This window comes from Pelmatolapia mariae, linkage group LG17 (assembly GCF_036321145.2).
Source record: "Pelmatolapia mariae isolate MD_Pm_ZW linkage group LG17, Pm_UMD_F_2, whole genome shotgun sequence".
In the NCBI taxonomy this organism is placed as follows: Eukaryota; Metazoa; Chordata; class Actinopteri; order Cichliformes; family Cichlidae; genus Pelmatolapia; species Pelmatolapia mariae.
The window spans coordinates 11,501,031-11,789,388 of record NC_086242.1 but is presented as its reverse complement, the minus strand read 5'-3'; the positions used below and the strand labels follow the sequence as shown (position 1 = coordinate 11,789,388).

The window sequence follows — 288,358 nt, the reverse complement described above, 5'->3', positions numbered from 1 at the left end:
AAGACCAAGGGAGTAGCTTCTGCTTAGTTGAATACCCTTGTCCTCTCCGTGCTCTCTTTTCTTTCATTGAGAAGTGTAAATGTTTTTTTGCCCTCTGTCTTGTGCAGTCAAACTCTGTATGCTAATAGTAATGTCACTCAGGTTGATATTAACTTGATTCCCCGCTCTCACTTTGCAATATGTAACATCCATTGCCCCCCAAAAAAGACTCAATTTGCATTCATAGAGCTTTTCTATTAGATTTTTTTGCAATTGCATTGTTTTCCCGGAAATGGGGAAAAGTGAGTTTTGTGTCTCTCGCTCACTCTCGTGGGTATTAATATTAGATCTAAAAGTCAGATGCAGGCAGATTTTTAAGCTATATGTCATGTAAATTGCCGAATGTTTTATTCATCGCACAAACATGGATGCGTACGTGTGTTTAAGTCGAGGCTACATGTAGCCTCGTCAAGATTCAGCGAGGGTGTGTTCACATTGCGAATGCTGTTATGATCTTGTAAATTGTTTGGAAGCGAACACGATATGGTAATCCGCTTGTGTTTATCACCTTGCAGCAATCACAGCGCACTCCTGTTCGTCTTTGCTTATCGGGCTAAGACTTACTTTTAAAGTCATTAGGTGCAAAAGAAACAGTTCTGTGATAAGGCTTTAAAGGAAATAATATGCAGAATTACACAGCCGACAAAATCGAGGGGAGGGAGGAACGAAGTGGGATTGATATGAGCTGATGCAGCTTCATGATTAGGATGTTTACACAGCTTTATCAGAACCGAGCAGGAAGCTCTTCTACAAACAAATGTCAAAGGACATGACTTTGACCTCTGGAGGTCACAAGATCCAAGCCCTCTAACAGACGTCTCTCATCCTCTTGCCCTCTCTCCGTCAAAGACACTCGATAGCATAGCTCAGACGGTTTTCACATGACAAAATCCCTCTCCCCTTCCTCGTCCTTTCCCTTCAGATCCGAAATTCCACCTTAAACTGCAGCGCCACGGGTGTAGATAGTGATGTAGCAGATGCCATCTTAGCAAGGATAAAAACAAAATCTGTCAAATCTTAGTTTTTGCAATATTGACCCCTCGTCTGGAGCCAGCCGAGACAGAGGCATTGTCAGCTGCCCAGCCTTTGTCACTGATAATTAGCGTTCTTATCGCCACAGTCAGTGATAACATTTAGACCCACTTTCGTTGTCTTTTGTGCCCTCTGCGCCCCGCCACCATCTCTCCTCCACTTCCTCCATCCACTATCCCTTCATCCCTAGTCACATTTCTAATGCATTCAGCACTTAACAGGTCTGATAGCAACCAGTGAGAAAGAGGCAGTCGAAGGACAGATAAAGTCTCCTTCCTTCTCCCTCTCTCTATGAACAGGAGTTTATCATCGAGTCCAATCTCTCCATCCGCTGCCTTCCTTCTCATTCCATATTCTCGCTGCATGACTGCCTTTTGCTCCCTATCTTTTCGTTCTGCACTTCATTTTTTAGACTGACCCTTCCATCTCCTTTTTGCTCTCAATGGGTAAGCTCAGCTGCTGTTTGTGGTTTCCAACTGTGCTGTGTTTTCTTATCCTTATATTAAAGGGAATGAAATGAAAAGTGGCTTCCTTATTATACAAAACATTTCAGTCAAATGCTCTTAAGTACTCTTATAATTTAATTTGTCAACACTTTGCTGTTACCTCTTGACATAGCACATGTTTTTGCTCTTAATTTAAAAGATTCTTAAGAATAAAGGCTAATGCCTGCCCCGCTGTCTCATTGTTTGTAATTCCAGTGCTAAAATGTAGTGGACGAGCAGGGATCTGTGGCAGAATTCACGTTTTGACCACTCTCACATGCACACTTTAATTTCACCATATACCTCAAATGTGTGCAGAAAGCATGCATCAATTTATATGTGATGAAAGGGAAAGGGATCTCCACCTACACTTTAGAGTCCAAACAGCCTGCCGTGTCTAAGCGTGACCGTCAGGTTGTGACCAACATTCACAGCGTTGTGTTGAATTTGAATTCATCCCCCAGGGTGAGACTATCAACACTGAGTTTTACTGTAACACTCTGGGGCATCTGAGGGAGAACATTTGGTGCAAATAACTGAACTGTGACCATGTCATTATGCGCTGAAAATGCAGGAGCTTTTTGGCAACACCAACACAGTCATCACACCCTATTCGCCAAACTTGCCAGATTTGGCTCCTGCGAGCTTGTCCCTCTTTCCCAAAATCAAGCTGAAGTGTCTTCCAGTGGATGAGGGCCAGCAAGCATAACAAATGTGCATGTGCAGCTCATCAGAATCGGACTTCCTAAAGAGCGATCTAAAAATAAGAGCGGCGTAGAGTTGCAAAAGGATGACGTTGATGGGGCTGGCGACAGATTTAAATCAGATGATTGGGATTTCTGTGACTGTTAACACAGCAGGAAGCACTTGTTGTGAGTCAATGAATGTAACTGAGGCTGAATAAATAGTACAGAATAAATAGCACGGAATGTATCTGATTTTAATTTATGTAGATCTATCCTTTCATGGTTGATAAATAATCGATTGAAAGCTACACTGTATAGTGTTCCTGTATAAAAGTATCCTTTTCACTCTCTGTTTAAACATCACTTTGTATTTAATCTTTAGTCACACCTAGAAACAAAGTAATGTACGGCGTTACTGTACTAAATGTATTAATTACATCTCTCTTCCCTTATCCCAAAACGTTAATGGCAGATAGCTTCCTCCCTGAGTCTGGTTCTGCCAGAGGTTTTTTTCCTGTTAAAAGGGAGTTTTTCCTTTCCACTGTCCCCAGGTACTTGCTCATAGGGGGGTCGTCTGATTGTTTGGGTCTTGTCTTTATTATTGTAGGGTCTTTACCTTACAATATAAAGCACCTTGAGGTGACTGTTGTTGTGATTTTGTGCTATATTTATAGAACAGAATTGACTTGAAAGTGACTTGAAAAGTACTGGGTGCCTACATCTCACACTACAGGAGCTGCTCAGCCATGGAAACCAATGGCCTGAAGCTCCCAGCACACAGTTTTCGTGCTGATGGTCTGATTGTGGCTCTAAACACATCCACTTTTCACTTACAGTTGACCATGAAATATCTAGAAGGGGAAGAAGTTTCACGTACTTGTTGCAACAGTGGCAAACTTATTATTAGAATAATAGACTTCAGTGAGCTCTTTAGAACGTCCTCTTTTTTTTTCTTTTTCTTTTTTACAAATGCTTGCAGAGGCAGACTGCAGAGCTAGGTGCTTGATTTTACACATCTGTGACAATGACACTGCAAAGATTAAGGCCATGTCCACACTAATACGTTTTCGTTTGAAAACGCATCTTTTTCTCTCCGTTTTGGCCTTAGTCATGTGATGCAGTGATGTGACCAATTGAACTAAGATAGTGGAGGGCATTACACAGCAGTTGTAAATAATATGAGGCTGATCCTGCCACAGTTTGTTCCCCCTGTCCAAAGACTTATTGCTCCTGAAATTTTAGGGGTTTTAGCTCAGTACACTTCTGTACAGTTACAGAAGGATACAAATAATGATCAGTCAAAATGTCATTGGTTTATTTAAATAATCCCGTCCAATGTTGTGCCAAGGTCCCGACCCAGGGGAAACAAATTCTGTCGCGGATACATAATTTGGCACGACACCGGAAAGCAAATAAAGGGCAGACAGAAATGAGACAGGCCAAATCGTCTGCGTTTCACGCATGCGCAGTACTGGAATGTAAGCGTTTATGGCCATTTCAATGTGGATAAACAACTCTGAAAACGAATGAAAACGGTGTGGACGCGGAACGTTTTCTGACGTGTATGCCGTTTTCAAATTTATCCGGGCTACTGTAGAAGTAGCCTAAGAGGTGTAGCCCAATATTTTTGTCCATATAAGCTGCCTCTGTGGTAGTAGCGTTATGATAAAAAAACGTGGTGTGGGTGCTTTTGTTTAGGAGTGGGATTTTGAGTGATGTGAAAGGATTTCTGCAGATAGTTTTAGACCAATTAATTGATAGGCCAAAAAGCACAGCAATGCCAGCACTGAAGAAAGGAGTGCATTTTTACCCTATTTGAATTAATTCTAGTTACGCATTTGCTTTGTTTCAGAACATAAGTCGTAATAAACTGGAACCATCGTGTAGTTGTTTTCTGCTTTTTGTCTTAACATGGATGATGCAGCCAAGTAGGCATGCTAGAAGCAGCTTCTTTTATCGGTAATCATTTTATGGTTAGATCGATAGTGTGGAAAATAAACTGGGATTCTTTTGGGACACACAACCATGGATCCACAACAGTTATTAAGTTAGTCAGTGAGGAAGAAAATATATTTTCTTTGTTTTGTTCTGTCTACTTGATTCCCCTCTTAAGTCCCTTGTTTCTTCTTCTTCCCCCCTCCTTACTCGTCTTCTCTTGGGCAGATTTCATCCAGTGGCATCTGCAGCAATAGGCCGGTTCAAATGGTTATTGACAGGGAGTACTGGGGATTTGTGGTTGCACTTATCACTAACATGGAATCCAGTGCCCTTGGGTCCTTTCTCTGCTTCTCAACCTCACTTCATCCTCTTGTCCTTTATTGTACTCTCAGGCCCTCCTCCCGTTGTCTCATCTCTCGTGTGTGAAATAATATTTTCTTCTGTTGTTTTTTTTTCTCTTTTTGATACTTTTGTTTGACTTTTCCATCTCTCTAATGCTTTTTTCTTTTCTGTTTTCATCTCCAGAACAAGTTGAAGACTGGGGGATAAAGAAGAGAGGGCGAGCGAGAAGGAGCAATGAAGAGTTTATTGTGGGGGATTTCTGATTATTGAGCGACTGACAGACTAAACCAGAGTGGAGGAAGAGGGGGATGAGTCAGCACCGAGAAACACACCCTCAAAAACCCAGTGGAGAACCAACCCAGAACAGAACCAGATTAGAGGCACCGAGCACAGCACCTTCAGAGAAAAACACCTTTTCCCTTCAATACTTACCTCTTCAGCACCTCTTTTACCCTGTGTCTTTCTCTCCTGTGAGTGTGTAACAGAGGAGCAGTGACACTGTCCTACATTTTGGAGAAACATCAGGTACCAGCAGGGATCAGACGGCCTGAGCTTGGCCCTCTAAAAAGGGATAATGATTAACCAGCACTGCCTCAAGAAACCAGTCACCTCTGTCCCTTGGACCCTTCTCCACACTCTCCCACTTGGAAAAATAGAAGTCTATTTTATTGATAAGTCAAATCTATTTTGTCCATAATTCGTTGTTTTCTTGCTCCTAATGCATCGTTGTGTACACAAATGCATGTCTGTTTGCATCCGTTTACTTTGTGTGATTATTAATAATAAAACCATCTGTGTGTTGAGTTTTCATCTAGACCAGCACTTGTGACAATGTCTGAGCAGGAAATAAAAAGACAAAATAAAGCAGAAGCTGTTGCTGAACTTTTCTTGGTAAATATTCAGTTTCCACCATCTCTCTTGTGTGTGTGTGTGTGTGTGTGTGTGTTTTATGATAATTACTGTAAGCATTACCCATCTTTGATGGATCCGTGGCCCTTGTGTTGCCACAGCATTTTTGCCAAATGGAGTGAATGAGCCCAGGAGAGACAGACTGAAGCACAGGGGAAGTATTTGTCCCAGATGTTGTGCTTCATCATCTATCTTTCTCTTTTTTCTTCTTTTTCTGTCTGTTTTTTTTTTTTAAAATATAGCTCATTGTGTGAATCCTCTGTGCTCTAGCTATTTGGGAAAAAAACAAACAAAAAAGGGCATTCTTTCTTGTCTGCTCATTGTCACTCTTTTATTAATCTGCTTCTGTCTTTCTTTCTTTCTGGAGTGTCTCTTCTCCGCTCAGTCTCCCAGGTTACTGCTGCCTTGAAGGAGACTTCTCGTCCACGCTGTCTGCACCCTGCCAGACTCTGAGTTAGATTTACCTGCAGACAGACACCTTATGTATATGTATGAGTACGGATGGGGCTGTACATCTTTTTATTGGCCCGTTTATTGCTGCGGTAACATTATTTTAGTGTGTGGATGTCAAAGGGACATTTTCTGGACTTGATGTGGACGCAGGGGATCGCAGAAGAGACATTATCTTAATTCTCCATCAGAAGAAGGAACTGTGTGTCAGGCAGGGTGAGACAGGCGTGGTGGGTTTGTGTGTGTGGTGTGTATGTGTGTCCGTGCAAGCATGTGATTCGTTGTGACTAATCCCCCTCTGTCAGTCAGCTGTCCTTTTGCTTTTTGACTTTTGGAGTCTCAAAGGGGTTAGGGGTTGACTTCTATTATACAGCGGCTATGTGTGTTAGAGGGGTTTTCTAAAGGTTGGGGATAATGGGTATTGGAGTTCGTGGCAGATGTTCCTTCACAGAAACAGACTAAGCCCATTCCCCCACCCTCCATCACCCCCAACCCACTTGTTTTTCACTTTGACACAAGCTGCATGACTCCCTGTTGGACCAAGTACCTTAGAGCCAAGGGTAAGTGATTTAAGAGTGAATTCCATCTGTAATAAGATTATACCCACTCTACGATAATTAGAAGATGATTAGAATCATTAGGGCTAAACACCGGGGTTTTCTTTTTCTATTTCAACAACCTGTTTAAGGTGTGAAGTGACTAAAATTGCCCCGTATAGTTTGTTGCTGTTCTTTATAGTACCAAATGGTGTATATTAAGAACATTTTCTTAATATTTAACATTTTCTTCTTTAGTGTGATGCATTAGAACCGCAAGCCATTCAAAATGAATGTACTGATATATTTGATGGGATTTATATACATCCCTTCTGATTATCTATTACCAAAGGAACGCTTAGATGTTAACAAGTATTTTCAAAGGTTAAATATAGAAATGAATAATAGGGGAGTGAGCTGAAAAGGTTTTACTGCAATTTCAACAAGTGTGACTGAGATGTCCTTGAGAACCAAGCTGCTCTTTAATAGTGAAGGGAGGCTGTGTGGTGGCAGGAGACAGTGTTGAATCTGGGGTCAAAGTGCATGTTGAGTGCTGGAGGTAGCGACAAAGGCATTATAGCCAAAGGTACATTTAAACTGCCAATCATTCTGTTCTCTTTTTGCACAAAAAAACATCATGTTACAAAATAAACCGACACACAGCACACGTCTCTTTTCAGGAGGTCTGTTAAATTTGTGGCGCCGGAGCTGTCACGTTGATGTTTTCATTTGATCTGCTCTTGGTTGATTTTGGCAGCGGGGGATTGATTCTTTAAGACAAATTTCTCTCTGATCAAAATGAAAAACAAGTTACATTTACAAAAAAAGGAAGCCTGCTACTGGTTTGGTAGTTTGCCACAAACAATTTATAGCTGAATCGTGGATCATTAAACAAATCGAAATTATTTCCAAACTTGATTCCAAAACTTGCAGTTTCATATCACTCGTTAAAGAAACCGAATTGAATCCATTTCCATTTTAGACATGTTATATCTCTTTGATGTCAACAGTACTTCGGTGGGGGGGGGCAACCCAGCTGCCATATGGCAACAGGCAGGGTGCACTCTGGACAGGTCGCCAGTTTGGCATTGATTCATAATTAAGTCCTCTGCCAGCCTCTGATAACATCATCAGTGTTTACAGATGAGTGTTTTTTCTATTGTTTTAATTTTGTAGATAAAACATTTGTTGGGAGACCTCTTGAGGGTCACCATGCATGCTGCCACACACACACACACACACACACACATGTCTGGTTTGCTATCCTTGTGGGGACATCCCATTGACATAATGCTTTCCCTAGCCCCTTACCCTAACCCTAACCATTAAAAATGAATGCCTAACCCTGACCCTTACCCTAAACCTAACCATAACCTAATTGTAACCCTGACAGTAAAACCGCATTTTGAGTGTGAAAATTGCTTTCAACCCCGAGGGGACCTGGATTTTGGTCCCCACGGTGCAGAAAGTCCCCACCAGGATAGTAAAAGTCAGATTTTGGTCCCCACCAGGATAGTACGAACCCGTACACACACACACACACACACACACACACACACACACACACACACACACACACACACACACACACACACACACACACACACACACACACACAGGGCTTGTCTGTTTTGTTATTAGCCGCTGATTTGACACAAATGGAAGATGGTAGGAGAGTGTCCTTTGCTCGTAAGTGCTGTAATGGTTCTCAAGCTGAGACTGAGCCTGCATACAAACATCCAAAGGCATGTTTTAGCCATCCTGTGTAACATAGCATTCGAAAAAGGAGTGAACTGCCATTTTTAACTAATGATCCACCCATGTCAGGTCACTTTTATAGGTAGCACATCAAAGTTTATCTTTGCCGTGAAATTATTATTATTATCAGCAGCTAAAATAACAAGTATGGGTACCTGGGGATAACTCACAGGCACAGGAACAACAGAAAGACCCCAGCCAGCTGGTGGATTCAAACCCAGGACAGTGCTAGCAATGGTACCACTGTGGCGCCCATTAGGAAAGCATCCCCCCCCCTACTACCACCACCACCAATTTCAAGAGAAAATCCATTTGTGATGAAGCAATTTTTGCTTGACAGAAGGTGGTACATAGTTTAAAATCCAGCCATTTATTCTCAATCTTAGGGTGGGACCAGTGTCAGTCACCGGCTACCAAGAACTCAAAAAAGTTGGCCTTACCTTTAATAACCGTGAACTGTATGACTGTAGCCATCATAATGGAAGCTATGACTGAAAGAAATGGATTCATACTTATAAAAATGCCACATACCAATACTAATATACAAAAAATGAATGTTTTCATGATGTGAAACATAGAAAAAATACAGCTTTTTCAGCCAAATATGAGCTTCAGACTAGTAGGTCCATTTAGAGATCTTCACTGTTTGTTTGGATACTTTTGATTTTTTTTCTTTATCACCAAGATATCTAAACTACATCAAAAATGCTACGATATTTTGGGCATAGTTTGTCATCGGTCTGGTTTCCTCTACATGACTCTCCATTCCATATTCCTAAGAGATTTAGCCCAAGTGTACAACCAGGTCCTTCACTTCTTGTTCCTCTGGATAACAGAGTTTGGTGATGTCGCGGCCTCCAGTGCTGACAGTTTCTGTGTAGTTTTCCAGCACTTCTGTCACAATTTTGTGCAGGAAGACATTGAAAAGTGTCAGTGATAGAAGGCAACCCTGATGCACTCCAAATGAGGTCCAGAATCATTATGCGGAGGAGATGTTGACAAGTACTACCCTATTAGTGTTGTTGTTCTGCTGCTTGATGTTTCAAAAGCTTTTTGACTCTTGTTATACTTCTGCGTGGTGGACCAAAGAGCTACACAACACACCCTGTCAAATGCCTTAAAAAAACTACACAGAAAAACATGATCAAGGTGTTCTTCATGTTCCCGCTACTTTTTCTTCTCTCAGGCCCACTTATTCTTCAGTAAAGCCAAAGAAGTGACACATCCTTTTCTTCTTCTTCTTTCAGACGCTTCCTTTAGGGGTGTCCACAGTGTATCAAATGCCGCCATCTCACCCTATCCTTTAGATCCTCTTCTGTAACACCATCATTATCACTCACTAATGATCCTATTTTTTAATAAAGTCTCTTAAAATGTATTACAGATATTTCACTCTTTACATGCTGTTTTTACTATACCAGCTGCTATCAGTATAGCTTTTAGCGTATCTTTAGTGGAATCCATCTCGGTTTGAACACAGAATGTTTGTCACTGCCACCAGCACCACTTCCTGCATTGGTTGGCATGAAGTGATTAGGATAAAGCTAAAATTGAATTTCAGTGCTTTTATGATATTTCAGTCCTAGATTGCCACTGCTCTCTAAAGAAACAGTCTTGGGGGGAAAAAAGCACCAGAAAGCATTCAGCTCTGCAATACAAAAACATCCTCTACCATGTTGACTAATCGCATTTGATTTAATGACCTTCACTGAAGAAAAATAGCATCTCACTTTAAAGTTTCCCCCACACTTGCTCTCCACACTAGCTCTTATCCTCTTGTGCGTCTGTGCGCTGTGCAGCAACTCCCCCATCCCAGTGTTTGTATTCACTCCACTTTTTTTTGTTCTTTTCCTCGTCTCACCCTGCTCTTTTCCTTACTTTTCTCTCCCTCGCTTCTTTCTTTCTCTCTCTTCTAACTCATCAAGGATATTGAAGAATAGGCTGGCAGCCTGAGGGGCGGATCTGTTGGCGGTGATTGGCTCTCCTCGCTTGCCAATGAGGTGTGAAGCGTCTGCCATACTGCTGTAACTCTTCTCTGAGGGCCGCCCTCGCCTTCTTTTGCGTTCCACACACACAGTTGAACACAATATGCTTTAAATAGATACAAGCGCTTGACAAATTCATTCATCCAGACAAATTAAAAACCCAACAGAAGACACCGCGGAAATGTGTTTATGGTTACATCTAGACGGGGTACCTCATTCTGTTTGGACTTCAGGAAAAGTAAAGACACACATACACACACAAACAAAGAAATGTTCTTGGTTGCCAGCGATGCCAGTGGGGCCTGCAGATGAGAGCAGACCATCATATACTCCATTCTAGTAATGGGCAGGCAGATGGCAGGCTGCTCTGTAGCCTCTGCTTAGGCTGATGGCTCTATTCATCAGGCAGCTACGCCCTCCCTGCAGCCCTGCGCTGGGCTACAATTTATGGAGCATTCTCTCCCTCAAACTCCTCTCTGCTATTCTCTCTTGCTCTTATTTATTTGTTCTTTTTTGTTTTAGTCCGTACCTCTGCTGTTTCCCACAAGTCTGTGCTGTCTGTCTGCTTGGCGCCATAAAAGACTTTTTCATTCCAGCTAGAACTTCTACTGCTTGGGGAATGAGTTATTGGCTCATTGTTGGAAAATGATGCTACCTTCTTGTCTTTTTTTTTTTTTTTTTTTGTCAGTCTAAAGTTTTGGTCATGCAAACACTTTTTGGAGACAGAGCTGCTTGATGGCAGATAGTCTCTTTGGAGTTAGTCAAACTTTTTGAGCCAAAGCCTGTTTACTGCAGGGCAAATAATCCAACTTGGGGGGGAAAAACAGGAAATCCCAAAGCAGTGCACTTGCATTTTAGCTAACTTACTGAAACTTGAATTCATACCACTATCTGCAGCTCTGGACATTAAAGATTGAGCTGCCAACACCTCTAAAGCTATATGAATTTTAAGATTATCAGCAGAAAAATGTAAATCTCTTTTAATGTGATCAACATGTATCAAGAGACGCTCCTCTTGTCTTGCCAGAGGTCAGTTTGGCTCTGCTTATTTTCTAAATTGGTAACCGTTTTGTTACAAGGCCAACAAGTGCATAATGTTAGTTAAAGTAACTTTAATTATGTATAAATCTCAGGCTTGTTGTTCTGGTGTGGAGATAAAGAATTATCTGTTGAATAAGCGATGGTGATGGTGCGATGGATAGCTGTGAATGTATGAAGGGTAGACTAAGTGAGAGCTTAGCTTTGACTCTCAGTCCCCTGCACAAGAGACAAAGAAAGTGCTAATGAGACACTGAGCTGCTGTGCTAAAGAAACCACCTAGGGATGAGGATGACCTTAAAGGCACACACTGGAATGTACACTGTAACGAATAATAAATCAATCAAACTACTTGAAAATATATAAATTGGCATTGGAAATGGAATTCTTTCCTACATGCATATTGTGCAGCTCTGTGTCACTCTCTCTCTCTTTATGAGAGGCTATGAATCAGGTTTTATTTTTGAAACTTTCTGTAGCAGAAGTGTGAAATATTATACTTATGCTACGCAAAAGTCTTGAACCACCCTTCATTTCTTTGTATTTGGCTTTGAAAAGGGAAATAGATGCAGCGATCTATTGAAACCTGTGCAAACATGAATAGAAATGTATATATTTAAGGCAAAAACAGTTTGTACAATTCCTCAAAATTTTTAAGGATACACTGCACAGAATGGCGAGATATGCCAAGTTTTTTGCTAATAGCTCTTTGGGAATCACCTTGTTGGTTCAAAAATACTATTTGTCAAACTGTAAACTTTGACTTTTTGGTTTTTTGTTTTTCTAGATTGAGCTAAAGAACACAGTATAATAATCCAATTTGAAATTGGTAGTGTCAGGCGCCACAGCGCGCGTGCACAAAAAGGATCCAGGCGCAGACCCAGCGGTAACAGAAAAGACACTTTATTATACTAACGAAAGGCGACCCGGGGGAAACTTAGAGAGCAAAACGAGGAACTAATAACCCGGGGAAACAATGACACAAGGAAGCCGGAATCGGGACCGCGGGAGGGATAGAGCGAGACCGTGGGAGCTCGGAAGGGAGGTGCGGCAGCCCGTGAGCAGGGAGTCCGTGGAGATGGTGAAAGGGCCAGATGATGCACTGGGTGAGCCAGTTGAGCAGGAGGACAGGCAGGTGGCAGACGCCGAACGCCGGATTGAAACCACTGTGAGGTGATTACGGACTGGCGTGGAGCATCCGTCAGCGCCAGGTAAAGAAGCTCTGCAGGTAATCACCGCGATGGAGAGCAGGTGTGTCGGTGATGGCCCAGTCCGGGGGTGTGGCTACCCAAGCAGCACGCATTCCACAGACCCAGGACCACGGACTATGACAGCACCCCCCCCTCAAGGGTCACCTCCTGGTGACCGATCGGACTGCGGCCTGCGGAGAGAAGCGTGGAAGTCAGCAACGAGGGACGGATCCAGAATGAAGGACCGAGGAACCCAGAGGCGGTCCTCAGGACCGCACCCCTCCCAGTCCACCAGGTACTGCCACCCCCGCCCACGCCGGCGCCCATCCACGATCCGCCGGACCGCATAGGCCGGGTGACCGTCGATAAGCTGGGCGGGAGGAGGAGGCTCAGGCGGAGGGCACAACGGGCTGCGGCGGACAGGTTTGACCTGGGAAACGTGGAACGTGGGATGGACGCGCCAGGAAGCAGGGAGCTTGAGCCGAACCGCCGCTGGGTTAACAACAGCTTCAACTTCATACGGGCCGATGAAGCGGGGAGCCAGTTTCCGGGAAGACACACGCAGCGGAACATTCTTGGCAGCCAGCCAGACCATCTGCCCCGGCTGATATGTGGGGGCGGAGGTACGGCGGCGGTTGGCATGGCGGGTGTACTGGTCCTTAGTCCGCAGGAGAGCTTGGCGGACCCTGAGCCAGACCCGCCGGCAGCGCCGGAGATGATGCTGTGCGGAGGGGACTGCGAGATCGAGTTCATTTTCAGGGAAAAGTGGAGGCTGATAACCAAGGGAAGCTTCGAACGGGGACAAACCAGTGGCAGATGAGGTGAGTGAGTTATGTGCGTATTCCACCCAGGGTAAGTAAGTGGCCCAGGAGGTGGGGTTGTGGGATGCTACGCATCGTAGTGCAGCCTCAAGCTCCTGGTTAAGCCGCTCAGTCTGGCCGTTGGACTGCGGATGGAAACCCGAGCTTAGACTAACTTTCGCGCCCAGAATGGAACAAAAGGTTCTCCACACTTGTGATGTAAACTGTGGACCTCTGTCTGAGACTATGTCAAGGGGAATGCCATGGAGCCGGAAGACGTTCTCAATCAGGGCTTGGGCTGTGTCAGAAGCGGAAGGCAGTTTTGCTAGCGGAACGAAGTGAGCGGCCTTAGAGAATCGGTCTATGATGGTGAGGATGACGCTCTTTCCCGAGGAACGAGGAAGACCAGTAACGAAGTCTAAGGAAATATGAGACCAAGGCCGGTGAGGTGTGCTGAGCGGGTGGAGCAGGCCTGCTGGGTGTTTAGTGGATAATTTATTGCGGGCGCAAACGGGGCAGGCAGACACGTACTCCCTCACGTCTTTTCGTAAAGTTTTCCACCAGAAATTCTGTCTGAGAAGATCGATGGTTCTACTCACGCCAGGGTGACATGAAAAGCGTGCGGTGTGGATCCAATGAATTACCGCTCCACGGGCGGCAGCGGGGATGAAACGCCGTCCGGGCGGTCCGGTACCTGGGTCAGGGTCTCCCGGGAGGGCCTGGCGGATAACCTCCTCAACATCCCAGGCGAGAGCGCCCACCACACAGGTGGGGGGGAGAATGGTGGTAGGTGACGATGTTTCCGTGTCTGGGGAGTACTGACGGGAGAGCGCATCTGGCTTGATATTCCGTGAACCTGGGCGATACGAGAGAGTGAAGTTAAAGCGGGTAAAAAACAGAGACCAGCGAGCTTGTCGGGAGTTTAATCTTTTAGCAGTCTTGAGATAAATCAGATTTTTGTGGTCCGTCCATATGAGAAAAGGTTGCTCGGCTCCCTCCAGCCAGTGGCGCCACTCCTCCAAAGCCAGTTTTATGGCCAAGAGCTCCCTATCGCCTACGTCATAATTTCTTTCAGTAGGAGTGAGCCGGCGAGAGAAGTAGGCGCACGGCTGGAGCTTACCTTGAGGCCCAGACCGCTGAGAGAGAACAGCTCCGACGCCAGTGTCGGACGCGTCCACCTCAACGATGAACTGTTTGGTGGTGTCGGGGTGGAGCAGAATGGGTGCCGTAGTAAACAGTTCTTTTAACTTAGTGAACGCTGTGTGGGCCTCCGGAGGCCAGGTGAAGGGTAACTTAGAAGAAGTGAGGCGAGTGAGAGGCGCGGCGACTTGACTATAGTTTCGGATAAAACGTCGGTAGAAGTTTGCGAACCCAAGAAAGCGTTGAAGCTCCTTCCGCGAATCCGGGGCTGGCCACTCCAGAACTGCTGTAATCTTGGCTGGGTCCGTCTTCACCTGTCCCCCTGCTAAGATATAGCCCAGAAAGGAAACCGATGAGGCATGGAACTCGCATTTCTCAGCTTTGACAAATAGTCTGTTCTCTAGTAACCGTTGCAGGACGCTCCGGACATGAACGCGATGCTCCTCCATGGTCCTGGAAAAAATGAGGATGTCATCCAAGTATATAAAAACAAACACGTTCAGGAAGTCTCGAAGCACATCGTTCACCAGAGTTTGAAAAACCGCAGGGGCATTCGTTAAGCCGAATGGCATAACTAAATACTCAAAGTGGCCCAGTGGTGTGTTAAAAGCGGTCTTCCACTCGTCCCCCTCCCTTATCCGGACCAGATGGTATGCGTTACGTAGATCTAGTTTTGTGAAAACGGTGGCTTCCTGGAGAGATACAAAAACAGAGTTAATCAGCGGAAGAGGGTATTTGTTCTTTACCGTGATGTCATTTAAACCCCGGTAATCTATGCATGGCCGCAACGAACCGTCCTTTTTCCCCACAAAGAAGAAGCCTGCAGCTACTGGGGAAGAAGAGGGTCGAATAATACCGGCCGCGAGTGACTTTTGGATATAGTCCTCCATAGACTCCCTCTCGGGGCGAGACAGGTTGTATAACCTGCTGGAGGGGAGCGGGGCTCCAGGTAACAGGTCAATGGCGCAGTCATAGGGGCGGTGAGGGGGCAGAGAGCAAGCCTTGTCTTTGTTAAACACTTCCTGTAGGTCATGGTACTCGGGTGGGATAGAAGAAAGGTCAGGTGCTTGTGAAACAGGTGGGGTCAGGTTAGCAGGTGGAGCGGGAACCGCTGATCCCAGGCAATTAGCTAGGCAGAACAAACTCCAACTGGCGATCTTGCTCCCTGCCCAATCAATGTGGGGATTATGTCTCTGCAGCCACGGGAAACCTAACACGAGTGGGGTGTCGGGAGACGGGAAGGTAAGGAATGACAGCGACTCGTTATGATTCCCGGAAGTGACTAATTTCACAGGTGCAGTCTGATGGGTGATATAAGCAAACACTTGTTTATTCAGAGCTGTCGCAGGAAGGGGAGGTTCCAACTGAGTGAGTGGTAATTCCAGCTCCTTAGCCAGCTTCTCATCAATAAGATTCTGCTCCGCCCCAGAATCCACTAATGCGCTGCATGTAACAGTCCTTTTGGTGGTTACTATGGAAACGGACAAAACCAATCGGGGTCTAATGGCATTTAATGTGCTGCCCACCCGTATCCCCGAACCTACCGGTGGGCTGGTCCGTTTGGGCGGACCGGGCAGCTGGCGATGCGGTGTCCCGGCTTCCCACAGTATAAGCAGTCCCCGGCCCGAAAACGGCGTTCCCTCTCCTCTGGCGAGAGCCGAGAGCGCCCGATCTGCATCGGCTCCGGCGGAGGAGGTGACGGTGAGCGAGCGCACGCGGCTGGGGAACGAAATGGGGACAGGGGTTGTGACACACGAAGCTCAGGGTGCAACACGGGTCTCGGTGGCTTGGGCCGCCGTTCGGCCTCTCTCTCCCGCAGACGCTTATCTATTCTACGGGCGAGCGACACCAGATCCTCGAATGATTCAGCTGCCTCGTGAAACGCGAGCTGATCTTTCATCTGATCGTTCAGGGAACGTAGAAAGATTCCCCTTAGGGCCGAATCGGGCCAGCCGACAGCGGCTGCCACGGTGCGAAATTCCACTAAATACTCCGCGACACTACGCCGGCCCTGGCGGAGCGCCAGTAGCTTCTGGGCGGCATCATCCTCGGAAACCGGCGGAGAAAAAGTTGCTTTAAATTCTCCGAGGAAGTCATCGAAGTCGCAACTCTGTAACGGGTTGGTAGATAAATAGGCTTCAGCCCACGCCAACGCTCTTCCCCTCAGCAGTCCCACAAAGTGGGAAATCTTGGCCGCGTCTGTGGGGAAGGAGAGTGGCGAGCGGCTGAAGAAAAGGGTGCACTGAAAAAGGAACCCCCCACACAGGTCCAATTCGCCGTGGAAGGGTTCCGGTGGCGGAGACGTAACACAACGGTATGCCGGGTCGGGTTGTTTAGCGCGCAGCTCTCCCTGTGTCGCGTTAAGCTCTTCATATTGATCCCGAAGCGACTGGAGTAACTGATCGTGTCGGCCGAGCATGGCACCCTGCTTATTAATAGCCGAACGTATTGGGTCCGCTGGATCCATTCTGGCCAGTCCGTACTGTCAGGCGCCACAGCGCGCGTGCACAAAAAGGATCCAGGCGCAGACCCAGCGGTAACAGAAAAGACACTTTATTATACTAACGAAAGGCGACCCGGGGGAAACTTAGAGAGCAAAACGAGGAACTAATAACCCGGGGAAACAATGACACAAGGAAGCCGGAATCGGGACCGCGGGAGGGATAGAGCGAGACCGTGGGAGCTCGGAAGGGAGGTGCGGCAGCCCGTGAGCAGGGAGTCCGTGGAGATGGTGAAAGGGCCAGATGATGCACTGGGTGAGCCAGTTGAGCAGGAGGACAGGCAGGTGGCAGACGCCGAACGCCGGATTGAAACCACTGTGAGGTGATTACGGACTGGCGTGGAGCATCCGTCAGCGCCAGGTAAAGAAGCTCTGCAGGTAATCACCGCGATGGAGAGCAGGTGTGTCGGTGATGGCCCAGTCCGGGGGTGTGGCTACCCAAGCAGCACGCATTCCACAGACCCAGGACCACGGACTATGACAGGTAGAACAACACTTGAGTTAAGTGCCTTTTTATGCTTAAACGATTCACAGGGCAAACAACAAACAAACAAAATATGAAAATTATCAGGTACAAGGACTGGACTGAAAATGAATCCAAAAATGGCCAATGACCAAAGCAGAACTTATGCCTTTGATAGAACTTTGATAGACTATTGCTTGACCACTTTGGTCGAAGTCTGGCTCATTCTAAACAAATATAAAGAAATTAGAAGTGATTTCAACAACCTGTTATTTCGTCTTGATGCATTCTCAATCATCCAGGTAAATAAAGCTCCAAAAGTTGATTCTGTTCATCTGGACTGAAAACGCTACGTCCAGATGAACAGAATCTACTTTTGGAGTTTGACAAGTATTATTTAATGACTGTTCATCCTAGTATAACTGCATATAATTGTTGTATTACATTCAAAAAGTCATCAAACTTTATGGAGACGCTGTTTCGGTGACTGAAATTGGCTAACAGTGATCAATTACACCTGACTTTGTTGGCCCACCCGGTCCGTCATTTTAAGCCTTAGCCTTAAAGCCTCAAGTAGCCATTTGAGGAACTGCAGGAACTGAAGCGCAGGAAGTTGGTCACTTTTGTTTGGCAGCATTACAATAGCAGGTCCTACACAGTTATTTGCAGCACTGCTGATGGTAAAGCTTCTACACCTGGGAAGATTAAAAGACTATAGCTGAAAAAAATTAAGACCTTAGCAAAAAAAAAAAAAAAAAAAATTAGCTGACTTGCTGAAATCTATTGCTACATTGTGTGCATTATGATAATATACCACAACATCATATGTTAATGACCAAATTGTAATGCCATAAAAACTGCCTAAGTATATAAGAGCTGTAGGATAAGTAATTGCCATGAATTCATTAATTAATACAAACTGAACAGAGAAAAGGCCTAAAAAACATTTCCAGAAGCAATAAGTTAGTCTCATGTGAATGGTAGAGAGTCACTACATGTTAGAGAATGCCATAAGCCAGTGGCCACTAAACCTGTTACATGGCCCCGCATAAGCCTATCCATCCGTGACCTGCAAGAAGCCAGTTTAGACTAATCCCCACAACTGTAAAAAATGTTTTCTCACCCTTCAGAAGAGGATTTAAATTACTTTACACTTACAACTTGTGCTGCGCCTTGGCTGCAATGTGGTGTGCAGCTGGTGCCTGGAGCGTTAATTTTATCCTCAGGCCCAAGTCACTGGGGTTACTGGGGCCCGTTTATATACAGTATGCCCACATTGTCCCTCCTGATGAGAACTACACATGCACAGACGGAAATGTACTCTGCAGTTGTCCTCCTTTTGCCACGTGAGGTGCTTCAACACATGAACGCATGCAGTTAAGGTTAAACACACACACGCACACTTGTTCACACAAATACAAGCGCGCACACACAAACACGCCGAGCACACAGACACACGCAGTCATTTATTATTGACAATGACCATAGCTCTTGCACATGCACACTCTCATATTGTGAGCAGAGGGCTGGAGGGCAAACAGAGATATTGCACATTTATACACATTCATACACTCAGATACACTAAAGCATGCTTTGTGTTTTATACCTCATTGTCCCAGCTGTGGAAAGTGCCTCGAGGCATTCACAACACAGACGCACACTCTGACATGATTATCTCCTTTTAATGTTGGTGATTGGGTCATACTGGGATTGGTGGCACTGTGGAGTCATTATCACAAACACACACAAACATGTGTACAATCCAGAGGACACTATTGCATAATCAGCACTATGCATGAATCCATCTGGGTGTAGTTGCAGTTTGCCACTAAAACGAGATGCTGTATTGGCTGATGTGTGCTGATATATATACATGCATGTCTGTCGATAAGTACTGATGGCATACAACTTCTTACCAGACAATTTACTCAGCAAATTGAACATGTTTAAGGCAAAGTAAATGCACATTCATGCTCACATTTTGAAATATAAATTTAAAATGTTTTATTTCTAAAGTTATTAGAAAATTTAGCATTACCGGACAAGTAGTGGAAGAAATGTTATATTCCTTTAGTAAAGTAGCAAAGCAACAGAACAACATCATGTAAATACTTAACTACACATAACATTGAATTATTGGCAAACTGAACATAAGGTAATCAAAAGCAAAAGCATTTATTCTGCAGAAAAATGTTCCCTACCTGTGCTGTATGGATCAATATCACTGCTGTGTTAGCAACACAGCTGGTTAAATTTCATTCAACAAAGTGATTTCTCAGAGATGCTAATCTGCAAGTGCTGGTACGGTTTGCACCTGTTCAACTTTACTGTTTTGTTAAAGTGAACATGACAGGAGTAATCTCCTCTCCATTATCAAGGTTTTCACTGCTAACATGCTAAACACATCTCCACACTGCACTATAACTTCACATATGTTGGACACATATGGTGCTTACTAAGAGAAAATGCATTGGTTACAGAGAGAATACACAGTGTGCTTTTTTTAAATTGCTAATACCTATTCTGTACTCACAATGCACAGATATTACCTGATCTCAGAGCAGTCAAAGCAGAGCCCATGGCAGAATGTTAATCTCTCATCAATCTCCCGTTAAAGACAAGAGGTTCATCCACAATGTGCATGTGCAAACAACCACAACAATCTGCTTGCCTCTCAGCCAACTCAAGCTATTATTAAAGGGGTACAACCACACCCATCAAAACTTTGCTCCCCATGGATTCCAGTGGAAATTAACTCAAGCAGAGTCAAACCTGTTTCCACAGACAATTTCAGAATCCATCCACAAGATAGACAAATGTTAAAAAGCATTTGGCTCCTTCCTGATTTCTTATAAAAAGTTATCCAAACCTACTTAGCCCTATTTATCTGGTGGTGGTGTGATGTCTGGGGCTGCTCTGCTGCTTCAGGATCTGAATGATTTTCTGTGTTTGGTGGAAACATAAATTCTGCTCTCTAACCGAAAACCCTAAAAGAAAATACCTAGCCATTAGTCCATGCTCTGAACCTCAAGTACACTTGGGTTATGCAGCAGGACAATCATCCGAATCAAGCCCACCTCTGATTGACTATAAAAAAAGAAGGAGAAGGAGAAGAAAAAGAAGGTTTTATAGAGGGCTAGTCAATCTGAATCTGATTAAGGTGCTTTGGAATTACCTTAAACAGGCAATTGATCCTCAAAAACCCTCCAATATGGCTGAATTAAGACAATTTTGCAAAGAAAAGTGGGCCAAAATTATTTTACAGCAATGTGAAAGTCAGCTCATTGCTCATTGTCAGGTTTTGGAAACGCTTGACAGCAGTTCTTACTGTTAAGTGTGGCACAACAAGCTATTAGGTCTAGTAGGCAATTATTTTTTCATATAGAGCCACGTAGATCTGATAGCTTTTTCCCCCTTAATAAATGAAATAATTCAATTAAAAACTGCATTTTGTAATTAATCACAATATTTTTTATGTGCAAATACTTTGTATGGGTGCAAACAGGCAAAAATCTTTATGCCAGAAGGGTGTTTGAAATAAAAGGAGAGAAATCAATTTCAATTTGGTATGTTTTAGTTAAGATCTATTTTTAGATTTCAGTGGGCAATCACTGTTTGCCTTGCTTGCCCTGAGAAAGTTGTCAAATCTGTTGTTTAATTTTTTTAGTACTCATGCTGGTCTGCAACCTCCTGTGCATTTACATAATTAAACATTAGATTACCACTTTTGGGGTAAATTCCTATTTTTTGGTCATGTTTAGGGAAATGGAAAGCAATTCCATAATATTGGTTTAATTTATAATCTACATTTTGGTTGAAAGTCTTTACAACAAATAAAAGGACAAAAATGCCCCACAGTCACGCCCTTTTCTCAGCAGCTCCCGCATCACACCTTGAAGAGTCAATGGAGTGAGGCGTCCTGTTTGTCGACTAATCAAAGGCCCTTTCATGGCAAAGACTGATGGCTTAATTAGGTCTGCTAATGTTAATCACACTTAAATATTTATAAGGAGGAATTCTTTTGTTAAGCCTTGACCTTTCTGTGGAGTTCATTGACATGGTTATTACTGCTGGTGGTGCTACCATGTTTCTCTTAAATATAACCATAGCACTTGCCCTTGGGCCATTATTGATTTTGATGGAGCAGACATGGTGCTGTGTTAACGCTTTGTCTGAATGACTTTGGTTTATCAAGCTGAGTTTTACCCTGGAGGTGTGTGTGTTTGTATGTGTATGTGTGTTTGTGTGAGTGTGTGTGCATGTGTGCATGTGTGTTGGAGCAGCCCAAGGGGGCCATGGACAATATCTTATCAACGAAGGGTGCTCATTGTGTTTAAGTGGAAGTGAAGATAACAGAAATGGGTTCATAAACACTAAAGGATGTTTCTCAGCTTGCATTAGCTCAGCACTTTGACTGAACATAACGATTAAAACTAAACTATTATTTGTAACACAGTCACACAAAGCGCTGACCATCATTTTATGACCTCAGGGATGAATTTATTCAGATTAGTTTGAGGCCACCACAACTGCGGAGAAAAGGCTGATGGAAATTGAAAATTCTGTGGGTCATCTATTAACAATGAGTAAAATTTATAAACACAGAGATACCGTTTGCATTTCGTGCTATGTCTGTTTGGTGTGTGTCTGTGTGTTGGTGTGCAATGATGTAAAGCCTTGTGACACTTATATGAAAGTAAGAACTTAATTAAAGGCCTACTTGACTCCTTGAAGAGAACCAGAGGCCAAAAAAATGAAGGGTGACAGGTTAGCCTTGATTTCCTCCAGCAAATTAAGAATAGTGTACCTTGGCAATCGAAATGTTCTGCTAAAGCCTTTCCTTGGCATTCTTAACACACATAAAAAAGATCTCCTTTGTACTACACCCTCTCTCTGTTCTTAGAAGCACGTCTGTCTTGCAGAACTTCCTGCAGCTATTAGTTAAGAAACACTTTTTTATGTTAAATAACAGTGCAATTAACAGTAAAGCAAAGCTTATAAAATCACATTTTATGATTCAATGAAATATTCTTGCCCAATTTTGTGGTTCTGAAAGTAAATGCTAGCCAAAAACATTTCTATACCTAACGATTGTTAATTACGACATGACAACAGTCAGGTGTCAAAAGAGGGTTTGTGCTGGTCTTAAATATGTCCCCAAACTTTTTTTCCCCATCATTTGCAAATAGCCAGAGGCATAAGGTTCCATTAACTCTGAATAAGCCCAACACAGATGATAACAGCCTTCTTTCCTGAGGCACACCTAAACTATCTGTAGCATCACTTGCAATACAGATGCATCTCTTTATTATTTGTATTCTGCATCACCCAGTTAATTTGGTTCTTCAAGATACCCACTATTAGATGTATACTAATAATATGGGGTTATAAACATCTTCAGCTCCAAGGGAATTTATTGTGGTTTGGAATATTTAATGAAAACCATTAATCATTCATTGTTATTTTCTCAATTGAATATGTTCACAGAGTGAGTGCCTGCATGAACTTTTTGTATTCTGCTTAAGTACCTCTTAGCCTCCTCGAGTTCAATTTTTTACCAGCGTTGGTACACTGCCCAAGGTGCTCAGCTCATTTCATCAGGTCTATTGTTTTGTTTGTGGATAAAACAGCCTGTTCTGCACCATAGATATGGATGAAGTCTAAAATATTGTGTTTGTAATAACCTGCTGAAAAATACAGCAAGATTTTTTTTTGCCTGATGACAAAAATTTGAATGCTTGGAGTATATTATAAGTTCCATGTTATCCATACACCTTTCCTCAGTGTTCTTGAAATAACACACATATCAAAGTTGTGTTATTTACAAAAAGGAATGGCCTTGGACAGCAAGACTGGCTTAGTAATGACTTAAAACTTAGATTTCATCATAAACCTGTTATTATTCATCATTTTCTTCAGACTGGGCAACTCCATCTGTTTCTTTTTTTGTATCATTTAAATTCACTGACATTTAGATAAGCTATCTGTCATATCTATCTTCCCCTGAATTTAAATATGGCATGCAAATAAGGTTTTGACTTTTTCTAGATTACCTTACATGAAAACATTAGTAACTTCAGCTTAAATTTTGTTTGCATTTGAAATATCTGAAGACTGGTGACCTAGACTTAATAAGATGTTGTGACCTTCTCTGTATTCTGTTATTCTGCTCTTATGGCTCTAGGAAAAGGCTCCCTAGTACTGTGTTTTGTCTTTGTATAATCCTCCATTTTAAGGTATACTTGTGTGTATAAGTTATCCTTTGGGTGGAACGTTCTGTTGTCTACTATTACTACAGTAAGTAGATAACTTTTTCCTATAAATGATTCTATAGTTGCTGTTATTCCTTATCAAATGCCATGCAGGCTGCTGCTGTGGTCTTATTTGTGTAAACTGATTTATTTCGGATTTCCCTAACTTTGTCTACAAACTACTTTCTGCCAAATCAGCTCCAGTCCTCCTCAGCATTGATTCAACAAGTTGAACTCTACTGGAGGGATAAACACCCATTCTGGTGATGGTGATGGAAAGCTGTCTAACTCTTGCGGCCCTAAAGGCCATAGCACATGACTGGCATCATGTTCATACTTAAACGCTTGGAAGAGACTACCATCAGGGATAGAAATAATGAACCAAAACAATTTAGTATCAATTAGCAGTGACCTTCCCTTTTAAGGTAGTAATTATCAAACTTTTTTCAGGCCTTCCACATCAGAGGGCAAAAAAAATATGGCATACATTTTCATGTGCGTTTGATTTTTTTCATTCTATCAATCATTAACATGTCTGTGAAGGTTCTCAGTCATCCAGGTCATCACATTCTAAGGAGCTTGGAAAGAAAAGCGTCTGGACTTCATTAAGTTGCCTGAAGACGTTTCATCTCATATCTAAGAAGCTTCTTCAGTTCTAAAGTCAAATGGTGGAGAGTCCCAGATTTAAGCCCTATGGGACTGTCCCCCCAAGAGGGACATGGACCCCCCCCAATGATCCTTTACCTAATCACATGAGCCAATGTGTGAAAACGGGTGTAGGTCGCAATCAGCCAAGGTTTCGGGTGAGCTCATTGTAAAACCTTGCCCCACCCCATCATGTGATTTCCTGAGGCCAAAAGGCCCAGGATGTGAGTGGGAGTTAAGGCATCTGGGAAGGGATCTCAAAACTCGTATATATGGCAGACAGTTGGAGTCGTAAGCAACCGCCGCTGTTCAAAGATAGTTGTTCACAGTGGACATAGATGACTTCTCTGTCCAAAATGTGAACATTGGTGTCCTTTAGATGCAGATGGACAGCCTAGTCTTGTCCCATCGAGGTGGCTCTTCTATGTTGTGCCATGCATTTATGAAGTGGCTGTTTGGTCTCCGTCTTGAGAGGACACTCCCATAGGGCTTAAATCTGGGACTCTCCACCATTTGACCTTAGAACTAATGAAGCTTCTCGGATGAGAGGTGAAACATCTTCAAGCAACTTAAAGAAGTTCAGATGCTTTTCTTTCCAAGCTCCTTAGATCAGTCATTAACATTAACAGTTTTATCTGATCAACCAATTAAATGGCAGCAACTTGGTGCATTTGGATGTGTAGACATGGTCAAGATAACTTGCTAAATTTCAGACTGAGCATGAAAATAGAGAGGAAAGATGGTAAACCTTGCAACTGTAAACCAAAATTGGACAACAGAATATTGATAAGTGTCATGAGTATCGAATTCTGCTGCAACATTTAGGTGGTCAGAATCTGATGTAAACGAGAAAGCGTGGATCTACACTGCCCAGAATTAATGGGCTGCTGCTGGTGGTGGTATAATGGTGTGGTGGAGATTTTCTTGACACACTTTGGGCCCCTTATTACCAACTGAGCATTATTTAAATGCCCTGGCTAACCTGAATATTTTTTTGTTCACCATATCCATCCCTTTACGACCACAGTGTACCCATCTTCTGATTGCTGCTTCCAGTAGGCTAAAATGCCATGTCATAAAACTCAAATGATCTCAATCTGGTTTCCTGAACATGATAATGAGTTCACTTTACTCAAATGGCCTACACAGTCGCGAGATCTCAATCCAACAGAGCACCTTTGGGATGTGGTGGAACGGGAGATTCACGGATCATGGATGTGCAGCCAACAAATTTGCACCAACTGTGTGTGTGGCTATTATCTTGATGTAATCCAAGTAACCAGAGAGTGTCGTCCCCCCGCACACACACACACACACACACACCTATGTCTGGTTTGCTATCCTCGTGGGGACATCCCATTGACATAATGCTTTCCCTAGCCCCTTACCCTAACCCTAACCATTAAAAATGAATGCCTAACCCTAACCCTTACCCTAAACCTAACCATAACCTAATTGTAACCCTGACAGTAAAACCGCATTTTGAGTGTGAAAATTGCTTTCAACCCCGAGGGGACCTGGATTTTGGTCCCCACGGTGCAGAAAGTCCCCACCAGGATAGTAAAAGTCAGATTTTGGTCCCCACCAGGATAGTACGAACCCGTACACACATACACACACACACACACACACACACACACACACCATAGCAACAAAATGTCATAATAGTCTGTGGATCTCCACTATTAGGTGGTTAAGGTTACATTTCCTGGTTAGGAGAATGCATTAGCAGCATTTTAAGTATGTGTGCATTTTAGAATTAGGATGATGAGGTCTGTTGAGTTATGAGAATTAATTTGCTGGCAATTAGTATATCCTTGAGGTGCACCTTCTTTTTGCCTGCATGTGAGAGTTTGTGATAAGAAAATGAAAATTAGAAAGTCTGAATTAACCTTGACTGTATTTTCATGCATGCATGTGTTAAAAACACACACAGAGACATTATTGTGCATTACTGTGCTCATGAAGGTCAAAATTGTTCCATATACTGTACACGCTACTCGCTCCGTGTCAGTCAATGAGAACGGATGAAATGAAAAATAAGAGTTAGAATTATTGAATAACCATGCAGGCAGATTGAAAGCAGCCATTCTGCCTGGCACGTCTGTAATCATTAAATGCTGTTTGGGAAGTGACCGTAAGCACTTCAAACCACCTACGTGTTTCACAATCAGAATAAAAATGAATAAAAGATTAGAATTTTAAGTGCCTAGATTTGGAATTTAAAATAAGTTGGGCTGTAGAACAAAGCCCAAAAAAGGGACCAAATAGAGTTTGTGGTGACTCCTGCTGCCCCTCCTCATACTTCAGGCCACTTGTGGAGGTGGAATTGAAAATCTGCTGTCAGTTTGCTCAGTGTGTCTGTCTTTAAGAGTGAGACAGAGGAGCAGGTGCAAACATATTTTCAATCTCAAGTTGTCTCTTTAATATTTTAGTCATTGTTTCAGATGTATGTGAGGGACTGATTTTTTTTCCACACTCCCGCAACCACCCACTTCTGCATGATTTCTATCCATTACGGCCTGATCCCGCAGAGACTCTGATCACAACAGGCCACAACACTGTTTTGTGTTTCACACTAAGCAAAACACACAAGCAGTTCTTTTATAATCAAAAGCTATCCAAATATAGTTCGTCAGCTGTTTATTGCAGCATGATATGAAGATGTGAGTATGTGATATATAACACTTAAAAAGCAATCTAAAATAAAATACATTAAAAATAGATATATAACATAATTTAAAAAGACAATCAGTATCAGCTTGAGGCAGTGAAAGTTAAAAGCAGATAAAAATATTATAGATCTTGGTCTGTTTCTTCTGATATACATAGTTACCATGTTCCATAGCAGCAGTTATAAAAACCAGATGCAGTTTATGTTGGCCACAGCCATCTTTCATCTCGCTGACAATTGAATAACACTAGAACAAAGCATCCTTGTGTTGCAACTTGCTTCCTTGACTTTGTCCTGACCCCTGAAGCATTTGCTATGCACTACTTTTACTCTCAGCCCTACTTTGACCCTCCCCAACTACGTGCTCACCTTAAAGCAGCGGTCCCCAACCTTTTTTTTTGCGCCACGGACCGGTTTATGTCCGGTACCAAAAAAAGAAAAAGATTTATTCATAACACACGGGAAAAGACCCAGGGAAACTGAGCTAACGATAAAATAGATTAAAAAAATAACAATAAAAACCCTGAAAACCATAAATTTTACACCTGAGCCTCAACTCTCGCGGCCCGGTACCAAATGACTCACGGACCGGTACGGAGGCACGGAGGTTGGGGACCGCTACCTTAAAGGACACCAGAAAATCCCCTTTCAGTGACCACCCTGGTGAGATGATGCTTCCAAGATCCAAGCCTTCATTTGAATAATTTTTGCAAAAAACATTTTTTGCATTTGTTGTCTCATTTATTTATTTCTTAATGTATTTTTTTCATATTGCTCTTTTTGCTTTTACTTTTCACTTGTTTATTAATATGCTGACATTTTTCAATATTGCATTCTTTTATCCTGTTGTTTTAACCCTATCTCTACTTTGAATTCATTTTGTCTTTTTTTGTTTGGCTTCAATATTTTGTGCTGTAATTTACAATGTGAGCGTTCTCCTTTTACTTTCCACTCAAAACACTTTGTAGACTGCTTTTAAAGGTTCTATCTAAATCAAAGTATTTTTTGTTTATTGTAATTATTATTGTTTAGCAATTTGTTTGCTGCTCTGCAAAACTTGTCAGTATTGCTGAGAGTTTCTCATAAAATGAGACCTTGGTGTAGAAAAAGTGTCTCTGAATGGCTTGAGCTGGATTCTGCAGTCACAGCAGGCACTGAAGGATTTAAAATCATCATGAACTTTGGAAGTCTCCCAAGGAAACATGACAGCGCTGCAGGAAATGCAGACTAAATCCATCTTGGGAATATGAAATTGGGCTGCATTTGTGATTTCATGTGGAGCTGTCCAGGCTTTTCTCAGATTTCTGCCTTTCTCTCCTACCTGATCTTTCCCACTGTTTATTTGACCTTTACATTCATTTAAAAATGTTTTTGGTGGGTTTTAGAGTTTATGCTTTTAAATTTGTTTTTCCCAACTATGGAAAAAACAAAAGCAGTATACTGGAAAGGTTTGCAGAACAAATGGAATTAAAAAAAAATGTTAAAAGAATTTTTTATCTGGTCAATGAGTGTATTTCATGAGAGACACATGGAGAGTTTGTATAAAGGACAAACAGCAGGTTTCCCAGACATGGATTAAGTTGAGTCCCACACCAAAAAAAGTATTGAATAAAGTTTATGTCTGGTACTGGGCTTAATCCATGTCTGGGAACCTGAGTAGTCTGGTTTAAAAAAAATAAATGGCTGTAAATTTGTCACAGACAGCAAGTAGACAGGTGTTAAGTGGGACAACTCTTTATACCATATAACCTCAGCAGGGGATACACACATATACATATGCACGCACGCATACTCTCATGACAGAGTAGCAGAAAGCTTTCCCTAATTCAGTGTTCAGTGTCAACATAGTAATCCAGCTGGTTTCATTTCTTCATGTCTGTATTTTTCTTCTCTCTTAGAACTGTAGCTTTTTTTTAATCCTTTGATTCTGAGGAAAAAAAATCTACAAATGATGCATGGGAGAGTAAGGTAGCAGGTATAGAAGAGATCTTATGTTTAATTGCAGGCCAGCAGGTGTCCTTATGCTTGCAAAAGCATATGGACTAATTGCTGTTCAGTATCTGGCAACCTGAGTCCTTCTTCTCTCGTCTCTCATTTTGTTCTGCCTTTCCCCCATTTTTCTTAAACTGTTAATCTCTCACATTTTTCCTCTTTTATCGTGTCCATATGGGCAGGATTAACATTTCCTAAAGCAATAGGCACCTGTGAAGGTAGATGAAGGTAAAGGAGAAGTAGATTTATTGCGGACCTTGAAGAATCTTACATAGGCTGTGTCTATAAGGAGATACACTCAAAATACGATTTCAGAATAAAATGTTTGTAGCAAAACTACAGCTATACACACACACACACACACACACACACACACGCATGGAAACATAGGCATATGTCTCTGCGTGTGACTGTTATTATATTGTATTTCTGGCTCACAATGAAAATAAAGTATATTTCCTTCAAGAATAAACATCAAGAGACACCAAATTCTGTAACTCTGTACTAGCAACTGTTTGATTAACTTTGAATTATTTATTGTGACAGTGTTGGTGATCATGAGACTTTTTCTGTATGGTCATGTCAACTTGACATGACGATTGGGTACACAAATATCTAATGAGCCAATCACATGGCAGAAACCCAGTGCATTTAGGCTTGTAGAAATGATGAAGATGACCTGTGGAAGTCCAAACTGAGCACGGTCGCTGCGGTCAAATGGGCTAGTTTGTATATTTCAGAAACTGCTGGCCTACTGGGATATTCTGTAGTAATTCAAACAACTACTCATTGGAAACAAGGTATGCAGAAGAGCCTCTTGAAAGGCACATCGCATTAGGCTTGAAGCAGAAGGGCTACAGCAGCAGAAGACCACAACAGATACCACTCCTGTCAGTTAAGAAAAGGAAACTGAGGCTACTAATTCACACAGACTGACCAAAATTGGACAAGGAAGACTGGAAAGACATTGCTACTGATGAGTCTTAACTTCTGCTGTGACAGTTGTGACTCTTTTTGACTTCAGTGTAGTCATCAGAGGATAACTTGCGGGTTTCTTGAATATGACAGTAAGTTCACTGTATTCAAATGGTCTCCTGTGACATAAAAAAATGAAGGCACATCTGAAGCCAAAAGAGGATCCAACTGGAAACTAATGACGTTTAACTAATGAAATGGTCAAAAGGCAAAGGTAGCATGAGGTTTTTATGGAGATATGTGCAGGAGACTGTAATGATGGAAGATATTATCACCCTAATGTAACAAAAACACTCCAGGAAGATACTGTGACCAATCAAGTTGTTGTTTTTGCAGTTTTTGTGCTTCATATGATGTAAACCAATAAGATGATTCTTTAAGATAAACTCTCATTTATTGCTGGTAGTATGTACAACACCATTTTCCAAAGAAAGGGTGTGCAGTATGCAGCCATGACTGAAGAAATATCAAATTGTGACTGGACAGACAGACTAGGTAGAGGTCACTCGAAAGTGAGCTCAGGCTCTGAGGAGGTAGCTTTTTTTTTTTTGGTCTTGTGGGCTTTTTTTCCTCGACATGATCAACTTTTATGTGTGGTTGCCGGTTTTTACAGAGTGTCCTGACTTTTTTGGAAATGGGGTTTTATGTAAATGGAAAAAGTTTTTATAGAAATCCTGACCCCATTGTGTCACCATCACTTTTGAAACTGAACCTACACTTTTGTGCGCGTACATGAGAAAGAATTCTGTATGGCATTCATGGGTACAATTCAGCCTTGTGTGTAGTGCTGGGCGATATGACGATATATATCGTGTGGACGATAGAAAAGTGTCTATCGTGCCATTTGTCTTCTATCGTTTATATCGTACTAACCCAAATTTTATAAATTATTACATAAAATATATAATTAACCCTTTACAACCGGTCGGAGCAGGCACACTCCGTTTTACCTAACTATTTTTAAATCCCTGTAGAACTGGAACCACGTAAGGTAGCGCAATATTTTTTTTTGCATGTGAAACCGGAAGAGTTGTACTTACATCTTATGCCATTAGCTTGTCCAAGGTCATGGTTCCCTTCCACATATAGCTTTGCAAAAATTGCATAAGAAGCACTTGCAGCAACAAACAGATAATATTCCAGAAACACGCTTTGCCGACGTTCATAAGACTTCCTACCTTGGCATATACGTCAGCGCGAACTATCGCATGTCCGCCATTACCTGCCCGAAACCGGAAGTGACGTCATTTTCGCGAAAGGGCCTTATAAGCCTATGTTGGTGTTTTTAAAAGACATGTTTGACTTTATGCTTTTCTGTATCGTTTCTGGGATGCTTAGAACTCAAATTACACTGTTGGAAATAGTTTATTTTGATGCATTATAATATTTATTTTCATTTTTCCTGTAGTATATAAAAATTAGTGTATCTCAAAAATAAAACTATGAAGACACTCAAAATAAATTTCTCGTGGTTGGAAACTTTTGTATTTACAGTTTTGAGGGATACACCCCTTAAATTTTTTTAACTAGAAATATATGTAAAAAACAAAACAAAAACGATTTTCAATTTTTTTTGTAGTTTATTGCACTACAAGTTTTTGCAATTTATGTAGTTACTATGGACTTAATGCATACATATTATTAAAATTTGGGCTATAACGGTTGTATTGATATATGGAAACTTGAAATACTCCCGCAAGTGGCACTACAGCATGTAAAAACATAAAGATAAGCTCTGGCGGACTTGGTTCTATGGTAGGTCTTAAAGGGTTAAATAGCCTGTGGCAAATATATTAGTGGTCTTCTCACTATACATGCTCTTAACATTATGCAAGAAAAAATAAAGTATAAAAAAAATGATATTTTTCGCAAAGAAACTCCGTCTCGTGGTTTGCGAGCTGGTGCTGCTGTACGTGCACCCGGATTTGCGACATACTTTACGGTAACTCAAAACAAAGACTGCACCCTCGGCACTCGCTGTTTACAGACTGCGTACTTTCTAGATGACCACAGGTCAGGTCGTATATCGTGATATATATCGTTATCGTGATATAAAATAATTCATATCGTGATAAATATTTTTTCCATATCGCCCAGCACTACTTGTGTGCATGATTTAAAAATACATTTTTCGATTTGGAGCACTTTATTGCATAGCTTAAATAACTACCATTATTTTTACTTGTGTGTGTGGCTAAAAGTGCATTTCATCTGGCTCTGCTCGGTCCTGTTCTTGCCCTTGGTTCAATATCTTAACTGGTGACATGGAAGGGCTTGAAAGGAAAGGGACAACAGTGCAAAGGAGTGAGAGAGAGTAGGAAGGTGAAAGAGATGAGAAAGATTAGTGATTGATTATCGATCGCTGTGTAGTTGGGAAAGATAGAGGAACATAGCCTATTTTGATTTTGTTAACGTTTTCTTTTTTTTTTTTTCCGAGTGTCGTTCATCGACTTCGAGGGAGATTGGTGGAGAAGAAGAGCTGCACAAAAGAGTCATGCATTCATGTCCAAACAAAACAGCAGAGGGTTGGATGAAAGAACAAAAAGAACGAATGAAGAGTGGATGGAGGAAAGGAAACGTGCACATAGATGCGAACCTACGTGGTATTTATTGTTAAACAGAACAAATCAGCATGAAGAAATGACCTTGTAGTTTTCTATTCCCAAATCAAACAAGCACTCATTAAAACCTCACCATCCCCCAGTCGTATCTCAAATCAGTTCCACAATTTCATTTCATGGAAACACACATTTCACCCCAAGACAGTAACCAAACATAATACTAAGGTTCATTTCCATTCAAATAACACAAATCTTATCAGTGATCACAGCAAATGTAGTTCACAGATTTCTCTGTCTATCAGCATTTGTCAGTTTAAGTGTGTGTGTGTGTGTTTAACATGCATGCATGTCAATAGAAGTCCAGACTCAATTATTCCATTAAGGAGGCAGTGCAGAGTAGCATGCAGTGACTAAAACAACAGCCTCTCTCTCAAGCACAGGTCTGCTTTAAACACAGTGCAGTCAATAATCCATTTCCTGTTAATAGCCAGAGTGTGTTCTCGTCAGTATGTGCGTGCAGTTGTGTGTGTGTATGTGTGTGTATTTGTATCTCTCTGAACAATGGGGTGTTCCTATTCTTTGGCTGAATTTGTGCCTTTTCCCAAGACTAGTCTTCTTGAGCTGTGGGGAATATAAATCCTTATCAGCCTTTGTAAGTTTTATGTGTGCTTGTGTAATGGTCAGTGTGACTGTGTGATTCTGTAGTTTTGGACAGAGAAAATGTGAGCGAGAGGGTGGAAAGAGCTGTCCTTTTGTAACTCTGACTTGGACACGTACGCCTCTTCTACACTCACATACACATATACACGTATGATTGGACGCATATGCATATGTTTCTTTGTGTGACTGGCATGCTGAGTGCAGACTGTAGCAGAATGTTTTATTCTTTTGTGGGAGGATTTCACTGTAAATGAGTTGTCTTGGGACTTGAGACTGCTTAACACACACAGGAAAATGTACATTCACATCCACTTTTGTACCCTGTATCTTGTCAGGCCTATAAGTGGCATAATACATTCTTTAGCCTATCTTGGACAGTTCTTTTTACCCTCTTACACTCTCCTCCTATTGTAAACCAGACATTAGCGACTAACAGCAGCTAACAGAGGCTAACAGCAGCTAACAGAGGCAAAAACAGGAGCACTAACAGAAAAGTTCATGATATTCTCAAGAACTCATGTCAATATCGCTGTCAGTAGTCAGCTTCACTGATTAATCAATTTGTATTGGACTTTACAGCCTTCTCTGGAGTAAATAGACATGGATGCTTCTAACCCAGCGTATAGACAGCTGAGGTAAACAACCTATCCTGATACCCTGTGAAAGACTCCAAGTAGATCCGGATGTGGAACAGAGCTTTCATGTTATTCATGTCACTTTCTTTTACTTGAAATGAACATTTAAAATGGTGTGATGTGTCTTGAGAAGGAGGATATCAATATCAATATCTCCCTTGAAGAGAAACGAAATGATTCACATTAACTTAACCTGGATTTGTCTGTTTTAAAACCTAACAGCTCTCAGTAGATGCACTCTTTTCACACAAAGCTGAAAATTCTTGAGTTTGAATAAATGTTACATCGCAAAGAATTCTGGATAAATCTATATGCACAAAAGCACATATTCTGATAAATAGCTTTTGGAAATCTGGGCGACGTTACCAGAAGCAGGTGATGAACAGCAGTGAAATCAGCCATATTCCCAGTGTGTGAAACTGTCCCCTAAATGTCACCTTGTGGTAATGTTGCCCAGAAGCTGAGTGATAAAACATTGCTTTATGTAAACACACTTATGCACATACACACTAAGTTTAACATTATATATTATAAAGAGTACACTGAAGCATGGGAGAGCACAAAGAAACAGCTGCTCCCAACACACTGGTTTATATTTTTGTCTTTTTCTCGTATTCTGTGTTTTGTCTTCTAGCACAAAACACAGGTACGCAAATGTTAAATCACTCTTCTGCCTGTAAAGCACATACCTTCAGGATTTCATGCAATATGAACACAGCTATTCTTTACTTTTTTTAAGTAAGAAAAAAATATATACAGTCACCATAAACATGATTTTTTTTTAAATCAAATACAACCTCCCAAAATCTTTCATGTTTTAAATACAGTTTCTACACAAAATAATTGTTACTTCTGTGATAGTGACTTAATACAGACTCACTAACCGCAGTATTAACTACAACAGTTCAGCTGCTTGTTAATGCAAATATCTAATCAGCCAATCACATTGCAGTAACTCCCTTGCATTTAGGCAAGTAGACATAATCAAGGTGACCTGCTGAAGTTCAAAGCGAACATCAGGCTGGGGAGGAAAAGTGATTAAAGTGACTTTGCATGTGGCATGGTTGTTTGTGCCAGATGGATTGGGTTGTGTATTTCAGAAACTGCTGATCTATTGGGATTTTCCCACACAAGCATTCTAGGATTTACAGAGAATGGTCCAAAAATATCCAGTCAGTGGTGTTTTCAGAGTTAAAATGTGATGCTGATGCCAGAGGTGAGAGGAGAATAGCAAGACTGCTCAGAGCTGATAGGAAGGCAACAGTGGCTTAAGTAACCGCTCATCACAACCAAGGTATGTAGAAGCACCTTGAAGCACATGGGCTACATGGGCTGCATCAGCAGAACACCAAATCAAGTACTATTACTATTACCTAAGAACAGGAAACTGAGGCTACAATTAGCACAGGCTCAGAAAAATTGAACAACAGATGCTGGTCAAATGAGTCCCGATTTTTTTCTGCTACATTAACATGATAGTGTCAGGATAATGACCTCAGTGCCTTCTAATGAATATTAGCCATAATAGAAGCCATGCCCCAAAGCTGAACTACTTTTAAACTTGAACATAAAAATGAGCTTACTCCACACAGTTAACAGCTCTTAACCCAACAGAGCACTTTTGCAATGCATTGAAACAGGAGTTTCAATTCAAGTAAATTCAGCTTTATTTATACAGTGCCAAATCACAACAGTCACTTCAACGCACTTCATATTGTAATGTAACGATGCTACAATAATAGAGAGGAAATCACAATGTGGAGGAGAGCCAGAGATGAATAATATCTAATGAATAAATGCAGAATGGTGCATAAACATGTAAATGTCCAGCTGACAAATCTAGAGAAACTATATGATGCTATCATGTCAATGTAGATTAGAACCTCAAAGCAATGTTTCCAGCACAATCTTGAATCTACACCAAGAGTTTAGTTAGCTCTGAAGTCAAAATAGGCTCCAACCCGCTACCAGGAAGTTGTAGCTAATGAAGTGGCCGGTGAGTGTATATCTCGGCAGAGAAGGATCATGAATTATTTGGCAGTATTCAGGGTGCTCTACGCCTTTTCAAATTATTATTTTACTATTCATACAACTCAAGTGACTGCCAATAAAACACAAGCACCATGTACACGGGAATGTGTAGATCCCAGCTTTAGCATTATATGTAAAATATATGTGAGGTACAGGGTGAGGATTAAAATGGGAGAGATCGCTCACACCATTCCTCCTCTTTCAATCAATAACCTAGTGATTCTAATAGACATTGATTGCATCTGAATCCCAGATCCCAAGTCGCAAATGTGATTATAAAATGGCCAGTCCTGACACTTTATTGAAAACAATGAGGCTGGAAGGAGAAACAGGAGGAGGGAGGGAATAGGAGTGACTGGCTGGGAAGGATGGATTAATCTTCTGCCTGTCAGCTTGCTAAAGCATTCCTCTTCATCTACTTCTTTTTTTGTGTGTTTGTGTGCACGTACATGTATATGTACAAGACATATGAATATTCTTGGCGAGAATGTGTGCACAGTGGAGTGCTGAACTGTTAAAAAAGCACTGGTGTTGAATATACCACAGTAGCATAGCTGTACTGTAAACCTTATCCCATCTCATCGCAAAGTTGTAATGGACCAGTCAGTCTCTCTGACTCTAATCTCTAAAAACAGATATCTGCATAGGAATATAATTTTGCTTTTTTTTAAAAAAAAATTTGGGATTGCTCTGGTTTACATTTGTATTACAAACAGTACTGATGGCATTCACGTACTAAGTCCATGCAAGAGCAAAATGGGGAGAGCCACTTTGACGTTACCCGTTGTTCTGCTGAGTACTGTGTTTACTGATGAGTTTAAAATCAGTAAATCAGAAATAGTTCTTATGTACTATCAGTTCCCAAATTAAAATATCTGTCAGTCATTTTGAAAGAGATCGTTTTTTCTATGTAATCAGATCCATTTTAATTTCACAGTAGGGTAAGTGGGAGGCGGATTGACAGTTCCTCTGTGTTGAAAACGTACAGAGGAGAACAAAATGCTGCAATCTGCAAAATAAATCAAAGCTATCCCCTTTGAGCACCGTGACAGATGTTTAGTCTTCATATATACTCAGAATTTGAGATATGGCTAAACACTATGTATATCTCTTCTTCAGAACTTCCTCCCCCTTTACTTGTAACTGCTGTCCATTGTGAGTTGATGTTTTGTTCCATTGGATACCAAGGACTTCTACATGTGCTTGTCTCCTGTCTGTGTAGGTGTATTAAATATGTGCCTGCGTTTTTTTTTTTGCGTTGCCAGTAGATGCCGGTGGATGAAATGCTGCGTGGTTTTCGTGTTTTTCATGGTTTTGTGGCTTTCTTTTTTGGTCTATTATTTACATAATTCCATTTGCAATGAAAATTAATGAAGCTGTTTTCTAACCCCTTATTTGTGACACAGCGTGAAACCGAAATATCAGTGAAATATTTGTTCTACCTTTTACAGATGCACCTCTTCTCCACCTGCAATTAAACCTGCAGATGGAGATGCATCTCTTCTCGACCTCCGAGTATAATTGCTTAAAATTCAAGTTATTACTTCTTTTGAACTGTTGGATTTCAAAGGAATGGTTTGGTAGGGAAGACTCAGCTTTTATGTCCTAGCATACTCATTTACTTTAACACTATTCACCAAAGGCTTACACACTGTTTGAGTTTGTTCGTATTGAAATCTCATTGTGGAATGATCAGAGCGGATTTTACCCTTTGACCTTAATATAGACACAGAGGCTTGCACATATATAATATACTGTTTGTGTACCTGGTACTTTTCCTTGCAGTTATTTATTTATTTGATCCCAGAAACATCACAGCAACGCTGAGTGGGATTATAAAGTAATACTACAACTACGGTACCAAAGATTCCATGAAGGATTATCAGAAGCAGGATAGATCCATCGTGAATGCATTAAAGAGGATTTCTTCAGTGACTGTAACTGCATGTTCAAACAACAAACGCTGCATCTTAAGTATTAATTGAAAGTTTTTAATAAAGATGATCTCATTTTTATTGTTTGACACACAAGTCTGGGCGTGTTTTGTTTTACTATGCCTTATCTTTCAGGTTTTGTATATCAAAGAAGCTGTTTTTGTTCTTATTTTCTTAATAAATGCTTTTTTTGGTCTAATTTGAAGTTCCTTGAATGGCCACTTGAGGCTAGCTCCAAAAACAATCCAGTCCTTGTCTCCCATTTGTTAAGAGCGTGGCCCCTTTGACTAGATGCCGACACCAGTGGCTGTAGCCGGTACTTCACTGGGACTTCAGCTTACTTTGATTCACATTACTGAACTGGACCTCTCATTCAATTTTATGGTGCTTGGGGGATCCTTGGGGCATTTTTCATGGAGCTATGTTGCAAATAAACTAGCCTCTTCCAAGGTGTAGCCCACAGAAGTAGCCAGTGGATCAGTTTTTATCTAAGAAATTCTAGTAGGCTATACTATGTGACACTAATTAGCAATTATTAATGTGTGTGCAATGCAGCCATAAAGTTTTTGGATCATGCAGCTTGCTATCCAAGGTTGCTAATATTAGCTGATATTAGCACAATGACTTTTGTTCAGCATTAAAGCTTTAATGCAGGAGTTAAAAACCAATGAATGCCCTCATGGTGACCATGTCCAATTTCATATTCAGTCAGTGGTTTTATCTGCGATGCATTTTTGTGTTCTTGTTATACAGTGGCAACAAAATATGCTTTTTTTAACTTCATATACCTGTAGCTTTGTTTCAAAATACATCGAATCCAGTGACAGTTCTCAGTTATAGTTTATCTCGCTTTTAAAACTTCCAGTGGAGAATGAATTAGATATGGTCTGTCACTCAGTGCTTATATACAGCACTTTCCAGCAGACTGAAATTACACTGCGTGTTTATAGCATGAATTCACGCATGTATAATCGTGCCATTAACAGCTCTCCCTCTCTGACAATGATCAATTCAAAATGTAAATCCGCTCCCTCGGTGTCTAATCAATTAACAGTAAAAATAACGTTTGTGGGTAATTTAATGTTTTCCCGTCCTATTCCTCCCTCCTCATCTCATTACTGGTGCTCATCATGTATCATCATCTAAGGACTGAATACAGATTAAATTCTAAAGACATATGGTAATATAATAAAATGCATTAAACTGGATTTAGAGCAGGTATGCTTAAAACACAGGACACTGCTGATTTCTGGATGTATAGATTTCAAAATATCACATGTTGAGGAACAGGGAGTCCTACAGGAGATGACTTTCACAGAGATCTGATTGCAACATCATCAAGTCAATCTGGGATTACATCAAGAGACACAGGCATTTGAGACAGAAGAAGTTCAGCACTCAAAGACACTGCACAACGAGTATGCAAGTGCGCCTAGCAGAATTGGTGCTGTTTAAACGGTAAATTGTGTTCACACCAAACATGTATTTTATAAAAGAATCTTCGACCCACTTTTAGTGGCATCTTTAGGCACACAAGGATCCGTGAAAAACGTTTACTGGAGGCCTCATGATGGAGGACTTGTAGGAAAGGTTGGTGACTCGTTCGATTTCTCCACCCATGTGTTTAAAGAAGCAAAGCTGTGTGCGTCCTCTGTGATGTGTTTATGCTGTCATTTCCTTATGAAACATTCTCGTCTTTGAATATTTAACATGATGTACCCAGACACATGTCAGAATGATTTTAAGTGACGCGTTTCTGTGCGGAGACTGTAGTTGGCACATAAGGCCATGTCTGCTTTTTAAGGTGGTTTTGCTGCAGGTTATAAGACCCCAAATAAATTCATTTCAAGCATGAAAACATCCTTAGAAATTCAAACATCTCAAGAAAAGAGTATGTGGAGATGTGGGCCTAGAAAAATAAAAGTGAGTGCATTTAAAAGAGAAACTGGAAGGAGTAATAGTAATGGTGTGCAATGTGGAATGGTGCCAGCTGATACTGCACTGAAAGCTTCTGGTCAAGCTGGTGAAAGGCACTGCCGATAGATTATAGCCACAGACCACAGCAATGGATTCCCAGAACTGCTGCTGTGTTTGTGCGAGTTTGTGCGCAACAAAAACCAGAGGAAAGATCCTTTAAAAACAAGTTCTCACTCAAACTGAGTAGACTCTGGGTTCTTTTTTAGCTTCACTTTCCTCATGAAAAAGACAGAAACACTGTTATCATTTTGTTGGCTGAAAAAGGACTTAAGGGCATGACACATCAAACCAATAGCAGCCTGTTTGGCACCAATGGGGGGGGGGGGAGTCTTTTTGCCCTTGTGGCTGACCATTGCCTGTAGTTTTAGTGGTGTGTCCAGCACTGATACATTTAGTTGGGCATCATCAGGAGTTGTTTGGCTGTTTGAACATATTGAATCTGCAGGAGAGACAGTTTCTGAAGGGGATGGAAGAGATGCAAAACGCCCCTTGTTGACAATAAAATGTTAAATTTGTCTCCAAAACACCACACAAAGAGGTACATAGACAGGTGGACTTTGCATTTTGGCCAAATGGGAATGAAAATGGAAACAGTAATGGATTTACATTTCTATAGTGCTTTTCTTGTCTTACTGACCACTCAAAGCACATTAGAGTAAAAGCCACATTTAGCCATACATTCATATAGCACTTAATTCTATATACTTTAAGCACTTTATCTGCCTGACATCCATTTACCCTAATATGCATATCTTCAGCTGAACTAGAGCAGCTGTTTAAATAAATTGTACAAAAGTTTTAGCTAGCTGCTCTATCCACTTAGCTAAAACTGTTTATAGCTCATTCTGTTCCATGGTTCTTGTAAAACTTGTATACAGTAGTTTTGCTGGTGGCTTTCTGTGTTTTGCAAGCTGTTTGTAACTTGTAAGGTTTTTGAATCGTAAATCTCAGACATCTGCATATGAATATGCAGAATCTTCGGGGAAGCAAAAAAAATATTTGAACTGAAAACTTTATATTATCTGTTTGCATTCTGTTTTGTAGACTGTGCAGTATTGACCGATAGAGAACAAATGTAGCCATATAACAATCTCTAACTATTTTAATACATTTTTTTGTTGTTCAACCAAATAATTTAAATGCCCATCCAAAAATGACCACACAGGAACTTCCTGTGTGGTCATTTTTGTGCTCTTAAGTATATATTTTGAGCAATAAAAAAATAAGACTGCTTAAATTTACAGTAATTGTACTTGGACTACAAACTTGGATTTAAAGATTAGTCACTTCCTCTCACAGCTGCAGAACATACATTCATGAAAAAATGGATAATTGATTTTCCACCAATGACAATTTGAGTAACATTATTCAAACAGGTTTTCAATTAACCTCCTTTTGTGTGCATTTTTTGTAAGTTAGGTATGTTGCAGAAAGAAAGAAATTGAGATGATACAAAAAAGGAAGGAAAAAAGATGTTAGATCTTACGAGCAATGCAATAATCAAACAATCATGTCTGTAATGGACAAATCAGCAAAATCTCAGATCATGTTCTATTAATTTTTTATGTCAAAGGTCTCAGTTTTATACTCTTTGTAATACTTGTACAAGTTACAATTAGGTATAGTTGCAGTCGTAAAACTAGTATGGATATAAAGGCATACTAAAGAGTGATGTTAACAGAAAAACCGCGAGGTCCCCATGAGCCACACTTTATTTTATCACTGTTTTTTGTTCCTGTGGCACTTTGCATGCATATAATGTGTCCCTGGTTTCCATCCGCCTGACCATCTGCAGTGCACATCCCAGCGGAAGAGTTTAATTCTGGGGGGACAAAAAGAAGCACGGTCAGGGTGGCTTTGTCTGGATCTCCATGGACATGAGCTTGACTCTCTGGAGAAATCGCTGGCATAACATTGATTCACCTGGCCCTGGAGTGTGCACAGACTCACACACACACACACACACACATATGCACACAGTTATATGGACAGACAGACAGGCAGCTGCTAGCTTAATGGGGAGGCTGAAGGTACATGGATGAATAAACACACACATACACACACAAACGACATGATGGAATAAAAACTGAAACAAACTAGCGCACACATTTACACCAAAAGCAGAAAGTCATCAATATGCAAACTAACTAATTATATGACTGAGTGACATATTCAACACACGCGTCCATCCACACCCACGCACTGGCTCACGCACATGCACTCACACACACAGAAATGTCAGCTTCAATATAATTTACTATCCAGTAACTCTTGATACAGACAGAAAATTGAAAACCTATTTACAATCCAAATCAGCGGGGTATCAGTGTCATTCATTGCGTCCATAAGACACATAAAACTTCATTAGGTCAGAGACGCACTAATAGATTTCCTACAAAATTGAGATATCATGGATGAGGCTGACACATCCACTGTTTCAGTGTGATTTAAACCAGGACAAAAAAAAAGGGGCTTTGAGAAAGTGAAGGGAATGGGCAGACACTTTTATGAAGACGGACACAGTAAATCTGGCAATGCCACAGGCAGCTCATAAATAACATCATCTCTGGAATAGAAATGACTTGTAAATTGACCATAAAGCACATATATACACACTTTAGAATATGTGTGATTTAGCAGGCTGAAGTATTCAGGGATATGCTGTAGCAGAAGAGTGATGAATGTCTATTCTGTTGGTGATACAGTTCATATGGATGTGTGCGGATGTGTATGGTATTTTTAAAGGGGAAAGGGGGAAGACCCCTGGGAACAGTATACCACTAAGGGGTGATCCCTGTATCCCCACAGGCTTAAGATAAACCTAGTACAGCTGTGTTTAAAGGGGTTCACTGAGTTAATTCAAGGGACACTGGGACGCATTACTGGCCTATGCTTAGACACACACATACACACACACAAACATCGTTTTCAGCAAGATGAGGAGAGCTGCTGAAATAACGCTGTGCCAGCTGGCAATGGGATCCACACAGACACGCACACACGCGTGCACGCACCTCCCTCCAACCCACTTGACTGCATTAAAAAGAAGGCTTCATCAAAGCCATTCATGTTGCCTCCATAAGTCATCATCTCATTTGCAAGACAAATGGGGAATTCAGACTGGTCAGTGCATTTTAATAAAGAGCCAAATACAGAGATAGGATCTTCTCTTTCTCCTTTGCCCTCATGGATAAAGGCTTTTAAACTGCAGTAACACATTTCATAAACTTTTGATATACCAATATTCAAATCCATGGTTTAATACTACCAAGCACTAACCTTTCCCATATAGCCATATATTCTAATTCAGTTTTTCCCATCGTTATGGGATCAAAATCAAAATGGTTTAGAAGATACCAGGATCTTAGATTTATCTTATACATTGATTAAACACTGCATCTAGGTTTACTGCACTGTTAGAACTAGAACCTGGTATACATTTAGTTGAAAAATATCAGAAGAAACTACACTCATTGGCCTCATTGTTAAGTACACCTGTTCCAGTGCACATTAACACAAATTCTGAGTGTTTCAGAAACTGCTGACCTGCTGGGGTTTTCTCACACAACCATATTTAGAGTTTGCAGAAAATAGTCTGAAAATACCCGGTGAGCAGCAGTTCTCTGACTGCAACGATCTTGTTGATGCCAAAGGTAAGGTCAGAGAAGAATGGCTGGACTGCTTTGAGCTGATAGGAAGGCAACAGTAACAAACTTGTTACAGCTAAGTTTTGCAGAAGAGCATCTATGAATGTACACAATTTCAAAACTTGAAGCAGTTTCGCTACATCAGCAGAAGACCACACCGAGTAGTACTCCTGTCGACTAGGAACAGGAAACTAATACTACAGCAAAAAAAAAAAAAAAAATGGAAAGATGTTGCCTGTTCTGATGAGTCTTGGTTTCTACTGTAGCAATCAGATGGTAGAGTCAGTCTTCTTTTAAATCAGCTGTTCAGGTTGCTGCTGGTGTAATAGTCTGTGGGATATTTTCTTGGCACACTTAGTGCACCTTGGACCCACCACAATCTACATGAATATTATACACCCCTTTATGTGACATCTTCTCATGAGTGTTTCCAGCAGGATAAGACACCATGTCACAAAGCTCAAACTTGTTTCTTGAACATGACATGACCTTCCTGTATGCAAATGCCCTCCACAGTCACCAGATCTCAGTCCAATAGAGCACCTTTGGGAAGTGGTGGAACAGGGGACTCACATCTTGGATGTGCAGCTGACAAATCTGCAGCAACTGTGTCATGCGATTATGCCAAAATGGACCAAAATCTCAGAGGAATGTTTCCAGCACCTTGTTGAATTTATGCCATGAAGAGTTAAGGCAGTTCTGGATCCAACCCAGTACTACAAAGGTGTAACTAATGAAGTGGCTTGTGAGTGTATATGAACCAGTGTTTAATCTCATTTTTTTAAGTTGAAAAGCAAATATACTGTTTGGATTTAATAAAAACTTAGGAAATGGTTAACTTAAATTGCTGGGAAAGACCGTTAATTATCTTTCATAGCTCCAAAGCAACTACTCACGGTCTTTGAAGTTGTTGCCCTTTTATCAGCAACTACTGTACTAAGCTTGCTTATACAACCTTGAATTTCTAACTGGCTTTAAATGAAGAGCAAAAACGATAAAGCAACATTGCTCAAAGCAAACAAATATTGTTTGGACAATAATCTCAAGGCAACTAATAAATGTAAACTTATTTTGTTATTTAGCTCTAAGCTAGCTAAAGTCTCATAAACAGATGCACAAGAATCACCAGCACCAGTTTGCTTTCAGGGAAAACTGTAGATATTAAAATATTTTACTTTACGCATGTCTGTCATTTATGTAAAAACACCCTGTATATTTAAGCTGTCAAGACAAATATGTCCTTGTGTTTAATCAATATGTATATGGACATGCAGAACACAGAAATGATTGCACTCCTATGATAAAAAAATAATAATTACAACCCTATTATCATTTGATCCCAGCATGTTTGATCTGCACACAGACCATTGCCCTTTACATTAATTTCAGAAGGTCACACGATCCTGACCCTTTCACAGAATGACTATTGTCACTGTAGATTGCAGCACTATTGATTTGCTGTGCTTTGAAAGTTATCTGATTATTGAGCTCCACAGACTGTTGATTTAGCTCTGCTGGCACTGAATAATTAAATGTGGCCAATAGGTATGTCAGTATCTATGCTTTTCATCCTCTAAATGACCTCAAAATCTGACATGAAGACCGGAGTATTACAAATGAACACATTTTCAAATCCGCTGCTTTTCAAAGAGATTTTTTGTAAACCATCACCACCCAGCAAAACAAAGACATGGTTGGTTTTATTGCTTAAAATGATTTACAAGGGGTAACTTTTCCTCTGAGGTATCACTGAATTCTTCTAAATAAACCATTTTTCCCCCTTTTTGTATTGATTTTTAACTTTTCAAGAAATTTTAACCTGTTAAATAGCAAATTTAGGACGTACAAAGCACAAAACTATGGTGCATCTGGCCACAGATTCTGATAAGTGTATTCAAACTCTTGGAAAAAGTCAAAAAGACTTTGAAACGAATGGATGTCAGGGTTAATTGCATTGAATGTGTTAAACCTTGTATTCCCATCTGGTGCAGTACTGAGGTCTTTAATTTTCTACCTGTTATTCGGTTAGCCGTTAGCTGTTATTGCTCCATACAAGATTGCATACAATTTTCTACTCATCCACTTACCTGCACCACCGCATTTACCGACTACACCTGTCATTGGCAGTTTAAAACTATTAATTGGCTCAGCTGTGTGTGTCTACCTTGTATGCCATAAAGGTTGGGGCAGTGTTTCTGTCAATACACAAATCCAACTGATTACTGTGAGAGCATTTAAAATCAGATAAACCGGTTTTAACTTTCAAAGCTTTACTCTGGCATTATGCTTTCAGTTTCCTCGTGAAGGATGTGGCTCTAGTCGAAAATCACCAGTGAATACGGGCTGTCTGTTAATGGGGAAGATGGCTCCACCAACATAAGCTCCAGGAGGGGTGGCATACCGGGCCCAGGTGTTGCCAGTATTGCTGATTGCCATCAGTCACCCCTCCCCCACCAGCGGCACCAGCAGGAGAAGCAGCTACACACAGAGTAAAGAATGTCCCAATATGCACATTTTTCTTTTCCCCGCAGTAAGGCAGAAGTTTGGGTGAGAGTCAAGACCAAGACTATATGAAGCAGTTATTACTAATCCTGCACGACTGTTTAAATTGCTCTATCTGCTCAGACTAACATGTTTAGTGTTGTAATACTGCCACTGTAATGCTGTAATTCTGTGTTGACTCTCTACAGTAGATGTGCCGTGTTTCTGTTTCCGCTCGCTTAATTTACAGGCAGGAATAAATGACGTTCTTAGGTAGCAGATCATTATAATGTAGTTTTCTGGGTTGTTTGTGTTACATTCGTGCCACGTTAATGTTCTGGTACAACTTTTTTTTTTTTAAGATTAAAAACGCTGCCGCAAACAACAGTCACAAATGGCCACAGACCGTTGCAGAGTCGCTGAAGCACTTACAGCCTTCATTTGTGTTTGTCACCGTCAGTGGCTGTAAAGTTTCTTTGGCCTGTAGGTGGGGCTCTGATGCAGTGTTTCAAAGCGAGGGACCTCTCTTGGAAGCGAGAGCACGGAGGCAGGGAGGGAGATGAGGAAAAGAGGGAGAGGATGCTGCAGCAAGCGCCAAACCGCTCTATACGACCCCTAAACGCACACCACAGGGTTAGACATTAAACAAGGATGCATGCCATAGAAACGAATTTTTACTCCCCACAAGTTCTTTGAATAGCTAGCGCTCGTCTTCATTATGATTTTCGCCAGATCAAATCAAATTCTAATATTTAAGACCACCGGGGAACATTTTAAAAGTTATCTTTGAACTGGAAATATTAATCGAAAGAAGCCTGGGCAGGTTCCTAGTGTGCAAAATTCAGTCGATGACGATGATGGATTTCTTGTGAATTGTCTCTATATGAACATAAGGCAGCTATTTTATGGAAAAATGCATTATTCCAGCACCCACGCTGCTTATTTCTTTAAAGACCTGATTACATAATTAGGCTTTTCGAATATTAATGGCTTAAAACGTATGGGAGGGGGGGCTCCTGAGGCACGTTTAAAGAGCATCAATGAACAAAAAAATGCAGGTTCTAATCCCCCACATCTATGCAGGATTCGTAATTATGTTGCTGTGTTGCTCAATCTTTATCTTTAAATGATCCTGCGATTAGGTATTCAAATCCGATGATCTGATCATTTCACCCCGGTATTGTAGCGTATTTGTGTTAAATTCCCCTTTGGCATTGCCAAATCCCATTCTCAACGGGATGAATGCATTACATAAACCGTCTGCTGGCTGCGGGACCCATACCTAACTGTATAAACCTCTATTTTAACAAGGCACGGGCTCCATTTAATCCCACATCCTACCACATTTATTTTATTTTCTTAGGTGGAAAATATACCTTTCGAATCGCTTATCTCTTAAGCTAGGAAATGTACTTTTTTCTTCTTGTTTAGAGATGCTGACGCCTACAAAGCAACTACACAGGACCCCATATGGGGAGTTGTCACACTTCCTATAGTCTCATATTGATAATCGTGATGATGTGTGCTTTTATTTGTAGGCTTTACGCACTCGGTGTTATTATTATAGACCTAGTTGCCAAGGTCTTAAAATGTAAAGAAAACACTCCCCACTTCGCCTCCAATCTAAGAGGTTACTGCAGGCAAGTCATGAACCTTGGTGAAAACAGTCGTCTTTTACAGCGGGCGAAGCTCCGTGCACTAAGTCCCTCCCGGCTTGGAGATTCACTGTGAAGCTGCAAACTCCGAGGCAGCAGCCTACTTCTCTCTCTCTCTCCTTCTTTCTCTCTCTCCCTCCCGCTCTCTCTCTCTCTCGCACTCCGCTGCAGCACCCTTAGCACCTCAGTTGAGCAGGAGCACCGCACTGAGTCACATCTATACACACACGTTCTCTGCACGCACATACACGCACACATACGCGCACACAAGCACAGCCTCCTGCGGTATCCCATACGGCGCAGCGGCTTTTCCAACGGCATACCAAGTGCGTCCTCGCCGGGAGATGGGAGGTGCGGCTCCCGGGTCTCAGAACACTCTGAGAGGCTTAGTAGAGTCCTGCTGATCGGGGATGCTGCTGGAAGTCCGCTGCTGTTTCTTTCTCCCGTGCAGGAATCGCTTCTAACTACACCTTTACCGGGGATTTAAAGTGGACAAGCCGTCTGATCAGGATATAACATTACTCTAAGCATTTCATTTTTTTGTGAGGGGAAGGGGGGAAGAGTAGAAGGAGTTGGGATTGCTCTGGACGTGCCTCTTATCCGCAGTGTCGATGCGGCTGCGGCTGTGAATGATATCTGCATAGATTACAGGTAAGGAACGAGGCTTGTCACTGCGTTAGTTCCCACAGCTGGGACTTATATTTGCAGGCTGCGGTGGGCATCATAGCCGGGTTTGGGGTTTGAGGTTCCCCACTGCACCAGCCAGGTGACAAGAGGCGTGTTGCACCTGTTCTAGCTGCGCCATGCCCGCTCTGCGCGCTCCGATAATCGGTCGGATTTTGTTTTTAAAATCCATTTGGATCGTCTCATTATATCCCCGAGGAAGAATTGTAGGATTAAAAACCCCCAACAAATTCTGCAATTTGTTTTAACTTGGGACCTCAAGTTGACCGAGTTTCCTCCGTTTTCATTGGCTATTCGTACCCTTCATCCCATGTGAGCCACGGAGAGGTGCGTGCCCAAATTGTGCTCGTTGCTCTTGTATCGGTAGCTATGACGGTTCAAAACTATATTATTTGTCGGGGATTCCGCGTCGGTTTTACGCAGTGCCTTCGGAGGATGAAGCAATGCGTAGGACTGGTATGTAGTGGCGCTCAGACTCCTGGACCAAAATTAAGATATTGGAGGTGGCTGAGCTTTACGAAATGCAAAGGTGGAAATGGAAAACTACCCGATGTTTTACTACATATGGTATTTATTCATTTATGTGGCCTTAACAAAAAGTTAACATCTTTCTCAAAAATTTTAGTCATAGTTCTTTCAAAAAGTATTTTATACCGTTCAGCATTGGAATATTTCCTATTATTTTAGGTTTCCACGCAGGGCTGAGTGTATGCAGCCTGACACTGTTCCAAGCACGCTGCTAAAGAACTTTTCTAAACAGTTTCACTGTGGCACAATACAGCATGTGCATATCACAATGTTTAGTTATTTTGTTCGTTTAATTGCGCTTTGCTGACGTTTTTTTTTTCTTATCTACGGTTTGTCAGTTATCTCAGCCTGCAGGAAAGCCCACGTTAATGTGCCTCAAACTGAACACTGGGACATTTCTCCCCGTGCGGATCCACGGTAGTAGGGTCCGTCATGGAAGCCTGAAGGCTTTTGAACTTGACCGATGTGGATAGAGCACTGCAGGATGTACTTCACGTTAGGTTGAGACGAAAAACCTGACTATATGGCATTTGGTCTCTCTGGTAGCAGGCTACTCAGTTTAATGTAACTTTATCTTAAGGCTTGGATTTTATGTTAGCACTTTCATTTTCATGTCGGAACACACTACGGGTATGATTTAGGGCTAAACTTAAAAAAGGATTAAGGGATCATTTCAATTGCTTTGATGTCGTAACAAAAGAAGACAGGAAAGGCGCATTTATGACATTGTTGTCTTTGCCACAGGCACTTTTATTCGCTTAAATGATATTCAAGCCTTTTTATGTTGAGTAGCTTATAAACCCAGCTGTGGCTGTCTGGAGTGCTGATTGACCTGCCGAGAGAAGATTCAAACAATAATCCACAAGGATATATTTTTCTCATGCTTCCACTTTTCGTAGGTTACATGCAACTAAGTCAATGATAGAGTGATGAGCAATTTTTCTCTCATCACTTAAAGATATTCAGCGTCTTGAAATAATGCATGTAGTTCTGATAACAGCAGCTTGTGGCACTTTGCTGTCAGCACATTGGACTTAGTTTAGATTTTGGTTGTACACAAGGTAAATCATCCCCTTTGGCTCAGCCTTGTTGTGGGTCACTTGAAGCGATTTCTAGAGATTTAAGAATACTGTGCAAACTCTGCCCCGTGGTATGATGCAGCTCTTCAGTCTCCTCCATCCATCTCCTTCTCCACTGCTTTCTCCTTCCTCCCTTTTCTTCCTCCCACCCTCAATTGCACCTCATGCATGGAAAGCAGCTTCTGCAGTCAACCAGAAATGCAGATTCGTAGTACAGCATCCACAGTGAGCACTCTGAGCTCCTCTACTGGTTTTCCCCTCCCTCTATCCACCTGCTCTCCACACTCAGTGCATCAATTCAATGTTGCCCTTCAAGTCCCTACTTGATATTACCCTAATGTAAAGGAGTGCACCAGCATTTTTACACAAATACTTCTAGTTGTGTTTTTGATGAGCTCACCAAAAGTCTCATGCTTGTTCAGTGCAAGAGCATGGCTGAAGGGACGAGGCTATGTGCTTTACAGTCCATGAGGGGCAGTGTGGCTCATAGGATTAAGTGGATTGATTGAGCCCATGTACATGGCTGACGCTGGCATTAATTTTGATTTTGTCTCAGTTCCTACAGTAAATTATGTGTTATTGCAAGTTGAATAAGTGACTGTGAAATAGTGAAATAGTTGTTATACACAGTGTTTCATGACATTTGCTTAGATGTGCTGTGGGTTTGGAAGGTAGTGAAGTGACTGAATTTCATACATTTTGCAAAGAGGGCAACATTGGCATCAGAGTTCACCCGGTTCTTTAACTACTAATTAAAGCAAATGAATACAAATACAATATGTCTCTTTACTGATTAGTCGTCCACTAACTGGTGTTTTAACTATCTGTGGTGGTGAGGCAGTGAACAGCAACATGCATACAAGAAAAATGCATTCAGCTTATTCTTCTGCGCTTTGTGATTTAGACTGGCAGACAGCCTTCTGTGTTTTGTTTCCCCAAAACATGCATTCAGAATATGCACATCTATCTTGTTTCTGAATGTTCCCATTTTTTACTCAAATTGTCTGTGCGCTCAGCTGCTGTCAAGGTCTTAAGGCAAAAAAATATTTGATCCCAGAGCAATTTGCGAGTCATCTGTGTTCAGCCTCCTTGCCCTTCAGCCAAATTCCAGCTCAGTCCTAAATTCCTAGCTCTCAGAGCACTTGGCAGTACTCATTCTCATTCCTTCCCTTCCCGTCTGTTTCCCTCTCTCTCGACGTGTTGTCCATCAAGGCCTGCCTATAGGAATTGAAGCAGCATCCTTTATCTGCCTGTAAGCACCTCATATTGACATACAACCCCCTGTCTGTCGGCCAGTGTTACGGCTAGAGGGCCGGGGTTTGGACCTGGAGAGCACAGCCTTGTCAATATTATGGCTTGCTAATGGATAAACTCTCACTCCAACCTTGGCAGTAAAAGACGCTCATTGCATTTTGGTAGCGGTCCGCTTGCAAGAATAGGCTCCATAGAAAATCTTTGCAATGTGTTCGAATCAAGGGGGGGAAATTGTGAATGAATATGAGTGGGAACTCTTAGTAAGATTTGCTGTAGCGATATAAATGCCTGGTAGCAGTGTAGGCAAGACCCAGCGGAAGTGTGCTTGTGTGTCTCTGTGTGGGTGTGAATGATGCATCTGTGACTGGCTGGCGAGGTCCTATATGAATACACGGGTCACAGAGACGTATCGTCATGTCAGACTGAATGATGTGTCTGTGGATTGGACCTGAATGGAGCTCTCTGTTTGTTCTTGTTCTTTTTCTGTTGCTCTCTTTCTCACTCCATGTCTCTCTCTCTCTTTCCGTCGCACTCACTCACTCATACACACTTACAACCCTGTGGGCTGCGACAGGACTACCAGACACAGGCTTGTGTCCAATTAGACTCCCTCCTCTCTCATGCCACCAAACACCACCGAGGAGATTGCAAATTGTATTTCCGTGTCACCAACTGTTCTCCCCACTATAATCTGTCTCCCATATTTTAGGACAGTCGGAGACATGTTTCTTTAACAAGAGCGGCAGGGATAGTATAAAATTGGAAGAAATATTTTTCGGTGTCTGTTAATCCCTTCTTACTTGATCAAAGTTAGATTCTCTTGGCTTATTGGAGCGTGATAACCTTTTTCTTTGTTCAGGATGAGCGCAATACATGGTGTTACACTTTGAATTATCATTCCATTGATGCATAAAACCCATCTTTGTTATCTTGTCTGTATGGACATGACCTTGGAGTAAGCTTAAAATCTGGTATGCAATGTGTGATTGGGTTTTAGTTGACACTTAAAAAGATGCCATCTCTGACTGACGGCCTGATGGCTTTAATCTAAATTCCAATTTAGAGGGGGTGGGTAGATTCTATGCTACATTAAGGGAATAATTGCTTACAAGTATGTAATTAACCCCTTTTTTTAATGCACCAAAGAGGTGCATATTGATGTTTGCACAGCAATGACAGCAGAGATATCAAGCGAGAATCTCCAAACAATAGGCGTTGTGAATTCTGTGGGGAGAAATCAATACATGTCACCGCGTCCAGTTTAATGAGAACCTTTGTTCTCCTCTGAATAGTTTAGCCGTTATATGCGGAAGAAGAGCATATGAGTGCATGTGTGTATGTAGACACATACTGTAGTCAGCATCTTGGCCACAGAGTCCTATTAAGCCGCTGCATGCCTTTATAATGGACCCCAATCCATGTACACGCTACTGTATCACAGTCGCACCACTTTTTATTTTCTCCTTCCAGGCTTCTATCATGCTTTCTTTCATCTTATTACTCAATTCTTCTCTCTCTCCTATGGTTTCTGCCTCTAGCACTCTCCTCCCATATCTTTCTGCCACACTCTAAGCTGCCAAGCACATAACTTTATCTTTGTGTATTTGTGTGTGGGGATGGGCAGAAAAAAAATCCAGACTGTTGTGTCATTGGAATGACCTATGAAGAAGGATATAAACCGAGAAGGAGACATGGGATGTTGTTTTAGATGAGAATCGGGGAGATGTGGAAAGTCACCGACATATCAGTGGGTTTGCAGACTGCTCCTTTTGATAAGACCATATTAAGCGTTTCTCCCAGGTCTCTATGATTCATATGGAGCCGTGAGTCTGATGTATAAACAGCTCTCTTTGATGCAGCAGCAGATGACACGCTGTGGCATATTGGCTCTTATGCCTGTGTGTGCCAAGCCGAGCATGACAAGCAGTAAATTAGTTTTGTTTCAGATGCATGAAATGATGAGAAAATTGCAGACGGTCTTAGGGCATTTTTTTTTTCTTAGCTATCTCTCATTTACTCCTTCACCGAGGCCTCAAGTCCACGCAAGGATTAGGCGCCTAATGGTGTTTTAATCATGCCTGTTGGAAGAATGGGCGTGCAAGCATGTACGCATGTTCTATTAATCCATTTTTGACAAAATCTTCACGATATTTTTCATGCAATCAGTCAACATATGAAAATTTGTCTCATTATTCAGTTCTTCGAATAACAAGTTTTGTTTTAAGTGAGCATGCAAGAAGAAACTATACTTTTATAGTATGTTTTTTATAAGCCATATTTCAAGTATATTGTTTGTGAGTCCATGGATCATCCTCTCGAGCAACTGCAGGGCTGTCAGTTTGTTGTAGCAAAGGTTATTGGTAGCATGTTTGTGCTTGACACTCTCGTCCCTACTCCGCTTTGACTTTATTGCTATCATAGCTCTGGATTGACCTCAATAAGTGCTGTTCTTTAGAAAAGTTAACATTTCAGCTTGAAAAGAGAATCCCTGCTTGCAGCGCTAGGTACTAAAAGAGGTCAGCGGTTTCTTTTGGGATGTGAGCAGTTAAAGTGTTAGCTTATTTTTAGTAAGTAATGAGAAGTAGACAAATATTTCTTCCAGCTTTTTGGTAAATGCATGTTTGGTAAATCTTGGAGTACATAACTTATGTAACAGAATTATGTAAATAAACTAGACAAAACATGCAATTGTAATCAGTTACATTTCTTAGAATGGAATTTTATAAAAAGGGTAGTGATTAGAAATTCACTTCTGAATATGCTCTTTTCCACAAAGGCGTATCTTTTGACTAAATAGTCGCTCTGGTACTTTTTTGCAGTAATGCCTTCCTTTGGAATATTTCTGGACAACATGGGTCAACAAAGCTTTTGAGGAAAATTTAAGTGCAACACAATCCAGGGTACAATTTCATAAAGGCAAATCCACATCTAGACAGGCAGCACTCATTTGCCAGTATGCGATCAAATTTTGAGCATTGTCCTTGATTGGTTCTCTTGTCTGAATTTGCACCGCCTCTTGTGTGCCTGTCAAATCAGTCTGTATTGCTCTAAGCTACTTGAGTCTGCCAAGCCTGCGAGCAGCCTACTGCGCCAAGGCGAGTGGCAATGTCTTTGGACCAGAATGCCTTTCAGTGCTGGAAATTCAGCAATATTTTTCTTTCTGGAATCCAAAAAAGACTCTGCGGCAATGAAGTGCTGCAGTAAAGTACACAGAAAGCAGTATTACTATACATTTGTTGAGATGACCGGTGTATTTAAAGTTAATATGTCTCGCCATTCTTGTCACCCCCACACACTGTCTGTTCTGCTCTTTCTTGTACCCTCTCTCTCTCACTTCCTGTCTGCTGTGAGTGTTGGCGGTGTCAGGGGGCATCAGTATTCAGCGTCACCACAGTAATTGTGAAACAGCGGGTTCAGAAAGGACCCCTGGTGTTCTATAGCCAGAAGGCTGAAGGGAGGATCTACTTTACTGTAATACCCTCCCCTACATCACCCACCTTATTCTGTCTCCCCCTCCCCCCCAGGATATATCATAGTCTAGCAGCATAATGTTGGGGATATTAAGGAGAGACTTAACAAGGCTTACACTGGGTTTTGTGTTATTCTTCTCTCTGTGTGCTACTCCCTTTTGAGTTTGGGATTTTGCCTTCCTTGAGTATATTTTATTTTCTTCTGCTGATGGGATTTGGAATGGCTCGTGTCTGTGCAAATGCAGTGATTGACTCTTAGCCAAGGCCCAACTCTCGCCAACCGCTGTGGTGAACAATTTGTTGCTCTCCTGGAATAAAACCCTTTTCCTTTGTTATTCTTTTAAGTCTCTGACTTTCGGCGCGATCGTATTGATCGCTTTGATTAAACTTTTCCGAAAAGCGATGATTGCATCAGAATGTGAAACTTAGGACATAAACCTAACCTCAGCTATTTATCTGATAATTGTCTGTTTAGTTTACTTTCCTCGTTGTCACGCTTTCCCTGTGATATTGGTGGGACTGATGATCATTAACTGATTTAATGAAATCTTTCTGCGTGCTGGAGCTCAGTGAAAGGAGGTCCTGTTAAATCTTTCCCCTATAGTCTCTCACACCATCCTTACCTGCTACCCACACAACTGTTCCCATGGCAACATGATTTGTCAACTGAGAACCCCTTCACAGCAATTGTAATTACTCATGTGCTTACCTTGAAAAATAGTAAGCGGCATTAAAGAGACACGGATTGTTGATTCTCTGGGCTTCTTACCTTTCATATGACACCAAAAGGAGATGGAACATCATCTCTTAATATATTAATCGGAAGTGGAGGGAAGATCATTGATGCTTGTTGATATTCTAACCAGTGATGACTGTGTCACTGTAGATATTGATTGGATTGGCTGAGTCTTGTTAGTGGCTGCTGGAGTGTTTGTAGTCTGGCACTTGTCATACCCTTAGGTATGGTTTTTCCATCCTTCCATCTTGAGCAGAATAGACCAAAGGGCCGCAGTTATCTTTTATTGATTAGTTAGAAAAATGATTGACACACTGGAAAGAACTTTTGGTAAGCTTCAAGGTAGATCTAAGAGAGTAGGGAAAATAGGGCTCAGCTGGAAAAAAAACCTGCTGACTGAGATGGTGGATATTGCCGGGTATACCTTTGTCATCAGGGAATACCTTTAACAAAAAGCAATGTACATGGTGTGCAACAATGTTTAGGTCAGTGGTACATGTCAAACTCCACATGATGGTCAAGGCCTAAGGTTTCTCAGCTAAACCTTGCCCAGGGCATGATACGATCTCTGCTGGCTTTCCTTTCTTTTCATATTGCATCCTGCTGCTATTTTTTTTCCAAGGAAAAGATACACCCACCTGTGGCTTTCCACATGACATAAAAAATGTGTTTTGATCCATGGTTCAGTTCTTCTGCTGACATGGCCATTGTAGAATTTGCAGGCGGTGAACAGGAGTCACCATGTGCATGATGACGAGGACAAGCCTCCTATATCCATACATGCGTAAATGAGCTATATTTAAATTTTAACCAGTTGTTTTTGGTTCAGCTATTTTTGCTAGGTACTGCAGAAACAAAACCTGCTGTTTTAGAGATGCTGTGACTGAGGCAGCAAATCATCACACTTTGCCCCTCAGAGTTGCTCAGATCCTCATACTTACCCATTTTCCTCCTTCTGACACATTGACTTAAAGAGTTGACTATTCACTTGCTGCTTAATATATCCCACAGTCCGGTAGGTGCCACTGTAACAAGATAATCAATGTTCTTCACTTCACCTGTCTGGTTTTAATTCTGTGGCTGATTTGGAGCATATAGAGCCTTTCAGTACTGAGCACACATCTCCTTTTTGCCACCTCCCACACAGAGCACTGGGAGTTCCTGTAGACATAATGCTCCAAATCCCCAGTTGACAGACTAGCAGAGGAAAGGTTAGCCACTTTGTTGTATTGCATCAAGCTATTCTCCCTCTCACTTTTTCCCTCTGTTGGCTCAAAAAAAGGCTGTCCTCTCTCTCTGCGAGTCTACAAACGTAACTGTGGAGAAAGCACAAGGTTTTCATCTCTCCCTCCCCCTTCTTTTTTTGTCCATCCGTTATGCATTGTCATGGCAGTCCTTCCAGCTGAGCTTTGATTGGGTTGTTCTGGGCCCACCGGCAAATTTGGCAACCAGATAGTTATGTGGTGTGTCTCTGTCCATGTGTAAGTCGGCGTGTGTAAGAGGGTTTTCTTCATGTCTCTGGGAAAAAGCAATGAGATGAGGTAAAGCTTTCAGAAAATCAAAGTATAAAAATGGCCATGACAAGCAGGGGAAAGACGAAAGCAAGGGAGGATGAGAGGGAGGAAGAGAGAGGGGTAACACGCTGGATAATAATTTGCATCCTCTCACTTGCCACTGTGAACGATGGCTGCCTAGAAAGCTTGTCTGATGTGTTTATGCCGTAGGCTTTGAAAGATGGAGTTAAAGGGAGAAGGAAAGTTTAAGGGGAACCATGCAGTGGGAAGGGAGTGGTTGTGGAAAGGCATGTAATGAAGTGTAAACCTGCCTAAACTCAGTTTACCCACATCTTAGTTGTTGTGATGGCGCTCACACATATCTCAGCTGAAGAATTTTTTTAAAATGTAAATTCATAGCAATGTACACACCACCCGGCTGAACACCACCGTCTGTCAGTTCTGATGCACACTTCGCACTCTTGTGCCAAGAGTAGTTAACCACTGAGCTGGAGCAGCTCTACTGGGCAAACTGTGGCTGCTTTTTCTGCATTTTATCTGTAAAAAGTTTTCATATCACCGAATATTGGACAACATATATGCTGATACTGAAATCAGCAGACGAATAAGTTATACTAGGGACCAGCAGTTCTGTGCAGACATATTCTAATTTATGTCAGCTGGTGGATTTGTAAATAGTCCTGCATCTGTAGGGTAGCTCTGCCTCTGTGCTTAAGAGCTGTGCCTCCTTTAGTGTCTATCTTGGCAGCCAATGAGCCCGGTCCTGGAAAGTGAGTATTCCTGCTTTGTGAAACCTGATCCCAGTGGATGGTTAAAAGTTGACAACACAAGTCCTGTGTAACAAGACTATTGGTGTGGGGCCACCTTTTTAAAACTTCTTGGCAGCAATGATTCTCTTTGTGTGTGGAGTCCTGGGTCACTACACAATCTAATCCAACAAATAATGACACAAGACGTAGAAGAAAGCTGTTATCTTTCTACGTTTTGACCATTTTTCGCTAAACAAGTTTTAAGACATGTTAAGTCATGTTACTGTAGTGGGAAGATGATACTGCAAAATGCCCTAGGGATCCTGCAGCAGGAGGGATTTTGTGTATGTTGCACATTCTTCATATTCACACACACCTTTGCACGTTTAACTGTTTATATGCCTCAGTCATGTTGAAACATTAGATTTTGGTTGACATTCTATTTTGTAATGGTGCAAAAACAAATTCGAAATCACCCATAGTTATGTCTATTTTGCATACTCTTTGAAATACTTTGGAATATTACTTTAAAACGTCCAAATTAACCCTTTTAATGAGCATCTTGTTTTCAGATCATTCTTAGTGTCTAGGGTATTAGCTCCACCATCCTTCTAGTTTACACTCTTTGAATTATCCTTATTTGAGCTCTCATAGTTCAACGAGCTACAGCATAGCAGGAGAAATTTATTAGCTAGGTGCTCATATAAGCTGTGTGTTAGTGTTTGCATTACCCTCAACAACAACCGCTTATCTGCACAGGGTGCATAAACTCTTTTGCATGAATGACTCCCATGATGCATCATTGGACTCATTAATTAGATATTAACATTGTCAACATGTTAATAACAAGCCCAAAGGAGACCCTGCACTGTCATTATTGACAATTACTTGCAATTACTGACAATTACTGACAATTACTACCAATTAAACCGTGCCATTCTCAGTCTTAGTAGTGTAAAAACTGCATGCTTTCTTCATAAAACAGTCAAAGAATGACATAAAATCACAGATGTGCACGTGTGATGCATGTGCCCACAGTAGTTACATGTTTTGAAATAATCTGAATTAAGAGTGAACATGTTTAGTTTGCAGAGCGGCTAAAATATCACGTTATTTAATCACCACAATTCCTTATCATAATGATTTTCTCATTTTCTCTTTGACATTTTAGGGAAGTGACACATCCACTTCTATACTTCTGCTCATTTATCAACCGTTTCTTCTTCTACCTCTCGGTCTGTGGTAGTACTAGTTGTACAGCACCATTGGCTGAATGTGTTTAAAAATGAGAATATCTCAGCAGCTAGAAGGGCACTTCTGACACATGCTGTCAAACTGCTAATATTTCAGTTTTCCCAGACCATTATGGTTGGGCCGCAAGTCTCTGCAGATGTAGACATTCTGTCTTCACTAGCTCGCCCAATATTCTCCATCCATTCCACAAGGTCTATACTTAGGTAATTTACAGTGGATAGACATGTGAACAGGCTGACAAAGCATGACGTGTGCTGTTTCTAGAAGAAGAGTGGGGACAGGGCTATATTATTCTTTCTAACTGAAGCAGCCGTGAAGTCAAGAGTGAGACAGAATCAGAGGTATGTGACAGATGACAAATTCCTTTGTATGACAGTACATCAGGGTCTCTATCAGGATTTAGAGCTGTTAATAGATACATCTATTTGCTGTGATTCACAAAAAAAAACATTAAAATGGAATGTAGTATTTAGTTTTCCACTGAGGCAGTGAAAGTGTCTTCCCGACATGCACCGTTTTCCACTAATCTGATGGGATCTAAATCAAGTCGCAGCAGCAGTCTTAGTAGGATATGCAAGCACAGGATTAAAGTCCTCCTGAAGAAGCCCAGGCATCAGCAGACATTCAAGGACCAACACAGGCTTTTGGCTGGCATGGGGAGAGACTTTGATGAAAGTGAGGCTGTCCTCGTCCAGCAGCAGAGGGAATACGAGGACAGGGTTCACAGAGAGGAAAGGGAGCTTGTGAGGCAGAAAAGGTGACGCCGACTCAGATGCAGGAGACTCAACAAGACAATCTCTTCACAGACGTTTTGACCCAAATGTCTTTGTTTGTTTACCGCAGCAATTCCACACACTGATTTGAGTCACCTTGACTCTTCTCTAACATAAAAGTGACCGTATTCTGAATAACAGACTGTTGCCACGTTAGCTGAAGCTAGCAATATTGCATAGCTTGTGATTCTAGGGCTTTAATACGCTGATTCAACTCGGTAATCATTTGTAAGGTGGTAGCTTGTGCCACTCTCATATTGTGGGTGTTCTAATTATTTATTAAAGACCACCAAGTATAAATTAAAAATAATGTTTATTGGTTAACTTGAGCATGATTTCAGAATGATACTTTATGTAATCGTTTAATCATAATAACGCTGATTTTTCTCTTGGCTTAGTAGATCAGCAGGGGCTGGATACATTTTTTGGGAGATAAATCGAGAGAAACAAAGAGAATAACAAGTTCAATATAGGCCAGTCAGCTGACCTTGTTCCAGCTGTGCGTAGTAAACCAGAAGCTGAGATCTTTAAGACTTTTCTTCCATGGATTATGAGGGAGAGCCGTAATCCATGAGCTTTAAGCAAACCAAATCATCCACGGAAGTGATGAGGCTCACAGATGTGCATGGTGCTACAGCGATGTGTATATGTGTGTGAGGCAGAGAGATAGCGAGATAGAGTGGGTTACAATAGGTTGGATTAATAATTTTGTTTTGTCCAATAGTTCATTCCTTGTCCTTTATACCAAGCTTAACAGAGCACACATGCACCTTATATGCATGCACACCTGAAAGACCAGTTTTTGAAGAAATAGTGCAGAAACAGATGGAGAGATCAGAGAAGAAAAAGAAATCTGCATTTTCTTTTTCCCATTTTAGTGTAATCACCACAAAGCCTTCTAAATTATCAAGCTTTAATGTCTAAGAAGTTAATCTCAGAGGTCAAGTCTGTTTTAGCTCCGGAACAGAGAGACAGGAAGAAAAGGAAAGAAGAGGCTACATGCGGGTCACACAGGATTTAGACGGAGAACGAGACAGAGGTATGAATGTAAAGAATGAAAGAAACTGTCATGAGTAAACATCTGAACTGGGCCAGGTCTGATCCTGTACAGAGACTCAGCTAGGAAACCCGATTTAGTCAACAGGCGACTTAAGTAGTTATGTTGTCAGGAGTTATAGTCTCTTCATTTTTTTTCTTCTCTGGTGCCACAAGAGCTGTAAGCACCTGAAAATAAACACCGTCCTGATGGATGCCAGCAGTGTCTCGGTGTCTGAGTGCATGATAAAGCATATGGGATGTCAGTGATAGCGGCCCCTATTTGATGTGAATTATAGAACTTGACTTACATATGAGCAGATACTTTCATTTTAAGTCTGACTGACTCTACTGTCCTTAAAGTACTATAGGGTAGTATCTGGTGTGTAGCTGTGTGCACTGGTGCTGTTGTGACTATTTGACACTTCTGTGGTTTGCTTCGTTCTACCAGAAGTGTTAGATTTCTGTCCTTGTTAATGTATTTAAATATTATAGTGAAAATTTATGTGTTTTCCCCTCAAGGCATCAGTAGTCTCTCTATAGATCAGTCTCTTCTTAAAGTCTGATCTATTGTGAGTGAGTACTCAAAGTGTGCCTGCATGTTGGATGATCAGGCTTTTTCACAGCAAGCATTTTGGCATGTAATAACAGGAAAGTAAAGGTATAATTAATTATTTAATTGGCGTGTCCTATTTTCATGACCCTGGTACTGTTCAGGCTCTTGTGGTCTTTGTTACTGGAACATCTTGCCAGAAAGAAACAGTGTTTGAAACCAGACTGAAGCTGTGCTGCTTTCATATGCATTTGACTACTACCAAAGTGTCAGATTGATGTGCTTGGCTTACTACATGTAACATGCATGTTTTGTGTATATGCATTCTGTAAATGAACATTTTTTCTTTCTTTCTTTCTTTCTTTCTTTCTTTCTTTTTTTTTTTTTTTTACATAAACCTCATAAATTCCTGTAAACATTATCGTCTGTAGCTAGAGTATACTGTTTATAATGACTGGAGGTCTATAGTCTGCCATCTGCAAAATGAAGTGTTATAATTCCTGATTTATTACCTGCTTAAGTGGCACTGGCACGCTCGGATATTGCTCAGTGACAGAGGTGGGATAAAGAGAAGGGGTGCTAATGTGAAAGACCTTTAAGGATGCCACCCCTGTTGGAAGTGAAGTCTTATCACAACTCAGTGAGACTTGATTAGCGATTATTAAAACCTCAGAGGTGCCTGTGTTCGTGTAGCTGTTAATGCCGTGCCGACAACTTCATTAATATTTTGCAACAAACATCTTAAAATTACATCGGCTGACATTATTACATAAGATAAACAGTTATAATAACTTGCCCCCGCTTTCTATTTGATTGAACTAAGTAACAAACTGTTTCTTAATCACATCAAGCATCTCTGACATTTCTAAAATGCAATTATTTCTCCTCGGCAATCAATATTCATTATGTGTTATCTATGAAAAGCTAAGGTTGGACGGTAATTTTGGTCATGCTGGTGTGACGGTGAGGAGCTTCAATTGAGAGAGCGTGAGATAGAGCACTTGCAAAATTACTGATGAGCAGCAGCACAGCACAGATCCTGGCTTAAAGGTAGCAGCAAACCCATTTCACTCGCTTTAACCAAAACACACAGAGCACACTACATTGAAGTGTCTTGTTTCAGTGTTTCTCATACCGCAGCAAAAATATCCACAGTCATTTCAGCTTCGAGCAAACTACGACTCATAATTAATTACTGTGTTGAGAGGAGAAAGGGATACTGGAAACCAGGGATGAGCTGGAGAGAGAGGGTGAGGGAGGCAAAAGACAGATAAAGAGAGCAGGAGGGGGGAGAAATTTGGCTCATGAAATAACCGAAGAGCTGAGGGAGGAGCTGGGAGGAGAAAGAGGTACAGGTAAGGAAAAACGGATGGATGGAGAAAGAGGAGGACGACGTGCTGGGACTTAAGGTGGTGCCATTCGGCAGCCGATGGAAGTGAGAGCTGATTTGTCTACACGGCCCTGCATTCCTGTCTGCTCGTTAGAGTAGGGAATAAGGGAATTGGGGGGAAAGAGAGAGAAATGGTGAAAAAAAAAAGGCTAGAGCCTTTGAATTTATTCTATGAAAGCGGTTGTCACACGCAGCCTAGCAACACCCTTTAAGAAGGAGGATTCCTGGCTGCATTTATTGTAATTACAGCAAAATATCTCCTTTTGATTCCGAGTAAGTTGATATGTCACAACATGCCTATATCTTAATGCAAAATCATCAACTCCTGCATGCGTGCTTCCTTTTAAATATAGATTAAAGGGAAACATTAAAGCCCTGTTTTACTCTTTGCATAATCATACTTGAATTGTTACCCCTTTGAAAATTTGCCACAGTCATCTTCAACTCAACCTTTATTTATCATTTAAATCTATTTCAACTACTGTTTTGTTATTCTGTGTTTTGCAGTTAATTAACAAATAGCGATGACGCTCTTTCATCATGGGTTTCTTAACAGGGATCGTCTGATTACAATCCTTAATGGGTTCTTAATCATTGTGGGGACTATAATTGATTAGAGATTCATTAAGTTCACCCTTTTGTGGTCGCTGCTCTATGTGAAACCCAGAAGCCCCTCCTATTCAGGAAGTCATACACAGTCTAACGAGCAATGTGCTGACGACAAGCCAGTGGGCTCTTCAACAGTCCTAATGACATTAGAGCCTCTTGATCTGGACCGATAACACACTCTCCCAATCACAGCATGCATCAGCACCCACTGCACAATGGCCCAGCCCGAGCCAAGAATGTGTGTGAGTGCAGAGTTTATCAGTGTGTATGTGCGTATGTTTTCCGAGTGACCTTATTTTGGATCCAAGGACTGTTTTGAGTGTTATACTAATGCCATGAATGATATTGTAACTGAACACACAATGCACAGATTATTTTCTGCACAGAAAACATTCTTGAGGGGCCGACTCAGAGCGTGTGTTTAGAAAAATGAGCACGATTGAACGGCATCCCACTAAGGAGGATTTGTAAGTCTCAGATGTGAAAGAGGAAAAGAGAACGAGTGGCAAAAAATGAAAGAGATTGAGCAAGGAGTGGGGATGGGCAGATGTCAGCTATTTCTCTAAAATCCAGAGGGGTTCTTCAGTTGGATCTTTGCCTAGACCCCTTCTTTGAAATGCTCTTACTCACTCTAGGAGCATGAAAAGAAAGTAGAGACACCCAGTCTGAGAAAGCAGAAAGTTTGTGACACAACTTGAGTACCTCACACTTAAAGTGGATCAGTATAGCAAAACACATACATGTTACTTCAGTGGGGGAGGCTGGGACAGTTGTAATGGGGCAACTGTAGCGCAGCAGAAACGACCTACAATAAAAATGCTTACCCTGCACATGCTCATTAGGATTCTCTCTCTAGATTTTAACGTCAAATATTTGAGCTACGATACCCGACAGCTAAATGAGAGAATACAGCCTAAACATTTTTAAGTTACATTATTAGATACTTCTACAGTAATGTGATTACTTTGCAGTTTTTTTTGTTTGAGATGTAAAGGATTAATAAGATGTATTTATTCAGTGTTATAATTGCCCTTATTTACTTTACTTACTTCTATTTGTACTATTCGCACATAAATATGTTCCTTTCATCAAAAGATGACTAGTGTATTTCAAGTACTCTGAGTTATAAAGGAAAAATGTTACAGTTACCCCCAGTCTTCCCTATTAATAATATATAATCTGTCTGCTTCACTTTAAGGAGGAGGTTTCTTTATATGACCATATGAAGAGCTGTGCTCACATTATGGTACCCCTATCCTATTTAATAGTGAAGTAAAAGTAAGTTGGTTGTGTTCTATAGAAGAATTTAAAAGACATCCCCCCACCACCACCAATACCACCTTTTTTTTTTTCCTTTGGTAAAAGCCAAAAGCCTAAACATTTCTTTATTCATGCAAACTCACTGAGGACTCTTTAGCTAACATAGCCCATTGTAAAGCTAGATTCAGTGCAAGGCTAATGGCAAAAGACAAGTGTGTTCCATTCATGACGGCAGTGTTTAAGAATGAGAACCGGAAGCTACTGGGTAACATTATGTCACAGAAATGTTTGCCATGTATTGATAACTGGACCAAATGGCTTCTGACTGCAGTTTCAGTGAAGCGAGTGGGCATATTTACAGTGTTGCTAAGCTCTTGAAGGCTGTTTTTAGAGGTGTTAAAATAGTTTGAAATGTATTATGCTAGCAGAATTACTTGCCAAGTTTTCTGTGCTGGTATTTCCAGGTAACACAAGTTCCTCTACATTTGATATTTTAGTGCATTTCTCACATGTATACCTGTTAACAAGGACATGCAGTATATAAAGAGTGTTTTATGTGGTGTGTGAGTGAAAGTTTTTAACTGTGGGTATGCATCAAGGCAATAAGAAGTCTCTGAATCACTCAGTCCAAGAATTAAAACATGGAGCTGAAAATGAGAATAATAAATCTACTTTAAACAAACTGAGTAGTGGAATCATTTCCACCAAAATCTGCAGTTTTAAAAAGTCAGTTATTGCTTTTAATAATTAAACATAATGCATTGTTTACAGCGCCTTGATGCTTGTAAACACTGCTGATTGCTACATCTGTAGTTATAAAGTCTGAATCTCTGTCAGTTATCTTCCATTCGTGTGATATGTACCCAGTTGACAGTACAATCCCAAGGCTTTCTTTGTAATATCAACAGCTCTGTGGTGGATTAGACCTCCTAACCCTGATCTTGACAGGGTATCTGGTGACAGTAATCCATGCTGCTAATCCATGTCTTGATGTAAACACCAAGGACACCCTGCTTTCTCTTTCTTTCCTCTGTGTCCTCCTTGTTTTCCCCTTTCCACTGCTACTTTGAGAGAAATGGGTATTCCATCTGGTTTTTTTTTTTTTTTTTTGGTGTTTTTGTATCAGCAGGGGTTAGCTTAGCTTGATAGAAATCTTGGACTTGATCACTCTTTAATCTTTGCTTACATTTTTGTCTGTTCTTTTGTGTGTGTGTGTGTGTGTGTGTGTGTGTGTGCGCGCGCGTGCGTGCGTGCGTGTGGGTGTGTAAGTGAGAAAGCTACATAATTGTTGCACTTCTTAATTTTCTCTTGCTGTGCTTAATAACAATAATAATGAAATTTAGCAACACTGATTTGTTCATGGCTCTGAACAGGTTTGTAACTGCCTCCCAAAGTAATAGTTTTTAATTACTGTTTTTGAATTGGAACAATTGTTAGCTTGTGTTTCTTTTACAAGCAACATGTTATTATATGTTAAAGTGCAGAAGTGCTGCAGCAGGTTTGCCTCCTGGATCTAAAACAAGTAATTGTAGCTGGGGAACTAAAGTCCATTGCAGACACGGCCATACATACGGGTCTGTCCGTGTTCTGTACACATTAGTGTTCATGTACACATCAGTGCAAACATCTTGAACCTTTCCATTTTGCTAAGAAATAGGCGTAGGGATTTATTAAAACGTGCCAACAAATGTCATATCATGATATCAATGATATAGAGATGCCATGTCTTTATGTTTCCTAGCAAACACAGCAACGATAAGATAAGCCCAGGCATATCTGACAGCAACAGTAGCACATCAGCCTCCGATGAAAAAAGGGAGTTACTTCAATAACATCCAAAGTTTTGCTAACCTTAGCAGCACTAGCCTTGTTTTCTCCCTTGCTAGCATTCACATTCCTCTGTAGAACATGGTTACGTGTTGTCTTGTTTGCTTCGTTATAATGCAGTGCAATTTATTCTGACAAAATTTACATGCAGCCGTCATTTAAATTTTTTTTTTTTTTTACATGAAATTACTGCAGAAGAGCGTTGGTTAGCATGACTGCTATCTGTTTACTTTCCCCTCTCCTCATTTACAACCTTCATTCACTGAGAGAGCAAGAGGTGGCATCGTAACATTGTTAAACTGGTAGTTGTCGATGTACATTAATAAAATAGGAATAACACCTTTAACGGACTACTATTTCTGGCACCTTCTAGCAGGGGCAGCATTTTTAAAATGTCTACTCAACTAGTTACACACATTGCTAAGTTGTACCTTTAATTTCCATTGAAAACACTACCTAGGCTGCCTTTGTGCTTTCATTTATGTTATAATGTGTTACTGTATATACTGCTGTGTCACTACAACTGCACTATAATGCTGCTGCTCCTCCTGGCACCTTGTGGCAATAGATTCACACCTTATTTGCGCTAATAAAGGCTGCTGCCTGCGAGCTGCAATCACTGATGAAAGTATTTTTTTATTTTTTTTTTATCAGTGATTGCAGTGAATGAGAAATATCATTATCAAAAATCCCCTTGAAATATTTTGATGCAATTTTGAGGCTATATTGCTGGAGAACTATTGCTCAAGACCACCTTAAAAATAACAGGAAAATCTGGCTCCTTTTAGGCAAAATATAAATAAATGAGCTGTGGCTCACTTGATATTTTAGGTTTAAGATGGAGACAATGGAGACTTTATGTGGTCATATGTGTATACAATTCTTCAAAAAATGAAAATCTCCAAAGAAAATGAAGTTATAACAGTTTCAAAACACAAATTCAGACTGTCATACCTTAAACTCTTTAATCAAATTGAGGAATTGTCAGAACTGGCAATGAAGAGTAAGGGTTATTAACTGTGTGATAAGATGGTCAAGCTGTAAGCTCATTTTCTTAATACTATTTCTAACATCGTAGAGATGAAAATGTGAAGTGCAAAAGCATGCATATACATCAACATATCAACAGACCTTGCACACAGTTGTTTTTCAGTTTGAACGTGTGTAGCTGGGTATTTGCCAGCATTTCTACTCTCCGTTTGCAGTGTTGGTATGATTTTTTTTATGCAGAAGTGTAAAGTCAGAGCATATGTCATGCTGTGTTGTGGTCCGGAGGTTTGTGTGTGTTGATTGGAGTGGGGGTGTGCGCGAGTGTGTGTTTGTGCGTTTGTGGGTTCTGCTGGGTGAGTGCATCAACACTATGTTTTCTTCCAGTCCCAGTGTGTGGCTGCAATGCAGAGTGACGCTCATTCCTCTGATCAGTACAAGGGCTCAGCATGGGAGAGGGGTGGGTTGAGTTTTCGGGGGGGGGGGGGGGGGGGGGGGGCAATGTTTAATATGGGGAGAGTTCCACTCCAGTCAGTACATCCACTGATCTGGGACACACATCTCTGTCTGCTAGTTTTCTTTCTTCATCTGCCTCTGTGTCACTGTCTCTTTCTGTTCTTCCTGTCTTTCTCATCTGTGCGCTCTCAGAGTTCCAGTCCCACACTGGTTCTCATACATACACAAATGCATACACTTTGCTATTAACAATGCGACAAGCGCAGCTATGCGCAACCACTACTTCTGCTAGTGCCCTTTTTCACTCCGCTACTACAGTACAGTACATCACATCTCACACCCAATCCAAACCTTCTTGACCATTAGCACTAACAGCCTCCCATATATCTGTGCAGTCAGATTGAGTGGACAGGCAAGAGTGGATGTATAGCCTGATGCTGTGCTTATAGGGGCCTTAGTCTGTAACACCATCCTTGCTGTACCCAGCCTTGCCAGCTGATATAAATCAGAACAATATACACCAATATTACATGAAAAAAGGGGACACAAGTGGACTGAGCAATGGCTAACACCGCTACCACTTAAGCCAAAGCCACAAAAGGATGATGATTATTTCCATTTTTAGCAATAGTGACTTAAAATCATCTGTCCATTCTGAAATCATCCCATCATCTCTACATTTTAGGCAAGTGAACAAACTACTTTCTTGTCTTTAATCATTGTTATCACTGCCCGTTCCTTTGATAAATGTATGTATTGTCATTCATCCATCCCCCTCCCCCCTTGGTCCTGTGAAAAATTACCCGAACAATCTGCAAACATCGTTTTCTCTAGAATATAATGAATTATCTATAATTACTCCCCATGTTACTCACTCATAATCTCATAATCCCATTTGATTTAGTGTTTTTCTGTCAGTTATTTTTTTGAGCATTTTTACTCTTTGAGAAGTTAAGCTGTTTACCAAAGGCTTTGACAGTTTCTTCATTTCCAAGTCATTTCTTCAACATAAATGCCCCCTGTCATGCTATAAATAGTAGAAGATTATTCTGTTGAGGCTTGCTTTTTGTTGTCTCCTTAAATTGTCATCTCTAGCCAGGCATCTCCGTTACACAGTCGTCGGCAAAGCAAAGTGGCTCCTGTCATATCCGTGATGGTTTCGCTTAACATTGTTGTCCCTGAAATTTGCTTTACATCATCAAATGATAAGATGTATTTTTGTTACTTTTATTTTGTTTTGGGTTTTTTTGTTATCTATTTCATGAGTAAAAATGACATTTTTACTTATATGTTAACTAATTGGGCAGCACGATGGTGTAGTGGTCACTGTTTCCTCACAGCAGAAAGGTCCAGGTTTCTGATCCAAGCTGGGGCCTTTCTGCATGGAGCTTGCCTCCCCGCTCTTGCATAGGTTCTCTCTCAGTGCTCCAGCTTCCTCCTTTAGTCCAAAAGTATGTCGAGAGGTAGCTGGTGGTTCTAAACTAGTTATAGGTGTCAAAGTTGGCCTGAAGGGCATAAGTGGAAAAAAGGTGGGTAGATTTTGTTTTACGTCAACTTGCAAAACCCAGATGTTCAAAGATAGTATGTTAAGTTATCATACTACTTCTTACTTATCATACTATCTTGGAACATTTGGGTTTTGCAAGTTGACGCGAAACAAAATTTCATACCAGCAGGGCAGATGTGTAGGGCAGATGCTGATGCTTGGTCGAAACATTGGTGCGTTGCTACTTCCTGTCTGTGGGTTGTTTGAGGTTTGAGAAAAATTTCAGACTGCCAGACTGTGTGCTTGAAAGGCAGGTAAAACTCTTCTCAACCAAATGAGTTTTTTCTTTTTTGTTTGCCTGCATATTTGTGATGTGTAGCCATGACAAGGATGCACACATATCTCCTCACTGCTTCTCTGATTTCTCAATCCTCTTTCATCTCTTCTTCTCATTCAACAGTTTCCCTGAAAACAAGATACCACAATTAGGTTGTGAAGATGCATGAATGTAATGTAAATGACAGTTTCAGTATGTCTTCCCTTTACGTTGTTGTTTTACAGTAATCATGTGATTTCTTCTCTGGCTGGCTCCTGACAGCTTTTAAAGGCAAAGCAAAGTGAGACAATGGAAACATACCAATTATTTTTTCTAAATGCTGAGCTCAAACTCTGTTTTTGAGTTACAGAGATGGAGATAATGCACACAAACACAGGCGCACACATGCAGTGTTGTTTTTTGCCCACAGCTTCAGCGATACTGGAAGTGTGTTCTGGAGAAAGAGTGTTGATCATGAATTCTTTAACAGGTTTTGATGTCTACGGAGCTGCGAACACATGATTGTGTGCAACAGTGTGTGTGCTATTTTACTTATATTTGTAGTGTAATTCTACATGGCAGATAGCCTAGAGCAGTAAGACACACAATTAGGTCACATAACTTCAAGTCTCCTTTACCTTTTCTCATCCTATCTGCTTTATTTGCTTGCTTATCTGTAGATGTAATACATTTGAATTAGGAATGCAACCATAACAGTTGAGAAGAAGTTATTGGTGAGTAAATTTGGACTTGTTCTAAAGCATAATTACTTCTCATTCTTTTAACCACCTGTTGTACCTAGGTTTAAAATGAGCATGCATACAGAGGCAGTAAGGGAAAAGTCGGACAATAATGGCACATAACTAGAGCAAGATAAACTATGGTGTGTGTGAGTGCGCACACTCAGAACTAAAGCAGGCTTTAATTAATGGAGCTTGATCAACAGCAGGCATTCACAAACGGCATCTAAACAAGGTTGCCCCACCTGTCAGTGAGTATAATTGCATTTCAGCAATAGATTTGTGAGGTATACACTGTTATCTCGGGGTACCGCTGATGAAGATTTTTTTTTTTTCTTCCCCAAATTTTTTGTTTGTTATTTGTAAAGCTCTCACTTTATTTCTAAATGGAACTTGCCACCTTCGATTCTGTCTATTTGTATATAACATATAACTATAGATTATAGATTATAAAGACCTGGAAATGTCAGAAGAACTTTTTAGTGGAAACCTTTTAGCACAGTTGTCTTGCAGAAAAATATAAATGAATAAAGAAATTCTCCAATTATTTTTTATTTTGTTCAAACTGCCATATGTGTGTGGTTTTTTTTAAATTTAATTTTTACATATCACATTGTTTATAGTGTTTTGTTTTGTGCAGTGTTGGTCACTCTACATCTTTTATGTTTGTCCCTGAATTTGATTCTGCTGCATGCTTTTTATCCATGTTCCTGTCTTGGCCGCTTATTTCTCTGTCCCGTCTTATGTCTTTGTCATACCTATGGTAATGATTGCTCTTTGCACACACATCTGAAGCCATGCCACCTCTCTATATCAGTTTTTATCATTTTCATCACCCTCTCTGGTCCTCTTATCATGAGCTGAGAGGTTCTGCTCTTCTCCCTCTGCCTGCCAGGAGATAGAGGGGAGATTGGTGAGATTGCAGTGAGGTTGCATTTTACACCGCCGTGACTTATGATTGCTCGAGTATGGACGTAAAATAAGATCCATGGCAAGATAATGTTGGGTAACACTATCGTTTATGCATTCAAGTGTCCATAATGATCTTGAAGGAAAAGGCCTCCAAAAAAATTCAGATTTTTAAAGTCTGCAAATTTATAATAGCAATGTGGAAAACGTGCTGTTAGTAGATGATATTGAAACTTTTATCTTTATTTTAAAAACTTTGCAATGAGCAGAACTGTGCTGTTGTTCTGCAAACCTGCCTTTCTTCCGGCAAAAGATGTGCATGAAGTGTGACAGACAAGCCCTCGCATTTTACTTCAACTTCACTATGAGTGACACGTCAAGAGTTTTTCGTGTCTTCACACGACACGCTCACACAGCAGCGCACAGATTGCTATAAATTGAATATGATAAGAGAAGATGACGTTTCTTGTGCTGCTTTTTTAGGTGTTGCTTTATCATACTCATCTCTTTAGTGCTCTTGGTAAAAAACTGGTATATGCTAGAAAAATACAACCCTATATTTTTAAACAATCCCGGCAGATTGGATTCAATAACGTGGAGTTTAGTGAAGCTACTTTTGGCTGTCCCCTTATTCACAGGGGGTTGCCTCAGCAGGTAGCTCAGCATGTTTTATTTAGCAGATTTTGACACTGAATGTCTTTACTGACACAACCCCAGAGGGATTTGTGTCTCCTCCTGGGATCAAACCACTATGCTATGAAGCCAATATTGTGGAGTTTAATACGTGGTAATTTTAGCTACATGACGTTGTTATTGTATTTATCACTAGTCATAATACCCAGCTTACCACTGGCATTGGGTGTAGAGAACATACATAGGGGACCCCCATGTTTCCAGGAAGTGCTGTATTTTCTTTTTGATAATCTGTGCAGGTGTGTGTCTTAATGTGTGCTGAGTGCTTTGACACTAAAGCTATAAAAGCTCTACCTACTTCATCGTGCGTCCGTTTCATTGTCGTTTGATTTCATGTAGTGTGTGTGTGTTTGTTATGGCTGCATGTGCAATGCTGAGTGTGCAAATGACCTGAGGACCACAGGGAAGCTTATTTCTGCAACCGCTTGCATTTTTTCCCTAATTGTACCTTTTTCGGCCTTTTGTGTGTGAAAACACGTGTGTGTATGTAGGCGCTTTAAAGAGGGAGAGATGGTCCTTTACTCTCTGCTAGCAGTGTCAGCAGGTGAGCTGCCCTATTGGGAGAAAAGAGAGAAATCGCCAAAGCATGCAAATTGCTACTCCAAGGGGAGAATCAATTAGGTGCATGGCGAGTGGAGCAGAAAAGCAAGGAGGGGTGGAAAGGGGCAGGGTTGCATGCAGAGAGATGGTGCAGAGCCATCGTGATCACCTCCTCTGAGACGATGCTTTACTTCTCTTCTCTGCACCCCCCCCCCCCCCCCCCCCCCCCAAAATGATCCTATTCGCTCGAGCGGTGTCTACATGCCAGCTTTTTAGAATGGTGCAGTACCTCAGCCTCATTTCTTTTTTTTCTGTTTAGCCCATTTCTTATAAATTGCTCTGGAGTCTCAGATGTATGGCCTCTTCACCTGTTTTACTCATTAAGATGTTCTGGCCTATCTGTGCCAGATAAAATTAGAACATAATAACTATCAACACAATGTGACAGTTGCCTTGAATACAGCCTCTTCCATGTTCATGTTGCCGTGTTTCATTAGGTTTTTGTCTCTTTTCTCTTTAGGTACAAGATGTCTCCCATCTGAAGAGAGGCTTCATCCTGATAGGCCAACAGTACTGGATTGTGCCTCTGTCCCTCACCTCACCAGTCCCACCCTCAGTGCAGCCATGACGTCCTTCAGTAGGATACGGACCTATTTCTTACTATGCTGCTTCCTATCTAGTCTGGTGCTTCCTGTGACATCACAAACAGTGGTGCAAGCTCCACAGACTCATACTGCTGGCTCCCAAGTGATCACAGCATTACTTCAGGAGGAGGAGTATGCATCATTTCATGCAGAGAATCCTGAGTGGACATTTAATCACCTGGCTGTGGACTATCGTAATGGCAATGTTTATTTGGGAGCCGTCAATCGCATATACAAACTGTCCCCAAACTTAGAGGTCCAAAAATCCCATGAGACTGGCCCAGATGAAGACAATCGCAAGTGCTATCCACCACGAATTGTCCAACCCTGCAGTGAGCCACTGACACTCACTAACAATGTCAACAAGATGCTTTTGATGGACTATCGGGAGAACCGGCTGCTGGCTTGTGGCAGTCTCTACCAGGGCATTTGTAAAATCCTTCGTCTGGATGACCTATTTAAACTAGGAGAGCCCTTCCACAAGAAGGAACACTACCTCTCTGGTGTTAATGAGAGTGGTTCTGTGTTTGGTGTCATTGTTTCTTATGGCAACGCCTCTCCAGACATGCTGTTTGTAGCCACAGCAGTGGATGGCAAGCCAGAATACTTCCCTACCATCTCTAGCCGTAAGTTGGCCAGAAACTCAGAGGAGGACGGCATGTTTGCATATGTCTTCCACGATGAGTTTGTGGCCTCTATGATTAAAATCCCTTCAGATACCTTCACTGTCATTCCAGACTTTGACATATACTATATTTATGGCTTTGCCAGTGGGAACTTTGTTTACTTTCTGACACTGCAGCCTGAAATGGGAGGTGGGCCGACCACTGGATCGTCCTCTGCTGGCCGAGAACAGGTCTACACTTCTAAGATAGTCCGCCTCTGCAAGGCAGACACTGCATTCAACTCCTATGTGGAGGTGCCTATTGGATGCATTAGCGACAACGTGGAGTACCGATTACTTGAGGCAGCCTACCTGTCAAAAGCTGGTGCTATCCTGGCACGCTCGCTAGATGTGGCACCAGATGACGATGTCTTGTTCGCCATATTCTCAAAGGGTCAGAAGAGACGTCCACGCCAGGCCTCCCAGGATTCTGCATTATGTGTTTTCTCTCTGCGCAAGATCAATGAGAAAATCAAGGAAAGGCTACAGTCCTGCTACAAGGGAGAGGGCACCCTGGACCTGGCTTGGCTGAAAGTCAAAGATATTCCCTGCAGCAGTGCGGTAGGCATCACTTTAGCACACACTGACTTTTGTCGGTGCACCAATTTAATGACAGTACAAGGGCAGTGAGATGCTGATAGAGAAAACAAGGCTGTAACAGTAGATTCTAATTATTCCACACATACTGTACCCACACAAGTACAAACTACTTTATATGCTGCATTTTGTTCTATGGCATCCGGTGCTATAACCCAGTCCAGGACATTAGCTTTCACACATTTCAGTCTTAGTAAAAGGACATAAAAGTGTTTGAAGTAAAGCAAACCACTGATCATTTCTCGTTTTCATTACTTTCCTGTTGAAGAGCCTTACAGGTGACTACCTTTAAGGAAAGTGAATTTTGAAGGTTTTATCATGTGTTAGTATAATGAGATTGGGTGCACTGTGGGAGGGCTTCACAAAAACTGTGTTCTTGGGTGGGTTCACGCTCCATCCCATTACGATGAGATGTTAACCATCCACTGCCTCTTTTAATCCGCTCGCCCTTTAAACAATGCAGCTGAATGCTCAGCCAAATTACCATAATTCCATTCTCCATAACAGCATTACAAATTCAGTGATTCAGTTCATTTGATTTCTCACTTTGTGCACATAAAAAACAAGGTTAAATTGGCTGTTACATGTTTAGACCACCTTCACAAGCAGCCAACGCTGTTTCATGTGTTTTTCTTGATCTCATATTGCTCTGTTAATAACAGCTGCGAACCTGAAGAAACAGAAAATTACCTTCACAAGAGTGATTCTGTAATCTTTTGCTACATGGCAAGCATTGCTAAATAAAACATGTGCTCACTTGCCAAATTTTCTTTTTAACAGGTCATAAACAATGGGTGAAGACAAAACCAAACTAAAGATTTCTCTTTTTTAGTGTCTAAATCAAAGGTTTATTGTTGATGGTTGCACCAAAGAAGCATGTACTATAAATGTGTATTAAGAGTACTGACGAAAACTCAAAATATAGGTAATATTTTACCAAAAATGAAATTAATAATAAAAGTAATAATGTTTTATGTTTTTTACATAACTATTTCTTAACAAATTCAACTCGATTTCATCTAAGGAACATAAACTTCCTCTTGCTGTCCACAACATATAGTTCTGACCTCAGTTGGGCACTGCATCGAGACATTATGAAGTTGACCCTCTCTTGTGTTTGGCTCTGGAATCACAGTGTTTATCTATTAATCCCTCTGTGGCACAGCACACGTGCCAGGGCACCTTTGTCTGCTGCTTGAGGGCCTGATAAATCATGCCTAGGGTGGAGCTGTCAGCAGGGAAAGGAAGTGTGAGGGAGCACACAGGGGTTAGCGCTGAGAAATGATGCCATTTCAGCATGCGCCACCGCCAGCGCATAAATTAGACCCTGCTGAACAAGTGACGGTGGACTCTGCAGGAGATAGATGAGCTGTGACACACACACACATACACACACATGTGCAGCCACACTTGTGAGTACGGCTACTGGAGAGATGGAAATGGAGGCTTTTAACGGCAGAAAGATTTTCTAATAAAGTAATGGCAATGCTTACATTCTTATGTGATATGCTTGCTGATAGATTTAGAAAAATCTAAATGAGCTGGACTAGAGCTGAAGCGAAAGACTTAAATAATCCTACTAAAATGTGTATACACACAATATGCAAATGAGTCACAGACTTATAAAGATTATGTGTTAAAATCTAAAACTAAAGACTTGTAAACAAACTTGACTTTCACCTGTGCCTGTGATTGATGATATTCTTTGTAATATCCTGGGGCTCATTTTCATGAATTTTTGCTTATTAATTCCAGATTAGGTCCTTTCTGTGTTAAATGATGCATGACAGCGAGGGAAATCGGATATCTTCAGATACATAGTTGAAATTTTTTGTTCATATCTATTGGTGCAGTCCTTGGGTGTACAATAGTGACTCAGGCTCATAGTATACTGCACACACAAATATTTATGTAATCTTTTTGGTTTACTTGGCTTGGATAATTTCACACTTTTTCTTTTTTTTTCTCCTGGATAAAATTTTATTGATCTAATAGATAAATTACTAATCATTTTTGGACCAACTATAGAATTCAGATTGTGACCATCCACTTTAAGTACACCCAGTCAACTGACTGTGAATACAAATATCTTATGAGCCAATCACATGGCAGCATCTCATCACATGTAGGCATGGTCGGGATGGCTTATAGAAGTTCAAATTGAGCTTCAGAACGGGGAAGAAAAATGATTTGCTTGACTTTTACTGTGGAAAAGGGAAAATATCCAGTGAGTGACACTTCTCTGTGTTTAAAAAAATATGCCTTGTTGATGTCAGAGGTCAGATGAGAATGGCTGACTGTTTTGAGCCCTCAGGAAAGCAACAGTAACTGAAATACAACCACGGTATGCAGAAGAACATCTCTGATTGCACAACGTGTTAACTGTTGCAGCATATCAGATAAGTTCTGTCAGCTGGAAACCATTGCCTGGTCTTATGAGTCTTGAGTTCTGCTACAACATTTGAATAGCAGGGCCAAAATTTGCCATGATAAACATGAAAGAATAGGTTTGGTTCAATTTGTGGAAAACATTTTTCGTGCTGACCTTTACGACTCTAGTGTAGCCATCTTCTGCTTCCATCAGGATAACATGCCACATCACAACACCACATCAAATCATCTCAAACTGGTTTGGTTATTTTACTGTACTCAAATTGCCTTCACAATCACCAGATCTCAATCAAGTAGACCACCTCTGAGCTGTTGCAGAATAAGAGATTCGGATTAGAGATTAGAGACGTGCACCTGACAAATGGGGAACAACTGCGCGATGTTTACATGTGATGACCAAAATCCCCAAGGAAGGTTTCCAGCATCTTGTTGAATCTATTTCATAAAGAATTAAGGCAGTTCTGAAGGCCATCTGGTACTTGCAAGGTGTAACTAATGAAATAATTGGCGAGTTTTACGTGGACGGTTGTCCAGGTGTCTTTGTAGATACTGCTCATTCATAAAACCCTTTTAAAGGGTTCTATGAATGATTTTTTAAAACATTCAGGGGTCACATCATGTAAAAGTGTCTTTGCATCTTGGAGTGTTCATTGACCCACAGGAAGTCATTTCCACTATTTCGTTGTTAGAAATATTTTCCGAGCTTTTGGCTTTTTACATGGGGATATTGTTTAGTATAATTTGCCCTGATCAGTGTCCTCTTGCAACAGAAAAAAGCAGCAGCTTTTGAGGGGGAGAAACCCCCCCCCAGAATAATTCTGGTCCTTTAAAACAGCAGATCATTTCAATCAAGCCAATGGGAGCAAAAATTTCACTTCTTCCTTCAATTCTAGTCATTTTTTTTCCCTGTGGTGGCCTGCATGTCACAATGTTGGTCATTACTGTTAGAGGGAACTTAGATGACAAGGAGCCTTGTGGATACCCCTTTATCTTGCCCTCTTCATCATTCACTATTTTCCTCTTTCTCACACATTATGTTCCCTGCTTCTTGCTTTTTCGTATACTTTTTTCCCTTTCAAACGCTGTCGTATTTCCAACATGATATGTTTTTCCTCCAATTAGGGAGAGGATGAGCAGCCCCAAGGCTCATTAGAGTAGTCTGGCTGTATGGACCAATGTGAACACATTGGCGCGCACGCACACACACTTTTGATATGGATGAAACGCGCTCTCAGCCAATGTGGATAAACCTAACCACTCTCTATGCCAGAAAAGATGCATCACAGGCATAGCCACAATGCCCACTCGATACTAGTGGCACTAATCATATAGTAGCATCACATTGTAATCACAAATGTTAAATAAGTTTCGATTACGTACATTTTCCTTTTAAGCATAGTCATTTGGAATCTATAAAAACAATAGAAATTTGATCAACCACTTTGATGTTACTTAAAGATATTTTACTTAAGTTTTGCTATTAAATTAATAGCAAAACTTATTTTTCCTATTATGGATGTTGCAGTTTTTAGTTTACATTTTATTCAGCAATGCAGAAATGAGATTTCTATATTTTCTTCATTGTTTTGTAGCAACATATTAAGTGTGAATAATGTGCAAAGGCACATTAACAGGATGCAGGGTGAGGCTAGGGCTATATAAAATGCTTACTCCTTCCTCAGATCTTTGATTCCCTATGCCATTTTTAAGAGGCTTTATGTTGTAATGAGAAAGATGCAAAGAGGGAGAAAAGGAGGAGAAGAAAGGAATCTACAGAGAGGGTGAGAGAGCTTTAGAAACTGTGTGTGTGGCTGGGGTGGGGGGTGATTCCTCTCTACCCCAAATGGCCATGCTTGGCTGAGCCACATAATGCATGCTCAACAGTATAAGTCTGCAAAGGGTCTGCATCCATAGATCATAGTGAAATGGCATGTGACCTATTAAAAAAAAGAAAAAAGCTTCCTGTTCCCATCACTGTGTCAGCAGAAAAAACAGAACAACAAAACAGCGGGATTGCAATAAATTCACTCTCTGCTCTGTTCTCACTCATCCTTGACTTATTGCTCGCTTCACATGCCACTCTCCTTTTGCCTGTCCCCCAATAGAAATACTTACCATCCTTGTTTTGTCTCAGTGTCTTGGAGTTTCTACCCCTATCTCCTTTATTTCCCCTTACAGTGCTTTCCACAAGCGCAGAGAGGAATACCATCCAAACACGGATGAAAAAAGCGCAAGGTCGTCTCTAACTTGCTGGCAGGCCACGGTCGTCCCCTTATCCCTTTTGCTAATGATCATTAATTACATGTCATTAACTAACATGCCACGGGCTATTCTTTCACATTTGTCATGTGCTATCGACTTCACATTCTGAATTCACTCCAATTAATTAGATTATTCTACTCGGCCGCCGCTGTTTCCTTTAGTCTTTTTCTTGATCTCCCTCACAGTCCCCCATCACGTGTGCTCATCGCTCCACTGTTTCATCCTTCACTTGAAAGGAACTCTTGCAATATTGCAGTCTCCATCTTCCCCCCATGCTCACTTTTCAGGTTATCGACTTTTCTCGCTTCGGTTTTATTCTGTGTTTGACCAACCTCTGAATGATGTTGTCTCCCGTGCTGGTCATCTTCATCCCTCCTCTGTCTGATTGCGGAGCTTAATCAGTTATTGGCTGCTGCTGCTGCTGCTGCTGCTGATGAGTCAGTCTAGGCCACATCCTCAGGAAGGGAAGGGCTAGTGGATTCATTAAGGACCTCCAGACTGCTCCCCCTCCTCCTTCCCCACTCCCCACTTCACCCCACTCCATCCACATATCCGCTATCCTGCTTGCTGGTTGTCTCGCTAATTAAATCTCCATACATGATACGACTTGCTAAAGGTCAGAATCCATCACAATATCATTATTCTGTGATTAAACAAGTGTCTCTTGCTTCTTTCACCATACACCATGCTGGATGGCCTCGGACTGAAAATGCTGACTGAATCGGGACCTTTCATTTCTTATACCTGATGTTTTCATTGGCTAGTGTTTTAAAACTATTCTCTATGCTCCTTTTCCTCCCAATATTTTTACTTATATTCCCAAATATCAGCACTCAGCACTAATATTTGCTAAGATAAAATATGAGACTAGATCCATAAAAAATATGTATCAATGATGGAAATGCTTATCCTTCAATAGACAGCTTTCTTTATAAGCAGCCTGCTCTGCTGTCAAGATAAAGGAGCTTTAGATATTAACTCTATTAAACTCCCAAACTAAACAACATAGCTATGCTATAATTCAGGCCACCACAGTGGAAACAGAAGGTCATGTCATGTTGGTCATGTGACACTTTCAGAGCTCCACTAAATAGTGAGACTTTGTCAAATAGAGGGACCGACTTTGATTAAAACCCTCACCAGGGCAGCAATCAATGGGAGAGGGAACCCAGCACTCTCTTGCTCTCTTTCATACAATTGTCTCTAACATAACTGTCTAATGCCTTTTATTGGGAGTGTTCAGCACAAGTTTAACATATCCACAAGTGAAATCAGCAAATGTAGCTGCTGCACTGATTTGCAGCAGCTGTGGCTAGTGGCTGTAGCTCATACCTCATGAGCTGTCTGCTGCTGGTAATACATGCAGCTTTTTTTCAAAATCAGTTTTGAGTGAAAATAATCTCCCCATTAATCATTCCAGAAAGAAAATGATTTTCCGCCAGTGCATAGTGAAAAGGAAAACACGGATTAGGGAGTTATCTGAAGCACCTATCTTATGATATTCAGTGATTTTTTTTCTCCCCCCCACTTCTGCACCTTATTTCAGCTCCAATATTCTCCCACCTTTTCTCACTTCTGGCTCTGCTTTAGCGATGTCTCGGTTTCATTCCAAAAATTGTCACGCTGTTTCGTTAGCTTCTCATTTGATTGTTTTCCCTAACCAATATTTATTATCTGTTGTAACTGCTCAGCTAACAGTTGGCAGGTGCAAGCATCCACAAACATGAATTTACAAAATATCACCGGTTTATCAAAGCCTGCCTCCTCCTATTGAAACCTGCCAGCAGAACACACAAATAAATCAACTTTGTTTCAGGCACACCCCAGCAAGCATGTGTTCCGCGTAATGTACGCATTTGCAACAGCGTATGTTTTAATATTAATGTATACTTACTCTCTCCCATCATTTTGCATTTCAGATTCTGTAACTGCAAGGATCTGTAAAGATTGATGTCATGTCAGTATAAACAACAAACACGAGTAAAACCCTATCCATTACATTTAAGTGGCAAAATTTTAAAGTTGGAAAGTAGAGCATTTCCTAAGCAATAAAAAAAAATGCCTAAGAAAGATTTGGATTTAAAAAACCAACCTCTCTTTGTGCAGTAAAAATAAATACCCCTGTTTTTCTTGATCACTTAAAAAGTAAGCTGTCCACTTTGGTATGGATGAATAAAGAGAAGTTTGCTCAGATTTGCTTTACTAGTAGTTTAATGTTTATGATCAGATCTGTTATGTCAAGGCAAGCATGTGTGTTGCAGGTCTATTGAGATACACAGCTTCTATGGTAAAAGAGTAGTCAGGCTAACTTCACATGTGTTAAAATTAACCCTAGCAAAAATACACCCATAGGAAAGGAGGCAGGAGGTAAATTCTTAAAACCTGCATTCCCCTTTATGGCATAGATGGACTTACTTCTCATAAATATTGACACTAAAACAACTTATTTATGGAAAACTGTCATCTGTAGACATTACAATCACCAGATTCTGTCTATCGAATTACATCATGATTCCACATGAAAAACAAATGCAAAAATCTCACGATGATGTTGATTTTGATGGAAAGGATAGGATAGTGAGATTAGTGATTAACTCAAAATCAGTGGAGATGTCTGTAATCAGGAGGTATAGATTACAGCTGTAGTACCTGTAATCAGAGCTGCTCTGTGCAATACCTGCACAGTCTCTCAAAAACTGATGGTCAAGTACTTCACACCTAGCACGGGAGGTATCAGTTGAAATTGGATTCCCTTCAACAGCTCATGCAGTCTGAAGAACATTACCTAATGTCAGCTTCTATGTGAAAGTAAAACTTTTTCTCCAGACACAAAACTGCGAGATTAAAGTTTGCTTTAGAATATGAAAGAAAGCCAGAAGACTACAGGACCCATTGTTTGATCATATAAGACCTAGATAGCTTTGTTTGACCCACATTTTGGGCCTGAATCTGCCCCTGGGCTAACCGGCAGGGGAGCACTGTGTGATGACATAGTGATACGTGAGCTTTAAGGTGCTGATGACACCATGCCCATGGATGAACACTGGCTGACAAGATGACACTGCTGCTCTAGAAGCTTTGCAGAAAAGAAATATTGCAGCATAATAATGATCTAAAGCCCACTGCCAAAATCACATGAGATTCTAAAGGAGACCAAAGGAAAATATGGCTTGTCCAAGTGCTCTGTGCTGCATGACCTGAATTAAATAGAACAATTTTGGGGTATTTTGAAGGGAACGGTAGAGCAAACCAACCCAAAGAAAAAAAAAAATCTAAAGAATGGAGGAATATATTTTAATATATTTTAATTGGTTCCTACTGTTCATTCTCTAACATCAAATGCAATCACTGTAAGGCAATACAATTTGGAATCATTTGACATATAAGTGATATTAGACAGGGGTGTATTCACTCATGCACTGTACATATTTATTCATCTTCAGTCCTAATCATTGTTACTGGTTGTCAAGAAAGTCCCCAGGGTCCTATGCAAAGAGGAAGATGACCCTACTTGTGACAGCTCTTGTAGTCCATGTCGACACCTGTACATTCAGACTGAATTTTGAACATGATTCAGTCAGAGAACTGAAAAAAGTAGTCTCCTTTGGAATGCCCTGTGGATGCCTTAACAAAGCAGCAAAAAAACAATGAACCTCAGCCATCAGATTCACTCCGACTACACTGCACATTTATTTTCATTCAGTTTTTGAGTTTATATTCCTGCTTCACTTTGAATTGTTCTATGCATATATTTTCCTGTCTCTGCTAATGCATATTATTACGTTTCCGGGTCACTACTTTTTACTTCCACATGTTGAACTTCTTGTTTGCTGTGCAATTCTCAATTCTCCCCTTTGGCTCTGAGTTCCTGTTTCACTTATTATGCCTGAAACAAATATCAGAAAGCAAAAAAGCTCGCATAAGGTTGGACAGTTTCCAAAATTGACAGATATGAGGAGAGGGAAATAGAAAAATCATCTGTGGAAAGAAATGCAACATTTGGACCAAAGAACGAACACGGAACCCTTAGGAGGGTACACAATGTTGGGGATATATATATATATATATATATATATATATATATATATATAGAGAGAGAGAGAGAGAGAGAGAGAGAGAGAGAGAGAGAGAGAGAGAGAGAGAGAGAGAGAGAGAGAGAGAGAGAGAGAGAGAGAGATGGATATGCAAAGTTTCAGATTGAGTTATGCAGTTAGTACATGCACCTTTACTTTGTAGTGGTGGTGGTGCGTGTATGTGGTGGTCACAAGTGCAATGGAGGCCAACACGGGTCAGTAACTGGATAGACTGTGTCTCAGCACAGTGTGAAACACACTCACTCTTAGTCACACAAACAGTGTAGGCTCATCTGAGCTAACAGACTTGATTTCTGTGTATATAAATATACTTTACCTGGTGGTTTTGGACGTTAGCTTGCCCCTTGCCAATGCCTCTCCCTTTTTGATCTGGACTTAGAAATGGCCGTAGTGCACATTTGGCTACTCTAGTCATAAAGATGTTTTTCTTTAACAGGATGAGAGTAATATTGAATGATGGCTATTTTGCCCAAGATACAAGTACCATCATCTTCCAGAACTACAGTGAGTTACAGTTAATGCTCCTACTGCAAACCATAAACAGAGATCTGAACAAGTCTGTTTTTAAATGAGATAAGTGGTTACTAATGACTCAGTCATACAAAAAAATCCTTAAAAACTTAAAACTAAATTTTAGATTGTTTCCAATTGCTGAACTGCATTTACAAGTTTTCATAATGAACTGAAGTGTAAGCTGTGAGCGCTGTATGTTTTACTCTAAAACTCCTCTTGCTGCAAGAGTTATACAGGAAAAAATGTTTTATTATAGAAAAATCAAATGTTGACATTTTATCTTGCAAAAGAACAAAACAAAAACCAAAACACTGCAAACCCACTTAGTCATGACATAATTCCCTAATGCCACCAATCATCCTGGCAGGTTAGTCATTTAGCACAGTAGGGCAAGAGGAAAATACCAGATAACCAAGTGGCTAATTATGCAAAGAGCAACTCCTATGATACTTTATTTTCATTGGCTGCAGTCTTTCTTTGTGAGAGAATGGTCCCCATGCTATAATCAGGAAGTTTACAGTAAAACAAGCTAATCATAGTCAACAAATGTTCAGGGATAAAAATAGATTGATGGGTGAAGTAATTGAAAGTGCCAGAAACAGGATAATAATCGCAATGAAAAAGAAAAGCTAAATTTGCAAGAAATTGTTTTTTTTGGAGCCTTTAGTGGTTGAGTAGTGACAAGTGACATGAAGTAAACATCTCTGTGGTTTAACGTGTGCCATTAACTTTGTGAACTTGCAGCCGATGGAATGGGCCCTCACAACAGCGCAAGCCCAGATTAGGCCATACATCAGAGAGCGTTGGAGAGCGGATCTCTTTCAGTCCCCCACTAATCGCATTGAGCAACTCTCTCGCTTTCGCGTGCGCTCACTGCCCCCTCTCTCTTTCTCCACTCTGTATCTACTGATCCCTCTGCACAATCCAGAAGAGAGCTCTCTTTGTACTGGTGCTGGCAGGCGGACAGAAGCAGAGAGATGGATATGGCTGAGAGTGACCTGATTCTGCCTTAGTGCCTGGCCTCTGTCCAAATACAGAGACTCTGCTCTGTTGTCCCTCTGTCTTTAGGGAGGAACCCTCTTTCTCTTTCTCCTCTGTTGCTACGCTGTGGGATGCTGGCTGACTTACCTGCCAGCCTTGAGCAAGAAATTAGTTTGTGTTTACTTTGAGGCTTTTGAGTAGCTACAGTAGCCTGCTATTATTTAAACAGGTACCACATTTTCAGACACATTCAACTATATTTACCTGTGTATCTATTTGATTTAAATCCTATACCTCCTATTCCTATGGATTGAGATGTTTGGATGGACTGAAACGTCTTCAATGTTTTGCTCACTGGGTGACTCATTTGTTAACAGAAAAGAAGAGATATTGGGATCAAGAGTGAGCTCATACTGAATGAACCGAATGTGATTGCTTGTCTTTGATGAAACACATTGTAAAAGAAGGTCCATTGAGAATTAATAAATATGTGAGGGGGAAAAAGACATTAATGAGGTGTGCTGAGAAAAAGAGGAGGAATAAAACATGTTAGAAGCAGTGACGGCACCGGCAGACAGTCTCATGAGCTATATATTGTTATTTATTTGCCAGTAAGAAATGCCATTTTTGGTGGTTGTGTAATAAAAATGCATCTTCTTCCTGAAAGCACTGACAGACAAAATGTATTTCATTAGATTGCAAAGTGGAGGATGGAGATAGTGATGATTGGCAACCAGGAAAAATAAGTCACCGTGCGTTAGAGGGAAGAAATGATAAAACAGATGCTCATTTTTTACACGTAAACACATCCTCTTCCACATGCATCACCCACAGATGCACAGATGTGAATGATGTTTTCGCACTGATGAAACATGATTAATCTTTGCAGGACTGGCTGCACTTCAGTCATTGTCCAAGGAAGTTTCCAATCACTGAAGCCTGAAATTCTACAAAGCACAGTCCATATTGCTTCTAATAGGCTCTGTTAACCTTTGAACCCAAGCATGATGCAGCATTTAGAGGGTGTTTTCTTCCTGTCACATAGATGAGGAGTAATAGTAGTACAAATTGATGCAAGGAAGCTGCATTACACATTACTGAAGAAAAATAGGAGGGGTTTGAAGGGTGGCAGTTGACCCTTTAAGGAGTGACCCTGGTTTTCATTGGAGCACCATTAGTCTAGCATAGAGCTACCACATGACTTAGAGGACAGGGAGTGCATTCTTGGCAGCCTCTCATTCTGAAAAGGTCATGTCAGGAAAGGCAAGAAAAGAGGAAAAAAATGGAGAAAAAGTCTTCTACTTGTATGTTTTCACTGTGCTCCGATATTCGTCTTTGTTTAGATTCTTTGGCATTTCTGTCTTTTTGGTATCTATCATTTATCCCCTTTTCTTCCTGTCACTGTTCCTGTCCCTTTTTATCCTTATCTCAACCCTTTAACCATATGGCATGATCTTGACCTAAATTCAGGTCATCTCTAACGATCGTTCCTACCGCTCTATACAATCCCACTTTATAGCCCGAGGCTTGTGGCCTAGAGCAACCATGTTCCATTTGTCTAATGAAAGCAGATCCCACACTTCCACTCTGGCTTGGTGTGAGGCTTCTGATGATGGCCTTTAGTGACAGCTTGTTTGGAGACACCCAGTAGTTGCAGGATTTCTCGAAAGCCCACAGGGTGCACTTCTAGTAAGAAAAATGGAAAAATGGGGCAAAGGATGACTCTGCCCATCAAAGGGACCTTCACCTGACAGTTCACACTTCTAGATTTGTAGATTCAGTTGGATTTTCGTTGTATGCCAGGATAATCCTTTTGCTATTTTACTATGAAAACTTTTTGATTTTAAATGAATAATTTCAGGTAACGTTTGTTTTCTTGTTATTTTATGCCATCAACCTCATTTTGCCAATTATTAATACTGGTCTTATAGTGTACATTTATATTGCATTTAACAAGCTTCATTTTGACATTCAAAGTACATAAAAACACATTTTTATAAAATTAGGGATCTTTAAGAACCGTCCAGCAAAATGCAGCTGAATCTGGTGCTTCACCTTTGGATTTATTACCAAATAACTTTTCCAGCTGTACAATTACCAGTGCACAGCTAGTGTGGATTGACTATAAGGCATTGCTCTACTTTTTTGTCAACTCTGGTGAGGACACTGGAGTCAAAGAAGTGAATCCATTTGCACAATTAATGGCTGACCTTTCAGGATACAGTCAATACAGTAAAGTGTGGATATCATGAACAATGAAATTTACTGATGGTTTTGATAATTTCTTTTCTTTTTAAGGAAAGCGGTATCACGTGCATTTGCATTTCACCCTGCAGCAAACCACGACATTACGAAGCGATTAATCAAGCAGCAGCTGCTTCAGTCCTAAACTGGGGAAAAAAAGTGTTTCAACCCATGCGCTCCGAATAATGACCAATCCACCACGCCATTGTTCTCTTATCAAAACCTATAAGTCATTCTGCCCACTGTGACTGCAGAAAATATACCAGCTGACAGGATTAAACACATGCACGCAAACATAAAGTGTAGAGAGGCATAGGACATGAAGCACACCTATCTACGTGTAATTACAAAATCACAGCGGCATGTCTACACTGAAAGCGTAACAGATGAACCTCGTCTAGAGTTGTAGTTCTCCCTGCTCTAAATCAGTTTCTCTATATATTTAAATGCATTGCAGTGTTTTGCCTCACAGCCCTGTGATAATGCAGCACTGCTTTTCCTTTTTTCTTTTTTTTTAAACTCAGTTCACGTTGAATCACTTCACATTGGATATCTTGCTGCACAGGCATTTCTACAGTTGCTGTTGCATTGGGTGGACGGTAGGGAATTGTGCCTGACAGAGCAGCCTCTGGCATTATTACAGAACTTGAGGCTGACTGCAGTCTTCTCCCATCCTCGTCTCTTCTTTTTTTTTTTTCCCCCCACATTTGCTGTATCTTGTGGCATGTGGGCCAGCCGATGGTCAGAGATTATCTTTCACATCCAAAATGTTTCTCCACCCTGTTCATCTTCCCTTATAGAAATACCCATTTACAGTCAGATTTTTGTTCTCACGAGAAATTAAGATATGAATTCATAGGAGTTTGCCAAATGAGCACCTCATGCAGCACCATTTTAGTTTGTATGGGTTAAAAATAATCTGATTGTGCTAATTGTTGTTTTCTTTGCAGCTCTTGACCATTGACGACGACTTTTGTGGCCTGGACATGAATGCTCCATTGGGCGTCTCTGAGATGGTGAGAGGCAAGCCTCTCTTTTCTGACGCCGTTGACAAAATGTCCTCAGTCATTGCCTACGTCTACAAGAACCACTCACTGGTCTTCGTGGGAACAAAAAGCGGTCAAGTCAAGAAGGTAAGGGAGACAAATATAGGTTGAAAGATAGCACAGATGGTTGAATTGATAGAGGGAGAGATTTGTTTTCTCTCAGTTAGAATGTGGAGTAAGGGCTGGGAATTGGGGACTACTGGATTGGAGGAAGGATAGTAGTAAGAAGGCAGATTGACTTTCAGGCAAATCAGCTGACTCGGCTGTATTCGCAGTAGAAGAGATGTGTGTGTTTGTGTGTAGGTGTGTACATAAAACAGTGGGAGAGCGGATGGAGGAAGTGTGTGTACTTCACGGTAGAGAGAAAGCGAGTGTGGTGTGTGCGTGCGTGTGTGTGTGTGTGTTTTGAGGAAAGGGGATCAGGCGTGCCCCTTTGGGGGTTTATTCCTACAGTAAAGCCTATCTGGTATCTCTCAACATCCTCCTCATCCACTGCACCATATATCACACATACACTCGTATTCGCCTGTATCAGTGGTATCCGCTGTACTTTTCCCTCACTTTGGACTTGTATAAAATCCAGAGCCCTGGGGGCCGATTGTAGCACACATCAGCATGTTGCAGAAGTTGCTAGACAGCCCAGATCAGCATGTTGCAGAATTGATTGGATGAAGTTTCTTAGCTCTTCCTCGAGGCAAATTAAGTCATCAGAATAAAATTAAATACATCATTTATTAAGAAATTTAGGCAAATTCATAACCTGTTGATGAAAGGAACTATGAGTCACTCCCGTCCTTTATAATTTAGGGTTTCTCACATCTGTGTGTGTAGTAACTGAATGTTGTAGTAATCATCTTAGGATATAAAAATATTCTCTAAAAATTTCTAGAATTCTTTTAACTAGGGCATTTGTGAGTGTCTTTGTGACCATAACTGTTTGTCTTAGAAGAACATGTCACACTCTGTGTGACAGAAGAGCCTCTAACTCAACAAGATTTGTCTCCTCAGAGTTAAACAGCACTGGATAAGCTGGGCTTTGGAGTGTTGTGGTTACCACCTTAGACTCCCTTCATGCCCCTGTGCCCTCCTGCGTGTGGTAGCCCTTTTCAGAGTTAATGGGATGATGCACTGCTGCTAGGTGTGATAGAACTTGGTAGAAACCTGTACTTCCCCACACATTCACACACACATATACACACGCACATATGTATTATAAGGCCATGACTGAGACTAATTCTAGAGGGCGGTTAGGCCAGTGAGTCTTAAAGGCCTGGGGAAGGAGAGGAGCACAGGAGAGATGAGTGAGGGAAGTGAGGTAGGGTTGAGCAGCAGGGGCTGAACAGAGATGAGCTATATTCCAGAAATAAAAGTCATAAAAGGAGGAAGAGAGTTTGTGTGATGACAGTAGAAGGATGAAAAACAGAGGAAACAAAGAGACTACTGAGATCAGAACGTGGACCCAGTGCTGAAAGGTCTTCTGCTTATACACACAGGCAAATTGAATGCTATTTCTTCTATAATGTTTATATTATATTGCTTCCACTAAATTCCTGTATGAATCCAGTCTGCAGGGTTTTTGCATTGTTTTCTTTCAAACTCATATTGTTCAGATTCATTATATTCAGGCAAAAAGAAAAAAACCCTCCAAAACCTAACACACAAAGGTGATCAATACTCTGTGTCAACACAGTTGTACACACATTGGGCTATTACAGCCACATCCTCCCCTCCCATGTATATACTTCCCCTCCCATGTCATTAACTGTATACCATTAGATGACATCACAGGCAATAAAAGACAACAACAAGACAATAAAAAGTCTGAACTTCAGTCCACCTCCTTCATCAGTGACTTTATAACCCCTCGGCTAATGGATGTTGATTTATATACACTCCCCCACCTCACTTGTTCCACCCCTCAGCCCCCTCCTCCTTCTTCTGGGATTCACTCACAGACTGTCTTTCAGTCTCAGTTTTTTTTCCACTGTTATTTATGATCTTGTGACTAACACATCACCCAGAGTAAATATAAGCATTTACGGTAAAAGAGAGTGGATCGGGTTTAATGGAGTGGCGTTTCGGTGAGCTAAATGTTAGTGTTTACAGGCTCACGTTTATGACATCATGAAGTTGAGCTGGGCAGGGCGCTGAGTGAATTAAATTCAATTTGCTTGTGAAATACTTTAATGTAATAGAGGTTAGAATAAAATTTTGCTAGCATAATGTGAGGCTTGCGGATCAGAGTACAGACGTAGATATGCCATGGCTGTGCTGATTAGATTTTCATTAGCATAATTTATCATCAAGCCCTTAAACTCATCCTGAACAATGCATAACTAACCAAACTTTACCTTAACTTCAAACTAAAATGGAGATCAGTTGCAGGTGACCAGAGTCTGGAGAGTAAGGTTTGCCAGTATTCAGTTTTACTCTTTTTCTTCTCTGTGGCAGTTCTTTTAAGATGTAAGGGCGAGCTTGAATTTCTCACTTCACACTCATATTCCTTCCATATACAGGTTCTATGCTTGTAAAGGGCACACACATTAAAGCACATTCACACAAATCAGCACTTGCCTTAGATGCCCATTAATGCTAAGTGGCTGTATCGCCTAAAGTCTGTTTTGACAGAGTCTAGAGTGAGTGGACTTTGATAACACCATCATGTTATCATATAGAAAGCAGTACTATTAAACAGTGGGGTTTTGTATACGCCCACAACTACAGCCATGCTTGGCTTTTACTGTCTCAAACAAAACGTAAAACTTGGAACCCTTTTCCATGTTTTTTTTTTTTTTATTATTATAGAGCTGCATTTCCTCTGCACTCTTCAGCACACTTGCAACTGCTTTCTCCTCGTTTCTTTGCTTTCACTCCCTATTGCCACCTCTGTTTGCCCTTCTCTTAATAAGTTCCCTCTTCCTTTTCCCTTCATCTCTCTCACTCCCTCTGTATGTTCTGAATTGAATTGCTGTGAAAGCTCTTTGATGGCTACCTCCTGCTAGTGGAAGTGAATGGACCATATGGCTTCCTTCAGCCAGTCTGTCGGTCAGTTTGTGTGCTCATTGGCCTGTGGCTTGAGGAGGAGATGGGGATATGATGGAGATAAAAGGCTGTGGTTGGGGTAAGGTTTAAACCCATTTACTGCAGGCCAGTAGACACCAGCAGGTCAAGGGGAAAACCTTAACCCCCTGCAGGCTTTGGTTTAGTTCATGGTCATCTGGTCGTACTACACATAAGAGGTTCACATCGGTGATACTCACACGTTGCACATTATTGTTTGAATTGGGATAAGCATGCACACATGCATCAGTGAACACTTGCACCCACACCTAGCAGTCCATCTACACACCTACTGGACAAAGGCTGGCTAGGTATCCCCATGGGGCCATGGTTCGAGAGGTGGACTAGGGGACAAGAAGAACGTGTGGAGGGAAAAGAGAGTCGAGAGATGAGATTGAAGGCCACCTGCCGAGGTGCTAATGCATCTCCCCTCTGTCCGTCCCAATGGGGGAGCATTGGCACTCAATACAATGAGCAGCTAACCTTGAACTTGACATGGAAAGTAACAGAAAAATGAGTGAGGCAGTACATGCGAAGGTTGTAAAAGCTCACCATAAATGGTTTTCTGCGTCCTAGATACTGGATGCAAGCATGGTTCAATCAAAGCCTTTCACAGTATTTGGAAAAAGGCAGCTAGCACTCTTTTCCTGCCTCTACATTTCAATCTGTCCCAGTCAGATGGAGAAAATGGAAGAAAAGAGGAGGTGGGAAGACGCAGAGAAAACAAAGAAGAAGATCCAAGAAGAATTTTGTTGATGAGGGAACAAGGAAATGAAAAGAGAGGGTTACGAGATGGAGAGTAAATGATAGTTTACAAAGCTATAGCTTCTTGAAGGAGAGGAGTTGCATAGAGACGGGGAGATCTGTCATTTAAAGTTGTCAGGGGAGATGGCATGAGCAAAAAACAGGTCAATTTCAACACCGAATGGTTAATGTTTGTTGCTGGAAAGGTCAAACTCTCACTTTTGACTCAACCCCTGTCAATTTCTGTTCAAGCGCAATACAGCCTACTGTGCCTTGACTGTCTCATTACCCATCTCTCCAGCAATGGGATTTATTTTTCCTTTGCTATCTGTCTACGGTATCCCCCGTCTAATAAATGAACATTTATTTTTCTAGCTGGCTTTTCTGTCAGCACAATAGATTGTGTGTAGATAGATGTGTGCAGGTGTGAGAGCGTTTTCTTGAGATATTTATTGTGCTGGACCAGTCCCATATGTTTTACGGGTTGATTGTGTCATTGTTTTGCAAGTGTGTATGCGTTTGTCTGTGCGTGTGTGTGTATGATAGGTTGGTTAGCCCCAGATGCAGATTATTGAAATGGGCTGAGCTGAGCCGTGGTCAGTGGAGCAGAGGATTAACTGCTTAAAGTTAATGATGAAATATGCTTTAGGACCGGGTAGGCATCGCGTGCATGTGTGTAGACAGTGGCTTATCATTTCTGCCTGCTCCTTGTTATGCTATAAACACAAAACTCTTGAACACAGGCGCAAACACTCGCACACAGACACAGCTATTATCACCTTGGCCAGTAGCCATTACAAACCCCACCCAGTCGCCCATTCATTCCTGGGCAGTGGTCTAAACCGCTGCAGTGCTCAGCAAGTATTCCCAGAATGTCAATGCTCTCCTACTTTTAAGTATTCCACAGCAGTCTTGCTAGTTGCCTGGGTTTTGTGTGTGTGTGTGTTGCTGCTCCCACACTAGCTTGCAAAAGCCCAGACGTGAGTTGCCATGGTAGCACTGGCTGCTCCAAACGCGCAGAATTAAATGTATAGAGTGGAGGCAAAACACACATGCACGTATCCGAGTGTGTTGTGATCCATTCAGTGTTTAATTCCCAGGGAAGCTGACGGTATAGCACACACAGTGTAAATATTATGCTGATACAATAAACGGAGTGAACGATAGGATAACCTGATCTGATGACAGCAGGCTGGTATTTGATGACACTGCTGTCCACCTCATGGCTATGAGGCTGATTTAACACACATTATAAGAGAGCTAGTGTCTTTGTCTCGCTGTATTAGCGCCTGCTGTTACTCTGCTAAAGGAAAGTCTAAGGGAACGTCCTCCAACATCTTGCACCCTCTTTCACCTTATGCTTCATTTCTTGACTCTTTTAGTGCACTATTGTTCCCAGCCAGTTGTTTTTCTATAGATCGTCTTCTGCTAAGTGCTTGGTGGACAAGGTTTACTTAGGCCTCTACCCCAATTCCCGTTCCTTCTCTACAGTTACGGGGTTGGTTAATAGCCTGTGTGTGCATTTCATATTTGTATATGAGTCTCTCTCTATATATTGGTCAATTGTGTGCAGAAAATCATGGGAGCTAATGAGAAGTAAAGTCCATTAGTGGCCTGGGAAGAGGATCAGAAGGCAGTGATTGCCTCGTGTGCCACGACAAAAACCCTCATTCAGTAGCCAGGCCGTCTGAATGGGCAGAAGGCAGAATCCGTGTTGTATTCACTAAGGAAGCCTTAGCTTTAGCTTGGGGATGATATGAGGTTGTGTTGAACAGAGGAGGGGAAAATGGGGGTAGGAAAAGTAGAATAGCAGGGAAATTAAGTATGGTTTAAGGCAGTGGTTATGTGAGATAAACCAGAGAGAGAAATGTTGAGTAAATATAAAGTTGCATGAATATGATTTATTCTGTTTTATTTCAGATTTTGTAGACTCCTTGGACACACTAAAGTTCTCCACCATTGGATGGTGGGTAGAATGAAACATGGAATTATGCTAAGTTAAATGAAACCATAATGGTGAAAGAGAAGAGACGCATAAAGAGCTCCGGACAGAGATATACTGTGTGAGTGAGAGAGTAGAAAAGGGCTGGATGCAGAGCAAAACAGAGTGAAAAATAATCCAGCACAGAATGGCAAAGCTCGAACTTATCCAGCAATAAAATTTCTGAATCAGTCAGATCAGACACTAACTGTAGCTTGGCCTGCCAGCTTGTACAATACCTGTGTTGTAATGTCTGACTGAGCCAGTGTATGAATAGTGCAGGTAGTTGTCTGAAGAATTCACAGTGAGGGAGTTGGGGTTTTATCTACCTGCCTCCTTATACTGAGCTGTCACCTCTAGCCTTACCAATAATATGAGTACATCTGACGCAGAGCTTCTCCTGTTATGTGCTTCGTGTGAGAAAGTGCAACTTCAGACAATGCTTGGACCCGATTCTCCCCACATCATCCAGAGCTGATGTGTGGAAATGGGTTAGGCGTTTAGTTAGGAAAGCAATTTCTCCTTTGATTTAGACACAGTATCTCATGGTGCTCGGGTAAGCAGAGTCAGCAGTGGCCTGACTCAACAGATACACAAAGTGCCCCGCTTTAGTGGATGACATTGCTTGTGCATTCAGTGTACTTGGCTGCTAGCCTTTGTGTGTGGGTGTGTGTGATCGTATGTAAAAATAGCTGTTCACGTTACTTGTGTCATTCAGGGGGTGTATTTATAGATGCCATTGCTGTAGCATGGCCTTATCCCTTCTTTCCAAGGTTTCTTTATAATTGATGAGCTGTCAGGAGCCGAGCCGGGCTGAGCACACATGCATGTACACGCACAAAACCAAACCTTGGTAACCAGCTGCTTCACTGCAGGTTGACACCACCATGTTTGCACACACACACATACACACACACTCGGTGGTTTTAAGCTCCAGCTGGAGGTATCACAAAGGTGAGCCCCCAGCTATGAATGGCCCATGTGGTGTTGCAGACTGTTGTTTATATTGCACTAACTCAATGATTTGCTATAACAACTCTTAGTCATTTAAGTATCTCAGTGTATAGTTCGATGTTATATTATAGGTATACTTAATGCTTTCCAACCTTCAGCTGGAATTGAATTAATATGCAGATACAAGGCTTGCTCAGATGTTTTTTTTTATTATTTACACAGATCTTCACTGAAACGAGAAGGAGGAAGAGTGGGTGAACAGCAGCAGAAAGCAGAGCTCTGCACTAAGAGACTGAAAGAGTGTAGAGGGCAAAATTGGCAGGCAAGAATAAAAGATGAAAGCTACAGAGATGGAGAGAATATTGAGAAAGGGTAAAGTGAGAGGGTGAGAGTGGTGAAATGGAGTTTGATGTTCATTTCACTCTTGTGAGTATGTGGCAGCATATTGAGCTATGAGTGATTTGAGTGGCTATTCTCCACAGTGTGTATGTGCATTTGAATGGCTTGAGCCAGCAGAGAAGTTAGAGAGTGGCGAACTTCAGTCTGATCTCTGTGTTTCCTGACAGTTTGAACTTTATCTGACCCTGACATGTTGTTGGCTCAGGGTTAAGATGAGGTTACCTATTTAGAAGGACAAGTAAGGGTCTGGGGACATAAACAAATCAAAGGGCTGCCAAGGAATCTGGAGTCTATGCTTTGATCCCATGTATAATTCATGCCTGATGTTTATTAATTTCCTTACAGGGCTGTTAATCTAGTACTAAAATGTCAGAATTTTTAGACCTTGGGAAAGACCTTTTATTTTGTCAGTTTAAATTATTTTCTTGTCTTATTTTGTGTGCGTTTGAATACATTTCCCCTGGCGTGGAGTAAAACGCTGCAACAGTATTTCTCTTTTGACTGTTAAATTTATGATGTGTGGACATGACATGAATTTTGGCTAGCACTGCATCTAATGCAAGCAAATACCTTCTGAACATTACAGCTATCAGTGAGCTACTTGAAAAGTGGGAGTTCACTTTGTGAATGTGGTGGATGCCTAATTTGGATGCCTTTTTAGTAAATATACAAGGAGCTTGTTCATTAGTATCTGAGATAGTGGGAAATGCCATTTCAGCTGTGTTAAGATGGCTTTAAGGAACTTCAAACAGAAGGAAGATGGCAGGTGAATCACAACAGACAAAAACACCTGCAGAAAATAGTTTTTTTCCTTTCATTCTTCTCCCCCTTCCTGTGCTTTTATATGTCTGTCATTCTGTGCTTCCTTCCTCTCCCTTTTCCTCCACCCTCTATTCTAATTAACATGTTGTGTGACTGTCCAGTGAGAAAAGCTGGCAGCTTGTGTGTGTTTACAAGCTGCTCACTCGGATAGCTTTGCCAGGCAGTCATGGGGCTTCTATTATGAAGCATTCTAAACTTAGTCAAACCTTTTTTCTTTTTCTTTTATTCAGTTAAGCGCCGTCACTAACACTGACGTTTGGTTAATCCTGTAGTAACCAGTTTACTTACAAATGAAATAAGCCGTGTTATCATTTTTGACATCAACAGATCAAGACAAAAACCGTAAACAATATACAATGAGTTATGTTTAGCATTTGACGCATCCAGAGTTATCTTTAAAAAAGCCTCCATTTCTAGTAACTTTAAAATTTTAACTGCGCTTAATGTTGTCACTTAATACAAATACATGCAACTGTTCTTTGTGCATGACAGCTATAAAATAAAGTGAAATCAAAAAGCTATGAGACATATAATACTCATACAAATTGAAAAGAGTACCAGATTTAAATCTTGCCAATTTTCCCTTTAAGGCCATTTCAGCTGTTTTTTTTTTTTTTCCCTTTTTGTTTTTGGATTGCTTTAAAACATCCGCAATTCCAACATGATCTCAAACCTGAAAAGATCAACTTTGAGAGTCTGACCTGAGGTTCATGCCAAAAATCATGGTGATGATGAGAACTGAGCAGTTTAAAAAAAAAAAAAAAACAGTTTAAACTGGAAGTTTGAACAGTGTTTAAGCCCAAAAGTGGTGTATCAGGTCAGCTGCACTACCAGGGTTATACTTAACATATGGGTATCCACCAAGGACAGACCATCAACATGAAGTTCTACTGTAACCTCCTGAGATACCCGAGGGAGAACATTCAGCAGAAACATCCTGACTGTGGTACCAGCATGCTAGTGCATTATTATTTTGGCCACACAAACTCCAAACCCTTCATTTCATACACCACAGACCCTACCTGGTTCTTCGTCCTCACCCCTGAAATAAAATTCAAGTTCAAGGGGTGATTTGTGACATACTGAAGGAAATCCAAGGGAACCAAGGGACATTTTTTGCTTGTTTTTGCTGTTGAATCCAAAAACAAACATAAAGTTGTAAGAAAGCAAAAAAGCAACTCAAATATTATGGAAAAACATCTGGATTCTAATATACAAACATCCTAAGCATAATTAAAATAATTTAATTGTATTCATTTTATTCACAGACATCCAGATGGTAGAAGATAAGCATTTCGATCGACCTCTCTCTGAGAGCCTATATGTGCTCAGGTAGTTAATTAGCATCTCTGTTAACATTCTTCGGCCATATAACAAAGCCTGTGTCAAGCTACCACAGGGGTATATAATTATGTCCAAGCTCTTTCTCTCTGCACCTCTCTCTTCCACTGATTGATCATTAAGTAGGTAACCACAGAGAAACACTCCAAGCGTAGCTGCCTCTAATACACATACAAACACACCTACGCAGGCACAAACTTCTGCTCATGTCAGCAGTGGGTGAAAAGATAAGGAATCACCAGCTATAGCACAGGAAAAGAAAGTTTACAGTTGCTCCACTCATCTAAAATTTAAGCGTATAATTTCTCATTCAGGTTTTGCTTTATGCATAAGTATTAACCTGCGTGTCAAATCATTGAATGGCCGTAGTTAATTTGTGCTCCAGAAGTAGAAAATCAATACAATGTCTAGCAACTAATCACACAGTGTGCTCCTGTACATTTCAGTAGATAGATAGCTAGCAGTAATCCTGGCAGGGCCAGAGTGTAATTTCCCATCAGCACCTCCCATACTGCAAATTTATGTTCTTGTACCCAAGAATAGCATTTAAACCATCCAAAGAATAGAGGCAGGAAAAAAACTGCCCACATTTAATATTTAGTTTTTCTGTCAAAACCAGTTGTAACTGAAGTTCCTGATGAATGAGGATTAGTTCATTTCATTAAAATCCAATCAAACGTTCCTCATGTTGAGTATGTCTTTTTAATTTCACTTTACACAGACTTGCATCATTTTGCATGTAATTAATTTATCTTGAAATTATTAGTAGATGATCTGTCTTTCCCCATCTTTTTTTATATTAGTGGTAGTTTGTGACATGTAGCATCCTTATATCTTCAGTTACGCATATCCTTTGGATACTTGGAAGCTAAATAACCCCGCTTCTAATCCTCTATTCTTTTTCACCAATATTGCTTTCTCTTCAAATTTCTGTGATGTATGGCTCAGGTTTGTGTAGCTATAGAGGACACATCACTGCAGGTGAGCCCACTGTCTCTCCTCCTTCTCTCACTGCTTCCTTCCTCGCACGCCTGTAGCCAATCATTTCTCACCGTAGGTCTTTTGGGGTAGTCAGCACCCCTGCGCACCTTTTCCTTTCCTCTACCTCTTCTTTCTTTCCCTCTCTCTCTCTCTGTCTCTCTCTCTCTCTTTCTCTGCAGAGAATAGTTTGCCTCACAACTGGGTCATTCTCTCCCCTCCCTGCAGTAAATGCTAGCAGGCAGTCAGGCAGGAAGGGCTAGGCTAGGCTGCATCTCATAGCTTTAGCTGAAGTGCAAGGGGACTCCTGAGACTGCAGATGCAATAGTGTACTGTTGAGTGGGCTGTTTGTTTGCATGTATGTGGGTGTATTCAAACCCGATGAGATTACAGGTAAACTGAGGTGGAAAAATGCACGTGAATGAGAGACATACATCAGTGAGACATTGTCTTACCGCGTGCCTGCCGGTATATTGTGTTTATGTGTTTAGAAGCTTCCGTTAGCCACCACACGTCTCTTGCAAACATCACCTTCCTTGAGCAGCACCTGTTTGTTTTGGTTTATTTGCACATTCTTATATTGCTTAGCTTCTCCTCCTACTCATCTCACAGACACACAAAGACACACATACACCCTCTAATGTAGGCGCGGTGGTGTATGCGAGTTGCGATTTAGATTATACTGACTTGCCCATTAGATAGATGCAAGTGTAAACATCTTTAAAAGGGTCCCTGGGTCTGTTTGTCGGTCTGAAATCAAGACATCGAAGTGCATCTCAGGTAGGGAAACTACTTTATACACACAATGCCAGGAGAAATGGAAAGTAAGATTGAGAGAGTAAATAAATAAATGAGATGGAGAAAGGGTGTGAGACTGAGAGGAATGCTGGGAGAAAGATGAAAAAGATGGAAGCAGCACGTAAAGAGAGACAACATCTTGCCCACCTATCCCCAGTCTTTTCCTTTTGTCTCACCTACTCTCCACACCCTTTCTTTTCCCATCCCCAACACAGAGCTTAATAAGTGGATTTTTATCTCAGTTACACCAGCCTTCCCAAAAGCTTGTGGGCGCTTTTCCCCCCAGCTGCACACATAGAATTTTAATTGCCTCTATGCAGTTAGAGACACTCCTAGTTTTTAAGGAATGAGGCAGAATTTGTTGAAAATGAAGGTTTTTAAGTATCGCTTGTGTCTGGATGCATGCAATATGTTCCATATTCTGATGCCTTCACATTTTTGTGCAATTTTGTTGTGGAGTTAAATTCAAGTTCATAAATTTGCCATTTTGCCAATGAGTCTGCATTTCAAGACTTAATAAAAACAAATCTTTGTACATTAAAAAGGACCAAACTGAAGTTTCATTAAGTAAGTATTCAGACCACCTTGCAGAAGACAGATTTCATAGTAAATGAAGATTAAAGTATTCTTGGGGAAATGTCTGCAGCACAGACTTTACACAGGTGGATTTGGGCAGGTTATCCCATTCACTTTAGCAGATCATTCACACTGGATGGAAAGTGCACTGTAATCTTCAGCTTTACTCCACAGATGTTAGTGATTATGAGGTTTAGGTCTGGTCTCGGGCTGGGCTATTCAAGGACAATGAGAGAGTTGCCTTAAGGTACTCCAGCTCCATTGTAGCTGGATTTATTGTTCTCTCAGCTCAGAGAAGGACCCCTGTAGCATGATGCTAAAATAACTAATGCTTCACTAAAGAGATCTTATTAACTAGGTCAATGTCACAGATAAAGTTTCTTGGTGTCTTCAAGTCATATGCCTTTTGCATACGAGTGGCAATTGTCCATGTACTCTAGCATAAAGGCCTAATTGATGAAGTGCTGCTGAGATGGTTGTCCTTCTGGCAGTTTATCTCATCTCTGCAGAGGACTCTGTTAGCATGAGTGTTGAATTCTCAGTGACCTCCTTCACCTTACACACTCACCCTTGCTGGGTTTAGAAAAAAAGCAATTCTACAAAGAGTCTTGGTGGTTTGGTGGGGTTCCTCTAACTTCATGACTTGTTTTTGCCCAGATATCCAGTGTGACTTGCGGGAGCTGTGTGCCTTTTAAGAAAATGCGCTCAGTGAATATATTTTGTCACAGAAATCAGGTTCTAGATACATTTTAAGTACAATTAAAACAAAAAGGGTTGATAATTTGGAGTACCAAAGCAAAGGGTCAGAAACATGAGGCATTAGTTGGTTTTATTTTTGATTGATGGAAAAAAATTGTAACCATTTAAAATACAACTTCACAGCAAGAAAAAAAGCACGCACAAAGTGATAACACTCTGAATGCACACCTCTAATATTTCATTTGTTTTTGCTGCCTAGCCCCATAATAAATGGCATTCTTTCTTCTCTCTCGTTTCCTCTAAATTTTGCCCAGCTTTCAAACACTCATGAGCAGCTTTAACAATCCATACTTTACGCACATGCACAGAAAAAAAGAAACCTTTCCATTTCCATTTTAGTACATACAACTGAAAGAAATGGAGTGTAATAAAAAATAAAATAAATCATATCATGTCAAGTGTTTCCTCCACGAACAGTCAAATATATAATTCTGTGCCAGCACTAGAAGAGCTTTGCAATTTGTCACAACCTTATGGTTTCCAGCTGAGCTAGTGTAACTTGTAAGTTTTAATATCGACAAGTAAAATAATATATAAGCCTGTCATCAACCTGTAAACAAACAGGTAAAAAGCATTGGGAGTACCACGTGTTCCTATGTGTGGAAATTGTCTGCCAGCAAGACAGCAGCCAGCAACACCTTTGTCCAATCACTTCTTATTGTTATAGTCAAAGATATAGGTTATTCATCACAGTGGTGCTGAAACCTCCCAAGCTGGTGCTGCACGTGCTGAGAGGTGTGAGTGTGCATGCATGTTTTAGTGTGTCCTTGTATCAGTAGCACCTGCCTAAATCCCCTAAATGCCAGCACCAACACTATATATATATATTTTTATCCCTTTTTCCATGTCCTTGATTCCTGACACTTGAGCACAATGGGAAGTTTGACTTCCAAGGACATATTGATGTGCACACCCCCCTAGCCCCAGTTTCCTTTTTTTTCTCTGTTTTCATTGTGAAATAAAACTCAACACAGCATTTCATCTACTACGCTCCTCCCTGGAGATGGAGGCCTAGTTTTTGCTCCCCATATGTAATCAACCTCTCCCCTTTCATTAAAGTTAAGCCCTTAGTGCAGAAGGGAAGGAGAAAAACCTTAGTCACCAAATGTGCGGAATATCAATTAGACAAGGAGTTTGGATAGAGGGAGAGGATGTAGGGAGGGGATGACAACAACAGAAAAGGTGCACACACAAAGAGAGCGAGAGAGAGAGAGAGAGAGAGAGAGAGAGAAAGCTGGAGATTGTATTTACTGGATATGTAATAAAACATGGGGAGAAAAACTGACACATCTTTTAGTCTGATTTCAAATTCACACCCAACATTTTAACTGTTTTTTTAATTGTTTTTTTTTTTGTTTGTTTGCTTTTTGAAAAAAATCTGTGACTGTATTTGACTAACAAAGAAATGAGAGAGTCAGTAAGGCACAAGGCTGTGGCTATCTGTCTGGTTTGGCTCTCCAGATTTGTTCTCGTTAGGCCATTATTGCCGTTTAGTCTCAGCTGCCTGCTCCTACAACTGGCAAACCAACCAAACCACTGTCCTCCTCTCCTTCTGCCACCACCATCATTGTTGGCTCTCATCCGCAGTAGCAGCTTAACTGTGAGCTCCAAGTCAGTGAGTCTCTGAAAAGTAAAAAAAAAAGAAAAGAAACATCTACAGGGTGTGTGTGCATTCTTAGTAGGAGCTTATGTGACTGCTGGAGTTCAAACCCAGTCTGTCCTTACTTTAGGTATTTTTAATGGCATATCCAAAAATGCAACCATCAAATGTGCATTAAAAGACAACACGGCATGCTTCATTCTTGCATCCTGTTGCATCATTATCACATTTTAAATATGCTTTTAAAGGTGGATGTTGTTTTAGCCGTATTTATTCTCACAAATACCTTGTGTTGTGATACAATGCCCTACAGTTTAGGCTCTAATTCCCTGCTGGCTTAGCACGCTACAGATGTAACTGTGTGTGTTAGAACGTGTTGGCAGGCACCCTCTTTCACACAGCGTGGGCTAAAGACTTGGCTGACGAAGACAAGCGAAGGGAGACACGTTCCGAAATGGAAACATCAGCTTGCTTCAACCAGACGGATGCAGAAACAGGACAACAAGGGAGGTAGCGAGGGATGCCAGAGAATGTAGAAGGAGCTCTCTCCTCATTATGATTTTTTTTTATTTTTTATTTTCAGGCTTACACGTTTTCCCACAGGACTGGCTTTTTCTGTTTGTCAGTCTCCCCGTCATCGAATGTTCTCCTTGCTCAGGCTGCGCAGTGCCGCGCTCCTTATGTTTTTAACATTGCTCCTTAGTGCTGATTTCTAACTCCCTGCGCCGATCTTTCTCGAGATCGTCAGGCAGGTTAGCAGCTGCTGGACGAGCCACTCAATTCTGATTCGCACGTGGGGCCAGCGTGTCTATCAGTAGTTGAATAATGAGCTTTTGATGCCAATTTGGGAGCAGTGTAGTTGTTTTGTGGGTGGAGTGGTGGGTTGTTGGGTGGGGGAAGTGCATTTTGGATAATATGCAAAACGAACAAAACGAGCAAATGAGGAGGAGGAATGAAGGGTGCATTCTTATCTCTTAGGAGAATATTATTTAGGCTTCATTTGTCCCTGAAGAATGCCCCACAGAGCTCTGAGCCATAAAAATGTTTTTTTCCTTTTTGCTTATGAATATATTCAATGATAGATTTTGCATTCTTCCTCCTTTATCACTTGTGTTTTCTTTCTTTTTATTGATTGTTGATGCTAAATGCTCTTTTTCTCCCCTTTCTGGAGAGGAATAACTATAAATACACAGTGGGTTTTCTTTTTTTGTCCCATAATTGTTATATATCTTCTGGTCTTCTCTTCACATGCTGTTCATATGTTTTCTAAAACTTCAAGTCTATAATAAAAACGGTGTTTTATGGAAAATTACATCTAAGGTGTGTATATGTAACAATATATTAGCATCTCTATACTGGGTATCGCTGTCAAGTGGGTGTAATCAACATGATAAGATTTGTTAACGCTCTAGCACAGCAGTTGTGCTCTTTTAGGAGTGTTAGCCACAATGCAAGACTATGGCAAGTAACACTTACGTAGTGTTATATAGCCCTTTAAATCCTATCCACTGTCCTGATGAAATAAAGCATGTTTACATCACTGCATCTTTTCATGTCTCAGCAAATCATCACTCTGCTCCTCTAAACAGTCGCATGTTTTGTTGTGCTCACTCCCGGCACACTCAAACACTTAACTTCCTCATGTTAAATGGCCACTAATTCTCTGTATCAGGGGATTATGCATAATTGATTTATGGATGGGGAGTGAAATTACTCATCAGCTGAGAGAAAAAGGCATTTTGTCTTCCGGCTGGAGCGTGCTAAACAGTATTCTCAGATAATTGAGGAGATGTGCTTGTGCTCAAGGCCATCTATGCAGCCTATGTTAATACAGTTCAATTCAGTAAAAACTGCTTGTCCAAACTTTTGAGAAATGGCACAATCAATACCTGCTACTAACGCTTTAAAGAGACAAATGGATGTTTTACCATAAATTGCTTTTGTCAGTTTAGTATTGTTAGCAGGCCAACACAATAGACAGAATACACAGATATAAATATATACCGTACCCATAAAGCTATTCACTGTTTCTCCTCTGTTTGTTGCTCAACTTGCTGTAGTTTAAGACTCAGAGCTATGAAATTGTCCCGGCCCTGCTTCATGCTAACAGACTGTAATAACCTTTTATACCGTCTCAGTTGGATATTTTCCCTCGTATGTGTGTGCGTGCACATTGGTGTGTCAACAGAAATGTGAGCCAGCCCCGAACACTAACTCATCAAAAGTGATTCACAGTGGTAGCAAACAGTAGGGAAAGGATCTGTGTCTACACTACAACTGATATGGCAGATCCATTTCAGTACAGTTTGATGTTTTCCCTGAGCTCTGTGTTAATAAACGGCTGCTTTCTGAAAGTAAAGGTATGTCTCCCCTCAAGTTTCCCGCACAGTGATAGCATATCTAGACTGCAGCTGTTGCTAGGGTCTGTTGCTAGGCAACTATTTATCTACTATTATGGGATTTGGTGGAGCTCAACGGGGAAGTTAACTGGACAATTTGAAATTCTGCTTTGCACACGATTTGGCGTCAAATTATGCATATTCATATCGCAAGTGTGCAGATTTCACTGCAGTGCAATATACCCTTTTTTCTAAAAGCTTCCATTAACTTTTCCATCTCTGTTGTTTTCATTTCCTGCCTTATCTCTTTTCTCTTTCCTTTTGTGATGGTTTGCTCCTTCCTCAATAGTTTTCCTTCTGTTCAGATAGTAGTGTTTATTTAAAGTCTGTGGGCACATTCAAACCTGTAAATGGTGCACAACATTTCGATGTAGTTTCCAAGTAAAGGAAATGATGTGTTTCCTTTAAATGATGTGCAACATAGGCAACAGGTTGTGGAGTGTGCTTACTTTAGTTCTGTTTAAATGCATCAGCAGCGAGGTGTATGCAAACCCACTAGTATAAAAGGCATTACAGACAAAGAATGACCTGCCACAGATCCAACCCTTGGGTAACATAACAGGGTTTTTAACACACCACGGTTTCCATTTAGAACAGAAAAAAAGAAAATCTATAACTTTCTTCTTGCGTTTTCTCAACCTTTCTGTTCAACGGCTCCTGTTCACGTCTCCTTGCTTACCTCCTTGTCTGCACTTGGGTCCTCATTTTAAATGTAGCATTTCTGCCATATGCTTAAACCTGCTCACTCCACACACAGACATAATGCACACACACACATTTCCTATTCCCCTCTCCGTCAGTTGATTGTTTCACTCATCCTCACGTGCTTCATAGGCGACTCCTTGACCTTCTCAGCCCATTTATTTAAAATATTACTCGATCTAATCTACCACACTCTACAGGGCTATGTGCACACCAATGCAATAAATACACATACACACACTGCCATTATATCATTGAGGTGGGCACTCAACTCAATGTCAACTCCAGCAGTGTGGGCTCACTGTTGGACAGGAAAAGGAGATGATTGATACCAGTCAGCGGCAAATTTGCATGCCAATAGGACTATGAATAGGCACTGATGGAGTGAAGGGGTAATTTCCTTGCAGACATATAAAAACATCTTCTTCTCCGTCTGAAAGACAGACTATGTAAGATTTTTCTACTGGGCTCCATAGTTTTACCTCATATATTTAATTAGTTGCATGACTTAGTTCTGATATAAACTGCAGTGGTTTTGGTGGTTTCACATTAATATCACATTGTGTTTCTAAAAAAACTGTTTATTTTATTGGTTTAATATACATTTTCCATAAAACACCACAGTTTCTGGACTGATAGCTTCACTAATGAAAAAAAAATATCAATATCCATTACTGAAGAGTGTTAGTTAAGGTTAAGGATTGTTTTCACAATACAAAATAATAAAAAGTAGAAACTAGTTGTGGTGAAAGTGGTAAGCCATAAATCTTAGATTGTTTTGCTAAAAAGCATAGGCATGGTTGCGTTTATGGGTTTGTTTTAACAAGCTAATACTTGCTTATGGACACGATGACTGAAATGTAGTATGGGAAGTGCTTTTACCGAAACCGAACGCCCATAAAGACAATGGAAGAGATCTTGTGTGAGTGGAAATGTGTTTTTGTCCGTAAGTGTGTATGTATATGCTGTTAGGGCTTCTGTCCGGATGATTAATGATCCTGGAGGCTAAGAGGAGTGTGTCTATAAAACACCCCAACAATCCTTTTCCCTTTTCTGCCATCCCTCATCCTTTCATCTTCTCCTTTTTTCCTCCAACTAAAATCCCTTTTTTTGCTTTCTCTCTGCCTCCCCTTCCATCTCTGATTTATCTGTATTTGTCTCTGCTATCCAACTATAATTCCTTCCAAGCCTCTTCTCTGTGCAAAAGGTCTGGTGGCAAATAAATGAGGGACACAAAATTTTACAGCAAATTCACAGTCTCCCCTTTGCAACAATTAACACAGTTAACACCTGAGAGGACAATGCAAGAGGAGACAAGTAGGGACAGAGAGACTGAGAAAAAGGAGAAACCCCGCTGAGTGAAAGACCGACAGGGGTAGTTTGACTTTCTCATTCAGAACAGCACAGTTACACGTGTTAATCCCTCGTCAAGGGTCTAGCTGCATGGGTCAGTCTGTGCCAGCCGGGCAATAGGAATCTGGCGTTACTGTCAAGAGGAGATTATGGAGAGAAACAGGAAGCTGATCAATACACAGGGAGTGTGCTCACTGACAGAGAGGGTAAACCATAACTTAGCTTTTGTTTGTTAATTATTCCCCATGCTTCAGTGTAATTATGTTTAAATGACACTTTAGACTAAAGTGTCTGGTGTTCAAGTACAATTGATGGTAATTTTGCACAAATAAGTAACAATTGGAGCTTGGATGTGGGGCAAAAAAAATCAGAGGGCTAACTTCTTAGAACTAAATCTGCATATTTTCTGAGTTATAAAAGGCGAGGTAGAGATTAGTGCCAATTTAATGCATCCATCCATCCATCCCTCCCTCCCTCCCTCCCTCCCCACTTGCCTTCAATACATGTGCTAAAACTTTTGCATTAAAGAAATCTGATATTGCATTTATTAGTTCACATCAATTAATGTTTTGATTTTTAGTCAGTTTTGGAGGAGTTTGTCAGCTCTGACTAGCTTTTTCTTCATAGCAAAGCAGCTCAAGTCGCCTGCTTTCAGAAATACTGCTCATTCTTGAGGCTTTTGAAATGAAATGATAACTGAGGTCATAACAATTGCATGCAGCACATTTATCCAGTGGAAATTATCATATTTATGTGAGCTAATTAAATATTACAATGGGAGAAATACTTCTAAAAACCAGCTGCTCACTTCAACGGCTGCTTTAACCCTCAGATCACAGCCAGCAACACACACACACTACACTGACACTGCATAAATGCCGCCCAGCTCCCGGCCTTTATATCATGGCGTCTTGCCCTTGTTTGTGCCAACCGCCTCATACTGTGCCAACTAACAACCTCCCTCCATACACGCGCAGACTTAACACACACGTAGCAGGCAACTGCTTCTCCCCCTCCAAAACCAGCTGAGATGAAAAGGCAGTGGATCACACAACTGCTAAACTTTGATCAATCTGGCAACAAGTGTAAATAGGATCATTAATACGGATTTAGCAGGGGGCTGCCGTCTGCGATTAGACATACGCAAACACGCACATATGCTTTATTCAGACGGTAGTATTTTAAAAAGCCCTTTTTGCCGTGCCCATGGACGCATATGCAGACAGAGACAGTTCATTTTTCTGTTTCCAGAGATGAGCTGCAGCGTGCAAACTGGGTACCAATGGGGCCTTTAATTGGGGTGTAATCTGAAAAGTGTAATTTGCCTTGAGTGGATAGAGAGATCTGACAGCAAGAGTAGAGGGAGGGACAGGGGGAGAGGATTACTATGAGGAAAAAGGGGGTTGGAAGAAGAAATCGCGTTGATGAGCATAGAAAATAAGATGAGAGCATGATGGCGGGGCAAGGGAAGAGGGAAGGAGAAACACAAAAAAGACAAATGTATAACATAATATGAATGCAGTGACAGAAATCACGAGGGGGAAATGAGTCGGAGGCATGCAGAGAAGAAGGAAGAACCCTGCAAATAATGGTTCACAAGGGTGAGCTTTATGTATTTTCTGGGAATTTTATCATATGTCACTCATGGTTGTGTCTGTTTTATGCTTGATTCTGTTGTGTGCAGCCCCTCCTCAGATTACAGCCATTTGCCACATTAGATCTGGTTTTTAGCGAAATCTCAATCCAATTTAAATCCACAAATTAGTGAGTCTTTCCCTCCCTAAACTCCTTAGATTCCTATTGGCACAACCTGATTAGATTGCTTTTACAACCCACAAAACCCACTGGTGCTGTGGCTTTCCAGCTGCAAGCCTCTTATCTATCAAACCGACTAATGAGTTTGAAGCTGACCACCACCAAAGCCAAGGCAGGGGGAAAGAGAGAGCGAAAAATGCGCCCATATGTGCTGTGCACGGTTGGTTGATATCTATTCAGAGGTCCTATAGTTTGATTGTGGATATGAAATAGCAGGGCAACTGTGATCTTCCACCTAGAGTAAATGGGACTGTCATTTCAAAAAAAAGTCTTGTGTGCCAACTCTGTTGCCCTTTACCCAATCGGTAATGGCTTCTCTTGGATAATTTGATTTCTGAGTCTTTTGTTTGTCCTCTTACTTAAGCACTTTACGATAGCATTAAGCACTTAAGCACTTTATTTAAAACCTGATAGCATTAAGTTATTTGTGGTTTTGAACCATTCAGTCATCGTTTACTCTGCAATTTGCTCAGCACTAGTAACAGATTATGACAGGAAACATAAATAAAGCAAGGACCAATGAATCTGCTCTTCAATAATAATATTATCTTTATTCATGGGCTTTGGCTTCCCCTCTGCGTTAGGATCAATTATGGTGAGCATGTGTTTATCCAGCCAAGGTCATATAGCATCAGTGTATTGTTGAGGTTTTGTTTTTTTTTTTTGTTTTTTTTTTTAAAATGGCTTTGACCTCAACCCTCACCTTAACCTTCAGAACTTTGACCCCTGACCTGTGACCCGGCTTTGTCGTGAACATCATTGTGTGTTCAGTGAGAATGTCAAATAAGACAGAGCAGTAGAAGTGCAGCTGTTTAATGGGGCGACTAAGGCTTCACTAGATTAAGCTTGTGTCCTTCTGGTCTGACATCTTCTTTTATCCCCCTGTTATTCACATCCTCTCCCCAACTTTGCCCCCTCCCCCCCTTCTTTTTTTTTAAATAAATAAAATAAAATGAGTCTAGCAGTTGGTATTTCGCTTTTGGGATGGCAGGATTCTCCCTCATCTTCAATTATTTATGCTCCTCACTCCCCACAGCTATGGGAGCTGGAACACACACACACACATATATATATATATATATATACACACACACACACACACACACACACAGGCGCACGCATGCACGAAGCTTTGTGAATGCACGTGCCATGTGCTGGCAGTGATATTTTTGGGGCTTTGTTTTGGGAAGGGAAACTGGCAGTTTCAGTACAGAGAGTGCAATACGCAAGTGAGAGACTATTATTGGAGATGAAGGCAGAGGGACTTCTACTCCTCGCTCTCTCCCTGTTCTCCCTTTTATAGCAGTTGTGACATAATTTTCCAGACTTTAGACCTGCTCTCATATCATCACAATTCCCAATTCTTTCTTTTGCCTGCTCTCTATTCAAGCTTCTACTTTATATTTCCTGCTTTTTTATTTATTTGCCATCAAGGAGTGCACTTCCCTTGTTTCTCATACTTTTTATGTCCACTTCTTTATCTTTCATCAGAATGTTTTATTCTTTTCAATCTCTTTCATGTTTTCACTCATTTGCTTTTCCTCTACAAGTCATTCATCTCTATATACTCTCCATCTTTCCTTCTGTGTGCAACTCGGCGTCCCTCCCGTTCCAGTCCACCCGCACACATGTTCTCTCCCACTGCTGTGACAGTGTCTCTGCCAAGGTTAGGTAACAGTATGCGGTGTGCCCTGCTGTGCCACGGTGAATAATTCAGTCAACAGGACACAGGGCTACACTCTTATGTCAACTGAAATGACAAATTACAAAATACTGTAGAAAGGGGAAAGTGAGGCATAGAGCCAGCTGTAGGCAAGAGATTCAGGTGCACATAGATTTAGCTTCATTTACAAATAACATCAGCGTAAAGGAGAAATACAGCATAAGCAGTAATTGTGCTCACAATCCACAGCATCTGCAATACTGAAGTTTCCTCCCGCATCATAGTTTACCATCGTGGGACATCTCAACAACTAATAATTAAATGCGTCTGATTTGTTGCCATGAGCCAGTGCAATACTTCATTTAAAATCCTGCCAAACTGTGGGATGACATATGCGCTGTTTTAAGCAGTGAGGTACAAAATACTCAGTCTGGTGTGTCTTGTCGCTATGGAGGTGGGAGATTGCGGGAAGAAAAGCGTGTGTAGGGAGAGGAGATGAGTCAGTGGGACAGAGGAAGAGAGCGGAGGGAAAATTCAACTAAAAAAGGGAATCAAGGTGAATTACGTGGCGTTAATGAACAAAACACTCAGAAAAGGCCAGACAAACTGAGTGGAAGGGGGTGAAGAGAAAGGAGCCAATAAAGGATGTGTGAATGAGCGAGCGAGATAGGAATCTACAAAGGACTCCTGGTGTGAGTCATCTAGCCAGAGAGAGATGGGTCACCATGGACACAGCCACTGACCTTGCACTGATGCCCAATCTATTGATCCCATTAAAGCTATACCTTTGTGTTTCTCTGTAGATGCTTTCCCGTCTAGCTCTATTAATCTGGATGAGATCAACAACTCTGAAACCATCTTTGCCCCACTCTCTTGCTTTGGTATCTGTAAGCACGAAATGTTCTGTCACTGCCTGGCCCTCTGCACTCCTACTTAGAATCAGTTTGGTCTTTTTAATGGCTGATTGTGTGTGTGTGTGTCTGTGTGTGTGTGTGTGTGTGTGTGTGTGTTTTAGTTTAAGTGCAACAAATGGTAAGCATTACGCAAATAATGATTAAACACATGGTTGGGAAATAATGCCATTAAATAACCTAATAAGCCAAACATAACAGAAAAAAACAACTGTATGTCTGTGTTTAAAAACACAGCAGCCTTAATGTCTTGTTGATGTTTTTTAAAAAATTATTATTATTTTTATTCTTTTGCGTGGTTTAATCATTGTTTTTTTTGTACTTTGTCCACCTCGATCAGACAGTAGATTTCCCGTATTTGCCTCTTACCACTTAATCTAGAGAGGCTCACTGGAGAGAGCATCTCTAGATTAAGTAAAGGCCATCAACAAATTAATGTGGGCTTGGATGTATATATTTTTGTCCATAGAAGAGAAGTACTGTCCAATTACTTACTAGTGAAATCATTTGCAATTAGCCCTCCCTTTGTACTAATGCAAAAGGTTATCAACCTGTTCATGCAAACACTCACGCACATAAGGATTCTTGTTTAAAGTATTTAGTTATTTTGATGGGGAGGGTGTCCTCCATGGCTTTACCTTTCTGTGCTGAGACTTGATTAGACGTTGATTAATGCTCCTTGAACAATGAGCTCCTATTCATTTCCAATTAGCGCGATGCATGCAGACCATCACAAATCTACAACCTTCTTCTTGTGTTTTCCATCCCCACCCAAAATATCACTTTCTGTCTGTCTCTAATTTAAACACAGTTTTCATGGACGGTTCGTGCATGGCAACTGCATGCTTTGACAGGAGTGTTGCCATGGGAGAGCTTTTTAACAACTGTGGTTGCGGCTGCCCTGTATTACTTATTAATTGGAGCTTCACCTCTTTGAGGATAGAGCTTGACTCTGCTCTTTGTTACCTAGTGAGACTGAATGCTAATTTTCAGTTTCTTATATTACTTGCAGGAATTTTGAAGGGTTTAATTTTTATTATTCATACACATCTTGAGGATAATGCGTGTTCTCTGTTTGCATGGTGGATAGCTTATCCTGTTTTACTAGATAATTTTTGATGGTCATGGTTTTCTGAGCACCTACAAGCCGAATTAAATAAACTCCCTTTGATCTGATCCTGTATAACCAGACGGCAGGCACAACAGTATGCACAAGAGACACATGGGCATGCCTACAAATGCGCAGCTTTAGGACACTAGATACATGTGCATAACTTGACAAATTCATATAAACAAATCTAGTTTGGCCCATGCAGTTGTTTGCTACCAAAAATTTCTAGAGATGAATTATCTCAGCTCTGTAATCTGTATCAAATAAAGAGGTTGATATTGCACCCGAGCGGCCCAAGCTATCAGTCCAGCACACATTCACCTTGACACGTCCCATCATTCAAAATCAGAAGCACTCAAAGCTCTATTTGCAGGCAATTTTATGCATTTTTGATCTGAAACTTGAACAAGCTCCTTTTCTCTCCATGCTGGCTTTCAATAAATTCAGATGATTTCCCGTGTCATTAAATGCGGAATTTGACTTGCAAATGGCCTCCTTGTGCTATCTATGAAGACGAGATGAATGCACAGTAGACACACACACTCATATACCCAGACCAACAGAGGCAGACAGACGGCACTTACATAGCTCATGTTTAATTAAGCGATTCGTCTGTGAGAGAGAGGGATGGGATGGTTGCAGTGTAACCCCGAAGTGTGTTTTCTTCTATAAACTTTTTCCTTTCACCACTCAATATCCTGTGGCCCTATAGGGGGCAGTACGTATTAGTGGCCTCTTTTGTCCTCTGCCAGCAGGACCAAAGTAAACATCCTCTTGGATTATCTCTTTCATTCTTTATCTCACTCTCTTCCTCCTTTCACCCCCACTTTCCTCACCCTCTCACCCACCTTCTCATCTTCTTTCACACTCACTCCATCTTGATTCTGTCTCTTTTTTTTCTGTCTCAGAGATGAAAGCCTCCCCACAGCTCCTTTCACTCCTCCTGAAGCGGCCCAAATGAGGTAGCTTATCTGATGATAAGCAACCCCCCTTCACCAACCCCCACCTACTTCTCCAGAGAAACACACACACACAAGCACATATGCACACTTATTTATACACAGCTGAAACCAGCGCAATTCTGCCCGTGTACCCATGCACTTATAAACATATGCAGAAATGGATAATAAGTGAATCACTCACACAGGCACACATAAGGTGTGCCTGGAGGCATGGCAGGCCTGGTGAGAGATCCGGGGGCCTGGCATTGTGGTGTAAGGGTCCCAAAGGGCGGTGGGTTGACTGTGATGTTGACTGTGAGGTTATTGGGCTCCACACAACATTGTCTTTTGGTTTGCTCTGTAGGGGGCATGAGGAAGTGCATGCATATCACAGCTTTTATTAAACAGTAATCCCAACAGCTGTTGTTTAGCTTCACGTTTCCCCTTCCCCCAGTTCTTTCCACAGTCTTGCTTTTCTTCTTTTTTTCTCTCTAAGGTGGATTGTCTGTTGTCCTTGCCAGAGAAAATCCTTGAGGCTTCTTATTAAAAACTCCCAGCGCATTTATATACACATTCAAACACTTTTACATTTGTAAAGGCCTTTAGCAGGTAATGCAATTCTACCTTGGAAATATGTTTATTTACCACCAAAGAACTAGCAAGGAAATGCAAACTGCTAATGCAAAATATTATTTATATTCACTGACTTCAGACTCTGCATCATGTTTATTTTTTTAAGGAAATCTTCTAATAGACAAGCACATATAGGTTATTCCTTTCTTCTTTCCTTGCAAATCATTACATTGTCAGTTTGGTTTGAGGTAGATGTTCTGTGTAGCATCTTTGATGTGTTGCTAAGGCCTTGTTCTGGGGTTAATTCAAGTGTTGTTGTTGCCCGATGGTTTCAAACTTTGCTCACTAGGTTTTCTTGTAAGAGTAGTCTCCCCGTGTTTGCTGCTAAGAAGTACCCTGATAACATGATGCTACTTTGATAGTGTTTCAGTATAAGGATGTCATGAGCCAGATAATGACCTGTTCCTGACGTTAACCAGATGGTGACAGTGCTGAACATATTTCCCAGTGAATCATTAGCCCCAAAGTATCTCTTTCTTCTTGCTTTCCTTTAAAAAGTGGTTTAGCAAACTCCAAGTGAGTTTTCATGTGCCTTTTCCCAGAGTGGCTTATGTCTGTCTATCATACTAACAAAAGAAATAATTAAATAAGTGAAAATTCTTGTCTGATGAAGTGCACCTGAGATGGTTCAGATTCTTTCAGAGGACGTCTAAAGCTCTGTTAGAGTGACTGCTGGGTTCCAAGGTCCTTCTTTCTCCGTTACTGCGTTTGGCTGGGTGACCAACTAAAAGAAAATTCCTGGAGCTTTTTTATTTCTACTTCAAGAAATATTGAGGGCACTGTGCTCCTGGGAAGACTCAAAACTCAAAGAAATATTTTATAACCTTGCACTATCTTAACATAGTTTTACTGTAGTGATCTTCCTTGGCTCTCCTTGGCTTCCTTTATGACTTTGCTTGGTTTTCCCTTCAACCCATTTATAAATTTAGTTCTGACACACCATCCACAACTTTTTTTTTTTCATGGTATGTCTTAGGATAGGATAGGCTAATGGGAAATTGCCACTTTACTTACAGTGTTTAGTGGCCCAGTCCAATTAAACAAAGTACTGGGGCCCTGTGGAAGTGACAGAGTTCGTTTGGGATTAGAAGTATATCTCCCATGTGTATATTCCACATGAGAAATGCATGTGTGTGTATGTCATATAAAAAAAGTATTGCCAAATCCATTTCTTGACAATGACAAAATGGTGTATGGCCCACCCCTAATACACGTCATGTGGTTGTCTTTTCTAAAGTTCAATCCATTTTTCAGTTTTCCACAAGTGAACTTAATTCCTAGATGCACTCCTAGCAAATTTATAAGCCAGTGCATGCAAAAAGTGAGGTGACTCTGTACATACAGATTTTCTTTCAGATGTGTCTTTGCTCTGTATGATGTTCAGACAGCAAGTGACACTTTTAGGTCAGCTGGTGTTCAGTGGAGGTGTGTGTGTCTGTTTGTGTATTACTACACCCTTTAATGTAGCATAAGAATTAATGAGTCAGAGTGCAAAGGATGAAAGTGCAGCTGTACCCAGGCACCTGCACTTGGCTCACACACATGCGAGAACACACGACCCCTCTACCTGCAGCTGGCTGCTGATTGAGCTGTTTCTTTCCCAGGGGACCCTCCTCAATGAGGGACACGTGTGTCTACCTCACTAATTATGCCCCCTAACACCAGCTTGCCAAGGGTTCAACCATTTTTCCTTTCTTGCTCTTTAATAAGAAGGAAAATGTGGTAGTTTCATCTGTCTCCATATATCAAACCATGCCTTCTTATGTCTCTCTGTTGGCCTCCCTCCCTTCCTGCTCCTTGTCTGTCACCCAGGAAGCGCTGTCTCACCCCAGCTCTCTCCCCCAGGCCTCTAACCTCTCCCCTGGGTAGCATGTGAAGGAAGGGCCCAGGCTTTGTCTCCCTGTCTAGTCACTGACATCAACCACAAGGGAAGAGAACTTAATGATGGGTTCAGCAAATGTGCTTACTGGCTCTAACCCACATGGGTGTGGGTGCACACATGCATGGGCATACACACATACCCTTTCTCCCCCTTTCTTTCCTCTTTCTACTTCCCTCTGTCTCTCTCTCTCTTTCAGTGACAGGAATGACAATAGTGCCGTCTGTTCACCATATCATTAACATGTCCCCCACTGTACTCATACTGTTGGATATATAATTAACGGTTATTTTAATCATCATACATTTTAAGGACAATACTTAAACCAATAAACTGGATTATTCACTCTTTAGCTGTCTGAAAACGATTAAAGCTTATCATAATTATTGGATCAATAGTCACAGATGAGTTAAGTGTTTCAAAGGAGGCAAATAAATTTTCACAAATTTCTCAAAGTCATTCAAATGCACGGAATCATTTAGCCTAAAGATGATTTTTTTTCCCTGTATTCTGATATATTGGCCTTTAACTTTTTAAGTGCACGAAGCAGGTGCTTTATATGGTTGCTCCCATTATATTTTATGGCAGGATGCATAACATTTCACACCATTCGCAGCAAAAAATGTTGCGTTTCACCCTCAACATGGAAGGTAAACACAGTAACCTGGAAAGAAAAAAAGGGCTTTGTTTGAGGAAGATTTAGGACGAATAATTGAAAATTCATCGCAGCATGTTATTCCAATTCTTCCTGAATATATTTGTTTTGTCTGAGATGATTGAGCTCAGAAATAAAAAAATAATGAACTTACACATTGTAATTAAAACTGTATTTACTCGATTTTTCCCATGGATGCATCATTTATTCCTTGAAAGTCAATGACATTATAATATGACTAATTGGAAAGTCTGTGCAAGATTTCAACTCCAAACTTTCAGAAGAGTAACGCTAACGCTGCCTTCGCCTGAGGATGACCCAAAGCAGTTTTGTGACTTAGATGTTTTACAACTTTTCTGCTGGAATTGCATGTTTCAAATGCTTTGTGAAGATTTCAAATAGCGTAGAACAGGAAATGTGCAAGAAAGTGTAAATAAATCACTGAAAAAAACATCTCGCTGAAGTGAAAATTCTGAGTTGAGTTTGTGTTTGCTTAGAAAATGGCTATCTCAAGTAGACATTCTGTTGTGAGCACTAATGAGAAATCAGACATGGCTACTGGATGCTTTAGTTCATGATGGCCTGGGCAAGAGATGGACGTTGCCCTTTTCTCTGCTGTGTTTGTTTGGCTGTGTGTTTTGCATGCTGTCAGCCAAAGGACAGGGGTCAGTGGTGGTGAATGATAAACTGAGCGTGTGGTGTAAATGTCTGGGAAGATTTGCAGTTGACAGAGGGTTTAGATGGCCTTGCCTTGGAGCTTTTGTGCCTTTCTGCATGCCTGTGGATTTGTTTGCACTAATCAATTTTCAGTCCTTTTTTTTTTTTGTTTAGCTTTTCATGTATTTAATTGTGTTTCAAATTCTATGTTGAATGCTGCCTTCAGTCGCCTGCTGTCCTCTGTCTAATTTGTATTCTTGATCACGTAGTTGAGTGTAGTTTAACTCTGTCACTTTTTTGTGTTTTGGTCTAATTGCAGCCTGAACAGCAGTCCGCCTGTGTGTGTGTGTGTGAGTGTCTGAGTGTCTGATTCTGGCCTCTGGCTCTTGTTCTCTCTACAGGCAGTCTAATGAGCACACAGACTTCTGTGGAACACACAAATACAACTGTAACTGCTAGTCCACACACACACACACACACACACACACACACACACACACACACACACACACACACACACACACACACACACACACACACACACACAGCTTGATTGGGCTGTGCCAGTATTTCTCTCTTCAGTCTAATGAGCAATGCTGGACAACCAGTTTAACAATCATATCTCTTTTTCTGTTTGTCTGTTTGCACTGGAAGCTGTGAGCCAATGCTAATTCAACATTAAACTCCGTACAGCTTGATGAGCACTGTTTTACTGCACTGCTCCTCAGCAGTGCAGCCAAGCTGAAGAGTGCAATATCTTAGAGCTTTGTTGGGTTTCCTTGTTATAATAAGGTACTTGAATCCTGAAAAGGAACAGCACCGAGGAAACTGGGATATGGGTGGAGTGGTTTTGCTTCATAAAGACAGCTGTGGTTTTGTAAATGTGCTGTTAGGAAAAAGTGTAGGACTGAAGTCAGAGCCATTTGTTGGAAAGTGAGTGATTGAAGCCAGATTTCTTTGGAAGCTGGGCAACTTTTATTGCAAAAACAACATGTGTGTTCATGTTTTTGACTGATTTCCTCCAAGTATTGTGCAACTACTGAGCACTGTGTCCCCAAATGACCTGCAGTAGGTTTCCGTTATGTCTTCTGATTTGTGTATTTATCAAGCAGGGAAGCCAGATTTAGCATGACAGGCATGCTCTTCTGCCATTATTGCAACTCTTCAACATAAGACACTTGACCTTTAGGTATGGTCCTTACATTACATGCTTTAGCACTCTAACTGGGTCTTCTGTGTTTTATTTGAAGCACACATTACTTTAAGTGTGTTAAATTGTAAATTAAATAGATTTTTAACAGACTAAACATTACCGCCCATGTGGGCGATGCAGCATCTGGATTTTCTAAGAGCATATTTTTAACGGTTAAACAATTATTGTATTGTTTACACTAATAATCAAACAGTGTCCCGGTGATTCATGCGTCTGTTTGCACCACAGTTTACTCTTCAGGTTTTTTTTCTACTTTCAGTAAGCCTTTAAAGTAGCTTTCTGTGGATTACAGGCTTACAAAACCTTATAACTGTATAAAATTAGTCATAGTTCATCTCTCTTCCTCCAGCCTCCCTTCTTTCCCCTCTGGTATGTCCCGATTTGTCTTTTGTTGCATACATCAACAGTTACATCATCAACACTTAAAATCACTCTTTATGGATTCACATGAAATTAGGGTTCTTTGATAACAGTTTGTCTTTGTATATGAATATCATTATTATCTGTTGTGTGTGTTTACATGTGTGTTTCAAGATGAATGGTATATACTAATCATAGTGACAGTTTTAATCATTTGGCACAGAGACGCATGTGTGTTTCCCTGCAGTGCTTCAGGGAGCATGTCACTTGGTTTGACCTGTGGAGTTTTGCCACCAGATGTCTCCAGCTGGCACTACTGAGGACATATGCTACATCTCCATCCTTGTGGTGTGTGTGTGTGTGTGTGTGTGTGTGTGTGTGTGTGTGTGTGTGTGTGTGTGTGTGTGTGTGTGTGTGTGTGCGTGCGCGCGCACGCTTTGGCACTTTCAATAAGCACCAGTGTTTTCTTTCCCCGTTATTGCTTTTGTCTTTTCATTTCCAGTCTGCTCTTCCTTGCTTCTTATTCTTTTCCACTGTTGTCTTTCTGATTCTGCCATACTGCGCTCCTCCCCATCTATGAATATTTTCTAAATAAGCAGTGTCGCTCTGCGTTTAAGTATCAAGACCAGTGTTGTTGTTGTATTAAAGAAAATTGTTTGGCCCAACTCCCAGCTGCTTTGTGCCGTAACTCACCCCTAGGGGAAGCAGAAAGAAAAAGCGCTCTATAATATGCACTTATGTGAGTGTTTGCACTTTCTCAATGTGCAGACAAACACATGGGTGTGAACACAGTGTCACATACGAAAATGAATAAGAGTCGCTTGCAGTATAGAAGACCTTTTTGGTTTGTCATCCTCTCATTCATCATTTATGAAGCCATTTATTCTTCAGCATGCACGAGGATGTTCCTTTATTTTGTAGTTTTGAATTATTCAGTGGGTTGTTGTGATGGATGTTCATGATGATAAGTAGATAGTAACACATATGTGCACGAGCTTGCACATGTATACTTTCAAACACTCGGGGAAGATTCCCCTTTGTGACCTGTGGGGATTTCTCTTCCGTTGTTTATCACTGTGCTGTGTCAGTATATCTCCCATGGTAGAAGAAGATGAATCATAGGCTTGCCTGATCATGTACTGTTTAGGTGCAGCACCTTTTGAGTATCCACTGTTCCACAACTGATAATCACATGTATACGGTCATGGCTTTTGTATATTGGTGAAATATACTTGTCCCTATTTTGCTAAATAGACTACCTATATAGCTGTTTTCTAGTCTTATTTATCAGTCAAATAACTTTTCACTTCAAACTATATTCTTCCATTCACACACTGCTTTAGTGTGTGGATACAACTGTTTATGACACACATACTGATGCATCAGGGTAGTTTGTGGTTCAGTATTTTGTCCAAAGACACTTTGAACGACTAACCCTGCCATTAGTGAACAGCCCACTCTGGCTTCTGAGACACAGCTGGCCATCTGGTGATTAGAACAAGAACAAAACCGCTGAACTTTAAACACGTGTGTGAATCATCTGACCTTATCAATACTTTAAAATGTAATTGTACATGTGCACTTGCTCAAAAGTAACAGTACAAAGACAAAACTGTTGTATTTCTGCTTTCCAAAGGGTGCACACATGACCATTCTTTTCATTTGCACTAGCTTTCTGGGGCTTTATTTCTAGCACAGCAAAGAAAAAAATAAATAAACAGATTGCAGGTGTGACCAAGCCCTTTCTCCACTCTGAAACCCTCACCGTTCCCTTATTGTCTGATGGAAAGCTACCTGCTCTCCTGTGGTCTCAAGTGCCGTCTCCTTTCCGTCGTGTCGAGACAAACAGTGATTTGTTCCATTGTGTTTGTTTACACTTTGTTACATCATGGCACCTTTCACCACTCTCCCCTGTTATTAGAACTGATTTGTCTTTGTCTGGTTCTGTGCTTGAGATCGGCGCTTCGGGAAATGACAGCGGGGTAGAATTTGAATATGTGTTTGCGTATGTATATATGTAACTTGTTGTGAAATCCACAACCCATGGTTTTTACTCTTGTCTGTTGTAGATTTACTTGTTTGTGGTCTGTTGATTTTCTTACTTGCAACAGAGAAATGATGGTGGCTAGCTGATATGTAGAGCTCCGGGAACAATGATATGGAAGACATATCATCTGCTTCTTATGGTGTCAGTAAGCACTTCAACCTAATAACATAAAAAAAAAACCCTGCTAGAACCTTTCAACTTTATTATTAGCTCACATAAACAGATCTGATATTTGCTCTGCTGGGGGTTGTTTTCACTCTTTTACTCTTAAAATGTTGCTTTCCTCTTCCGTCTCTTATATACAGTAGTTAAACATGACTACATTTAAAAGATGGTATACTGTACCTTCATTAATAATGAAACACACACATTCATGGACACACAAGGTCCCGCTCTGCACTGATGATAACCTCCCAGTCCTAATGTATCATTCATAACTGGAGAGACATCTGAATTTTAAATGGCTGGAATCCTCAGCCAAATTACTCAAAGTTGTTATGGTGGCTGGTTTGTTTCTGGAACTACATTTTGAATTTCCGACAGCAGGGCTTTAACTTATCTTAGTTTCTTTTGGACATCGTATAGTCAGAAGAGGATGATTCGATATTACTTAAAACATTATAATATAGTGCACTGATCTAAACTTTGCGTCTTTTGACAACTTAGTTGGATCCACAAATGTGATAATGACTTCATTAGGCACTCCAGACAGCCTCTAAGACAAAGTTAAGATTTTTCAGACCCAGTCCGCACTAGCAGCTATTTTACCCATGGGGGACTTTCCCGCTCTCTGTTAAAGGTTGTGATATAGTCTTCGCTATTTCTGAAGAGTTTAAAGAGCCAGCCTCCCTAGAGATCAATTAATAGTTTATACAAGAGAGGAGAGAGCAGTGAAATTGCCTGTCTTAGTGGTTCATGCTCTGATGTTCCATCGCCAACATTTGCTTAATTAAGCCAAAAATATCTTTAAAGATTTCACGACTAAAAACATTTTTGTTTGTGTGTTTGCAGGTTCAGAGCCGAGTGGGGTTTTTTTTGTTTTTATATTAATGTGACTTTGTAACAGAGTAAATTTCTGTCTGAATTTATGCAGTACTAAATCAGTTTAGTGAAGAGGCGAGGCTTTTGCTGTAAGAAAACAAGGAGTCTAAAAGTTGAAACGCCCCTATAGAGTGTGCTTCCTAGCTCTAGTTATACAAAGTTTGTGAAGACAGAATGTTCTCTAACCCTATAGCTAAAATGGTTAAATGCTCTGCACTGCAACAACCTGCAGGCTAAGCATACAGAGTATATCTAGGTCACGTGTGAATAATTGCTTCATTATAGTACTCTTGGCAACTGCAGAAGTTCCACAAATTTTCCTTTAGTGTTAGCTCAGCACCATGGACAGTGACCAGAGAAGCCCCTCAGATTGGTATCAATTGGTATCAACAGTACCACGGACAGCAGTCATGGAACTGGGCTCATTTTTATGCATTCCACCTATGCATTTCATGGAGACATTAAAAAGAACTGTGCAAATTCTTCCTGTGCCGGTGTACGGACCCAGCTGCAAGTCTGGTTCATTTATTTTCTTTAAATAAATGAAATGCTCACAGTCCTCGCAGTTCTGAAAACATAATTGAATTTGCCACAATTATTTGGCGAAAAGGTTCGAATTTGTTACAGCAGCTACTGCTGGTGCTTGTTTTATTCCTCGTGGGTTTCTATAATCTCTTTAATAACATGAATTTATTGAAGAAAGTGCTCCACTGGCACTGCACTGGTCCTGTCAAGGTTCAGTGGATGCTGATACTGCAGAGGTAGTGGCTGTTGTAGAGTGCACTGTAAAGCAGACAGAAGACCACAGAGTGCACATATGAACGCACGAGTCGTGATAGTTTGGTTTCTTCCAGAGGGAAAGACAGGTTGGCAAAAACAACTAAAGCAGTCAGGGAAAGGAGTAAGAATAGTAACTGCATATCACTGGGTCAGTCCTATAAACAGTTGTAATGACTATTTTACACTTTATATCTGTCTTCACCACGATAAAAATCTTTGTGTTGTAAGATTTTTAACAAATTCTTCAGCACAGATTTCATTTTTCATCGGCAGATCAATTTTTCAAGTGGAGGTGGATATGTCGTATTTCCTTTGAACTTTTGTACATGATTATTTTATATTGCTTGTTTACAAGTGCATGTGATGGATGCGTGTGTTTTAATGCTGCCTACAGAGTGCTGTGTAACAGTACAGTGAGGATGCTTGTAGAAACAGAACCTTTGAATAGTTTGTATTTATTAATATTCCTAAATAAAGTAAACACAAATGAAAGTAAACAGAAAAAATCTGCAGACAGTCAATATTTGAAGTGATTATAAGCCTCAAGGCTGTTTGGGTGGCTTTTGTAGTCCCAGATGGACTTTCAAAAAGGGCTCTATGACAGCCATAACATTTATTGTGTAACATCTTGTTAATGATGACAGGTCATTACAGGCTTGGATTTATGTTTGTGGTCATTGTGTCAAGCCACAAAAGGAATTTGGGAAAGATCTGATTTCTCCCCTTGTATATTGGATGGCGGCTTTGTTAAGATGGACACTATTGCACATGTGGGTTAGCAACATAATATATCTTTACTGAACTTTTAATAGATTCATATCAGCACTTTCAATCTAAAACGCCTCTATATGACATTATGTTACTGTGCATCTTCATGCGGTAAAGATACCAAGGGAGGACTATGAACTGTTAGCATATAACATCATATACTGTATTTTGTTTTTCAGTGTTGTCACTTACAGCAGAAACTGTCACTGTCTGTAGTGTTTGATTTTACATATGTGCAAATATTAATTATTTTTTATAGCATTATGTCAATGTATAGAAGATTTTATATGTAATTAACTGTATCAAAGGCACAAGTAACTGCACACAGAAACTCTCCAGAGATGGAGCATACACCTGCTTTTCTCTCATTAACTCCATGCTCCATGCTATTCTTCAGCACCACTGCTTATGGCTTAAGCTGGCCACATGTGCCCAAAGACGGATCAGGAGGTAAACTCAAATCCCAGCAGGCTTCCTTGACCCCTACTTCCACAGACATCAGTGCAGTGCCAGCCGCTCACCTGCTTCTTCACCTCTGACACAAACACCTGGGAAAAAGATGCTTAACACTTGGACCATGGGAAGCTGCTAATGCTGTGATAAATTTGTCTTCCCCATTTCCCTGTTCTTGTTTGTAACCCATGCTGGCTTTTTATTGGTTTCCAAGGCTCCATCCTTGCTCTTAGTCTCTTCCCAGCTCCAAGGAGAAAACACACTAGTGGTTTTGACTAGTCTTAGACAAAGTCAGAAATGGTATGCCCATGTAATACTCTGAAATAATGAACTTGGGTTTGGTTAATCAAAAGATATGCAGTTCATTTCCTTGTCTTAACCCTGATGGCAAGTTCTTTGTGTTCACTTGAGAAGTACACTGGCTGGAAAGATCTGATATGTATTTTCATCATACTTACAAGGGATGTAATATTCCTTTCATAAGGGAGTGGTATTATTAAAACATGAATAGATTGAGTAACCTTGAGATTCTGACTCCCAACACTTCACGCTCTCTTCACCGTTGCCATGGTGATGCTGCTGCAGCGCCTTGCAGTGTACGAGTGTTTTTCTCACAAGCTCAGTGCAGTTTTCATTCCAGTGGTTTTGTTTTCTCTCAAACTTTCCACCTGCATGGAGATGACCCAACTGCTTGTGCAGCCACTGCAGAGAGGGAGAGATAAAACTGTGACAGCATATATTTGAATGTGCACACAGGTCTGCATCTGTGCACATATGCAATACAACATAAAGTGACTTTGCAAGAGAAATAAGCATGATTGAGTGTGTGATTATCAACATGTGGTCAACTCATGTGGAGTTTCACCTCTCACTTGGCAAACTGTCTACAAAGATAACACTTGTGCATTGTATATGTGTGGGTAGATCTGTATCTCCGCTTGATGGAGGCTACCAGTGTAACATGTTTATGTTATTGGAACCAATACAGCATATCATTACATATATTTGAACATTCTCAGAGAGGACTGAGCGTCATACATTGTGCTTGATTTACTTTAAAACTAGCAAACAACATTTGCAATGCATTTCTGTGCTGCTCTATTGTATCTGCTGTTTGACATAACACAAATACTTGTGAATTCAAGGCCATTTTAATGAGGGATGGTCTCATTTTGGGGGCTTTTTCACTGTTGCTAGGCAATCAATCGCAGTCAGCTGGCAGAGCCTGTCGCCCCTGATGCTGGCATCATCATCAAAAGTAACATCACTGTCTCTTTTGCTGTGGCGTCATATGTGACCAGTGATGTCACAGAAATAGAGCGAATAACTAGGAAAGAATCAGGTCAGAGACCAAGAAAAGACACGTGTTTCACAGAAATGTCTAAGGGTTTTTTTTTGTTAATGTTGTTGTGTAACCGCAATTAAAGATTTCAGATTGAGTGTTTTTCCATGGCTACTGCATTTCACTTATTGCTCAAAAGGCAGTTTCTGGCTTTCATTTCCATCTGTCTTTGGCCATGGTAGCAATATTCAGCAGGAATGGCAACACCTGTCAACAAGCAATAGAGAACAGGTGCTGTCGCACCATAGGAGAGCAGCTGAGTCACTATCCACTGCCTTTCACACACATATCCAGTGGATTCTTCTTGGTATATGACTCATTTCATTTTATACCGCTGTCATAGTACTGATATATTTTCTTAGTATCACCTTAAAATGAAACCTTCTAAGCTTTTTGACTTGGACTACATCTTTTACATCACAGATGATTAAAAAAATGTTGTTTTATGTGTTAATCAATAGTATATTGATTCTGGCACCTCACTTTTTTCATCATTGCAGTGTTTGTGCAAAATATGTGCAAAGAATCTTTATAAAACAGTATAAACTCACCGAACTTAAGTCTACACTCACCTTACTCCACTCGCTTCTCAGCATTTCTGTATTGGATAACCTCAGGGGCTTATGTGATCTTGAGCTCAGCAACTTAGGCCTGTTTCTAACTTCTCTCTACAGCAGCTCATGCTGTGTCTGTCTGTACTGCAGTTCTAGCTAAGCCTCAACCCTAGGGAGCCTCTCTCCGAGATACCTGAAAAACAAGGGCGAAGGAAACATTTGGACACAATGTGAACCACGGATTCTACTAGTTGATATCTACTCTTTGCTGCTACTTTGCACTTCTGCTTTTCTGTTTCGTGTTGCATTATTCATGTCCTGTTCTTAAATTTCCTTCCCCCAAATTCTAGATTCTAGCCTTGGCTTGTTACTTCTTGTGTTTGGCACTTCTTTCTCCATATATCCTCACTTATTTCTTCCAAACTGTCCTTCCATTTTTTTTTTGTCTCCCCTTTAGCTCTGCCTTACACCCCGTCAGCTCCCTCCTCTTCTGTTTCCTGCTGTATCCCAGCCAAGCTCCTGCTCCCTACTACGTATCTTTACCCAGACAGCGCTGCCAACAATTAGAACACATTACTGCCAATTGTGCCACCTGCGGCCCCCTGAAAGGCAGAAAAAGAGGAGAGGAGGGGACGGCACTCTGCCAGTGGAGGTGGGGTGGGTGCCTATGTGTTGGGGAGGTGGAGTGCTTTACAGCTTTCTGGATACTGCCACAAAGCACAGTGTTTAATTACCAATAAGCACTGGTTTAATCAGGGGCCTGAATGCTGCCGGATAGACAGACTGCAACTGTCGTCGTCTTTGTGGGGGGTTTGGGTATGTAGGAATGGTTAGTGTGTGTGTGTGTGTGTGTGTGTGTGTGTGTGTGTGTGTGTGTGTGTGTGTGTGTGTGTGTGTGTGAGAGCGCAGAGGTTTATGGCTAAGTTGCTTGGTTGTGGAAGAATGAGTGGAGTGCTTTAATAGATGGGGGAGGTGGTAATTGCATGAGGGGTTCATTATTGTTTTGAAAATAATTTGGTGGTTGCAGAAACGAGATAGTGGGGAGAGAAACATTGTCTGTGCGTGTGTGTGTGTGTTTGTGTATTCACACCTGCATTTTGGCCAAGGACTGGCTCAAACCACGATGAATTGAATGTGTTGTTTGCAGCTTGAATGAAAGCAGTCTTTTTTTTTCAGGTCTTGTGGAGAAAACGAAGAGGTGTTTGTGAGGAGATTTAGCCCAGAGCCAAAACCAATTCACAACCACTCCACACTGGAGAGGGGTCGTCTTACCCCCCTCCCAACCTGCCCTTGAGATGACAGGCCTGAGCCTCCTGCTTACACAAGCGCACACATCCATATTTGATAGACAAGCATGATAGACAGTTGTATACTGTAACCCGCGGTGCTTGCGTAAAATATGAAAACACACACACACTTCTGTATACACAGACACACTGTGTGCCAAGTTAGAATTGGAGTTGTAGTGTTTTTTTTTCAGTGCAGACTGAAGCCAGTGGCCAGATGAGAATGTAATCCTCCATTGTGTTTTAAATGGATCAACCTGCGAGCTTAGTGAAGGCTGTGGACTCTACACACACACACACACACACACACACACACACACACACACACACACACACACACACACACACACACACACACACAGTCATTGTTATGACTGTATTGTGTGGATATTTCAACAGTTTTTTTGTTGTTTTTTTTGTATGTGCGTGTGTTTTGCAGCAAGAGAGCTACAGCTGGTCCAAAAGACTTGATTTGCTTTCCAGAAGTGCCCTGTATATGTGTGTGTTGTGTATAGAGCAAGTGCATCCCAGATGTTACACACACATTACCCTCCCCAATGAATAAATGATGCTGTGCCACACTGCTGTGACCGACCTCCCTCAGACACGCACTCCTATTTACGCCACTCTGCAGGCTCAACCTCACACATGAGCACACGCAGGGAAACGTGCATGTTTCTGCAGATGGGACACACACACACTCGTATGTGACACTTTGACTTTGGTCTTTGAAGAGCAGCTGTTTTCTGAAGTCCTTCTGTGCTGTCAGTTACAGGCAGTTTCCATTCACCCTCGTTCTGTCTCTACTCTTTCCATCCCTCTGTCCTTCTAACTCCTGAGTCGCTCCCGCCCCTCTCACTTATAGTCTTCTCTAGAGTCTCGGTGAGTAATTGCTCAGGGCTTCAGAGAGATGGAGGGATGGAAAGAAAAAGAGAGGGGGTGTATGAGAGCACATATACTAGTACACGAGAAACAGAGCAGGAGTGAGGGGAGGCTGAAAGGAGCAGGACTGAACGTATGTATCGGTGTGCGCGCATGGGTTTGTGCACCTTAGAGGGTATATATGGGTGGATGAGAGTAGAGAGAGATTGTGTGTAAGACACAAGGGGATCATTGATCTGCTGAAAGTGCAATGTGTGTGCTGAATTAGAGGAGCAGGCACAGGGCTTTGAGCTTGTAAAACACTCCCACAGTTATAGCTCTTAGCGCTCTGTCTCTCACTCACACATGGTTATAAACATGCGCACTCTTATGCACTGATCTATATTTGGGTGTTACTTACACTACCCAGAATGAGTGAAAGTGCTTTTATTTATGCGTTATCTGTGAGAATGAGGTTGTGGAAAAATATCACCAACCTTATTTAGACTGTAAAAACCTGTCTGCTGGGAAATGTTGTTTTTTTTTTTTAATAACCGCTCCTTGCCTTGGAACAAATGAGTCAGCCCGTAACAAAATAATTTTGCTAATCAACTTTTAGTTTACATAGCGGACACACACAGAAAACAAATTGGCAGTAACAAAAAACAAAACAAAACACACAAAATTAGACAAATTCATCATAGGAATAAATTAAACTCCTGAAAATTCATTGTCTTGAAATCACTTCTTAGTTATCGGCCTAAAAAATGTTTCAATTTTAAACTGATTGAATAAAAAAACAAAACAAAAACAAAACTTCCTTCCTTCCCGCCATTCAACCCAGATCCTAGGCATGTTACCAGCGAGACTGAACGGAGCTGTGAAACTCCTAATGGACACGATCTGTCTGACATGCATGTGCAATCAATATTAATTCTCTTATCTGAGAACCAGCCTCCATCCCATTGTTCAGCCGTTCAGTCATGTGTCACCTGCTTCAGCCTGATTGCAAGCCTAAGATGTCAGATTAGCTTGGTGACCAGTAGGAAGATAGCAAAGCAATTGGAGCTTATCTGTGGTACAACATAGTGCAAGTGCTCGACAGCAGTGGAAGGCTCTGATTTTGGAAAATGATTTTGTATGGTTTCATTCATTCATTCATTCATCCATCCATCCATGATGGTGACGACGGCTATTGTCATGATGATGCTTGTGTCAACAGTTCTTTTAAAGCAAGGTGGCATATTACATTGTACTTATGATTTGGCAATTCTGACTCAAAAGCCATTAAGGGATTGTGATGCAAATTTAAATTAATTTTAGTTCTAAGTGGGGAGAGGTTGTTTAGGTCCATATCAGTGAATGTTGACTAATTATGCCAGGAGCAGTTGATCTTTAATAACAGTGTGTTCTTGAATATATTTGTGCACCAGAGCATTTTTCTTCCTTATAAAAAGTTCACGCTAACTTTGAATGAGTAAAGACTTGTGGCTATTTCTTCCACAGTAATTTCTGAAATCATTTCAAGTCCATGTAGTGTGCCGGTGGGATGGGGAGTTATGTTGAGGGTGCTTTACTGGTTAATCCACTTATAGAAAATAAAATCCATAAACACAAATGTGGAGAATCTAATTTGAATTCATGAATGTAATTAGAGAATCTAATGTTTTGACCACTGTAAACAGTCAGTTTTTATTATATTATAATACAGTTGATAATGGCTATGAAACACATAATTATTGGACATTGGCATCATTAAGATGACCTCAAAAGAAAAAAATAACACTTGAAACAGAGTAAGTAAGTCTGTGGGAATTAAAAAAAAATCCTAAAATACCGGAAGCCGGCAAAAGGCGTTTAGATCCAACCCCAACCCATCTGCTGTTCACCATTAACATAATGAAGTAGCTCCCATCTCCATACAAATTACTGCTTAAAGCTTTAAGAGCGTCTGGCAGCCCTAATATAGTGTCTCCAAACTTTCCCTAAGATGACTTATTGATTGTGCCAATCAATGGGCGTAAAAAGCCATAAGTGCATCTGGTAACCATAATGGTGGCACTTAAAAGAAGAATGGATGAGCGTAATATTCACTAACCATCATTGTGTCTGATGGAGGAGGAAGAGGGTGAGGTGGATAAAGGAATGCAGAGCTGGAGAGGATAGAATAGAATAACCCTTTAATGTCATTGTACGTGTACAAAGAAATTGTGGGTGCTCCACACCAACTGTGCCAGAATAAAATATAAATAGTACACAGCAGGAATAAATAGCAAACAGGAGAAATATATACAATAAAGCGGGATATATACAAAACAAAAGAAATTTATAGACAAATTAGAGAAAGGTACACATTAGAGAACAAGTTGCAAAGTGCTTAGAAGTAGTGCAAAGAAAAGACTTGGTCTGAGTAGAGTCTGGGTATGAGTGGTGTGAGTGATGAGGGTTACTCAGACTATGGCTCAGATTGGTGAGGTGTGTGTGGTGGTGGTGGGGGGTTCCATTATGACTTCATTTATTTTAAGGATGCTCAGCTTCAGGTTATTTTCTAAGTGCCAGCGGTACAAGTTCTCTACATGTGCCCTGCACGCTGTCTCATCTTCATCAAAGATGAGCCCAACCACGGTGGTGTCACCTGCATATTTGATGATGACGTTGGTTGGGTGGGTTGGTGTGCAGTCATAGGTGTACAGGGCGTACAGTAGGGGTCTGAGAATGCAGCCCTGTGGGGATCCGGGGCTGAGTGACAGTGGGGGGCAGAGGTACGGGCCGGGTCGGACTGATTGTGGCTAGTAAGCCCTCACCAATCTGTAGTTGGTGAGGGCTTGGATGCCTCTCCGCACCTGGCGGGGGTTGTTATCAGTGAGGAAGGAGCGACTAAATACAAAAACCATAAAGGTAAAGGACAGGGTGTAGCTGAGAGGAGGGAAGCTGTAAAGCCATGGATGGAAAACAATAAGCAGTGTTGATTTTGAATAAATAAATGGAGAGTCCTTTGTGATAACCCTCCCCTTGCCCTTCTGTGACGGTGTTTCCGATCAGGAGCTGCATGTAAAGTGTTTTGATCGTTTGGTTTTCGCATCATCGTGTCGGCCTCTGGTCCCGCTTCTCTGTGTGTGAATGATTAATGTGCTGGTAAGCAGGATGTCCTCTCTTCCATCAGCTGTGGCTGTCCTCCCTCTCTCAATCCATCCGTCTATCCATCCCTACTTCCATTCTTTGCTCCCCATTTGCTGTTGAGTGGTGATTTGTGTCAGCTATGCTCTGATACCGAGACCCAGTTTTGAATATGAAAGATTGCAGATGGTGCACATTAGCCATGACAAGGCATTGATCCTCAAGTTTTTTTTCAGCGCGTGGAAAGGAAATGGGTACATCATAGGAAGTAACTAAAGTATTCCTTTAAGTAATTTTAGATACAGAACAGAATAATTTTATCATAACTTTGTGAAAAACACACTCTGTGGCAACCTCAATGGTTATGCTCTCTTATGTGTCCTATAGCCTCCCATTGCTTGCCCCTTCTTTTTTTTCACAGCCGCCAAATGTTCCCTTCCTCTAAAAACCCACCTGGTCCTGTGCAGCTGTGTCACACAAAAGGCCATTTGGCCTCATCAAACATTTATCAACCCATATCGCCCTCCTTCTCCTTTCACCTACACACACTCTTATTTCTCTCATTTTGTTTCTAAAATATCACAAAATATTTGAAATTTAAAAATCTTAAAGGACTCTAAAAATTTGGAGATCAAGGGCACCCAACCTTTTTCTTTAAAATAAACTCTGTACTGCTCCGGATGGAGTGACTAAAATTTAAGCTTTGTACAATAGCCATGGGAATTTCTCTTATTACACCGAACAAGCTGTGGATATACCTGCCCCAAGGGTTAAGGCTTTAGGACTGATTGATATGTACAGAGCCATATGTCTGACTGGGAGGAAGCAAAAAAAAAAAAAGAGAGCTAAAGCAGAAGGAGAATCAGATGAGGGCAGAAACAGTAAAAGAGCATTAGAGTGGAGGTGGAGAGGCCTTAGACCTAATCCTGGAAAGATGGTCTCACTTAGCTTTTAGATATTCTACCACCTCAAAAAGCCCTAAAGGCCTTTGGTGGCGCATTCCCAGCTCATAAACTCATGCATGTTTTAGGAGGTCTCACCTCGAGGGAGGGGGGTAGTGTATTGACTGGTCTACAATACACAACATTCCACAGTGAAGTAGAAGATGGAATAAGAGCCATAGAAAGCATCCCTAAGGCAAACTGTAGCACTAGTACCCATCATATTTCATACTCCCTTATTCCCACCTCCTCCCACTACGAGCTCTCAAAACCCCATGAAGGGGGGGCTTCATGTGGCAAAGTGCTTGTCCTTTAATTGCAGCTGTTGTGTCTGCAGCTTTTTTGTCCTTCCTTTGATCCGTAAATGCTCTTTATCTTCTCTGGCAAGAATTACGTGAAACACCAATAGATAACTTATGTCTCCTGAGTGCATTCACTTCTGCATTTACACATTAAAAAATGTGCACACGCAAGAGGTCTGCGGGACAGCTCTCCAGTTTTATGATTTACAGGGACTCTTGGAGTCAAGTGGGCTTTGACTGATGATCCCAGCTAATAAGTAACCTACCATATGTTTAAGCGAATGACACTATTGATTACTAAAAGCACCAAAAATCCCCTGGTGCACGGCAGGCATACACACACTTAAGCATGTGTTGATACAATAGAGATAATCTAAACACAGCAGGGAGATCGGGTATCACATTTTAGCAGGTCCTGTGTCATTTTTCATTCCATTTTGTGCGGTGCGGGCTCACAGCACACACAAACCAAGCAAACAGCACATGTCTTGTAACCTTTTTTTTTTTTTTTTAATCAAATTTTCAGCTAGTATTTAAAGCCAGTCATTATTTGATCATCTAGGTTTTCATCCTTTTTATTTAACTGAGCAACACGAATAATGCTATAACTGCTGTTTCACTGAAGTGGCTTAATGGTGATAAGCACAACTTAATTTAGAGGTTCCTGTCTTAGATTTAATAAACAGAATGTTTGTCCAAGTTACCTGTTTGCAAATATAAATAATATCCAGATTGGCAAACGGGTGCTCATCAGAATTGCAGCAATTTCCTGCAGAGTCCCTTCTCCAAATGCTCAAAACATCCTTTCTGTTCCTCTTCCATTCATAAATCTCAGTCAATCATGTCCGGAGGCTGACTTCTTCTTTTGCCCTTAGTGATCAGTAAGTGGTCTAGACACATTCAGCTCTGTGGCACTGTATCACTCCGAAAGGTCAAGGGTTAAACACAATGCAGAGGAGAGAATAATTGCCCTGAGTATCATCCCTGGGGCTAAGACTGACACACACACAGACCCTGCCCCCCCCAACACACACACATACCCAGAACCTTTGCTTTATGCATGCATGACTTGGCTCTACCCATTGTCCAGACAATGGAGTGTGTCAGCGGAGTAATTGAGTGATTGTACAGGTCCTGTGTATACCATTGACAAGTATGACTCCATGTATATTAGCTCCTACACTTTCTGATGTCTCCATTAGGTTGGCGTTTGGACAGGCACGCAGGAAACAAGCTTGGCGAAAAAATGCGGCGATACCTTGTATTTAAAAAATAAAATAAAACAAACAAAAACACAAAGCATTAGGGGATGAGGTTGACACACAGGTTAAACATGTTTGTTTTACTACATTACTATGTGAGATAAAAGCTATATAGATAGCGTGTTGTTATAGACAGCAGTTAACTGTGAAACTTTGGATGACAGCAGTGGCAGTCAATGTTTAAGAGGGTCAAACGTGGCTGTCTGTCCTCCTCCTTGGGTGTGATGAGCGGGGGAATATGATGTATCTCTTCTCATGTGCTATTTGTTCATGTTGGTGTAGGATACAGTGACCCAAGCTTATAGTTTGGATGTCCCTTCTGGTGCGTGCATAACACACACCCACACACTGCTGACATCTGACCTCAATTTAGAGCCAGAGGTAGCCCGAGGGAAGGTGGTAAGTTGAATAGGGACAGACAGGCTCTCGTGGTTAGAAACTGGACATTGGCTGCTATTGATGATGCACAAAGAGCTCTGTCTCTGTCTGCTCCATCTTTCATCTTCCTCATCGTCATCACAACAGAAGCATCCGCTTTCCTTTCATCGCACTTTTTTTTTTATCTACGTCCAAAAGTGATTAACTGACTGACTTTCTGCCTTCTTCTCCTCTCTCGCGTTTTTCTGTCTTCATATGTCCTATTTTTTTTTCTTTCACATTCTGGTATGAATGGTAATGATGACAGTCATGGCTCCATTTTTGGTTGAAAGGCGAGGTCAAATCCAGCTTGGGTCATATCTTTTATGATGCACCATTAAAAGTGGTCCCATCAGGTAGCGTTGATCCCAATTAATTATTAGCAATCGAAGAGAGTTTTTCTTCTTTTTTTTTTTAACCCACTAAGAGTGTTTGCAAAGAAGTAAAACTTTGCCAATAACAGAATGATGCATCGACACACAAAGAAACTCAGTCTCCCACCTACCAAGTACAACAGACACAAGAAGCGAGACGGATCCAGGAGCAGATGCACAGGTATTTAATTAGGACTGGCTGCAGCTGTTATTGTTTATTACCTAGACATTGTGACGATAAATGCCTGAAAAACACACATGCGTGCTCGCACACAAACATGCACGCATGGGTCAACCATTTGTTTGAGGTGGCTTCCTAAGGGAACATCAGAAGTGTGTATATGTTTGAACAGTGTGTGTGTGTGTGTGTGTGTGTGTGTGTGTGTGTGTGTGTGTGTGTGTGTGTGTGTGTGTGTGTTTGGATCCCCGAATACACCACCATACTCCTCCTCTTTGCAAGGTTAGAGAAGAGGCCATGTCCACCGCCTGCTCTATGGTAATGGCATCCTCTCTTTCCCAGCAGAGGATATGTGAGTGGGAGACCACGCTCGTTTTAGACATACATCTAACAAACACAGAGCCCATTCACTCAAAATACATGAACACACACACACACACACAAATGATCTCTACTGCACCCACCAGATGGCCTGTTGTTTTTTTTAATCCCTCTCTTTCCCCCTAGAATTTCTCCATATCCGTATTTTTTCTTCCCTCCTGTGTTCACTTTTGCTTTTCTGTCACATATGTGTTGGCCCATTTGCATTATTTCCACTCTTTAGTCCTCTCTCTTCTGCCACTCTCTTATTTTTCTGTAATCCCTGTTTTCTTTCTTTTCCCTCCCTTCATGTCCTTGTCTTCAGGTGACAGCGTGCCTGCTTATTGTTAATGCTGTCATGTTCCCCGTCTTCTCTCTGTCAGCACCAGCTCTCCACAACACACGCACACACACACGCACGCACACACACACACACACACACACACACTCTTGCTCAGGCATGCACATGCTTGCACCGCTGGGATGCTGTTCGACTTTCTGCAAAATCAGACAGCCTTAAACGTACAAAAGGGAGCCGTTTCACGCTTTAAACTATTTAGCATTAGCATCAGCATCATGTTGTACGGTAGGACGAAAAGCTCGTGGGAAATCCTCGTCCTTCAAAAATTTATCCTTGTCTAATGTAGGTTTTAAAGATGAGTCTTAGAAATAGTTTTTCTTTGCACAAATAGGAGGGTATGGTTTACTTGAATACTTGAAATAAAATGTATCAGAAGTTCCTTTTAAGCTTTTAACTTTTATTACATGCTAATATTCACGTCTTCGTTGTTTTCAGTTATGCCATGCTTATGTGGTAATTTTGTTGCAAGCCAAACATAATGGCACTAAATCATGCAATCTCGCTTCCCTCGCTTCCCTTGCACCAATCCGTTGAGGTCACCATGTTAAGTCACAGATTATATGCACAGTAATGTTCTTTTATGTATGCTCTGTAAAAAAAATGTTTTTCTGGCATCATGTATCTGTTGTCTGTGAGTTTTTGCTTCCTGTTAACCTGAGGGTTGTGATCACTTTGAGGTCACTTGTATGTGGGAGGAATGTTCTTACAGCTGAATTGCAAGTGGGATAAGAAACCTTTTTTCCCCCTTTATATCCTCTCTTACATGTCAACACACATGCATATGAACAGACCTCCCCTCCCCAACCCTTTGGACTTTTTATTAGAAACTAGGCTAGTATGATGAATGTTCAGAGGATGATCAATTGCTCTTCTTCTTTCCACTAAGGCCCAAGGGAACCCTCTGCTCTCTGTCTCACACAGGTTGCGTAGCCATTTAACAGCCTCCTACACACTGAATAGTTACTGTGATGAATGATTAACATGCAGCTTTGCTAAATTATGGCCAATATATCATTAATACCGCAACTAGAGAAGACCTAACAGATACCGAGAGTGAGTAAGTGAGCCGGCTCATTCCCTGAAGTAGTTCCTTTTTGCTATTCTCCCTGTGTCCAGTGTTTTCCCAACTGCCCTACTAATATGCCTGTTAAGTTTATCCTACATGCAGGTCTATTAACCCACCTCATCCCAACGCCTTGTTAGGTCATGTGTGTTTAATTCCTTTCCTCCCTGTATTCATAACCAGAGAGGTGTATCATATAGCCGACTGCTCAGTAGTGTTCCGGTGTAATAATCAACCTTTGTTGCTGCTTGTGCATGATCCAAAACCTCTGTATCCCCCAATTCAGCATATCTGAGTGCTTCCTGGCATCTGTGTTATGTTGCAGCTGCGGTTGCTGAGGTAGTTCCTCGGCCTTGGCAAGACAACACACAATGCTCACCTTGGGCCAGTTCCATGGGTCATCACCAGTCTTTTCAGCAGTTCTCAGCATCCCCTTGCATTTCCTCTACTTCCGCCTACTTCCTGTCTTTCTCTCACCTCTTCGCCGGTGTGGAGTGCTGTGAAGACAGCCGTGAAACACAGCCTCATTTCCACAGCTATTTCCCAGGGAAACCAAAATGAAAAGATACTACCAACCTTTTCTCTCCGCTGCCACACCACTCACCGTAAATGCTGACAAGAGACTCCAGTACCATCTCTGACCTTTTACAGGGCTCTCAGAACACACTCGCACACATCATTCCTATTACTGGCAGTGCCTTTGAATCAGCACAATCTGCAGTGGTGTGGAGGAATTTAATGACATACAATGTCGCTTCGATTTTAGCGCTCCCCAGCCAGGCTGCCAGGTGCACCATTTGTCCTTTTATTCAAAGAAGAAAGGGAGGTTTGAGTGTCCCTAAACCGGTCTGACTGCGATAGGCTGAAGAAATGAAGGGCAGTGTGAGTGGCTGTGTTCCATTTCACTGATTTGAACGATTTTTAACTGTTGAATTTAACTACTAAATTCCTTAAGATTCACCATAAAGCCACTTATACTGTACCTACCATCACCTTGCTGTCACCTTATTGTCATATTTATAACATGCCTATATTTCATGAACACCAGGTTGTCCTTTATTCACATCCCATGACCCTACAGTATGTCTTTCAGGGGACTGCGATTCAGAGGCCTTAAATATCATTTATGGAAATACAGCTCAACCTCCTCTCAGGCCCTCACACAACCCCTCCTTCTGCCTCTTGTTTAGTGATCAATAAATAATGGAGCGAGGAGGTGAGAGTGTGCAGCTAACAGATTGTGAGACAGGGCAAAAAAACGCAAGGAGCAAGAGAAGGAGAGCGCTTGCTGCATTGCAAAGAGGAGCTGTGGGAGCTGTCAACAGCAGAGGAGACAGAAAGAAAGGGAGATGAGGGACTATGAAAGAGAACAACAATGGCGGAGAAATATAGTCTGAAGAGAGAGTGTGAAAAATGAAAGGTTTAGACAATATTTAAAAGGAAAGAACAAAACAGGACTGCATAAATAGATAGATTTATGTATTTCATATATGGTGATAGGTTAAAAACGTAATAGTAGGTTAGATCTTTTGTTGTCATACAGGGAGAAAAACTGTTGATGTTTTGACCGCAAATTTCCCGCATGCCTCTGCTCTCCTAAGGAACAGGACTGTTGCTGTTACTGTCAATTATATCCTATCGACAGGTAATTACAGCCATATTAAGAGCAGTCTTTAGTTGTGTGAAATAATGCGGGGAATTCTGCAGGTAATTAGCTTGAGCCACAGTCAAGTGTGTGACGGCAGTGTGCAGACAAAAACAAGAAGTGCTTAAGCCCCCTCTGTTGCTCCCTGAAGTATTTGAAGTACAGGAGCATGTGTGCACACATGGACGCTTTCAGAGGCGCATGCACAAACACACCCACCGCAATCCTCCCGTCCTCAAAGTGTTTACTTGCAGCATTATTGCGGGAGAACCAGTCTCGGTACCCAGATATGTCAGCTGCAGCTCTTCTAAACGACGCCCATCTGTTGAACCTTAATCAAAATTTCCATATTTTTCTCATGCACTGTTGTGTTTCTTCACTCCTCTTCTCCCTTACTCCACTGTCCGCCTCCTATCTTGTTTGCGGTACTTAAATGCTAATTTGTAAAATAGAGAGTGTTCTCATGGTGGCCGCATATGTTTTGGTAAGGTGAATTTGAAATATGATAATGATATAAGTGGCTCCCAGCAGAAAAACCCTGCTCCCACTGCGAACAGGGTCTTGACCCACTGTGGTATGGTAATGATAGACAGAGGACGTGTAGACAGAGGTGGAGTGATGTGCCTTGGTGCGTCCAGTTTCTTTTCACTTATGACTTGCAATGGCTTTGGTTCCTTAGGGGATTCAATATAGATTTTCTTTTCTCTTAAAGCAGATCTAATCTGAAGTAAGTGGCCGGTCTGTCTCATCAGTTGACATCTAGTCACACCCATTGGTGCCTGACAGGACAGGCAATTTATGTATTGTTTTAGCCGAATTAGTCTACCCCTTTTATTTGGTCACAGCCTCCTGGACGATCAATAAAATCCCTGTTTTTGTGAACACTGCTTCTTTACCTCAATTAATAGCCAGTGCAGTCGGGCAAAACTGAATGGTTCATGGCTGGTTAATGGATATTGTTTCTAGCTTTTCGATGTTTTAGAGAAATGTGAGTGTGCATTTAGATTATTGGGTTAATCTGTTATTATCACACACAAAAAATAATTTCAGAGTATAGTATTAGCAACACTGGTATTAGGTGGCATACTCATCTAAGCAGTGAAACTGTAGAATCTAAAAGACAAGACAGTTTTCTTAAGCCTAGTAGGATCTAAATGTAAGCCAGCAGCCCCACAAATTGCATTCAGCACACAAACTGAGCTATAAACAGGGAAAAGGTACTGCTTCTTGTCAGCCAGAGACAAAGGCTGTTTGGACAGGGGTGACCGTTATTTACATTGCACCTCTGTTCAGCTTTCCTATTCTTTAAACACCATGCCAAAGGCACTTGGAGTTGCAGCTGCTGTGTGCAGATGACAGTCTTCCAGCTCTTTCAGAAGCTGTACGTGAACGCTGTCAGTGAGTCGCTCTTATGTTCTGTTTTTCCATCTCAATATCTAAAACTCTCAGAAGTTGTGTTTCCCCAGTGACTCATTTTTTTAACCTGCAGAGGAAACTATTGCCATTTTTCAGCTATATTCCATGCTGAAGCTTATCCATTAAGACTGTTTACTGTAGGTCGATGTGAGAAACATACTGCATCACACTGTGTTTGGGCTGCACAGTTATGGCTTTTTATCTCTAATCCCAGCCATGCTGTCTTCTTAAAATGTCTATCTGAGGGCTCCATGGGGCAGACTGCACGGTGGCTCCTGATGCTAAACCGGCACTTAACAAGAGGCTGGGAACCTCGGGGCATTTAATGGCATGCGAGTTTTTAGAGCTACACTCATCCTCTGTGTATTGATAGGAAACACAGCATCAACAGAGTGGTTTAGCTAACATGGCACTTAAATTAGTTTTCTCAAAGGCTCCAAAGTGAGGTGAACATGAAGAAATTGTTTTCATTTATCACTATCTAAAAGAGGGTTTGAGTTGAAGTCCTCAAGTCTTATCATAGGCAAAAATATACATCCCCTTAAGGTCCTCTTACCTTTACAGAACAAAACGGGGTGCCTCTATAATGTTCAGCATAATGCCGCACCCACCAATTACTTACTGCTTCAGGCCCTATTATGGTTGACAGTGATTAATACAACTACTGTGGCTACATAAATGAAAATGAGAGGTGAATGTAAAGGGGTGACCAAAGAGACCAACACAGCGAAGAAAATCTGGAGCTTTTAGATAAAAATTCCCACTCTGCCTTCAACTAATTATCCTCCTAGTCTTGTCACTCCCCAAACCAAGCCATTCTACCACAGATAAGCCTCAGGAGACAAAGCTCCTGCAAAACAAGTATGAATATTTATATTGGTGTGTGTGTGTGTAGGTTGCTTAATTACGAGTGAGATGCATACCGGTGTGCCTGTACATACGGTGTATGTGTACAACATACTATTGTGTTGTTTGTCCAGTGGCTAGTCAGGAGGGAGTGAAGGAGAATGGAAAGAAAGGCTGTGCCAGCAGGCAGCGTTATTCCCTGCGGGGAGTGTTGATTAATGAATCACATCTTTCTAACCTAAGGCTGCTACTGTGCTGCTGCATTTTCACAGCACCACAGAGCGCCAGTCAGCCTTGTGCCAGCCCGCTTCACTGGCACAACATGGGCACAGGATGTGGGTGCTGTCACCGCTAACAGGGATTGAGAGTTAACACAAAGAGAAGAAAATTAGATTCCGGGTATATTTCATTTCATACAGACAACCCCCTGTGGCATGTTGTTGAATTAGTTTGACATGTGTGGTTATTATGTCGTGTAAATTGAGCATTTCATTCTCTGAGTTCTTATTTTATCCCAGCCTTAAAAATATGCTTATATTAACACTTTTTTTTTTTCACTTTTCTCTCTTTCTTTCATATTTCCCTGATGCCTCGACCCTGTTCACCTTTTGAAATGGCCCTCTACCAATTTCAGGTATGTAAACACATTGAAGACACACATTGTATAGACAGTCATTTATACAGTGGTGTAATTTCTGAGCAGTTACCATGTTTTATGCAAGGCAAATGTGTCAGACCTGTCTTGAAGAGTTAAGTCATTAATTTATGAATAATTAATGAAAGGATATGAGTTCACTTGTAAATGGTCACTTTTAAACAAACAGAATATAGTTTTATAAGCTTTTTTCTTTGGTTCAGATACCCTTATAAAAATCAGATTTATAGCTTTATCCTTATCATGTTCATGTGAAAATTATTTAATTTAGTAACTGATTTTTTAGCTTTAGTTTTTTTACTTGTATTGTACACTCTTGCAATTATATGGACTCAAACTGTCATACACTTCCTGTCTATATCCAGACAGTTTCCAGTCCCAATGTAGGGATTAATTGACAATGTTCTTGTTGCATCAGCATTACCTTTTGCCTCTTACTACTGAATAAGCACTGAAGAAAAAATAACGTAGCCATGTGATTTTCCAAGGGTTTTTTTTTTTTGGTGGTTTTTTTTGTGGGGGTTTTTGTCTGTGACCTGCGTGGCCATCCTGTTTGAGCCATTGCCCTTTGGCCAGAGGCTCTCTTAATCAATTTGCAGCTGGCACAGCAGACACCATGCCGCTAGTTTAGCATCTGGTGTGTGTTAGGAGCTTCTGTCCTCCCTCTGCCATGTTTATGTTTTTCTTGTCTCTCCCTTCTTCTGTTTTTCAGAAAGTTCTGCTCTTTGACATTTACTTTGTTTTTATTATCCCAGTAAAGGCTGTGTGTACGCACAGACCTGGACATAGGTGAATGTTGCTAAATCATCAGTAAAAACCTGTGTGTTTGGTCAGCGGTGATGCTAGTATTGATCCTTTGGGACTTGTCTCCAATGATGGCACTCTGTCATCCTGTGTTTCCCTTATCCACACACACATACAGAGACCTTGATAATAATATGGCTGGAGGCAGATATTGCACTGCACTGTCAGCGGTGTTTACAGTACAGCCACACATTAGGTCCACAGAGGATGCTGTAATGACTGTAGAGCTTTGAGTGGTAGCAGCACTGTGCATTTGTGTGTGCATGTGCACATGGAACTGTTTAATCTTTTATGTTTAGAGAGACGTTGCTTTCATAAAATCTACATGCGTAGCTTGTTTGGTTGTGTCAGACACCAGATTACTGGCTGTGTGTCGGTGTAAGTTTGTCAGTGTTTGCTTGGACAGAATGGTATATACTGCTTCAAGAACTGTGAAGAGAACAAAACATCCATGCACATCTGTGCTAAACTCCACCTCCTTCTATTATCTCATACTCACATGTGTGCTGTCTAAAGCTGTCCAGTGAAATTACAAAATCTACTACTTGTCAGTCTCATAGCCTTTTTCATAATGAGAAACTCCACTTTTCAGCGCTAATGTTTGTTTTGTTACTTCTCCAACACATTTGTTGGCTTTGGTGATGCTTCCCAGATGGTGACCAAATAATGTGTCAAATAATGATGAAGTGTGCTCCATCTAAACAACAAGCAAACATAAAATACCAAAACGTAGCACTTGTATGTCCAAGATGGATGAAATATGCACATGTAAACAGTCGTGGGATTCTTTCATTAATATGACAATATTGATCACCCTTACTTCCTGCCCCACAATAGATGTTGCCAATGGTAACCCTTCTTTACAGTGGGAATGATTAATAGCCTTTCCCACTATTTGTTCACATCTCCTGTTATTGTCTCCATTTCTCCTGCTTCCCAAATCTGCCAAGTTTCACAGCGGGGAGCATGTCTGTGTCAGTGAAACCTTCATGTGACTCACGAAATAATCTAAACTTCTCTAAACTTGTCCATCTGTTTAAACAACTTTCTCCCGGAGATGTTTGTATTTGGCAGCATTCGTTCATTTTAGAAAAGTCCAGCTGGATGTTTTTATTTCTCTTCTTTCAAAAGAATTCTTCTGTGGAGCCAGAGGTCATTCACAAAGTAATGCAACCAGACATAGTTGTACATCTATCAGTTCTTTTCCCACCGTTCTTTTTAAACTCAGGCCGGTTTCTGAAGCCACATAGAGTACAGGAACGTTCACTACAGACACACATCCCTTACATTTTTCTGATATTATCCGTAGCACTTTCTGACGAAGTACAACCTTTCTTCCTCTCTCTCTAACACCAGGCAGAAATCTCTTCTTTCTCTTGTCCAAGGTCATTGTGTGATTCTCAATAATAACTTTTCTCCTTTTACATTAGCCATAGGTCTGATTATAAAATTATATTTTTTATTATTAATGATTACAGTCTGCTTAACGTACAACTGTAATGTACTTGCTTAGCAAAAATTTCTAAGACATATTTCCTAAATTACTAAACATTTCCTAAATTGCTAAAATCCTTTTAGAAATTGAATAGATTAATCTCTTTTCACATATGGCCCCATTTTTTCTTTTTTAAAGACTGAATTATTGCAATGATTATACTAACTTTGTTTTGTTTTGTTTCATTTTTTCCAAGACTTTGCTTTGATATTTAGTTGACCTCAAGCACGCTGGTCCTGTTGAATATTCTTTCTTCAATTCAAATATCTTGTCCTGAAGAGAATTCAAAGATCCAAAGATTCAACACATGATACACAATTTAAAAAAAAAATCTACACAATAAGGAAATATCAGGAGGTAGCATTGTCTCGATCTTTTAAGGCATAGTGTGTGTATCACCAATATTATTGCACACTATGTTGGACATAGTGCAAAATGTAATTCATCATTCTGTCATTCTGGTGTGATTTTAACTTCGGCAGCACAGCTTTTGAGGATGCTCCCAAGCCAAAATACATCGCCACAGCAATTATTATGCCAGCGTATGCTGTCATTGCTGTTATCATAAAGACTTTAAGTGGAAGCCCATTGACCTTTTAACCAGAGCTTTTCCTTCCTCGTCACAAAGGAAGCTGTTAAGCTCTTAACAGGACTTCTTACCTAGATTTTCAATTGCTGTCTCTGGGTGGAAAACCCTGCCACAAGATGAAAAGCACTTAATCCATCAGGTGATGTCAGAGGGCTGAGATGGTGTCAAGAGAGACAAAGTGTGTAAGCAGGACAACCTGTGATTTATTTTTTTTGGTTGTATTTCCTTTCACACAGTTTACAGAGGTTTTTTTTAAATCCACCATCCTTACAATTTGACTTCCCTTTAAACCTGACTAACACTCTCAACTCTGCATGCCCCTCCCTAAAAAGCTATCCGAGACCCACCTGGCTGCACCTGCCTCCACCCGCTCCACCTGAACACCCTGTCATCCTCCCATGCAATTTAATTGCTCATGTGATAGTGTAATGCATGCTAATTTAGGCAGATGAGATGTGTAGCAGTGGAAATGCCACATGTCTCAGCATGGTGTCATGGGCTGGTGTGATCACTCCTTGCTTGGAGGAGATTCAGTGGAACAGCAGTCTGGACAGCTGGAGGAGTAGAGTGAAAAGGAAGACGGGTGATTAGAGGTAGAGATGAAAATGGGAACAGAAACATCCGTGAAATTTGGAGTTATAATTGTTGCTCTAAGTTATTCTCAAGCAAACTGGATACAAGTAGCTACAGCTGTGCCAGTTTTTCTTCCTTAAACTTAATTTAAATCTAAGCAAATATAAATGTATGTAAATTTAAAAATATTTACCATGTTTTAAGATAACAATAATTTCAATTAATGCAGATGTAGTGCAATATATAGTCACACTGTACTGCGTGTATTACACAGTACACAGCTTTTCCATGCTGTCTGTACTTGCTGGATATTTCTCATGACACAGCAGCAGCCCATCTGGACTGATTGTAATTCATTGAGGGTGTTTGCTGACTCACTGTTTGTCTCCCCGCCTTCTGTCATATTATCCTGAGTGACAACATTTGACGCGGCAAGGTCGTCCACTTAGATGCACACACTCACTTCTTGAGGTAACTTTGTCTGCAAGTCAGAAGTCCTGATTTTGATTCTGATTGATTAATGGCAACTATAACAGCAGTCACTTCTCAGTGCAAATAATAAATCGAGTTATTCGATTGCTGATCACCTATGGCAACCGTGGTGACCTTTTTATCTGAAGAGAATGTACTGAAGTGAAGACAAATAAATGACAGATAGCACTAGAGTGCTTTCCCCCCGTCATGCATGTAGCAGTCTTAAATACAAAGCCATTATTATTAGTGTTATCATTCTCATTGGAATCATAGCGAGCTGCTGGTCTCACAGCTACGTCTGGAACACATTAAAATGCTAATCATATCATGCACTCAGCAGTCACTTTTCTTCTCATTTTTCATATTTTCTCTCAGTCTCTATACTCCTGTGTCAGACGTTCTATCCCTCTTCTCACATTCTCCCCACTCGCTGGTATAAGTGTACAATCCTAGCTGATTGTAGGGGAAACAGAGGAGTACATAAATAATGTATCATTTTCTCTCTGCAGATGAAACAGTGATTTTGTTTTCTCGGTTTCCGCTTCAGTTCAGATTTTCTCTTCACCTCTCTTTGTACTGGATACTCATATTCTCCACCGCTCCCCTTCCCTTCCTCAAGACTTTTTTTTGCTTATTATCAGCAGTCATCTTCACCTCTTCAAGCCTCTCAGCACAGATTTGGACCCCTTTCAGTACTCCCCCAATTTACTTATCCACCATAAATTTTGGACATCATATATAAAGGCGCATCTTTCAGTCCATTTCCCCCCTCCTGCTTTTAAAATAGGTATTGCTGCCATTGCTCCCACTAGATCACTGACTGGACACAGCACATCTAAATGGGGCTTAAATTATGTAGGGTGAATACCAGCGTACCTCTAGCATGCAAACCAGCTGTTAAACCGTGTTCCCATGGTAATGCGCTACAATCTGAGAAGTGCTACCCAACTTTTTACTTTGGTTTGATAGCATTTTAGCGTGATAGATTGCATGTCTGCATTTATGTGTGCAAGTGTGTTCACCCTTTGGCAATGTGTCCTTAACATTTTCAGGGGCCGTGTTTTGATAAAGCACCTTCTTCAGGAGAAGACTTTGAAGATTGTGTGTATGTGCATGGCCGTGTGTGTGTGTGTGTGTGTGTGTGTGTGCGAGTGTGTGAGTGACTATTTCCAGCTGTGTGTGCTATATGTGAGAAATGTGGACATTACCCTTGCCTGATTCTCCCAAATAATTTTTAACTCACATGCTCGTTTTTTTCACATTATCTAAAACTGTTCTACAGGAACGACTCAGAGCTTTGTTTGCGTGTTAAAGTTATTTAATCTCTTTTGTAGCCCAGTAAACTTTTCCACCCTGATTAAAATTTGACGATCAAAATGCGCAGCAGCTGCCAGAGACACCTCTTTTAAAGACTCCGCTTCAAAGCACTCAGCTATATAATCCAAAACTGAACATGTTGCACAGTATTGTTCCAAAATAAAACTTAACCGAACAGGAATTAGTGGGACGATACCCTCCCTCCTGTTCCTTGTTATTTGAATTGCTCTGAGTCACTCGACCTCTCATGAATATTCAGAGCTGCAGTTGGTCTGCTTTTGTTTTCACCCTCCGTCTTTATTTAGTTGTCCCTCTGTGAGAAATGGCCAGTTTTCCACCTACACAAAGGCATAGAGAAGCAATCTCGCTGCCCCCCTACCATCACAACACACACACACACACACACACACACACACACACACACACACACACACACACACACACCTACACACACACACACACACACACACACACACACACACACACACAAAAGCACTGTCTCACTCAATCACACTGTAGTAGTTGGAACGACAACCTGATACTCACTCCATTCATGAATATTCATCCACACCTGGTTCCGGCAGAAAGTTTTAAGCAGTTTTGTTTTTTTGTTCTTTTCGCAGCCAAGACAGAAGTTGGAACCTGGGCTTTTGTCATTTGTGTGTGTGTGTGTGTGTTCTGTGCTTAACACTCTCCTGTGTATAATAGGCTTTATCTTTATTTCAGTATTCTTTCTTCTATATACTAGTCTACCTGTGCACTAAAGCTATAGCTTTTGTGACATAAAAATGTATTAAGTATAATTGGTTGATATTCTGACCTTGTGGTAAAATTATGCTTTTATTCTCCTGGTGGGAGCTCGCATATCATATTTCTTTTGCCTGTGAAATAGTAAAGGTTACTAAATGGTGACAGGCTGATTTGCTTTACCTCCTAACAGCACAGCCATTATGCAAATCAGCCATTTCTCGCTACCTTTTTTGGGGGGCTGTAAGGAGCTTTAGTGGTATATGTGATGTCTGGTATACAATGCTCACTGATCTATACCTCAAGGAAAGTCTGTGATGTCATCCAACAGACCAAAGCAGTGATGCAAGATCGGGGGAGGGTTTGGAAATCTGGGGATTACAGTTTGGTGAGAAGGGTTTCGCGGATTGACATCGTTGCCCCGGGCTGTTAGAGAATGTGTGCATGCATGCTACCATTTATGCTAAAGTGCGTGTCTGATATTGTTGTGCCAGACTCTTCACAGCTTTAGTTTACAGCTTGTTTGAACTTGTTTGGGTGCCTGTCTGTCTTCTGTCCTTTTTCCTTTGCTTTTCTAGTTTGAATTTTAACCTTATCTTATTTCATTGCTTTCAACCCTGACTTATCCTACCATGTTCTCTCTCCACCCCTCAGAAAACTATCCCCGTTTGAGGGCTGTGGTAAGAGAATCGAGAAAGCAAGGGAACATGACTCATCAGAATCAAGCTACTGGCCCGGTCTAGTCACACAACAACAGTATCTCTATCTTTACTTCCTGTTTCTAATGCTTCCACATAAACACGCTTAATGCACATACACGTGCACACACAATTCCTTACCCTTCAAGCTGCCAGTGTTTGAGAGGGTGCGTTTAGGGAATGAGCAGAGGAGGGGAACACGACATGCTCATTAAAGAGAGAAGTTACTGGCTTCGTCCAAACACACAGAGAAAATGGTGAGAACAACTTCTCTGTGCTGAGTGTCAGAACTGCCGGGAAAAGTGGAGACAAAATAGGAGGGAACAAGTGAGCAAGGAGTGATAGAGGTGCATCACAGGGAGAACATTAGAGATAGTGGTTTATCTTGTTTGGCTCTTCGGATGACAGTAGTGTGGTCTTTCTCTTCGTTCTCTTTTTGTGTTTGTGTGTGTGTGGATAGGTGTGTGTAGTGTGTGTCCATCAAACCAGTTTCAGGATGGAAAGATAAAAACACAAAGGAGCCTTTGATGTCGTTTTCAAAGACTATATCAGTTAAACACCAAACCAAATAGCACTTTTTAACTAATGCTATTTACACATCAGAGCAGCATAATATCCCCGCACTGACTTCAAACATGACTGCCCACTTGAACAAGTACATGATTGAATATCCTTAGTAATTTATTTGGAAATGAAGAGTTGTTTTACAAAACTGCATCAAATGCTATATATATATAAAGTAGATGATTTAACTGTTTGTTTTGATGACATACATTGACATTCATTTTAAACCAATGAACAATCATTTTCCTCTTTTTATTTGATAGACTTTCTGATCTCTTTCTTTTTACTGGGCCTATTTGACATGCGCAGTAGTGATTCTCTTGTTCTGTACTGTTAACTTACATGAGACTAAAGTCATTTTTAATGGGTGAAGCACTTGATTACAAACTTTGTTTTTTGAGATGGCTGTTTGAGTTACCTCCACTGTCAGCACTGAAACATGTCTCTTTGTTCTGAAGCTAAGATTGATCTAAGGCGGTAATGTAGTAAAAAGATAAATTTGTTGTTTTTATGGAAATATGACAGTCCCTTGAGGGTTGGTGCTGCACCAATGTGCAGTCAATCTTAAATCACTGAAATCAGTATGACCTCATTTTGACTTGGTGGCGGTGATCTCATTGTGAAGCACACATTTACTGTCAAGTTGAGACGGAGCTATGGCTACATCACTGGACGCTTTTCGAATATTGATTAAATGTTACTCACCTGTTTATTCAGTACACAATGATTAGCCAACATTTGTGCTCTCTCACCAGTGCCCATTTAAAATATAATTAAATATACATATATCTGTATAATATACGCTCACCAGACACCAGACAGACATTTGCTTTCAGACCTACCTTAATTTGGCTATAGCCAAACTGCTTTAAATTTCAATGTGTTTTGCATTCAAAGGTACTCTTCTGCATACTTAATGATACGACTGGTTACCGTTACCTTCCTTTTAGCTTGATGCGGTCTGGCCATTTTCTTCTGACCTCTGGCATCAGCAAGGCATTTTCAGCCCGAGACTGCTGCTCAGTAGATATTATCTCTATTTGGACCATTCTCTGTAAACCTGTGCGATGGTTTTGTGGGGATATCCCAGTATATTAGCAGCTTCTGAAATACTGGACCAGCCCGACAAGCATGCCACATTCAAAGTCACTTAAATTGCCTTTCTTTCCCATTTTGATGTTCAGTTTTGAACTTCAGCATATCATACCATATAGCCTAAATGCATTGAATTGCTGCTGTGGGATTGGCTGATTACATATTTGTATCAACGAGCTTTTGAACAGCTGTGTGTAAGAATGTAGCAGGTGAGTGTACTTTTGCTGTAGTTTTTATTCTTATTGTACAAAGCCTTTGTTACTGAGTGTTTCTATCTTCCTCTGCGCTTCCTTTATCCCTCGTTCTGTTTCATTGTCTCTAACCCTTCACCTTTCACTTTGATTGCTGCTGTTGGGATGTAGTCCGCACAAGTCCTTAGATATTTCCACTTTTCTCATGCTCTCATTCTCACAAAGCAAACCAACATGGCGGCCAATTACATCGCCAGACAATGCTCGCCATAAATCATCCATTGCGCTGTCAGACACATTGGGACTCAACACTAGAATTTTCGTTCGACTTGCTCGCTCCTTGCTTTGTTCCTTCCTTTTTTCTATTTATGAACTGGTTCAGAGAATCATAGATGCATTGCAGTCATGCTTAGCCACATTCAATCTGCATATCTACCCCAGTTTCTCTTTTGTTCACTTTTTTTTTCTTCGCTTATATGCCTTTCAGTTTGTTCTGCCTTCACTTTAATTACATTTCTTTTCTTACCTTTGGAGCTTACTTCAACTTTTCATCAAGGTTGTCATTTGTTTTTATCTTTCTCATTGCCTGCTTCTCTCCCCTAATCGGACTCTTCGTGCTTTAGTTGCATGCCTGTAAATGTTTTTGACAAGGCTTTCCAGAAGGCTAATTATTTGGTTCATTAGTGTTAAGTACAGTATTTTTTTTTAAGTAAATTGTATAATTCATTGTCCTCAACCCTTCTCTTTGTCCTGTTTTTCCCCCTCCATTATTCTGACATTTTTCATGACGGAACACACTACTGTATTGTATTTCATTTTTTTCATGCTTTCTTTCTCTCTTTATGTTCTGCTGCTGTTGGTTTTCTCGCCCATGCCGGGGAACACAAGCGTGTGACCATGAGGGCAAAGAGCTTTTGATGGAGAATAAGTAGAAGGTTCAGATGCATACTTTAAAGGGAGATGAGGAGGGATTCCGTTCTGTAAAGCATCACTTTTAATGCTATTGATCTAGATCTATACAGATGTTTACATTCTGCAAGGTTCGCTGCACTGCATGCCTTTGTGTGTGAAGCCTATATATTACATTGGCAACTGATAATTATTTGTTTCAGTGGCATCAGATGAAGCAAGAGTATTAAGACTACAAAAAAGGGGTTGTTGAACTCTATTAATGTTCCTCTTATCTGCTCCTATTTGAATTTTTGGGATTGGGCATTACTGAAGATATACTTTATAGTGTTTTTACTCTGTCACAAGGTGAAGATTCATTGGACCATACTGAAATGAATATGATCAGATGTAAGTCTTTGTCTGTTTCTGTAAAACTATATAAAAATGCATTTAAAAACTTTTTTAAGTGTGTATTAACAGGTCCTGTCTCCTTTACTGTCACGGCGGGGTGCGCCGGTGTATAAGTTAGAGCAGGACCTGCGAGGAGATGTGATGTGACTTTAACAAAAAGCGAGCCTTTATTATGGCTGATAACAGAAGGCAAAACAAAAGCTAAGATGAGTGCAGGCAAGACAACTAAACTGGAAAACAGACTATGAAAAACCTATGATACAGAACACTATATGAGACTATGAAACCGTGATAAGCTATGACACTTTGAAGACTAATTCTATAACTGTGACAACTATGACGAGACATAACAGGGAAGGTTACACAGAAAACACGACCCAGACTGAATGAAACACAGAGACTAAATACTCACAGGGATGATTAGGGGAAGTGGAAACACATGAGGACACAGCTGACTAGAGTCAGCACAGGGGAGAGTAAAACTAAATACAATGAACAAAGAACACCAGACTCTTTCAAACTAAAACAGGAAACAAAGAGACATAGACATGACACAAACTTGACAAGAGCCACAGAGACATGAAACATAACAGGTCAACGCACGGACCAGGGAGAGATGACAAAAGGGACTAAGAAACTAGGACTAAACTTTAACCTAGAAATTAACTAGATGAGCTAAACTAGAACACAAATGACTACAAAAGATACATAAAAATTCAAACACTAGGTCACACGACCCAGTACCCGACATTTACCTTACACAGTACGTTCAAGAACATGTATCAGTTGTCAGTGAGAACCCATTTTCACATACACATGGCGAGCTACTTCATTATAATCAAGCAGGAATCTTACAGTTATACATGTTACAAACTCTATAACCAAATATGCAGTTGTGTACGCACTTCATATTGTAGCTTTCTGTTTGTGTCAAAATAGCAAATTGACTTTGACAAAGCGTTAAAGGTTTTTAAACGTATCCTTGCCGTGTTGACAGGATTACACGCTGACTTTCTCTCTTCATAAACTATGTATTCGTGTTGAACTTGTTTTTACAAATTCTCTCATCAGCTTGCTCCATGTGAAGCGCAAGAGCGGCTGTATTTTTCCTTCACTTTGATTTATTGCCGGTGCCTGTCAGTATTAACAATAAATAGTACTGGCCTGAAGCAGCAATGTAGGGACATTGATAGAGAGTTTGTGCATTGCAGTTGTATCAGTGAAGCCTCCCTCTGGCTGTGTGTTAATTAAAGTAGCAAATAGCAACCTTGCGAGAGGCCTGATAACACTTACCAGTGCTGTGTTTACGACTTTTGTAAGCCTCTGAAACACGCATGGCAGTGGGCTCACATGCATATTAATCTACAAATAAACACTTGACAGACATGCAAAACCCACGTGTTGTATCAACTCAGCACATCATAATTAGTCTTTCCTGTTTGTTTTACTTCCGCTGCTTTATTTTCATGCACTAATGGATTCTGTTAATGAATGGGTCTTGCATCATATCACCCCTCCATCCTTCCACCGTTGCCTCCATCCTTCCATCCCAGCTTACTTTATTATGTTTACAAAAAGGCAACAGCAGTCATAAAAACCTTCTCCAGCGCATCTATTCCAATTAGCTGGCTAATTATTTCATTTTCTTATGTGTGTAACTCAACACTGAAAGAGACTGCCAGAATCTCAGTGGTTTTAGATGTTATGTTTTCTTGTGCAGACTTGATATGTTTGTGTTTCCGTATCTTCCCCTACTGTGTTTACTGTTTTTCCTTGAAAGTTAAACTGCGGTGATGATTTTTTTGGGTCTAAAGAAGACTGTAGTGAAAGCTAATTGAAGGTAAATGCTGTTACTGATTAAGTTGACAATCGACAGCTACTGTAATTAATGCTAAGCAATTATGAACCCTGTTGAATTCAGTGTTAGAGTTTTAAAATAGAGGCTATTTAAATTTTGCAAGAGAGTGATGGGGTGAGGAGAGACAGTTTTGATTAAAGAAACTCAGAATTATACACTGCATGGAGGCTAAAGGATGAAAATAATTTCATATTTAATGTAAAGATGGTGGGAAAGGGTGTTAAAGTGGTTCACAACCAGCATAGAAGTGAGTTGTAACACATCAACTTGCTCTGTATTGCAACAGGGCAGAAAAACTATTACAACTTGCTATTACTAGTGGAGACTTGCAGACTGGTCCACAATAAATAGGATTACCCACAGCCCTAAGTGCAAGTCTCACACTGAGTAGTTCTTTCTGTAAATGTTTATCATCTTAGCCATGTTTATACAAGACATGTGGGTCAGGGTGTATACAAGCTGTGACAGCAAAGTTTTTCATTGGCTTTAGGTAATCAGGTTCAAGCTTTTGTGCAACTTTTCTTAAAAAAAGAAGTAGATTCTGTATCAATCCCTCCAATGGTTCTGTCCCCACATTCGTGACCATAAATATTGTCCTGCCCAGACAGCTACCTCCAGTCTACCTATCTTGCATATGTGCCAGCCACAGCCAGGAGCCACAATGTCGAACATAAACTAAGTTTTAATTATGCTAACTAATGTTTTACAGCCTTCAATAAAAAGTGATATATTACAATTTATAATGTGATTTGTATTTGTAATTGTCACCAGCCAAAAGATATACAGTGTCTTTGGCTCACATTGGGAAATGGATGACAGTGCTGGTGTTACCACCATGTTATATGACAGTTTAATTGTATTAAATTGGCAAATGCTACTGCAGACAGGGTGTGTGATAATGGCAAGGTGTCTAGTGACTCATTTTCCATATGTGCGGTATGCTGGTTGCCCAGCTCTGGATGTACTGGGCTAAAATCCTGTGATTGATGGCAGATTTTTATTAAACATGGTATCAGACAGTCAACATGACTTTAAAGCCATAGGGATAAAGAGGCAAGATATGTTGTAGGGCAGGATATAAATGTGTGACCTTCAGTAAGATCCATCCCAATGCAATAACACACTCGTGTATTGCCTTTGTCAAAAACAGGATGCTGGTAATTGGGTTATGTTGTCTTTCAAAGGGAATGTGAGCCGCAGTAATGATGGGATAAGCAGGCTGCCTGTGTTATGTGTCAAGACGTGATCCAGTTGTGTGCCGGTGCAAAACCGGAATCTGATTACATCTGGTTTCTGTGTGATTTCCTCTTGTTATCCAATACCTTAAATATGAACCAGAATCAGCTAGTGAGATCACACAGCTCACAATCATTTGGTAGCGCAAATAGCGAAGATGAATGCGGTGGGACCCATCTGTGTGATGTGTCTTTCTCTCTATCTGTGTCCATGCGTGTAGTTGTGACTGCGCATGGATGTTTCATCTATATATTCCTGATATCATCTATACACTCTGACAGCCAATATAAATCCTTTTATGAAGATGTTTATCTGTCTGATGGGAGTCTTGGCACAGTGGCCCTGCTCAGGTCAGATTGTTACATCAGTCCGACAGCTCTGCCTTTAGTTGTGACTCCTACAGTCAAAGATATAGAGTGTGTTACTCTGCATTGCATCTAAAGGGGCAGGGGTAGGGATAGCTCAGTAGGTAGAGTGGTGGCCCCATGATTGGAAGGTCGGGGGTTCGATTCCCCTGAACAGCTACCCTGAGGTACCCCTGAGCAAGGTACAGTCCCCACACACTGCCCCCCGGGCGCCCAATGGCTGCCCACTGCTTCACTGAGTGAATGGGTTAAATGCAGAGAGGAATTTCCCCACGGGGATCAAAAAAGTACACTTTCTTCTTCTTTCTTCTTTCTTAAAGCCTCATAAGCATCATATAGTATCATAACAGTGTGGTAGAAAGTATAATAATAATATGTTTGGTTATGAAAAGATTAAAAATATATTAATAAATCTCTATAGTACAGCTAAGAATTGAAAGAACACCTTTTTTCTATGATCCAATTAATTATCTATGCAGCTGAATGTAAATGATCACTCATTCTTGTGAGACCTTTTGTTGCAAAGTTCAAGAAAACGATCTGCCCACTTCCCACTATGATGGTAGACATCCAGCTAATTTTACTCACACCTGCAGTCAATCGTTAACATTCAAGGGACACACCATTAGTTTACAGTGCAGCCAAGTCCACATGCACATCTTATGAACATCTGAAGATATAATTAAAGTCCTTGGAGGGAATAAAATGAGACACGGGAGGTCCAGCAGTCACATTCTCTGACATGATGTGACAGTCGCCTATGCGTAAAGAGAAATCCACTATAATCTCTATTTATGACTCATATGACCCTGTAAATAGAATGAAGCATAATTAGTTCTTTCTTCTATGTGCAGCAAAGTGCAGATGCATCAGACAGTAACGGCTCCTCATTCCCTAAGAATAACCAGGAGTGACATTTTTATAATTACAATTCTCCTTCACCCAAACCACTGTCATTGCTAATTTATTTCCGAGGGTGCAGTAGAAAAGGAGGAAAGAAAGGATGCCTAACGGAATAGGAAAGAAGGGGACGAAAGAGGAAGAAATGGTTGGAGGCGCAGAGCGAGAGAGTTGAGAAAAGCGGGATAGAGCAGAGGAGAACGGAGATAAAGGGACAGGAAAGAGGAGACGTGCTGTAGGACAAATATTTGTGTGAGAACGTAAGTTGGGGATGAACTCTTGTCTCTTCTTCTCCTCCCCTCTTCGATTCCCTCTGAGTTCCTGCTGCAGGTTTTGGATTGCAGGTAGACTCTTCCCTTCCTGCTATTCCTCGCTTTTTCTCCCTCCATAGTCCTCACCATGTCGCACAAGTCCTTGTTGCCATGGTAACACAGGGCGAGTCGAGCAATGCAACAAAGGGATGCAGTAAGAGAGGGGGAGAGAGAGAAGGAGGAGAGAGACAGGTCCAGAGGGATCCGCTCTTCCATTTCTGTAATCTACAGGGAAGAGGGTGCTCCCACTTAGGTTCACCTCACCTCCAAATTAGATTTAATATACATGTTCTTTTTTTAATTCACATGTTCTCACACTTTCATCTATCGGTATGGTTTGGTTTGTTGTCTTTTTGTCGCTGCATTTGATCCCAACAGTTTTTTGAAGCTTCGCACTTTAGTTTGGCGTGCATATATCAAAAGAATTATGACTGTAAGTGTGAGAGAAAATGCACCTTTTAACTGTTTCAAGATCAGAAATGTTGCTGCCATTGCCTGTGTCGTCTGTCATATTCACATTTCAATAATATGCAGTGTGTGTCACAAGCTATAATCTTGAAATAATCTTACCGTGAAGACTTCAGCAGGTCTCTTTTCTGTGCTGTAATTTGAATGTGCACACTTTTCAGACTTGATATTTCAACAGTGACACGAAGTGTGTCAGCGCGAGCTTATATGTGTGCGTGTGCGTTTGTGTAGTAGATCTCCTTGCAGGCCCATGCCAGTAGAAGCTCACTCTCTGAGCCTCAGATGCTTTTTATTTAGTCTCTTGGTATCAGTTGTACGTCTGTGTTTGTTTCTATAAAAGCTGCAGACGATAAGCTTATCAGCGGCACCAACAACTGCTCAACAAAAAACAGAAAAAATCAGATGGCATTTTAGGCGTAGTTGGAAATAATGTGTGTACGCACATGTTGTTGTGGACCTCCAAACGGACAGATGTGCAGACAGAGCACATAAATATAAGCAACCGACCAACTCATTACCAACTCTTCTTGCTTACCAAAAGGCAAATATAACAGGAAAGCAGGCATAGATAAAGCCCAGCTGTGCTTGTTCAGGCAGAGCTTGAGTCTTGAAACCAACCGAAGATAGATTAGAGCAGTTTCATGTTTGTTTTTGTTTTTTGTTTTTTTTTAACAATTTATAAAAGCTGCTTGGCCTTGTTTGTGAATCCACATTCTCTGAATTCACTGCAAAATTCTAGAGAAACTTATTTAAAATGCAAATGGAAAGTGTGTTTTAAAAGTCTTTTTTACAGTCACTACCACCAGCTTTCAGTAGCTACTTGCTAACTGGTCAGATAATACAGTTCTCTTGCAACTGGTGGTTGCCAACCAGTCTCCAGGCCTGTGTGACAGGAGTAATATCAAACAAAGTTGAGGGTATATTTAATGACTTCATGTTTTAGTTCATGCAAATCTGAGCACGCACAAATGAGCTTTGTCTGAAAGCAATAATTTGCTGTCTTTTGGCAACAAACAAGCTAGTTGTTTTTCATGTTAAGTAAATATTCCACCACTTATGCTTCTCTGCATACCAAAGAATATGTCCATGACCATGTAGAAAGAAGGCAGACACATTTGCGTGCGTGAATGTACACGCAAACACACATGCGCACGTAGAATAAGAATTAACCCTGTGAAGTGAGGGGGATAATTCCATGGTAATTAGTGTTCTGTGTAATCAGTTTTTATTTTCCTGTGCTGTTGTTAGGCGCAACAGACAAAACAAAAGGAGGCTTGCTTGCATCTCTCCCTCTCTCGCCCCCTAATTACAAACATATCCAATTAATTACACACAAGTCCCACTTTCATCTGTGTGCACAATGTGAGAAGGAGAGATGAAAATGCAGAGCAGTCAGCAGGAGCAGTGACACACACTAATATACAAAGAAAAAAAATAATAATTAGTCACACTGGCATATGTATGCACATGCACATCGGAGCCTTAGGGCACATGCTTAAGACAAACATGTTGGTCATTTGTGAGTTCCCTAATTATCTGGGCATTGGGTGAAAGTTGTGCAGGGATTTTTAGCTTGTACATCATGTGCCACTGTACATCTTGTAGAGTCAAGTAGAAATAAGGTTCATCTGATATTTGGACAGGGGTACGAGTCTGTGTGTGACTGCAATAACGACAAATAACCATAAGTTGGGTTCAGTCTGTGTAGTAATTAACGCACACCTGCTGCTTGAAACTAAACACTTTAACAGGAGTAATTTTTATGTGTTTGCCTGCACATCTTTTCAATTTATCCAGCTCAACTGGAACTGACACACTGGACATCGAGTTGGATCTATAAATCTTCAGGAGCGACATCATGCTCATGGAACATTTTAGCTGTATTATATGTGGCTTGCAAGCAACTTACAGGCTGCTGTTAATCCTTACACAGTTAATCCTTATAAAATAATGAATCACTGCTAATTATTATCTGTAAAAATGGTCTATGTTGAGGGCTGGAATATATTATACGGTATGTGGACAGACAGATTTAGTAGTAGCCACATTGGGTGCTGGAAAATGGGGCACATAATAACCTAAGGAATTTTGACAGAAGCCAAATTGTTCTGGTTAATTACTGAGACAGAGCAATTCTAAAATTGGCATGGCTTGGTCACCATCCTGATCATCGCTGAATCACTGAGATTTGGACACTGGGAGTTGCTCAGAAACAAGTCTGATCTACAGTTCCTCCTTTTAAAGTTCTGATGTTCTGATGCTGGTCTATAAAGCTCTGAATGGTTTAGGACCAAAATACATCAGTGACCTCCTGACCCAGTATGAACCTTCCAGATCCCTCAGGTCATCTGGATCCGGTTTTTTATCAGTTCCCAGAGTCAGAACCAGACACGAAGAAGCTGCATTCAGCTTTTATGCTCCATATATCTGGAACAAACTCCCAGAAAGCCTCAGATCAGCTGAAACACTCAGTTTATTTAAATCCAGGTTGAAGACTCACCTATTCTCAGCTGCTTTTGAATAAAGCACCAAATCCACACTTTTAAGCTTAAATTTCAAAACTTAAATTTTAACTACTGATTTTATCTACTGTTTTTTTAATCAATTTTAAATCATGCTTTTTATTTGTTTTAATGTTTTAATTTGTTTTAATTTGTTTAATTTGTTTTAATGTCTCTGTAAAGCACTTTGAATCACCTTGTTGTTGAATTGTGCTATATAAATAAACTTGCCTTGCCTTGCCTTTTTGCAACTTGCAGGACTAAGATGTGATGGTAAACGCTAAAGTTTGCTCTGCCAGATACCACGAGTGCCGTGGTGTTTCTAAGCTGTTTTACTACACGCATGAAGATGATCAGCAGCATATCAGACATAGTTTTTCCACTGGACTCTGGACAAAATGTCTTTAGAAAAAAATGACTGATTATATAATAATAATATATTAAAATTTATTAGATTCTCTTTTCAGGCTTATGTATTCATATTATTTTTTCCCTCCCACACTTTTTTTCCCCTACTCGCTGCCCTCTACCTTCTTATAAACAGTCCTCTATTGTGTGCCTACAGATTCCAAAGCCAGGTATATGCTAGCCTTGGTGACTGCCTTATTGTTCAATTAAATCACTTCTCCCATTCCACTGCATTGCACCTTCTCTGCATCCTCCCCACACCTCCCTTTCGCTTCCTCTCACTATGAGGCATTCATCCTATTTCTTTGGTGGAGAAAGTAAAGGCCTTTGCCTCTTGTGTTTTTCAGTTACACGCGATGTAGAGAATGTGAATCTAGATTGGTGGAATACAGAGAGAAAGGCAAGAATACTTGCTGCCTTCCAGTCTGAGTGTCCCCTCGGGGAAGCTGTACAGGTAAAACGGAGGCGTTTATTCTTATTTAGTGCCTGTGGCAGACTATGATTTAGCCTGCCTTGGAACTATATGGTCTGAGGAAGCAGCCTTGTTGAAACAAGGAAGCAGACTACAGGTGCAGGTCTGAGGGGATAGTAGGGGATGAAGGTGGACAGTGTTAAATAAATTGCAGTGTAAAAGGTGAGAGTTTGGGAAGGACATTTTAAAAGAACTTTATGGAAATGTGACATGAAAGTCGATGGCATGCAGTTGATGTCACAAAGGATAGAAAAGTGGGTTACTGTATCTATTTGATGACTAGAGAAAGACTTGATTGCTGTGAGTGCATGCGTGAGAAAGATAAAGACAGATAAACAAAGCCAAAGTTGAGCTCTAGTGACAGTAATGATTGCATTCCACCCCATGACCTTTAGGTCACAGCAATGATCCTAGCATGCTCCTAAGGCATTTTTGCCCTAAGGCCAAGTGGCTGTGAAATAGTTCTCAGTCTTACCCTCTCAATACCAAAACCACCATGAAGTGGACTTCAGTCTGAATCAATGACTCCTCTTCATGGGCTTCTCAGTTCTAACAAATTCAATAGCCATAGCTGTAAGCATTCACATCAGTAGCATTCTTTGGCTAGTCTAGTTCCCTTTTTTTAATGGAACCCTTTATCAGCGACACACACAGATCATCAGTTCAAGGTTATTTGTGTTTTTCAACAAGGTTGATTAGGCATGCATTCTTTCAAAGTGTATGTATGTGTGTGTGTGCTTGCGCCTGCATGGAAAGCCAAAGAGCCATTGTATCCAACTTTGAGTTTTGACCATCCTTCTGACCCCCTGTGATGACTGTCAGGTCTTTTGTCCACGAGAGAAGACTCACAGAGACACCCTACCAGGGGACCATTTTTTGTTTTGCCATGGGGATTTGCAGATTCTGTTTTTTTTTTTTTTCAGGCTAGATTCTTTTGAGGTCTCATTGAATAAAAGCACAGACAAGCACATACACGTTAGGGACGCACACTCTAACACACCTTTGATCTTAACACACACCACTAGAGCCTTTAGACCTTTTGCTTTTCCCACTGTCTATTCCTGTCAAGCCCCATGGCAGCCCTATGGCTTCTTCCAATGACAGTAGCTTTGTCTTACTTTAAAGCATCCAGTAGACCTTGCATAACGCCATGTGGATTTGGAAGTGCATTTCAGAGCCAGTCGAGTAGTGCTGACAGACATATACACATGTCCTATGGATTGTGGTGCCATAAATCTTGTCTTTTTGTGTCAGTAGCTTTTTTGTTTTTTGGTTAAATATGTCTGCTACATAATGCATAGACCTGGGCTACATTTTAAAGACTTAAAAAGAAGTGTTTGTATAATTTATTTTAGCTTGATCTCACCACAGTACAGTCACAGTTGTATTTTACTGACTTAGCCTTATGTGTGTTGCCTTTTGTGAACATGAAGTTGCAAACTCAAAATGAAGTATTAGCACTCCATTTTTCCTCACTTAGTTAACTCTTATCTGCTTGTGAAGTTTTGAAAGGAAAATTGTCAGGTATTTCCCTAGTAGAAGTAATAATATTCATATCAGCAGGTTATTACAGTCCTTTCAATTGAGTGTTAATCCACATGGGCCCTCTCTGTGTTATCGGGGTGCATACCACTGGAGCTTTGGAGGTATTCCCATAGAAAGGCCTAAATTACTCTTTTATTCCAGAAAACACACAGAGGTTTGTGTGCACGTGCCCTCACACATTTCCATATCTGTCTGTTTCTCTTTCCTCCACCCCTTCTGGTTTTCCTCTCATCAGTGCATATCCCACTCCATTTACCCCTTACAATGGCCATGCTGTATCAGAACCATCCCTGAACCACTGCAGCCGTATTCTGTCCCCAGGCCCAGACTATGACACAGTTGGCTAGGGCAGAAGAAAGACCCTCTGGCCCTGCCTCATTAAAATGGTAAAGAGCTGGAGGAGAACAGAAAAGCTAATCCTTCTACCAGTCCCCTCCTGGAGCCCTCATCTCCTGGCCTAAGACCCTTACACACACACACAGACACATACGTTTAAAGATCATGAGAAGCTAAGGGGCTATGACTGGGCTTGCTAAAATATATAACCCCTGGGAGATGGAAATGATAGGGCTTACATGGGACAGTTTAACACCTAGGAGTGAAGGAAAGGGATTTGGACTGTGTATGTTTGTGGGGAGGGGGTCTTGAAATTGCTTGGTTCTGCCAGCAAAGCAACAATACAGCCCTTTAATGGAGGATGATTGTAGATTTGTAAACATCAAATTGTGTGTCATGCTGTTAAATATGAGATCAATTTTCTATTAAGTACAGCCATTTGAACAATATGTATGCTGTGTTTTTCAGTTGCACCACTGTGAATTTTCCCAAAGACTGATGTTACACAGGCTACCATAGCTGAGTAGTGACAACAAGAACCACATTTACTTTTACCACACAATGATAGCTAACAAAAAAATTGCATTGTACTTTATTTTGTGTCATTAATTGCATTTATCGATTCTAGTTTAAACAACGCGGTGTCAGCAACTTCTAATGCAACTGATTAAATACACTGTTTGTTTGGAAGTACTGCCTATACCGTTTAGGCAGTGTTAGTTCCAGTAACTCTACACGTCTAGAAAATGGGAAAAGTGTGTAGGAAAAATGGATGAGGCTGGTCAATGTGCTTACTCAGCCGGTCCACCTGAAGACTTCCCGACAGATAATGACGGTCCGCTCCCATCTTAGAGAGGGAGAGAGAGGGGGAAGAGTGAAGGAGGAAAAGGGTGAGCGGAGCCATCTGTCTGTGTCCAAAGTTAAACCACTGAGGCAGCACTCTCCTCCACACTGTGCAATTAACCTGCTATGGAGGAAGGTTCAGCCCTTTAGCTGCTTTTTCTGAGGAGACTCTGGCAACGATGTGTTTGGATTATGTTAATGTGCTATGAAGTGGACTGAGTTTTGGATTTCTGCAAAAGCATCCATCTAATTATGAACCAAAAATCATAGCTGTTTTATTTACCATGTAAATAAAAATGGAAATAAGTATATTTTGGTCACTCATACCCATCATCATAATCATCAGTTCTTTTTCTTCCTAGACCATTAGGGCTTGAGCAACCTAACTTGGCACACAGCTATATCTTAGGCCCCTGAAAGTTCTTATCTATATCTAATATTATGAAGTTGCCTAGCAACAGCCTAGCAATGGGCTAAAATGACCCATTTTTAGCATATAAACAACATCTGCCGCTGCTATTTTTGCACATTTCTCAATGCAGTTTCATATATCATTTTGCCAACAGCATGAAGAAGCCAAACAAGGCCGTAGTATCGGCATGTAGTAGTAGTAGTAGTTGTAGTAGTATTAATAAATAATATTAATGAAGTGTATTCATTTTTCACATTGTTATATATTTGTATTACTGAGAATGTCTGCTTTTTAACTTTTTTAACTTCATTTGATTAATTACTTACTTGGATGATCACATAAATTTCCCATCAAGTTTTAAGGGACAATGAGCTTATGGAAAGGCTTTTCTGATAAATGCTCATTACAACAGAGTAAGGCTCAGCTCTTGCCTGTGTTGTATTTGTGTTATGTATGGCTATATTGTCTGTGTGTGCAGACAGAGTTCTCCTTCTCTTTTCAAATGCTCTAAAGGTCCGCTTTTATGACTGCTGCTCACTTTATTCATTAATTCACTGAGACTACTCCTCTGCCTCCGGTCATCTCTGAATCACAGAGGGTGTGGACTGTGAAAACTGGAGATAATTCAGGGCAATAAGCATCACACTTTGTAGTTGTATTTAAGATCTGTCATGACTGTATGTGTTAATTATTCAATATGTGAAAATATACATTTTGTGGACTCATGGTTTTTTTTTCTTTCTTAATGAAATTGCTAATTTTACTGTTTCAATGCAATGCGTTTCGCTTATATACTCAAATAGCAGTTGGTGCCCACACTATGATTTTGATTTATTTCCTTTGTTTATTTATTGGAGGCTTGTGGCGTCTTTATTGTAACTAGTATCACTGCACAAGTTTTTTTTACATGTCACTTTTGCTCTACACTTGAAAGACATAAATACCTCACTGCTCTATACAATGGTGTTTTTAACAGTTCCACATTCACACACACGCACACACACAAACACATAGTGCCATGTGTCAGCTGGCAGTTAGCCAAGGCCACAGACATAAGGCAGTGACAGTAGATGACAGCAGTAAGATTAAAGGGTGTGGGAGTTATGAGTAGAGCCAGAAGACTGGCAGGTCCATAAATATCACATGCAGGGATCCCCCTAATAGTTTATAGCACTGTATCATCACACAGGCCCATCATAGACGATGGTCCTGCTACAGAGAGACTTGGATGTGACATTGTGACTGCGTGTCTGAAGGAGAATGCAAGTTAGTTTGAAGACTTGAAATTGAAATTCTTTCCAACACTGAATAATAATTTAAAAAAAAAAATCCAAGAGAAAACACATGGATGTATCCATAATTTTCCTTATTTAATGTTTAGCTCCGCCAACAATAATATGCAATATGAGATATGCTGATCATATATCTCGTGATTCTGCATTCTTTTTCAAATGATGTAAAAAACACTGTTTTCTTAATTGCTGATCACGTCATGTATAAAATCATTCATCTATTAAATCATTCCTCATCTGTCTCAGGTCATCTCTGAATCTGCACGCTAAGGGTGTGTACTGAGTACACTACAGACAATAGAGGGCAGTAAGCGTCACAGCTTTGAGTTAAAAGCTTTCGTTTGAGATGCACATGTATTATGCCACAACTCTTAATATTTGAATTCAAGCGTTTTGATTCCCATTGCCACAGGCTTATAAAATCAAGAACCTAGCCAATTAGTCTGCCATTTACAAACACTGGAAAAAAAGGGTTGTTCTAAAGAGCTCATTAACTTAAAGCATAGTACTGAAACATAGTTTCTTCCCTCCTAGATATTCCAATATCATCTATAAGTGGTGGGACTGCAAAGTGGAAGCTTTTAGGATCCGCAGTAACTCAGACAGGAAGTGATGGACCATGTAAAGTTACAGAGTAGGGTCGCCAAGTGCTGACATGCAAAGTACATAAAAGTGATTCAATAACTGCAGAGTTCTGAACCTCCACTGTCATTAACATCAGTATAAAACTGTCTCCAGCTATTTGCTCTGTGTGTGTGTTCATATTTAGTTTATTTAGTTTTGTAGTGATGGCCAGATAAAACAAACAGTTTGTGGATTTCAGTTGGTGCTTCATGATAAATTGGTTGCACCAAAAGGGAAAAAAAAAATCAATAGATGTTTTAGATTGTTTTAACGCAAAATACTGAATACTTGGTGCTTATTTGTAGTAAATTATAACTGTAGATGATTTAATAAGTTAAAAGATGGCAGGTACTTCACATGTGCTATTATTTACAGAGAAAAACACACACAGGACACACTTTTACATAGTTAAACAGATATCCACACATCAGAATAAATGCTCTTCTCCCTGCGATAAGCCTCGCAGTTGTTGGACATGAATGTAAATATATTCCAGTGTAGTTACAGCTGGATACTCAACCACTGACACAGTCTCCTCATTTCCACAGCAACACATGCTGACACACTTGCACAGAAACACATACAGGGAATGCACAAGCACACTGAGGCAGAGCAATAAACAGCTGGAGGGCCCTCTGTAATTAAACCTGTACTGCTGTTTGTAAGCTGTCAGTGCATGTATGTGGGCAGAACACACACACACATACACAGGCACACTTGGGCACATTTTCTGTTGCATTTGCATCTCATGCATTCCTGCTCTCAAGGCTGAGTAAATTTCAGAGTGCTATGTAGAGATGAGTGGTGCCTGTCTGACTCAGTTACACCATAAACACATCTCCAGGTATATTATCATGCTGCTAGAGCTGTTCAACATTCAAATAAAATGCAAGAAACATAACAAGAGTTCATTTGGTAGATTGTAGATTTGTTGATCTGCTTGCTGGGAAGGGCGTATGTTTCATAAGTGAGCTTTTGAGCAGAAGTAAACAGTGACTGGTCCTTATCGTGATCTTTTTTGGTTCTCCTATTTAATTTTTATGCACGATTCTCTCTGTTTATACTCTTGTTATTTAAATTTTCTTGCAGTGTTTGCTCAGGTAACAATGTCTTTTTTGTATGCAGTTTGCGTATGTGTAAAAGGATTCCTTTGCATGTTGCTTCAGCCACTGCGTGTACATATATGGGTGAGCAGATTTGTGTGTCCCCAGAGAGGTGGGCTTTCTGCTCTGAGTGGGCGTTTCACAGACAGCCAAGAGACCAGCAGGGAAATTTCCCATCAGCCCACAGTGCAGTGTGCAGTGCAGGTTAACCACTGAAGGCTCTGAAATCCATAGCCGCAACACAACACAGCTTTCTATCTCTCTCTTTGGCTTACGCTCTCCCTTCATCGCTGTTCCTCTGTCTCTCCTCTCCTAGCATCCTCTTCAGTTCTCTCTTTTCTCTATTTTCCTTACTCTCTTCTTCGTTCTCTCTCTGTCTCCCCAGATGAATCAGAGCAGAGATGAAAAGCTTTCAGGAATGCTGGCAGACAGGCAGTGCCTTACAGTAATCTAACCTGGGGAAGATGAAAGCCAGCTGGGAGGCTGGGAATAGAGTAAAGCGGGAGGAAAGGTGAGAGAACAGAATGACAGGATAGAGTTTAGGGAAAGAAAGGACCAGAAGGGCTAGATAGACAGAGAAAGAAAGGGCAAAAAGATTTGGGGAGAGAAGGTTTGTGGAAGTGTGGGACTGAGAGTTAACAAGATGGATAGTTTGTGAAGAATGCTGAAGGGTTAGATAGCAAAATGAGTAAATTGCTTAGAGGGGAGGGAGTTAGGATAGTGAGAAGATGAAGGACATAGTGGATAGCTGCAGTAAACCTGCCTGGAAATGGGACCAAAAGGAGAAGGAAAATGTTAGAAAAGGGAATAGAAATATCACGACAGTGGTTATGAGTAGGTTTTTTTCTATTGCCTTGCAGCCAAGAAAACATATTCTGCTTTTCCCTTAAGTATACTGCCTCTTAAAAACTTGGTAATTGCACATCTTCTGGCTTCTCATATTTCTTGACCTGTCAGGCTTTGCTGAAGCTTTTTTGTCGCCCATGTTTGAAGGCAGTTGCTCGGGTGAATAAAGTTTTATCACACCCAGAAGAAATTAAAAAGGACAAAAGTTTCCTTTTGATTATGCAGCACACTTGGATCCAAGTCCTCTTTGAACTTCCTGCTGTTTTGTTAATAGAAATAATTTAAAAAAGAATCTTGTGATGGTGCAACATTTTGCAAAAATTATCTTACATATTCAGTTAAAGAAGTTCAAGGTTGTTGTTTTTTTTTTAAACCTGCATACAAAACATTTTGGCATCAAAGGATTTTTGCTGTTTCTCCAATGGAAAATTACCAAGATTAGTAATGGATTAAAAAAAACCGTGATTTTTTTTTTTAAAGTGAGGTTTTATTTATCAAATGGTCAGAAATATCAGGAAAAGGACTTCAGATAAGTAATGTAACACAGTCTTTTTTGCCTTGCATAATCTATATGCACATCAGTTCCAGTTGATACTACTTGGGGTGATTTTTAAGGGGACACCTGTGAGGCTTTAAGGGAGCTGGCGACAGACAATGCAGAAGGAAAGCAAAACACTCAGGTGTGAATTAAATAAAAGCAGACCATGAAAATGGGCTGTTACATTTGGCATTGTAATTACTCTAAGTCAGTGTCATTTAGAGAGGGTTGACACATAGTGTAATTGTAGCTGTCATACAGATGACAGAAGCCCAACACAAACCTGTGGAGTTTAAATTTCAGATCCTCTTCAGTGGAACAAACTCAATTGCAACACTGCTCACTGAACATTGAAGTAGCATCAAGTGTACCACTGTTGTCACTCGAAATGGCTTTGGCATTTGGGGGGGGGCACACTCTTTGAGAGAGAGAGAGAGTGTGTGTGTGTCTTTGAATCATAATGTAGGTGGAGAAGGCCTGTCGCTGCTGTGACAAATCCCTCCTCATGCACCTTGTACTTCCTGCGCAGAATGGGAGAAGCGCACCGCACCGAAACGCTTCCCCACCTAATTGAAATTTTGAGGTATAAGAGGATTTCTGCGCAATGCAAGCTGACAGGCCCCATTCACCAAATATCCTCTTAGATTCCTCTCTCACTCTGTCTCTCCCCGAAAAAGAATTAACTTTTATCTGTCTTCAAGTTTTAGTGCAGCTTATACCCATCTTTATCTCACATTCTGCAGGTGATGTGTCTCGGTTCCTCTCAATCTCTTCTCTTTGTCTCTTATTCTCTGTCATTCAGGCTTGCTGCTCTGCTCTGCCAGTGGCACATGGTTTGTCTGTTTTCTTGTCATACCTTGATATGCCACATCGTAAAAGGGGCAGAATAGGTAGACGGGGAAAAAAAGGGATGTGGATAACAAGACTGGGAGGTGGTGGAGACAGGAGAGGGAGAAAGAGGAGGAATGGGAGAAGTAAGCCTGAGAATGACTTCAAGTATTAGCTGAACTTTCATAGCAACCAAGACGAATTATCCCAATGCCTTAAATAAACTGTTTGAATAGTAAAAATACAGAAGAGTATACCAAACATATGTTTTAGGTTGCAGACAAAGTTTCAAAAGCACTGAGTGTCACTTCTTATTAACTTTATCATCTCTTAAAGATATACTTTTAAAGTCTTAACTAATCTTTTGATAGTAGTTATGCTATTATTTATATTTACAACTGGTTTTGGCAGACGGTGCAAGTGTGTTGGCTATTTGGCACCTCATAAATAAAATAAAATTCAGTTCAACTGAGTGCATATAGTGGTTAGCACAGCAAAAATACCGTGGATAAGGGTGTATGGATATATGGATATACATATTTTCCCTGGGCTTACATGGCTTCCTCTCACACATGTCAGGTTAACTCGTTATTCTTCGGATGTGAGAGAGGTAAAATACTGCATGAATGTATGGTTTAATGTGACTTGAAGTCTAAAGCACATTGAGTGGTCTGTATGACTAGAAGAGCACTCTATAAATTCCAGTCCATCCCATAATTAAATTCTAAAACTATAAACATTATCTGTAGGGTGATTATAGCCATTAGTTTGGCTTTTATGATGTTGAAATGGAAGTTTATGTGTGTTTTAAAGAGTGCATAAGCAAGCAGGTGAGTTGGTAAAAGTTATAAGTCTGAACCTTAGAAATCAGGTCAGTGTCCTGGTTGCTTTTACTGGTCTAACTACAGGGCATTGTAAAAATCCAAAGGCTAAGTCTTTAGCCCATGCATGGAGTAGGCATGCTTGTATGACCAGTCAATAAGAGGAAACAATTCAGCCAACAGGTCACGGTCCAAAAGCAGGCAGAGATGTCTGATATAAGAGTGCATCTTCAGTGATACAGAATTAAATGTGTCACACTACAGCAGTATGTGTGTGTGGGTTTTTTTCCTGTTTTGCCTGTGTAATCACCCACAGGCTCACACATACACACATGCTTATGTGTAACACATTTGCTAAAGTATAGTTTCATTTGAACATGATTGCATGCTTCTTTTTTTATCTATTCCCTTGTCTTTGTGATTAGATAACCAACCATCCTGAAACAACACGCTCATTTATTTATTGGGTGAAGTTATTTGACTCCCACTGTGAAGCCTCTATTATCATGCACAATACACCGCTTTTATACTATCACATAATGCATGGGCGTGAAACTCTAATGTGCTCCCCTGATAAATCAGTGCTAATTTTAGAAAAACCCTCCTGCAGCGGCAGTGTAAGAGGTGGAATTTACTGTACAGTAGTTGGGATGTCTTCATTATAAGAGAGGGGATATGCTTTCAGCAAGCAATACACGACCAGGTCAGGAATAGATGGAATGCATTATTTAGCTTACATCACAACGGAAAGCAATTGTCATACCACCAAGTAATAAGTGTCACACAAAGCAATACATTATGTTTTTTTGTTGTTGTTTTTATTTTTTATTTTTTTGTGCCAAGCCCTCCAGCAACCCTGTTACTGTATTAAAGTTAAAGTAGGGTCTCAGCCTAATGGTATATTTCTAGTATGTCAGACATAATTCAGGGTGAGGTATTGTACCCCATACGGTGAGACATAGAAATGAAATTGTGTTATGTGCTGTGATTAATGTGCTCGCCTCCGGTGGATGTTTGGAGTGAGAATAAGACATGGACAGGAGAAAATAAAATAAAAGTGACCTTAAGCAACTGACCTGTTTCTGTGGGATACGTACAGTATATCTGGTCTGTCTCCTCGTATTTCTCTTTTAATGGGCATTTTTTTGTTATGAAGCGGGAGGGCTTTCATAGCAAAGCCAAACTCTTGCTTGCAGTTGTGAGTATTTGCATTGCCAAGCAAACATAGGAAGAAGAAACATTGCTCTCAAATAATTACAAAAGAGGGAGTCCATGGTCACACATTTCAATCACCTGTGTGCAGGATTTTAAGTATTACATTTGTATGCATGGTTACCAAGTTAAGAAAACACATGCTCGGGCTAATTTTACGTAAGCTGTTTTTCTTTTGTTATTGCACTTAATTCATTATACATAAAGTATACTTTTAGGGATGCAACAAAAGCCTTGTTATTTCTTCTAAAAATGAATCTTTTAGCATTCTTTTACTAGGCATTATTAGTTCCAAAAGGCTAACTACAGTTTAAGCAAAACGAGCACACAGTTTTGATTATTTGGCATCTGTCATGACACACTGATAATCGTTTTGATCCAGCGATGCATGCAGATTCCTGCAGTATGTGAAATGCACATTAACTGCGCTTATAAAAACTGTATCATGAGGCTTTGCTTTTGCAGGCCCTGTGCGGCTGACTGACTAGAAAGCTGTTAAAACAACAGTTATGTATTTTTTTTCCAGACACATACACAGGCGTCATGGACTGCATCCAAGCCATTTTCAGTGGACATTGGCCTTTAGTCTCCTTGCTCTTTTTCATTCTCTTTCCTCCAACGTTTCCATTATTATAGCAGTTGGTGAATCAACACATGCCTCAAGGGTTTAGTGCAGTGTTATTCCTCGCGCTCCCCGTCCTCCTCCTTGTTTTTCATTTTCTCACTGTCTGCCTCTCTGTCTCCCTCTCTCTCTGCTAGACCAGCAATGCAATTTTTCACTTCAGTGGGAAAACAGGTATAATAGAGGGAGTGTGCCAGTCTGTTTAATAAAGGAATAAAGGCAAGGAGGAGAGATGAGAAAGGAAAAAGGAAGTGCCCTTGGGGATGAAAACAAGGGAATGCACAAATATATGCACACATACACACAATCACACTTGTGTAGACAGTAAGGGGGGAACACAGAGACTTGCACCTGCTTATCTCTGAGGAATTGTATTTGAGGTGCTTTCCTATTTACTCAGAAACTTTGGTAGGAGGCTCATAAATCACCACAACATTGAACTGAATGGTAGCCAATGAATGCTTCCAGAGCACATGTTGGTGCGCACATGCATAGACACACAGATCTGCCCAGGTCTGAAAGGTAAGAGCATCGATAATTTATGAATTCATGAATATGAGTGGTCTTCGGCTGAAGTCAGGTATTCATAAATTGAATCTGTGCGTATGTGTGATTCTGCTCAGTTGTCACCACACAAGAATACCATATTTGTCAGGAAAATGTTTAAAAATGGTTTCCTTCCTCACATTTGTGGGGTTTTTTAAGAAAACCTTCTATTCCAAGGTCACATTACCCAGTTCTGTGATTATACCTGACCAGAGACTAGAAAGAGGTAGTGTTAAGATGACCTTTTTGGATTCTGGTATATGTGATTGTGTGGGCACAAAACTGTGCACATATTTGGTGCTTGAACTTTAGGCGTGTGTGTGTGTGTGTGTGTGTAAGAGAATGCCTGTGTCTCTAGAGTTATTCTGATGGCAGTGTGTGGTAACAGGATCCAGGGTGAAGTCTGCTCTCAGACAGCGTCTGGCGTTCAGCTCCCCATCTATTATTCACACACCTGTGCACACTCTCTCTCTCTCACACACACGCATATAGACGCACACACAGATACACACTGCCTTTTTGTCGACACTTTATTTGCCACATTAGTAGTCAAGTGGTTAAAAGTCCAGCATTGTTGAGCTTTTTCTTGTTATTTTTTTTTTTGGGGGGGGGGGGGGGTTCTTTTGCACTTGTATTAGTGTAAGTTTGTGTGTATTTATATGTTTGTGTTTATCTCCCAGGACACCAATCACACCCTTGAAGTCAATGAACTGCTCTATTTGTCCTGGTAAACAAGCCGAAAATAAGTATTGACCAGAGAAAAGAGGGCAGACTGATAAGCAAGTGAAAAAAGAGATAGAAAACCACTAAAACAAAGATTTTTTTTGGTAAAGAATGGAAAAAGACTTCTCAAAGTCGTGCTTTCACCTTGGCTAAAGTTGATCAGTGCCTGTCATTAGGCCATTATCAGACCCAGACATCTTTTTGTGGACTTGACCCTTCTCCAGCACCCTTGTTGGATATGCTACTGATTGACATTTATAGAAGCAGAGTATGTTTCTGTTAAGAAAAGACTACACTCTACCCCTGTTACCCCTTGCTAAGAGATGCATAAAGGTCACAGAGGGGGGTGTTTGCGAGTGATCCTTTGAATGCTGATCAAAGTCTGTCATTGGACCTTTATCTCCCAACCTCATGTTCATCCCAAAGAGAAATATACACCTGTTTTGTGTAAGACTGATCAAAGGTTTACCAACAAACAGATCCTCCGCTCGTTATCCTCAGTGGTTAGATAATTTGGTGATTGACAGCGAGGGAAGCAGGATTTAGATAACTGATAAAAAAAAATCAGTTAAAAGTTTCCAGTTGAGGTTTTTTTTTTTAAAGTTCTGATAAATACAAAAAAAGGAAAAACAGTTGTTGTAATTAAATAAAACTTTTTTGCACTTAAGATGTTAAAACTCTTATGTGTGCTTCAGCACCATCAGAGCAGCAGGATGGTCCTTGTAAAGCCCTGTTTTTAGCACTGGTGACTTTGGAATTACATGAAGAGAAAATATCAACTGAGACGGTTCAAATTCACAGTAGAAAAGTTCAACATCATTACTACAAGTAATTTGCAAATCTGTGCTTAAATGTAACAAGGAGCATTACCTCTACTTCACAGGCGAAGAGTGGTTAGACCAAATGTAGATTTAATTTAGTTATTAACTGCATCTGCGCGTGGTATTCATTTACTTTTGGGAATATCATCACTTTATTTTTATTGCCCCAAACTATTTTGCAGAGTTGTGTGATTTAAAAAAAAAAAAAAAAAATCCCCAGCAGTCTTCAACTTCCCTGCCTTTGTTGATTCATGGCTGGGTTTCAGAGACCATCACAGGCACCTGCTGAGTTAGTACCATACCTGTATTGGATCAGATGCTATATGTTTCTCTTCCCCCTTGGAGATGGAATAATTCAGATCTGTGCTGGCTTATTCAACATGCAGTACTATATTGTACAGTCAGTGCTTGTCGGGTCAGGGCTGCTTTTTGTAAATGAGCAGCTTATTCATTCACTTCAATTTAATTTAATTTAATTTATATAGCAAAGATTCACAATAACAGTTGTCTCAATCTGCTTCTTACTGTAAGGTACAAACACGGCAACGGTGTATAAAGACAGTTATAATGGCCCACGCTCACCTGATCCAGCCCTAACTATAAGCTTTATTAGAAAGATATATTAAATAGGATGATAACAATAAAAATAGATCCAGTGTATTAAGGGAAATGAAAAGAGAGAAAACAGGAAACGGGTAGATGTTTATTTTCATTGTTTTCCTTTTGAGCATTTTCCCTCTGCTTCTCTAACATCAAGCTAACCATCTTTTGCTTTGTCACATGTCCAGTGTCCTGGGCCCTGCAATTCTCAGAGTGCGGACAAATGCCCATATACAGCATTTCCGTTTATGTCACACATAAACCATAGCCCTCAGAGTATAATACTTGTCTTCATATACAGTATACTCTTCAATCGACTGTGAGCTACATCCATCCTGATGAGCTGCATCTGTAGCTCTGGTTTTCTGCAATGCTGTGTCAGCTGAAAGGCTTGATTTGATACAATAGGCTGATATGGTGCCCTCACTTCTCCAGGGGGCATGTTGACTTCATTAATGGGTCCCAAAGCCTTTTAGCTCTCACACTATGGCCTCTGGTCTCAAAATATAATGGGGTTCACTCTACTCAGTGGCACTGCCACCAGGTTCCACCGCTAATAGAGACACAGGTGGCGATATGCCCTCAAATGATGCTGTTGCCTTTGCCAGTCGTCGGGCATAGGTTTCAGGAACAGCAGCTCTTATCACTGCAGACTAAATGAAGTAACATAGTAAGAACTTTAGGCGAAATAATAGCTTTGAATGACAAATATGCATATGGGCTTTCCTTGGCTAGTAATTTGTTTGCACTAATGAGGTAGGTCAGGTCCACCTTTCACATCTAATTTCCTGATATGACTCCAAATAAGACAGACTGGATGATGCATATTGCAAGGGAAAATGGCAGAAGTAAAACAGTGATCGACAAAGACATGAAGCAAGACATAAGCATATGAGATGGAGCAGCTGATGCCAACTGCAGAGAAAGAGCAAAGTATTTTTGCCCACTGGATCCCTCCTGCCCACTTCCACACAGACTTCAGCAACAATGAACACTAACCATAGTCCAACAGACTTTGTATTGAGTAATGAAGCAAAAAAAAAAAAAGGTCTTCAAGACATCTACATGTGTGAATGATCTTTAATCTAAAGACATGTAAGGACATTTGCAGACAGTGAATGGAAGACAACATGTAAAGTACAGAGTCCCAGCTGTGACAGAAGAGACCTTTCAGAAATTTCAGAATGGGCAGAGAAAAAGTAAATGAGAGAAACTGAGTGAGACATCAGAAGTCAAGAGGTCACAAATGTTCTCTAGATTGAACTGGCCAAAAGCCTGCAGGTATTTTAGACAACCTCATGACTTAAAGATGGAGACAGAACAGCAGAGAGAGAGAGAGATGGAAAAAGAGCAGAGAAATAGCAGAGCTGGGAAATGAGTAACAAAAGCTGAGCTGTGAGCCCCCTGCCTGGTCACAGTGCTCTAAGGCAGCTCAAAAGTGAAGGCAATGATAGTGAGGAGACCTGTCACTCATCCTTTGAAGCCACGGAGGCGATTGAGGGACAAGAGGAGAGCAGGGGGGAAAGTTAGGAAGCCTCCGGACACTTGTCCCCTTTCCAACACGATCATCTCCCACAATAACATTCTTGTCCTTCGCTTCTCTTCTTGCCTTCTCTATCTATCTCTCAGCAGGTGGATAAGGTTAGATTAGTAGGCCACATGGGCCTGCAGGCTAACAGGTACCACACCTTAAATGCTACAGCGGTCAGTCACCGAACCAGGGGTCCCCCTGCAGCTCGGCCTGATTTAGTGTCAGATCTCAGGTGGGAGGTAGTTAAAATATTTACTGGAGTCGCATTAAGTGCACATATGCTATGTCTGATTCTGTGTTTAACTTCCCCTATTTATTACTTTATATTGCCACATCTATGTCATCTGCTACCTGCCCGGCATCTGCGTTTTAGTTTTCTAACCAGCAAGGAAATGGTCTGTGCTGTATTTGGATTATGTGCAGGACAAGTCAGTCAGTTAAATCTAAAAGGTAGTTAATCCATTCATCTTCTTCTGCTTCAGGGTCATGATGGGGCAACAGGCAGGGTACACCCAGGTGACCAGCTTAATCTGAACAGAACTGGAGCTATCAAAAAAAGACCGTGTTTTGTTTTGGGGTTTTTTGTTTTTTATCATGCCATGCCTTCTATTCCTAAATCATCTACGGAAAATTAACCCAAAGAAGTTTAAACTCAACGGGGGCACCATTGTAGAAGTCGTATTTCTCCACATTTTTCACAATGGCCATGCAAATCTTTGTAGTTGCTTCCCCGCTAACAATGACATTTCCTTGATTTGCACCCACAAAGCACCTTCTCTCACAGAGAAGGCATCAGGGAAAGACATTAATTAAAATCCTGCTGTGTAGCAGATATGCCTAATTGCAAACATAAAACAGAGAATAGTGAATTAAAGCATAGAATGAGTTCAGTTCCAGTCGGTGGGGTTTTTTTTTTTAGCCCACTCATCCTCCAATACAGAGGAGCTGAGTTGAGAGGGGGGAAAAGATTTTAAATCTGTCTTTAATAAACCGAATGAATATTTTACTTCCATAAAGGAAAGCTGTAAACCACTGAGTCAGTGTTGTACCATTTGAATAAGTACAAGATGACTCTATTGTAGCTTGTCATAAAATATAAAATACGCTGCCAAAAGACAATGTAGATGTAGAAAGAAAAACCATAGCATTAGTAATTTATGTGTCACCTACAATACTTGTTGAAATGGAACAGATTTAGAGCGTCCTGGCCAGACATCATCTTCTCAGGATAAAACCACGTGTCTGTCTTTGATTGTCCCTAATAACTCTTGCTGGCAATAGCTAGCGGATCATATGAGATTTCTGTATTCTAACAATGCTGCACGACCAGCCTGGCATCCCACATTTGGGTGCGACATCCTTGTTAATACCCTCAGATTAATGTCAAATTATCTACACTCCCCCACTAGTGTTGCACCGGTCCATCTCGCCTCAAGCTAAATATCGAGGCACTGAATGTGGAAGTGCAGAGTTTTTTCTGGCATTGATTGACACTGAGAGATGGAGCCAGTCTGCCTCTAGCCCCCTTCTGTTATTCTTTCTGCTCACCCCCCCAAAGTCCTCTTTTCTCTCAGTCTGCCATATGTTTCAGCGAGCTGGACAGATTTGGGCAATCAGACAGCCACCATTGTGTTGCTGTCGGTATGAATAGAACGCGTGGAGAGACACATTGCCATTATGTAGTGACGATACGTTGCTTCTCCTTTTTTTCCTGTCTCTTTCACCGTGAATGTTGCTCTCCCTTGTCTCTGTCTGTCTGCCTGTGTCTCTCTCTAGGCTCTTAATATATGTCCTGCTTTGCCTGGATGAATACCTAACACTCTGCTGTCTGCTTTAAAACAAGGGTGAAAACCTGAGCCTGAGTGTGGCAAGTCAGGCTGAGGTGTCTTTTGGCATTTGGCCGTATTGTGCTCTGTCCAGAATGTTTATGACTGATATCTCAAACCGAAAAAAGCTGAAGCTCTTATATACATGACCTGCAGACAACTTGATGGTGCTGCTTGTAAAACCGACAGAATAAGTAAAGTGACAGAGAAAGTCTCTTATAGGGTAAATCTTTAAATGTACCTTATGAAAATAGTACAAGGTCTCTTAATTAAATTAAATGGCTTCAAATTTCAGTGAAGTGACACTAATGGGTGTATAAATCTGAATTCTTATTGACTTTATTCTTATTTTCAATTTAGTTTAGTTTAGTTTCTGTTACTTCCTGTTTTATTTTGAAGGATATTCCTTCATGTGGCTCTCTGTACCTTTTCCTTCCTTCATTTATTTTAGTATCCAATGAAGCTATTTTCCCTTTATCTTTGGAGTTTCCCACTACTTTCCTGTAGCCACATTTGTTAAATATTCATCCTTAATCAATTTATTTAACTACCTCTGTTTTAAGTATATATTTATGTCTATCAACTAAAAAGAAGCAATGAAACAATGAAAAACAATGAAAACTAGCATTATTTTAGCATATCCAAAACACAAGGGTTCATGACCCTTTCAGCTGCAGAGATGCTGGCAGACCACTGAGTTTGCCCATATGCATGTTTCACAGGATTAGGGAAATTTCTGTCACAAATATTGTGGAAATTTAGTTTTGCCAGCATGCTGTATGACTTTGGATGACTTTCCGCTCCAGCCCACTCACCTCACTGTGGTTGCATGACACGTGTCAGACCGTAGTGATACTTTAGTCAGCAGCTTATTCTGGCTTCCCCTAGCAGCATGTTGGTCATGGTGTGTGTTCCAGCCATGGCCTGTTAGTTTATGTGCCATACAAAACAGACTGCAACTCTGTGTGACAAGCCTTCCTTTTGCCACCCCAAAATCCATGCCATAGTAGGAAAGGACACCATTTTTGCAATCTCGCTCACTGTCCTTACTCATATTCAAAAAGTTTCCCTCCTGAAGTTTTTGTTTGTTTCAGAAGCTCAGTTTTAATAGAGTTTCCTCCCAAAGTCCATGTACACTCACTTTGTTTAGTGCAAAACATTCAACTTTTTATCGAGGTATGCAGAAGAGCTTTTCCAAATCCACAAGACACTGAACTTTGAGGCACATGGAAGTGGACTGCGCAACCACTTCTGCCATCTTGGATGATAGCATCAAGGTTGGGATAAACAAGATGAATACATGAATACATTCAATCTGCTTTGTGTCAGCAATTCAGTCTGCTGTTGGTGGAGTACTGGTGTGGGTGGTATTTTTCTGACACACTTTGGAGCCCTTATTATCAGTGATGATTGAGCATCGTTTAAACATCACAGCCTACCTGAGTATTGTTGCCGACCATGTCCATCCCTTTATGACCCCAGTTTTAACACATCATGTCACAAAGCTCAAATCAACTCAAAGTGATTTCTTGAACATGAAAATGAGTTCACTGTAATTAAAAGGCCTCTGCAGTCTTCAGATCTTTTTCCAAAAGAGCCCCTTTGGGATGTGATGGAGTGGGATTCATATCACATAAGTGCAAATGACAGAACTGCAGCAACTGTGTGATGCTTTAATGCCAATTTGGATCATAATCTCAGAGGAATGTTTCAGCACCTTGTTAAATCTATACCATAAAGATTTTAAGCAGTTCTGAAGGCACAAGGGGATACAACCCAGTACCCAATAAAGTGGCCAGTAAGCATATGTCGTGTTAACTGGCTAGTGCAAATTGGTCATACACTGCAGGTGTGGGTGTGAGCGCTAATTGTTGACTGTGTCTCTGTGTTAGCCCTGTGATTGATTGGCAACAAGTGTGTTCCCCGCCTCTCGCTCAGTGTCAACTGGGATATGCTCCAGCTTCCAACTGTGACCCTCCAAGCAGGGAAAGCTAATGATGTGCTACCTTCAGTTTGCTCTAGGTAATGTGTTGTTATCTAGATAGTGTGGTCGTGCCCGTAGCGCCTCCATTTAATCACAGCAGTATTTTTATTTCTCTCGATGATTAACTAGTCTAGTCCTAACATGCGGACCAGCTATCTCACCGTTTGATGTAAAGTGGTTTCTACACAATCGCAGGCCAAGTTCACAGAGATTATCCCAAATCAATAGATGTTCTAAGATGTGTAACCAGAGGTACTGAATTTCAAAGGACATTTTTTAGTGGAAGAGGGTTCCAGAGGGGCAACAGCATTATTGACTGCGGATATGGAAGGTGTCTGTTGATTCAGCCATGACACTACAAGCAATCTGTGTCCCTGATATTGCAACAGTCTTATTTTGTGTATTTTTTCTTTACTGTCCTCTGATACATTTCTACAGCTTTTCCCTTTTTTTCTTATACAAAATAACCCTACACTTAACACACAGGGTTTATTTTTGAAAATCACATGAATTATTCTTAGCATTATGCTTTTACCAGCCCACAAGCATGGAGTTAGAGGAAATACCATACCTTCCATGTGCTTTTGTAGCATAGACTGCCAATATGAGCAAACTGAGCAAGGGTAATCCTGTGGTTTTCACACCGGAACGGCTTCCCCGTCTGTATCACACCTTCTGCTAGCTGTTAGCCCCATGGAGAGAGGGAAATGGTGACTTTAGGCATATGATTTTTCATGGACACAGTCAAGGCAGGAAGTACCATCTGCATATGATGTTCCGCTTGTTTTTCTCTGCACTCTGACTGTTTTATTAAATTATCTATAGCCGTTAGATGCATTCTTTTTGATCAGCACTGCACTCACATTCTGTTTATGCTTTTTTGGTGGATTGCAAATAAGACTGTAATAGTCGGGCCCAATCGCTTTAAAGTCTATATAAAAATATTTTATATGCACTAAATGTATTCTTGAGACAGTATGATCACTGAGACAAGATCCTATTCGTGTCTCTACAACATTGTCACTGCAGAGCCGAGTGTTCATAATAGCAGCTGTTGTAGTTATCTGTCACAGCCACTAGGTGGATGCTATATCTGGACAAAGTAGTCACTCTGTGGAGGATTTTCCTGTATGTGAACTGTGATGGTGTGAATCAGTTGCATGGTCCTCCTGGCACAGTTGGGACTATTAAAAAAATATTGTATGCTCTGTGTGTGCGCCCTGAGTCAAAAGTGCCAGTAAATCTCTCGGCTCTTCCCAGAGTATCCCCTACAAGCATCTCCAGCCAGGAAGCCTGTATGTGTGCGTATAGGAGTGTGAAAGAGAGAGACAGTGAACTGCCAATGTTTCTACACACACGATCGCTTGCGTGTTCATGTTCATCTATATGTGGGCCCAGTGCATCCCTCACCTTCCCACTACTCTGAGGCAAAATGAAGTCTGTCTGGCAGTGAATGTCTATTGTGTAGTGCTAATGTGATAGCAGAGATTAGCATTGTAATCCATTTAGCATAGAGCAGCTAATCCACTTTATTACTGTTGAAAAGGAATCTGATAATATTGGCTAGCACCAGTGTGGCTGCCTTAATGATTTGAGGCTGATGAAAAAAAAAATACTTTAAGATATATTCATAATTACTGTCTCTGATAATGAATGTAGGATTAGTAGGTTCAAAACAAACCATGTCATTATTTTTAGCATTTCATCAAGAAAATAAAAGTGGTATAGTAGTATGCTGTTTTGTTTGTTGAGTCTTTTTTGTCTAATTATAAAGGACTTTTCATGCACTAAGTGGATATTTTATATTAATTCTTCTAAGAGCAGAGATTGATATCAAAGAAGATGAAGACAACTCTGTTTTAAAAGCTACAACCCCTCTGTATGTGCCAATTATTGTACAAACAAGACCACTGGTCCTTGATTTAAATCAGTCTTTCTCCCTTGTGTGTTCCCCTCTGGTCCCAGTGTGACTAAACCAGCTAGCGTTGCATTCTTGCAGACGTGCTCCGTGCTCCCTGGTGGCTCGTTTGTTTTGTTGGTGGTCAGATTGAGGGATAATATACAGGAACTTCCCCTTGAAGCCTCTTCCCTCCTTGGTGACTGTGGATCTGTCCCAACACAATAAAACTCTACATCCAGTGACCGCTATAGACTGTCAGCCCTTTAACTCTACACAGCAAATGACTTGAGACCTTTATCACATGCTGTTGAGGTAAACTGATACATGTTTCCATGCATGCACATGCACAAATGATGAATGCTGTGCGTATATGCTTAGCACCTAAAATTAACATCCCCAATTGGGCAGATTAGATAACCCCACCTGCTGAATTGAGCTCTGGCTTACAAGAAAGTTTCTTTCTTCTTGCCTCCTTCTCTTCTTTCTTTCTCTCCTATTTGCCTTCTGTTCCTTTCTTTGCAACTGACCCTGTGTACAATGGCTCCCAGTGGAAAAAAAGAACTCAAGGTTCTTTGAGATCGAGGTCACTACACGAGCCAAGCAGGAGGCTGAAAAAAAAGAGAGAGGAACGAGAATGAATGAGAAACAAAAAAGGAGGGAGAGTGGGGTGAAGTCGGGGTTCAACAAGGTGTCTGTTTAAAGAAATGTGATGTTGTGAAATGGGATATCAGTAGAAACAGCAGGATAGGGCAGCACTTAAGCTGAAGCCAGTATACTTATAGTAGGTTTCTTTCTTTGCACTACAATAGTTGACTGTCAAAGCAAAGACAAAGGAAAGTTGCTTTGAACTATAAAGAGCTGCAGATTCTTTGATTTTGTTATGTAGAGAGTAAAGGAAAAGTAGAACCAACTAACATTGTCACTTACTATAAAGAACATCCTGATTGAGTTTCTTAACATTACCTTAAAAGTTTAGTGATGGAAATTCAAAGGCATGAGAGAGAAAAAAAAATTAGAGTAATTTCCTAAAAATTCATCTTAAGATGAAGTTTAAAAAATGTAAATGCCCACCAGTCCTTTTTATCCAGCCTTTAACAAAGATAACCACCTTTTATTGAACAGCTCAGTCAGGCTTCTTGATCTGAAAGAGACTTTAACTTAAGGTGTATCAGGTTATGATATTCAGACAGAACACAGAGTATGATGTCCTAGGGTTATTATAATTAATCAAAAAGTGACTCATCTGTCTAGTCGACCATCTGCTTCCTATCCAATTATCTCCTGTTTATGCCTGTTACCTGTGAACCCTTAAGTGCTGAAGAGCACAAAGAACTACCAAGAGTCATCACAACTTTAACAAGACTTTGTTCACACCTGTCGAAAAAACCCAGAAAGGGCTGTGTGTGTGTGTGTGTGTGTGTCTGTGTGTGTTTGTCTATTCTATTGGGTGCTGAAAGTTGCTTAGTTAGGTAGAGTCAGGACTTTGTGTTACTGGAAAAATGGAGCCAGAGGACAAGATTTGGAAAGGATCATTTGCAGCACACACAATCAGTTTGTGTGTGTGTGTGTGTGTGTGTGTGTGTGTGTGTGTGTGTGTGTGTGTGTGTGTGTGTGTAAGAGAGAGAGAGAGACAATGTAAGCAGATGTTCTGGCACAACCCAGACCACTTCCATCACATCAGCAAGTGTGCGTGGGCTCAATTCCATGCACTTTCTGCTGAGTAAACTCACCTAGGGGCCCATAGACCACACCTCTTGCCCAGATGCCTTATTACCATAATCGCTTTTGAATGGCTTAAACTGTAATAGAGAAAGATGCCCTTCTCAGCTACAGCACCGACAGCCTTGATGCAAGGCAAAAATCCCAAGTCAGTATATCCTGGGCAGTTTAGCTAATAAAAACATCCAAAATTACCTTTTAAACGATTCCTTTATTTGTATTTGCACGCTTTGTTGTCCTAGATACCACCTTTGTTCCACTGCCAAGTCCTTCCTGGAAGGCAACCGTTTTCTCTCCTGTGTTTCTTATTTGCACCTCAGCTGTTCTTTATTTCAATGTTATGTCTTTAGCCATTTACTCTTTATGTAATTGGACTTAGCAGTTGATTCATGTGAAGTTTTAATGTCATGATTGCAGTACACATGAAGCAATGGTTGTGAAAGAGTGATTGAAAATGTATAATAAATGCAGTATGTTAATCTTTTAATGTGCTTCTCTTCTCGTTTTTAGATTCGTGTAGATGGCTCCTCGCGTGCCCTTCAGTATGAGACTGTGCAGGCTGTGGAGAATGGACCCATCCTCAGAGACATGGCCTTCTCTTCTGACCATCACTACCTCTATGTCATGTCTGAGACCCAGGTCAGACACACAAACAAACACATACATCAAAACTCCTCCCTGCTGACTCAGTATCATAACCACTGGCATTTATCATTTTCTTATGTCACAGGGTAGAATAACCTTTGGTATGGCAATAGAGGATTTCATTACAGCCTGACTAGCGGAGGGAAGAGGATTAGATGGACCATTGGATGTTGTGACCATGTCTTTTTATAGAAACAGGCTGTGAGGGTAGAGCTGGAGTGAATAAATGTGTTGAATTATGGCGAGAGAGAAGAGTGGTCTTAGTCCACTTTGGTTTGTGCTGGTGTGTATGTCTGAGCAGGCAGATTCACACATCTCTCTTGGTACCTTTGATGACATGGAATGTGGAGCGAAATAGCAGCACTCTATGTAATGGACACAGACACAGAGTCGGCGAACACCTCTATCAGAGGCAAAACCTTGCCAAAATAGCACCACGAAAAGTCACGCAAATGGACACCTCTCTGACTGGCTGACTGTGTTAGATGTTCACTTTCTCTTTTTATTGAACACAAAACACAGGCATGGACTTGTATTGTAATTTACATGTACAATACAATGATGCAGCTGATGATTTATGTGAATTTCTAAACATCACATGATTAAAATAAAATTAGAAATTAAACACTTTGCAAAAGTGACTTCATTTCTTTATTGTTCTCACAAAAGTGAGATGATGACCAAAGCAAGGTCACTATCATAAAACGGTAAATTCAAAAGCCTGTAGCACTCATTTACAGTCAAAGAAATAAGCACACACTTTGCTTAATTAAAGCTACCAATAGTAGTTTAATTATCAATACAGCATTAAAAGAACTGAAAAATCTGTTGACATACTGATGGATACTTACAGATAGATTCAATTCAAATTCCATTTTAATTATATAGTGCTAAATCAATAAAGAACACCAGTCACCTCATTGCACAATGATTCATATTTGAAGGTAAAGACCCTACAGTAATACATTAAAATTGCCAACAATTAGTCATAGTAAAAAGCTCCTTATATATCTCAACAAGATCATACTTTTTTTTTAACTTTGGCCTAACAATGCACCAACAATAAAGGTAATGGGCCACACCTCTTAGTCTTTGAACTCAGCTTTAATTTTAGTCCCATTGCCACAGGTGAATAAAATCAAGCACCCAGCAATGCATTCTGCCTTTAAAATCATGAGGAATGGGTCATTTGGGGAGAATTTGTGCTACTGTAATAGGTTCCCACAATTGTAACAAGTCAGTTTTTTGGAAAGTGGATATATTTTTGGACCCACAGCAATTCGAATTGACAGACGACATAACGTTATGGGAGCAGGATTACAGAGTGTTGAGGCACATAGTGCACTGTAGAAGCCAGTGCTCTGCAGAGTTCCACACCTCATCTGGCATTAACATCACCACAAAAGTTATGAGCTGGGAGCTTCACATCATGGGTTTCCAAGGCCAAGCAGCTCCTGTAAGGGCAATCTGCAGGTGACTCAGTGCTTTTGCCGATGTAGCGTATCAGCACCTCAGAACTGCATCTAATTGCAGCATTTATTTAGTTACATTTAACCGCTGCAACACTTTCCACGAGGAACTGTTAGCAATTAAATCATAAAGGCCAAATCAAGCCACCAGTGAATCGCTGTCTCTGTTTGCTGTTCATTATTAATGCGACTGTTAGAAATAATTTTGCAGGAGCTCTGAAGTACGGATAATGTGCATATCATTCCCTCTCTCACGCTCTCTCTCCGCTTTATCTCCTGCCACCCACAATCACAGAAGGCCACTGCTGTTTTGTTGGCATCAGTTGTTACCCCTGCACATTGTTTGTAGCTTCCAGAGGATTATAGACCTCTCTGGCACCGTGGAAGTGTCACTATTTACTAATGTAGTGCATTGCAATTTGTTTGTGTGTGTATGTGTGTGTGTATGCGTGTATAAATGTGTGCACATTTTAAGTGGCCAGATTATCATGATAACATTTTAAAATATCAGTGAGTTGAAGGTGCCCTTTCAGATGGCGCTCTCATTGCCTCTCCTCGTCAGCCCATCTGTAGAGAGAGCGGGAAAGCAAAGGAAGGAGAGCGAGACACAAGTGAGCAAAATAAGGACATTTAGGATGTTATTTGTCACGGCATCCAATTACTACTCTTTTGTGCAAATCTGTTAACCAGCAATGTGAGAATTTGTGTTTTATTTCCCTTTCTCTTAGATTGTAGTCCATGTAATTGGGTTTATAAAAAATACTACAGATTAACAAATGAATTATTAAGAATATTTGACTTCCATTTTTTTTTACCCTCATTAAAGTTAGATTTCTTTATGTCTCGCTTTTATTGCACAACATCGTGTTACAAATTTGGTATTTTTTTAATTTGCATGCCAATTAGCTTATATTGAAAAAAAGAAGCATGGAGTGGAGTTTTTTTTGTCCTGTAGTCGTTGTGCGTGTGTGCTTGTTTGTCTGTGTTTGCGTGTGTGTGTCTGCATAAGGCCTTGGTAATAATTAGTCTATTAGCCCAGTTGCGGCGCTAACCTACACTAACTGTTTGGGAGGAACATTTGGGAATTACCATACATACAAATAGAGAAAGCAGTTAATGAACACCCCACATGGAATATGCAGATAAATACACAGATAAATCCAGTGCACAAACACACATTCTTCTTTAGTCCTGAAGTGTTTATAGAAATTATGAGAAATACAACTAAGAGTAACTTTGTTTCATTTATTTGCTTTATGTTTGAGCAACACCTTCATAGGTTATTGCTATTTTAAGTCCATTATTGATGTTTTACTTCACTGTAATACCTCAGTGTGTCCTAAGTAAGTAGTATAAACTAGCTATTTGTAATTCTCAATGTCGATTAGACAGCTAAAATACGCAACTTTACCATCACTGTCCTGATTTTTCTGTGAATCAGAGCTCTGTTTCCAAGTGCCTTCAATTACTGAAGGAGATGAGCCTAAATTCTTGCATGTGAAATGACGAGAACATGTCGCAACAATATTTTGAAATTATAGTTTTGCACAGCATGTCTTTTTTTTCTCAGCAAGTTAGTTCTTGAAGATTTTCCTGCAATGTCTAGTTGAACTGTTTCCTGTCACGCCATTGCTTCAGGCCAAAACAGCTTTTCTTAAATCGTCTACAAATTCAAACAAAGATATAATCTGACATAATACATGTTTATTTTTATTTATTACACATTTAATCAACAAATAAATCACCCACATTAGATTTGCCATTAACATACATGACATTACTTTGCTTTTGGCCTTAATTCAGATCTGCTGCTTCAACGTAAAAGAATTGGCGCCTGATTTTTATTCGCAGATTGCCTTAAATTTCTTGGCTATCAGCCTTAACAGTTAGTGCCAAGTTCAAAGGGCATGTTGTAGTCACCCTAGCACACCGGATTGCTGGCTACCATGCTATTTGCTGGATCACTGGGGCAGTTTAAAATAACATCCAGCATACACATACATATTTCCCAATTCCCAGGAGTTTCAAACGCTATTAAAACAGCTCAAGTTGGTCGATAGCAACAATGCCACCTGCTGTTTCTGGGGCCTGGGACACAGATACTCAAAGACGGAGAGTATGATATTTGAAAAGAAGGAGAAATACAAAAAGGGATAGAAGGAGAAGACCAAGGGTGCCCACAACAGGAGGCTAGAACAAAGCTGGTCGATATAGCTGGACCCATACTGTGCATAGCCTTGAATTACTCCCCTTCTTATTGGCGATGCCCGACCAAGAGGGGGGATGCCTCTGGATTCTGGCTGCTGTGTGAACTCGGCACCGAACAGTGAAGGTCAAATACTTATACTGGAGGAGAATGCGGTAGGAAGGTCTCCAAAGACGCAGAGAAAGAGCATTAAAAATTAATTTAAAGCTCACTTCTTTTGTCAAAAGTAAAGAAAAAGTTAATAAGAATGATTCTTATTGTGCTACATTTGGCACACATTTTATTTTTTATTTGCTTATATATGTTCAGTAATTTTTTTCTAGGTGAAAGTAAGCAATAGATTAAATATTCAAAAAAAAAAACACAAAGTGTGTTAGTATGGTATGTGGACATGACATGCTGCAATAATTGGTTGCTCCGTTTTGGGATTGAGTCTCCAGAACTGGCAGGACGAAACCCCAGTGTTTAAACTGTTCCCTCATTTGGGTTGTTGGAAGTGGAGAGGATTATCTAGCACATCTTATATAGTTGCTCGGTTTGGTTGAGATGTCATCACTGTAAAGGAGATAACATAACATACGAGTCACATAATCGAAACATTAAGCGTATCATTATGAGGGACAAGACCTCTCATAGAAGAAGATACAGTAGAAATGGATTCAAGCAGAGGCTTTGAGGTTTGAGATTCTGCTGGAAGTAAAGGTGACCTGAATAAAGCTGAACTACTTTGTTGCTCATATTTCTCTTTCACACAATTTACAATGAAGACAACTTATACAAAGATGGGAAAAGGCTCTGGAAGCTTCGTCTGTCTATTAATGCTAGAGAGATCCACTCTTTGTTCCCCCAGCAATCATCACTCTGAAATCACACCAGGAATGAAAGAAAGCAAACATGAATACTTGGGCCTTATAATGATTCTGCAGCCCAGTGTTTTTTTTCTTTATCCTTGACAGGACGTGTGTATTGGTATCTGCTATTTAACTAGCAAAGCCATTTTCACTGTAAAGGTGAATATTGTCACTCTCATTGCAAAGAAAAAGAAAAACCCAGCCAAGGATGAGAGCAGAAAATTAACACTAGCTATAAAGTCTCTGTGCAGAATTACAGTTTAATTTAAAAGTGCATTTAAAGTACTGATTACTTTTTAAGTGTGTCACGCTGTATTTATAGTCTTTTTGTCTTGCCTAAATCAGTTGGCAATTAACTGTAATCAATTATAAATAAGTTACAATGGGGCAGAACTACTGGAACATCTTGGCAGAGAAGTATAAATCAGCCTTCAGGGTTTGACTATCATGCTGAGAGTCACACTATACCCTGCTTGTCTGTGTCAAATTATACACTCATTAGAGAAGGAAGCTGGCCAAACACTTAGACAAACACACATTCTCACGCTGTATTGTGTGTTCTCAAAATGATGTCGACATTGTATTTCTTTCGTGTCCTTGCGTGTTTTATTTATTCATTTTGCTGCCTTTTCCTGCCTCTTTGCTCCATCTTGTGACTGTGTGATGTTTGTTAGTCTTGTTTTTATTTCAGGGTTACAGAATTTGCCTCTTGTTGCCTCTGATATTTTCTCAAATGAAAGTACACGAGGGCTCAGTCTTTTGTGTTTTCTCTTGATCCCCCTTTCTTTCCATCTGTATCCCATTTCTAACTGTATCTGACTCCCCATTGTCATTTAAACCAAGCACCATCCCCCAATCCCCCACCCCCCCAATTCCCCCCCAATTCCATACTAGTAAAGTAATCTGTCATCCCTGCCTTCCCCTCATTAATTCAGTGATTGGCTGTCCTTTAATTGGATCTTCTTTTCACGCACACATACGCACACATGTGCACACGCGCATGCACAAGTCATCCTATTAGTGTGCTAAATAGGTGTTCTGGTATAAAGGGGATAGTTAGATTATAGAACTGGGTGTGATTATGGATGCTAAGGTTGCAGTTTGAGTGACAAGGGCAGGTCAACCCCACTGTTAATATGAGCTGGTAGCGTAGTCCGTTATTATGTTGCTATTCTGTTAACACTGGTTCATCTGTCAACTACACCTGGATAGAATGAATGAGGAGGTGTCACTGGATGTCCGGGATCATTTCACCATTAGTGAAAGGGAGTTGAAGTGCACACCACACAGCAACATTTTTAGTAAAAGCTATAAATATATTCGTTGCCCCTCTGAAGTGATGAATTGTGACTAGTTCTGATATAAAAGCTTATTTTAACGCATACATTCTTTCTTTTCCATATTTAATAAATAAAGGTCATCCAATCAAAGAGAGGGATCTCGTTGCATTAATCTTGCAAGCTTTCCATTTATGGCTTTGGTGAAATGCACAGAATCATAACTTTGAATTATAATAAGAATATGGTACATGTCCACAAACACTACGGCTAAGTCTGTGGCCCTGAAACTGTGATCTTTGTTTGACTAGGGAAAAATTTAATGAAATTAAGTCAAACGAATGTGTTTTGAATAGGAAAATAAAGAAGGCAAAGCTGAAGCTAACTCGGATCTTTTTTTAATGACTGAAAAATTATGGCGTGTGGTGCGGGAATCTTTTTCAGCTTTTGAAGTGGTTCATGCCAGAAAAAATGCTGAGAACCACTGCTCTAAGTAGGGTTTTATGTCAGTTGGAGTAAAAACAACTTGGATCCAATCAGGAGAATGTAATTTCTATTAATATGATTTTAATGGCAAAGCACATTAGTCAGCAGCTGACTGTGCCGAGCCTTGACATGTGTTTGAGGGCATTCGAGAGCTGTTCCAGAGGTTGTTTGCTGTGTCTTTTTCTTTCAATTCATCTTTTAGTGTTCCCATAGCTATACCATTACCCTACAGCAAACACAGCAAATGCATTAACTTATCCTGCCAGCCACTGAGCTGTGGTTAGATTGTTTTCTGCCATGTTCCTAAATTGCCCTCATGCTTGGGTATTTCTTTTCCCCACCTATACTAAAGCTTCTCATTCAGCATATAAACTGTTGCTGGAAAGTGCTGTGACTTCCACGCTCATTGTGCTAAATTATTTATGTTCACCGTAGCAAATGTAGATCTGTAAGTGTGAATTATTGAAAATGTGTACCATAGTGGGTGAGATCGTTCAAAGTCAAATGGATTTTTTTTTTACCCCCACCCCCCAAGGGAAATCCGACAAGCCAATTTGTAGAAGTATTGCGCCTTTGCATCTCATCCAAGACGTTTAGTACAAGCGTCCTTTAATTTTTGTCAGCGGGAAACTTTCTACCACATCTCTTAGAGTTTGGCTTCTCTCACCTCTCTAGTGTGCAGATGGAAGTTATGAGGGTGTTTAGATGTGCATATTATGTTGTGTCCCAGTTTAGCTACAGGCACATTGTGGTCTAACAAGGCAAGTGAAGAGAGCTGATATGTCGCGATCACAGCTGTCTGACAAGCTTCTGAAAAATGTCAATAAAGTGGGGCAGACAAGGTTGGAGCGAACTCTTCCCTGATACAGAGTCCCATTTTTAATGTTACCCCGTTCTTTTTTCTCCCGTTGTCTCACTTGTTAACTTTTTCCCTATTGCAGTATGTTTCTCAGTCTGTTTTCACAGTCTTGTGCAACTAATTTCTGCAAGGACATCACTAAATAAAAGAAGAAAGAAATTAGATTTTTTTTTTTTAAATTGTCATTCAAGTGAGTCACCATCATCTCTGAGCATCTTGGCTACTGGTAATAGTCCAAACAGTGCACTCCTTCTGCATGATACAGGTCTTATTTTATCCAAGGGCCCAATGACGCATTCTGTGCAGATTTAGACTCTGTGCGAGTACTTTTTTGTGTTTACTGACCAACATGTCTTCAGCATGGTTCTTGCAGTAACTATGTACAGGACAACATTAGCATCCATCTTTTTTCCCCTTATCCAATTTGGGCTTGTGGGGGTGTTGAAGCTGTCATAAGGCGAGAGGCAGGGTACACCCTGGACAGTTTGCCAATCTGGTGCATGGCTAATAGAGAGACAGACAAGCATTCATGCTCACTGTAAATTTAGAATTGCTAATTAACTTAACATGCATATTTCTGGCCTGTGGGAGGAAGCAGAATACCTGGAGAGAACCCAGGTAGACACAAGGAGAAAGGCCCTAGCCTTGATACGAACCCAGGACCTTCTTCGGATGAAGCAACCGATATGATTTTGCTTTTTGCCCTTAAACTTTGGTTCCAAATTTAAGTATAATGCATAAACTAAACTGTTTCAAGCTTGTTCACCTGCTTTTTTCCTCTCTGTAATGGAGGGCTCACTGTCTTTGGAGTGATAGGATAAATGAAAATGATTGATTGTAACAGAGTCATTTGTCTTAAGCTGACAATCCTGACAGTGCAATAGATGGCTTTGTCATTTAACCTCTGGAACGTCGAATGAAAGCAATATTGCACCTGCAGCCACTGGCCCGCTCTGTTAGCTGAGTTTGTGATATAATACCATTGTTTGGTGGCTGACGGATTGAGTGGGACGTCAGCTGTGACGAGGCAGTGGATCGTTGACGTGTCCCTCGCTTCATTTGCCTTTAACGTCAATCCTGCCTCCATCCAGCTGGAGGTGCGATACAGAAAGACCAAAAAGGAAGTTACACTGAAGCAAATGAAGGAATAAGTGACAGCATCAACTTATATTCTGTGTTAGAAGAGAAAAACATTCAGGATTTATAAGGCGAAGTAAACAAGAAATAAAATGCTGCTTGACCACTTGAAATAAATGATCAATAGCTTTGCCCTAGGTGGGGTGGGTGTGGGTGTATTTGAGGGGAGTTGAAAAAGCTTGAGTTGTAAAGGCTTTAAAACAATACAGATGGTGGCATGCACACTGGCACTGCTTTGCTTGCCAACATGAGGACATGGCTTCTGCTGTAAGACGCAATACATCGTTCTCAAATGCACAGCAATGTGTTGGTTTGAAAATAACCAAAAAGCACCACATTACTTACATTTAGCACATTATTTCTTGTTCATTTCTGCTTCCCAGCCAAAAGGATTGCCAACACTGTGCTGAACTAATGAACAAACTCACACCAGGGAAGGAGAAAAAGACGAAGCTAGCCCAGAGGAAGAAGAGAAAAGATAAGAGAAGTTCAGTGTGCCCTACAGGCTGTGAAGCAGGATTGGGCTATCACTTTAATTTCCCTCTCTCTGTTCATTTGGAGTGGTTTAGTTTAGCTGCAGGTGCAATCCCTGTTTAATTACAAGTGGAGCGGGCAGGAAAAGAGTGGGATAAAGAGAGGAACAGAGATTAGGCTGAAGAATTAGTTGATAATAAAAGTCTCTGCCGATTTAATAAATGATCACTTTCCCCATTGCAGGTTGACTTGGATGCCCCTGGCATTGTGTAAGAAGAAGGGGAGTCAGAGTAAAAGAGGGAGCAAAGAAAAACAAAGTCAGTCTTTCCTTAGTGGAATGATTAAGGTTTTAAAGTAAAAATTTGAAGATGCAAAGGCCCCCACCCTGACACCCCAATTTCCTTGATACCCATCTTACATATATAAACTGCATATATAATTTGATGCCATTGTGCCACCACAGTAAATGATCAAGTGCGTCTTCATCTTCCTCCCCACACATTAGGGTATCAAGTACTTCTGTGATCTCTGCCTTTTTTAAAAAGCATGATTATATTCAGCAGCCTCCATCTCTCCCTATTGTGAAAGGAGGGAGAGTGCAGGGTGTAATGGCTGTCATTTACTCACCTGAAACACGGAGGGAATTATAAATGCCATGCACCCCATCCTTTGTATTTATCCCTGCTGATATGATAGCACGGTCATAGTGGAGAGACTGCGAGCCGTAATGGTCGTCTCACTGGCAAAGCCCACGAAGAAGATAGCATGAAATGAATGTGATATCGAGATGAGAGGGACAAGGGGTGCATTGGGTCGTTTAGCCACCAAATCCCTCAATTTTTTGATAAAAGAGGAGACAAAAGTATTGCCCGCTAAAGTGTGTGTGTGTGTGTGTGTGTGTCCAATAGAGGAGCGAGGCTCTGGAGAGATGATGAATGTATGATCTTACACACCTCAGAGCATCTGAGTGACAGAGACAGACAGATAGAAACAGAGGGAGAATGAATGATATCAGGATGTGTGCTCTGGAACAGAGGAGCCACATCGGCACCCATCGCTTTTGCCATGCTCTGAATGGTGGTGTGTGTTTGGCTTTGTTTGTGTGTATGTTTTATCTGTTCAATAAAACCATCTCCCCAGATGCAGGCATCTGAGGCGCTGATAGGCATCAGGAGGTTCATTCCATTATAATCGAAGTTTAATTCCATGTGAGGTTTTTTTTGTGTAGGTGTATAGTTGTGGGCGATGTGTGTATCAGCATATCTGCCACTGATGAAGTGTTAAATTGTAAAGATATGGTGGCATCTTTTGCTACAGTTCTGTCTGGGTGCTTAGCTTCTATGGCAGATCACAAGGTGACAAACCACTTGATGGCGTGTCACGGCCACGTAGATGACATAAATACGCGCATGCACCGGCAAAGAGAAATCGTGGTTTCATATACTCTTATGATAAGGCTTTTTGGAGCTGAAATCCCACTATAGGCTATCACAATGGCCTTTCTCTTTAGTGACTAAGAGCTTATTTCAGCTGGCAGTGGGGCGAGGCAGTGCTGGATTGCAGGAGGAGGTGCAGGCCCAGTGGAGAGTGACAGGAAAGCAGGAAATCTATCTTGCAAGATGCACCGTGCAATGACGATCAGTGTTGAGTTTGATCATGTGCACACACCATTTCTCCACTATCTCCCCGATTCCATCTCAAACTTATTCTCTTTATCTACCTAATGCAAATATGCCTCTACACAGTAGGGAGGGCAAAACATACTAGCTATTTTTTTTCCTAGAGCAGACACAAGCTTAGCACACAGAAGTGCTTTGTCTCTAATCTGTAATAGCAAGCTGGATTCCTCTTGACTTTGACAAGGAAATACGCCCCCTCTGAATTTATTCAGCTGTGTGTGAATCTGTTTTAGAGTGTGTGTGTGTGTGTATGTGTGTGTGTGTGTTTGCAAGCGAGTATGCTATTTATAGTACTTGCAAAGATGCATAAATGTCGCGAGAAAGAGAAGGAACAATGCACTAGTATGTTTTTTAGAGTTTCTCCGTCATGCGTCACTGTTTGACTCCAGTAGTACTGTATGTGGATCTCTGTGGTTCTTGTGCATCAGTGTGCATATGTCTTGAAATATGACCATGAGTGTGAGCAAAACTGACTTGACTTGTGTGGGGGTTTTTTTTATTATTATTATTTGAGAGAGGCTGTCAGGCAGAGATGTGCTGTGTGATAGCCCAACAGAGAGAACCGCCGTCAGTGGCAGGCTGTGCTTTAGAGATACCGCTAGGCACAGGCATTTCTGATCTCTTGTTACATTCTGTCATGCCCTACATTGCATGGTTTAATTATGGTCCTTTTCATACCCTCAAATATGGAATTTAGTCAGTAAAATGTGCTGCAACGACATGTATAATTACATCTCATATATCCAGAGGTACACAGAGAGAGAGCAGTATGCAAAACAGTTTGATCCTCAGTTCATATTGTAGGTGGTTGATTTAAGACCTAAATTACATCAGTACTCACCATGACTGCATTAGTACTTGCGAGCAGGGCATTAAATCCATGTTTTCTTTAGCAAGTTGCGCTTGAGCTGACCATTTACTCAAACTTCTCTATCTATATTTTTGTAATTCTTTTTGCTATAAATGTAATGTCTCTCGGGTATCCAGGATAATGGGTTTTAGTATTCAGCAAAGGTATAATAAGTCTATTGAGTATTTTGATGTAAGACTTACTTTTGTCCTTTCCATGATAAATCTTCAGTGAATCACTCAAAGAATCCTTAATAAATATGCACTGGAGAATTCTGTAATGGTAAAGGTGTACTGGCCCTGCCCCTGAAGAGCCAATTAAAAGCTGAACAGGGAACCATATGAGTCAGTCGTGTTGCACTGACACATGCACCCCATAGATTCAATTGTGTGATGGCAGCCATACCTGTACTTGTTAAAAATAGCAAACAGTATGATAGTATACTTTTTTTTCGTGTCTAATTATATTCATAGCATGAATTAGCATGACATTTGTGGTTTAGTTTGAAGAGTCAGTTAATGAATATAACAGATTTGACAGCATGCATTTTTTATATCTCATTGGACATTGCATTTCTTCTAACTGTCTCCCTTTTCATTTAGATAGTACAATAATTGCTTTGAGGTGTTACCAAAATGACTGCCAATTTTCGAGACTTTCTTGAAACTAGGTCCAGTGGATGTACACTATCACTGGATGACACACAGTGATAGTTGGTTTTAAAATAAAAGAAACAATTTTTTTAAGTTTCATGAGAGAAAAAGTTGAAGAAACTCAACTTGGATGTTAAAAGCAAAAAAAATTATTTGTACCTATCTTCTAACAATTTTTTTCCACTATTTTTTACTAATTCCAGAAGTATGCAAGCACATGTGCACCTTTTTACCCACATCGGTCCAACACCGACGATGTTGTCTCTCTTTCTTGGCTGTCATCACAGAGCAGCCTGAGTGACAGCGGTCATCTACCAATGACGGCTCATTTATCAAAAGTGCCAGCAACACCTATTATTGCACCATGCAGTTACCATGGAGACAAGAGGAGGGGGACAGCCCGAGATCTACCTCAGCTTTGCCCCTTGTGCTCGGTCACTCATGGCCCATGCCAATCAGTGCCAGTCAATGCCACTTTGAATTGGCAAGGCTATACATCATAATGGATGGACGGCTGTCCCAAGTGGCCAAGTTTCCCATATGGAACAAGGTCGATCGGAGCTACGGGGGAGCTGTCGAGAAATAACATTTTAATAGAAATCGGTCATGAAACTAAAAGAATTTATGGTTAATGTGTGTATACAGTATAGTGGGTAAAACTAGTGTTTTAGATGGATTTGTTTTTCAGGCTGTTGCGTAAATCAGGATAAAAGGAAAGCTTTGATTGAATCTTCCACATCTTCATGATGTAATTGTGTTTAATAGAGACAATTTACAACTAACATAATTGTTTTAATGATCATTTTGTGTTGATCTGAGTCATCCCAGATGGAAACAATAACTTGGTAACAATGTATTATATATTATGTTTTCAGTAAAAGGCGTTACTATCACCGTCACCTCTGCACCTACACTTACCTTGACCATACAGCAGACAGATACTGCTGATTGCAACAGCGGTATCCCTGATCTGAAGAAGCTGTCTATGATACCATTATCCAAAGATTCCTGCTCACTGCACTTTCTTATTTGATGTCTTGAAAATGTATCATTATGTCTTTCTGCCAAAACCTGAACACAGTGTTTCTGTTTTGTTTTGGAATATTATATATCACTTTCACTAGTTTCAGGCCCTCTCTGTGTCATGTGGTAATGTTCTCCTTTTGGTATTTCTGCTCATCTTCGCATTATTCATGCAGCCACACAGCTTTCTGCTGTATGTTAATGATATTTGTATCTCATTGCAGCTGTCGAGGATCCCAGTGGAGGCGTGTGGTCAATACACAACCTGCAGCGAATGTCTTGGATCCGGAGATCCCCACTGTGGCTGGTGTGTTCTGCACAACATGTAAGTCCTGTTAGAACTCTCTCAGACCTAAACACACATGCATTTCTGTCTTTCCTGCTTACCCCTGATGCATACAAATACTGTATTTGCTCAGTTGCTTCTCTTTCATTTGTTATGCCTCCAACATACCAGACATTTTGAGGGTGTTTGGGTTGTGTTTGGGTTGTTAGACTCCCCTACCTCTATGTGGCGCCTGGGTCCATGCCCAGCATTCCATCCTTTGCAGTCTTTTAGCTTTTAGGGACACCTGAAGCCAGCGCAGGCCAAGTCTCAGATTGCTTTCCTGGGGAATCAGCCTTTTGCCAACAACCCCCCACCCCACCCTTTAGATCCATTACCAAACCTAACCACTGGCATTGTTTACTACCCCTGAAACTAGAACCTGGTGAGAGCACAGATACTGGTGGGCACTGCCAGTGGGCACCAAGCCCGGTTGACACTAGGCAAGTGATAGCTTCTTTTATTGTAGAAAACTGTTGAATGACATCTCCAAGATTAGTTCATTAAAAACAAATGATTTACTTTTTCTTGCGCCCTGTTCCCCTTCCTCTTCTCTTTTCTTATTGCTTCTGCTTTTAAGACCGTCTCCCTCATTGTTTCCTTGAAATGCACAAGCATGCACACATAGATAAGCACAAATTCGCAAACACCCCAGCTGCTGTCAAACCCTTGTCCCTCAAGATGGGAGGGAGATAGTGCTTGCTGTGGGCAGGGAGATTTCCCACTCCACTGTAAATTGAAAATTGGTTTCTTGTGTTGGTTCTAGCCCTGGGGTAGAGTGTGTGTAAATGTGCGTAGGTGTGTGTATCAGTGAGACTGAGTACATTTAGCACCTTCATCCCTGCTGGCACTGAGAGGACACAGTGAGGGCAGAGAAGCAGGGTGAGTGTGAGAGGAACATACTGAAAGCTGCAGAGAAGTGAAGATGGACAGATGAAGGGAATAACAGATGAATGGCAAGGTCATAAAGAGAGAGCTAAGGGAACAGAATAGTAAAGAATAGATACTGGCAAATTCTAAGAAACACTCAAGGTATCAAGGATATCATGACATATTCAATGATCAGGGAGTGAGTGTGTCTGAAAGGGGGGCGAAAAAAGTATCTGTTTGTGCAACAGAACATAAGAAATAAAAATAGAGGATGCACATAGGATGCAGCCTGTGAACACTCATTTGAGCGCCACAAATTAGAAGTTATAAGCAAGGTCACACACATATAGTAATTCCAACCATACATTTAATTTCCATCACGATTACCAATTCACTATGTGTGGTAATATGTACTGTTTAAGTATGGATTTATGTGTGCTTACAAACCCATTAAGTTTTTTCGTATCCTAACAGTCAGAGGAAATGGGTGGTTACAGATTGGTCTGTCACACTTAGCCCTTTCAGCTCACCTCTGTCTTAACACACACATATAAGCCATGAATGCTCACACACAAGCCCTTGTTGCTTGAGAGTTAGTGTCAAGTCACCGAAAACAAGAATAGAACCCAAAGAGAGCGAGAAAATAACCAAAGTGCCTCTTGAGTCGATCTCAGGTGTCTAGACGTTTGACCATCACAAGGGCAGGAAAAAGAGATTACAGGTGTGCTGCGTGCATGTGAGTTTGTGTTTGGTGTGTGAGCCTGTGCGCACCCATCAGCACTCACACATTCTGTCATTTAGACAGAGCGCTTCACCCCGGTAGCACACAGGCACAAAATATAAAATGCACAACCCATTGGGACTGATCGACCACAGGTTCACCTTTCTCAAAGTCCATCCTCCTTACTGCTTTCAAACCCCCAGCATGTGAATTCTTAACTTGGTCCTGGTGTAATTGAAACCCCCCCCGAGTTCCACCTCGACCACAGGGTAGACAGGACTTTATACTCCTGCCACAACCACTGCTATTGTTTTATTAGCCTGTTAATTTATTTATTGTATAGCTCCCTAATTTACCAAATTTAGGCCATTATTGCTGTGTTTTTTTCCTAACCATTGAATTTTTTCTTGATTGTTTGAGAAAATTGCAAAACAAAGTTTAATAACAGACTTGTAAACTTCATGTTAAAACAATGGAGAATGGATGTAGCTGTTGGGTATATTTACTAATACACCACAGACAACTAATTACTGACTGCTGTGCATGGATTGTGCCGTCGCTCATGCAAATATACGTGTGTAGATACAAATGCATTACACACCATAATATACTCTGTAGTCCACATAAACATGTTACTTTTAATGGTCTCTAGAGGATAATTGGAAAATAATTATGTGTCTGGAAACATAAAAATCCACTGAGATGACATGGGCTTGAAAATTATGCTTTGAAGGTCCTGAAGCATGTATCCAGTCTGTTAATATTGTGTATGTATCTTTCCACTCCTTCCTACCCACTTTATTTAATGTGAGGTCAGTAGTAGTGCAAAGCCATTAACAGGCCTGATTCACAGCCTGATAGACAACATCCCAGCAGACCTCCAAAAAGAAAAAGTGTTTACACAGACACATGGCCAATCTTCACATTTAGCAGTAGTTCTTAATAAAATGTAATACTTTCTCAAGAGTATTTTTAAAATGTCCTTTTTTCCAGTTTTCTATACTTTTAATAGTCGTTTTGTATGGCCACTTTTCAATTATCCAAAACAAAAAAGGAAGCTTTACAAGTTAAATAGGCTGAAGGACAAAGAAAGTGGGAGAACTAGGGTTTATTTTGCAAGGTAGCATGACTGTTAGCCTGTCCTTGTTGTGTAGGTCTGGTACACTCATACACAAAAATGCACACATGGCTGATCCAAAGCACTTTTCTTCAGGCATCTCAGCAATGAAAGCTGAACTGTTTGATATTCAGAAGACAGAAATGTTTAACGTTTTTCTTTCATTCTTCACTCACCTCCGCTTTATTGTCTTGGCTGAACCATATTTCTGTTGTAACACAAAATAGGAACAATTATTGATGGATAGCTGCATGCAAGAGTCGATCGGTGGATTCTGAACATAAAGTACTGTTGCTCAAAGAAGTAGTTTAGTCAAAAAGGACTGATATGTTATTTACTAACTATACAACAGCTCAAAACTGAACAGTAAAGTTTGCACATTTTCAAACGTATTTTCTAATTGTGAAAGCTGTTAAATAAAACCAAAACAAGCCTGTATAGCTTGCAACCTTCGCCTATCTGCTTGTATGCGGCATATTTACTAAAGTAATGATTTAACGACAAGCACAAAATCCTCCATTTCCCTCTGTGATCGGTCACAAGTCCTGCTCAATCATAGAAGTGATTAACCTAGCATTATGATATGAAGTGAAAACCAGTAAGCTCCGTAAGCGAATGACAACAGTTTAATGATGTAAAGCCTCAGGAAAAGTCTGCAGGGAAAAACATAAATATAGGAATATAGAGCTTGTGTCTGCCTTCACACTCAATGCAGCGCTATCCTGTGAAATGCTTTTCCTGGTCTGGCCAAGCCTGAAGATATTTTTACAAAGGATAAAAGCAGGCACCCTGCCTAGTACACTGACAACAGATCAGAGACTTGAACACACATAGCAAAGGCCTAATAACATATAGCAAACGTAAAGCAAAAGGGCCGAATCAGGAAGAGCTCAGACTCATACACGGTCTCCCACCCACACTCACTTTGTGCTGGAAAGAGGGGTGTTGAGTGGAAGGATAGCAAGCGGTTCCTCTTCAAAAGTGTTCTTCCAGATAGTTTGTTTTTCCAATCAACCTTGAAATCACCTCACTGGTCCGAGAAAAAACAGAATTGCAAGCTCTCTTGCTCTCTCTCACTCCCTCACACGCACACTCACACTCTCTCTCTCTCTCTCTCTTTCTCTCTCTCTTACACACACACACACACACATATACACACTCCTTCTCTATCAGCATTGCCTTTATTTACTCTATAGATCGGTGAGAGGAGCTGTTAGAGAGAACACCAGGGGAAGAGGAGAAAGGCAATCAATATTACAGGAGAGGAAATCAACAGGAGTGGATGGTGCACCTGCTTGTGTGTGTGTGTCTGCTTCTCTGATAGCAGTCATGTCCTTGACATACACTGACCATTTGTTTAGAAAGACAAATATCTTCAATAATTACTCACATGTTTGACTTTGAATGCACACGGCTGCGTGAAGACATATGCTTCCATTTATCCTACTAGTTGCAAAATCCCTTAAACCCCACTATATATGTTTAGATCCATCAAAATTTACATCAGACACCCCCCTCCCTCACCCCTCCCCATGGGGAGGACTCACTAAACCTTGAGCCTCACCTGTCAACTAAACAGACTTGGCCGTCTCATGCCATCTTCTGCCAAGATGCACAACGTATGCTAATGCCTGTCAAACTCAGCAGGTGAAAGGAAAGTTTTGAATCGAAGCAGCTCCTCCTTTTCATCATTTTCTTTTTTCCCCTACTCTTTTACCATTGACATTGAATACCACACACTGTCAATCAGGGCAAAGCCTCCTACAGAAGAGTGAGCATATTATAGGCTTCCTGTATCCATATGGGTAGAAGCAACCATAAATGCATTCCTACATGCATGCATTACATTATTTATTCTACGCTGCAGAGTGAAAACATTTCACTTTCAAAACAAGTCACTTTTAAAAAGATTTATCTTTAAATGTCAGAATTTGACAAATTAGTCAATACTTGTTATATTCAACCGCGTTTACACTGGTTTTTTTGGTACATGCTAGTCTGATAGGGCTTATTAAGTTTTCTGTTACTTCCATCCACACATCAACCCTTCCAAGTAAAGCAGAAGCACTTCTGCAGGGAGCCAATATAACAAAATGTTACAGCCACGTTGTGGTTATGTTACCCCCTGTAATGCCAGTCTGTCAGCTGTCAGTTTTGTAAGTGGTTAACTACGCTGTCAACACGCCTATCGTGCATGACAGCCAGACAGATTGGAAACCATATTTGGAGAAGTACCATTGTCAAAATGAATGTCATCATATTTGGCATGGATTTTGAGAATATCACACATTCCTCTGTGATATCAGTGTCAATTCGAAACAAGTCGTGCTAATGTTGAGATATCTTCACATTAATAATTGGTTTGACATATCTCAATCTCTGCTTTTGGCTGTGATATTGGTAATATTCCCAGAGCACTGAAATCACTCTCTCCTTGTCACTTTTCTCACTTTTTCATTTTCTTATTCTCCTCCTACTCTTACCTCTTTCCACTATCACCATTCAAATCACACTCCATCTCCAGCAGAGTTATCATACACTATATTCTTCCTGGGCACGTTCGTATGTGTTACCGTTACTTCCACTAGTCCACTTACAGTGTGCATTTTTTATTTATTTGTCATAATTTTAAATGTGTTTTACTCTATTTTACATTTTTATTTTTGCATATTTTTGCCCATTTGATCTGTGTCAGGTGTGAGTGCACTGCACAGTACTATGCAAAAATCTTGAACTACCCTTCACTTCTTTATATTTTGTTTCAATGGAGCAAGACTTTCTTGTCAGTTTTAAAGTGGTGTTGTTCTTCAGCCTTTCTCAAAGTCTTTTGAAGTTGGTGTTTGGCTGCTTTTTCCACCCATTTTCAATCCAGCCCTTGTGCCTGACTATTTGAAGGGGGTTTTGGTTTTTTGTTAAGCCACTTAACACTCACGTATGAATCATTCAAGCATAAATAAGTTGCTTAATTCAAGAGATGAATCATTGTTGTTTTCACACATAACAAAAAAAAAAAAAGCTATTTTAAATTGTATTTGACACATTGTTAATACCGGCCTGTCACAAAAACATAATTTGTTCTCAGTTGCTTAGTTAAATGTATTTTTAAAATATATATGTATATATTTTTAGATATTTTCAAGAAAATTTTTTCTCCTTCTGTGCACCGGTCTTTCTGAATTAGTTGTTTGATACTAATTTAGTTATTAAATGACCATAGATAACATTAGATGACAGACATAAACACATTTTTGCACGAAGAAGGTATTCCCAAAGCGTTTTTAAACAAAAACTAGAAGTGCCAGGGCTAAAAAAAAATATCTACAGCAGATGACTCGTATTTTAAAGTAATTTCCTTAAGAAATGAGGAAAAAAATGCAACAAAGACCTGACACAGGTCCTAGGAGATGCAACTCCTTTCAACTGACCCATCTACTTTTCACTGAAGCCTCATTGAAAATGGTCTCAGTGGAAGTGTGGCTGTCAAGAAGCCAATTATAAAGAAGGGTAACCGGGAGAACAGGATGAGGTATGTCAAATTAAATAAGAATTGGATGAAAAATCAGTGACAACAAATTGGAAATTTTTAGTTCAACCATTGTCAATATGTACGCAGGTCAAGAGAGAGGTACAGTGAGTTTCTGCACCCGTCTGTGGAGGCTAAAGGCTGTCATGGTTTGGGAGCTGCATTTGAGCCAGTGATCCTGGAGATCTTGTCAAAACTGATGGAATTATTAATGCAGAAAAGTAACTTCAGATTTTACTCTGCCATGTAACACCATCGAAAAAGTATCTGATTGGCAATGGCATCATTTTTCAGTATGACAATGGACAGAGCCCAGACCACAAAATTATTGAAGCAGTGTGGGATCATCTTGACAGAGAACAGAATAAAAGGCAGCTAACATCTAAAAAAGAGGTTGAATGTCCTTCGAGAATCCTGGAGAACTATTTCTGAAGATTACTTGCTTGTCTAAAAGAGTTCAGGCTGTATTGAGAAACAAAAGTCATCATACCAAATATCGTTAACTTTTATATTTATATATTTGAAACACTATCCCCCCAACAGCTTGTGGGGATAGGTTAATTGATTAATCCAAATTGCCCATAGGTGTGAATGCGCGAGTGAATGTGAGCACGAATGGTTGTCTGTCTCTGTGTGTTAGCCCTGCGACAGACTGGCGACCTGTCAAGGGTGTACCCCGCCTCTCGCCCTATGACAGCTGGGATAGGCTCCAGCACCCCCCGCGACCCTGAAAAGGATAAGCGGAAGCGGATGGATGGATGGATGGATATTTGAAACACTAGTTTCTAGTTTACAAATACTTTTAAATAAATCACTGCATCTATTTCTAATTTTGTGAGCAAAACATAAAGAAATCAGAGATGGCTTGGGATTTTTGCACACTAATGGGAATGGGAGAAGTAATGTCATGCTTCTGGCAATAGCCAGATGTCATGTTCTAGCTTATCAGATAAGGTCTGACAGTACAACCAGTAGTAAATCTCTACAGGTAAACTGTGATTATACTGGGGCACCCTAATGAATCAGTGGACCCACATGATACTGCTACTAAAAATGTCAATTTGCTTGAAACTTGTAAAATTTTACAAGCCCACAACTTATATTGTCTTTAGAGTACCACTATGTTTCATAGTAAATGACGGATAACATAAATCTAAATGCTTCTATGCAGTTGTATGCCAGTGTCACACAATCACGTCTCCATAAACAGTTGTCTAGCATATGTACAAGCTTATTAGGCTGATACAAAAAGTTCAGGAAGTCATAAGTAAACACAAAATGGCTGATAAATCTTGCAAGTCATGCTGCAAGCTCCTTGCCCCTTCAATCCTTTGTATTCCCAAGACATCTTTGGTGCTGTCAAACGAATAACCTTTTCGGAGGGAAAAGCTAATTGGCAGATCCGTTGAACGTTTTTTTTTCTCTCTCTCTTTCTCCCCTCTCTCACCCACACATTAATTCTACACCACCACTACCTGTCGCTGTGTTCACAGCCATCCATTACCTCAGTATGCTCATTACTGTGGTATGCCGCACTAATGCTAATTAAACTGCAGTGCCACAATTAGCATGCCGCCATAGACTCATTGTGTTTGGTTGCAACGACCACTAACCTGCCCCTGGAGGACAGCTCTAAGTGCTTTGAAATATATTGTTAGCAGGGACAGTGACTGTCAACACAAAAAGAAAGTTTTTGCAATATTAAAAGGCATCAAATTTAGCAGTTGGCCTAACACCTTTAAGCACCTTTAGTTGCAGTGTTCCCAAGATCAAGTAGGCTGAAATTCTATTAATTCCAATACATCCCTTTATTCTTTTTTTCACAACAGCAGTGATGTTATGCAGTCTAGTCTTTTAGGGTTGCAATCACAAAGCAAGTCTCAATGTAATATAATGTGTCCCATGATAATGATGGCACCATGATACAAATATTCAGGAATACTCAATATACTCTAAAACAATTATCCAATATGTCTCCTGGTATCTGTGTAATTGGAGATGGAAAGGCATCCAAGAAAAGATGACAGTCAAGAATTATTTGATTATAGCACTGTGGTGTCAGTGTCTGTGACTGTGCGTTAACACTATTATGTAATTCATATAATGTCTCACATCTAATGATTTGTGTTCCCCCTGCTGTCTGGAAATTATTGGATGAAAGCGTGTAGAATGCCTGCATGTTTTAAGAACAGTATTCAATATTTGGCACCAGTTTATCCCAAGAGGAAGTGGCACAATATATGAGGTGCATAAAGTTGTGCTGTTCTCCATGTGCCTGCACTTCTGCTTTTTTAGAAGTCCCGTTTCGGTCATCTCAGAGTTCACAGAACTTTTTGACTATGCCTATGAGGTGTATATATTTTGTGAATGTACTTGTAAATATATTTTGTACAGCTATAAGCTAACTGAGAGAAAATGGAGTCTTTATAAAAATCCATCTTCTGGAAAGTTAGACTGTATGAGCATATCCAGTCATTGATAGGACTCCAGTGAAGGTAAATGGCTAGAAAGTCTTATTCTTGTATCATATAGATATATAGACACGAGCTATTTGAAATTTGTGTCAATCACTTCTTAATGCACTGCTAAGATCAATGTTTAAGAAGTTGTACTCAGTTTGTTAAAGTCCTAAAGATGACTTGACCAACTCTCAGAGTCAAATGTATGCAGTTGTTTCTTTGATCTTGAGATTCTTGGATCTGTGGCACTGCTCTGATGTCTGTGCCCAGGGGAGGATGGCCACCCCCTGTGTATGGGCGACTGATTTCACCCCTCACCCTCACCTCTTGGTGGGTGCGAAGGGAAGTTGAGGGGAAGGGAACAAGGCCAAGAAGTGACAGGGGCATCAGGATGGAACGGAATTCTGCACATCCCAGTTCCCTCTCAACTGTCACCATCATTGTGTGAAGACACACACACACACACACACACACACGCAAACCAATCTACCTAACCCCAACACACATCCGCAAGCAAGCACACCCACTTTTAAGTCAGGACCATTGCTCACTGTCACCTTTTGTCACTCCGCCACACACAGGGAAGCACAGACACTGGGAAATGGACATAAGCACACCCTCATAGTGGTGAAGGTGTCTTGCCTTTGTCTGGCAGAGCATGAACCAGACACAGTAACTGACATGAGACAGAGACGATTGAATGAGAGACATGGCAAGAGTCAAAGGAAGTAAAGATATATGGTGATGTATTCCAAGTGATGAGGTAAACTGAGGAAGGGAGAAAGAGGTTGATTATAAATTCACAGCAAAAATGAGGAGGGATTAGAAATATTCTGGTTAAGTAAATTAAACTCTGTAAGCTGGTAATCTTGATGAGGATGTGAGGGTAAACACACACACTCACAAGCACACACACTCTCTCACACACACACTCACACACACACACAGAGACCATATGAGAGATCACCTCTGGGAAATCGTACTCAGGTAAATCACTTCACATGTCCCGTCACATAGCTGTTTCTATGGCAACAAGAGCTAAGTCACAACATAATAACCTTGTTATATAATCCAACAGTAATCCCTACTGATGTTTCAGCATTAATGTCACCAGTGTGTTCATTTGCTCTTCTAAATCATACATTGAAAGGCTGAATCGCTTGATCTATATTTAGTCTTGATATATTATGTGTAATTAGCTGATTTTAGATGACTATATGCAAAAAAAAGTTGGTGTATTTGCTAACCAAATTTGGGATTGTGGGGTATGATTTTTTTTTTTTTTAACTCAGTAGTTGAACCATATTTTGTGCTCTTTTGTTCATGCATACCTCAGATGATGAGCGTGCTCCTCACAGTGAACAAAGCCAGCTATTAATATGCTGCATGGACTAGCTCCTTGTTAGTTCAAATTGAGACTAGGTGAAAAGGAAATGTTCACAGTAAAGTATGAGATTGTGTTGAGAATATGCAATAGGCAAGACCATTTCAAAAGCAGTGCTTTCTGAGATGGGTTCATTTTAAATATGTCATACATGTACTTGTTTTGTCAATGTTCCCAGTCAGAAACAGCTTTGTGACCGTGAATAAACGCACCTTAACACCACAGGCTGTATATCGACTGCCTGAATCAATAGTATCATATGCTCCTATCTATAGTTGCACACATGAAGGAAAATAATACAATGTACTGTAGATAAAGATGAAAGCTGAGTGCACTGTTGAAACTCCATTGAAAAGAACCATGTTGTCACCCTTAAAGGCAAGTATGAAAACATCAACATGGAACCTAAAACGTGAAAACACCTCTGGAAATACTGTAGATGCACAGCAATAGTAAACTAATGTTTTTCTTTGTCTTGGTTTCTATTTTATGAATGCCAGGTCAAACTGTGTTGATGTCGTAACAGGACAGTGATATATGAGCCATTTCAAAACTGTTCCAGTATTGGCTTTTAAATCCATCGCGTACTTTATTCCATCTAAAGTATCGCATTTGCTTTGCTCACTATGGGTGCTTAAAGATGATAATCATAAGACTTCCTGTGACAAAGTAAAAAAATATAGGTTTAAAAAAGTATAATATCACTAATTACTTGGTTTCTGCCTTCTCACATGCACTCAGCTAACCAGCATACCTGGTATGGTCTAATGGCATTATCTGGGCCAGGAGTCACATCAAACACGATTAAAACGACAGCCTAATAAACCTGTCACATCATGTCACCGCCGCCTGTTTCTACCAGGGGACTGTTTGTTTGTTAGTGTGTGGAAGTGAGAGAGTAAGATGTTGTTGCCGTGTCTTTTGACTACTGCTAAATTTGCATAGCACTAAAAGTCATGGCAGAGAAATAGCTGCTCATTGATCCACAGAGGCCAGGGCTGATGCTGCCAAAATTTAATCACCGCCTAGTGCTAGCATCTTTTTGGGGTTTTTTGTGTTTTAAGATTTATAGGTTGTTGGAGGAGTTTGAGCTAATGACACCCATTTAGAATATTGGTAACGTCAGCCTCTCCTTTCCTCACTTTTTTGTTTTCCGGTCGTCCATCACGAATTACATTTGACCCTATTATAGAATTAAATATTGCAGCGACTTTATATCCAAATTGTGAGCTTTGTGAGCACTTTGGTATCACGATGTTTAGCAAAAATATTTTGTCATCAGATAGTCTTTGGTGGTCACATATTAAAGCATTTCAAACTGTTTACATATTTATGGTATGCAAATGCTTGCTAGTAATTCCAGTTTATATATACTTTAATAGGTTCTTTTTAAAAAAAAGTCTCATACAGCTTTAAACCTGTGCAAAGGAGCAGTCTTACTGTATAATTTTCTACTCAGTTGGTGTTCTTGCACCAGTGGTATGCAAAGGGGATAGCTCAGAGATTTCTAGACCTGGGGCAGAGATTCTGCAATTTCTGTGTCTTCAAGTATGGCCTTATAAAAGACAGATTGTGTGTGTGTGTGTGTGTGTGTCTGTGTGTGCACGTGTGTGCACACAAACCGGTTCACACAAACCGGAGTAACAGGGTCATGGCCAGTGGGCCAAGTAATAACTCTCCCGCCAGCCCCTTCATGCGGATTTCTGCTCTGTGGACCACCACTCTTAATGATAGCAGGAGGAGGTACACTTACTCTTGCGTGTGTTCGTGTGTGTTTAGCTGCGTTCGTGCAAGCGTGAGATGTAGCCACCTTAAATGTTGAAGTGTCATTTGACTGAATCACTGTGACATAGCCCCTGCTCTAAGGTAGTTTATATAGGCCGAGGCTATTAGTATGTATAGACTTCTATATGGTGTCTGATGATGCATGGTTAGCACAGTAATTGGTTTTTAGTTGGACTACAGAGTGGCTATTTGTAGGGCATTGAATCACCACAAACAACAGTTAATATAACAAAAAATTGTGGGTAATATATAACAAATCCTATCAAATTAAAGTATTTTAATTCATAATAAGTACAATGTGCCTTATTTAATGCTTTAAAGTACAAAGGAATATTGTACACAATTTATATTACCTTTGCCCATTGTGTTTTTGCGATGACATGACATCAATCATGTCACCTTTTTAAGCTAAATGGTACATGGTAAAATCATATGCATGTCATTTTAATTCATCTCTTAGTGTTGACTATGTATCTATTTTTCTGGCTTGTATGTATATGTTGCATACAATACTGTAGCTATGATAAATATTTTGTGGTGAAATGTATTGTCCATAAGGTTGTCTTGCTTTTAATAGCTGTGACAGCCTCATCAACAGTTGCCAAAGCTAAAAAAAAATCCTTCGGTGCCCTTTGCCCACTCTCTCTCTATAATTGTGTCACCTTATCAAAGGCTGGGAGAAACAAGAGTGCAGATTAGTTTTCATTCAGGGCCCATCTAATCCTTTCAGCTTGTTCTTTCATAACGTGTCATTGCCAGTCAGTCAAACAGCTCTTCACAACAGCAGTGTTTACTATCCAAATGAATAGATGTTGGACGTCTAATTCTCTGGAAAAAAAGGGGAAAAGATAGCCTGAGTCAAGCTTTTTATGAGTGCTATTTGAAATCTAAATCACTTTGATCTCGGGGGTCCTCTAAATGTTCTATTCTTTGATGTTTACAAAAGGGTGAGATTGTTACATATTGTTACAAATGATGCAATCTTTCTTTCCTTTCAGGGTCCGCGTGGAACGTAATTGAAAACAATTATCCAGTGCTTTCCTCTGATAATGCCCATCACTTACATCAGTTAAACCATGTAAGGCATTATCTTAAACATCCTTTCAGTAAAGTCCCAAGTCACCAAACGGCCACATAAATTCTCCCCTCTCCCGGCATGGACATAGCCAATGTGTGTAGTTATCCTAGAGATTCAATCAGGATGCAAGACCATTTGGTAAATGAAAATATTCATATGCATCTGTTAACTGGTCACCCACTAGCATCTCAGTAGGATTCTCTGCTGGGAGTGAATAAAGTAAAAGGAGGTTTTATTTAATCAAACTAAACAGAGCATTGGTATAAAATGTGACTGTGTGCTGGTGGAAGATGAACCAGACAAAACACAGTCTTAACAACACATAATAGTCCATTCTCCTAAAAGTGCATCTGAAAAACAAAACTTAATTTGATCTGAATGTTTGCGTGATTGGTGGGTGACATTGCATTGTGTTTTAAGAAAATGATGATTCTAGAGCGACCCTGTGTTTTGTTGGTGTAGCCCTCCACCATGCCAGTGATCTCGATGAACACAAAAACTTGAGACATCAGCTCTATTGCCCATTATTAGGAAGGTAGATTAAAAAAAATCGGTAGCTTCCCTCTTCTCTTGAGTCACTTTCTCTGCATTGTTGAACTCAAACAGAAATTATTTGACCCCTTTGTTTTTTTTAAACCTGCTCAGCAATTCTGTGACCTTAAGACTCTGAAGTGGAGATGCAATATACAGTTCCTGCAAGGCCAGAGAAAGCCAAAGTGAAACTGTTCTAGAAATTAGAAACACTCTTGCAAAAAGAGACCCTTTCTTTCTAGTTCATCTTGTGATTTAGTGCGTACCGTTTGTTTAAATAGTAGCTTTACAACAAACAATCTTATAACATTGTCTTTGGCAACATTTATAGACCCACACTTCCCATAAACAGCTTAACAGAAGATCAGTAAACAAGTTGAGGGATGTTGAATAGCTTGGATACATGTCTGATGATCTACCCAAAACCAATTTAATCGTGATCATGAAAAATATTTTCAACATTAACAGAAGCTATTTCAGTTTACCCACACATTATATAGATAGGGCTACTTATGAATAACCAGAAAAATAAAATTTAAAAGTAAATACAGCAGGATTGTTTGTGATATATAAAAAACAAAAGTGTTCTCAATGTTAAGCATCTCCTTCCATCAAACGAATAGCATCTCATGCAGATGCAAGAGCTGAAGGCAAAAGTAAAATGTTCACTTTGACCAAGGTGAAAGTGACTTTTCCCTTCAAAGTCCTGAAGAAAAAATAGAATTCTCCATTCCTTCTATTTTTTATTTTTTTCAGTTTATTAATAAAAGCTGGTAATCACATGCAAACGAAATGTTACAAATCTCCTGTAAATATTCTTAGTTATGCTTTAGTGAGCTATTACCTTAACCCCAGCTGTTAAATAACAAAGGCAGGCATTTAATTGCTATCAGACACTATTAGAATAACAGCAGTCACCATGAATGAAACTGATCATCACAAAATGATGGATAATAATAACCATCTTTGTGTGTTTTGTAGTGAGAGATAAGGTGTTGATGCTGTGTTGGTCAGGCGGTGATGTTTGAGCTGCAGTATTTCAACACCTCTGCACTTTTTTTAGGACTGTCACAAAACACATAATCCTGAAAATAAATGTAATCAAAAATGAATTAATTGTATTCATTTTTTTAATCACTGGCATCATACTTTACACATGACAACAGATTTGATTTACTGGAATAATGTGGTCTTACAGAGTACAAATACTTATATGTATTCTATATTTCTCTATAGGTGTGAAATTAATCTATAGCAGATTAAATTCAGTGAGTCAGGATATTTCTTTTTTTTTTTAATCCATCTTCACTGCACATAACAACCAAAACAAATTGCCCCCTGTCCACTTTTTAAAGTAGAGGATCATATCTTGTCTCATAATCCTGTATTAACAAGTCCCAGTCCAGCTATGCCAGGTCTTGTTGTTGCAACCATCCACTCATACTGCATCGTTATGTCTTATAACTGCATTAAGATGCATTATAAGTCCTGCGGATGATAAAACATCAGCTGCAAATCTTGGTAGATGTGAATATTGGACAAAAATAAACAATTCAACGAACACATAAAAAGAAAACTGTAAAATTTGAAAATGTTATTCACTGCAAAATCAGCATTTACACATCCTTGCATCTTGTCCTGTTTACTCTGTTTCATTCTCTTTACTGTTGTGTTCCTACATCATCATCATCATCTCCACCACTGTCATTTACAGCAGCAAGAGTCTCATAAAGATGATGTCATAAATCTGGGTCATAATAAGGTTCAGCAAGGGACAGCAGATATTTATCAACCCTGAGCTTGTCCCTCATAAATCAAAATGCTACTAGGGTTTGTTTTATTGGTCATTTTGAAAAGTCTGGTGACTTTTTCTGCAATGTTTTCACTGTAACTGTGCTGTAGAGATTGGAGTTACTATATTATAGAAAAGAAGGGGGGGGGGGGGGGGAGGAAGAACAACAACTCCAGATGTAGGTCGGTCAGTTCATCTTCAAGGATGTGTCATTTGTGGGAGGACATCTAATTCCTTTTTTGAAATTTTAAGGAATTGTTCTGTCTGTTGAACATTTTCTAAATGTATTAGGCCTGAATTGAATTTAGTAATGATGCAATCATGCATAGTGATGATTCACTTAAAGAGATTGTGCCAGTTAATGTTAATAATGCAATACAGCCAGCGATTTTGGCATGAAATGCATGTTTTTCTACCAAAACACAATGTACCGTGACACTGTTAAGGAACGCACACAAAGACAAACATCATTATGGGCACAAAAGTGCATACAAAGCAAGTATTTAGAACCTTATTTCCAAAAAAGTTGGAATGCTGCTTAAAATATGAATCAAAACAGAAGCTAATGGTACGCATGTAACACTATATCTAATTTTGAATGTTGCTGCAAAGCTAAAACTGCCTGTCCAATATTGTGTTGCTTGGTCTGCAGCAATGTTTACGTGGGTGGTATCTGTCAGAGTACAAAGTAAGATCCGCATAATGCCAGAACCCAAGGTTTTCCTGCAGAACTTTGCATGCTAATGAGATGATCCATGTCACACACCGCACCTGTCAGCACTTTTAATGTCGTGGTTGATCAGTGTTTGTCGGTGAAAGTGTGCTTTTTTTTGGCGGGGGGGGGTTATGTGGGTTGTTTGCCTGGGGGGTTGCTTATATGATGCGGCCTTATTAAATCAGTGCTAGAAGAGGAGGCACAGACATCAGTGATTGAAAAGCACAAAGGAACCTGAAGCGATTAAACCCCTACTCAAACCAGCTTAGAAGGGAAAGCTTCACAGAAAGCCAACAATGGTTGCATTCCTTTAAGTCGTGCTTCTCTTATGCTTTCTTTTCCACACACTCTCTCTCTCTCTCTCTCTCTCTCTCTCTCTCTCTCTCTCTGTTTCCCTCTCGGCAGCGCTCTTTACCCCTCCTCCTGTTCTGTGCCTTTCTCGAACAGATTATTTCTTTTCATTTTCTTTGTCTGTCTTCTTTGCAGCACGTTAGGCCGCTTAACTTTACAATGCTCATGTCAGGTCAAAACCCACCCTCCTTCTGTCTGTCCAATTCAGGAGAAAAAAGCCTCTTTCTGCATAAGGTATTACTGTATCTCAGACGTCAACCACCTCGAAAGTCTTTCTTTCATTCGTTCATTAAGGCCTCTTCCTTTCTTTTCAGCCTTTTTATTCCTCTAAAGGAGTTTTAGGGCGCTCTCTGGATTTTCCAGGTTGTTAATTGCACAGAAAGTTTTTGTCTAAATCAATAGGGGATTAAACGTGAATAAGTTTATGAGGGGATTAGATTAGAACAAGAGCGCGTGGGTGTTTGTGTAGAGAAGAAGGTTGAGGTGATATTACAGTCAGGGGCTCATTTTTTTCACTTAGAATTTCTCACCAAGCATATATTTAACAACAGTTTAAAAAAATGTGTTTGCCAGCCACTTCTACTGGAATTTTTAATGTGAAAACTTTCCACTGCAGCAGTTTTGGTGAGAACGAGTTGCGCTTCTCATACTCCTTTAATTACGAACTCATTTAGATCGCCCAGCTATGGGAAATGACCTTGTAATCTATCAAGGGATTGTTTTTGGAACATGAGTCAGTAAACTCCTCTTACACCACAAATGGTCCAGTCCTCCAGCTCCCCAAAACGCTGTATTCTACTGGATTAGACAGAAGTAATCCATCCCACGTCCCAAACAACATCCACATATCCACCTGCATTTGGCACTGCCCATGAATGCCAGTCATTAAGATGGCTTTGCAAAGAAGAGGACTACTACCTCTTTCCCAATGGGCCGTCTCCACTTCCACATATAGAGCAACCATTGTTTTAAATGTAACTGCTCCCGGCCCTGTGGTGACCAGCCTTCCATTCACTGAACACTGAGGCTGGTACGCTGCCAGAGAGGAAATATGATAAATGTGTATAGCACCAACTGTCGGGGAGGGGGAGGGACATTCTCTTTTTCCCAGATGCCAACAGGTGGAAAGGGGTAAGCCCTGGTCAGGTTACTGCAGGCATGCATATGTCAATAAGCATGTGTGTATTTGTCTCCATGAATAACACTCCCTGTTGTTGTTCTTTTTCCAGGTGTGCCAGAAAGGAGAAATGTGAGCGCTCATCAGAGCCCCGGCGCTTTGCATCCGACATCAAGCAGTGTGTGCGTCTCAGTGTCCATCCAAACAACATCTCCGTGTCCCAGTTTAGTGTCACGGTGAGTGGAAAACAAATTCACTGAATCAGATACCCTGAAATGGAAACAAAGGCTTGTTTGGGGCTTTAGATGCGCAAACTTTGTGTTTTTCCCTTTGTGTGTTACATGTCCTTTACTAACAGGCATCAGTTTCCTCTTTGTGTCACTTGGAAGATTAAATTTAGTCACATTTTAAATTGAAGTAATTAAATATATCTTTCTCTGACTGCATATGGAAAATTTTTAGCAGCCAAACGTGCATTTGCTTTACTGGAGCCACAATGCAATAGAAAGTGAGGATAACTGAAGAAGTTGCTGGTGAGAATATCTTGTCTGGCAGATTGACAATATCACACTCTCAAGCATAATTTGTAATATGGTGGAATTATGCTCTAAATACTGATTAGTAGCTTGTTTTAACTCTGTAATCCTGCTTTATATGATTTTACTGACTGCCAGCAGGCATTCCTCAAATCCTGACCTCACAACTTACAATCCCGTCCAACGAAATGGTCTCCCAACAAATGTCAACAATCATTGACAGAGTATAGTTTAGCTCGGCTGTGTTTATTGTGATTGTTGGCAGCCAAATGCACCACTTTTCCCCCTGGATGTTTCATTCTCAAACAGCTGCCAGATTTAAAGGGTCTGAATTGTTTTTTATTGTTTAAGTGTATTGATTGGTGTGCAAAGAGGCTGTGATCCATTGCAACAAAAATATGTCTCTGCAGAAACTGGAGAAACACAAGCACTCGAACTATCTCGGTGTATCCCCTTGTCAGCTTTCACCACGACACAAAATCTTTTTTTTTCTTTGATTTGAACAGGATCAAGAGGCTAATGTTTTTAAATGTCAGCATCTTTGACGCTACTAGAAAGTACTGCAGTAACACTGTGTGTTATATAGTATAAATATTCCACTTACCTTACTGTACCCGGTGCAATTTTAACTCGTAAAGTGCAGTCAGCATGACAGATCTCCATTGCATCAAGGGTCACGTGCGGATTGCATTTTTTTTTTTTTTTTTTTTTTGGTTTGAAGAATTCCTCTGCAACACAAAAATGATATTTATGTGTGTGTGTGTGTGTGCGCGCGCACGCGTTGTTGCTCAAGCCTTTCAAGTGTTTAACCTTTTGCCAGACATATCCCATCCAGGGGCTTCTGCCTAACAGACAAAGGCTCTTGTTTGACCTTTTTGTTCTTAAATATTTGTTCAGAAAGATAAGGCTTAGAAATTCTTGACAGAAACAGGTACACATCACCGCTGAAGTTGGACCTACTCTAGACAAAGCCATTATTTTCTAAGCTCCAGAAGCTCCAGAAAATAACTTTCTGAGCAAATAGTTTTAGGGACTCCTTATGGATCTGCCTCAAAAGTCATCAAAAATATATCTGGCTGATCACAGCCCAACACTGGAGGAAGAAGGGGTTGTGCTCATTATAATACTATTATGCTTCTAGAGGCACAGATGGAACAGCTGTGTCATGCAGTTTTCACACACACAGAGGATGTAGTCTTTTTATATATCGTAATTCTGTTTCATTTTCTTAATTTTCTCCCTACATTGCTTTGCTGTGTGTGGGTGCAGAAGTTAGCAAATCAAGAGGAAACGCGAGTGGAAGTTATTATAAAATGAAATTGCTCTATTGCAGCTGGGCTTTTAAGAGCTAATTGTTGCTTATATGGTTGATATTTCCATAGATGTTTTTTTTTTATATGCCAGATGCGATGCAGCAATAATGTACTCTTAAGTTTAGATCTTACTTTTATGTCACTCTTCTGGACATAAAAGGTCATAAATAAAACAATCATGTCTGATTTAAAGCTTGCTTAATAATAAACATAAGAAGATATAAAGTTTAAGTCAGTCTTCTCTGTAGCGTTGACTGCGTTTGAATAAATCCTCTCTGCAGCGAGGATATTTTTCACCCATCTAAGATGAACAGCAACACATATTCTCAGCATCAGGCATGGTGTTTTATAAACTACCGGAGGGCATTTGTGCGCGCGCGTTTGTCGGCTGTTCCTATTAAAGATGAGTATGTTATTTCCATACTCATGCATCACTGCTGCGGCTCGGCTCTAAATGTAATTGAGGGAACTCTACATCTGTCCGCCTTTCCTTCTTAAAAGGAAAAATAAATAAAGAAGAAGAGAAATAAAGGAGGTGAGAGAGAGAAAAGTCATGCAGTGTCCACCTTTATGCTGGATGTTGTGTATCTATTCACACCAGTACCCATTAAATAGCAATATAAAAACAGCTCAGGTCAGCCCTTCTTTGGCGCTGAGGCAGCTTTCAACACCACATTGCAAGTCTACTATAGTCTACGCCTCAAATCAATGCCTGGACCAAAGCCCCCTTGCAGACACAGTTTTCCGTCAGTATGTATATTTCGGTCTTGACCCCTCTCCATCTGCCTCCCCAAGTCTGTTTGTTTTATTTTTTTTTTCTCTTCCTTTTATCCACGGAGTAATTTTTCTGTCTCACGCTGTCACTAGTTCACCTGAAGCCTTTTTTCCCTGAGAAGCTGAAAGAGCTTACATAGCATTTTCAAATGAAGAGGAGGAATTTGCATTCTTTATTTCAAAAGTCTTCTTTTCACTTGCTGTCCAGCACCCTGTGTGCCAGCACTCTCACTATTTCATCTTCTCACTAATAGTTCATCCTGCACTTTGAGTTTTACTTTGAATTTGAGTTTTCTGTTTTTATCATTTTATTCACCTTTTCCAAAACATTTTATACCACAACACCTTTTGTTCTCAAAGAGCCAGACAGCCAGGAATTTAATGTGGAACTGAAAAATCAATGTAGCTCATACAATGCCACAAGGCATAATGAAAGGTGACTAGAAAGGTATCAGTGCTCTTGGCAGTTGGATACAGCCTGTTAAGATGGAACTGATTTCAGTTTTATGTCTTAATGCATTAGAGGGTGTCCATGTTGTGTGGACATTCAGCCAGGATATGCACCTGACACCTGGTTCAAGAACCCTCCCAGTGTCCCCTCTGGCCACTGACCACTGTGCTGATTGATCTTTACTCTGCAGTGACCTTGCATGAGTTCCCTCCTCAGCAGTCATATCTGAAAATGTGAAGTTCTCACAGATGTGTGTCAGCCATAAAATTACATTTAGGGCTTGTTTATCTTGTTTGTCTCACTTGTTTATCTTAGACCGCAGGGCAGCTATAAAATGCACCTGGATATGAGTCATCATGTATGTTTTAAACTGGCTTTCGTGCTCTCATGTATGTGTTAGCTTTAGCTGGCCTTAATCTCTTTTATAATATCCTGACGGCTTGTATCACTTTTCTTTCCCTTTCTGCAGTTGGTGTTGGAAGCCCATAATGTTCCAGAACTCTCTGCAGGTGTCAACTGTACATTTGAGAACCTGGCTGAGATGAATGGCTTGGTGGAGGGAAATCGGATAAAGTGCTCCTCGCCCGCTGAAAAGGAAATGCCACGAATAATCGTTGACAAAGGTAAAAAAAAAAAAAAAAAAAAAAAAAAAGAAGAAGACTGGAGTCATCACGTATTAGATTAGGACTTGAATGACTGTCAGGTACTTGCACATCTGGATATTCTCCCTTCTGTCAGAAGCATGCTTGTCCTAGGGCAATGAGTGTTCTGTGAATTTTTGTTTTCTCATTGCCATCAGTAACTCAGCAGGCCTTGAAGCACTGCCTTAGGATATGTTTAGTAATTGAATGAACATTAGTTATTTGTCTGAATGTGTGATTTTTCTTCTCTCCTACCTTAACATGAATACGCTCTAGAGGGAGTTACGGGACCCTAGTTAACCTCGGTGTAAAAAGCAGAAAATCACACTTCACAGTGTGGTTTTACTACAGCATTTCAGCTAACATGTAGCCTAGAGATAATATAGTCTCTGTGGACAGTTTCCCTGTGTACCACTGCCTTACTGATCATTTTCATTTACATGGAGTTTTTCTTTTGATAACCCTGTCCTTCTCTCTCTTGGGTGGCCAAGCTTGTTCTAATTGAGAAAACTCCCATCTGGGAAGGTCTGTCTGCAGGCAGTTGATCCTTCACCAACGCTTACGTGTCCTCGTGTTGAGATAATGAAAGTGCCATCCCTTGATTTTTCTTTCTAAAAGAAGAAATAGAGAACAAAAAATATTAGGATTCGGCTGTAATGCTACCATTTATGATGGAAAGGCTCTAAAGAAGATGACATTTGCAAATGTTTACGCGTCGTGCAAAAAAAGTAGTCTCTACATTGTTTATATAATGGATTCAAATGCAAAGATACACATTTGTGTTTTTCTTTATTCCTCGGTTGCTCCAAGAACAGAAGAACAGAAGAATCACACATACATGTGCCTAACAGACATATGAAATCATTTCAATAAAGTTATCCACAGACAGACAGCACACATGTACATGTACAGCTGAAAGGGAGCCTGGGGGTGCTTTGGGGAATTAAAACAAAATAATTTGTTCAATGTTTGCTATGTCACATGTAAAGCTGGTAATGCTGCAGTCATGCAAACATTGATGTGCAAATATGTACACTGAGTCATCCACAAATGATCCATACAGCATTTCTCCCTACCGACTGCTTTTTACCCTCCACTCTCACAAACATATGGTTTTCCTGTTTTAGGGAGAGGAAACCGTTCCAAATGTTCGTGTCTTTTATCTTCAATTTTTACTAGTACTCATTAGTCTAAGCTCGGTTGAAAGAGGGAAAAGGGAGAGCGATGGATGAAGTGACGAGAGGCGGGGAGAGATAGTGTTAGCAGGCTTCAAGGTAACATTTAGGTGGCCTAATTAGGACAGATCCGTTGTCAGTGGCGCTTTACTGTGATTGATGAATGATTCCTCCTTTGTTGGAGAATGGGGGGACAGACACGGGGGAGACGAAGGAGTTGCAACGTGGAAGGAAGTGAAGAGACCTGGGTATAGAGATAGAGCGAGGATGAGAGAGAGATACATAGGTAGTGTAGAAAGCGAGAGAGCACATTTAGATGTGTGGATGGGCTGTTGAATTAAACATGAACTCCTTCATTAGTGCCAGACAAAAGGACACACCAAATACAGATGAGGCGCAAGCTCACGGACACGCACGCTCGAACAGACGCACACAAACACACACGTACTTTCCGTTTCATCTTCTTCTTCCTTTACCCTGTCAAAGACACTCTCAAAGACTTTTCCTGGGGAATATTGTCCAGCCCAAGGGATATGCGCCAACTTTTGTTTCTTGTAAGACGTCAGGAATAGGCAGAGTTAACCCAATAAAACCCTCTCTTTCTACTCTCTTTCTTTGCTAAGACATACTGCCTTTACCATTGCAACAAGCTGATCACCTGTAGCTCCTAGCAGTGCAGTCATTTTCTTTTTCTTTAAAACGAAATCTAACTCGACGTTGTAAAATGATATTTGAATAAGCGAATGAAATGATTATCATACAAGTGGTGTCTACCCTCTGCCTTTGCTGAAAGAGTAGCGGTGACACTCTAACATTACCATTATAATACTGTTTTGTTTCTCCTACTTGTTTGAAGAGTTGAATGAAGCTGTCAATAACGGCTTCAAGTAACGTGTTCTGAAACAAAGGCAATTCCTCCTTCTGTTAGTTCTCATTCTTGTTGTCCTTGTCTTGTGTTTCTTTGTTTTGTTAGCAGAGTACAAAAGCTTTCTTTCTACCTCTGTGTATCAAACCGTTAATTTTGACTTTAATCTGTTTTCTCTAGGTGACCACCAGATCGTGCAGCTCTATCTCAAGTCCAAAGAGACCGGCCTGGCATTTGCAAATACAAGTTTTGTTTTCTACAATTGCAGTGTGCACAAATCGTAAGTTTATGTCTACTATTAGTTTCTAATTGCACTTCAGTGAGTGTATAAAACAATACCGAAGTTATGTTGTATTAATATCTGGGGGGCAGAACTAAAGAGTCGAGGCATGCAGCATTTGCAATTAGTTTGTGTTTTGCTTCCTTGGCCTTTGGGGTGGCTCTGGCTCAGGAGGTAGAGCAGGTTGTCTACTTACTGAAAGGTTCATGGTTCAATCCTTGGCTGCCCCAGTCTGCGTGCCAAAATATCTCTGGGCAATATAGTGAACCACAGGTTACTCCCAATGCATTCATTGTAGTGGGAATGTTTGGTAGAAAGTGTATATACGTAGACAATGTGAATGAGATATGTTGTCTAAAGCAGCGGTCCCCAACCTTTTTTGCGCCACGGACCGGTTTATGCCCGACAATATTTTCACAGACCGGCCTTTAAGGTGTCGCGGATAAATACAACAAAATAAAACTAGTACCGGTACCAAAAAAAAGAAGATTTATTCATAACACACGTGAAAAGACCCAGGAAAACCAAGTTAACGATAAAAACGATAACAAAATAACGCTGAAAACCGATAAAAACCCTGAAAACCATACATTTCACACCTGAGCCTCAACTCTCGCGGCCCGGTACCAAACGACTCACGGACCGGTACTGGTCCGAGGCCCGGGGGTTGGGGACCGCTGGTCTAAAGTGCTTTGAGTGCACAACTAGAAAAGTGCTCTGTGAGGTCCAGTACATTTAAAACAGATACTTTGTTGCAAATCTAATGCCTCCATATTGTTGAAAAGCTGCCACAAACTATGTGCACAATTCATTTGTGCACAGAAGTTGTCACATTGAGCTTTTGTACTTCAGTGCATTTGGTGCTGCTTAGTCCTAATTCAAAACTATGCTCTCCTTGTAGGTGTCTGTCATGTGTGAGTAGTCCCTACCAGTGCCACTGGTGTAAATACAGACACGACTGTACCCATGACCCTCGCACATGTTCCTTCCAGGAGGGTCGAGTGAAGAAGCCTGAGGTGAGTCCCAAACCGAGTATGAGATTAAAAGTTTGCATTGATTTTTATTTTTATTTAAACCTGTACAGGTATTGAAACACATTGTAGCACCCAGAAGGTAGACGATGCCAGAGCTAGGCGGGGATTATAAAAATGTGCTGTCAGAATTGTTGTTTAAGCAGCTCTCAAGGGGGACCATGTTTTCTAGCATCACTTCTGTCTATAGATTTAAAGACTGTCAAATTACATCCCATTAAGACATTGTCCACAAATCCTCAGATTTTACTGCTGCCCAGCTTCAGTCCAGCCTCTGGGTATTGAGCCAGCTAAGTTATAAAACATGGTGAAATAAATTGAGGGGAAATGTTTGGCTATGTGAGACTAATAGCCATCGGTGGAGGTTTTACATGCAAAAAGAGTTATGTTAAAAGGACTGAGACACCTTTGAGCTGTAGTGCTTCCATCTGGCATGAGTCTCTTGGCATGTCTCGCTCTTGACTGCACATCAAAGGGCAGTGGAAGCTAATAAAACTGAGTCATTTCCACTTGCCCAACCCTATTCCCTGCGACAGCTTAGTCTGTGTGAATTATCAATAGTATTGGCAGCCAGTTCTATTCCCTTCGAAACAGAACCCACTGTAATTAGGCTGCTCTGCTGCAGAGGACAAGCCACTCGCTGGATGGGGTGCATTCAGTGAATGCCCCCAAAGCAGCCACTCCCCATCCTGTGAGAGAGAGGCTTCATGCTGATTTAGAGCGGCTGCAGCAGTAGTAGCCTTTAGGGCAAAGCGGTGAGGTAAAGGAAATTTAGGGGATGTGCCCGTGATTTGGGCCTGTGGGTACAGTATTCCATGGGTATCTGCATTTCTCTGTATTTTTATGTGTATATACAGTGTGTGGCTGTCTTTGGCCTGTCTGTTTGCTGACAATTCGCAGTGGCTTTCAGGGGGAGGGTTTTACAGGGAGTGAGTGGCCTGTTAATCTTAGCCTGAGGTGAGCTATGATGAAGATCACTAGTGCTCATGTCTAGGTTGGCAGACGCCGCACGACGGGCAGGGACAAGCTTAGCCAGATTGTCTCCTTTGATGAGCAGTCTGCTCTCGATTGTGTTATTCCACCCGTGTTTCCCCCGAGCCATTCAACCTGCTCAGACGATATTATTTTCTTTTTCTGCCGTTTCCATTATCCTTTTGAACCGTCTGCTTAGTTAGGCCCAAGCGTGAGTCTTTGCAGGTTTACTTTTCCAATTAGCTCAGGCGCCGGTGGTCAATATTGACTCTGGATAATAACGCGTGAATCCTCTCCTATTGTGTTGCTGACTAAAAGAAAACCATAAAAAAAGCAAGGCGGATTTGGTATTAGCACATTAATGACATCCTTTTTTTTGACATGTTGTTTCGAAAAAGGCAGGTGTTTTTCGGGCTTAATGACTTTTAATTTGCTTTTAATTAACCCCTCAAATCCAGGGTCATGTATTTTTCTGCCAGCCTTTTGGTGGTCTTTTTGAATTAACAGACACACAAACTTACAAGCTTGATAGCATGCACGCTCACATACAGCCGTAGAAGATTTTTCAGATTTCACAAAAGGCATCAAGTCAACTTTGCTCTGAAACGGGATGGCCTCTTACTGCAGCACATGAATTTTTGTGTACTATTACAATTAGGGGATTTCAGGAAGTGATCTGAATAATCCCCTAACTCTATGCTAATGATCGAGGCCAGGCAAATCTCCCTACTGGTTGAGCTTGTTGTTAGTATGCATCGGAGGACAGTGTTAAAGCCCAGCCTGGGTGTACGGTGAATGCCTTTTTATTCATGCCAGCAATGATATGGGCACACGGATCAGACATTTGCCTGTTGGCACATTAACTAAGGGCGTGTCCCTGTTTGCCCTCCACACATGTCAAGGACTTAGCCATCATTCTGATGAGTCTCAGTGACAAAGGACGTGCTTGCAGCTTCATTCAGTTTCACTGTAGAAAGAGCCAACAGTCATTTCCAACCTCTGCAGCATTGATGTGAATAGGTTGTGTTTACCCAGTGAACAATATTTGTTTTCCTACATATTTAGCTCTGTTTCAGACTTCATCTCTCCTCCCTAATTCACACATGGTCTCACCTAAAGACACTGATGAAACTGGGGACACTTCCTGTTCTCTTTGTCTGATGAAAACCACAGGGGGATATTTCCCCCTCTTCTTCCTCCATCTATAACACAGCATGTTCATATCCTGAGTTTCTGCCAAGCCTTACCCTAATATATTCAGTTGGTAGGAAGATACAAAAAACGCACAAATATTAATGTTACCAAAGATGTATCACTATCTCCTGGCACATAAAGCATCCTTGTCCTTTGTTGTTGTTTGATTATTTGCTTCTTGACTGCGTGATCAATGCCGTAGACTTTATTTACCAGAAATTTATTGATCAAGTGATCAGGATAATGTTATTAAAGAACCTAAATGCCAATTGTAATAGCTGTTAGTTGCCAATATTAGACAGAAATGGTAGAGCGAGGTGCTTTGGTTCAATTCATGGACAAATCAATACCATGCACACGCACTGACTGTTGAGGACCAGTTTGAGTATTTGCAGAGAAAAGAGGGAAAATGGATATGCGAAAATCGAGAACGAAAGCAAATGAAACAAAGTTGAAAAGAAAATTACAGAAAGGCGCTGAAAGTGAAAGATTAAAGAGGTAAGATCTGAAAATACGGGAATAAAAAAGGCACAATAACAAGAAACAGAAGCAGTCAGATGATCATAGAGGCTTTAAACAAACCCCTGAAGTTAGGGAAATTTATTTGGAAATGGCAAACAGAGAAATGATTACCAACAATGTGTTTTAAGATCTGGGCTGACAGATGAAGTTAGTCTTCCTGCCATAGTTGTACGTGTACATACTTTACCTTATTTTCATTGTTGTTTTTTACAATCAACATTATAACTTAACTAACTTTAGTTTTTTGTTGTTAATGATGAAATAAAGTGGTTTGGATGAAGCCCTGATTACTTGTTTTTTATTCCTCTATGGGATTTGTTGCAGTGCTGCTTCTGTATTCTGAAATATGAACATTTGGTTTATTGAGTTGAATGTTTTCATAACCTGGAAAATGATGAAAAAACACATTTTAATAAATCCTAACAGTTCTTAAAAACAAATGGGTGCAAATGCAGAGAGGAGGAAAAAATAACAGATATAGCAAGAAAAAAAAAAGGAACCAGTTATTTGGGAAAACTTTAAGGCAATGAAGGAATGAATGGTGGGATAAAAACAGGGATGAGAAACGAGTGAAGAGCAGAGAACGTGGAGAGTGTCTTTGCCCGAGGCTCTGTTGGATATGATAAAACAGAGGCTTGTTAAGGGGAGCTCTTGGTAACCACTAAGTGTGTGTGCGCATGTATAAAAACTTAAGATCCTCTTCATCTTCACACCTTGCACTTCTATAATTATGTCTGTCTCTCTCTTTCTGTCTCTCTCTCAGTCTCCCTCCCTCCTTAGCTTCAAACTATGCCAAGGGCTTTTACATTCACAGCTCCCATTCTGCTTCCTACTCTCTGTCACTTTCCCTATCTCCACCCATCCACACCTCCCACGAGGCTCTAATTATCAGATCTAAGTAGGTCCCAAAGAAGAAAAGGAGTCAGAAAAGAGGGAGGGCAATCAGCGAGAGAGTTGATAAGAGAAATGAGAAGGGTCAGTGAGATAGATCAAACAGCACAGGATGTGTTTAGAGGGATAGAAATGAAGGAGGGAAAAAGCATTACTGAGAATCAGAGGTGAGGTTAAAGAAAACATTGAGGCAGTGGTGGAGAGAGGAAGAATGAATGGTAATTACATATTTGGGGAGAGGCGCCGACTTTTTTCAGACGTCTTAGCTTATTATGTTGTTATGATGAGTCATGCTATTGACAGATGCTCTCCTTTCTTAGTGATTTACTGCAAGTGTTTGATTACATGACTGGAAGAGTGTCAATGAAGCTCCCAGCACCACACGCACACCGACAGACACATAAAGTAAAACACATACAGTTAGTATGTAGCTAGTTCAATCCACATCAAAGTATAGTTTGTAGTTCCCATCTCTCCCACTTTAATATTCCCCCTTTGTCAAAAAAACCCCCCAAAAACTTCTACTTGTCTCTACCCATCCAGATATTTTCAGTGAAATATGTCCTGGATTTTAAGATCCCCACAAATACACAATATGTTCACGTAATTAAATTTTGGAAAAACAACAGCAACATCTCTTTCCAGAAATTGTTTTCCTGTTGTTCTAAATAATCCATTTAACATGCTGTCAGTAGTTTTCACGGGGAACTAGAAAACTGGAAATAATTATTCTGAGCCACTGGAACAGCTTCTTTTGCATTTAGTTAGTGTAATTTGTAAATTATGCGAGCGCCACAAATTAATTTAACCCCTGATTTATTGGATTGCAGAATCTGAGTAAAATAACTACTGAGGTCCTTTCTTCTTTCATGGAACCTATAATTCAAACCCCACTTATAGGTACGGCTTTGAAAGAGTGCAAAGTTTTCTGTCGTTGTCTGACATTTATGATTTGTATGTGTTTATATGTATGAATGTATTCGTCTGTGAATCTGCATTTCCTCCCCAGCTTTTTGGTGCACCTCAGTCATTGAGCTAGATAAGGAAACAATAAATACACAAACATTAAACCTACCTAACATTGACATAAATCTCAACAGCAACAGCAAGCATCACTGCCAGCAGCATGAGCATCTCTAGCCAGCTAGGGGATATGCATGTGTTTGTCCAAACCAATAAAAGCCCACTTGGCCTCAGGAAGAGCTGGCAGTGATCGTACTGTTATACAAGTGTGTCTGAGTGTGTATGTGTATATACAAATATGAAAAATTAGAGCTAAGTAGCAAAAAACACAGACTACCACCATTATACACACTGCCTCGGTTGTAATTTCACTTCCGCATGGTGCATTTATAATCAGTATTTAAGCGAGATTTATGTATTTCATAAATCTTATGAAAGATTTATGTATGCCAGACAGCGTAATGACATCACGGTGTATCATCTGTATCATAATATTCAAGTTTTGAGGAAATTAATTCGATTTTGTTTTCATAAAATGAAAATAAAATGCTTCTTCAAGTGTTATATGTGTATAAATACACTTAAATGTCATATACACAGGTTATTTTGGCTCATTGGCTTTAAGGCAATTATGATATCATAATATCTGATATGGATAAGAACCTTTATCAGCCTGGATACCTGTGTGAAAGTGTGGTTGGTCAACTTTTTATCATGTAGTGCAGTGTGGTGAGCTTGTATGCATGAGCCTCTAGACTGAGGCTCACAGTACGGGTTTGAATCTGCTGATTATGTAATGATTTTGCAGAAGCAAGTCCTTTTTTAACCAACTTTTAATGTAAAGAGACATTTTTTTTTTCTAACGTTTTCATCAATCTGAAAGGATAGATTTTCACCTTTAACGTTTTATCCAGATTTCAACAATGTTTTAATGTCTGGCAAAGACATTAAAGTTTTTCAGTCTTTTCAGCAGCAATGCATATTTTTGATCAAAATGCAATTTAACCATTCTACTAAAGTGGAAAACTAGTTCAGTCCATAACACTTTTAGTTGATGACATTCATTTTATACTGTAATGTGATTCTGTTTTTGTACATACAGTAAAATTTCTGTTAACCTTAGTCTACATGTGCAAAAAAAGGGAATTTCGCTCATCTCAAACACCACGGTGCACTTTAACTGTGCTTGCATGCATACATCTACTTCCTGTGATGTTTGTGTGTGTGAAATCCTGTCTCCTCGTCATCATATGCCGCTATCAGTGTTCATCTGTGTCTTGAAAATTCAGCATAAGTCACTGTGTTAAGTCATACTCGGGTGCTTTCCATGACTTCATTTCCACAAACCAGATCAAATTCATTGTCCCCCATTGTTCAAGTGTATTAACTGGAAGAGACATGATTAAAAATGGATTGCATCTCTCTTTGCTCTCCCACTCATTTTCATTCACCAAATATGACCCTTCGTTCTTAGGAAAATGAGATTTGGAAGAGCAAACACGCATGCACCGCAACTTCCTTCCTCTCCTTCACCGCTGAACTCGCTCACCCTATGTGTCATTTATCTATAATGACTTTGTGAATAGTGTCACAGAGCGTTCCCCTCTCTCACCACGCAGCTATCCAGTCAGTCACTCACTTAGCCTAACCCAATCAAGTGGCTTTTAATGAACTTCAAACAAGTGTTATCACCCGGTTCAACGTGCGCTATGCTTCACTCCCCCCAGCTCCATCCGCGTGGGGGCTCACCTTATCTGCTCTCCCTCTTTTTACCGTCTTTCCTTCTCCTTCTTTGACATGCTAAAGCCCGTCCTGTCACATACACTTAACGGTGGGGTTTTTTCCCCCATTGCTGTTTTCTTTTGTTGTTCTTCTCCTTCATTTGACCAATTTTGCCATCTTTTTCTCTCTATTTCAACTACCCTTCAGAGAAAACATTTTTTAAAAGTACTTAGGGAAGCGCTGTTCTTCATTTTCTCTCTTTACCCTGCTTTACCACCCATTTCACCTTTAACTTCTGGTTGTCAGTCACTTTTCTGTTCTCTTGACAATGCTTTTTGTTTCAGTTATCCTCTGTGGTCTTTGCCTTTCCTTTTCTGTCCATCCCTTCCCTTCCCCTCTCCTCACTTGTTCTTTTTCTCCTCTTCATCCTTCAGGCGAGTCATAGGTGCTCTATATTTAACCCGCTAGTCACACCTGAATTGATTGGCTGTTAATTTTAGACCTCCAATTGCTAAGTGACTTTTACCTCTGTCTTGGTCTTCCCCTTTCTCGGTTTCTCACCTAACATGGGCACAAGTATCACAGAAAAAAATCACAAATTTGCCACAAGGGGTTTTACAGCATACAACACTCTCATACAGCAGACCCTAGATTTTGAAAAGGAAATGCACAAATTCAAACTCAGAGCTCATATCCTATCAGAATAAGTACCTTTTTTGTTATATCATTAATGCTCCTCTCCTGTGGGTAATGACATTAGAGTACCTATTGACCTTCACTCGTTGAATGTGAGCAGGCCATGGGCCTGTAGGAAACACAGCTGACCTCTACTCAACAGAAAATAGAACAAATAAAAGCACTAAACACTGAAAATATACTGAAGTGTCATTAAATTAAACTAATGTTTGTGAAGTACTGTTAGGTGGTATGCTATCTAGTGAGATAAATGATAAGTGTGAATGTCTCTATGAATTTGCAGCGCATTGTGTGTTAGTCAGATTTTAGGAAATGCCCTGATGCAAGCAGCAACTTTCCTTACTGCCTTATAAAAAATGAAACTGATTTAAATTGTTTTCTTTTTATTCACATCATGAAAAACAGCATAGGTATGAACTTTTTTGCAAAAAACAGTGCTATAAGCAAGACTGGGCTTGCCTTGCAGGAGATCAGTGCTGCATTTGACCCCAATGATGGGAAAGAGTGACACATCTTACTGGGAATATCAAGAGAACCAAAAGGACAAAAAAACCCGACTTTGACTCCAAAACCTTTACAAAAGTTACATTAAAAAGCATTTTTACAAAAAACTATTTTGGTCTCTGTGGGTAGCTAGCCTCTGCATTTACACTTTTCATCCAGATACGGGAGTTGAAGGATTTTGATTGGCAGGTGTCTCAACACAGCCAGCTATAACTCGTTGGTGTTTGCTAATTGAAGTTGATGGACCTGTCCACTGTGTTTGTGGTCTCGGTTCCTTTTTGAAGAATGTTTAATGGGATCATTTGACAAAAGAGATATCCTTCTCTTTCAGTTTTGGTGACAGATATTTTCAGATTTTACTGGTTATTAATTAGCAGGCGTGTTTGTCTTACTTGTGAATCCATGTTTTTAAAAAGGCTTGCATTCATCTTTCATATGGTCTGTGGATTAAATGAAGTGCAAGTCATTTTTAGACATTAATAATGCCAGTCACTTTAACCTTATGTGCTTCTCTTGGGCATTTTGCTTACACTGCAGAAATCAACTGCACTTCTAACAACAGTGAAGTGGAGAATGCATTTGAATCAAAATATACAAAAGGCTTACTTAAGCAAAAGCTCAACAGCGACACTGTTGGATCTCTTTGAGTAACGATGTTTTATTTGCAATTTGGCATTAGACCCACTGACCACCTTTCTTGTTTCTCTGCTGCTTTGCCTCCAGGGGTGTCCCCAGTTGCTGCCTGCAGAAAGGATACTGGTGCCTGTCAATGTGGTGAAGCCCATCACCCTACGGGCTAAAAACCTTCCTCAGCCACAGTCTGGACAGAGGGGTTACGAGTGTTTGCTCACCATCCAAGGAAACGAGCACCGGGTTCCTGCCCTGCGCTTCAACAGCTCCTCGGTGCAGTGTCAAAACACATCGGTAAGAAGAGTCTGTCTGTGGGTGTCTGTGTGTTTTCAGTGTCGCAGCTTGTGTGACATATCATCCTTGACCACCACCCACCTACACCTATCTCTGTAAAGAAAGCCCATGTCTGCAAACTTTTTCTATAAAAGTTAGATTACCTATAAAAGATGTTTTTGCAATCTCTCTCCTTCACATACAGCCACATGCACACACTGATTCCAGCTGAGGGATTTTTGGTCTTCCAGCTAGACAGGTGGTAGATGAGATAAGTGCCTAACTTTGTCTCTAGCTGCAATGACTCTCCATTCACTGACTGAATAATGCATTGACAGGAACGAAGGATGAGCATGAAAAAGGCTTTATGCTGGTCTTGATGCTAATCGTCTGTTGATACAATAACATCCCATCTTCCTGTCTATCTTCATCACTCTAAGTGTGTATGTCAGTAAAGATGACTGTGGGATTTGTGCGCATAATCACTGCACATTCCAAATATTGTACTTTGATTGAGCTGTGAAGGAGGGAAACTGTAATTTAGCAGAAAATGATGATTCCTGCACCAACCCTCCATTCTGCTAGTGTTACAAAACCAAATGAAAAATAATCTCTCAATGCTTGCTGGTGTGTATAGTGTGCGTTTGTGAGTTTAAAGCATGTGTGTTTGAGTTTGTGTGTGTATTTTCACTGTGCGCGCGTGTGCACATGTGTACAGCAACCTGTTGAGGGTGGATTTTTGCGTTTTCAAAAAAGTATTTTGATACCAGAGGCTTTTTCAAACTCTCGTTCGCTTTTCCCATGTCTCTTCCTTCCCTCTCTGGTTGCTATGGTGATAGTATTTCTATGATGGGATGGAGATGAGCAGTCTTCCCGTGGAGCTGACCGTCATCTGGAACGGAGATTTCAGCATTGACAACCCCGCCCACAACAAAGGTAAGCATGCACAGATGCATGAGCATCTGTGTAGGCACAGGCACACACATGTGCATACATGCACATCCACACACGGACACACGCACACGCATATCAGCTCTTTCCATATTTCTCATAGTATCATAGAAGAACATATTGAGTTCACAGTCTCTTACAAACTCACTTAAACACACACGTGCATGCACACATAGACACACTCCAAAGCTGCTGCTTCCCCATTGTTGCCCTTGGAGCCCATCTCCATGGCAACAAGCGGGTGGTGTGCTGAGGTGCAGCATCCATTCCCTGATGTTGCCATGTAGTGGTTAACTTTACCACATCCTCTCATACGCTTTCGTTTTGTCTCCCCGTCTGCCTGTCCAGCACATCACTGTTGTCTTTTTGTCTTTTTTCAAACTCTGTAAATTCAGTTTTCTTACTACTGTTCAAACATAATGTCCCCCAATTCTGCTGTTTCTATTATTTTGACACCTCTCTATGAGTCTGGCAATCTTTCAGTCTCCGTCTCCACTGCCTCTCTCCTTTATTTTATTCATTTAGTAAAGCGCACTGACATAAATTTCACTTCAGCCAGGACCATTATAGGCATAAAAGAGAGTATTTCTATCTGTAGTAATTTTTATTTTGTGGTATGGCTCTGTTCTCTGTGCCAGAAATGGGAAGAGCAAATGCAAAAACACCCTTGCATCACATACAAAACAAATGAGAAAACATCAATGACAAAAAATGTGGCATTAAGTTAGAAACAGCATGAGAGATGCTGTAAGGCATGTTGCAAAGTGGCTTGCAGATGGTCAGTAACCGTGGGTGGGTTAAAGCAGCTTAAAAATCACCAACTAGATGTTTAAATTGGTATCAGGTGAAGCCATCAGCTGGTGTGAAGCACTGAGCTCAGCTGTTTTACTATGACTGTAACTGAACTTGCTTTTAGGGCTTGTCTGACATAACACTAACTACTAAGCCCTAGTAAAGAAAGTACATTATTATTTCTTTCTCTATATGTAGAGAACAGTGGAGTATATTACATTTCTCTATTATATTTCTACCTTTCTTAGTTTTTTTTTTTATGTCCAACCCTTCATCCTCTCATGGTATATCAGCACTGGGTTTTTAAGAATTCAGGATTCAGCTGCTGAGCTTGATTCAGTTTGGCCAATCCACCACTTTAAGTGATTCATGCTGGGGTAGAAAAACAGCAGCATGCTGGGGGTTGTACTTCTTTGACAGGAAAACAGCTTATTTTAACCAAAGGCAGTGGAGTCAGGCATAAGAAGCATGTTGTTAAAATGTGTATTATATGCCAAAATGACACTGTGCTGTAAGGCAAAGTTTGTAGAGTGTTTGTGTGTGTTTCTGGTTGTGTGCATGCGTGTCTGAGTCAAATGTGCTCTACAAAACATATCCTTAAGCATAACTGCAGAATCAAAGAAGCAACAGAAGTTAGAGATGCTTGAACTAGAGACTCCTCCACTACTCTCTTCCTTCCTTTGTTTGCTTGTGGAGGAAGAGGCCTATAGGGCTTTTTTAAAAATTTATTTATTTTTTGATGGGCAGATCACATACAAAATTAATGGCAATTAAAAAGAAAATGGTTGCTCTGTTGCCATGGAGATGATATGTTAAATGTGCGGTGGGTGAGGAGTGGCAGGAGGCAGTAGTGTAGGAAACTCAGAGAGGCAGGGTGGGATGCTTAGGGAGTATGTAGAGATGATGATGGAGCGATAATGAGACAAAGATGTCAACAAATGTCTATCATAATATTCAGTTTATTTATTATTTTTTTGCATTATACAAACAGCTTTATGTAGATGTTGAGTGATTTGGGTAAACCATAAAAGAGTTTCTCATGTGTTTTGAAGTCTTTTGTTACTTTATTTGATTTTTGCCCAGAATAAATTTATTCTGGAGTCATCATTTGTAAAAAGCTTGTTCACTTTTCTCCATTCTTTCTCCCATCTGTCTTTGCCTTATCTCCTCCCGCCTGCGCAGTCCATCTATACAAATGCGACGCCCAGCGTGGAAGCTGTGGTCTGTGTCTGAAAGCGGACCCGCTGTTTGGGTGCGTCTGGTGCAAAGGAGAGAACCGCTGCACCCTCAAGCAACACTGCGCCAATGAGAACACGTGGCTAGAGCACAACGGTATCAACAGCAAGTGCACCCACCCACGGATCACCAAGGTGAGACGTATGCATCAGCGTCCACATATGTTCACACAGTTTACACGTTAGCACATATATGGACCAATCAATCCAGCTATTATTGTAAAAACTTTTTGCCTGAAAGGCCATACACACACACACGTTAATTATAGTGCGCTCATGGGAACATAGTCATACTCATCACCTCACTGACAGTGTGGCAGTCGATCATCTCAACATAATGGCAGAGGCTGTGAGTCATTATCAGCTATTCAGTCTGACACCATTTGTGAAGGAGGATATGTTTTACACCTTTTTGTAGTGCAGCAACACATCACAGGAAAAAAAAAAGTTTCAATGATAATGGCATACGAGAACTACAATTACAGCAGTCATGTAATTTAGCATTTTAGATGTCTTTTCTTCAAACCGTAGGGGGACAGTAGTTATTTTTTGCCAACATTAACTCCTCTCATACTTGAAATGTCAATGTACAAACACATATCCAGATCTAGAGAGACAAATCATCCTCACTCTTGTTAGTTATCAATCAGCTGCACAGATGTTCAGGTGAATCCCTACTTAACCCAGCGCCATGTGGGGTAAATAGACTTGACCTGTGCAAGACACATAAAAAGGGCGAAAGCAGCAGTGATAAGGGTCAGCGAGATGAAGGATAATAGGACATAAAGGAAAGATGGATGGAAAGCTGCCAGATGAAGGAAGAGGAGGGTGGATTTGGGGTTACATGAAAGAGGGAGAGGCAGTGATGGATGGCTAGACTGAGCCAGAAAAGAGTCACATGAGGCTGAATGACTGAAAAGAGTCCCCCCTTTTACCCGGGTCCACTTTTCCAGTGATGGATATAAAGGTCCACTCTGCATCCTTTTCCTGGGGAGGAGAGTTGGGGGCAGATGATGACTGACTGTGGATGAAACATAGAACAGATAAAAACGACAAAGAGGGGAATCCCTTTTGTTGTCCTGGAGATTGATACGGACAGAGAGTGGGAAGAGGGGGTGCGGAAATGGAATCTGACCCTCTATCATCCTGGATGTAGCGGCATTCAAGTAACTGCCTGATCACAAGGAATCTGGCTGCTCACTCATGAGATGTTAACCTGATGGGTTACGACAGAATTGTCTAATTTCCCCCGAGTTGCTTCTAAATAAAGGAGCGAGACAGAGGGAAACAAACATGGGGGAGTCATAAGAAGAAGAATAAAGGGGCTTTTTGTAATTACTCGACCCTCACAGATAACCCAGAGTACTGTCATTATTTTCATTCGTTCAAAATCAACTCTTAAGAAGAGTGATGTCATGATGGTAACATTTTGTCCCCCCCCCCCACCCTTACACTTATTTAAAGAGTCTGGATCAGTCATTTGCACTCTGTCATTCCACTTCTCTAATGTTTGTCTTCTCCCGGAGCAGTGGATTTATTCTTGGAGATGGGCCTGTATTTCTCCTTACATCCCCGAGGCTGCAGCGGGGACATATTGCAGCCTTCTCACGTCCCCCATAAAAACTGTCAGTGGGTGAGGAGTGAGGACTTTCCCAAGACAACCCAGGCCCTAATGCATTCTAATACGCTTCATTATAATGACATCTCCCATCAACAATGAGAGGGTGAGACTCACATAGAAAGATGAAAAGTGAAAAGGAGAGAGAGAGAGAGGGAGAAGTGATTAAGTGTTTGCCTCTACCCAACCGTCAATTATCTTGTCAAAGTCACAAATCTAATCAACGCCTCATTGCGTCTCTCCTCTTCGCTCTCCCTTCTCTCTCTCTTGGTTTCTTTTGCTTCTTCCTTCTCCGCTTCCCTCAAAGTCCTTCTCCTGCTCCATATTTGTTAATAAATTGAGAGCCACGAGGCATTGTGTGCAATCTTTTTAATTGCATGTATTGTAGCCCTGTTCCCAGAAGGCTCTGTTTTTTCATTAAGATATCAGCAGGGAACCTTATTAATCAGCGACGCTGAAGCATACGATAACGATATCTCCCATATGACAGTCGCAGGACTTGTGTTGTGCATGACCTGGCTTGAGATTGCCTGAGTTATTTGACTGGTGAGTTCAGTACTCAAATAGTCAAATTAAATGTTTTTGACGTGCTTGCAGTAGTGACATACGGAAAGTCACGCTATAGGATCCGACCGCTTCAAGCTATGAGATAAAGGCAAACACACTCACACAGCACTCTACCTGTGAACACCACAGGGGTTCACGCTGCCAACTTTTACACTGCGCAGAGAAATGACAGTCACCATTAAAGCTGGGCTCCTGCCTGCAGCATGAAGCCTAGAGGACTTTTATTTGGCAGAGACAGATAGACACAGACTATTCTGTGTCCATCTCTCACATCCATCCATCTGGACGGGTCTGATGATGTGTACTCACACGTACACTGACTGGCCAAAAAGTAATTGTGTGAGTAAAGTGTTGATGGATGCTGGAACCACATCATCAACAATGAGAGATGTTACTGATAAATCAAAGGACATTGTGATTACTGCAAAGATGTCACCCGATGCCAAGATATAAGTTAATCTTATGAAATACTTCACAGTAGATATCAGTGTACACCAGATAGAGAAATGACAGTTGTTGACCCTGAGTCTTGACCCTTTACCAATCACTGCATCTGTCCCGTTCCCCAGGCTACAGACTGCTACCTAATGTGTAAACTTGAACACTTTCCCCAAGGACCTTGTAAAAACACAAAACATGACGTTGAGTTGGTTTACCAGCCATAAACTAAACGGTACTACTAACAGTCGACTACCATTTGAAACACCCTTGTGATATTATTTTATTGTACAACCGCAACTTTATAACATGAATATTCTGTGCCATATTCTGGTGAATTCAGATTTCACATTGTTTCACATGCCTATTTCTTCATTTGAGATAAGTCTCAAATACAGTTTTCATTTAAAATAATGACCTCTAAACCTAATTACACAGATTTGGATAAAGAATGGACAGGGTTGTCCAGTTAATGGAAAGCTAATGGAAACATGTGAGAGATTTATTATGTTAATTCATTAAACTATCTATGAATTATGGATTAACTTACTACTTAACAAAACTAACTAAATTATATATATTGTCTCATTGCTGTTATCATGTACATTAGCTTTCCACCACTTTCTATTTTTACGTTGTCAGGAAAATAATTGTGTTGAGTAAAAAAAACTAAACTAAATAATGTTCATAATCATCATTTCCAACAGATCACCCCTCTGCGAGGCCCTAGGGAAGGTGGCACACTTGTGACTATCCATGGTGAGAACCTGGGACTGGACTTTAGGGAGATTCAGGGTAATGTGAAGGTGGCTGAAGTGGATTGCACTCCAATACGTGAGGGCTACATCCCTGCTGAACAGTAAGTCACATGTTGATCACAGTAAATCACATAATGAGCAATTAAAAAAGGTGACATGACTAAGCATTAAATAACATATCATCAAATGGTCATTATCAACTTAAAAACATTCATTCAGAGCTGAAATGCCAAACCTTTGACCTTGTGGTAATGAGTGTAATCACACAAACACTAATGGTGGTTGCTTACGATGAGGAAAAGCCTCTCTAATGGTGTCCATGTTTGTCCTCACCATTGCCAGCTTCCCTATTTTAGGCTGTAATGCTTCTCTGAATGAATGAAATAGATCAAAAATGTATCCAATGTTCTTGAGGTTCTAATACAATAGGTTCCCCCTAATTTCCATAGACTACTCCATTGACTGTGATTGTTTGTCTCAGTTCTGGCACACCAATCAATAGAGGTTGAAGTAACACAGAGATAGGTTACAGCTCTTCACACTATGAAAACCGCATCCACTGGAGGGACCCCACAATACTCAAGATAGGTCTGAAAAGTTCAATTTAATTCAATTTCAATTGAACTGACACTCAGTTTATGAAAATGTCACACAATGCTTTAGCTACTGTTGTTAGCTAAGGCATTTGTAGCCTACAACCAAGCTTCTTTCAGCTGCTCCCTTATTCACAAGGGGATGGCACCGTGGCTGGATGCACATATTTGATTTGGCACAGATATTTACACCAGATGCCCTTCCTGGCACAATCCTCCCAGGGATTTGTGTCTATTCCCAGGCTCAAACGGGGAATCCTTTATTTATTAGGTGAATGCGTAAACCTCGACTTTATGGAATAGTCTAAAACCAGCCTTTGTACATTTGACTCTTATCAGTGACAAAATGCTTGCTGGACATGCTGGCACAAAAGACATCAGGATGATAAGTTTTTTCCAGCAGGTTGAATTAAGAACTTGCAGAACAAAGTTAGAACTTAGTGGAGAGGCATTAATTCCTTTTCCTGAGTGGGATTTAATTGCACTGTCTTTACCACTACTACAGGAATGTCGCTAGAGACATTGTATTTAAAACTCTGTCATGTTGCAGAATACAGAGAGACTGATGTGGCACAGATGTTCTCAGTCAGCACTGTGTGAACTCCCGAGGCAAAGGCTTGAATGTAACGAATGTTAATTTAAATGGAAAAATCCTGCTCTGCATTTTCAAGCCCAACCTACAGCAGCAGCCTGTTGATAGTATGTACTAAATATTGAAGCGTATTATACAGATTCTGTGTGAGCACAGTCATAGACCTTTGCTGTTATGAGATTTAAACTGAAAGAACTTTGACCACAGCTGAGCACTTCATGTCCTGAAGGGCAAAACACTTCCCCAAGCACACAAACAGCACTTTGTTCAATTTGTTAGCAACTTGACAGATCCTTAACAATTCCATGTAGCGTGGTCTTGGTGGTTGCATAAGAGATATGATCTCAAAGTTGGCATAATCTTCTGACTAGCAGAATGTAAACTAATTTAAAGTCAGAGCAGTGCACTTATACAGTAGAGGCATTGCTGTGGGCGACAGAGCACAGTTCCTCCCTCAGTAGCGCACACAACTCCAATAATCTTTTTCTTTTTTTAAAAAAAATTCAGAAGGTTACATTTAGTTGACATACGAGTTTAATCCAGCGCTTTGGCTCCTTTCAGGTGCGGTCTGTAAAATTATTAAAACTAGTTTAAAGTTGGCTTATCAACAGACCCCGTGCTTCTTCTGTTGAGAAAGAAAGTTGTGTGCCAGCACTTTTTAAGCAAATGCTGACCCAGCAGAAGAGGTAGCTGCATTTGAGGTCATATGTAAAAGGATGGAGACTTTTTGCTTTCTCTCCTACAAGTTGGCAGCGTGGGGGAGGTGAAGCTGTTGGCAAATAATGCATTATTTTATCAAGCTTTGAGACAGGTCTAGCTATAAATCTATTAAATAACCTGCTTTGCATTTCCCAGCGAGGCCAACTGGTATAGTACAAGTAACTGCGCAATTACACATGCTTTGTTTTGTTACATATTCTACAATTGTGCCAATGTTTGTTTCCAGGATTGTGTGTGAGATGGGTAGAGCTGAGATGAGCCAGTATACTGGGAATGTGCAGGTCTGTGTCGGGCAGTGCACATCTGAATTTATGGCAAAATCCTCCAAGTACTACTACTTTGTGGTGAGTGTTAACTTCTGTTGTTTTTGTGTAATTGTATGTGTAGTTTTGCAGACTTTAAAAAAAATAGCAATTTGATGGTTAAAAATTGAAACGTGTGCTTCTATTAGCAGAAAGGCAACTATACTGCATGTGTCACCCTCGGCATGTTAGCACCTTGCTTGTAGCTGATCAGTCTTCTCACCTACTGTGTTAATGCTGTATGTACATGTTGCTTTTTTGGCTGTGTTCCAACATGGTGTGGTTCTCACTGAGAGTCTGCTTCTCAGCTTTTCTGTCATGCATGTATCAGTCGTGAGACATGACTGACAGTTACTAATGAGAAGAAAATGAAGAAAAAACATGAACGTTGATTAAAAAAACGAAGTGAATAACAAATAAAAATTGAACATTAACAGATGAAAACACACATTACACCTTTGCTGTGGTTTTTTTAACATTCACTCTGCGTATAATTATTCTCACACTTTCGCTTTCTGAAATAAATTAGCAGTTGTTAATGTTATGTACGTATTTTATGCTGTGTTATCATTTTTACTGCTATCCATTAATGGGTGCTGGCTGGGTTTATTTCTCAATGGGCTCCCTGCACAGGATTATAAGATGTTAGGTCTAGATGTCGCACTACACAGCAGGCTAAGGATGAGATTATAAGAACACGAAATGGACTGAAGGAGGATTTACTTTATGCCCCACTTCCCCTGAACTGCATCTGCTGCTACTGTAACTTTAATTTGCAAAGGTTTTTCATCAGAGAACACGTTAAGTGGAATCAGTGGGTTCAGGTTAAAGTACAGCACTGTGCAAAAGTTTTGAACTATACCTACTTTCTTTCTATTTTGAGCGAGACTTTCTTGTATTTATTTTTTACCTGGCCATTTTCAGGGGAATGTATTTCTTTGTTTGTCAAACTGCTTATGAATCAGCTATAAATTACTTTCTTACCAACATTTATTATTTAATTTATTTTATTTTATTTTTTTTAAATTTTTACCAGATTCCAAGGATTATCAGTCTTACGCCAAGCCGTGGGCCAGTCTCTGGGGGAACTGTCGTCAACATTACTGGCAGCCACTTTGATGCTGGGAGCAATGTGTCAGTCATGTTCAAGGACCAGCCGTGCACTTATCAGAGGTTAGTTGGAACAAGCCAGCGCTGACCCCGTCAGTCACACTTTAACAGTCAATTAAACGGTCAGGCAAAGCTACTCTTTGTCACACTACAGGTAGAAAACCTTTCTGACATCACAACAATATCTCACTTTCACACATAAAATGAAATATCACGATGCCCAAGGAGGAACTTTACTACATTATGATTAATCAAGGGTTTGAGTACACCCATTGCTGAAAAAGAGAAAGTTTTGCAGCTGGACCCCACACAAATGTTAAATTCAATTAAAACAACTGCATAAAGACAAATGAAAATTAATGCTAAAGTACTTCAAATTGCCTTTGTGCTCAACCCTGTCACAGTAGCAGGCTGAAGGTCTACGTTTAACCATCTACACAGCTGCAGATGTTAAATACCTTGAGAGCAGAAATAGCGTTGACTAGAGGTTTTCCAATTTTAAGATTCAAATTTCTACTCAGTGATGATAAATATTGCAGCATAAATGATTGGGCAAATACAGCATCATTGCAATGTACCATTTGACACTGATAAATGCCCAGTTCTCAGTTCAGTCAATACATTATGGATCAATGTCTATTTAACCAACCGTTCAAATGTCTTAACTATTACATCGCTTTTAGTGTTGGAATAATTTAGTAGTCTGCTTAAAAAAGGATATTGACTAGAGAGACGGCTTTTGGGTTTCTTTACATTTAAATACCACTGTACTGATTCCTCCTTTTGTCTGTTGAAGTGTACCACTAACATATCAGTACATGTAACTAATGTTTCATCCTATCATTGTTTTAGGAGGGGTGGCCTATGGCTTACTTGCCGAACCCATGCTTCCCTACATGGCATTGGAAATGTGTCTGTGTCTGTGAGCATAGATAGGGCCCACCTTCAGAAAGACCTCCAGTTTGAATATGTGGAAGATCCCACCATCACCAAGATAGAGCCTGAGTGGAGCATCTTCAGGTATACATTTTTGTCCGTTTACTTTGACTCGTTACTCACTGCAGAGCGATATCAACAGAATATTATGCGTCCTGTGGATGGAAATATCTCAGCAGCACAGGTTATTGTCAGATCCTTGTCAGGAGGAAATGAAAAGGTTTAATCATCTACTGCAACATAATACAAAATTTACAGCGTACAAATTTTGCATTGGGTGCGTAAACTAAGCAATGAATAAATAATTCAAATCACCATTTGTCAAAGCAATCTGAGCTGTCTTTTTTTTTTTCAAACAGTCTTTTCTTTTCCCCTCTTTTTCTCTTTCAGTGGATATACTCCGATCACGGTGACAGGAACTAATCTGGACATCATTCAGACACCACTCATCAGAGCCAAATACAATGGTCATGAGACACTCAATGTAAGTGAATGTAGATGCAGCGAGGGTGATCAAACAATCACCTCGTGGTTAATTGTGTTATTAAAAACAGAAACTTTTTGTGTTGCAATGCATTCCATTGTTCACAGTTAGGTCCATAATTTTGCAACTTGTTGCTATGTCTTTGATCTCTTGAAATCTGCTTAATTTTTAATGGAATACTGAAATGACAGCCCACACCACTTTGTCCACTTCCTTTGTAGTCTAAAAATAGGTGCACATGTAATTCCTAAAGAGTTAGTGGTAAAGTGTTGTTACAGCCCTTGATTCAAATCTGAAAGTCTGTACTTTAGTCAATTCTGGATTGTTTGATTTAAATATCCGCTGTGTTGGTGTACAGAGGCAAAACCACAAAAAAAATCAATACTTGTTGACCTATTTCCGTGCAATTTTATTTTACTTTTACTAATGTGGCCCAGGAACAAAAGAAAGTGGCTAATTTAAATGAACACGGCGAGCTATATAGTCAGCCATAAAGTTTCATTTAGTCCAGAGCATTTCTTTATTTGTAGGGCTAGGAAAAAAAATTCAGTGGCACTGCAGTGCAAAATCAACAGGTTGCAACTGAATAGGGAATAATGTAATTCATCGCCACTGTGTAACAAATAGGAACTTTTGATATTGAATTAGAAACCACAGTGATTAGCCCCTTTACCCAGGCGAGGATAGGTAATGCCATGCTTGAGGCTCTGTGATCTCTTTGAAATAAAAGGAAGTAACAAAAGGTGGTAATGCTATCTTTCTTGGTCCATTTAAGCATGGCCCGACACCACGTTTAACATCTGTGCTCAGATGTGCCTCTTTTAGGCATTGTATCTCAAGTGTCTCAGTGTGTCACGATATAGTCTCAATCTGACACAGCTCAGATCTAAATGAAAAGGAGTTCAAAATTGACATCCAAAGCATTTGTCCACAAAAAAGAGTTTTTGTTACTTTTTCTTTCTTTCTTTCTTTTCCTCTATTACCTTCTTGTACCAGTGCATGATCCTTGTCAAAGATGTCCTTGCAGGATTTGTCAATTTGATATTCAAGGAGCCAATTAGGGTGACAGGCAATAGTTTGAATGACTGCATGGCAGAGGTTACTGTGAAAATGTGAAATGTCTGAGAATGAAACAGAAACGTCTGCGGAGGCGACCTGTGCCGGTCGTTGATTTATCAGTGCCCTGACAGACGGAGAGGAATGAAAATGTTAAGGGGATGTTGAAAAGTGTGCATCGTATGACAATTGCGCGTCAGTCTGTCATTGTTTTTAAAACTGGTTTTGACGCCAAATGAACAATTTAAATAACATCACATGTCAAATGAGAAACCTCAGCAAAGACGAGAATGAGGGGGGGGGAAAAACACGAGTGGGACACAAAAAGATGTGAGGCACTGTAATTGAGCAAAAAAGTGGTCTCGAGAAAGATGACTGAGGGAATAAGAATTTGTCAAAGAGAGAAGAAAAGATCACAGAGAGGAATAACAGGATGGAATAAAGAAGTGATGAGAGGCTGGGGAGGGGTCTTTGTGGAGGGTAAAGAAGGGATGGTAAGACTTAGTTATCACTCCTGAATCTTCACACATCAAAGCGTGATTGCGGTGAGACTGCACACGCTTTCTAACTGCACCTCATTTGGTGGCTTCCTTTGAGGAAAATACAACAGGTTCTTCTCTGCACTTGGAAATGGAGGAGCTTCCAGTTTCAATTGTGTCTCCAGTGGGTTTAGTGAAATGCACAAGTGTGACATAAAAGGCTGACACTAATGACTTTTGACGGTATGGGTTGGCACATTAGCACTGCCAATAAAGCGAGTGAGCTAACTGGGAACACAGTCAGGTAGTTTGGGTATGGTGCATGCTGAGATCCAACCACGAGAAATTTGTTAATAAATAATCTATATTTTGTATAAATGCAGTAATTTGCAGACGATAAATTCACTGTGCTTTTCTTTGTGAATTAGTTCTGCGACATACTAGGTCCTACAACTATGGTGTGCCAGGCTCCAGAGCTGCCCATCAGCCTGGCCAGACACCAAGAAGTACCTGAAAGACCTGAAGAGTTCGGCTTTAAATTGGATGACTTGCAGATCACACTCAATAACACCAACTTCATCTACTTCCCCAATCCGGAATTTGAACCGATTAGTCCATCCGGAGTCCTGGAGCTTAAACCTGGATCGCCCATTATACTGAAAGTAGGAAGATATCACTCACCCGCATATACACTCAGATTTTCATTGTTATAATATTTTATTATCTTTTATTGCCTTTTGTCTGAATGTAAAGACCTTAAAATGAGATATTTTGCTAGTAATGACTGTGTATATCTTAAAATTCATATAGTACACAGCTTAGAAATGATTTCTGTATCTTGGGTTAGTCTGTGAAAACTAACCCAAGATCAGTACCATGTCTTAGGTTAAATATTATAGGTATAGAAAGCTCAGCTTAAACTGATCATTTGCATACCCAAGTAAAATAAATTGTAGAGCATTGCACATAACATATTTTTGCCCAGCTTTGCAGTACGAATATATAGATAAACATAAACGTATATCATTTGACTCTTATTTCTCTAACCCTTCCACTTTGACACTGACAGCAATAACATCAATCATTATTCTTTTGAAGGGGCGGAATTTCCTTCCAGCGACCAATAGCGGAAATGGAAAGCTGAACTACACAGTTCTGATTGGAGAGAAGCCCTGCATTTTAACAGTGTCAGAGAACCAACTCCTCTGCGAGTCCCCCAACCTGATTGGTCGACACAAGATCCTGGTGAGTGACACAGCACATGTCGCAACGTCAAGACATAGAGCAAGACAGACAAACGACGGAGAGGCAGGCAGTGTTGGAGAAGGCTGACAGACCTAAAAATCGATTGAGAGTTTGACAGACAGACCAACAGACATTCCTTGTGTTGCTTTCCATCCTTCCACTTGTCCACTCCCATTCAGATTATGGCTCTAATCCAATCAGCTGTGCGGTTAGTGCCCACAAGCAGACAAAAGACAAACAAATAAGCCTTCAATAAGAAGCATTAGAGCCCCAGAAAACTCAATGAAGATTCCATTTGTGGTTTTAAGAGAGACCACTTTGAACAAGGCATTTCCTGATGTTACCACCTGAACCCAGCATCATAGAAAAAAAATGGACACAACACTGTGAAAGAATTAGTTGATGCCCAAACAAACAGAAGTGTGTACACAAATCAATATGTCTGTCTGTGTGTCTGAGCTTGGACGTTGACTTAACCATATCAATGTAATAGCTATAATCTCCCTTTTTGTCTGTTACTGTCATAAGGCACGTGTGGGCGGCATCGAGAATTCACCAGGTTCGGTCCACATCACGTCCGACAGCCCCCTCAGCAGCACTGCAATCATTGGCATTGCTGCAGCCGGTGCCCTGCTCATCCTTGTCATCGTGGCAGTGCTCATTGCCTATAAACGCAAGTCTCGTGAGAGTGACCTCACCTTGAAAAGGCTGCAGATGCAGATGGACAACCTGGAGTCACGTGTGGCTCTAGAGTGCAAAGAGGGTAAGAGGTTCATGCTAGTGCAGATCAGCATATTCATTTTACACATTTGTTTCCAAAAACATCGAAGGAATTTTGGTTCTTTAAATTTATTTACACGGTTTAATTAAATCTTTGTTAGCAATACTAGAAATTTCCTATTTAAATAATAGGTTATGAGAAACTGTTATATAGGAACCAGTCCATTTACCACATCATCATTGTGACAAGAGAGAAACTGGATTTTTTAGCGTGAACTTGTTTGTGATTAGGTAGGTTGTAAACTTTTTTTTAAAATGGTATCTAGTTTTCTATGGTACCTCCAATATCTATCCACTTTAACTTTAGATTGCTATCTTTGTGCTAGAGGAATTTAAAAACAAAATAAGAAAGAGGTACACTTCATCAGGTAATAATGAGGACAGAAATAAAACAAAATCAAAAAGTAAAAATGTAGTGAGCCACAAGGAAATGCCCTTCAAAATTATACAGGAAGCAACTGAGAAATAAAAGGTAAGCTCATGCAGATAAACAGGAAGATAAAGATAGATAAACTGAAGGCAGGGTAGAGGCAAAACATCTAGGAAATAACAGGTTTTGCTGACAGACCATGTTAGATACTATTTTAGATATTATTTTATATGGTAAAATCTATATAATAATAGGTTATAGCCTAGCTAAGAGTTATGTAAGACTTATATGTATATATACTAATATACAATTTTCTGTTTGGTTTATTAGCATTTGCAGAGCTGCAGACAGACATCCATGAATTGACCAGTGATCTAGATGGTGCAGGTATCCCCTTCTTGGACTACAGGACCTATACCATGAGAGTCCTCTTCCCAGGCATTGAGGAGCATCCTGTCCTGAGAGATCTGGAGGTATGATTCACCAATTTTTATTACAAAGGAAAATGCAACTATTTATTCTTTCTTTTATATATATATAAAATAAATAGGCACTTTTAGTTTATGAAAACATTGCTCCTCTTTCAAATTGACTTTCTATTAGGATTCTATGTTTGTGATAAATTGTTGACACACAGACTCTATATAAGGCCCCGAGTCATACTCCTCTACTTGTTAGCGAGTTGTCGTAGGAGGTTGAGTGTTGTTCCAAAAACAGTCTTGAGATTGCTTTGGTCACTAGCAGATTGCCATGGTCTCCCATAGTTTGTTTGGAACTTGTCTGCAAACCCTTGCAAACTACTCACTAAGCAGCAGTGACTCTGTGAAAAGTGCAACACAAATCAGAAATGGAGGCCGTTTACCTTCAAGGACTTGGGTTGCATTTTTTCCAAGTTTCCCTACTGCTTTGTGATTGGTTAGTGTGAATTTGCTGGTTCTTCAGTGCAAACTATGAGAGACCAAAGCAATCATAAGAAGGTTTTTAGTGTACCACCTTAATGAACGATTTAACCCTAGCAATACCCAGGAACCTCCAGCAACCACTTGTCAACTGGTTAGCCTATATACATTTTTCACATTCTTTTCTGGAAGTAAAGTGAAGTTTTCCACTAGCATGCACAGGTCAAATATTTAGAGCACTTCAATTAAATAGAAAGCTGTGGTTTTCAATACATTCGTGAAAGAAGACAGCTGTAAATATAAGAACTTGTACCTATTTTCTCATCAATCAAGTGTGTAACTGTACGTGTCTAACTGTTTATCCGTCAAATAACAGCTGCAAAACAATTAGCCTTATTTGAAATTAGAGCAAAATGAGCAAGCAAATTAACAATGTGGTGGGTCACAGTAGGTGAAATAGACGCCGATGTTGTTTGTGTCGCTGTCTGGTAAACAAAACCCCTTTGACGGCCGACAACAACACGCTTTTTCAAAAACAAACAAGGCAGCCCTCAATTCAGGAGTGTGGTCTCATTAATAATTCTTAATGATACGAGAAGCTGTGCCGTTTTCTCTCCCCACCTTAAAGCAAATTAAAAGTCAATCACAGGCAGAAAAGCAAAAAAAAAAATCAAGTCATTTATCCTTAGTTGGTGACATTGATAGACACCCGTAATTGACTAGGTCGTCTTGTTCCATTAAGAGAATGATGGACCCCTATTTCACTGCCCTCAGGGTTAGCCTCTCTATCCTTGATGAGAATTTCCCAGTAATAAGCAATATTAATTATATTTTAATTGGCATAAATATTGAACTGTATAAGGAGCATAATGTGGAAAAGGAGCCTAATGAAAAAAGCAGCAAGCTCGTCTTGGGCTGCTGATGACTACTTAATTGTTATTGATGTATCAGATATCTCAGTATCAAGTTTTTGACTGTCTACTGTGGACGGAAGTAGCACAGGTGCTGGAAGGCTCGTCTAGTTTTACTTAAGCAGTTTTGTCAGTATTAAAATATTTGAAGACATGCCAGGTGCTCATTTAATGCTAGAAATGTAAGTAGAAAAATTAGTCAATCAAAAGCCAGCACATACAGGTAAAGCACACACGGTGTTCCTTGCATCTCATGCAGTATGCAGCCTGTACACAAAGAAAACGATCTCACGCTCAACACATGCATACACCGACACACTACACATCTTGGCAAGCAGTGTGAAATTAGGCTTGCAATATAACAATAATTCCCAGCAGATTACAGCTACTTCCATGAAAGGTGGAAAGACAGAACATATGCTGGTTGACAGCTGCATTGGGTGCAAAGAGATGCTGTCTTACCGCGAGTGCTCTTGACAGATAAAAAGACATAATCTCCTTAGGTGCTATTTGTGTGGGAAAAAAAATGGAGAAGAGAGGAATGTGTAGCAAGTTACTTGTTTAAACGGTGCAGGGATGATCTGGGCTCAGACAGGGGAAATTCACATCATTGCACTCCCTTTCAGCTTATACAGCAGCATCAAAATAATAAACATTCCCTAAAGAGGCTCAGTGTTTACTTGCCTTTATTCTCAATCTTCAGATGAAGTGCAACAAAGATTGTAAAATGTTAAACGTCTCATTTCCCCAGATTCATCCTTTTCCCTTATACTTTTCCTCTCCTTTTTTCCATCTTTTATTCAATGGGATGAACCTATTACTTTTAAACTGCACTTTTATGTAGGGAAATAGTGTATTTATTCATTTATAGTTTAATTTGTAATTTATAGTTGAATTTTTAATTTATAGGTTTTTTTTATTACAAGTCTCTGTGCTTCTGATTAAAATAAACATACTTATAATCAACTTACAGTACAAACTTATAGTACATGCAATTGCAAAGAAAGTGTTCTAAATGAAAACACATTTTGACACTTGTTTTTTTACTGAAAGTTTTGTTCACAATTTTGATATTGACATCAACTAAATTCCAGGGAACAGAGAAAAACTAAACTGAAAAGAGAAAGAAAATGTGGGTGCCAGTTGCAAATGTCCTGCATATACATGCATACATATACATTTAAGTACAAAAACGCATAGCCTATAAATGTTTTTCATACCTTTTCCTTGGTGCCTTATAATGTCCACGTTTTCCACTTATCAAAAAAAAAAAATTCTTTCAATCTAAACATCGCGAAACCTATTGATAATATTTTCTTGTTAAAGCTTTCTTTGCGGCACTCAATAAAAAAATTTGTCAAGTACAGGTCATTGTACACAATGCATTTAATAATGTTCCAAAGATACATAGTTTTAAAATTATGCAATACTTGATTGATTGATTGATTGATAATACTTTATTCATCCCGAGGGAAATTGGGTTAAGGCTGCCAGCCATGCCAGCGCCATCTCACCCTTCCGACCATACGTGCATTACACAAACATCACGGGGAAGACAGGTCAGAGAGGTATAACCATGGAAAATGCACAACATGTGGAAAGACGAGGAGAAAAAAGAACTCCCCCCAGACTGAACTCCAACAGGGAGATCAGCTTGAAAACAGAAAAAAAAAACACCTCAGCACATAGCACATGAATTATCACATCTCACAACATAGAAGACATAAGCTTCGAAGGCGTTTGGAGGGGGTGGGGGGGTGAGTGCAGGTCTGTGTCAGTGTACATGTGTATGTGTCCGTGTGTGTCGAGAAAGTGTCCCTTCACCCGGTTAAGGAAAAGTCAACAATCTTCGGTCAACACGGATGGCCTTGAAGGAGGGACAAAGAGTTCTGACAACAATCCTGTTATCATGGAAGAATTTTTGTTGTTCCAGTCAGCTTCGACCTTGGCAGGCCTTCAGCTGGCACCAGTGGGATAGCCGCATGAGTGAAGATGGTGAATGTTTGGGTTTAGTGCGAACAACTGCATCCAATTTTACAGTTGGTCTAATGTCCATCACTGGTCACCAATTCTCTCAATTCCCGTTGTTCTTCTCCAAGATGTTATCCATATTGCAGAGCCATGAGCTTCTCCAAGATCTTATCCACATTGCGTTCAAAACAGTCTGAGTACTCAAAGCCCTGCCAATCGTCTATCATGTCGGCCAGCCTTATGGGATTTTAAACAGCTGTAGCCGCTTCTTGTACTTCGATAAGCCAGGTCCGAGCCAGCTTCAATCAGCTAGAACTCTGTTATCGTGGTTCCGAATTGATAGATGTCATTCAGTGTCCTCCATAGAGAGTGTCGCCAGACACACGACGCAACCGACCATCGAGTATCCAGCAGCAAACGTCTCCGCAGGACAATCGGGCTCTCCCAAGCCCAGGAAGGTGTCAATTCCGTTATGGGACCAGTTGATCAAATCCATAACTCTTTAGGTTTTAGAGAACAAGACTGAGAAACTCTTTGAGGGTTAGAGAATAAGCAAGACTATACAAAAGACATGAGAAGCCAAGCAGGAAAGATAAGGGAGAGGGAGAGGGAGAAGGAGAAAAGTGCGACCGCCTCCGTCAAGAGCCAAGAGAGAAAAAGGGGTTTGGAAGTCCAGGCCTCCAGGGCCGGTGTCCTGCAGGTTTTAGATGTGTCCTTGATTTAAATGGCTAAATGGCCTCCTCAACATGTCTTGAAGTTCTCCAGAGGCCTGGAAATTAACTAATCATTTGATTCAGGTGTGTTGACCAAAAGTGATATCTAAAACTTGCAGGACACCGGCCCTTGAGGCCTGGAGTTCCCCCACCCCTGCGATACTTGATAGCCCAGAATATTGCCTATTACAAAGTTCATGTTCTTGCATAAATGTTTTTTATATATTTAGTTGATGTTGTCGTGAGCATGGCTTTTTTAACCACATTAATTTTGTACCCTGAATGCTCAGCGAAGGTATTAATTACATTAAACAAAGGAATGATAGTTTGGTTTAAATTTTGTGACTATAGTATGACATCATCTGCAAAAAAGCTGATGACATGGTCTTTTTTCTTCCATGCTGCCTTTAGCACTATCTCCTCCATTGTGTACTGAGGGAAGTTGACCACAACTGATCACGAAGGTTTTTCTGGTTCAGACGGTTGGAGCGAGAATTCAGCTCTCAACAAGTGTTCCCAACAACTGCAGCAAAGGGTTTTCCTCAGGACACTCTTTTAGGGCAAAGATGGGAATAGATGAAACACATCTAATAAGAGGAGACTAATAAGACTAATAAGAGGAAAGGATTAAGATGGAGAAAACACCAACACTGGATGAAAGAATATTATTAAAAATGGTGTTATGGACATGTGAATTTTAACTTTGTGTTTGGGTAAAAAAGAAACACATTTGTAGAACAAGTGAAATAACAGAACAATGTAGAGCAGGAGAAAAGTTGCTTAACCCTGGAGAACTCATGGGGTCAAATTTGACCCCATGGTTTCCCTAGAAAACCAATGGGGTCGGATCTGACCCCATGGGTTCTCCAGGGTTAAGAGGTTTTTGGCATTTTATTCAGCAAGGTGGAGGAAATGTGATGCTTTGAGGGTGCTTTGGGGATGACAGGGTGGAAAATTTGTTCATAATAGAGTCACTTTCTCAATCCTATTGACCTGTTTTGTGATTAGTCCAACATGCTATCTGTATAAACATTACCTAAAAGTGTCATTTTAAAAAGAAGACATAACACATTGTACATCTTCTAAGGTAATAAATAGCAGTGCATGTGATTTACCCAGTGACTAATTGAGTCTGTATGTCATGGCCTTGAATGTACCACACAAAGTCTGCATTCTTTAAGTAAGTGAACATTTCTTCTGTCTCCGTGCAGGTGCCAGGCTACCGCCAGGAGCAGGTGGAGAAAGGGCTGAAGCTCTTTGGTCAGCTCATTAACAACAAGATCTTCCTGCTGTGTTTTATTCGCACTCTGGAGGCCCAGCGTGGTTTCTCAATGAGGGACCGCGGCAATGTGGCCTCACTCATCATGACAGTGCTGCAGAGCAAGTTGGAGTATGCCACTGATGTCCTTAAGCACCTGCTGTCCGACCTCATAGACCGCAACCTCGAGAGCAAAAACCATCCCAAACTGCTCCTCCGCAGGTAATGAGCAGGCATGAAAACCAAGTAGAGCACTTGTTAGACTGTGATATCAGTGAAGTTGAAGTTACATAGTTGGTGAAGGACAATTTAGTCTTCTTTGCTGTATATTCTAACCAAGACGTATCCTACCTTTTTGATAGTAAGTTAATGGTACTATGCTTGACCGTATTGTGTTGGTTCCCCTTATGCGGCCAAAACAGCCCTGAACCATCGAGGCATGAACTCCACTATGTGTGCTGTGGTATCTGGCACCAAGATGTTAGCAATGCATCCTTTTAGTTGTATAAGTTGCAAGGGGGGGCCTCCATTGATCAGACTTAGTTGTCCAGCACATTCCACAGATGCTTGATTGGAGTGAGATCTGAAGAATTTAGAGGTCAAATGATAAGATAAGATAAGATAACCTGAACACCTCAGACTCATCGTTGTGCTTCTCAAATTTTTGTGAACCATTTTTCTTTTTGGCAGGGTGTATTATCCTGCTGAGGGTGTACATGTTCTGCAAAAATGCTTAGGTAGGTAATATGTGTCAAAAGTAACATCCACATGGATGGCAGGACCCAAGGGTTGAAGAAATAACAGGGCACCAGTAGGTGCCAGTACCCACCTGGTGTTAGGATTAGGGTTAGGGTTGCCCAAAGCATCACAGTGCCTCGCTTCTCATAGTGCTTCCTGGTGCCAAGTGTTTGCAAGTAAGCAACGCACATGGAACACACACGCATATAAAAGAAGGCATGATTTATCAGACTGAGCCACCTTCTTCCATTGCTCCGTGGTCCAGTTCTGATGCTCATGTGCCCATTCTTGGTGGACAGGGGTTAGCATGACCACCCTGACTGGTCTGCAGGAATGACAACAAACTGTGATGCACTATGTGTTCTAACACCTTTTTATCAGAACCATAATTAACTTTTTCAGCAATTTGAGCAACAGTAGCTCATCTATTGGACCCTGTTACTAGTTCACAACTTTTCTTTCCTTGGTTCACTTTTGATAGAATCAGGGTAATTCACTTCACCTGTCACTGGTCATAAAGTTACAGCAGATCAGTCTATAGGTACACATATATAAAATGTATTATCTAACACAACATCTGCTTTTCTAAACCTAGCTTTGTATTCTTGTTGGTTTGGGATAGAAATTGAAGGTTTATACAGGTTCCTCTTTACTATGAAGGACTAGATATGTCCCCTGACATGTTTGGATTAACTCCTGTGACCTTGAATTGCTGGCTCTGTCTCAGAAACACCAGAGTGTATTACTGTGCACATCATTAGCAAAATAATTATAATTAATTAGCACTGAATCCAATTTCAAATAGCTCAAGAGGAAAAAAAATACTCATTTATGAAAAAGGGAGAAAGTGAGACTGTGAAAAGCTTGCACTCTGGCACAATCACAATCCTCCGTTGGATTTGCAGTCAAAGCCTTAATGGCATGCACTTGAACACAGCACTGTATGTGATTATGCTTCCTGCCTACGGTGTTTGGTAAATGTGATGATTATGGTTTCTTGAGTGAACCAGCTTCCTCACAGCTGTACGTGTGTAGCGTGTGCATGCTCAATGATACTTACACTACACACACATGTTATGAAATGTTGTTTTTACTTGCGGGTTGTCACTCAAGTCTTGGCATCCCCAGATAATTTGACAAGCATATCATAAATGAAGTTGTCCATCTCATTTCGATTCTAATTTTAATTCTCCTTCTGCCTAAAAACACCCTCACTCACTCTCTGCCAACAAAGACAAATGCATGAACAAAGCAAGGATATGCAGACAGGACTGAAATTAATGCTGTTCACCGTACCATCCAGAAGACAGTGGGCATATTCACCTCATGAACGCCTGTTTAGGCTCTGCTTGGTGATGCAGAGAGAAATTATTGCCGTCTGGGCTGGAAGCTGATTAACTGCAGCCAGAGCTCACCGAATGTGGTGCAGCCACTAAACAATGGAGTAACTGCTGATCCCGGCAGTAGATACAGCATAAGAGATGGCGCGTACAGCAGAGACAGGGAGAGGCGGTCAAGGACAATGCAGATACTTAAAGCTGTGTCACCACCTGAGGAAAGCTGATGACTTTAAGGCACGCAGGCGAGTCGTGAGAGCAGCTCTTTGATCACTCAGTTTATGCGTCACCAGAGCATTGTGTGTGCTCTCCATGCAGATAATTATTAATCTCATATGAGAATTTGATTCAAAAGTGAATTTAGGATTAACTTCTCAAGGAAATAGTCACAGAAAGTTCTACAGCGACCTGTGCATGACCAACAACTGTAGACACCGAATATAAGACACTTTATTTTGACACTTCCTTCTCTTCACCCTTGGTGACAGGGCAGATGGAAACCCCGGCGACAATGTCATTGCATTCAGCCAGCAGTGAGGAAATAGCACATGTTTACAACACATCCACACCCAGTTTGAATCCCTATTTGTCATACACACGATTGTGATTGGCACTGATCAGACTGTCCTTATCTCATTCTTCCTCCACCGTTGCGCTTATTAGCTCTCCAACAACCCAGCATGCATTTCAGATGTGATAAGGCAGTTTGAGCAAGCTCTGCCACCCTGTAGTGTGGGCTGACTGGTGCGTCCCTGGATAGCAACTGAAAATAGCCCAGATATATAGGCAGGGGGCTGTGAAGATGGAGGAAATAGCACTCCACCCCCCAGTCCCTCTTTAATTTGTTCTGCCTCTTTTCTTTTTCTTTCCTTGTTTGTTCATTTTCAGTATTCTCCTCCCTCACTACCTGACTCCGTCGTCTCACTCTTCGCTGCTCTCTCTCTCATGTTTGTCTTCAGTTCTGAAGCTTGAAGCTTGTGTCCCTTGTGTAACATCGTCACTATCTTTATCACTCACTTGCTCTCCTATACTCACTCCCTCAATCTATATTCCCAGCTCTTCCTCCCCTTCTCCCCCCTCCCCTCCCCTGTTTTCTTGATTGCTAAATCAATGCTTAAAGTGCGTGAGCAGGGTGTCTCTGGCACAGCATCTGAGCACGGATACCCACTGCCTCCTCTTCCAAGAAATCTGTGTGTGTGTGTGTGCCTTTTTCCCTCTCTCTCTCTCTTTCCACACACGAACACACATCCTTCCATCTGTCCCATCTCAACCTGTGCTGAAGCACAACCACCAAGCAAGCTAACTAACGAGAGCCTTCCACAACCATCTGTCGCATTCCTTGCTGCATTCTCCTCCTTCAACTCCTCTCTTTGCTTCATTCCTCCATCTCTCCAAGCCTCCCCACACCAGCATCCCTCATCATGCAGAGTTAAACTGCCTTTCTTGCAGCCTTAAGTTTTGTTTGGCGGCAGTCGATGCGTCAAAATAGCAGTTTTGATTTTTGGTCAAAAGATGAAAACCCAATATGTTCATGTGTTAATCACAATATTGCTTTGGCTTCATGCACAGACATCCTGTCATCACACAGGTCTGAAGAGCCCCTTGTATAAGGATAAGCGCTCTCTCTGTTTGGGTGTGAGCAATAAATGCAATAAATGTCGGTGCACATGCATCAACAAGTCCGTGTCAGTAGCAAGCCATCACTGCAAGACAGTTTGACACTTATGATGACCAATCGTCCTCACCCACCCAGAGCCATAGTGACAAATAGAAATGGTTTCTTATTTCAAGCCGTGCTGCTTTAGCATGTGACTAAAATCAAAGAAAATGCAGTTACTACTTCCCCTTAATGCAAGAGAGACACCTCAAGCTGAATTTGATAGACAGGCAGACAAACAGATAGGTGTCATAAAATTATACTTTGTTGATTGTCACAATATATTTTGGACTTTTAACAACTCATTATTAAATTGATTTCATTTAAAACTGTGAAATACTTTCTGGTTCCAGCTTTTAAAATGTGAGAAATTGTTTGTTAGACAGAGTAAGGACTTGTTAATATTGTTGTAACTCTATTATTCTGGAGGAGCTGCGTATTCTAAAGTGTGAACAAACAGTTTATCAGTAAATGGAAAAAAGTGATTTGATTTGATTAAATGTGACACAAAAGGTTCTTTATAACTTAATTGGCTGGATATTGATTAATGAGTCACACTAACTGTGTCGTATGGACATTAAAATGCATGTAACTTGCAGGTGTGGCCAACGAAAAGGTTAAATACTCGATGAGGCATGGAGTCCCATCTATCCTGCCTTGGTAATCAATGGGAACTAAATATTGCCAGGTCCCCACAGCTCTAGCTCATTCTCAGTGCTCACTGTCCCACTGTCTGTCTGCCAAGCAGACAAGCCTGACCATGCCAACACGCCACGGCACATTTCATTGCATTAACCCAAACATAGGTTGTGCTGTGTTTTGAATCTGAGCCGAGTAAGGTTTGGAGAACATTGTTTGAAAGTTATAAAACCGAACGCTAATGTTAGATGTTCAAACATCTCCGTCACAGTGCCATTTTTATCCTCGTTCCCCACAGAGTGCGCTATGAGTGAGAATGAGCATAAGCGAAACAGTGCGGCTGTGCCAAGACTTCTTAGCACTGCAGGGTTACCACCCACTGCCAGACGCATGCACAGACACATACAATAAACACTAGTCAGCACACATGATAATTTCTGAATACATGCGCAGTGGGATTAATTTGTGCTTTTTGCACACTAGCCTTAAAACAGCGTTGCAATTGTCCAGGCACACACAAACACAGCTTTCATTGGTGATGAGTAAGAAAAAGGAAGTTCAGGTTTTTTTTTTGTTTTTTTTTTACAAAGAGGCAGAGGCCGGACTCAGCCAAGCTATTTATTTTAGTTCTTTTCTTCATTTGCCTTGTTCAGTACTGCCTCACTCCTTCCTTGCCAGTGCACCTCCTCCTTTCTCCATGCTCCTTTCATCCCTTTGATAGATAGGCTACATTTGTGGAAATGGAGAGGATTTGGAAGCGTGTATGATTACAGGATCCAGAATATGGCAGCCAGCGGGAGGGAGAAAGAGAGCAAGGACACATGAAAGAAAAGATGAAACGTGACCTTGTTGACCCTTGGATCTGTGGACGGAGGAAGGGCGGCAAAATAAAAGTGCGGGCACAGTGAGAGGCAGGAAGTTAATCCCCCCCAGGTGCTGTGCCAGTGTTGACAGGGGGGTACCAGACCAGCCCACTGGCACAGCAGACATCAAGCCCCCCCCTCACAGCTCAGTTTGAAGTCCCTTTAAGAGGCTGTCTGAATGGTGAGGGGTGGGAGGGATGCAGGTGGCAGTCGAAACACTAGGGACAAAATCTACGCGCACACAAGCGGGCACAATGGACACTAATCCTGAAATATTGATGCCTATGGTAGTTGCTCATTGAGGATGGAGGCAGGGGTGTGTGGGTGTGTATCTGAGGTGTTCTGACAGATTGCCCACACACCCCTGCTGCTGGCCAAGAAGGTTGCTGTCAAAAGACATTCGATCGTTGCCTATCCTCCTTTTCTCTTTGCCACCACTGTTGTTATTATGTATGCATATTAGCCATTCACATGGGATCACTCACTCTGCTAGCCCAGGTCAGCACATACACACAAAAAGAGATGCACACCATTTTGCCACACCAGTGGAGCATGGATGCCAGGCAGAGAAAGGGAGGGAGATGTATTCATTCACTTTCTATTGTGCACGGATCGAGTGTTAGTCCAGTGAATAGGCAAGGGAGCGCTTGATAATGAGGCCAGTGTTATTACAGAGCCGCTCCAGCCCCTAACGACATCAATCCACTGGGATCAAATAAAGGCTTTTAATTGCTTTGCCTCATATTAAAATCCCTGCCGCTGTAGACAAGCTGCCCTTGGCGTGCCTGAGCATAAAGGCGAGCCGAAAGATTGTCTGAAAGGCCATCATATAGCATGTGCAAAGGCTCTCCCAATACATGGCTTTGCAATTATGTTTGCATAGCCCAGGCGTATTCAATGGCAGCGGCCATCATTTTTAACTTAATATTTGACAATGGTGTTGAATATTAATGATGTAATAAGAGCACAGGGATCATATGTTCATGATGTGCTTTGTCGCTGTCTGTTTCCAGGACCGAGTCCGTTGCGGAGAAAATGCTGACCAACTGGTTTACATTCCTCCTCTACAAGTTTCTGAAGGTAATTCTTTAGTTTTCTGTGATTATGCTTCCTCTTCTCCATCCATTCATCCATCCATTGTCTTAACCATTCATTCAGTTGAGGTTTGCAGGGGGGCTTGGAGCCCATCGCAGCTGACATGGGGTAAGAGACACACTGGACAGGTCACAAGTCCTACACAGGGCTAGCACAAAGACACAAACAACCATTCACACTCATATCCACACCTGCAGCCACTTTAGAATCACCAGTTAGCCTAGCGTGCCAAAAAGGCAAGGCACTTTAGCAATATGCCACAAAAAGTTGAGCTGAGAAGAAAGAGGAAAGGAAGACAGATAGGACGAAGCATAAAAACTGTGGTGCTGAGGCATAGTGCTCAGTGCATCAGGTCCTCCAGCAGCCAGAGCCTTGTGCAGCATAACAAAAGGGTAGTTCAGGGTCACCTAACTAAATATAAGCTTTAAAGAAGAAGAGCTATAGTCTAATCTTAAAAATAAAACGGTTTTCTGCCTACTGAATCTAAAATGGAAACTGGTTCCACACGAGAGGAGCCGATAGCTGAAGGCTTTGCCTATCATTCCACTTTTCCAAACTCTGGGAACCACAAGTAAGCCTGCACTCTGACGTAAAGTGCTGTATTGGGATAATATGATACTATAAAATATGATGGTACATTTAATTTAAGGTTGTTGTTTTTTTCATGAAGCCTGTGAGGAGAAGCTAATATGGGACAAATGTGATTTCTTTAGATAGTCCCTGTTAATACTGGTGTTTTGGATCCACTGATGGCTTTTCAGGGACCTCTTAATAGTTCTGATAGTAAGGAACTATAATAGGACAGTTGGCCAGTGTTCCTAATTTTAACAATATTTAACAGCTGAACTATTGTTACTGGTTGTTTTGGTTTCCAACGTATGGATGTATGAATATAGCACAAGCATGTAATCATGACTGATGTCCTATAATTCTGCATGTATTTTTTTGAGTCTGTTAAATAAGATGTTTACCTTTAATACAGCTGGGTACAGGAATAGCACAAATAGCCTATGAGTGTGCATAAAATACAGCATACACACGGCATATTTTGTGTGTCGTCTGGGCTTCCATTTGGAAAATGTTTTCATAATATTCAAAAGACAGCCTCTGTGCCACAGCCACCGAAGATTCATCTAACACTTGGAGGATTTGTTGTCCTTTTTTAGCTAGAAAGCATACTGACATGTTGATGCAGCACTGAGGAGGTGTACTTTTTACTTCACAGGACACCACTATTCACTAAAAGCAAAACCACAACTCCTCTCCACCTTTGAGTCTAGAAAATGTCACAGTCATCCTGTTTCTCTCCTCCATCTCCGTAGTCATCACTTTTCTGCAGCTGGAGGAGATAAATATAAACAATGATAAATGGCCAGTCTCTTCTTTTTGATAAACAGGAGTGTCTTGGGGAGGGAAAATCGCAGGGGAGGGTTTTCACTTTTTTTTTAAACTGTTTATCCATCAAACCTTCCCCTAACTGCAGCAACGGCTCTATATTGATAGGTGGTACAATTTTCTTTAATTTAGGTGAAACAGGTGCAATATTATCGGGAACATGACGTTTATAAGTCTTACTCAGCAACACTTGGAAGTAAAGCGGTTATAAAAAACACCCACAAAATTTTATCTTCTGAGACAAAATTACGCTTCGCTGTCAGTGAGCTGAGCGCAGAAAAAAGGCTTTAAAATTTCTTCATTCTTTTCCAAACGTCCCCCTTTCGTCAAATCTCTTCACAGGAGTGTGCAGGCGAGCCTCTTTTCTCCCTCTTCTGTGCCATCAAGCAGCAGATGGAAAAAGGCCCCATTGACTCCATCACAGGAGAGGCACGCTACTCGCTCAGTGAAGACAAGCTCATCAGACAACAGATTGACTACAAGACGCTGGTAAGGGGTTCACCTGCCCACGGGTCCAAGGGCTCACTGGGGACACTTAATATGCTTTCGGGGACAAGGCGAGAGTAAAAGGGTGGTTATGGGTGGTCGGTCATGAGATTTGCAATGGGACACAAAGTTGTCGTTGTTACGCTTGACATGAAGGGGGCACGGGAGTGGCGACCTCACTTCCTGTTGAGACCCGAGCTGTCAAGCAAAAGAGCAGGGCTTTGGGATGAGGAGGAAGGAAATAGACTATGTTTGTGTATGTGTCTGCACAAGCGCACAGACGATGAAGCTCACTCCTCATGGAACCTCTGATTTACTGCCCAGATCTGTCTGTTATCCTGGCTCCACTGTGACCGTTGTTGTTTCTGGAGGGGAAACTTAGACATTGTTCGGTTTTCTTTTCTAGTGTCAGACCAGTTTGTACTCAGCATTCTGGGAGTACAGATTTACATGCATATTTCACATTGTCTTTTCCAACACCAATAGTTTTCTACCCACCCTAGTTCTTGCAGTAGAAAAATGTCTAGAAACTACCCATAGTTAACCCTTTTAAAGAGAATTTTTCATTTTATGTACAACATGGGCATACGTGTTTGGAATGATGCTTATATAAAAGATGAGGCATTTATTCTCTCACCCCTTTAACGTGTATTTGTGCTCATCTTGTAATTCAGGTATTGCCACCAACACCCAAAGGCAGTACTGTAAGAGCTGATGAATATGATAATATTATTATAATTAGCTGCTTTAGTGCTCATCAGTTCAGGTAGCAAATTACTCTCGTCTCAAGCTCTGAGAAAAGAGCAGTTTCCATAGTGAATATTTTCTTTTCCCGCAGTTCTCTCACGGACCCCTTGGCAGGCACAGAATTATTGCATTTCCACTGAGCACCAATCATCATTATTAACATAAAACACACAAACCTATTTCCTGCAAAGCTGTCAACAACCTTACATTTCGTACACCTTTTTTTTTTTTACCTTGCTGTAAATCAACTTGTTTTTAGTATATATTCCGAAAGATCCATTTTGCATCTGTAAAATAAAACCTTATGATACCGTTTAACCCGCAAGTCCTTATTAGACTCACCACAGTGACGGTTTTGTGCGTGTTTCAGGTGGTAAACTGCATACATCCAGAAAATGAGAAGAGTCCAGAGATCCAGGTTAAGGTGCTAAACTGTGACACCATAAGCCAAGTGAAGGAGAAGATACTGGATGCCATCTACAAGAACGTCCCGCATTCACACCGCCTGAAAGCGTCTGATATGGACCTGGGTATGAATCTTTGCCTTGTTTATGTGAACAGTGTGGAAAAAAATAGAATAATGAAATAGAAATCTGAAATAATTCTATGATTTGGAGATCTAGCTCCTTCACATTCCTTTAGATACTGTTCAGCTTATCAAAACAGTTCTTAAGATTCAGTGTTTCAGATCAGACAGCGTTTATTATGGACTCAATGGTCCAGAAGAAAATACAAACAAGAATAAAACACAAAAAGACAAAAAAAATATATGAAATATAGAAATCATTTATTCGTGTGCCTGGAGAAGGCTGGCTGAGCTGAGACAGACATCGATTTTTTTTTATTTATTTTTTTTAATCTTCCCCACTCTACCCAGGCCTTCTTAAAAAGTAAAGTCCTCTTAGATATAGAGAAGTTGCTTTTTTTTAACCTCAGGAGACTTGACTTCCTGGCTGTGATGGCTCAGATGTCTGAGATTGGTCTCTCTCCTCCCAAAACTTCCCATCGATCGACTCACACGTCAACTAGCGTCTGAGTCAGATGATTGATCAGCTAATCAATTGAGACGCTCAGCGAGCCATTCCTCTCCTTTTTATTTCTTCCCTTCCTTCTCTGTGTGTTTCTTTCCTTCCTTCCTAATGCAAGTAATTACTTTAATGGGCCACTGTTAGGGGAAAGAGGTGCAATTATGTACCTTCTTGGCAAGACACCCTACTGTAGTGCTCAGGGGTTCTGGTACACCTTTATTGGTGTAGGGTACACATGCACACCCCTACTACATGTGAGCATAATATTGTTATCCGTTATTGTTGTCCTGCCAAATACCTACAGGCTGTCTTTTCACTGTGGACTGTTGCTTTTTATGGTTTAATTTTGCCAGATGGATTTTTTCAAACCCCTGTTGTTTTTTGGTAATAGCATATTTATAACCAACCTCAGCTCTCAGATGGGCTAGGAATATACCACAGGGAATCTGTCTGAGACAGCTAAGTAAAAAGATTAGTTTAGCCTTTTGACAACACTCCTGGATGAAATTGTTTTATGGCCCCATTTGGGCAGGACGTGTTGTTCTATTATTGTTTTATTACAAGAGGGAATTGGCAATTGGAGTTCTCTGGTCACTCGCTCAGTGTGAGTGTTTTTGTGTGTGTGTGTGTGTGTGTGTGTGTGTGTGTGTGTGTGTGTGTGTGTGTGTGTGTGTGTGCGTGAAGCATAAGGTAGAGAATGAATAAATGTAAGCAGAAGAGAACACGTGTATAGAGCAATTTGGTTATTTTTTCAGTGCTGTCTAAACATTTTGCACCCCACTTGTGTGGTGTTCTTTTTTTCTGACTGAAGTTCAGGCGACAATCTAGTAGTTCACACTATTTTATTATCAAACGGTTAAAGATTTGAGTTGCACAGCTGTGGACTTCTCTATATCAGGCAGTCTGCACACAGAAAAGTGGAAAAATATTTATAATTCAAAACATATATCAGACACGCATATATCTGTGATTGGTTATCGCTGGGAAGAGGCCGTGGTTTAGCACTCCCTGAGTCATTCTCCTCGTGGTCCTTCCTCTTGGCATTGGTCTTGTCCTCAATCTGGGCTCTTGTCCTGTGTGAGAAAATGCCTACCTACTCTACACTTGTTACCAGACATGTTTTATCTCTACATTAGTGTCAGTTCTAACCGGTACCTCAAAGTTTGTATCTAGTTACGCTATCAGCAGTATAGGAACACTATGTTATACCCCCACACATGGCCAAGGCAGCGTCTCCCTAACTGAAACTGTGTTGTGTAAGCATGTAGCAATTTTACCTTCAATACTAAACACTCCTACATCTTGGTTAAGCCTTCACACGGTGGGGTTAGTGCTTGTATTCATCTAATGAGGAGTGTAACAACTCTGTTATGAGTAGACATTGCAAATAATGTTAAAAAGAAACTTTATTAAAACGTATTTCTAACACCTGCTGCAGAGATTAGAAGAAGTTTCTCTCTTAATCACGAGTCCATTAGTAGACTTAAAACAGGTTTGACATATCCGTTCACGCCTGTAGGTTGTTTTTTTTTCCTGGTATTGCACAATTAACACTGATGATAACTCTTCAGTGGAAACGCATCTTCTATTTCACTTTATTTTCTAACTGTTTTACATGTACAGGTAACACCAGTGGCTTTTGTAACTTCTGACACACAGACTGATTACAGTTGTTGATAAGGATAATAGGATTTTTGCAGGCCTGTCTTGAGATAAACTTGACAGAAGCGTTGTTATCCTGGGGTATTGTTTTTAATTCCACTGCCCTCTGCTGTAGTCCTCTGTAGAGTACAAGTGAAGATAGGACCTAGGAACAAAGAAGTAAGCCCTGTGTGTCTTGGTGTCTTTGTGCAAATGCTGCCAGTAGCAAGCCTGTGTCTTGCCTCTTTGTCAAGTACCACAGTCACCTTCAGCCTTTCACTTTACCATCAGCTGTTATTCATTCCCCTGAAGACTAAGTGTACACACACACAGAGAGAGAGACACACACAGCCTGAGTAGATACCACTGGATTTGGGAATGCGTGTGATCTCACTTTGTTGCAGTTTCCACACCAGGTTTATGCTTTTATTTGTTCCTTCCTCTCGTTCTTTTTGTTCCCCGTTCGTCTGTTGAGCCCTGCCTGGAGACAGGCGCTTATTTGCATCTTTATGGGAAGATGAACTGTATAGACAAACAACAGGAGAATCTGTATTTCCAGCAGATTTTTCAGTTGCTAACACAATTCTGGTCAATCCTCCAAAGACAGGCCTCACCAAGCACCGCAGTGATTGCCGCTTTGTTTCTCTGTTTGTGATCAGAATAGGAGATGACAGTGGTCGACAGAAGTGGGAAGCTCAGCAAGTAGTGCAGGCACAATAACATATTCATAAAGCCCATGATGTCTGCAAAAAGAATAGAGAAATCATCTGCCTGTTTGTTTTCAAGATGGCTTTCCTTTTTCACTTATGATAATGTTGCTGGGGTATCGTGAGATGTTTCTATCAAAGCTTTTGTTTTGCTTTGTAGTGAGGTTGCGCAGATTTACAAGGCCTGTTGTATATGTAATGCAGATGTAATTTGGATGTAAGGTCATGTAAAAGCCTTCCTAGTCATTGAAAAACGCGGACTGGAAGTCGCTTGTTTTGAAAAGCATGGAAATTAGATGGTCAGCAGACTCTGGGTATTGAAGTTGCACAATTTTTTCGCAATTTTGTTGTCTCGCTGAATTGTTTTGTGGTCCGCCTCGGTGGAGATTCTGAACAACATTAAGAGCAGCTTGGCAGCGGGATGAAGATGAAAGTTTGATGAAGGAAGCACAGGAACCAGTAGTACCTTCAGAGGCTGAAACATGAAGGCTAGTTCTGTGGGTAGAAAAAGAAGTGCACAAACCCTATATTCACAGCCATCGAGTACACCAGCAAAACAAATGGAGAAAAGAGCAAAGAGGGCGAGCTTCATTTAAAAAAAAAAAAAAAAAAAAAGAGTACAGTGGGTGATTAATTTAACTCGCCTTTTGTAGCTGTCTAGCACAGAAGCCTTTTCTGTTTTAGTTCTACCTGTTTGCTAACCATTTACCCAACCCAAAGACCTTTTATGTCCTTTTGACTTTATTCAGTCTTATTAGAAAAAGAGATCAAGATGATGATAAAATTAATATTTGACACTCTTATTAGAAAAAAGTTGTGCTTTTTTTTTTTCCTCTGGTGTGTGCTTGTTCTTCATCTAAGAATTGCAAACTGAAGCCAGAGTTAGAAACTAACTTTTTAGCCCATAGGGAGACTCGGATTGCTACACAGAGAAACAGCCAGTGTAGAATCCGAATATATCTGACTAACAGAATTAGGCACAAGCTATAAAAAGAAGCCAAGAAAACTAGAGCTATCAGAACTTTTCAACCTTATAACACAAAACCATTTTTTTTCTTACAAAAAATATGTTTCTTATATGAAGGAATGGTAGTTCCCTAAATTATATGATGAGATTTTTAAAGAGTAAACATAATCAGTTGAACGAGCTGTGTGTGGGATGGATTGTGTATGTTTTGTTTGACTGGATCCCTGAACTTGATGAAGGTATCACTATTTTGGGGGAGGCCTGAAAGCATAACACTCAGACTTTTCTGTTTGGCATCGTCTGTTTTCCCTCTGTGGACTCCTCAAGGACAGTCAGTCTGGCTGTTGTGTAATTTGGGATATAGTGCTCTTATGTGGAGAGACGAGTAGAAGTAGAAAGGGGTATAAAGATAAACTCCGGAGAGCGACAGAATGAACTGAGAAAGGGATGACTATACATGCTGCAAGGTGAGGTCTTCTAACTTTTCAGAGATATCAAGTATTTGTGTAATCATTACATCTCTATTTTATGTTTTGCATTTGTGTCTCCTAAAGGATTATTTCTGCACCTGGTCTGATGGATTTCTATAAGAAGATTATTTGAAATATTTGATTGATTTTTTTTTTTTTTTATTCCATCTCAATTGCAGAGTGGCGTCAGGGTCGAGGACAGCGCATGATCCTGCAGGATGAGGACATCACCACAAAGATTGAAGGTGACTGGAAGAGACTGAACATGCTGTCCCATTATCAGGTACGCTTTTAGTGGTATACAGAAAAATGCAGCTGGATCCTGTATTAAACTCATTATTGTGTTCCAGTGATTTAATAGTTACGAACGTTTGCTTTGTTTGTCGATGGTGTAGAACGCCAATGTACATGTGAAAATCAAAGTTTTTGTAAAGTTTTACACCACATCGCACAGAGAATAGTGTCAGCTGAAACTTTGAACCTTATAATTTCGGGCTTGTAGTTAATAGAGTACAGAAATTCACATTACAAGGTGTAATTAAAGTTCCACAACTACACCCATTAAAAAAAGAAATACTGTCATTAAATAAAAAATGGCAGATCTTTGTTTATAGATAGCCTCTTGGGGCAGCAAAGCACTGCTTTTAATGTAGTCTAAGGAGCTTGGAGAAAAGCGTCTGGACTTCTTAAAGTTGCTTGAAGACGTTTCAGCTCTCATCCGAGAAGCTTCTTCAGTTCTAAGGTCAAATGGCCGAGAGTCCCAGATTTAAACCCAGTGGGAGTATCCCCCCAAAGAGGGACAAAGGGACCCCCTGGTGATCCTCTAATCACATGAGCCAAGGTGTGAAAGCGGGTGTGGGACCTAATCAGCCAGGGTTTCGGGTGAGTTCATTGTGAAACCTGGCCCCACCCTATCATGTGAATTCCTGAGGTCAGATGGCCCAGAATGTGAGTGGGCATTAAGGCGTCTGGGGATGTCCACTGTGAGCGACCATCTTTGAACAGAGGCGGTGGTTTACGACACCAACTGTCTGACATCTATAATCCAGTTTTGAGTTCCCTCCCCAGACGCCTTAATGCCCACTCACATTCTGGGCCATCTGACCTCAGGAATTCACATTGATAGGGTGGGGCCAGGTTTCACAATGAGCTCACCCGAAACCCTGGCTGATTAGGTCCCACACCCGCTTTCACACCTTGGCTCATGTGATTAGAGGATCACCAGGGGGTCCTTTGTCCCTCTTTGGGGGGATACTCCCACTGGGTTTAAATCTGGGACTCTCGGCCATTTGACCTTAGAACTGAAGAAGCTTCTCGGATGAGAGGTGAAACGTCTTCAAGCAACTTTAAGAAGTCCAGACGCTTTTCTCCAAGCTCCTTAGACTACGATGACCTGGATGACTGAGAACCTTCACAGACATATTGCTTTTAATGTAGCTTCTGTTTTTAGATCGCCTTCTTACCCACATGCACTTGTGGGTTTGTTCTACGTGCTGTGTCTCCACAGCGTGTAAAAACAGCAGTTCTTAACTTAAATACCATTTTGAGCAAGAGCACAAAATTGCAAGGAGCATAATGTGTAGCACCTAAAGGCATACATGACATCAGTCCTTTCTCTCAGACACTTCCTCCTCATGGACAAACCCATGCTGCACATGTGAATGTCAAATGACATCAAGCATGCGCGTGTATCCTATCCTGAGCTGAAAATCTACATTAGACATGGACAACTTTACATGCCAAACCTTTTTTTTTTGGTCAAAATTAGAATCGGGTAGTTTTATTATTTATTTATTTATTTCATATTTTTATGGGCTGAGTCACAAAGTTTTGAAATTGCACAAACTTTAAAGAAAGTTAGAAAAGTTTTTATTGCATTTCAGCAGCAAACCTGAAATGTATCACTTTAAACATTTAGAAGAAAATTTGATAGTGAGCACAAGCACCTGGCATTTAGTAATGCATACAATCTATCTGTCTCTCTTTTCTTTACTACACATCATCTCATTATCTGTGGGTCCTTTTGCAACTCATCTTCACCTTTTCCTTAAGCTGACTACATAATTCAGAGTTCACTTATTGCAGTTATCTGTCAAGTACTTGACAGATAAGGACATCCCCTTATACACCACATGTTATCTGCCTGGCTCACAAGGTGAGGCAAGGAACTTGCCAACAGCACAGTGACACTTAGGAGTAATCCCCTGTGTGGAGTGGGCTTCAGGTGTGCTGCCTCCGGGGATCATCTTGTTTTTGAATTTGATTAATGTTGGCGTGGACACACATCACTGGTCAGAGACCGTCAAACGAAGACAAATGCACAAAATACAAAGATGTGTCACTCATTAAATACATCGGTGCATTTACACAGAGACTTTGACACGAATCGGCAGGTGTTTTGTGCCACATGACTCATAACTGCACATCCAGTCACATGGAAGGAGTTTGGATGGGGAAACAGGCCTGTATTGTCAATAAGGTGTTAATAATTCAAGCAGTTGAGCAAGTAGCGACTGTGCCCTCCAAGTGCAGTTTACGTGGTGCCTAAATTAAATGTCAGCAGCAGCGAGTGTCAACAGGCTGAGAGTATGAAGCGTGGGTGGAATGGATTAGGGAGCTGATTCAAATCGGAGATAAGATAATGAAGACAGAAGTTAATTCATTTTTTCAGGCTGGGGAATAAGGGCACCTTATCCTTGACAGACCGAGAGAGGGAGGAAAAAAAAACATGGCATCGTCTGTGAAATTGTCAGGAGGCTAAACAAAGAGCTAGAAAGGGAGGGGACATCACAAACACATTCAAGCTTCAGTCAAGGGCATCTGCAGTCCCATATTTAGCATTTCCAATCTTCTGTAACTGACTTGATTTCTTTGAAATGATCTGATTTGAAATCCATAGATCGTTGTGAAGGAAATCAAATCCATTGATGCACTCTATTGATTGATGCCATCTTAAAGAACCCAGATGTGCAGCTATATTTTGCCATTTCCTTCAGACATTTTCCATCAGTATTGTTTGTCCAATCTGAACCTAATATGGCCAACCAGACACACTGAATAGAATCATGTGCTGTTCTTTATTACACTAATCTGCTTTGATCTGCCACTAGCCAAACTCCCCCCGCACTTGGTTGTACTGTCACAGTTTGCATCACAAACTAAGTGGAAACTTCTCATTCGGGAAAACGTCACATGGTAGCTACAAGCAAAAGAAAAGAAGAAATGGCATTTTCCATATCTGATCTTTCAGGCCCATAATGAGACATTTCTCTCCGCCTCCTCTCTTTCAGGAAAGTGTGCTCTGTTTTCTGCCTTTATTCTCCAAATGTTATTTCCCCAAATGCCACTCCTTCTTTTTCACATTCTATTATGTTCCACTGCGCTCTGCTTATTTCATATGGGTTCGACATATAAGAGCAGTGATCAGGGAGGAGATCTGCCCTGTGGGCCTCCTACAGACAATGATATAAACATATTATGCATAAGGAGCAGATTGAGTGAAAGGGTGAAATAACAACGCAATCTTAATAACGCCCTGGACCTCACACACATACACATTCATGGGCTGAAGTCCCCACACCCCCCGGTTGCATCCACCCACACGATGATAAAGATCACTTCAATTAACCCGGGCTTAGCCTGCAGCCTGGGTAGTCATTTTATGTAGAATAGAGACATTCTGTGTGTGTGTGTGTGTGTGTGTGTGTGTGTGTGTACTGGTGGGAGAGGCTGCATCCCAGTTTCATTAATTGAATCCTATTTGGCAGACTGGGGAAGGAGGAGCATGCAATTGACTGATTCATTCATTCATTTCCGCACACTTATTTCCACAGACACTCACACTTCACATCTTCATACACATGCTCTCAAACACACACACAAACACGCCACCCTAGAGGGAAGGTATTATTGAATAGAGACTTTGTGACATCCTCTCTCACACAGGCCTGCACAATGCTCTGCTAAACTCTCCCTCCCACTGTCAGTCATCATATGTATGTGTGGGCAAAGCAAAACACATAAGGGTAATAAGATATTCTCTGTTTATTCACCCGAAACAAGAATAGATGGAAGGAAATACAGAAAGTGACACCTACGCAGTGATATGTTTTTTTTCCTATTCTTAGTGGTTGTGTCAGAAATGTGTACAAATGGGGAAAGAAATACCACAGAAAATTGCTATTGTTTTGAAGAGAGATTTACATTATATTTGTGTTTCAGGTACCTGATAATGCAGTAATGGCCTTGGTTCCCAAGCAAGTTACAGCCTACAACTCTGTAAATAACTCCACCGTGTCCCGAACTTCTGCAAGTAAATATGGTAAGCCGGCCTCTTTCTGTACCATAAGTTTCAGTTATCAGAGCCACTTTCTTAGCTGGACCGAGTTTGCTTTAGAAACTATATGTATTTTGTTTTTTAATGTATTCATAACTCAGTAAAAGAAATATCTTAGGAACTGATGCTTGGTAATGCAAATGAAAATTATTAGCAAAAATATACGTTTACAGTTATTTGAAATAAAACAATCCACTCAAGGTATAATAATATTGAATTTGTCCATTTTTTTAATAATCCGGTGCTGTTAGAGTAACTCACTGACCCTGTAGCAGTGGATGGTATCACCTGAGGACCCTGCATGTCAGCAGTGGCAGACCAGAAATACAAGATTTCTAAAATATAAAGAGACAAAAACGCACTCTTTCCTCAGTTGTTCCGGCCTCTTGAGAATCCAAAGTGGCTCCTCTTATCCTTCCATGTGCCTGTGTTTTTTCCTGTGTGCCTTCTACACGTCTCCTTGAACCTGCAAAACCATCAAGTTTGTTGATGATCAAAGGGCTAAGCCTCACTGGTCACAAACACTTCAGACATTTCAAATGTGGTGCCACGTTATTAGCATTGTCTCATCTCCATATGGTCTCACCTCAGCTCTCCAGCTCTAAATTAGACCAGATAGGGCAAGGTGAGTGGTGCAACAGAAGAGGGAGAGAAGGAGGATGCCAGGAATACCCCCCTCCATACACACCCCACTATATATATATATATATGTATATATATATATATATATATATATATATATATATATATTTTTTTTTTTATATTTTTTTTATTTATTTTTTTTTAAAGGGACTGACTTCAAATGCAAGTGTGATGCACTTCACAACTAGTGTGGTACTTCAGAGTGACTTTGAACTCTCCCTGAGTACAATAGCCAAATAGTGAAGAAATAGACAAGGGTGAATTTAATAGAGCTGCTGAAGAGCAGCAGCAGGAGGAGGAAGAGGAGTGGGGCTGGTGAGAAAGTTGTGCAAAAAAGTTCAAAGATTCAGACAAACATTCTCTATAACATGTTGAGTTGGAGAATGAAAGGAGAAACCTTTGTGTTTGATCTTTGATGTAATGTTTCCATCAAAAAACCACAAGAAGGAAAAGAAGGGAAACACGGGAAATATAACAGAGCGCGTGGAGCTGGATCAGAATAGAATAAAAAAAAAAAGAGAAACTCTCTCTCCTGTGTATCACTCACTACGCATCACCCTCAGCTCTCCAACTTCTTGAATAAGTAATTACCACAAAATGAGCACACTGTTCTGCCATACCACAAGGGCAAAGCTAACAATTCAAAGCAGCACATTTTGTATCACGCTTGTCCTGCATAGTGTATGTGGTTTGTTAACCTTGTAACAAAGCTACAGTCAAATAACGCTCAGTGAAGTGCCCTATAGGAGACGCAGGCTTTTTAATTTTTTTAGTTGATCATACTGTGATCAAATATGAGTAGTCAATACACAGACACATAAAAACACACACACTTTGTATCTGTTGTCTCCAGCTGTCCCTTATTTTCCCGCAGACTCTCTTCTCCATACACTCCTCCTGCTTCTCTCTCTGGACAGATTGATTTCTGTCACGGTGAAAATCACTCTTTTTTTTTTCTTTCTTTTTTTTTTGCACTCCTCTCCAAACCGCACCCACTGATCAATTTTTTTCACACTGTGTAAACATTCATTGAGCCATGTGTTTGGAAATGTCATCGCCGCTCCGGCCATTGGGTGGGCCATACATATTTCATCTCGTCTGACACCTGTTCGATTTTGTGTCAGGCGGCAATGCTATGTCTTGTCACTTGGAGAAGAAGCCATGAAAAATTAACCATGCAGACTTTCTGAAAGTTTCATATCCAATCTCACACACCTGTAAATTGGAAACCTCAGACCAAGAAACTACATTCTGTTGCTGACATGCAGGTTATAGTTTTCTTTGCTTTTCTGGTTGCATTTCTTTCTATTGTGTTTGTGCTGCCTGTGACTGATTCTTGCCTTTATGTCAGTTTTCTTTTTTCCTTTTCACTAGTTTGCTTTAGCTTTAATCTGTCTTCTGTGACTATCTAAACAACAAAAAAAACTTTTTAAATGATTTTTACTCATCTTTATAAATTCATAGATCATACTATGAAGGCACAATTCTTATAAAAGAAATCTAACACTTATCTGACTCTGTGTTTTGCATAAATTAACAGCATTACATAAACTGAAGCGTGTTGTTTCTCACAGAAAACATGATCAAGTACACTGGAAGCCCCGACAGCCTTCGTACCCGTACTCCTATGATCACCCCCGACCTGGAGAGTGGGGTGAAGGTTTGGCACTTGGTTAAGAACCACGAGCACGGAGACCAGAAAGAGGGCGACCGCGGGAGCAAGATGGTCTCTGAGATCTACCTGACAAGACTTCTGGCCACCAAGGTTAGCAATCTATGTTTAGGAGAGACACTAAGCTGTGAGGACCTACTGTGCTAACCTCTAGGTCCATATTTTTGTTCTTAGTCTCTATTAGCATGCTTTGCATGATTCACAGGCCAAATAATCATTATTTATATTATATTGGGCCTTGGTGCAGCCCATCCTTTTATCCAAAAAAAAGATGTTTTAACTTCCTTTTAAGCTATCTTTATTCTGATTAGCTGCCCCTCACAAACAGAAAGACTGAACAGCTGCTGGGTGGGGTACAGTGCTCACAGACAGAGCTGCATTTCTGTAATGACCACATTAGGGATATCCTCTCTCATTAACTCAAATAAACTTTCCCTATGTTTAATTTGAAGAGAAAAATCAGGAAAGCATAATAGGTCTCCTTTATCTAGCAACTTGCTAAATTTACCCAATGCTAAGCGCACAATTTATATGATCAAACCAGACAAAATAAAGTTATCCAACTCAGCAGTAGCATCTTTAACCGAAGCAGTTCAGCAGGTGAAAGGCTAAAAGGTCACTCCATCTTTTACCCCGTGTTATAATAACTAAGAAATCCCTTGCTGAATTTAAATATTCATGTTTACTTTGGATGAGTCATCTCAGTGGAAAAGATTATTCAAATGTATTCCTCTATCCCCTCAGGTGAGAACGAGAAAATGGATATTTCTGTTTGTTTTTCTTTTTTCATTACTGTTGCATTGATGCAGCAGCATATCAAAAAGGGTAAAGAAGAAAAGACCGATGAAACCAGTGAAGGTTTTTCTGTTATAAAAAAAAATTATCAGGCAAATATAGAAATGACTATAAAATGGGTCTCTTTGAATGCGCCTTGCGACAATGGCCCCTAAGAAGGAGAAAAAAAGATATACAGTTAATTTGGTTTGGAGGAAAATGTGACTTTGATCCAACAGCTGAATGCAAATGAACAATCCACTCTTAAAGCACCTTGTCCCTCTTTTTTTCCCCCCCACACCAATACACCCTTTCTATCAGACTCAGACAGCCATATGGGGAGGGTAAAAGAAAGTGGGAGGCTGTGAGTTGAAAATGTTTAGGATGTGTTTTTTTTAATTCACCAGCACTTCCGCTTTTCATCTCCTGAATATCTTTGTTTAGCTGTTAACACAGAGAACATAAACCCAGTGCAATATATGCAATATAAATGAAAAGTGTCAGGAGTCTAAAGTGGAGTGTCTCAAACACACCGGTAGCACATCCATTAAACAGGCACAGAGGGAAGAAGCAGGATGATCATCCTTTATGGAACATGTTGGCTAATGAGCAGGAACATGGAACTAATTTGGGTGTGCCAATTCCAACTTGTCTTTGAAATAGTACATCTAGATAATAGGCAAACAAATCCTCTTTTTTTTGCTGCTGCTGTTTTGTCTTTATGAAAGCGTGTTTGCTTTCCGGTGAACAACAGCCTCTACAACCACAAAAGCATTTACAGCAATAAGAAACCCTTTCCAGTTATATTTATTTATCTTGATCTAAGCTCAAAATCTAAACACAAATGATTTAAACTAATGCTACGCTGCTCATTCTGTTGTTCATATTGATACTGAACACATCATTAAGATATTTGCAATGTAGGGTGAAAAAGTTTATGCTTAACATTAAAACAGTACACGTTATCATCCCATCTACCAATCCCACTATAGATCTGCAAAACAGAATCTCATTTTTTATTATCAGGAATTGTTGATTTGCATTTAGCTGGACAGATTAAACAAGTTCTCTCAGGGAGTTAAGATACTTATCTGTCCACAGTTAGACAAATTGCCTATAATTTGAGGCGATTTAGCCTGCAAGTGGGCACCCAGCTAAGATGAATTCACAGTGGAGTAATAGACGAGAAACCCAGAGTAACAGCTATAAGCTTAAAGGATTTATTGTAGCTGTTAAACATAAGTTTAACGTACACATACCGTGGTCACTCTGCTGAAAAGATTACCAAAGAGTACCTTAATGCTCTACCATGCTACACTGGAAGGTGTTTAGGAGCTATGGCTGAATTGTGCAGGACCAATGTAGAGCACTACAAACACTGCAGAAAACAAAATTCCATATCAGCTTGACATCATCCCAGTACTGAAGGATGGTAATCATCATAACTTTGGTGGGTTTTTTTGGTGTTTCTTCACTTCCTCTGCACCTGGACAGCTTGCCATGATCTGGAGGAATACTTATTCCCAAGTTTAGCATGGGAACTCATAGGCCCATCCAAAGGTCTAATAGTAGAACAGTTATCCCGCACATTTACATAATACCATACAACTTGAAACACTGATGTCTGCCTTTTTGAGTAGATATATCACCGTGACTGTCTAATAGATTTATTCAGTCATTGTTATTGTACTGTCTTTATCTTGCAATATAAAGCACCTTGGGGGAACTGTTGTTGTGATTTCGCCCCATATAAATACAATTAAATTGAATGTTTCACAAAGTTAGTATGTGATTATTTACCATATTTCGTTTGTCTCCACCTTGACTTGGAATACTACACTTAATGTACATTCTGTACATTCACTTAATGTACAGAATTCACCTGCTTGCTGCATACAATGCTACTACTGCACATTCACCTAATGTATATAATATATAATGTTCTTCCTCTCTCCCCCCCTTTTGCACAAGTCGAGGAGCGTGTCAGGTTACATTTCACTGCGTGTTATACTTGTATAACTATGTATGTGACGAATAAAGAATCTTGAACTAGTGATACCACACTTCTTATAGTCAGTACACTTAAAGTTGCAGTCAGTTGTTTTTTGAGGTCATTTAATACTAAAAATAATATTTTGCTCATACTTATACATTGATTAGTGGGTAATTACCTTCCATCCATCCATCTTCTTCCATTTATCCGGGGCCGGGTCGCAGGGGCAGCAGCCTAAGCAGAGAAGCCCAGACCTCCCTCACCCCAGTCACCTCCTCCAGCTTGTCTGGGGGAACACCAAGGAGTTCCCAGGCCAGCTGAGAGATATAATCTCTCCGAAGTGTCCTGGGTCTGACCTGGGCCTCCTCCCGGTGGGACATGCCCGTAACACCTCACCCAGGGGGCATCCTTGTCAGATGCCCGAACCACCTCAACTGGCTCCTTTCGATGTGGAGGAGCAACGGCTCTACTCTGAGCCCCTCCTGGATACCTAAACTTCTCACCCTATCTCTAAGGGAGAGGCCAGCCACCCTTCAGAGGAAGCTAATTTCCGCCGCTGTGTATCTGCGATCTCATTCTTTCAGTCACTACCCACAGCTCGTGACCATAGGTGAGAGTAGGGATGCAGATCGACCTGTAAATGGAGAGCTTCGCTTTTATACTCAGCTCTCTCTTCACCATGATGGACCGGTACAGCATCCGCATCACTGCAGCCGCAGCACCAGCTGCACCGTCCGTCGATCTCCCGCTCCCTTCTCTGCTTTTGGTGGATGATGTAGTTGGCTTCATCGGGTGATGGCCTCCAGCTCGCTCTGGAACGGTTCGCAGCCGAGTGTGAAGCGGTGGGAATGAGAATCAGCACCTGCAAATCTGAGGCCATGGCCCTCAGCTGGAAACGGGTGGAGTGCCCACTCCGGGCGAGGGACGAGTTCCTGCCCCAAGTGGAGGAGTTTAAGTATCTCGGAGTCTTGTTCACGAGTGTGAACTTGCGTCTTCCAAAACGTATTTTCATAAACTTCATGAATGAATCCATTAAGAATACATACAAGCAGGCGCTGGTTTGTTGAAGCGGCCATGTTGCCCCGCCATCTTAAATACCTAAACAACAACAACAGCTGATTAAAAGCTAACGTAATGCCACTTTTAAGGTCATGCTTATGTCCTAAAAATAACACCATTGTTCTGATAAGCCAATTAAGTAGATTCCCACATTGTATGAGACCAAAGTGCCCAAGTTCAACAATGTTAGAGCCACTTCGAAGAAAGTTTGACTAACACTGGCTGACTCATCAACTCCTTATACAGAGTTAATAGATATACACATCAGGTGAGGTAAACACTTGCTGACAGCATACACTCACTACAGTTAAACAGTGACCAGAGTTGTTTGTCCTACAGCGGCCACCATAGCACCGCAGGATTATGCAGTAGAACTGGGAGGTGCATGAAAACAGGTGACTAAAAATCTGCAATCTGCTGACATTTAGTGGTGAGATTCTACACACCGGAAAACCAACAAGTCTGGTGATCAGTTAACAGGGAAAGAGAGGCGCAATAGTGACTGTGAAACAGGGCATATGAAAGAAATTAATAAACAAACTACAGATCCCAGTATAGGATGAGGCAGGAAAAACAGAGCAGCTATCGTCATGACACATACTGTACAGTCCTCCACACACCTTCACACATGCACACGTCGCCTCTCAGCCTCTGTGAGTCGCTCCATTTTCCTGCCATTATCCCGTTCCAGAGTGCAGGAAGGTGGCTTCTGACTACAGACAGCACATCGTCTTTCCAGATGGATTGTTTTTGAGAAATAACCAGTTTATCTTGGCTGGCCATCTCTCTTGCTGAGAAATGATTGGGCAGACAGGCAGTGTAATTGACTGCGTTTGGCTTTCACCTTGCCAATAAATACCTCTCCTTGGCAACGCCACTCACATCTCTCATATTAGCTCCATCAGTGACACTCTTGAGTGTGGGTACAGGACGTGTTCATGTGTGTGGACTGGTGCAGGGAAGGATTGCATTTTCCCTCCACTTGTACACTTGAGTGTGTGTGTGCCTGTCTCAGACTCCCTGTTTCATTGCTATCCCCAACGTCGCTTTCCTTGCATTTCAATGCGGAGGCAGATGGCATCAAAACATCCAGATGACACATTGTGTTTAGAGTGCAGTCTAATGACAGGGTAGATGGTCGTGGGGGGGTTATGTTGGCAGTTTCAGCTCCACCAGGGAACAAGAGAACCCTGTGATGATGACAGTGTTGATAGTGGTGCACCCCTTGAGATCGAGGATGACGTAAAATGTCACAGCCTAAGCACTAGTAGGCACATACACAGATTTCACTGTCTCTGCACACATGTACGCGATAGGCCTTCCCTTAGCAGCTAGGAAGGCACGTGGGCTTGATATAGAGATATGTGATACCGTCTTCATAGAAAAATGGTAAGCTGCCGGGAATGTGGGCCACATTAGAATTATAGCCATGATTGTCGAACTAACAGGATTCCCTCCTCCCACTCTCCCCTTCTACCTCTCCTGACTCTGTGATTTGGTCACCCGCTCCACCCAAATTGGATTTTTATTTGCCAATGCCTGTACACACCTCATCTGCCACACTCAATGGCCTCTTCTTCTGATAGGAAACTTGTGTCGTTTCATTTCCATCTCTGGCTCTCGCCTTTTTCCCGTGCATCCCATCAGCTCATTCTTTACAAGAGGATTAGATTCTCTCACTCTCTGTCTCTCTTCTCCTCCTCCTTCTTAAAGTCACCAACATTAAATCAAATTAGGGTCAATGGTGCAGTGTGGGAGCTAATCCGGCAGCACAAAGAGGCTTAGGAGATGCGCCTCCTGTTCCTAGATATTATTAAAAGTCAGCTGTGAAATAACAATTTCCCCCATCAAAGCTGCAAGCAGATTTAGGGGCAGGGTCTGTGAGATATGAGTCAGACACATAAACATCGGAGCTGGGAGAGAAAGTGTCATGCACTGCACAACTCAAACTGACACAGAAAAAAATATACATATTAATGGCATTTCTGCTGCTGTTAGTGAAGTTTTGAAAAATTAGAGAATGACTGAATCTTTGCAAGTCTCCTCTTCTTGCTCTGTAGGGTACGCTACAGAAGTTTGTGGATGACCTGTTTGAGACCATCTTCAGCACAGCCCATCGAGGCAGCGCTCTGCCACTGGCCATCAAATATATGTTTGACTTCCTGGATGAGCAGGCCGACAAACACAACATCCATGACCCGCATGTCCGACACACATGGAAGAGCAACTGGTGAGTTCATTTAGCATCTGAATCTATATATACTGTGGGTGCTGATATAGAAATATGCATACACACCAAGTAATTGGTGTCAAGCGCACAGAATGGGAATGTTTAAGATTCCTTAAACAGTTATTTGGATCATTGATGGGCATTTTGATTTTTAAAAGTACTACAGGCACACTGGCATTGCCTGGGTATTGCCCTGTCAGAGCCAAGTTTCACAATACGCCTCTTCCTTTCCTAATATCCATTAACCACAGGGGTGTGTAATCTTCATTAAAGCCAACCACAAGGGGCTAATCCAATCGGCTGCCAAGACTCTCCATCTATTATCATGGATAACTGGGCCAAAAAAAAAAAAATTCCTGTCACTGTGGAATTCTCTATAGTGACAAATGTTCACTCCCAGGTGCACAAGTACACCTCTAAATTAATATCTGCTGATTAATTTAGACCATATTGACCCCTGTGAGTCCACCTTAAAAGGTTGGCTGGGGTTAAATAACTGACAGTGCCCTGGAATGGGGTGAGCAGAGGAATGAAAAGGTGAAGAAAAGGAAGTGAACACAGTGGGAGTTAAATGCACACTAATATCTCATTAGCCTCATAGCCTCTGCCAAGATCCCAGCATGCATCACTCAGCCCAAGGCCCAGGAGAACCACAGATATTGGAGGAAAAATTTATGTGTATCGAGGGACGAATAGACATAAAGGAATGGGTAGGGAGAGGCTGAAGGAAAATATTATTTACTTTACCTTATGAGCCTAATTTTAGGGTTTTTCTCTGCGTTACCGGGCCAGTCACAGTGTGTGTTAAGTGTTCTGAGAAGTCGACGTGCTTCTCCCCATTAGACTTTCACTGTAGGGCTATAAATAAAGCACAATTTATCATAGCACACACTGAGAAAAAGCCACTGAGACTGAGCACAGTTTGTGCTGATGCCACCACAAGTACCTTCTCAGTGTGGAACGTGCATATGATTGTGCCTTTAAGCACCTCCCCGCGTGTGCATATGCATAACCTCATGACCTCATCTTAAAAGACTGCAATCTTGGCTTCAACAGAAGCCTTCGTTTTGTCTCATGGTAGAAAATAATACTGTCAGTGTCCCTTCCAAGCTGAGCCCCCATCCCATTAAACCTATCAGTTCCACAGTTATTGTACACGCCATTAACTTCAACTGCAGCAGGAGCCCCTATATTCTACTACTACCCCCACCTTGAGGGTTCCCTTCCTTCAGTGTCCCCTGATATAACCCTTATGTTAGATCCTTCAGCTTTATACCATTGTCATATCATGCCAGTGTATTTGTTGCTATAGCTTACCAGTCAACCGTTTTTTTTTGTTTGTTTGTTTTTTTAGTTGAATGTTTAGAAGTTTGCGAAATCTATACTGAAATCCGATTGTGAACCACTATTTTCGCCCATTCAGTGAGAAAATGTTCATAATTTTTTAAAAATAAAAGCGGATGGTTGCTTTGGCATGATTAATGCTGACCACGTTTCCATACACTCTAAAGACCTGAAAGTGACCTTAATGTATCGCTGAACTTTTATAGTCCAAGTCCTTTACATCAAAGCAAGACTATCAAAAAGAAAAAAAATACTATGCCTTTCTATACCTCTATGATGCTGCTACACTAAGTTTTAAAATGTGCATTGAGCAGTGTGCAAAGTGCACAGTGCCAAATATGAGTGTAAATGACCACCAAGAGATATTCAGATCAAACCAAACTGCAGAAGACATGTTGTAAACACTATACGTCGTAATTATCATTTGTCCTGCACATCTTAACGGCTGAAATAGCCTTTAGATATGTAGATATTAGTTCTTAAAGTATTTTCTTGTGCTTGACTGTCAACAGAGATGCATAGTAACTTTGCCTTGTCCTTTGATTTTCTTGTGGAAACAATGACATTAACAAAATATGACCCCAAGTGGTTGGTGGCATACCTTTCAGAATCATGACAGATGATTAAGGCAGATGTACTAGGTGTGGACTTTTGGTATTTGGGGAAAAAAAAAAACAGTTTAAACTTCTTTTTCACCAGTTTTACTGCTTTTTAAAATAAACTGCATTTTCATGGTGCAAAGTTAAATTTAGTTAAACTGTTAGTTTTGTATGTATTGTGTGACAGAGTATAACATGTTTTGTATGTGTGTACAGTCAGTATGTGCGTACATGAGTCACTGGCTCCCAGAGCATCTCCAGATGGTATCTTTTGGATTAGTGGCAGTGTGTCAGTGTCTGCTCTCATCCTCACTCCTCTGTATTTGGTCCGCGTGTGTCCGTCTATATGCGCTGCATTTCGGGATGGAACGGACAGAATTTTAATTATTGTGCAAAACTGCCACATACACCCCTCTTTTCTGCATGCAGATTATCATTCTTATCTGCCATCATACTGCAACGCAATCCTACTCAGATTGCTTACTACTACCACTGTGGCAGACCTAAGTATAAGGTGCCTATCACAGGAATAAAACAGCACAGTTTTGCTTACTTAGGCCCTGACTGGAACCAAACTCAGTCAGGTCACCTTTATAAAGCTGTTAATTCAAAATTTAGCTCACTGCATGTCTATGCCATAATGGCACCAGTGAGATGTTCTACATCACAACATCTGTGATTCTTTTCCTGCCAATGGTAAGCTAATTCATTAGGCCCATTCCACAAAATGGGCAGAACATCCTAAAACTGGAGATTCAAAGGGCTGCATGAGGTGGTTTTCAGGGACCACAAAGGGGACTTAGCTGTTTGCAGATGTTGTAGGTACCAGTGTTAAAGTGTGGATGCATTAAAAAAAAATAAGAGAAAAGCAACAAGTTAGAATCACATTTGTTCTGGTCACATTTTGGCTTTAGAACAGAAATAATTCTCCTATTTACATCTGCCCAGTTTTAGTAAAGATGCTGTCTAAACTGTTGCTTATTTTGCATGCTTAATTATACAGGGTTTTTTTTGTTTTTGGTTTTTTTTTTACTATATCACACCCTTTCATCAGTTTGAAATGACTGCACTTTCAAGTGATGAATCAGTGGGCCCTTTTCTTACTCTGCCAGCATAATTTCTTTAGGATATGAGATGCCCTTGATCTTGGCAGCTGATATTTAACCTAATCCCTAACCAAAAGGACCGATCATGACCATCGTTCAGATTCCTAAAGCTACTCAGCAGGAGTAAACTCAGATTTGCCTATTTTCAATGGATAAGGCATACTTATTATGGTGGTAATTTTGCACACACAAAATTGTGCAAAATCTCATCATCTTAGAATCCACTGCCCCATTGAAACGCCAGCTTGTCAACAATCAAGACAGCACAGCAGCCGTGTTAATATCCCTTTGATCCCTGCACCTAATCCCACTAGATTTTTTGCTTAGATTAATTTTGAAGTCATAATGCTGAGTTTTTCCCATTCTGAGTTTAAATCCTCTTTTGTTACATTGTACAGCTGAATATCTTTGTGGGTGGTTGTACTAGAATAAATGCTTAGTGGATTGTCGAGGAACACTGGTGGTACTTTAAATGAATGCATTTCAGGTTTTTTTTTTTTTTTTTTTTTTACATTTTATACTCTTTTTTTTTTCTATGCGCAGAAACTTCTGTGTAGCGTAGACAGCAGCAGTGTCTTTGTTGATTTTTGCCACATCAGCTAAAAGCGCAGAGCCCAGAGAAAAGTAAAGATACAGAGATCCAAGTAACACTCAGCTTTTTCTTAATACCACCTGAGCCCCTTTCACAGCAATACACAGATAAAGCTGGCCCTATATCTATTCATTTTGGCAGAAACAAGCCCTGCAAATAAACAGACTTGTGTATTTTTATTATTCCTGACAGGCACAAAATAGGACCCACTTGCACAAACAAGGCAATATGAACTGTGTCACTGCGCGGCCCCCAGCGAGGACCCCTGGACACTGCGAGGAAAAAAAATGAGAGCCAGCCACCACCTGGTTTTAAAGATAAAGGCTTTATTGAATTGAGCACACACATCAAATAGAGCACATCAGCAACAGCAGGGCCTGTGTACTAGCTTTGCAAAGTGAATGAATCCTCGTCCCTTCTGGCGAATAATATGTTCATGCCTATTGACTAGCTGGCTGTAGCAAATTTGAAAACGGCATTTAGGGACTTAATCTCAGAGCAGCTCAACCGGACACAGGCTGTTGTTTTACTTCACACTCTTTGTTCGCCCATTTGAATGGCTATTCAAGCATTCTGTCACCGAGACAGAACTGAACAAAACTTTTTTTTTTTCCACAGGAAGCCTAACAGACTACATTAGTTAGCATGACTCAGTTTTACATTTTCTTAAGAGACTACCTTTATTTTTTTTTACAGGTAAAAGGGCTTATATTAAAGAATTTCATATTGTTGTGTCCAGAATTGGAAATGTCAAGATTGGGAAAATTAAAAGGAATTTAAAGAAAACAGCAACACACAATTATTTGTCAGGGAATGAAAAGTTAAAGTGCAAAAGCTGCATGATTTTGAGTTTGACACTAAACTACTTTTTGTTCTCTTTTCCCCCTCTGACAGCCTACCTCTGCGTTTCTGGGTGAATGTGATTAAAAACCCCCAGTTTGTGTTTGACATCCATAAGAGCAGCATCACAGATGCCTGTCTGTCTGTGGTGGCCCAGACTTTCATGGACTCCTGCTCCACCTCAGAGCACCGCCTTGGGAAAGACTCACCCTCCAACAAGCTGCTTTATGCCAAGGACATCCCCAGCTACAAGAGCTGGGTGGAGAGGTAAGCTGTCAAGAAAAGCGCATGTGCATACACACCAATTACTGGATAGATGAAGAGAGAAAGAACCATCAGAAAACCTGCATTAAGCGCGTTTCATTCCAGCACACACAATGCGACTGTAGCAGTGTGATCTATGAGCTGTGAAACCCAATCCAAATTACAATGCAGTGGGAATAGATGGGAGTGCCCAGGGCATGGGATCTACAGGACATAGGAGTCAGTGTGCTGGAAGGGTGCAGAAGTAAGTGTGTGTGTGTGTGTGTGTGTGTGTGTGTGTGTGTGTGTGTGTGTGTGTGTGTGTGTGTGTGTGTGTGTGTGTGTGTGTGTGTGTGTGTGTGTGTGTGTGTGTGTGTGTGTAGGGGGGAGAGAAAAAAAAATCAAGGGAAGCATTTTTGAGAGTTGCAGGCAGCAGAAGCCGGTAATTTGTTAAAATGGAAGTTTTATTAAATTTATTTGTCAGCAGGGGAGGCAAAGAGGTCCTGAATAAAAGATGGGGTACTGTGAAGTGGTTCCGAGTATTTATGTGGCTGTAGCGTCGTTGCAAAGCAAGCCTCAGGATGAGAATATATGTGCACTGCTTGAATGGGTGGAACCAAATGAGGAGATTCAGGCTCGGGATTGTGTGGCTCTCTCTGGTCTACTATAAGCGATGCATAAAAAAAGATATGCGTGGACAGAATAGAGCAGCTGCTACTGTGAGGGGAAAATGCCGAATGCATGTTTTGTTTTGTTTTTTTTAATAACTGCATGTAAACAGGGAATGCCTGGTATCACAGAATGGCGTCAGTGCTAATTGCAGTTTTGTACTTTTACAAATGATTCTTTCAACCAGTGATTACTGCAAAGTGAAACTGTCTTAATCTTTTTAAAGAGCCACACTAATGGCCAAAAGTGGATCTTATGCCGTTTCACTTTACTGTCCAAAGTGCCACAGCAAGGGATTTACCGGGGGGATTTTTCAGGGCACAATAAAACTATAATAGAAAGAAACTGATCACTGTAGAGGTTCAGAAGAGATATCCTATTGTTCTCTGTCTCCCTCCTCCTCTATCTTGGTTATAAAGAGAGGACGCTGCTTTAGCTGGTTAGCAGGCCAGTGGATATCTCCATCCCTTGAAATCAGCGTCTCTCGCTCAGTACTATTCTGCTGAGACTTTGCTTGAAACACCACTTCAGCCACTAATAAATTACATAAGACAACAACTGCATTCAGCACTTCCATGCTATGCAGCTGGGCAGAGCCACGATATCCCAAAGCTTTTTACTTGCTACAATATGTTGATGTTATTAAAAAGGCGTCGTGAAGTGAAGCAGACCCGTGAGCTACTGCCACCTGCTCTGAATTTGATGTGGGAGTTGAAGGTCTCCAGACAATGACAAATCCATCACACCTGTCATTACATTATTTGTATACAAGACTGCTTGCATATAAATCTATACCTTTAAAAGTATGGGATACGTGTGGTGGTTTTTCTTTAACGGCTTTTAAACTTCAGTAGTAAACGTTACTGTAGAGACATCGGCACTTGCAACAAACTGGATGTTAAATTGGTATAGCAGTATTTTTATTACACTTCTGCAAATAATTGACCAACACTTTATTTAAATATTTCAATGAATTAAATTTAAAAAGTTGGTGGTGAAGAAGAACGCCAAATGAAAACAATTAATGAAATGCTGCAGATTGGCTTGTGCAGGGTTCTGTTTGTGGTTGATCTCATTAGAGATATACTCACATTTTCCACCTAACACGACAACACTAGTAATGAAAGTGATCGCAGCAAAAGATATTTCGCAACAGCAAAAATGCAAACACTGCAGCAGTCTTTAATCCGCATAATCGTCACACATCAGTTCAGTTTGAGGCTTTCACATTTCAACAAAGAAACTACTGAATAGCTAGCTTACTTAGTAAAAAGTAACCTGGCTGGGCCTACAGCTATCTTGTGATTTATACAATGGAGACTTTAATTTTGCTTTCCATACATACCACGTCTTATTTTTTTCCCCTTTTATTGCTTATGCTTGCTTTAGGGAATGTTATGAGCTTGTTGAGTCTATTCTCATGTTCATGACACTAACAGGGCCCAGGTCAGAGCTAGCTTTGAGTACTGTGCAGTGTCAATACAGCTATGACCTCTGTGAGTAACACCCACCTGCCTTCTCCTTTGCTCTGTTAGCTCTGACAGCTTGTTTCCTGGCAAATATCATCACACGCACTCCCAGAATTATCCATCCATACAACGGGCCTGTCCTCAAGTGGCTGTAGCTCCAGGAATTTAATATGTAAATAAGCAGCTTTAATCAACACAGTTGATATGGGCAACACAGCTGCTGCTGACAGTGACTGATTGCCTTTAGCTCAGTGCAGCGTGTGTGAGTATACTGTATGCTGCTGCAGTGTTCCATTTTAAAACATGAGGCCTCTCTGCATCTACAGATTCCATTTAGGTCACTTTACTATGAAACGTGCTTTTCGTCTCTATGCGCCACGCATTAGTCAGGCATTCATAAACGATGAGCTCCGAGGTAAACATCTGTGTAAAAATACATAACTGGGCATATTCTGCTTTCAAAATCATTTAGCACTTTTCCTTTTAACATCTTTTTTTGCTACAGTAAACACACCTTAATGCTTTGTACTGTTCCTCCTGCCCTCTCTTCACAGATACTACTCAGACATTAGTAAGATGCCAGCGATCAGTGACCAAGACATGAATGCCTACCTGGCAGAGCAGTCGCGGATGCACATGAATGAGTTCAACACCATGAGCTCTCTCAGTGAGATCTACTCCTATGTGGGGAAATACACCGAGGAGGTACGTAATGCTGGGACCTATTACACCTTTGGGCAACACATCAGTGCTGTCGCTAACTAAGGGGGTACTCATAAGAGGCAAATCATACCATGCCCAGGCATTTAACCCCCAAAAGTCATGAAAAGTCAATGAAAGGACAGATAGTGTATTAAAATGTGGGAAGCATAAGGGACAAACTAAAGCTAACTTGAAGCCAAGAGCAGTGAGTGCAGGCCAGCTGGGTACAGTGGGACAGTCAAGGCACTCCCTAAATCCAAGCCAGTATATCAATAGCTATAATCAATTTCTATAGTAACACAAATAGTAATCTATTGTTTTAGTTTAGTTACTTGCTGGATTTTTAAAGTCCTGTTATGTTGAGTGCTTTTAGTAATAGCGTTGTGTGTCATTTTCACGGTCACGCCGGCAGATTGTGTGTGCACTGGAGCAGGACGATGCAGCCAGGAAACAGAGGCTGGCCTTTAAGCTGGAGCAGGTGGTGGCCTTCATGAGTCTGGAGAGCTGAGAACCGCACTTCCCAGGGTGCACTGGGAAGAGACCCCGTCAGAAACCGAGCCGTGCCTGAGCGAAGACCTGTCCCCATCTTTTTTCATCATGTGACTTCCTCCCTCCGCCTTTCAGAGATGAATTCTTCCTCTAACTTTTTTTCTGCTTCCTGTTCCCTGAGAAATCCTGTTTTTTTTTTTGTTGTTGTTGTTGGTTTTTTTTCTTCCCATTCACTCTGCTGCATAGACTAGTTTACCTGAATTTATGCGAGGGGTGGCCCGGAGCTGAGGTTGGCGTTTCCCACAGTGCAATGTGGGGGATCCCTCAGCTTCACCACAGAGAAGCTTCAAGGGGTGATTGCTTGAAAGCTGGCCATATTGGCAATGTGTCGATCCCCCCTGTTGGAAGGAAAGAGGGGAAAAACATTTTTATGTTGCCTTCAAGAATTTACACCGATAGGTAATTCTTTAAAAACCACAATGTTGGGTGTCCATTTTGTTGAGAACTTTTCAGAATAGGATAGTTAAAATAAAACCATCTCTAGAGTTCAGTTTATTGTAGTTCTATATTAAATATACAGAATCAAGAGGAAGCATCAACACTGATGACTGCAAGCCAAATGAACACCTCTGAAGAAAATTAATGCAAGGATGGTTTGCCAAGTTTACACTGTACCTTCAAGCAAAGCATACATATCCGTGAAATCTGGGGCAAATCCAGGCAAGCCTAGAATGTTCTTGTGTTCTTTAATGTAGCTGGAGTTGTATTTAAGAAAAAGACTGATGGGGGAAGGGAAGGATTATCGCTTCTCTGAACTTTTCCTTTACTGAACCATGATGAACTTTACAAACCAGAGCATCCCCAGCCTATAGCCCTTTGCGACATGCACACATTTTTACCTGGCCCAGCATACATTTAAGAAAGTGCTCATGATTTCTGCTTCCATTTGGCTTATATAGCTACTGCAAAATTAAGCTATTAGATGAAACCCTGGAGCCCCCGCCCAAGTTGGATCCTTTGTAAAAAAAAAAAGAAAAAGCACACAACCAACTCTGGAAGACAGTGTTTTGACTGCAAATCCAAACACCAGTAGCAGTCTTTGCCTGGCCCTTGCCACTTCCAAACTTGTGTCGCCGCTGCGACGGTCTATCAAAGCACACACATGCACACAAAACGCACACACACTCAGCAGCTACCCAACATCCTGACTGCCCAGATTTCTACGCCAACAATGGAGGAGGTAAAGGGAAGAGCTGACTGAAATGCACTGGGTAAGAAACTGCTTGATCAAGAAAAAGAAGAATGATTCAATACAGCGTGTGCTACCTAAAGAGGCTCTGTTGTGAGAGTAGCACTTCTTTCCCGGAATAACCCAATTTTAAGACTTTTGTGTGGAGAAATCAAATGACACGGACTTAGTTGGTCAGCCAAAAACCAAAGGAGCTTGAAATTTTCAAAAATGGTCAAAAATGTATTTATAAAGTGCCACTGAGGAACTGACAAACAAAGGACTATGTATAAGACAACCACTTCTAAGACAAAAAAAAAAAATATTGTGACTTGAACTTTAAGCAACATGTGTGATTTTTCTGACCTCAGTGTGTCGAGGTGAGAGGCTCTGTGGGCGAGGTGATCCGATCCTCCTCTCTCTTTTCATCGTCCCGGGTCTCTCCGGCTCTCGGCACACCGTTCACCCCTTTTTCGTCCAGCTCCTGACTTACCAGTTTTTCTGTTTTGCACAAGCATTGGAGATGGTAGCTAGTTGCATACGGCAAAAACCCCAACTCTTGAGTGTGTAACTGTTTGAGGCGCTCTTGTCTGTATTAGTGTAGTTGTCCTCAGTGGCGGCAGGGGGCGGCCTTCTCCAAACCTCAAAAAAAAAAAAGAAAAAAAAAAAGAGAAAAAAAGAAAGAAAGAAATTTAAAAAAAAAAAGATCTGATAAAGCAGAGCAAGACGTGAGCATCACGGCAAGATAAACAGAAAATGATGGACATAGATAAGACTTGTTGGATGTGAATCCCCACTATGGGAGAGAGCGATGGAAAGATGGAGGCGCCCTCCGTACATTTTGACCTCTGCCCTTTCTTTTGCCTTGACAACGTGCCCCATGTGGTGATGTGAATGTGTGAAGACCGCCCTAGGTCCACCTTGGGTCCTTTATTGGCTTTTTAAGCGCATGTAAAACGTAAACAATTTAAGAAACTTATTTAAAAAAAAGTGAAAAATAAGAAAATTAAGCCTTGCAATGATGATGTGGATGTGTTCTTTTATCTTTCTTTTGCTTGGAAGAATCAAGATGGAAAAAGTGGATTGTTCATGTTATAAAAACTATAACTTTCGTTTAAGGTGGAACCTTTATCCAGACCAGTCCCCCTATGACACAGTCTCGTCCCTATGATTTTTGTGACGTGATAGATGCTAAATAAAGGAGTTACTGTATACCTTTGCATGTTGACCTGTTTGGATGGTATGAAATTGAATTGCCTTGCAAAAAGATATTTAGAGACTTCTACAACTGCTAGGGGCTTTTGAAGTCATTTCCAAGACAACTGCTCATTTTCTGGATGTCATTTAAAGACAGCATGTACCCCATTTTGGACTTTCTTGTCCCATTTACTGTGTCCTCCATTACAGACCAGCACTCTTTGTGTGTGACAGCTGTGCCGCCTCTGCAGTTTAAATCTGGTCAGGCAGAACATTTTTGCTCTTTTTTTATTGGTTTTATTTTTTCCTATTGAAAACTGCGTTAGAGTATTTCATCGTGATAAATGCTCAACTTCCCAGAACAAAAAAAACCCTCCTTTACAGTGATGAAGCCTGCCCATTTTTTTTAAAAGAACAGAATATGTGCAGTTATAAAAACAGACGGGTGTGATTAGATGCAGGTTCACGTCCTAAAAAGCAACAAAGGATTGCCTCAATTTGCCAGCACAAGATGTGAAAATGAACAAAGAAAAAAAGGAACACCAAGAACAAATTAAGTAGACCTATACCTCTAATTTATCATCCATAGCAGTAGAGGCGCATTAGCTTTGTTAGACTTGTGTTTTAGACAGAGTTTAGCAAGTGACTCCATTTTTTAAGGGGTCCTTGTCTGTATGTAAGATAAACAAATCATTGTCTGTTAACTTTCTGCAGCTTTTTGAGAGGTGATCAAAAGGTTTTGGGAATGTTTATCTCTGCAATGTACACTGGATGTCCTCCACTGCATCTCAAAACCAACCTTTCAAGTTGAGTTTCAATTAGCAGATCTGGAGGAAGTCACAGTAAGGCAAGTCTGGCAAATGTTGAGCGAACAGACTTTGGTGTGGCCACAGAACCCCTGCCTTTTGAGTGCACTGCATGATGGCACACACCACACTTCAGACATGGAAAGTCTGAACTCTGAGTTTATATTTAGGATACAGAACCTACTGGAACATTTGTTCCATGCAAGTTTGGGCTCTACTGTATACACACTCTGAATGTGCAAATCGGACTTTTGGGATTTCACCTTCAGGGTTATCATCTATTGTTAATCATATATGGTTGTTGATCTTCATGGCCAAATTCCCAGAACTTTTTGATCACATCTCATACAGCATACAGAACTTCTATTATTTCAATTTAGGATTAATTTTAGGGACATCCAAAGTTTCTCTTCTCAGCTGTGTGTTACTAAATAAGGTGAGAGCCCTCGGCTGTGATTGCAAGTCTGCTCCCCTGGTGTCTCATCCTGTCTTTCATTTCTCCCTCCCTCACCCTGTCACTTCCCGGGCAACAAAGGTCGTCTGGTAGTAGCCACCTAGCGTTGCCAAGAGCACAGATAAAGTTTCCACCTTCAAACGTTTTGTAGGAACTAAAAATGTCCTCCTAGCTCAGTGTTATAGCAGCTGTTACACAAACATGCTAGAAAAGACTTTTACTAGATCATATTTGAAAGATAAAGAGTATCTTATTGAGAGATGAAAACGAAACCTGGGGGATATAAGGCGAGCTTCTCTAACTTTGTTATAATTAATTGTATACCTGTGTATGTAAATATAATGCATTCCTATTTTGCAGTCAAGAACAAAATACTATTTGTAATATAGAATAAACTTTATTATGAAACCAAGCATTTCACGAGTCTCGTTGTTCCTTATTGTGCGAGTTTGTGAGAAAAACCTACCTACAGTGCACGCAAAGTAACACAATTCCATAACAATCAGCTTATAAAGACTACACTGTGTCTTTATGAGCTGGATGGCACTAATTTCCTTTTCAATTCCTGTGACAGTCGCTACAGGGTATGTTCAGGGATGTAGAGGCCATCGCAAATCCCCCGCTGTGGGGTGCCAGACAAAGCAGCAAAGAAAAGCTACACAATAATGCATAACAAAGAGTCAATTGTACTCTGGGATTTCTCATTACTCCCTTGCTGTTGACTTTATACATGCCAGGATACACAAAGGATAGAACTGTACTGTAGCTGCAAGATCTCTCCGATGATAAGAAACACCACGATGATCTTTAAAAACACTTGTCCACATAATTTCAGACTTGAAGTGTCCAAATTAATCAAAATATGGTTTCATTCAATCAGTTCTGCCCACAGTACCATTGGGGAAGATAAAGGAAACCATGGATCAGAATGCAAGTGGCTTCAAGGGTAAACCTCCAAATAAATATGTAAATTAGCATCCAGCAATCATAATGTATCTGAAGACTATCACACAGCAATGACATCCAATTCAGCCAAATCCATTAACATCATCATAGAAGCTGACACCGGCTAGCAAAGCATAAAGAAACATCCCTGCCAACTGAGAATTGAAGATGAAAGCTGAGGTACAAAAAGCTAGTTGATCTGTCATGAGCAGCAGATAGTAGCACTGGATTTTAGATTTGAAGCCAGGTATTTAAGCAAGTAGGTATGCCAATGGCATCCTTAAAAATTATAGTCCTAAGCCACTATTTTTACATCATTGATTGTTACAATTTAGAATGTAGAGGATTGGTTCTTGAGATATTACATCACATTTTTGAAGCAACACCCTAAGATTAGGTTTGTACAATACACAAATACAGTGAGATATACCCCAGACCCATAATGTATAAAAATAAAACATGAGGACACAAACAGTATCTTATTAAATGAAAAATTACTTGTACTATGAAT

General features: G+C 40.8%; 2 protein-coding genes across 7 annotated transcripts in view; both read left to right on the top strand.

The window, feature by feature from the left end:
- Window positions 1–5,386, top strand: part of chchd3a (coiled-coil-helix-coiled-coil-helix domain containing 3a) — a 76,208-nt gene extending 70,822 nt beyond the window's left edge. For all 5 annotated transcript variants that reach the window (XM_063500690.1, XM_063500689.1, XM_063500687.1 and 2 more), the window contains one exon: window positions 4,706–5,386. In XM_063500690.1, the coding sequence (XP_063356760.1) occupies window positions 4,706–4,715 (10 nt within the window). In that variant the 3' untranslated portion in view covers window positions 4,716–5,386. The remainder of the gene's footprint in view (window positions 1–4,705) is intronic.
- Window positions 5,387–47,616: 42,230 nt separating this feature from the next.
- plxna4 (plexin A4) lies at window positions 47,617–287,309 on the top strand. Of its 2 annotated transcripts, none has more exons than XM_063500354.1 (32): window positions 47,617–48,060; window positions 72,772–74,120; window positions 87,592–87,774; window positions 181,611–181,739; window positions 194,934–195,034; window positions 212,590–212,713; window positions 216,021–216,174; window positions 218,413–218,512; window positions 219,414–219,528; window positions 227,731–227,931; window positions 228,750–228,846; window positions 230,836–231,023; window positions 234,219–234,370; window positions 236,401–236,518; window positions 237,513–237,649; window positions 238,439–238,606; window positions 238,913–239,006; window positions 240,970–241,203; window positions 241,640–241,786; window positions 242,315–242,549; window positions 243,267–243,409; window positions 248,642–248,910; window positions 254,936–255,002; window positions 256,755–256,901; window positions 258,016–258,175; window positions 262,638–262,741; window positions 266,680–266,779; window positions 269,011–269,201; window positions 274,995–275,164; window positions 279,700–279,912; window positions 282,581–282,731; window positions 283,141–287,309. In XM_063500354.1, the coding sequence occupies exons 2-32, from the start codon at window positions 72,876–72,878 to the stop codon at window positions 283,234–283,236; spliced, it is 5,733 nt and encodes a 1,910-aa protein (XP_063356424.1). In that variant the 5' UTR covers window positions 47,617–48,060; window positions 72,772–72,875; the 3' UTR covers window positions 283,237–287,309. The 2 variants fall into 2 exon arrangements, with proteins under 2 accessions (XP_063356424.1, XP_063356423.1); XM_063500353.1 differs by lacking the exon at window positions 47,617–48,060 and adding an exon at window positions 60,406–60,489.
- The last annotated feature ends 1,049 nt before the right edge of the window (window positions 287,310–288,358 follow it).

Bases quoted from the DNA above. Each gene is read 5' to 3' on its own strand.
- plxna4 (XM_063500353.1), top strand. From the start codon at position 60,450: ATGCGGGTCACACAGGATTTAGACGGAGAACGAGACAGAG. The intron at 227,932-228,749 runs GTAAGAAGAGTC...CTATGGTGATAG, and splicing joins TGCAGTGTCAAAACACATCG to TATTTCTATGATGGGATGGA. The intron at 243,410-248,641 runs GTATGATTCACC...GTCTCCGTGCAG, and splicing joins CTGTCCTGAGAGATCTGGAG to GTGCCAGGCTACCGCCAGGA.